The sequence below is a fragment of the Bidens hawaiensis genome, unplaced genomic scaffold (assembly GCF_021521415.1).
Source record: "Bidens hawaiensis isolate Kalapana, Puna unplaced genomic scaffold, B.hawaiensis_p1.1 tig00010256_1, whole genome shotgun sequence".
Lineage (NCBI taxonomy): Eukaryota > Viridiplantae > Streptophyta > Magnoliopsida > Asterales > Asteraceae > Bidens > Bidens hawaiensis.
Window position 1 is genome coordinate 1 of NW_027491777.1, and position 216,820 is coordinate 216,820.

At 37.0% G+C, this 216,820-nt stretch overlaps 12 protein-coding genes, 4 non-coding genes and 3 pseudogenes across 19 annotated transcripts; 11 read left to right on the plus strand and 8 right to left on the minus strand.

Moving 5' to 3' along the window:
- The first annotated feature begins 1,056 nt into the window (after positions 1 to 1,056).
- Positions 1,057 to 16,094, plus strand: LOC143534683 (long chain acyl-CoA synthetase 1-like). The gene is made up of 16 exons (XM_077029121.1): positions 1,057 to 1,214; positions 10,664 to 10,903; positions 11,130 to 11,218; positions 11,881 to 11,938; positions 12,402 to 12,450; positions 12,546 to 12,622; positions 13,478 to 13,517; positions 13,640 to 13,667; positions 13,766 to 13,856; positions 14,222 to 14,389; positions 14,463 to 14,573; positions 14,665 to 14,752; positions 14,851 to 14,917; positions 14,997 to 15,072; positions 15,155 to 15,272; positions 15,958 to 16,094. Exons 2-16 carry the CDS (start codon positions 10,697 to 10,699, stop codon positions 16,092 to 16,094), a joined length of 1,404 nt encoding a protein of 467 aa, XP_076885236.1. The 5' UTR covers positions 1,057 to 1,214; positions 10,664 to 10,696.
- Positions 16,095 to 21,760: 5,666 nt separating this feature from the next.
- On the plus strand, positions 21,761 to 23,987 carry LOC143534684 (flowering time control protein FCA-like). The gene is made up of 9 exons (XM_077029122.1): positions 21,761 to 21,817; positions 21,906 to 21,963; positions 22,097 to 22,218; positions 22,303 to 22,369; positions 22,499 to 22,578; positions 22,664 to 22,728; positions 22,803 to 22,863; positions 22,976 to 23,107; positions 23,642 to 23,987. The coding sequence occupies exons 1-9, from the start codon at positions 21,761 to 21,763 to the stop codon at positions 23,723 to 23,725; spliced, it is 726 nt and encodes a 241-aa protein (XP_076885237.1). The 3' UTR covers positions 23,726 to 23,987.
- A 710-nt stretch (positions 23,988 to 24,697) lies between these two features.
- On the minus strand, positions 24,698 to 26,286 carry LOC143534686 (uncharacterized). Its single transcript, XM_077029123.1, has 4 exons — positions 25,902 to 26,286; positions 25,804 to 25,810; positions 25,221 to 25,444; positions 24,698 to 25,132 (listed from the first exon to the last, which is right to left on the minus strand). The coding sequence occupies exons 1-4, from the start codon at positions 26,279 to 26,281 to the stop codon at positions 24,877 to 24,879; spliced, it is 867 nt and encodes a 288-aa protein (XP_076885238.1). The 5' UTR covers positions 26,282 to 26,286; the 3' UTR covers positions 24,698 to 24,876.
- Positions 26,287 to 48,202: 21,916 nt separating this feature from the next.
- LOC143534662 (peptidyl-prolyl cis-trans isomerase CYP21-4-like) lies at positions 48,203 to 52,107 on the minus strand. Its single transcript, XM_077029096.1, has 8 exons — positions 51,932 to 52,107; positions 50,694 to 50,900; positions 50,543 to 50,582; positions 50,314 to 50,364; positions 50,085 to 50,170; positions 48,862 to 48,999; positions 48,641 to 48,791; positions 48,203 to 48,561 (listed from the first exon to the last, which is right to left on the minus strand). Exons 2-8 carry the CDS (start codon positions 50,843 to 50,845, stop codon positions 48,475 to 48,477), a joined length of 705 nt encoding a protein of 234 aa, XP_076885211.1. The 5' UTR covers positions 50,846 to 50,900; positions 51,932 to 52,107; the 3' UTR covers positions 48,203 to 48,474.
- A 3,370-nt stretch (positions 52,108 to 55,477) lies between these two features.
- Positions 55,478 to 60,664, minus strand: LOC143534663 (uncharacterized). Of its 3 annotated transcripts, XM_077029099.1 has the most exons (8): positions 60,476 to 60,664; positions 58,332 to 58,852; positions 57,546 to 57,852; positions 57,267 to 57,476; positions 57,065 to 57,165; positions 56,899 to 56,988; positions 55,776 to 55,903; positions 55,478 to 55,690 (listed from the first exon to the last, which is right to left on the minus strand). In XM_077029099.1, exons 2-8 carry the CDS (start codon positions 58,761 to 58,763, stop codon positions 55,558 to 55,560), a joined length of 1,401 nt encoding a protein of 466 aa, XP_076885214.1. In that variant the 5' UTR covers positions 58,764 to 58,852; positions 60,476 to 60,664; the 3' UTR covers positions 55,478 to 55,557. The 3 variants fall into 3 exon arrangements, with proteins under 3 accessions (XP_076885214.1, XP_076885212.1, XP_076885213.1); XM_077029097.1 differs by having other exon boundaries at positions 57,267 to 57,852; XM_077029098.1 differs by lacking the exon at positions 60,476 to 60,664 and having other exon boundaries at positions 57,267 to 57,852; positions 58,332 to 59,352.
- A 29,470-nt stretch (positions 60,665 to 90,134) lies between these two features.
- On the plus strand, positions 90,135 to 93,669 carry LOC143534664 (DEAD-box ATP-dependent RNA helicase 24-like). The gene is made up of 5 exons (XM_077029100.1): positions 90,135 to 90,776; positions 91,009 to 92,237; positions 92,627 to 92,666; positions 92,837 to 93,212; positions 93,447 to 93,669. Exons 1-5 carry the CDS (start codon positions 90,185 to 90,187, stop codon positions 93,496 to 93,498), a joined length of 2,289 nt encoding a protein of 762 aa, XP_076885215.1. The 5' UTR covers positions 90,135 to 90,184; the 3' UTR covers positions 93,499 to 93,669.
- Positions 93,670 to 93,869: 200 nt separating this feature from the next.
- On the minus strand, positions 93,870 to 97,165 carry LOC143534666 (beta-carotene isomerase D27, chloroplastic-like). Its single transcript, XM_077029102.1, has 8 exons — positions 97,012 to 97,165; positions 96,819 to 96,914; positions 95,678 to 95,779; positions 95,496 to 95,595; positions 94,451 to 94,542; positions 94,276 to 94,356; positions 94,113 to 94,181; positions 93,870 to 94,033 (listed from the first exon to the last, which is right to left on the minus strand). Exons 1-8 carry the CDS (start codon positions 97,120 to 97,122, stop codon positions 93,923 to 93,925), a joined length of 762 nt encoding a protein of 253 aa, XP_076885217.1. The 5' UTR covers positions 97,123 to 97,165; the 3' UTR covers positions 93,870 to 93,922.
- A 4,347-nt stretch (positions 97,166 to 101,512) lies between these two features.
- On the plus strand, positions 101,513 to 123,579 carry LOC143534687 (histone-lysine N-methyltransferase EZA1-like). Its single transcript, XM_077029124.1, has 19 exons — positions 101,513 to 101,563; positions 102,656 to 102,757; positions 103,812 to 104,086; positions 104,688 to 104,849; positions 105,161 to 105,245; positions 105,361 to 105,516; positions 105,599 to 105,646; positions 105,735 to 105,806; positions 106,560 to 106,665; positions 106,823 to 106,887; positions 114,855 to 115,177; positions 115,325 to 115,475; positions 116,192 to 116,412; positions 121,095 to 121,226; positions 121,754 to 121,841; positions 121,949 to 121,996; positions 122,153 to 122,281; positions 122,451 to 122,528; positions 123,104 to 123,579. The coding sequence occupies exons 1-19, from the start codon at positions 101,513 to 101,515 to the stop codon at positions 123,284 to 123,286; spliced, it is 2,475 nt and encodes an 824-aa protein (XP_076885239.1). The 3' UTR covers positions 123,287 to 123,579.
- A 664-nt stretch (positions 123,580 to 124,243) lies between these two features.
- LOC143534639 (uncharacterized) lies at positions 124,244 to 140,399 on the minus strand. Its single transcript, XM_077029079.1, has 2 exons — positions 139,910 to 140,399; positions 124,244 to 124,933 (listed from the first exon to the last, which is right to left on the minus strand). Exons 1-2 carry the CDS (start codon positions 140,361 to 140,363, stop codon positions 124,392 to 124,394), a joined length of 996 nt encoding a protein of 331 aa, XP_076885194.1. The 5' UTR covers positions 140,364 to 140,399; the 3' UTR covers positions 124,244 to 124,391.
- A 2,495-nt stretch (positions 140,400 to 142,894) lies between these two features.
- On the minus strand, positions 142,895 to 150,351 carry LOC143534665 (putative glutamyl endopeptidase, chloroplastic). The gene is made up of 15 exons (XM_077029101.1): positions 150,057 to 150,351; positions 148,494 to 148,701; positions 148,297 to 148,407; positions 148,115 to 148,160; positions 147,862 to 147,965; positions 146,970 to 147,473; positions 146,737 to 146,865; positions 146,375 to 146,671; positions 145,839 to 146,297; positions 145,662 to 145,727; positions 145,526 to 145,586; positions 143,971 to 144,120; positions 143,760 to 143,897; positions 143,348 to 143,649; positions 142,895 to 143,142 (listed from the first exon to the last, which is right to left on the minus strand). Coding segments are annotated over exons 1-15 (2,871 nt in total). The 3' UTR covers positions 142,895 to 143,141.
- Positions 150,352 to 159,484: 9,133 nt separating this feature from the next.
- On the plus strand, positions 159,485 to 160,054 carry LOC143534640 (calvin cycle protein CP12-1, chloroplastic pseudogene; annotated as a pseudogene).
- Positions 160,055 to 165,760: 5,706 nt separating this feature from the next.
- On the plus strand, positions 165,761 to 165,853 carry LOC143534694 (small nucleolar RNA Z223). Its single transcript, XR_013135590.1, has one exon. It is a non-coding gene; the product is annotated as a small nucleolar RNA Z223 (small nucleolar RNA).
- Positions 165,854 to 165,889: 36 nt separating this feature from the next.
- LOC143534695 (small nucleolar RNA Z278) lies at positions 165,890 to 166,005 on the plus strand. The gene has a single exon (XR_013135591.1). It is a non-coding gene; the product is annotated as a small nucleolar RNA Z278 (small nucleolar RNA).
- A 55-nt stretch (positions 166,006 to 166,060) lies between these two features.
- Positions 166,061 to 166,179, plus strand: LOC143534696 (small nucleolar RNA Z278). The gene has a single exon (XR_013135592.1). It is a non-coding gene; the product is annotated as a small nucleolar RNA Z278 (small nucleolar RNA).
- A 56-nt stretch (positions 166,180 to 166,235) lies between these two features.
- LOC143534698 (small nucleolar RNA snoR97) lies at positions 166,236 to 166,345 on the plus strand. The gene has a single exon (XR_013135593.1). It is a non-coding gene; the product is annotated as a small nucleolar RNA snoR97 (small nucleolar RNA).
- Positions 166,346 to 170,487: 4,142 nt separating this feature from the next.
- LOC143534641 (bZIP transcription factor 53 pseudogene) lies at positions 170,488 to 171,212 on the minus strand (annotated as a pseudogene).
- A 5,361-nt stretch (positions 171,213 to 176,573) lies between these two features.
- LOC143534668 (vacuolar protein sorting-associated protein 51 homolog) lies at positions 176,574 to 185,073 on the plus strand (annotated as a pseudogene). The gene is made up of 20 exons (XR_013135585.1): positions 176,574 to 176,897; positions 178,629 to 178,768; positions 178,895 to 178,948; positions 179,062 to 179,169; positions 179,983 to 180,081; positions 180,208 to 180,285; positions 180,403 to 180,480; positions 181,168 to 181,317; positions 181,885 to 181,985; positions 182,089 to 182,156; positions 182,508 to 182,581; positions 182,688 to 182,754; positions 182,870 to 182,979; positions 183,077 to 183,307; positions 183,390 to 183,500; positions 183,577 to 183,648; positions 183,755 to 183,805; positions 183,887 to 184,108; positions 184,210 to 184,386; positions 184,723 to 185,073. The product of XR_013135585.1 is annotated as a vacuolar protein sorting-associated protein 51 homolog (transcript).
- A 2,367-nt stretch (positions 185,074 to 187,440) lies between these two features.
- Positions 187,441 to 195,754, plus strand: LOC143534669 (DNA mismatch repair protein MSH6-like). The gene is made up of 21 exons (XM_077029103.1): positions 187,441 to 188,330; positions 188,544 to 188,646; positions 188,800 to 188,902; positions 189,001 to 189,054; positions 189,132 to 189,206; positions 189,349 to 189,417; positions 189,525 to 189,608; positions 189,695 to 189,883; positions 190,371 to 190,897; positions 191,153 to 191,282; positions 191,376 to 191,467; positions 191,558 to 191,736; positions 191,821 to 192,023; positions 192,142 to 192,243; positions 192,327 to 192,489; positions 192,560 to 192,849; positions 192,913 to 193,050; positions 193,160 to 193,239; positions 193,722 to 193,821; positions 193,966 to 194,095; positions 195,360 to 195,754. Exons 1-21 carry the CDS (start codon positions 187,565 to 187,567, stop codon positions 195,551 to 195,553), a joined length of 3,771 nt encoding a protein of 1,256 aa, XP_076885218.1. The 5' UTR covers positions 187,441 to 187,564; the 3' UTR covers positions 195,554 to 195,754.
- A 1,067-nt stretch (positions 195,755 to 196,821) lies between these two features.
- Positions 196,822 to 215,259, minus strand: LOC143534688 (uncharacterized). The gene is made up of 8 exons (XM_077029125.1): positions 215,235 to 215,259; positions 212,560 to 212,642; positions 212,387 to 212,458; positions 210,814 to 210,881; positions 207,987 to 208,134; positions 197,276 to 197,355; positions 197,105 to 197,201; positions 196,822 to 196,983 (listed from the first exon to the last, which is right to left on the minus strand). The coding sequence occupies exons 1-8, from the start codon at positions 215,257 to 215,259 to the stop codon at positions 196,960 to 196,962; spliced, it is 597 nt and encodes a 198-aa protein (XP_076885240.1). The 3' UTR covers positions 196,822 to 196,959.
- Positions 215,260 to 216,820: the final 1,561 nt, after the last annotated feature.

Sequence of the window (216,820 nt, forward strand, 5' to 3'; positions counted from 1 at the left end):
CACTTATCTTCACCAATCATATGCAAACACATACATATTTATTTCTTTTTCTTTTTTATTTTTATTTTAAAGATAGTTAAATCACAACATGACAGTTAAATGGTAATCAGTTTGTTAAAGGCCACTGTCAATGGCGGATCCACCTTATAAACGGGTGGTTCCAGGAACCACCTGAGTTTTGAAATAATAGTGTATTGGTATATGGAAATTAATAGAGTGAATCACCTTATACATTAGAAGGGAACCACTTTGATTAGAATATAAGCTGTTGGTTTGGTGGATAACTCTCTGAGCCGGTTAACTGAAGGTTATAGGTTCGAATATGAAGGCTATAGGTTCGAATCCGTTCTACACTATTTTTTTATATATTTTTATGCAGTCTTTTAGGGTTTCATAAGCCAAAAATTTTAAACAAATATACAATTACAAACACCACTCTCTACCTTTCTCCTCTCTCCACCACGATCATATAGGCGCCACACCTCCTTCCTCTGGTAGTCCGGGCATCCGGCCGACCACAGACCACCATCGTCTACCACGAGCTCGTGCCTTTCTCCGACCGCCTTCTTTCACCCTTGCTAGTTACTACTCTTCCTCGAATCCTCTTAACGTGAGAGGATTTTAGATTCATTTGTTAATTTTTCTTGACATTTTAATTTGTTTAGGTTCATTTGTTAATCGTTAAGTAATTTATTATATTTTAGATTATAACTAGCAAATTAAACTAGCGGTAAAGCATTATTATGTAATGAACCGACCCGAATCGGCGAATCGAACCAAACCATCGAACCTACCCGAAATTTTATATCCGATTTCATGAAATTAAAGCATTTAAAACTCGTACACCTCCTGAAAAATATTTCCTAGATCCGTCATTGATCACTTTCTATGTGACACGCACTTTAAGTTAGCCCATAACATATTGTCTTAGTGCAACAATGAATAATACTAATTTGACAAATTCAATTGGAAATGTAACACTTCAAAAGAAGGTAGTTAGTATACCAATTTACCAAAAAAAATATCATAAGGAATTTATTGTGACATTTGGATCTTCAAAAAAACTTGAAACTACTACTGAATAATCACATTTAATATCTACTTGCCTCATTTATTGACATGGTCATAAGTGAAAATCAATTCTAAGATCTATATATATATATATATATACAACTATCCATCACCTTGCTTGCTTTCAAAACACCACTGAAGAGGTAGGTCCCAGCAGAGCCCAGTTGGACCCGCAAGACTCACCTTAAACAGGGACGTCTGCGCAGAGACCAACTGGATCCGCAGGACCAACCATGCTCAGAGACGTGACGTCCTTACGCGCAGTACGCAAGCTGGTCCCGCAGGAAATGCCTCCCAATGGTGAAGGACTCCGCCTGTCCCCGCAGCCTCGGATACAAGCCATTAGGGAAGGCCACCCGCGCAGCATGACTACACGCACAAGGCACTTAGCTCTCCATCATTCAGTGTCACCTGAAGGAATGAGCCAAACCGGGAGCAATCCCGCACAGAGGCGGGAGGGGGAATACTCCCGCCCAAATAAGCCAGTCCGTATACTGAAGGATCTTTTACTGTACCTGACGAGGTATGGGCGAAAGATCTGATCAGAGATACGACAGCTCACTGATACAGTATGGCGAGCAGCATGCTCCTGTACTGTATCACTATTAGCCGCTGCCTACTCACCAACTACTGCCATACCACGTGCGTAGCCGTCAGTTGGTGGAACAGGAATAGTATACAGCAGGCCTGGTCACTATCAGCCGCTACCTACCCACCAACTACCAGCAGGGCACGTGCGTAGGCTACTGTTGGTGGAACAGGAACACTGTTGCAGCCGGCCATACCTCTTTGGAAACCTACCTTCGGCTATAAATACCACAAATGGTATGACCATCTCATCTTACCTTGTATGATCATCTTACTACATTATCATCATATTATACCTGATATCTGCTCTAGCAATCTCTTAATATACTTTTATATTTAAAGAGCAATCTAGTCTGATTCTCACGCCGGAGGGTGGTCACAAGGAGGAACCCCCCCCTTCTCAGTGACGAGTTCACGGTGTCTGTTTTGCAGGTTATCAGAAGAACCATCTTCCAAGGGTCTAACCCCTCGTGGGAAACAGCTATCCAACCCCCAGGTTACCAGTAATCTGTCCGGGGTTCGGTTAGTGTTTCTTCATTGGCGCCATCCGTGCATAAAGCTAGAACTTTATTTTTCTCCAGTTTTTTCAAACTTCTACAAAGATGGTTAGAGAAATTCCGGTAACCACAACCCCAGCTACTAGGGGGAATACCGGCAACACAGTTTTTACGAACACTACCCCGGCTACCGAAGCCGGGGCAAGTGAAGTAAATTTTACGAACACTACCCCACTTACCAAAGCTGGGGCAAGTGCAGTAAATGATCGCCTACTGGGATCCACCGATACCCAGTTTGAGAAACGAAGACTCCCCCGCCAGACTCTCGATGAAGTTAAGGCATGGGCGGAGGCACGACAAAAGGAATTCCAGGCTGAGTTGGACGAACGCTTGCGTTCCGTGCAACAGGCCGACGAATTCGAGTACTGGGAGGATGACTCGGAGGAATCCGACTCCGACGCGAACCCTCGCCATAGGGCAAAAGGGGAGCGTAAGGAGACGGAATCCCAACCGAAAAGGCATTTTGGACAAGCCTTCAAACCAAAAAGCACAGGTGGAAGTCCACGAGACTTCTCCAAAACGTTCAGACCAAACGTTGCAAATGCAGGAATGTCCAAGTTTGCAAGGGACATTGCGGAAGCAATCGCCCCAAAGAGTGCCAAACAAATGCCCAACATAGGCACATATGACGGTATATCTGATCCAGACGATCATTTGAACAGGTTCATAGCGGGGGCAACCGTCAGCAATTGGACGGAACCCGCGTGGTGTTACATGTTCCAAATGACGCTGGTGGGGGCTGCTAGAGCTTGGTTTGATCGTCTACCGGTCAACCACATCTACGACTGGGCAGACTTCCAACAGAAGTTTAGCCAACACTTCAGCCAGCAACGGAAGTATACCGAGGAGCAATGGACAATCCTCAAATGCATACGAGAGGAAGATGAATCTCTGCCAAACTTCATCACTCGCTTCAACTCAAAGAAGCTAAGTTTGGGCAATATCAGCGAAGATCTTGTTCGCGCTGCCTTCATCCAGGGCGCACATGACCCAGAGCTCATCCGCACCCTAACGGGTAAAGATGGCATGCCATCCACATGGGATGGCATCATGACAGCAGCAAAACGCTATGCGGAAACGGAGAAGCAACTGGGTAGAGATCTCCCACAGAGCACAAACCTCTACACCCAGAGGACGAGAGAGGACAACGTCCTCACCGCCAGACTAAATAAAAAGCGAAAGCTAGGCATTTGGCAGTCAAGGGTAAACTTTGACACCTCATCCGGCTTGCAACATAGAGTGGGCGGAAGGGATAATGTACAGCCGCACCGAAACTCCAGATGGACGCCACTCACCAAAAGCGTCACTGAGATATTCGCCACTGAAGAGCTCCCGTGGCCAAAACCTCCGATAATCCGACATCGTCACGATGCTGATCGGAGCAAATACTGTGACTTTCACAAGACAAAGGGCCACAACACTGAAGAATGCATAGATGTAAAAGACATGGTCGAAGCATTTGTCAGAGATGGGACGCTCGCGCACCTCGTGGCGCAATAAAGGCTGAGCAGGCGGATGCGTGTAGAACCCCAGCTGGGGAAAACGAATAAAAATTCCAGCTTCAACATTGAGACTACATGCTGCGTAAAGAACGAGATCCCGAACCAGATGCGTATCGGCTCGATGGCGCTCCCATCCCAACATGGAAGGGAGCTCATTTACACAGTTTGCATGTAAATCAATTCCAATTTGTAAAGAAAAGGCCAAGAGCCACTTCTAATGGAAATGATTCTCTAAGAACATCGAAGCTGATGATTTTACATTTATACTTTTCTGAGCACTAATATGCCGGTTTTCACCGCATAATTACGTGAGGTCATTGCATGGGAAGGCGGTCCTACCCGCACGAACCCAAATAACGTGGCAAACCTTCACGCAGGTCAGTTGAAGGAAAAGTTCAATTCTCCCATTAAATGAAAGTGCCGGTCTATCCGCATGAATCATGAAAGGAAACTGAACACTAACCTATTGACAACCGCGCGTCGAACGGTTCAAAACAAAATTCTCAAAAGGATGAGGAAAACCTACACGCAGGTCAGATATGGGTAAAGTTTTGCCATCCTACTAAGTGCAAGTGACGGTTCTACCTGCACAATCACGAAAGAGGAAGCAAAACTTCACACCTATTATCAACCACGTTCAAAGGTTAACTTATCCTCAAAGGATGAGGAAAACCTACACGCAGGTCAGATATGGGTAAAGTTTTGCCATCCTACTAAGTGCAAGTGACGGTTCTACCCGCACAATCACGAAAGAGGAAGCAAAACTTCACACCTATTATCAACCACGTTCAAAGGTTAACTTATCCTCAAAGGATGAGGAAAACCTACACGCAGGTCAGATATGGGTAAAGTTTTGCCATCCTACTAAGTGCAAGTGACGGTTCTACCCGCACAATCACGAAAGAGGAAGCAAAACTTCACACCTATTATCAACCACGTTCAAAGGTTCACTTATCCTCAAAAGATGAGGAAAACCTACACGCAGGTCAGATATAGGTTTAAAGTTAAGCCATCCTACTAAGTGCAAGTGACGGTCCTATCCGCACAATCACGAAAGAGGAAGCGAAACTTTAATCCATTATCAACCACGTTCAAAGGTTAACTTATCATAATGCCTTAGAAATTTCGAAGAAAGATAAGGAAAACCTACACGCAGGTCAGATGAAGGTTAAAGTTTAGCCATCCTACCAAGTGCAAGTGACGGTTCTACCCGCACAATCACGAAGGAGGAAGCGAAACTTTAACCCATTATCAACCACGTTCAAAGGTTAACTTATTCTAAACACTTGGAAAATTGCTAATTTAAACTAAGTATGCAAGTCATAAGTTTATAAAGCAAGGAACCCAGGGAAGGAAATAACAATCTTAGCAAAAAGATTAATATTCCAAATAATATATTACAAGAATGGCCGGGTAAATACCCGCCTAAAAGAATAAAACTATACAAGTCTATCTTAGCAATGGGAAGGGATCTTCAGGATCAAGCTTTAGGGCCGCTTCCACTTGGACCCGCTCCGTCAGAAGAACGGGGTGGTTCGAGGAACGCTTTGAGGACAGCTAACCCATCATCAGCAGCAGCTACTTCGTCCACCTTCTCCACCACTGGATGCGGGAAGGCGGCGTATTGATTCAATGCTTGGTCATAAATGGCTTCGGTATCCACATCGAACAAAGGGAAGTTGGAAGGCGGGACGCCTTTCTCAACAAACCCTAGACCAAGCAGGAAGCCGGCCTTTTCCCCATCCTCATGAGAAGCGTTGAGGGCTGCGGTCATAGCATCATCGTAAGAGGTCTCTGAAAAGACCCGACGCACAACCTACAAAGAAAAAACACAAGTATTAGAACCTTTTCTTACAAAAGAAAAGCGTGAAGATAAAACTAAACATACCTGAGGCAACGCTTCTCGAAGAAGCCATTGGAGGGCAGCTTGAGCTTCTTTATGGGCGCGTTCGGCTTCGCTCTTGTTAAGGTTGGCAAGTAAAACTTCCTTTGCGGCAGCCTCTTCGACGCCCTTAAGCTTCCGCTCGGTGTGGTCAAGCACCCCCCTCTGGTCCAGGATTTCCTGGAGTTTCTTGGCATCTTCCATTGCCAAGGCATCATGAGCGCGTTGGAGAGCCTCTAATTTGGCCTTGAGCTCCTCATTCTCCACACGCAAAGGCTCAGCAACGGCTTCAGCCTTGGCAGCCCTCTCGGTTGCGTTTCGCGCAGTCTCCCTGGCCAGCCGAAGCTGTTCATTTACAGCTTGGGCAGCCTTGGAGCGGGCCTCGAGTCGCGCCTGAACTTCAACCTCGAGGGCCTTGAAGGCCTTCTCCTTGTCGGCGGCAGCTGCCGCCAGCTGTTGGTTCTCCTCCCGAAGAGCACGCGCCTCAGATATGTCCTTGGCGCGAGCTGCTTTCAACTTGTCGTTTTCACGACAAAGCAGCTCGACGCGCGGCTGCGTCCGGGCCTGGAGAACCCGAAGCTCATTAGTTAGCCTACCCTCCTGGTAGCTAACCATGGCTTCCCCCAACGCACCCGGAGGAGCAGCGTGGCGAGCCCAGTCCACGCACTCCACAGGTGTGCGAAGGGTTGTTCCTCGGCGAATGTTCCATCGTGGAACATACACTTCATTGGAATCCGACACTGCAAAAGAAACAAAGGCAGTAAGGAAAAGATGATAAAAAACATAAGAAAAAAAAGGAACCCTACGCACCTGTAGGGTCAATGACAGGCCGATAGCCGCCAAACTCATCACCTGAACCTAAAGGAAATCCATCCAACAGGTCAGGCAGACGGGAAGGTGGCAAAGATCGGCGGGAAGCCCTGCGCGTACCTGATGGTCCGGCCATCGGTGCCGGTGGCGCGGGCATGGTGGCAGCCGCCGAGGCCGCCGTTGTGGTCGCCGCCGCGGTCGCCGCCTCGTAGGCTAGCAGCAGTAACCGCCGGCTCTGTGAAGGATGCTGTAAAAATCGCACTCACAGCCGGCGGGTGACGTCATCTCAGCTGGAACAGTCTGCTCAGAGGGAGCAACTGAACCAGCGGTAGCAGGCGCAGGCACCTGGGTCGACGCCTCAGGTAGGCTGACCAAGCCTACCGTCATTGGCGGAAGGGTACTCCTCTGCGCCTCACCCCGGAATGCGTCAACATCCACGCCTGCACAAAGAAGAAAGTGTTAAGATAAATTTATGAAGTAATAAATCTACAAAGACAAACTATGATTGTACTTACGGGTTTTCTTGACCCTGAACGTACGGACGGGCGGGGAGGAACCCGATGGAGCCGGCCTCTTGGTACCGGTCACCGTCGTCTTCGTTGGTTCTCCGGAGGTAACGGTCGTAGCCTCCGGAGCAGTGGTCTTCTCACCACCGGGCTCCCCCGCCACCTCTTCACTATCTGACTCCGAGTCAGATAGAACAACTGGATCAGCTGTGGAGGCCTTCTCCTTCCCCTTCACGCCGGCAGCAGCCTTCTTCTTCCGCACAAGGGGAGGACCATCTGCGGATTCCTCAGAAGAAGATAGGATGTAAGGATTTCCAGCAACGGGTACAGCATTGAGGGGTTCAGGATAGAATATCTCCTTACCTGGCCGCCAGTGGCTCAGGATCTCTTGGCCCGGCGGATAGACCTCCACAAACCTATCCGCCGTTTGCTCCAGGATGGGCAACTCATTGTCGTCCAGAGCACGAGTGCCCACCCGCACGGGACTGTCAGCTTCCCGCGGGAACAGGAGCGACTCCAAATTATTCCCCTCTGAATGAAAAAGAAACAGTTAGAAAATTAACTAATATCAGCAAGAAAGACAAGACATACCATAAGGAATAGAGTTCAAACCGTATTCAAGAAGGATGGGAAACCGGGAAGCATCCTTCCATACCCGGCTCATCCCCAGCAGCACCATCCCGGACTCCGCAAACCGGTAAACCGGAGATTGGACCCGGGATATCTTCGCGAACCATTCCGCCTCCTGGTAGCTGGAAGCGTGAAGGCTCGGAAGCGCTTGACCCTTCTTGAACTTCATAGCAATGGGGATGGCGCGGGCAGAGATGTAGAAGAACTCCCGCTTCCACGATCGGAGACTGCGCTCGGTCACGCAGATCTTCAAACCCTTGATACGGGTTGTCAGGGTGTACCACCCCTGGACGCACCTCCAAGTATAGAAGGTCATCAGGCGGTCCACGTAGGGCTCAATACCCAGAATCCGACACACCCACTCGAAGTGCCGGACCTTGGCAATCGCCATCGGATGCACCTCGGTCAGGTGCACCCCGTGCCTCTCCAGGACACGGTACACAAACTTTGTCAATGGGAACCTAAGGTTCCCATAAACAAAGAATGCAGCATATACCCCGATCTTGCCACTGGGGGCATCGTACACAGTCTGGTGGGATTCAGGAAACTCAGGCTCGAGAGACTCGAGCATGAACTTCCTGATGATGTACTGGTACTGATCGACAGGTAGAGCACACTGGCACTCGCCAGCAGTACTCCTATCGTCGGCTACAGCTTCAGCATCATGAGAAGACATTTTTGCAGAAATAAGAGTGATTTCGGGAAAATGCTTGCCTGAAAAAGGGGAGTATTTGCCGGAAATCACTAAGAAGAAGAAGAAGAGAGGTGAAAGTGTGGATTACAAAGAGGCCTCTCCCCCTTTATATACTAATCGCAATTAATGCGGTGAATTTAATGCGGAGGAGAGAGAAATGGACGGTGCAATGAAACTATGACACGTGGCAAAAAGCAAGCTGGCAACAGCTGTAGAAAGGACGTGTGCCAGTAATTTCGCGGCCACGCGCCCGAAAAATCACGCCCACGCGCCTGAAAAAGCGTCTGGAATGACCATGTTCTGTCACGTCAACATAACTTCCTGCACGTCCTGACACAGTCAGAAGAAACCGTCGCACGACGTTTCAGAGGTTTGGACTGTTATCTTTTCACCAACTCTTCGAATTTCAAAATTCAAAATTCGAAAATATTAAAAAGTAAGCGGGAAAATACCCCTTACCCCTTGGCAAGCAAGTAACCGTAAGACGGATGCGGGTACAGTGTAAAGGCAAAACCCTTCACATACCTAGCACCCGCAGGGAATTGAAGCCAAATAAACCTTGGCAAACAAGTAACCGTAAGACGGCTGCGGGTACAGTGTTAAGGCAAAACCCTTCACATACCTAGCACCCGCAGGGAATTGAAGCCAAGAAAACCTTGGCAAACAAGTAACCGTAAGACGGCTGCGGGTACAGTGTTAAGGCAAAACCCTTCACATACCTAGCACCCGCAGGGAATTGAAGCCAAGAAAACCTTGGTGAACAAGTAACCGTAAGACGAATGCGGGTACAGTGTTAAGGCAAAACCCTTCACATACCTAGCACCCGCAGGGAATTGAAGACAAGTACCTCGGCAACCAAGTAACTATAAGACGGGTGCGGGTACAGTGTAAAGGCAAAACCCTTCACATACCTAGCACCCGCAGGGAATTGACGCCATGAATACCTTGGAAGTAAAGTAACCGTAAGACGAGCGCAGGTACAGTGTTAAGGCAAAACCCTTCACATACCTAGCGCTCCGCTGGGAATTGAAACCAAGAAGGATCTTCTGGGCAATGCTTGCGGAAACGGAAATAACATCCCCGCATAGCGGGAACGTCGAGAACTACGTTGTTTGAAGCTCCAAGACGGAATTGGTGGTCTTAACATAATTGATCACTATGTTCAAAACTACCAAAACCTCATGGAAAATACATACAACTGGGACTCAATGCTCCTGACTTGCGAGGAGGTTACAGACCTACCCGCATCATACCCAAAGACCAAGCAGGAAACTCGGGCATTTCTGCAAGTGACAAGGACTTCCGCGGAAAGAATCCCCATGGAAAACCTTACAAAACCCTTTTCAAAACCCTTTGCTCAAGTCCAAAAGTTCACCTCACTTTATTAAACACTCATGAGAAGAACATTGGACTGGGGGGACTTGAAGAGGTAGGTCCCAGCAGAGCCCAGTTGGACCCGCAAGACTCACCTTAAACAGGGACGTCTGCGCAGAGACCAACTGGATCCGCAGGACCAACCATGCTCAGAGACGTGACGTCCTTACGCGCAGTACGCAAGCTGGTCCCGCAGGAAATGCCTCCCAATGGTGAAGGACTCCGCCTGTCCCCGCAGCCTCGGATACAAGCCATTAGGGAAGGCCACCCGCGCAGCATGGCTACACGCACAAGGCACTTAGCTCTCCATCATTCAGTGTCACCTGAAGGAATGAGCCAAGCCGGGAGCAATCCCGCACAGAGGCGGGAGGGGGAATACTCCCGCCCAAATAAGCCAGTCCGTATACTGAAGGATCTTTTACTGTACCTGACGAGGTATGGGCGAAAGATCTGATCAGAGATACGACAGCTCACTGATACAGTATGGCGAGCAGCATGCTCCTGTACTGTATCACTATTAGCCGCTGCCTACTCACCAACTACTGCCATACCACGTGCGTAGCCGTCAGTTGGTGGAACAGGAATAGTATACAGCAGGCCTGGTCACTATCAGCCGCTACCTACCCACCAACTACCAGCAGGGCACGTGCGTAGGCTACTGTTGGTGGAACAGGAACACTGTTGCAGCCGGCCATACCTCTTTGGAAACCTACCTTCGGCTATAAATACCACAAATGGTATGACCATCTCATCTTACCTTGTATGATCATCTTACTACATTATCATCATATTATACCTGATATCTGCTCTAGCAATCTCTTAATATACTTTTATATTTAAAGAGCAATCTAGTCTGATTCTCACGCCGGAGGGTGGTCACAAGGAGGAACCCCCCCCTTCTCAGTGACGAGTTCACGGTGTCTGTTTTGCAGGTTATCAGAAGAACCATCTTCCAAGGGTCTAACCCCTCGTGGGAAACAGCTATCCAACCCCCAGGTTACCAGTAATCTGTCCGGGGTTCGGTTAGTGTTTCTTCAACCACAAGATAGGGGTCCAACTTGTAGTGAAACTAACCAGCTGCCATGGATAAGCTTCAGTTTTCTGTGAAGGCGGACAATGGAAGAAAAGGTGACCCCTCTGTCGGTCCGATTTACCGCAATCTTCTTTCGGAACATTCTTTCCCACCTATTGATTCTCATTTCAAGACTACATGGGATGTCTTTACCTCTTCTGTTCAAAAGTATCCTAACAATAGGATGCTTGGATGGCGTGAGCTCGTAGATGGCAAGGTACGGGTTTTTTATTAGTCCTCTGTTAGCCGAGTTTATTATCTGTTATAGTTACTTTTTTTAATTTCTCATTTTATCTTTGTTATTAAATATTATGATATTTATTAACGTTTTATCATTATTATTTTTTTCATTGTAGACGTTTTTTAAGTTATTGATCTATACACAAAAATGTTATTCACCGCTTTGATGTTTGTTTTATTGAATTTGTTTTTTTGTCTTTCAGTGGGGCCCATACGTTTGGAAGACTTACAAGGCTATATATGAGGAGGTTTTGCATGTTGCATATGCCATTAGAGCTTCTGGGCTCCAACCTGTAAGCATATAGCTTCATGTCACATGTATATACTAGGTGTATGACTGAATGTGTCGGTGTCGTTTTCCGGTTAATCCCTGCTTCTCTGGCCGCCCTTTAGCTGTCGTTTCCTTTAGTGGTGAAACCAGAACTTTTTTAGTCGGAAGGTTACAGTCTCATATCTATTAAAAAAAAACTATTTAAAAAAAAACTAAAAGTTTATACATATAATATATAGACAAATTTTGATGACAGAAAATCAATGGACCCTCTTGACCATCTTCTGTTACATCCTCAACTCCCATGTGAGAATTGGACCCTAAATGACCCTTGTGACACCCGCCTTTAATCCTAAAACCCCCTTGCCGCTTCAATCTGGGTGCAAGGGGCTAAGGGTGGAGGAGAAGGTAGTCGGTGGGTAGGGCGTGTGTGATCGTTGCTGGCGATGGCGCGGGTGCCATGGAGGCCTATAGAAGGTGGTCCATAAGAGGGAGTATGATTATTTTTTTTCAATTAAAAAAATTGGTTGTCCTGATCACAACTTGTACAACTCATTATTAATTGTAGAAATTATCTTGGAAAAAATGTCACATATCATAGCTATTTATTACACATGAAAGTTATCACACCCCATACCATATATGCATCACCAAAATATAAATGTTTTTATGTACATGTGATTGGGATGTAAAGTTGGAATTTATGGATCAAATTGCCCTCAGTGGATTGTAGCAATGGAGGTAAGTTTTCATCTACATAAATTAAATCATACAGTTTATACATTTATACAATGCACATATGTTAATGAACAAGTGATTTTTACATTTGAGTCATATTCAAGACGTGACATCTGTTGTATTATAACTAGTTTTAGATGAACTCTTGTAATGGTTTGAATACATCATTATATTCATACAGTTCGTTCATGTGTCAGGTTTTGATAACTTAAACACACTCTTGTAGGTTAGACATGCTATAATTGGTTTAAACTCATTGTTTTAACTAATTTAGACACATAAATTCAATAAAAATGTGTCGCTTTTTTTAACGTATAGTAATACTAAACTTAACTTTAAAATAACAAAATTATCGGTTTTATAGTATAGAAAAATATAAGTTTATAAAAAATATGATGCAACTAAAAGTTAATCTCCTATTGTTTACACTGTCATCCCCATCTTAATATCATATTTTGTGATGTAGGCTTGCAATGCCCAGAGCCTCATTTGTGTACCCTTATATGACACCTTAGGTAAATCATTTTTTTATTGTTATTGTTATTTATTTTTTTCATTTTTTTAAGACTAACCTCATGTAGATTAACCTTGTTTCTTTTTAATTAAACAGGGGCAGGGGCTGTAAATTTTATCTTGGAGCATGCTGAAGTTGATATTGTTTTTGTCCAAGATAAAAAAGTTAAACAAGTGAGTAGGCCTGTAAACGAACCGAACGTTCGGTGAACTGTTCGTGAACCGTTCGGCGGGAAGTTCGTTTATGTTCGTTTATTTAATAAACGAACGAACATGAACACAAAATTTGTGTTCGTTTAACTAAATGAACGAACATGAACAAACGTTCAGTTCGTTCATTTATGTTCATGAACGTTCGTTTATTTTTGTTTATGTATAAATAGAATATAATTAAATATTATCTGGATTTGTCATCTGCTTAAAGGTTTTATAGTTGTTAATTTGTGTTCATTTATGTGTTTTCAGATTTAAGTTTGTTTATCTTTGTTTGTGTTCATTCACATTGGTTCGTATATGTTTATTTATGTTCGTTTATCTTTGTTTAGTTATGTTTGTTAAGATTTTAAAGAAACGAACATAAGCGAACACAAATGTCCATTTTTAAATAAACGCACATGAACATAAATCTTTGTTCAATTAATTATAAAGTTAAATGAATGAACACGAATATGCCATTGTTCGTGTTCATTCGATTCATTTACGAGCTTTCAATATTCACATTGATGAATACATCGGTCTTATTCTCTAGCCTCTACCGATTTTATTTTTGTTCGTTTGTGTTCGTGAACACATTAATTTTCTTAATGAACGAACACGAACATAAAATCTCGTTCGGTAAATGTTCATGAACCGTTCGTGAACACAAAATTTTCTTAACGAACGAACATGAACAAGGCCTTGTTCGTGTTCGATTGGTTTGTTTACAGCCCTACAAGTGAGAGCTTAATATTTCCAACAAATTAGCTAGTGACATTAACTAACTTGCTATTCATTTTATACCAGTAACTAATTTTTGAGTTGTCTTTACAGCTACTGGATCCAGATTGTACACATACCAGACGGCTAAAGGGTGAGAAAACTTACTAATTTGCAGCTTACTTCTTTAAAAAAATAGTCAAAATCTTAAAAAGTGTAAGAAGTCATCAGAACGTGACATGTGTACTCAACGGCAACGTAATTGCATTTGAGTAGTTACGTGGGCTCTTGACGATAAATACATGTAACAAGGACACACTATGCGTATGTCCTCCTTGTGATTGTATAAAAATATAACATCCAATAAATTTATTTATTTTTTTTAATTTATTGTGATTGTAGTGATTGTTTCACTTCAATGGAGGATAAGGAGAGGGAAATCGCGGATTCCATCGGAGTAAAATCGTTTTCATGGAATGACTTCCTTGATATGGTTTAACCTTCATCTTCAGTCTTTGCATATTATTTGACTAAATGTACAATTTGTGTTAGGAATATAGGGGAAAGTTAACGTACAAATTAAATTAAACTGCTAACTGTGAGAATCAAGTAGTGTAATTGTATAATTACATCGTAGTGTAATTACACTACAATATAATTACACTGTTGTATATATAATTACACTACTTGATTCTCACAGTTAACATGTTAAATTAATTTGTACCACGTTAACTTTCCCCTGGGAATATATTAATATTAATAACTAATAGTGATCTTCCCTATTTACTGGATAGTAAATAATATTGTGCTTATGACCCACCAATATGTTAAAATATTAACTGCATGAATGTTGAGCAGGGAAGCAAGAATCCATCAGAGTTGCAAACACCCGAACCGTCCGACATATGTACGATTATGTACACGAGTGGCACCAACGGAGATCCAAAAGGTGTTATCTTGACTCATGAAAATGCTACAACAAATATAAATGGGGTTGATCTTTTCATGGAACAGTTTGAAGACAAGGTACCTACTAAACCTTCTTCTTTGACTTTTATTGACTCTGGAACCAACTAACCAATGATATGTATAATCATAGATGACCGAGAATGATGTTTACTTATCCTTCCTGCCTCTCGCCCACATCCTTGATCGTATAATCGAAGAATACTATTTTCGCAAAGGCGCTTCTGTCGGCTTCTTCCACGGGGTAACATTCACATCTTAATTCGACATTTCGTATATTAAAGCCTTTTACAGGTTTAGTTGTTGACTATGATATTTATCATTACATTTTGAAGGATATTAATGCTATAAGAGATGATATAATGGAGCTAAAACCAACATTTTTAGCTGGAGTGCCTCGCGTTTTAGAACGAATTTATGAAGGTCTTGGGAACTTAGAATATATCATTTAGGTGTCCTATATAATCAGTCGATATTTTTTACAGTTTTCTAACTTTCTTGATGATTCTTTGGTTTTACAGGCGTGTTAAAAGGACTCGAAGAGCTTAATCCGAGGAGAAGGAAAATATTTGACATTTTATACAACTAGTAATTAATCACTTCCCTTACATATTAATCATTCTTTTTATTGTGGATTTAATGTCTTTTTAATGCAAATTTTATGCAGCAAACTTAAATGGTTACAAGCAGGTTATAAGCAGAAAAAAGCGTCACCATTTGCGGATATGCTGGCTTTCAACAAGGTTTCTGTATAGACATTATATTCCATGTATGTCACATTAAATTTAAAATATTAAGATTAAATGGAAAATTTTGTTTGTGTAGATTAAGAACAAATTGGGTGGTGGGCTTCGGCTTATAGTGTCTGGAGGAGCTCCATTAAGCCCTGAGGTGGAAGAGTTCTTGAGGGTTACGTCCTGCGCTTTTGTATTACAAGGCTATGGTAATTGCATCTTCGTGTTATAATCTATACGAATGGGTCGATTTGGATTGTGTTGCGTGTAAAACGGGTCGAATGACTTTTTTTTCACATTTTTTAAAGATTAGTCGTTTGATTTGGTTCGTGTTCAGTTTTGACCTGTTAATTGTATTTAGTTAGGGTTTTAGCCCATATAGTTGGCTAAAGCCCATGGGCCTTTTATGGGTTGTTAGCTAGGGTTTAGTTGTGTATATATAGATGTAGTTGCTTATGTATTTCTTACACCTTCAAGTAATAAACATTACTTCACTACAACCATTTCTTTACATGGTATCAGAGCTACGGCTCTCGATCCAAACCCTAGCCGCCACTTAATCTGAACCGAACTAGCCGGCCCTAGATCTGAAACCGAACCCGTCTACCTCCTGTCCAGATCTCGTAATCCTTTTTCGAGAAATATTCCGCCGTCACCGCCTCTCCCACTGTCACCACCACCCTCCGATTAGCAAACCCTGAAAATCCGACGCCGATCCGCCGCCGCACGCGCCCCCACGCGCCACCTGAAGACCGCCGCTGCCACCCACGCGCCGCCGCATGACGGCGCGTGTACCATCCTCCAGCCGCCGTATTTTTTCCAGGTTACTTATCTTTTGCTTCCGCACCACCCTGTGTTGTTAGTTTTTCAATTCGGGATTGTTTAGTTTTGCAGTCTCAGTTCGCGTGTGTATTTGTTCGGATAAGAAACTTTCAGATCCAATGGCTGATAAAAAGGCTTCAGAAAATCAGATTGCTCCAGGTATTATTAATTATTCAGCTGTTCTTCGCATTCCGATCAAACTTGACTAAAAAATTTGGGTTCGTGGAGTCTCTTTGTCCAAAAGGGTCTTGAAAGTATGGACAAAGACGATCATCTCACTAAACCACCGCCGGACCCGATTACCAAAGAATGGAAAATTGTTGATAGCGGAATCTTAATGGCCATATGGAATGCTATGGATACACAAATCCTTACTATTGCTCAGAACTTTTCCACCGTAAAAGAAATGTGGGATCACCTCTCTTCATCCTTTTCGGCTAAGGAGTCTATCTCTCATGCTTATTCTGTGGTTCAAACCTATGGTCGGGCCGAGCAAGGTGATTCTACATTTACCGACTATTTCACACGATTTTGCAAACTCCGGGATGAGCTTCGCACTATGTTTCCACCCACTACTGATTTGAAGATTCAAGAGGAGCGAAACGCCAAGATGGATGTCATGACCTTCATTGCCGGGATATCACCTAAGTATTCAAGCGCCCGACCCCTACTGTTGAGCAACTCCGCTGCTACATCTTCAGTTGCATCAACCTTTCACCTGTTACGGGAAATGTATGGTCCTGGTGCAACTCTACCTCCTACTGATACATCGGCTTTGTATACATCTACTGGTCGGGGTACTGGTCGAGGTTCTCATATGACCCACAAAAAGAGTATTGGACGGGGCGGTGGTCTTGTTTGTCACTATTGTAAGGAACCAGGTCATACGAAATGGGACTGCCCGAACCGCCCTCCTGGAAGTCAGCCACCTCCTCGTCCCAAAGCTCGTTTGGCTGCCGCTGGTGAGACCTAGTGAGACTTCAGGTCCAACCGCCACTCCCACCTACACAGTTAGCGAAGAAGACTATTGTCGTCTCCAGCAGCTTCTAGCCTCTCAGACTCCTGCTCCTGTTCCTGCTCCATGTGCCAATACGGCCGATTCAGGTACGCTTCCTAGTCCTTCATCTTGGATTATTGATTCGGGTGCCACTCATCACATGACTGGGAACTCGGGTATTCTGTCCAACCTTAATAAAATCTCCCACCAACCTGTTCGACTGGCTGATGGGTCTTCCTGTCCTGTACTGGGGGTTGGATCCATTAACACCTCATCCAACTTAAACCTCTCGTCTATTCTATATGTTCCTAAATTTCCCGATAACCTTTGTTCGGTAAGCCAACTTACTAAACAGCATAATTGCTCTGCTAAATTTTATCCTACTCACTGTATCTTTCAAGAACTAGGGACGAACCGTCTGATTGGCACAGGTTTTGAATCTGGAGGCCTCTACCGCTTAATCTTCCCGTCAGGTCCTACATGTTCTACAGCAACTGTTTCAGTCAAGGAGGACTACTGTCGGTTAGGTCATCCCTCTACAGCGGTTATGAGGCAAATGCGTCCAGATTTACCACTTTCGTCTTTTAATTTTCATTGTGAGTCGTGTCAACTTGGTAAACATACCAGGCGTCCCCATCCCCCTAGAGTGTCTAATCGAGTCAGTTTTTGTTTTGAACTTTTGCATTCTGATGTATGGGGGCCTTGCCCTACCAAATCTACTTTGGGTTTTGAATATTTTGTTAGCTTTATTGATGACTATTCTCGCACTACTTGGATTTATTTGATGAAATCTCGTAGTGAAATTTTTTCCATATTTCAAGAATTTAATGCTTATGTTCAAAACCAATTTAACACCACCATTAAAACTTTCCGATCCGATAATGCTAAGGAATATTTTTCCACCGACTTTTCTTCGTACTTGAAAAGCAACGGTATTATTCATGAATCATCATGTGCATATACATCTCAACAAAATGGTGTGTCCGAACGCAAAAATCGTCACCTACTGGATGTTGCTCGCACACTCATGATCCAATCACGTGTCCCTCATCGTTTTTGGGGAGATGCCGTTCTCACAGCTGCATATCTGATTAACCGTATGCCCACACCCGTTCTTCATGGTAAAATACCGTTTTCTGTACTATGTCCCACTGGTTGTAACACCCCGACCAAAGGCGGATTATACATCGGGGCGCCACATATTGTTTCATTACTCGTGACACTAGTGGGTGTCAATATTTAATAAATACATTCATTCGCGCACGCGCAAAGTAGACATAAGATAACATAAAGCAACATAAATCAATATACTATAAGGCAAAATATTCGAACAACAATAACTTGTCTTGATACATTTTAATCTAGGTCCAAAATAAAGAAAACTTCCTACGTGTCCACAAACTCCAAAACAGCTACTGCAAACCTGAACATGTGTTAAAATAAAACGTCAAACACTTGCTTGTTGGTGAGAAATCAAGTTTAATACAATACATAGATAACAATAAATCTGCGCGCAACATGTGTATGTCTGGTTTTCAACAAGGGTGTAATCTGATCGGGACCAACTCTAAGATTCATAGACTGCCAGTGCTCACAATTGAGCTCACAAACAAGAAAGACTGTGCAAGTGTAAACAAAAGAGAAAATCATAAACGATTGTTCTCCCGTGTACATCTAATGGTACCATGAGAACTGCGGAATAGACCGACAAGACGGTTAATGATCCACACATACAAATAAACAGCCAAATCTACATCCTCAACACATGGGATACTGCGCGACTAAAGTTCATAAACAAGTTTAAGACTCTAAGTTTGTATGAACACATGAACATCCCAAAACATTAAAAATAAAAAGGGATTAGGTACGAGATTACTCACTTGATAAACGATGCGGTGTAAGATAAAGCAAGAACCAACTTTAAACAAGCACAAGTTAACCTATAAATAAGATTATTGTTTTAACGATTTGCTTTAAGTCTTGATTATAAGTTAGCATAATTAATAAGTAAATTATTATATACAATATATATTACCGGAAAAGTAGGGCAGAACAGGGAGGAAGACGGAGGCAGAGAGGGAGGCGGCAGAGAGAGCAAGGAGGAGGTTAAATTAAGTGTTTGTGTGTGATGTGTTAGAAAGAAAATAAGATTATTATTTATAGAGAAACCCTAGGGAACACAATCCCTAGAAAAGGGGAAAAGATCTCAAAAAGCAAAAGATTCCAAAAGCAAAAGATATCAAAAGATATGGCAGCTGCAGGGGGCAAAGGAAAAGCTGACAGGTAACAGTAAACAGGCATGGGAGGGTCAGATAAAGGTACTGGTCAAGCATGGAAAAGCAGATCTCAAAAGATAATGTCAGTCACTTTTTCTACCAACCAATGGGGTTGGTGCGCATGCTGCGCCGAAAGTAACTTTTCAGACATAAGATAGGTCAGGTCAACAGCACAGAAGAATAGACATCTCAAAAGCAAACGGCTAGATTAAACAGAAGAAAACTCAAAGGGTTTAGCGCGAGAAGGCTCGAGCGCACGCGCGAGGGCGAAGGCTGACAGAACAAACATTAGCGCGCCGCGGAAAGAACTATTATCCTTAGCGCGCCGCGGGAAGAATTACCATTCTTAGCGCGCCGCGGGAAGAACTTCCGTTCTTAGCGCGCTGCGAGAAGAACTACAATTCTTAGCGCGTCGCGGGAAAAACTACCGTTCTTAGCGCGCTGCGAGAAGAACTACAATTCTTAGCGCGCTGCGAGAAGAACTACAATTCTTATCGCGCTGCGAGAACAGTTCGCCTCGCGTATCGCAGGAACAACTGGTCTTCGCGCAGGCTTCCTTGTAAGGAGTCTGGCGCGTGGAGCTGCGCAGACAACCTTAGGCGGGAAGAAACAAAGGACACAAAAATAAGAGAAGGGGTTCAAGGCTTAAGGGCGGGACGGCGACAAGAGAGAAATAAGGCGGAGAGAAGAAGAGGGACGGGACGGCGGAAAGGAAGAGAGAGAAAGAGGCGGGAAGGAAAATATATTATTATTATTAAAAGTAAAATATAAGTATAAATAAATATTAAATCATAAAAGAAAGAGATCGGATAAGGGAAACGGGTACCTGGGTCGGGTCGGATCGGGTCAGATGTCACACTGGTACTCCTTTTCCTCTTGCACCTAAAGTCTTTGGTTGCGTTGCCTATGTTCATGACCATCGTCCGAAAACAATCAAACTTGATCCCGAGCCCTTCGTTGTATCTTTGTTGGTTACTCACGGGTTCAAAAAGGGTATCGGTGCTATAGCCCATCTCTTCACCGATACTTTACTAGTGCCGATGTCACTTTTAATGAGCCCTGTCCTTACTTTCCTGAGTGTTCCACTCCTGTTTCTGACCCATTTCCTGACCTCGATATACCCACATCTCCCTTCATCCCCACCATTCCTGTGTCAGTTCCTTCTACCGATCCAATCTCTACTGATTCTGACCCACCGACAGAATCTCCGCCACTGCTTTTCATATATGCTAGGCCAGGTAGGGGTCAAACATCAGCGACTCTTGAATCACACCCTGGCCACGACCCCGAAATACCCTCCGATACTCCGCCTACATCTGAGCAATCCACCTCTCACTACTACATACTTACCCGATCCACCAACCTCTGATACACCCGTTTATGATCCTCCTGGTGCCCCACTTCCCGATATACCTATTTCCTTTCGCAAGGAACCCCGGACATGTACTCGTTACCCAATTTAGGACTATGTTGCCTACACCCACCTATCTCCTGAATCTCATGCGTACACCACTACCCTTGATTCCTACCCGATTCCAAAAAATGTGACGAGCACTCTCGCTCACCCAGGATGGAGACATGCTATGGAAGATGAAATTGGGGCTCTAAAGTCCAATCATACATGGGATCTTGAAACAATTCCTAAAGGGAAGCGTATTGTTGGTTGTCGTTGGGTATTTACGGTTAAACTACACCCGGATGGCTCCCTACACCGCTTAAAGGCTCGGTTGGTTGCAAAAGGGTATTCTCAGGCATATGGCATTGATTACGATGAAACTTTCTCTCCGGTTGCTAAAATGCCATCTGTCCGTATTTGTATCGCTCTTGCTGCCATTAATCATTGGCCGCTCCACCAGCTTGATGTCAAGAACACCTTTCTTAATGGTGTTCTTGAGGAGGAGGTATATATGGAGCAGCCCCCAGGGTTCGTCGTTGAGGAGGAGGCCTCGAAAGTTTGCAGACTACGTCGTTCTCTATATGGTCTTAAACAGTCTCCCAGGGCATGGTTTGGTCGATTCTCTAGTGTTATGGGACAGTTTGGGATGACTCGGAGTGCCTACGATCACTCTGTCTTCTTTAGACACCAGAAAGGGAAGAGGATTATCGTAATTGTTTATGTGGATGACATTATAATCACAGGTGATGACGAGGTCGGGATTTCCGAACTCAAGCAGTTTCTTCAGTCTCAGTTTCAGGTCAGCGACTTAGGTCGATTGAGGTATTTCCTTGGCATAGAAGTATTCCGCTCTCCACAAGGAATACTTCTCTCCCAACGAAAGTATGTTATTGATATGTTAACTGAATGTGGCTTACTGGGTTGTAAACCTGTTGATACCCCAATGCTTCCTACAAAGAAACTCCTCCCAAAGGAAGGAGATCCAATGAAAGATCCTGAGCGATACAGACGGCTGGTTGGTAAACTTAATTTATCAAAATTGCAAATTTGTCACTTTCCTTTTAAAGGACCACTATTTTCCACTAGTAGAATTAAAAGGGCAAATTTGCTACTCATCTTTGAAGTTTCTTACCTGACATCCGACCATACATTCTAACGCCTTTTAATCTGTATCTCCAGACTGTTGTTTTGGTTAAAAATGCAAACATGGAGGATGCTTCACAAGCTATAAACGCATTAAATAATCAATATACTTTCCCTGGTGTAAGTTCAACTATGCTGGAGATTAGGACTAAACCTTTCCTTCAATTTTAGCTATAAAAATATTAATGTGTTGTTCATATTATTTCAGAGAGCACGTCCCATTGAAGTTAAATATGCCACAAAGAAACAAGAACGTCCAGGTCCAGGTAACTTCATATCATTGCATACTTCTCTCATATATTTAATATCTTTTTCTTGGAATACTTGGAAAAAATTATGATCGACCAAGATGTCAACCTATTATGGGACCTTACTCATAATTTTGATTCAAAAACTGAGAAATTTGTGGCATTTTGATTCTCATAATTTCTCTCTATATCTGTGTGATAGGGTTTCCAAAGGCAAATAAAGTTTTCGTTGATTTCTTGAACAAGTATGCTTCAAAAACTGAGATTGCGGAAGTATGTTTCACAATAAACTTGCAATCGAAATAGTGTATGGTCCAATTGTTTTATTATTACTATATAAGTTGTAATAACTTTCAGATATTTTCCCCTTATGGTTTTGTTGAAGATGTCTACATTCTTTATGACGAGCAGAGGCGTCCCCGAGGTTAGTCATTTGCAGCAATTCAAAACTTTCAAATATTTTCCCTTTCCATACGCACATATGTCAATCCTTTTTGAATGACATTTATAAATGTATTATATCATGAGTTCTAATTGTTCATGTTGATGCTAGGCTCGGGATTCGTCACACTCTCTCATAACATGATGGCAGCTGATGCAATTAATGCTCTAAATGGAAAATACGTGATGAAAGTATGGCACACTTAATTATGCACTAGATAACAACTCTCTGATTAATGATACTTGTTTTTTTTTAAATATCTTTTATTACATTTAGGGCTGTGAGCAGCCGTTGGTTGTCCGGTTTGCAGAGCCCAAGAGGCCAAAATTTGGGGATAACAGGTGATTCTTTAAACTAACCAGAATTAAAAGTTATTCTATAAAAGATTGATGTATTATATTTTTTCTTGCTGCAGATTTCCACCATTTTTCAATGACCCAGTGGCTCAATCCTCACTACCGAATAGTTCACAAATGGTTAGTGTCATCAACTGTACACGTTTACTTTTCATGTTTATTGTCATAAAACAATAGTTAAGTGGAAAATACAACCTTAGTTTATTAATAAAAAAATTTACTATTCGTGTAGTCTTCAGTTTCTAGCACTTGTTCCGGGCCTACATGTATGGAAATGGAAGATCCACCTGATTGTGATTGGAGTGAGCATATATGTCCAGATGGCAATGCATACTACTATAATTGTGTAACATGTGAAAGCCTGGTAAGATTTTTCTACTTTTATACACTTTTCAGCTTTCTAAATACCAGTATAACTTAGTGTTATTATTATTAGAGTAAACTGTGGTTTTCGTCTCTATGGTTTGTCCAAATATGCATAGTTTCAAATTTGCGATTTTTGTTCCTGTGGTTTCATTTCACTCTCAATAAAACCCGAATTTATTAACCCCGTTAAGTCTGATCATTAAATCTATCAGCATGCCCCTCACGTGAGGGGCATTTTTGTTCTTTTTCTCCCCAAATAAACCCCAGTCTTAATTCGCAAGCCCCCTCACGTGATGGGCTGGGGTGTATTTGGGGAGAAAAAGGACAAAATTGTGAGGGACACGCTGATGGGTTTAACGACCAAACTTAACGGGGTTAATGAATTCGGGTTTAATTGCAAGTGAAATGAAACCACATGGACGAAATCACAAATTTGAAACTATTGGACTAAAAATTGAAAATTTAGACAAACCTTAGGGACGAAAACCGCAATTCACTCGTATTATTATTATCATTTAACTTTGGCTATCAGTGGGAGAAACCCGAGGAATACGGCTTCTATGAGCAACAACTTGAGAATTGGAATCAGCAGCCTAATCCCACATGGGTATCATAAATTTGTTAGGTCCATGTAGTTATTCTTTTGTTGTTTGTATAAGTTTATATTATGCAAATTTGGGTGATGGGATGATTATATGTATCTGGATGTGATCATGATTTAAGGGGTGTGTTTGGACTGCTTCTTACAAAACAACTTATTTTGCTCACAAATGATAATTAATCAAAACAAGTGCTATTGTCTTAAATCCCAAACACCAAGTTTAGTTTTCCTAAGGTAATATTACAGGATAACAAATCAAAAAACAAGTTTGGTGTGTATGAGTACAATTTAAGAAGAATAATGTTTGAGAAGAATAATATGTTTGATTTGCACATGTTTATTTGCCTGACTAAAAAGCTGGTGATTGGACATTTATTGAATGGAGACCGAATCTGAGAGGACAAATGCAAGTAAAAGTTCTTTTAAGTGCTTTATGACACCATATGAATATCATGTTTTTGCTCTAAATGTACATTCACACACCTATGGCCTATGGGTCCAGATCATACCAGCACCATGGAGTCTACAATCAGACTTCTGTTTATGTTTGTTAGTTTTTTATTATAAGAAACATTTCTAATTTAACAATGGTTTCGGCTTGGAATGTGATTGTGTTGTGGCACTCCGGGTAGTTTTTGCATGTTAAACACCACCACGTATGCATTCACATTCGGGTAGTTTTGAAACCCGTGGTAAATGATTATGTGACACACGGCTTTCTCAGTTTTATCATACGCCTCTAGTACCTTAAAAACGGAAAGCATTATGATCTCACATAGATTTGGACATGTTATAGCAACCGCGCACAAATAGATGTTGGTTTCGTTTGTGGGTGAAAGAAGAATTATACCCGTTTTACGTGATTGAGTGATAAATTTTAAGAATGAAAAATAAACAAAACCGTAACCGATTCAAATTTTAACCTATGGAGGTAGAAATCACCTCCATGGATACACACAGGAAAAAAAAACATATGAGACCATATTGAAGAATACATATAAACTGAAATCTAACCAGAAAGGCAAAAAAGATATGTCACCATTCCCATTTACACACGATTAAACAGAAGTAATTAAAGCTAATTAAACTCTTGAGGTATACTATATAAACTAGTTAGCATTAACCATGCAGATTAGAGATAAAAGATGATGCATGGATGTTGATGATCAGTTGTTATAACAAGGCAGCATGTCTTGAAGAAGCCCTCCTTGTTCTACTTTTGGCACAATAGGTGGAGTACCCGTGGCGACCGAGGTGGTGATGAGGTGATTAAAGGGAGGAAAAATCATCGGCGGAGACTTATGTATAACCGGATGGTTGTGTTTGCCTTCATAGGTGGTAATAATATAAGATGGATCACCCATACATCTTTCCACTCTTTTCTTCACATTACATGATGCATTTGTGCACTTGTAATAACTCCTACAAATCAATCAATTATTCTAATTAGTTAACTAAACAAATAATTAACTAATCAAACATATTTTAACTAAACCATATTGATTAATACCTTGGGAAATGGCTGTTCTTGACGGCTTTCTGGCCGTACTTTCTCCATCTGTAACCGTCGTCTAGATGATCAACCTCGGTCCTTGTCATGAATGCAAATCTTGGTTCTTTTTCTTTCCTTTTCCTTTTCGTTTTCGGTTCATCTCCACCCGTTGTTTTGTTTTCTTCAATGCACCTACGAATTCGAATTTTACATGCATTCATTCTTTTAGCATTTAGCAATATCTATTAATTAGTCATAACTTATTATACAATCTTTACATTATCAAAACATTCAAGAGTTCTTATGTGTTTCCACGCTCCTTTCAGACCTCGAAAAATAGACAAATTTATTTCTTACAAATATATAATACATTCGTCACTACAAAAAAGATAATAATAACGCGATAATCAACTACTTCATTTTATGAATGATTGAAATCCGTAGTAACAGAGATACATGTCCTACCTAGACGGATTACATGATAAAGAGAGATGATTTGAATTAGGTTTGTATTTATTATAATCATTATCCATTATATATATATATATATCCTTACACTCCTATATATAAACACTTAAAACTAATAAATAATAATTAATACACAATACCTATAAGGTTTTCACATACTTGTTAAATCTTTTATTCTAAAAAAAATGGTTTCAAATTCAAAAACAAGTAATATTATGCAAGAGTACTTACTGTTGATGAGCTGCGGGTGAGGTGGAGATTGAACAAGAGGTTGGTGAAGATGGCTGCTGTCCATTTAACACCACTGATGATTCTTCTTCACCTTCATGATCAACACCAACATTATTATTATTATTATTATTATTATTATTATTATTATTATTACCATCATCTTCTTGGTTCAAGTGATGATCAGCAGCTGACGTCATGGTGTCAAAGATGGAAGCAGAAGGATAATAAGAATCATTATAATCTTGAAACCCCAATAACTCCATAAACCCTAATGAAGTACCACTCTTCTGATCAACATGATGATGATAATAATATTGGTTGTTATTATTATTATTATTCTCCATGTTTAACATCATGTTCATCAAGTCTTTGGTGTCCATCGTTAAAAAGAAAAATCTTTGGTGTATGAAAATAATAATAATCTGTGTGCTGAAATTGGAATAAAAAGAAAGAAAGATGGTGGTGTGAAAGGTTGACCGGAAGTAGTCGGTGAAACAAGTACGGACAACAGACAGGAGCCGGTGGGTGTATTAAATGCAACCACTGACTTTGACTCTGACTCATAGATAGATAAGAAGGAATGGTAACTTGTAGCTCTATCTAACCTAGACCGACCTTCATGGTCAATTTCATCACTTCTTGTCTTTTCATGAATATTATCCCTTAACTATGTGTATATATACATGAAGACCCTCCTCTTTTATTAGTTTTATTATAAGTTTATAACAAATTTAGTGTCTTTTTATGTTGTTCTTGTAACTTTTAACTTTACTTTACTATATCATGTGTAGCATTTTTTGTTTTTGTACATATGATGATACAATAATGTATGCATCACATATGAAAATTCCTAACAATAGTTATTTTATTTAGTAAAAGGAAAATATTTGATTTCAAAATAAATATGATATAAAAAGTAATCTCGTTCTTTTATAAATAAATCTTTAAATTTTTTGAAGTTACTATTCCTTACACCTTAAATTTGAGAAAATAAAATTATAAAAAGTTATTTGCGTGAAAAAGTTCAGTGTTACTTGATCAAAGTTAAAAGGTAACTAGTCATTATTTTGTATGTTTACAAGTAGATGCATTTTAGACAAGTGTTAGCAGGCCGGGCAGCCGGCTCGAATGGAGGGTGAGAACTGATAAGGGTGACCAATCCATGTCCAGTCTTTCAAGAGTCCCATGTTCATTTAAAAAAGTATATATGTTTTATATACAATTTTTTTTAAAAACAAAAATCTACAAAATAACTTTCTGGTGTAATGGAAGAATGTTTATCCATAAGACCAAAGCTATGAGTCATTTTTAGTAACTTGGTTTTTGGTTTTGGTATGTATTGGGATTTAGAAATGTAGCACAAATTGGTAAAGTTATCAAGTTATTTATCATATATTTAAAAACGTGATTTTAGGGGTCTCTTCTACTCGCTCAGAGCCTTGAAATTTTAAGGAATTTTCATATATGGCTCTGATTCTCAAGATTTAATATGGTAAATTGGGTTGCAGAACTTCTTATGTTTTAGTTACATGTTTTATAACTTTTATATGAAAAAATTATATTGAAACAATGTTTTATAGAAATCAAAATGTAAGTTGGTTTTGATGATATGATCAACGCTATACAAAATAACTCATAGAATTAACATTGCATGCATTAAAAGTAGAAATATCCTATGATTACTTGATTTGTGTGAGGATGAATTACTAACTATGTTTAACAATGAGAAATCAAAAGGATAGATTTTAATGAAGCTATTTGTTTAGGGACTAAATAGCAAATGTATATAGGTGTATGTGAATGCATATTAGGGTTTTTAAAGCAACGTCATTCTGTAGGGATTTGTGCAAAAGTTGTGGTCGTATTTGCCTCCCTGCCATCTCTACTTTTTATTCTTTTCTCTCTAGTTTGAACGAAAAATATTTAATATATATATATATATATATATATTTAAGTTTAAGAAAGAAATCAAATTATTAAAAGAAATGAGAGAAATAAATATGAGTCATTACTTTTATTTTAGGTTTTACATATTTAAAAATAAATAAAAAAGATGTAAATGTAACAATAAATGCACTTTCTCTCTCCAATTAATACAACTAATATAACCATAATAAATATCTTTAATTAATATATCTAAATAATTTAACTATAATAATTAAAAAGATAAAAACACTATTTTAGCTTTATTTTTTATTTACACATTCTTTATTTTATTCAACATAAATACAATTTATTCATATAATAATTTTTCTTTAAATTAAAAAAAATAATTTTCATTCAATATATTAGCATATATCAACGTATTTAAGTTCAATAAATATACAAGCTACACAAAGTTATATAACCTACACTTGTTTTGAGCAATAAAAACGTACAACATACAAAAAGCATATAACTTACATATATAATTCAACATCAACAATTATATAAACTACACAAAGATACACTTACCCTACACATGCGTAGGTCATATGTTTTTCGTATGTAAGCTATATGTTTTCTTATTCTTAGAACAAGTGTAGGTTATATGTTTTTGTGTAGGTAGTATATTTTTTATTGACATTTAATGCAACCATGTGTAAGATAGTTTTATGTATTATTCATCATAATGTAACTACGTGTTAATGGATATTGATATGTTGAGTTTGAAGAAATTTGTTTTGAAAAGAAATTAATGTATGAATAAATTGTATTTGTGTAAGATAAAATTTTCGTGTGTAGGTTATATGTTTTCGTGTGCGTGTGTATTTTGTTGATGATGAATTTTGTGTGTAGGTTAAATGTTTTTAGTGTTTAGGTTATATGCTGTCTTATTCTTAGAACAAGTGTAGATTATACGTTTTTGTGTAGGTTGTATGTTTTTTGTTGATATCTAATGCAAACACATGTAAAATTGTTTTTTGGTATTATTCATCATAATGTAAGTATGTGTTGATGGATATTAATATATTGAGTTGGAATAAATTAGTTTTGGATAAAAAGAAATTTTAATGTATGAATAAATTATACTTGTGTAGGATAAAAATTCAAGAAATAAAAAGTAAGTTATAAAAATAAATGAGTTCTTTATATTTTATAATTATAATAAATTAATTAGTTATATTAATTAAATAAATAAGTATTATGGTTTATTAGTTATATTAATTGAAGAAAGATAATAATTAATAGTTTCTTTATTTAGCTTTAAGCATTTAAAACTTAAAACAAAACTAGTGGTCCATATTTATTTCTTACATTTATTGCAATAATAGCCACGCAAATTTCTTTCGCGGGGGTATAGATTTGAGATTAATTAGAGCTAGCCACAGCCCACATAGTTCTCCTGCATTCCTGGTAAGAAAACATGCAGAAATAATAAGGGGAAAACCTAGAATGGTAATAAACTATAAAAATTAAATGATAATACTGTTTTTGATGGATATTTCTTACCTCATAAAGAAAGTTTAATAAACTGGACTAGAAATAAAAAGATATTTTCTAAGTTTGATTGTAAAAGTGGATTTTGGCAAATAAAAATGCATCCTGATAGTATTAGTTATACTGCATTCTCCACCCCTCAAGATCAGTATGAATGGCTTGTGATGCCTTTTGAATTAAAAAATACACCACAGATTTTTCAAAGAAAAATGGATACTGTATTCAAAAATTACGATTTTATTTTTGTTTATATTGATGACATTTTAATATTATCTGATAATATCAATAATCATTTAAAACATCTTGATATATTTATAGATTTATGTATAAAACATGGTTTAGCCCTATCTGAACGAAAAACTAGCTTACTAAAAGATAATATTGATTTTTTAGGAATGAAAATAGATGGTAAAGGAATAGAACTCCAGAGCCATATTCTTGAAAAAATTATATTCTTTCCTAGTAAATTAATAGATAAAAAGCAAGTACAAAGTTTTCTTGGTATATTGAATCATGCTTCAGATTTTATTAAAAATCTCGCAGATATACAAAAGCCTTTTCAAAACCTATTAAAGAAAGATAAGATATTTAGTTTTGATAAAAGCTTAGAAGACCAAGTGAAAAATATAAAAGAATATTGTAGGAACTTACCAAAATTACAATTACCTAAAGAAAACGATGATTTGATATTAGAAACAGATGCTTCAGAATATTATTGGAGTGGGATACTTAAAAAAATAGACTATGACTCCGAAAATAAAAAAGTTGGTGAAAGCATTTGTAGATACTGTTCAGGCACTTTTAGTGACACTGAAACAAGATATCGTATTAACGAAAAAGAGCTTTTAGCAGTTGTAAAAAGTTGTCAAAAGCTTTATTATTTTCTATTACCAGTTAGATTTTTACTAAGAACTGATAATACACAAGTAAAAGCTTTTATAAAAAACAATTTGCCCTCTAAACCTGAGTATAAAAGGTTAATTAGATGGCAAACTTTACTATCCGAATATAATTTTGATATAGAAATAATTAAATCTGATAAAAATGTATTAGCAGATTTTTTAACCAGAGATGAAAGATCATGAGATAGCCCAAAAAATGGATAAGCATATTGAAGACATGGATAGGCAGGTGGTGTCTATAAAAGAAATAATGAAAGATATGAAAGAGATGCTAAGTTATTTTAGCACTCTCCCTGAACAAGTCTCAGACCTAAAAGATTTGATCAAAAGAAATTGTCTTCTTATAGACTCAAAAATAGTCTTTTATGAATATGATAGCATGATATTGAAATCTTTGGTAAAGCACCAAATAAAAGAAAGAGTGGATTTATCTCCTATATAAGGAGGTGAAAATAGAAAAAAGAGATATCCCGTCATCTTCAAAGGGAGTTCAAACAATAGATCTTACTTCTGATCAAGATGAACCTAAAGAAAAACATTTTAATTTTAAACCACATTCTGGGCAGACTTCAAATTTTGATAATACTTTCCAAAGGATACCAACTCAACAAGATCTTGTTGAGCAACAGTGGTTTAAAATGAGATATTTATATAACCTTAAAAATACAGATATAAGATATGTTGATTGTACTGGGGTTTACCCCAGAATTAATTACTTACAAGGTAATTCCCCTGAAGAAATAAGATACTGGTATGATTTTGGATCAATAAATTCAATATATCTTACATCACCAAATTTCCCAGAAATTTCCTTTTTACCAAAATGGGTTAGGGACGGAGTAAGGGACAGTTATCTATATAACTCTACTATTACTCCAAGTGATGTTATGGTGTTAAAACTATTTTCTGCAGGGCCTGATTTTTTATTAACATTTAATGCAACCATGTGTAAGATAGTTTTATGTATTATTCATCATAATGTAACTACGTGTTAATGGATATTGATATGTTGAGTTTGAAGAAATTGGTTTTGAAAAGAAATTAATGTATGAATAAATTGTATTTGTGTAAGATAAAATTTTCGTGTGTAGGTTATATGTTTTCGTGTGCGTGTGTATTTTGTTGATGATGAATTTTGTGTGTAGGTTAAATGTTTTTAGTGTTTAGGTTATATGCTGTCTTATTCTTAGAACAAGTGTAGATTATACGTTTTTGTGTAGGTTGTATGTTTTTTGTTGATATCTAATGCAAACACATGTAAAATTGTTTTTTGGTATTATTCATCATAATGTAAGTATGTGTTGATGGATATTAATAAATTGAGTTGGAATAAATTAGTTTTGGATATAAAGAAATTTTAATGTATGAATAAATTATACTTGTGTAGGATAAAAATTCAAGAAATAAAAAGTAAGTTATAAAAATAAATGAGTTCTTTATATTTTATAATTATAATAAATTAATTAGTTATATTAATTAAATAAATAAGTATTATGGTTTATTAGTTATATTAATTGAAGAAAGATAATAATTAATAGTTTCTTTATTTAGCTTTAAGCATTTAAAACTTAAAACAAAACTAGTGGTCCATATTTATTTCTTACATTTATTGCAATAATAGCCACGCAAATTTCTTTCGCGGGGGTATAGATTTGAGATTAATTAGAGCTAGCCACAGCCCACATAGTTCTCCTGCATTCCTGGTAAGAAAACATGCAGAAATAATAAGGGGAAAACCTAGAATGGTAATAAACTATAAAAATTAAATGATAATACTGTTTTTGATGGATATTTCTTACCTCATAAAGAAAGTTTAATAAACTGGACTAGAAATAAAAAGATATTTTCTAAGTTTGATTGTAAAAGTGGATTTTGGCAAATAAAAATGCATCCTGATAGTATTAGTTATACTGCATTCTCCACCCCTCAAGATCAGTATGAATGGCTTGTGATGCCTTTTGGATTAAAAAATACACCACAGATTTTTCAAAGAAAAATGGATACTGTATTCAAAAATTACGATTTTATTTTTGTTTATATTGATGACATTTTAATATTATCTGATAATATCAATAATCATTTAAAACATCTTGATATATTTATAGATTTATGTATAAAACATGGTTTAGCCCTATCTGAACGAAAAACTAGCTTACTAAAAGATAATATTGATTTTTTAGGAATGAAAATAGATGGTAAAGGAATAGAACTCCAGAGCCATATTCTTGAAAAAATTATATTCTTTCCTAGTAAATTAATAGATAAAAAGCAAGTACAAAGTTTTCTTGGTATATTGAATCATGCTTCAGATTTTATTAAAAATCTCGCAGATATACAAAAGCCTTTTCAAAACCTATTAAAGAAAGATAAGATATTTAGTTTTGATAAAAGCTTAGAAGACCAAGTGAAAAATATAAAAGAATATTGTAGGAACTTACCAAAATTACAATTACCTAAAGAAAACGATGATTTGATATTAGAAACAGATGCTTCAGAATATTATTGGAGTGGGATACTTAAAAAAATAGACTATGACTCCGAAAATAAAAAAGTTGGTGAAAGCATTTGTAGATACTGTTCAGGCACTTTTAGTGACACTGAAACAAGATATCGTATTAACGAAAAAGAGCTTTTAGCAGTTGTAAAAAGTTGTCAAAAGCTTTATTATTTTCTATTACCAGTTAGATTTTTACTAAGAACTGATAATACACAAGTAAAAGCTTTTATAAAAAACAATTTGCCCTCTAAACCTGAGTATAAAAGGTTAATTAGATGGCAAACTTTACTATCCGAATATAATTTTGATATAGAAATAATTAAATCTGATAAAAATGTATTAGCAGATTTTTTAACCAGAGATGAAAGATCATGAGATAGCCCAAAAAATGGATAAGCATATTGAAGACATGGATAGGCAGGTGGTGTCTATAAAAGAAATAATGAAAGATATGAAAGAGATGCTAAGTTATTTTAGCACTCTCCCTGAACAAGTCTCAGACCTAAAAGATTTGATCAAAAGAAATTGTCTTCTTATAGACTCAAAAATAGTCTTTTATGAATATGATAGCATGATATTGAAATCTTTGGTAAAGCACCAAATAAAAGAAAGAGTGGATTTATCTCCTATATAAGGAGGTGAAAATAGAAAAAAGAGATATCCCGTCATCTTCAAAGGGAGTTCAAACAATAGATCTTACTTCTGATCAAGATGAACCTAAAGAAAAACATTTTAATTTTAAACCACATTCTGGGCAGACTTCAAATTTTGATAATACTTTCCAAAGGATACCAACTCAACAAGATCTTGTTGAGCAACAGTGGTTTAAAATGAGATATTTATATAACCTTAAAAATACAGATATAAGATATGTTGATTGTACTGGGGTTTACCCCAGAATTAATTACTTACAAGGTAATTCCCCTGAAGAAATAAGATACTGGTATGATTTTGGATCAATAAATTCAATATATCTTACATCACCAAATTTCCCAGAAATTTCCTTTTTACCAAAATGGGTTAGGGACGGAGTAAGGGACAGTTATCTATATAACTCTACTATTACTCCAAGTGATGTTATGGTGTTAAAACTATTTTCTGCAGGGCCTGATTTTTTATTAACATTTAATGCAACCATGTGTAAGATAGTTTTATGTATTATTCATCATAATGTAACTACGTGTTAATGGATATTGATATGTTGAGTTTGAAGAAATTGGTTTTGAAAAGAAATTAATGTATGAATAAATTGTATTTGTGTAAGATAAAATTTTCGTGTGTAGGTTATATGTTTTCGTGTGCGTGTGTATTTTGTTGATGATGAATTTTGTGTGTAGGTTAAATGTTTTTAGTGTTTAGGTTATATGCTGTCTTATTCTTAGAACAAGTGTAGATTATACGTTTTTGTGTAGGTTGTATGTTTTTTGTTGATATCTAATGCAAACACATGTAAAATTGTTTTTTGGTATTATTCATCATAATGTAAGTATGTGTTGATGGATATTAATAAATTGAGTTGGAATAAATTAGTTTTGGATATAAAGAAATTTTAATGTATGAATAAATTATACTTGTGTAGGATAAAAATTCAAGAAATAAAAAGTAAGTTATAAAAATAAATGAGTTCTTTATATTTTATAATTATAATAAATTAATTAGTTATATTAATTAAATAAATAAGTATTATGGTTTATTAGTTATATTAATTGAAGAAAGATAATAATTAATAGTTTCTTTATTTAGCTTTAAGCATTTAAAACTTAAAACAAAACTAGTGGTCCATATTTATTTCTTACATTTATTGCAATAATAGCCACGCAAATTTCTTTCGCGGGGGTATAGATTTGAGATTAATTAGAGCTAGCCACAGCCCACATAGTTCTCCTGCATTCCTGGTAAGAAAACATGCAGAAATAATAAGGGGAAAACCTAGAATGGTAATAAACTATAAAAATTAAATGATAATACTGTTTTTGATGGATATTTCTTACCTCATAAAGAAAGTTTAATAAACTGGACTAGAAATAAAAAGATATTTTCTAAGTTTGATTGTAAAAGTGGATTTTGGCAAATAAAAATGCATCCTGATAGTATTAGTTATACTGCATTCTCCACCCCTCAAGATCAGTATGAATGGCTTGTGATGCCTTTTGGATTAAAAAATACACCACAGATTTTTCAAAGAAAAATGGATACTGTATTCAAAAATTACGATTTTATTTTTGTTTATATTGATGACATTTTAATATTATCTGATAATATCAATAATCATTTAAAACATCTTGATATATTTATAGATTTATGTATAAAACATGGTTTAGCCCTATCTGAACGAAAAACTAGCTTACTAAAAGATAATATTGATTTTTTAGGAATGAAAATAGATGGTAAAGGAATAGAACTCCAGAGCCATATTCTTGAAAAAATTATATCCTTTCCTAATAAATTAATAGATAAAAAGCATATTAATTAAATAAATAAGTATTATGGTTTATTAGTTATATTAATTGAAGAAAGATAATAATTAATAGTTTCTTTATTTAGCTTTAAGCATTTAAAACTTAAAACAAAACTAGTGGTCCATATTTATTTCTTACATTTATTGCAATAATATAATTTCTCTCTTGAACCATCCCCTATATATATATACATAATATATATATATAAACGAAGACATAAAAATCCTACGTGCCGCGATGTGGTCGCTCCCCATTTTTTTGGAGTCACCAGATTTTCTTAATTTTTAAATGGAGGCTTCTCATGAATTTATGGGTATGAGTCTTACCAAACCCAGATATTCATTAAACGGGTTATAACATCTCATTAAATTAAAAAATTATTCTCAACAAATTATTGATGTAACAATCCTATGAATTAGGATATACTAAAAATTAATAACTTATTTATTTTTAAAAAGATATATATATATATATTATTTAAATTGAAAAACCAATTTGATAGTAAAAAAATAAACGGGTCTTGGGTCTCATCAAACCATAAGTATATTATTAACTTTCATAAAAATTATTTATAATTAAAAAACCAATTTTATAGTAAACGGATCTTGGGTCTCATCAAAACATATAGCTTTTAAACCGAGATATAACATCTCATTTATTTGTCAAATAATTTATCGTTAAATATATTATTAACTTTCATACAATAAAAAAATATAAATGCAAAAAATAAATAAATATTTGAGCAAATAATATAAAACAATCCTCGTAATACGGGGGATAAAAACTAGTATATATATATATAGGGGAGGGATATTTTGATAACTCGATGAGTTGTAAGAACTTTGAATAAGTATTTTTGATGATTACACAAGTTTAAATGTTAGTAACACATGTGTAATAAGTCGATTCGGTGTGTAAAAAAATATTGTAATTTTTTTGTACATTACTTACACTTATTTATTACACATGTGTAAAAAAATTTCAAAAAAAAAATTTGTTACGTTGAGTTCTTTCGAGTTCTTAAAGCTCAAAGCGACCTCAAAAGAAATTAATCCTATATATATAGAAAATGGTTCAAAGAAGAATAAAGAGTTTCTTATAAATGATAAGAACCAACAAATTTTTGACATTTGACACTACAAATGATGGTGAAAGAACAATTCTAGGAAACTATGTCGGTTAAAATGATGAAAAAGTAATTTTAGAAACTATGTCGGTTATTGGTAATTTTAAATCTCAACCATTGATTAACATGATCTAATAGCTATGATTTATTCCTAATCTTCCTAGGAAACTACTTACTTTTAGGATAACTCTCCCATACATACATATATATATATATAATACTATAATATATATAAACGAAAACATAAAAATCCTACGTGTCGCTATGTGGTCCCTTTCCTCTTTTTGGAGTAACTAGATTTGCTTGATTTTTAAATAGAGGCTTCTCATGCATTTGACCCGAATTCACGGGTATGAGTCTTATCAAACTCAGATATTTCTTAAACGGGTTATAAAATCTCATTAAATTAAAAACTATTCTCACCAAATATTTGATATAAAAATCCTATAAAGTAGGGATATGCTAAAATTTAATATATGATTTATTTAAAAAATATATATTATTTATAGTTATAAAACCAATTTTACAGTAAAAAAAATAAACGGGTCTTGGGTCTCATCAAACTCATATAGCTTTTAAACCGGGTTATAAAATCTCATTTATTTGTGAAACAATTTATCATCAAACCATAAGTATATTATTAACTTTCATACAATAAAAAAATAAAGGTAAGAAAATAAATAAATATCATAAATAAATAATATAAAACAACCCCCGCAATACGGGGATAAAAACTAGTGTGTGTGTGTGTGTGTATAAAGGGTTCAAATAAAAATAAAGAGTTTCCTAAGAATGATAAGAACTAATATATTTTTGATAAGTGGCATTACAACATATGGTGAAAGAACAATTCTAAGAAACTATGTCGGTTTTAATGGTAAAAGAATAATTATGAAACTATTTCGGTTTTTGGTAATTTTAAATCTCAAAAATTGATTAGCATGATCCAATGGCTATTATTTATTCCTAGTCTTCCTAAAAAACTACTTCTTTTTAGCATAACCCTCCACTATATATATATATATGTGTATATATATATGTGTGTGTGTGTACACTATTCCATTTTCCTTCGGTTTTAAACGTTCAAATGTTTTATTAAATATGTCTGTTTAATTCCACAAGGCACAAGTATCCTTCGTTAACGCGTTTTAAATAGATTGTTAAATATTGCATCATTGACCTATGTATCACGTATATGAATAGTATTTTGCTACTCATGTTCAACGTGGATGCGTGAAGTAATGACAAATAAAGTGACGAACCTTAATATAGAAGATGATATGTTAAATTAAATTCAAACAACTATTTTTTGGGGGGTGGGGAAACGACATTAACATTGTGTTCACAAGTCTCATTAAAGGAAAGAAAGGAAATAGAGAGAATGATTTGGAGTGTTGTGTTCCCAAGTTTTATTAAATGAATGAAAGAAAAAGAAACAATAAAATGTGTGTTTACGCGTTTCATTAAAGGAGAAGAAAAGGAAAAAAAAAGATAAGGAAAATAAAAAGTAAAATGCTTGGTTTGTTTTCTTTACAAATTGAAAAGAAGAGGACGAAAGGAAATGATTTATTTCTTTTATCTCCTTAACTTAACTCAACTTGGGAACACAACGTAAGCAATGACTCACTTATGAAATAAGTTTACCGTCATCATGTGTGAATTTTTATAACGTACCCCCTCCACTCTAATTTTACTAAATATACCCCCTCCTCCAAGTTTCATATTAATACGATTTAAATCCTTTTGTTCTGCTTTTTATCACTTTGTTATATTTTACTATCATTAGTTTAAAAAACGTTTCTACAAGTTTAAAGAATTTTTTTATATATTATAAAACGGTTTTGTATTAGTTCTTAATAAATAAAAAAAGATTAAATAATATATGATTTGATCAACAAGTTTGGTTATATCTCAAGAGTCATTATTCTTATGTCACGATCCTAACGTAAAAAAAAATTCAAATTGTTTTAATTTTTTTTGTATGTGGGAAAAGGCATATATGATAGGAAAAAGTATAAAAATATACAATACATTTTGTATCGTTTTTATAAAGACATTATATCATTATTCTTTCAATATATTTTATAAAAAATGAAGAAACTAGTTATAGAAATATAATTAAAATTATTTTTTAAGTTTTTTTGAAGAACATTTTTCTTATACTTAATTTTTTTTATTTAGTTTTAAGAACATTTTTATACTTTTACATAAAAATAAAAACTTTATATTTTTTGATTTAACATTAGAAAATGTTAGAGGGGTGTAATTTGTCAAATAAAATTGTTAAAGGAAGTGAAAGTGTAGGGGAGGGGGTATGACAAGTAGAAGAGGGGGGTACGTTTAGCCTGACCATTTTTTTTAATTTATTAAAATAACATAATTTTGAAATATTATGTCCCTCTCTATTCCCATACACGATTATGATATTAATCAACTTTAAGCACATCTATTTAATATAAATTAAAATTATAACTACAAATAAAAATTTAGTTTGCAAACCCAACACAATTTACTCTAGCTAAGTTATTATTAGAAACGTAACACTTATATTCATCCCTCCTTAAAACGTCCCATGATAAAAGAGGATCGAATATATATCTAATTCAGAACTGCTTATGTTTTTATAACACTTTGTAAAATTAAATTAGTATTTGAAACTTCTCAAGTAATATTAAAGAAAAAGAAGTTTGAAATAGTGAGAAGAAAAAGAAAAGCGGTAAAAGAGAAAAAAAGCCAGTGATGAAGTTTAGCTTTTCTCTTTTGTACTTTTCTCTTTTGTACGATCCCGAGGAGACAAAAGATCTCAACAAATATAATATAAAATATATTTCTCCTCAATTGCTTTGAGAAAAGAAAAATAAAATAATATAAAATTTGCTTTTGAGATTATCATAACCAGATGGTGGTTAATTAGGCTGATACGTAAGTTGTTTAAACTGTTTATAAGGTTAATCTACAAACTCATTTACATCATGCCGACATGTTTTATGTGTTTACTACTTTACATCTTACCAAATCATCTGACTTTTATGAATAAATGAGTTTACTAAGTCATGTTTAGAATACACAATTTAAACGCATTCGAGTAATGATTTAAGCCTTTACAACGAATAAATATGAGTTTTTAACATGAGTAATTATTTATTCTCAGCATCTAACATGAGTAATTATTTGGCCAGATTATTTTTACATAATGATTATGCATTTTGTAAGTTGTTTTATTATCATCATCTCATGTGAGACTTATTTCGTGTGAGTATGTTATAGGTTTATGGAACTAAACCTTTCGAATATACAATGTCATCCGAAACATTAATGAATTAACAATGTAGTTCACATTAATGAACTTTGTTTTAGGACCGGGCTCTAGCATGACAACGAGTATTTACTATTTAGTACATATTTAAGGAGAATTAAATTGCAAGATGCATACACTTTGTGGGGGTATTACGGTATTTAATTATAAAGATGTGATTAGGACCATTTTCATCATAAATACTTCTTGTTGGCGAACGTGAGCTAAGAGTGTTCACCGTACACTTGGTTTAGTGTAGCTTATGTCAACATTAATGATTGTGTGAGGTATCTTTCGTGATTATTGCCCTATGATTTAGACAAATGTCGTAGATATTAGACATGCATTAGTCAGGATATGTATGCTGATTCTATGTATGAAGGTTCAAATATGTAACATGGCCCAATTATGTAAATAGGTCCGGATATGTTAGTAGGAGCATGAAAGAAGCTCGAATCACCTCCGACGTTACCTAAAACTAAATTTTGAATATGTAACTAGTTCAATATCACTTTCAAAATGTACATGATAACAAAAGGTATTGGAGTTGATGCAGTTTTACTGCTTACAATATTTAATGAATTTTTCTTAATTCTTTATTTTTAAAGGCTTAAGAACATATATATATTTTTTTACTTAAAACTTTGATATTCAAATATTTTTTTTATTTTTTTTTTGAAAAGATTATATTTCATAGAAACATTCAAACGATTTATAATGAAGTAAATCGATTATATTTCAAATATTATATCTTATTTTAAAATTTTCTTTCATATTCGATTTTACAAACTAAATTTAAATTATTTAAATTTTCTTTCATTCTTTTTTGATATATGTGAAAGCTCCTGTGAATAATAAAAGAGGCGTTAGTCGTTGGGTCTAAACCAATGAATAGTAGGCACGTGTAAAGATTATCCCAAATCCCGCAAAATCTACGCAAGAGCACGTACGCGGATTGTAACGCGGTTTTCTAGTTATTCTGCCACCGGAACCTTCTCTTCGTTTATTCTTTCACATTTGTAACCCTTTCCATCTTTTTAAATACTTTTTTTTTCGGGTCGTAGTATTGGCACACCCCACATCCATTTAGACATCCCTAATATGGTCCATATTGCCCAATATGGAGCATATATGGCCAGCTTTTTATCTGTTAGATGGGCTGATATGCCTCATATTGATCAATATGGTGTGTAAATAGAAAAATAGGGGTGTCTCAATAGACGGAGCATTTTTTTCAGTGTAAATGAATCTTCCAAATGGATTACTAGTGAAATACATTACATCAGGATATATTCGTTTTTGAACCGGGGAAAACCCTCATTTAAGGTTAACGTCCTTGAACACTCGTCTGAAGACACGACGGTGTTGTGAAATAAAGTCCGTTCGGTTCAAGGATCAAACTAGTGACCGCCGCATACTCTCATAGTCTCTCATAATTATCAGGTGCCACTGAAACTAAATGGTGATGACAAAAATCAAATCTATGTCACATGAAACACCAGGTCTATCCCTAACCACTCATAGGGATGGCAATGAAACCCAAAACCTGACAGAAATGGGACGGGTGGTACCCGACACATTAGGGTTTGAGATTAGTTTTGAATTTTTTTGCGGGTTTGGGACGGGTTTAGAATTTCTAATATACCCGATAACATAAACCCATTTACCCGATTATATACCCAATATAGCTTATTATAGTATATTATATTATATACACACACAATATTCCAAATATATTATTTGTCGAACTTGTTTATGTCAATTATTTGAGATATTTATGGTAACCATCTTTAGGATGGCCAGGAATGTTACCAACATCGAACGGAGGGGAATATTTGGGTGGGAAACTACTTGTTCTCAAGTTTAATCCGATTTCAACTCAGATTTATCTTAGTGGGCCTTAGCGTGTTTTTTCCGGAATAAGAGATTGTGGACAGGGCTACCCAGTGTTGTTTGCGATCGCGGGCGTATGGGATCATTGGTCATCTTTTGTCATTGGGTTGCCCATGATACCGGACTTTGTTCATTGATCGTTCGAATAATAGGATATTCAAATCCTTAAATAACGTTACAAGCTAACCAAACTATCAAAGTATCAATATAATTTGTTGAAATATTGGATTTTAATAATCCCTATTGAATGGTATTGGCCGATAATAATCCCTATTCATTTTATCGCCACTGGCGGTCCCAAATTCAAAAAAGTTGGCCCCCAATGATCCCCTGTTAAAAAGGACCTAACGGCGTTATACTTTTTTCCGAATTTCAAACTAACTTTTTAGGGCTATTAATCGGAAGGAAGATACGAGTCGAATGATATAAAACTTAGCTCCAAACAATGATCTAAACAACTTGATTTTGGTTAATTGTAAGTTCAAACACCCGAATTGAAGCATTGCTTTGTCATTTTGAAGCACTGTTTCGAACTAAGTTTTGCACCAATCGACTCGTATCCTCCTAACGATCAAAAGCCCTAAAACATTGGTTTGAAATTCAGAAAAAATTATAACGCCGTTAAGTCATATTTAACGGGGACCATTGAGGGCTAACTTTTTTGAATTGGGGACCATCACAGGCGATAAAATGAATATGGATTATTATCGGCCAATGTCATTCAATAGGGATTACTAAAATCCAATATTCCTAATTTGTTTGTATCAAGTTAACTAAAGTAATGTTTGGTAGAAAACAATATAGTAACATATATATCTTCTTGGAATAATTTTTTTGACACCTCTATAACTATAAAATAACAACACTAGCTTTAAATCTGTTCAAACGTGTTTTCACAATTAAGTTGATAGTTAACTAAAGCTTTAAATTAGTACACCCTCCGTCCCATTACAAGTATCCAAATTTAAAAAACACAAAGTTTAAGGTGGGTTGAATGATTTTTTTTCCTTATCAAATGATAATAATGCCTTTGAAAAGTGGGTCTATCAATATTGTTTATTAATATTAATGTGTGTTTAAGGATAAACTTGAAAATTAACTAATAAATTTTAAAAGTGGACACTCGTAAAATAAAAAATGAAATGTGGACACTTATAATGAGACGGAGGGAGTAGTATTCTGCCGTTTTAAATTTTTTATATTTTTTCCCGTCTAAATCAACATAAAACAAACCGAATTAAATTGATATTTAAGTAGCATTTAAATTTAGTTACATAGACAAATGCATGGGGTTGGGGTGATGATTAAGGTTTGTAATTCGAAACTTGACTCTATGCGGTAAAAAACACAATGGTGGGTTTCCTCTTTGATCGAATTCATGTGTTAGTCATACCTAAAACGTCAAAATCAATATGGACGGTTGAAACACCGTCTCAGAAAGCTCACCAGGGCCGTCTCCGAGAATTATTAAAAAATTTTAGGCCGAATGCGAAAAAAAATGGACCTTAGGTAAAAGGGGTTTTTTGTTTGGTTGAAACAATTTAAATTTTAAATAGACTTACTTGGTTATGATTTTGGTCATGTAAAATACATTTTGTATAAAAGTAGGTTTAAACATGTTTCAAGTGAGCCTTGAACCAACAACCTTTTGGTTGAGAGTCGTATCCCTTTACCACTAGACCAAGCTAGTAGTTGTGTAATTGAGTTTAAACATTAAATATACATATCGGTTTTTCATAAAAAAAATAAACATTTAGACCTAGCAGGATGTCAGGCCTGAATCCATCGACCACCCTACTCTTATTAAGAGCACCCTAAAGCTCACATAAGCTCATATAATAAAAGGTAAATGTTTTGAATGATAACATTTGAATAATTAGGTTACATATACATAAATTGACTAATACATTATTCAAAAAAATAATTATCAAGTTTTGAAATTGTTTATCATTAATAAAATATTTTGTAGAGTAATCCCTACTAAATAAGTTGTCACATGGGTAGGTGTTTTGTTAATCCGTGATTATTGGGTAGGCTAACTACCAACTCAACTCCAACTTAAACATGAAACATGAAACATGAAACATGGTTATGTTTTCTTAATTTATGTAAATGAATTTGAATAAGATAAAATACATGCATGCTACGCAGAAGGCATCTTTAGCCTACCTAGGATTATATTATTGTAAGTTGTAACTACCAAATATCTTTTTGCTCTCCTCGGGAATATAATAGTCAATAGAGCTTATCACATCATTAGTAAGACCAAGCGTAGTGGCACGTTTTGGCCTATAATGTCGGGGGCACCCCCCCCTCTCCCCCGGCGTTTTGGGTTTTTTTTTGTCCGGCGTTTTATACATAACGCAACTTGGCACCATTTTCAAAAAAAAATTACCGTTGAACTATTCAACTTGAACCAATAATTAGTGCCACGTGACGCTCAACGCCTAAATGGTGGAAAGTTATGATTACACTCACTTTTTACAAAAAATCATAACTCTGATTGGGCGTCACGTGACGCATAACATCCAGGGGTGAAAAGTTATGAATACACATGGTCTAATAAGTAAAACAGCCTGAAATTTTCAATATCAGATCATTTGTAATAACTAATATCGGAGTATTACTTTATGTACTCTAACGAAGACAACTTAAGTTTTTTTTTTTTTATAAAAAAAAGGAAGATTCATCTCTCATTATGTTTAATGATGTAATTACATGATAAATATAAAATTACATGATAAATATAAAATTACCCGCACACAATATAAGTTTTTGCATATATATTGATACAAAATTTTAGTTTATGTTTTTTCACGTTAATACTCTTATGATAAAAATGATTCTTTATAAAACATTGATATTTAAAATTTTAAGACTTAATTCTTATTTCTTATTATCTTTTAAATTTGAACACAAAATACATAAATGGTTTAAACTATAGCATGAAACATTTTTCTTAAATAATAAATTAAACCAGTTTAAAAAGATCAATTTATACAAAAACATCAAATCGGTATGAAGGTGACGTGTTTAGCTTCATCTTATTTTTTGACCGGCACCTAATCTATCCAATTAACTAAAAGCATCCAACCTGTATATTATACTCCTTCCGTCCCATTTTAAATGTCACGGGACCCAAAACAAATTAAGAAATGTTTGATCATTTTATTTTATGAGTTGTAAAATGACAATAATGTCTTTTAAGTTATTATGGCTAAAAACCATTTTTCTTCCTTGGCTAAAAAATGACATTTAATAGTAAGAGCACAATTGAAATTAAATTTATATGTATAGAAATGACATTTAAATTAGGACAACCAAAAATGAAAAAATGGACATTTAAAATGGGACGGGGGGAGTATATAGGATTCAAACGCTCATCATTTTGTTATGAAACTACTACTTACCAATTACCACTCCATATATTCCCCTATCACGCTTTCTATGAATTTTCAAGGGTGTAATAATATCATGAAGTCATCCCAATTTGTTGACTATTATTTATCAGATCTTGCTCTACATTCTGGTTTGCTTTTGTAGTCCAAATAATCCCGTACTATGACGTATCTGGAATAGTAGTAATTAGTGAAACAAAAGGAATTGTACAGACCATGGAAGTTACTCCATCTCCCACGGTCCAAAGACGGAAATCTTTGGAATATTCTGAATCATTTATGAACATCATGGCGAAAATGATTAAAACATTTATGGCTCCTACATAAATAAGAAGCTGCGCAGATTATCCTTATATCATACTGTTAAAACGAGTATCACTAGATACAAAAATGGTATTTTAACCCAATTTGATCTTTGACTGCGCCACCAATCTAATAGGTTAGCTCCTTTTTACATTTCTAAAAAATATTTAGTATTCTTTTTTTAATGAGGGGTTTTTGAATGTTCTTAGTTAGTTATACTCAAAACCAACTTTTTTTGAAACCTTTGACAACGAACCGGCCGTCTTACCAGTTCACTGGTTGGGCCCGTCAATCAAACCTGTTGGATTGGATTAAAAAACTGGGTGACAGTAACAAGTTGTGGTGTACACGTGTTGGAAAATTAGAATATGGTGAATGAAAATTAATTAGAATAATTAATATTAAACTTTTCATTTAGTCATGAAACTCTTGAGTATAGCCTTTTGATGACAGTTGATTAGTTTTTATTATATTATTAAATTTCTAATTAAGTGAGACTTTACTCATTCTTAACTCTTGTACATATAATAGGCTATGTGTCTCATTTAAAAGATGCTAGAAAAATTACAAGCTAAAAAATTCAAGGAAAAATGCATGCATGCATGAAGAGTTATTAGTGAAGAAGAAAGCCTTGAAGAATCATACGTTGGAAATCTATAGAGATGGGTTTTTCTACTTGATTCCTCTACCCGTTATTCTATTTTTCCACAAGTTCTAACACTACAATTTACCCAATGTAGCCTCGGGCGTGTGGACATCTCCGGCAGTACCAACTGCTTTGGCTGTTGTACCCTGAGAGACAGACGCATTGTCTTATGTAGAGGCACGGAATCTGTTTTAAGTGAAGCGTGTTAAACTTGTGCCTAAGCCTCAAACCGTCAAATTTAGTTTGTTCATTGTTGCAGCCAAGAGACTATTTGAAAACCTTGTTGTGGCAAAAGTTGAAATTAAGTTCTTCTCAAGAAGATTACAAGAAGATGTTGCTGCAAAATAATTTGAAGACTTATATCATTTGAAGAGCTTGGTTGGAATCATTTAACATAATTGTTATATTCTTTCATTATTTATTTTGGTTTGTATTACGGTATTTGTACTACTTATTTTCATGTTAATAACAAGAGTATCGTTATTATTAGTATTAATTTTAATATAAAAAGCGTCCTATATTCCTACAGTAACAATATAACTTATGAAAATTTTTGTCAAGACTAAGTATCTAGATTATACTCGCCAAATATGTCACTCAGACAGTATCATATTGGTTTCGGTTTGAGCAAGTGTAATACTTGGGTATCACAACATTCATTTCAGCAGGATTTGCACATGAAAATAAAACACCCTTTGTTGTAATGACAAAGAAGGGACATGTGATCCATGTACCCAAACACAAGAATGTAAGACAACGAAAGGCAATATACACGCAGATTCCTTCAACAGAAAAGAAAAACGAAAACCACCCATACAAACGACATATTGCATATCATGTGATCAAGGACTAGTTAGTAACTGAAACAACTCGAGGCGCCTTTTTGTTCACAACACACTTACCATCACAACAAGGGAAGTGTACTCCCCAGTCCCCATCACAACAAGGGATGTCGGGATGTTCCTTACCAACGACCGCTGCAAAAGTAGTAATTTTGGCAGCATCACCAGGTTTGCAGCAAGAAGTGTACTTACCATCACAACAAGGGATATCGGGGTGTTCATTTCCAACCGTCGTTGCCACAAAACACAGCATTGTGATCCCAAACACACCCATTGTCTTCACAAATGTAACCATCATGGGTGTGTAAAGTATATAATTTGTATGATATATATAAGGAACACATAATGAGATGTATATATAGTTGACTAAAGGCCTTTGATAACATCTACATGCAAAACAAGAATGAAGGATATGAACAGAGATAAGCATTGTTAGACTTGATGAGGCATTGTTTGAATCTCTTAATTGTCAGCACTCAGCAGCTATATGTTTATGATGTAAAAGTTTTTTTGTAATAGAGTAAAGTGTCATTTTCGAATTTATTTTTTTTCATATGGACCATTCACGTTTCTCAATTCTTGCCAATTACATCCAAATCACTAACCTCGTTAAATTTAATCGTTAAGTCAGGGTTTGTCCAAATCTGCGGTTTTAGTCCAATAGTTTCAAGTTTGCAATTTTCGCCCCTATCAAATTTGCAATTTTCGTTCATGTAGTTTCATTTCATTTGCAATTAAATCCAAATTTATTAACCCCGTTAAGTCTGGTCGTTAATTTATCTGCATACCCCTCACGTGACGACCAGTTTTGTCGTTTTTCTCCCCAAATAAACCTCACGTGATGGGCACACTAATGAGTTTTACGACCAGACTAAACGAGATTAGTGAATTCGGATTTAATTGCAAGTGAAATGAAACCATATACACGAAAATTGCACATTGAAACTACTTGAGTAAAACCGCATATTTGGACAAGCTACATGGACAAAAAACGTAGTTCACTTAAATAAGTATTATAATAAAAAAAAGTGAAAATACATGTCTACCCCTGACTTAACGATTAAATTTAACGGGTAGTAATTTGGATGTAATTGGCAAGAATTTGAAAATGTAGATGGTCTATAAGAAAAAAAATTTTAAAAAATTGGACTAAATTCACAGTGTTTGTCAAACCACAAGAACGAAAATGACACTTTACTCTTTGTAATATATACCATTAGACGAGGGTGTTGAAGCATTGTAGGAGACATGACACCCGTATGATTTTATTTTATTTTTGGATTCACCACTTCTAGTTCAAGGAGGGTGAGATGAAGGCAAATCTTTCATCTATCCCGGAAGATGTGGAGGACTTAAACTCGAAATTACAAATTAAATACACGCAAACGAGAGAAATATGCGCCCGAGTGTCATTTTGAGAAGAAAAAAAAAACATTAAAATACGAGCATGGGTTGATCCTATGAAACATCAAGAGTGGGTTTCTGTTCTAAAATTCGGTACTAGAAAAGCTAAAAACAATAGAAAACAGCCACCAAGTTAGTATCATCATCCAAAACAACAATAAAATATGAAACTAATGACAAATATCAAGGCAATTGTATGACCTAAAAACTCTAATTAAACCTACTTTCCATAAGTTCTACATTGTGTGCAGAACAAACACATACACAATTATGTCCATTGGTTGCACAACCAAAACAACAACCGGCTAACTCTCAGCGCTGTCTCCCACATAAAAACAAATTCAAAAAACACTTTTCAGGTATACGACATGCAAATAAACCAAAAGCCTTAAATCTTCTGTTTCAGCGTCACGTCAATTATCCCTATTCGAGATTTAGGTCTATAATGTTCATCTGTGTCCACCTCCTCGATTTCCTAGATAAGGCGCATTATTTATATGCATTTTTAACTTATAAAATGAATAAACATGATAAACCAAAATATTAAAATTTACCTGAACAATATCTTCTCCCTTGATAACGTGTCCAAATACATTAAGCTTCGCATTTAGATCTGGAATTGGTGCTGTTGTAATGAAAATATCAAATCCTTCTTTTTCATGTTTCGTATTTGATGTACCAAGCAGAAACGCTTCATGCTTTAATCTGGATGGAAAAAATAAGCATATAAATAATAAGAAATGCTACTGACTAAATTATATTTTTGAAAATAAACCCTTTGTCAAGCTGATTGTAGTGCTTCTCTCTAGAAGTCCAGTCCTCTATAACTGCTTGATTGTCAGAGTCACCTCCTTGGATTACAAAATGTTTCACTACATGTTGAAATAGCATCCCTTTAAAGTGTCCCTTCTGGCTGCAAAAAATAAGTTAACAAAACGTCATTTTTTTAACCTAATACGCGTCAACTCTTTAAGCTAATGCTCAATCATCAACAGATGTTTTATAATCATACTAAAAGTTGTAAATGATGTTTAAACTATTAAATCGTTGAATATATGATATATATATATATATATAACAGCTTCACATACTAATAAACATCTTCTGTTAATCAATTTGTCAATAGCACGGTTACAGACTTACAGTTCTGAAATTTCAGTTCAGACCCTAAAGCTGAAGAAAAATATGGTTGCATAGCACTGAGAATTGCATGTTTACATAAATGACAAGGTAACTTTATTAGCAGTTATTTTAATTGTTGAGTTAAATATGCTAGGGTCAATTAGGCTTTAATTGTATTCCTTTTCACAAGAATTCAAATAAAAAGTTGAGTATTGCAAATATTGTGTCGTATTGGGTAATGTTCAATTATCAACTGATTTTTATAACAATATTTAAAGTTATCAGTAATCTTAAAACTATCATTGAATATATGTACTAACGATATAACAAGCGTTAAAGTTATCTTGGCAATAAAGAAGTTTAGGTCCCGAAAGCCAAGGCACTGCTCTACCAACAACCAAATAAGCTATATGTACAACCAAAAGTTGCTTCTCTCTCATCTCTTTTACATATTAACCTCTTAATCAAGTAAACCATTCATAGTGTCCTCTTCATTTCGATCGTTTTTACATATCAGCATCCTCGAGACCTATTTTTTTATTTTACCAGATTTTGGCCCACAAGAACATTAAGCATCACCTCAAGACCCTGAGGCGTTTTTCCAACAGCCTCACTCTTTAGGCGCAATTTTTTAGAACCAAGAAAGATATTATTGATGTTCAAATTGAATCAATGAATATATCTTATCAAGTTATGTCAAAAGATTTTTTACTGTAAACTAAAAATTTGCCATTTAAATATTCATTTATAACGTTCATCAAAAATTCATTTTTAGAGCACAAAAACAAACATTTCAATGCAAAGATTTAAACTTTAAAGTACTCACTAGTGTCTATAAGAAGCAATATAAGGTATTAACATAATAACAATACTCACCAGGCTTCAATAAATTCATCCACAATTTCAGGTGAACCTTCCTTGTAAAGCTCCACAGTAATCAAACCTTTAGAGGTATTAAAATCCTGGATACAAAAGCATGTCAAAACAAACAACGATAGACAACAAGATACTAAAGTATCAAAACCACGACAATTAAGATGAATAAAAGCCAAATAGATATAAACTGTAATGCTTTAAATAAAAAAACAAAGATACTAAAACTTACCGCGTATCTAGGAACGTCAGATTTCTTTGACTCTTGAAACTCCTCTTCAACCTGTGGCAGATTAATGAAACGAATTTCGGCTATATAACTAGTAGAACAACATATCACCAAATTGCTTTACTCATATAGATGTTATAAACTTACAACGCTACTTTCCCATATTTAACAATTAACACGAAATAAATGTCATTAAGCAAAAGAAAACAACAGAATGAACCGACACGTGTACCTGAAAGTTTGATGTTCCTTCCTCTGTCAAAATTATCGACCTAAAAGTAGCATACACGTCACTCATCAGTTAAGCACTTATTGTATACAACTATACATACGACAAAGACCTAGTTTTTTGCAATATTTATACGCAAACCGTATCAACAAACCTTTGAGACCAGTGTCTGTACGTAGCAAAGAGGAAAAACACCATAACAACAGCAACTACACTGTACAATGCAATTGTAGAAACACTGACACTTCTAGGTGCTTTCTTCTTTTTGCTTTGCTGTAACAAAGCTTGCGGTTTAATACGCGCCATCACACCTTTTCAAATTCAACCTCACAAAGACTATCACAGTAATTCAATGCACAACCTGCACAAAATAAAGATCTCAATCCACACCTAAAACCATAAGTTAACAAAATTCCCAATAGCAAGGGTGCAAACAAGCCAAGCCGCTCGCGAGCTACTCGAGATGGATCGATACAAAGCTCGAAACGAGCCAAGCCTTAAATAAAGATAGTTTACTTATCGAGCCAGAGCCTTCTATGTGAAGATCTTTAGGCTCGTCGAGCCTTAACGAGCCTAGTTAATTTTTAAGTTTTAACTCCTTAAAGAGCTCGACCTGAGTTTTGGCTCGTTTAAGGTACTGCACACGAGCTCGAGCAGAGCGCTTAGGCTTGTTAAGGTATATCTCAAAATATACAAAAATAACTAAAAACGCATATTAATTAATTAATTAATAATAAATGAGCCGATCTCGAGCTTTAGAAAAAGAGCTCGAAACAAGCTGAGCTCGAGCGCAATCTCTCGTAAGCCATAAACAAAGCTGGTTTAGTTATCAAGCCAGAGCCTTGTATGAGAAGATCATTTAGTCTCGTCGAGCCTTAACGAGACTAGTGTATTTTTAAGTTTAAACTCTGTTTTAATTCCTTAACAAGCTCGAGCCAAGTTTAGGCTTGTTAAGATATATCTCAAAATATACAAAAATAATAAAAAAACACATATAAATTGAGCCGAGCTCGAGCTTCAGAAAAGAGCTCGAAACAAGCTGAGCTCAAGCGTAATCTCTCGTAGGCGAAAACGAGCCGAGATGGAGCTAGCTCGTTTACACGATAAATAAGTCGATAATCAATTAATCAGCATAACAGATAATCAAACCTAGATTCTAATAACTGAATAACGAGATCTCACCATATTTTGCCCAAATTGTAAGATAACAGATCATTAGCAATCAAAGCAAAGGATATACGTTAGGTTATTTTACAAAGTAAGCAGCATATAATACAGTACGTTACGTAATCAGGTGAATATTATGTTATTCAATTTCAAACAGTTGACAGGCCTAATATGAATATGAAACCCTAGATTAGATATTATTATTAATAATAATATTATTATTACCTGAATGAAGGCAAGAGATTATTAGAGATCGATCGGAGGGTTTGAAAAATTGCGATTTGGATGTGTTTGGTTTCTAACAGAAAACAGACATGCGATCTGAGTTCAATTACGAGTTAACGATATCTTCATCGACACACTACAAACACTCGTGTTTACAATTAGGCCCATACGAACCCGTATATTAACTTGGGCCGGGTCTTACTCAACGATCCAAATTAGAGGTGCACAAAATACCTGGTAGAGGTGCATTAATCGGGTCTTTCAAATACCCAATTCCATGTATGGAAACAGGTTCGGGTATTACCGGATACTAAAAAATCAGGTATCGGTAATACCCGGGTCGGATTTGGGTCCGGGTATTGTCTCTAAAAACATACCCTATGCATCCGGTTCGGTTGGTATAGAACCGGAAATTCTAAAACCGGGTATTTGAATACCTCATTTTCGGGTATTGAAAAAACTCTATTTTCGGGTTTTTTCAGGCTTTTTTTAGGTATTTTTCGTGTACATATTGGATTTTTTAAGAGATTGCACTTTTTAGGGGTATTTTTCGGGTACAGATCGGGTATTTGAAATACTTGGTTTTGGGTATTGGAAAAACTCAGTTCCGGGTATGGAACCGGTTCGGGTTTTCGGGTATTACCATGTACATCGGGTCTGGGTTTTAGTATTGAAATGCATACCCTATACGTACCCTACGGGTAGGGTCGGGTATTAAAACCCAGGGTATAAAAAAATCTGTTTCCGGGTTTTATGGGCTCCAGTTCCGGGTTTTGGTTTTTTGTGCACCTCTACGACCCGGAACCAGTTCCTACCTGTACCCGACCCGCGAGTGGGTATAGAATTTCTTCCCGGACCAAAAGTACTCGGTCAAAACCCGACCCTACCCTACCCGTAAAACCCGGCCAAATACCCGAATATACGCGGAACCGGTTCCTACCTAACCCATTTTTGACTTGTGTTGACCATACCCGAAGCCGGTTTCTGCCAGGTTCCAGTTCCTGAAAATACTTGGTTTGTGCATCTTTAACCCAAATGTTTCCAACTTGCATAAAGTTTTTGAAAAAGGAAAGTTAGTTGGTAGAAGTTAAATTCGTTACGATGCCGAAACTGAATTGAAAAAATTAACTTGTCAACGTGGAATACGGTAGCGATGGTCTTATTGCATGTAATTAAAAAATTAACATATTGAAAAACATATACAACTTATGATCATAGCGACACGAATTCGGTTGGTACCAGTAAGCTCTGAGTTAAAACGGTTCGTTTAAAAAAATCAATTTAATTCGAGTCAATATAGGTTCTAAACAAAATGAGTTTGTGTCAAAATTGGTCATTATTAAAAGCATCAAGTGGTTTCTAGTCAAAACAGGTTCTAGCCAAAATATAGTTAGTTGAAATTAGTGTATGTCAATGTGTGTATGCGTAAACTGTTATATTTTTTATACTCGTCTGATTGCCTGCGGTTTAATATAATAATTGCAAAAGTATCTTTATATGACTTGAATAAATCTAACAACATTATTTTAGTAGTACTTCAATATTCAATAGAGACCAAATTGATCTTCGGTAGTAGTTAGTTCGGCAGCAAAACTTTATATAGTAGTTTTGGTAAACATCAGTCACAAAATACCCAACAAATGTTTTATGCATATTAAGTGTGAAATGTATATTTGTTTTATTATGTTAGCTTCTCATCAAATATCCATTTGCATTCTCACATTATGCAATGAGACATTAGATTTAAACAAAATAATTGAAAATAACTGATGCGTAGTTGACCTGTTTGCGAGCACCAGGGCCAGGAGTGAGCAAAAAACGGGTATTCTCGATTACTACCGAAAACCCGAATCTAATATAGATTGACTTGGTTTGTAGGGATATTTTGGTCATTTGTTAGTGTAATAAGTTATCATTTGCCAACAAGTTGTTTTGTAGTTCAATAGGGTTGAATTTGAACATTGAAACCACACTGATGAATCTTTGCTCATACTCTGACCTTGTACTGGGCAAATTTGTTTTTTCAACCATAGTATTCCTATTTAGATATGCTGTTTTCATTGATTTTGAAACACAGTCAGTCATTAGTTAGGTTCATGTCTTTGCACAACAAATCTTCAATAAGCTAGTCAACTGCATAATGGTGCATCTTAACCGGTAAATAAAGTGATGCATGTGCATTATTAAAATCAAAAACAAAAACAAAAAAAAAAAACAAAAAGACAAGCTAGCACATGTGCACTTGACGCAAATGCATGTGTATATGTAAAGCAGAAAATATTTTCATTAAACCATAAAACACAATGACCAATAGTTAAGACTAAGGTTGTCTATGAACTTTGTTGTCAACAACGTTAGAAAGTATGTTTTGACTTGCAATTTGTAAACAAACCCAAATACATTTAACAAATAGTTCAGCAAGGTGCTGCTGACATAAGGGACTTAACACACACACTGCGCAAAACTTAGTATCAATTATCAAATTACCAAAATATCCTTGGAATGCCTTGAGGGCTTTTTTTCACAATATATAGTTATAATATTCTAAATCACATACTAATTTAAAACTAAAGAAAGCAGCATCACTATAATATTTACACATTTTGCAATTTCTTTCACAAACCGAAGAACGAAACTCCAATAACCAGAAATGCCCCACATTCCATCCTAATACCCGTGCGGGCATTTTTCAACAGGACGGAGGGGGACTCACAAAGCTCGGCTGGCGATTGGCATCGGAGGAGGACGGAGAACTTTTGCAGCATATCTTAAGTTTAAAATTTAGTTTTTATATTTTAACCTTCCCTTTTTTTAACTATTAATTTTTAAAGGTGGTGATTATTGTTCTCTTAAAAGTCATTAACCCCTAATTATCAAAAAGTTTATTTACCATTCCTATGTTCTGAAGTGGTCATTCTTTCAAAAAAAAAAAAACACTTCATTAACCAGTTCTAAAGTAGTAATCCCTTCATCATTTGCATTTGCTTCACCTAATCTCAAACTAAATACAAAAGCCAAGTTCATTAAACAATTAAAAGAACACAAGTTACCAACGGGGTGTTTGGGATTCCTTATAATTACCTCCTTACTTACGAAAAAGCCATAAATTACAACCTTATGACTTATAGAGCTTTTCCTCTCACATATTAAACAAACCCAAACACCTTTTTAACTTTTTAAAAAAGCCATAAGAGGCAAAAATAAGGAATCCCAAACACCTCGTTTCATTTGAGTGTTGGAAGTACCATTTGCTTATTATTAATTCATTCAATATTACTCATATTTGTAAATATTGTAAATAAAAATATTAAACATGCCAACCCGAACACAACGCGATTATAAGTGGATCCAACATGACCCAACATGAATAAGTTACGAGTCGTGTTCGGGTTGCACAATTCAACCAGCTAACTCCCCCAACCCGACACAATGATTGATTATGCAACAAACCCACAGCGATCACGGATCAAACACCAATCAAAATCCAAAACCAAAAAAATCCAAAAAGCCACTGCCTTTTCAATACAGTAACAATGCAAATTCCATTTAATATGATAAAATCTCAAAAGACAAAACTAACTATGGTTCTCTCCTACCTACCAACACTGGCGGCATCAAATATACCTTCAAGGCTGCTTACTAGCATTAACTGCTTTGTAGCATTGGAGGCTACAAAGAGGTAAATTCGTTTTCGAGTCCCTGTACTTGTACGGGTTCGTACAAGATGGTCCAGCGCATTTTTCCCTTGGAGGGGGGTAGCTGCATTAAATCCATATAAAAGTCAGGAAACGAGTGAGCAAACAGTCTGTTTAAAACACTTTAATAATAGCAGTGTTATGCTTACCCGGTTGGTTTGGGCTCAAAAATCTTAGGCAGGCCGATGTCTTCAGCAAATGCAACAGTAGTTCCAGTTGGCCCGATAACAGTTCGAATAGTGCTGGGTGCTAGCACTTTTGCATTGGCAGCCTTTTCCTGATAAAACGAAAAATACAGCATTAGTTTGATTCCCACATAAATAGCAAGAACCAGAGTGTAATTTTACAAATCTATTTTAAGTTTAAAACAATACAATTTTCTTTTAAAAAAGAGAAGAGCTAGAGAAACACCACTGGCATACAGCATGAAATGAGCATGAAACCGTCCCGGTTAAGCATATTTAGCCATTTCCCATTGGAACCAGCCGGTCAAGCATCAGACCAGTGAATTGGTTGAACTGGATCGGGTGGTTGGACTACGTTTCCAACTTTTTGTTCTGTTTTTTTCACTTTTTCCTTTCAAAATCTCACTTTGTGAATCACATTTTATTTAAGTCCGAATATTTTATAAAACTTGCAAATTCACACCAATACATAAAGTATTTTTATAATTTGTTTTGTATAAGATATAGTTTTAATTTCTATATTATTTATGACGTAACCGGACATTGAATCTGGTCCAACCAGTGAAGCGGTAAGACGGCTTCGTTGTCCGGTCCGGTTCTAAATGCTATTGTACTAACTGCATACCACTGGCGTTTCATACAGGCCATATGACCACTACATAGTCATATGGCCCATATGACCACTTTTCGTTGTCCAGTCCGGTTCTAAAAACTATTGTACTAACTGCAAACTACTGGCGTTTCATACAGGCCATATGACATACGAAAATTTGCCATACAGCGTTGTCTGATGTGAAATACAACACATCATACACACCATAATGTTTATATTTTATACGGATCGTAGCCCGTATGAGTTGTTGTCCGTTCAAATCATACGGGCTGTATGATGTGTCTTACTGACAGATAAGTCACACACCACTACATAGTCATATGGCCCATATGACCACTTTTCGTCTGTCATAAGGGCCCCGTATGACCATTTTTCATCTGTCATACAGCTCCATCAACCCATATGATAATGTTAGATCGTGTACATATAGTAGCACCCTAAACAAACTATCAAGAATCAGAGGGTGACACATACCTGTGCCAACTCTTCTTGGCGCTTCTTGAGCTTGTCTTCTCGTTTCTTCCTGCTTGAATCTTGACCAAGTATCTTCCTGATTGCTTCAGCCTAAACAATTTCAATATGTAATGTTAAAAAAAGCAACATTTAAAATTTTTAAGAAGTTGGTCAAAGCAAGTCAAACCTCTGATTCCCGAGCTGCTTTCTCATTCTGAATCCTGCGCTTTTCAGCAGCCTCAGCTTTCTTCAGTTGCTGCTCCACTTCTGTAAGCTTCTCTTTTTGCTCTGTACATTTTAATAATCAATTTTAGGGCAAACTCCACAACCACATTATGAATAATAGACATTTTCTAAAACCATCTACGAGATTTGGGGAAAAAACTTACTTCGAGGGGGGGCAGGTGGCAATCCATTTGGAAACTCAATTTGAGTGCCAGCAGATGCAGAATCCCTACCAGAAAGTAGGGCCCGTTGGCGTGAAGTAAGAGTTGTTTCCCTTTTAATTTCATTTGGAGAATCGGGATATACCTTCCACAGTTTCTTTCCTTTATTTCCTTCGGTTTCATGATCAGATCCCAAATCTTCCTCCACATAATCTGCATCACCCGAATTTAACAGACCCAGATCTTCCCTAGAAACCCTAGAAAGACTCCTGTGTTTCTTACCCGACTCATCATCGTAATCTCTACTCGCAGCAGCAGCCACCCTTACGGTTTTCAGTTTTTCAAGATACCGGATCTCATCATCTTCTTCTTCTTCAATGAAATCACCATCCAAGACACGTTTTTTTGGTACCCATTTGCTCTTCCTGGCCCGATCTGATTTCTCCCCTTGCTTTCCTGCTGAATTCTTGCCCATTGAAGCGTCGTTTCTCCCGAGAATAATACCGCCCCCTGAGAAAGCCTTCCACGGAATGCCTTGTAACCCGATCTTTTTACCTAGGGCAGGAGAATTGTCCTCATCGGAATTGTCCTAAAAATCATTATCAGATTTAATTAATGCAAAAATTAATTAAAAAAGTAGAGAGCATTAATGACAGTAATTAAATTTTGAAAGAAAAATATAAATAATCAATAATGTATGTCCCTATAGTTCATTCCGAGTGTTGATGCCATTAAGTGATCCACAAAACATAAATCTTTTTTCGTATAATATCATCCTAATCATGAATAATATCTTCAAAGCAGTTAAGAGGTGCACAAAACAAGCAGTTCGGGAACCTGAACCGGTATTGAAACCGGTTTGGCAAAAAAAAACCTGATTTTGACTTTTGTTGACCTGGCCCAGTTTGGGCGCACAACCCGATTTGTACACCTCTAACCGAAGTAAACAAAAGGGTCAACTCAAACTAAAATAACACATTCATGATTACCTAAAGATATAGAATTAAGAAAATGTTATGTTTAAGCGAAAGTAATTTCTAGTTAACAAATAGAGAAAGTAAAACATACATTTACTAACTTTGGCCGAGAACGAGAGGAATCGAAAGATTCCGAGTTCTTTGAAGCTCCAGAACTGGTCTTGGGTTGAATAGTCCGAGTCACGCCACCAACCTTAAGTTTGACTTTTTTTAACTTGTTATCATTTCCACCTTCATTTGCATCCATCAAGCCTCCATTGCTCTTAAGCGAGATTTCACCTTCTGTTTTAGTAGCACATTGATTAAGATTAAATACTTTCCTTTTAGGATTAGCATCAACCGCATTCTCATCGCTTGATATCTTTCCAGCATCATCTGAAGGTGGTGTTGATGATTGAGATGCATGATCATGATTTTCAGGTAATGCTTGAACCTCGGGTTTAGGCCTTCTGCAAGTTTGTGTCCTCTTTTTTCTGAAGGTATTCACAATGTTATCAACCCGAGCACCTCCAAGCTCATCCATTTTGCTCCCGTTTCAGCCAACAAATAGAAACTGGCGAAAATCACCACATGGAAACCCAATAATGCAGTAAGTTGGAATGTGAAATGCCCCTGAATAGAATATTGAACAATAAGCATCAAGGCATCATACTCATTCAATACTAGTTACTTTAAAAGAACAAAAATCAGATACATACGTTGCACAAATCAACAATAGACAAAACCAAGTAAACAATCTTTTTCATAGATAGACAGAGTATACAATTAGCTGATTATAAAGTGTTCAATTCATTATATAAAGTAAGCGTTTATATTCTGCTATAACTTGTGAGTAGTGAAGATCCGAAATGAATACAGATGCGTACATCAGGCCCAAGTCGGCCCAACAACCCTGGGCCTGCGCACGCGGAAGCCTTGTGTCTATGCGAGTTATCATTTCTATCCATGTTAACCGTTAAAACACAAAAAAATTAATGTATATTACCATAAATTTATACCCATTGCCCATCTAACACAAAAGAATAAAAAATTTAAGATCAGACTATTTATCAGAAAGTAACCCACATTAACCAAAATTCAAACACAATTACAGCATACTGATCATTAAGTAACTTACTCAATAGAACCATCATTCAAAAAAAAAACCCACCGTTAAGCCACATAACGCGGGTACCCCATAACAAAGGCAAACATTCGCGCGTAACAATATCAAACATCAACCAGTTAGTTATAAGACATTATTACCACAGTACCCAAATCATATAAACAAAATCTAGCCATATGCATTCACCCGTGACACGCAGTGAAAATCAATTCCAAAACTTTATACACGGAAAAATAAAACAATTACACATTGGATAAAACCTTGAGCTATATGTCACACTTGATATAAACTATAACAAACAAACAAACAAACAATCAAACATATCCCTTTATAATCTCACTCATAACAGAGCTATCCGAAAAGGCAAACCAAACCTCTATCCCACTGGAAAGAGAGGCTGCTCCCGGATTTAGCAAACTACAATCTAATACACAATTCCCACTAAAACAATCAGAACACCAACCAACAGCAATATAATCAAATCTAGCCACATTTAAAAAACACGATACGCAGTGAAACTCAATTCCAAAACAAAAAAAAAAACAATTACACGTTAGATAAAACCTTGAGCTATATGTTACACTTGATATAAACTTTAACAAACAAACAAACCCCTCCCGGATTTAGCAAATTATAATCAAACGATATCAATCGTATAATAATGTTAATAGTAATCAAATAAACAATTCCCGCTAAAACAATCAAACAATCAGAACATCAACCAACAGCATTATAATCAAATCTAGCCACATTTAAAAAACACAACCGTTCACCCGTGGCACGCAGTGAAAATCAATTCCCAAACTTTACACACAAAACAAAAACAAAAAACAATTACACATTACATAAAACCTAGAGCTATATGTCACACTTGATATAAACTTTAACAAACAAACAAACAAACCCCTCCCGGGTTTAGCAAATTATAACCAAATAATAATAATCAAATAAAAAAACTCCCGCTAAAACAATCAGAACATCAATCAACAGCAATGGACACACATAAACTTCAAATCCACAAACACCACACAACAAATCCCCAAATTGAAGCGACCCCAAGTGAGGGATGCACACATTAACCCGATCGGAGACCACACAACAACAATCGAAAGCTGGAATCAAGTAATTACCCGATAACAAAGACCGAAAGTGATGGATGTAAAGAAGCAAAGTTGTGAGATAACGAGAGAGGTAGCGTAAGATGAATGAAGAAGAAATAGAGAAAGAGAAAGTGAATAATAATTGGGGATTTTATAGTTATAATAAGGTGAAATTAGGGTTTGGGTATTTGGGGGTGAGGAGTAATGGTAATGGTAATGGTATATAGAAGAAGTAAAGATATGGGGGTGAAGACCACTACTCGATGTAATCTTGTTCTCCATATTATTATGATTTGTTATCATATTACACTCACACGAACCCTGCGACTGACTGATTGATTGATTTTGTTTAAATGGGTTTCACCCGGATCCATGACCCACCCGCCCGTATTTATCTCTCTTCTTTCTCTTCATCGCTAGCTAATGTAAACACCGTTTGTTTTCTTTTTCTGAAGAAAGTGGGTGGGTGTGCGTACGATAAGCTCCTACGCACGTCATGCTCATGCTAGCACCGTCTCACGTGTCTCTTCTGCCTTTATTTGCTGTGTGCTTATCTTTTTCTATTGAAATTGAAAATGAAAATGAAAATGAAAGTTTATGTTTATTACCTTGAAGAAGATTTAAAATGCTAAATTGTAGTAACACTTTTTAAAATGCTAAGTTTATGTTTATTACCTTGAAGAAGATTTAAAACCAACTGAATCGTCTAACCTAAGAAAATCGGTTGGTTTGGCGGGATTGAAATATGTATGATCTGATTACGGGTTGGGTTTTAATAAATTAGTGTGAAATTTCAATGAATTGAAAGTATTGATCTAGTTTTCTAATTTTGTTTTGCAAGGTCATAAATTATGAATTCGGTTTTTAATTGACATTAGATAAAAATCTAATTTTTTCTATTTTTCTTAAATGGGACATTGAAAGATATATGATTTAATCTTGTAAGGGAAATACATGTTCTTTTAACGGAATATAAATCGAGTTGAAAGATCTCTTGACTATTATGGAGTTGATACACTGAATCACGTTTTTTATCAATAGACTATACCTGCTACAATGCAATGATGTTCGGTCGTATGATATTTATTATTTAACTGTTTTATTTGTAAGAATTTGAATTTATATATGTATATAAATATCCCTTGAACACTCCATCAAGAAACCCTGCATTTTTTTGGCGCAAAAGAGAATAAGGTTTGCAGTCGGTGGTGTTTGAAGGTGTTGGGGGTGGCATATGGCGATGGGGGGTCACTGAGGTGTACATGTTAGGTGGCGGTTAGTGGTTGTGTTAGTGTGTTGTTTTAGGTAAATAAGAAAGAAAGATATAGACATGTACCAGAGATATTGATGTGTCAGAGACAAGAAAGTATTGTATGGCTTAAGAGAAAGAGAGAAAATATATTAAAAAATATATATAAATAATTATAGTTAAGCATAATACTTGTACTTTGATCGAAAGACTAATTTCTCTTATAACTTACACAAGTATTTAATTGAGTTAAAACCTATAGTTATGTTAGTCAAGTTTAAACTTTCAGACTTTTGCCTGTGTGGTCAAAGGGCGAGCGCGCATTGAGTCCCTCAAACGTAAAATGACCTAATTGAGTTCTTGTGGTTTTTGGGTGAAGCAGCTTTAGTCTCTACATATATTAGCGGTCTTAGTTTGAGGGGTAATATTGACTTTTTTTATCCATACATCAAACTTGCTTTATCAGTTTGTATTAGGGGTGGCAAATGGGTTGGGTTGGGTTGGGTCGAACGAGTCATGAGTTGAAATGAATCATGGGTCAAAACGAGTTTGGATCAGAATGATTTTGGGTTAAAACGAGTCAATTAAAAAGGGTTGTTTTGGTTTGGGTCGGAATAGGTTAGGATCAAACCGGGTTTCGAGTTTTTTTTTTTTTGTGAACGAGAATAACGACGGAAACATTTTAGTTTTCTAGATTTTTTGTTTTTTATTTATAATTTAATTTATGATTTTTTTTTTTGAATTTTTTTAGGGGTGTTCTATTAAGATAAAAAAAACTCTTAAAAAATATTCAAAAAAAAAATTATAACTCAAAATATAAATCATAAACAAAAAAAGTAAAAACACTAAAATGTTTCCTACGTTGTTCTCGTTCCCTTAAAAAAAATCCACCGAGCTTCGAACCGAAACCGAAAAATCGACGAAAATGAAACAAAAAGCCAAAACCGGACTACATCAATCAAAATCGAAAAAAACAATCAAAACAAAACTAAAAGAATTCAAACCGAACAAAAAGGAAACAGAAAAAACGAGCAAAAACGAGTCCGAAATCGACCAAAACCCAACCTGTCACAGGTGAAAACTCGTGTTGGATTGAAACCTGAACCGAACCCGTTCCGATCTGAAACCCGTTCTGATCCGAAACCTATCTTGTACGAAAACCCGTTCCGATCAGAAACCTGTCACATTTCCTTAGGACACTAACCCACATCGACCCATTTTGAACTTGTCGACCCATTTTGACCCGAAATAAAAGGATGGAATTTCAAATGACTCATTCTGACTCATTTAGTTAAAACCTTTTACCCAAACCAACTCATTTAATTTTTAAAACAACTCAAATTGACTCATTTGAAAGGGTTTGAGTTAAGATTGTCACCCTTAGTTTGTATCCTTCGCTCACCACTCACTTTGCCTCCCTCACTTTTCTCCCTTACCACTCACCTCTACCATCGCCTCCTGTTCCTCTTCTTCAACTTCCTCATTCATTACTCGGTTTAAACCAGCTCAAAACTCTTTATCTGCATCGTAATTTACTCAAAGGTATTCCCAAATTTCAATTCCTTCGTGATCGTTTTGGGTGATTTTTAAATCAATGTATCATATATATGAGGTGAGTTTATAAGAGAACTCCAAAAAAAATAGGAACTATGAAACTCAATATTAGTGCACCTTTTGTGTTTTTTTTATCCCCTACATCTCACATAACCTTATTAAACTAAAAAACCCTCAAAAACTACCCCCCCCCCTAAAATAATAATAATGTCACAACCCGACCAAAGGCGGCGGAACATGCCGGGATGCGACGGATTGCCCATAAGCGCATGACATTATTTAAAGCGACAATATTTAACAACTCATTTAATTTCACAAAATCATAAGATGTCACATAACATGTTCATACAATGATCATAACAAAACATAGCAAATAAATATATTGTTCATTTTGCTAATATCCTAAAGGTATTTGTGACGTTTTCTTTAAGCTCCCACTATCAACCTAAATGCAAACCTGTAACATTTCATAAAATAAAGTTTATCAACACAAAGGTTGGTGAGCAATTCATAGTTTTGAAACAATATCTATATAATAAGAAATGTCCACAATCTTGTATACGACACAATAAATAATAGCAATAATTTGGATATGAAACGAGTTATAGTTACCGTTAATAAGAATACATTAACGACACCTTGCTATAAGGGGTTGCCAAATATACTAGGATTTATAGTTACCGTTAATAAGAATACATTAACGACACATTGCTATAAGGGGTTGCCAAATAGACTAGGATTTATAGTTCAACCAACCAAAAGTGGTAAACACATAAACATATAAGCATGTACGCATAGAACACCAAATCGAGCATTTATTTAAGTAAAGTATACAATAACGTTTGTGGTTTAAGACAAAAGTATAAAGCAATTAATTTGAATAAGTGTGAAATGTCACCCCCAAAACGAAAGATGGAAAAAGGGGTATGAAAATATTCACATTCAAGTATAAAACTTGGTCGGTAAAAGACGGGAAATCGAGAGGATGGAGTCTAACGAGCAAGACCTAAATAAAAATAAAAGCCTTGTATTAGAATGGTTGTTTTATGAAAACTTTAAAATAAAAGTTACGAAATGTAAGTATTTATAGTTTAAGGTTTAAAAAGTAACTATTTAAGAAATTGTAATAATAACCCTTTAAAAAGGTAAGTTTGCTCGAAACCGGGTTAAAGTATCTAACCTTAATATTTACTCAACCTATGTTAAGTAATAAGGTGGGTAAAAATGCAAGAATGCAAATCCCTTTGGAATATAGATACTAAAACGGGTTTTTAACGAGTGTTCGGGTTGTTGGTTCGGGTCTTGTTAATTGGTCAACCCCAAAGTCAACTTTCCAAAATATTAAATGTTATGAGATAACTCATAAAAATATACTAACACTTAACCAAGTATGTAGTTCTATTGTTTTAGAACTAACAACGCACGTTAAGCGAGTGTTCGGTTTTGTTGGTCCAAACTTTGTTATAAGATCAAGTTGGATTCAACATTCCAAGTACTTTAATAAAATATTTAAAATCAGTTTTGTAAAGTATTTTTAAATAAATATACAAGTCTTGATAGCTAAAAACACACTTGTGTGTCTTGAGCGAGTGAAAATCGGTTTAGTTCGGTTTGGTTCGGTTTCCATCTCACAATAAGTTCATAGATGGTTTACACATGTGATGTGTGCTCTGCGTTGCGGTTAAATATTAATAGATGGAATGATTTGCTTTTGCACAAGATCGTGTTTTAAATTTATAAAAGTGATTTCTACAAAGACTAAACACACACAAAATAGGCAAGTGTACCTATCGTATATGTAGAATAATATTGGTAAGAACCAAGTATCGATCCGTGGACACAAATGTTTCTAATGATAAATCGTTGTTTTACTTTAATCGGAGGTTTTAATCATTTAGGGGTTAATTTTTTCGAACTTTTTATAAAATATAAATACTTATATATATAATATAGGTGACCAAGACGAGAGATTCTAAACGAGTATTTCAATTACGTGAAGGTTACCATCTAAGATCAAGAATCCACTCCATTTTAGCATTGATAATTAATATTCAAACATGTGGTAAACTTGCCGTAGCAATATATGATAGATAGCTCCTTAAGCCTTAAGTGAACATCTTTGGCACTAGGGAGGTAATATGCGCATTTTAAAGTCAACCCTTTCCTAATGTCATGCCACCTCCAGAATGTCAATTTAAGTTGGCAAGTAGTTTCGTAAAGTAGAAAAATTATGATTGACTTCGATTTCTCAAATACCAATTCTAACAACTTCGGGTGGTTGTAGTTTAGTCACACAACATCCCCTTGGTTGATTTATGTAGGTTATAATTACACATTCCGTTAGCATATGATTTCTTTAACTAGCATATTATCCTAAGCAAAGCCATTTTCGGATTATCAAGACTTAGAGAAATACATCATAACTTATATCTCATCATTTCTAAGTACAATATAAGGATCCACGTTTCGATAATGTATCAAAGTATTTCTATCTTTCAAGAACATGAATCGATCATGAACAATTGCCAATATAATTGGCAATCACCAACTTTGAATTAGTATTTTAAGATGGTGAAACATTTCTCATCAAAAAATAATTGTAAGATAACCATGTACTTTACTATACTACACCACATGTTTTAAATAATCATCAAGTAAAACAAAGCTTCTTCATAGATTTTAGATGGTAAATGGAGTTTAGCTCATAATGAGCATGGTGATTAACATTAGGATGGATGATAACAAAAAACACATAATCAAACTAGAACAATCTAACAAAATGTAGATGTATCTTCCTTCTTAATGATGATGATAATGGTTGATGGTGATGACCTCCAAGCCTTCAAACTCTTCACTAGATCTTCAATATGAGTGTTAGTGTGTGTTTTTATAAGAGAAAACCGGATAGAATTCTTTTCAATGCACACCAAATGAGTACAACATGAGCCACTATTTATAGGCAGTCTGGAGAGAGAGGCACGACACCGTGCTTACGTGGGCACGCCCCCGTGCATTTTTATGACATGTGCCAAATTCAATTTTGTCTTTTCTTGTAGACGACCACGGCCCCATGGTTGAGAGGCACGACCCCGTGCTTTTGATCCCAGTTTTTGTCTTTTCTTGTAGATTTTTGTCTTTTCTGGTGTTCAGAAACATGGGGGCGTGTTTCTTGAGGCATGTGGGCGTGTTTCTTGTTTTTCTTGTGTTTTCTTTCGTTTTTCTTCGTCTTTTCGTTTGTTTCTTCATTTGGGGCTTGGTGTCACCTGAAATTACATTTTATTATGATAGGTAGCCTTTTGTGCTATGTTATTTTATAGAAATTGCAGTTTTTAAAGATTATTTGATGCCGAAAAGATATCCCCACACTTGAACATTGCTTGTCCTCAAACAATCTTTTTATAAATATTCTCTAAAAACAGCAAACTTGGGTTATAGCTATCCCTTAAGCGAGCTCCAAGAAAATGGAAACAAAATAACCAATCTTAATAGTGATAAATAAAAAGAAAATTTTGTTTTTATGAGCTTCCGTTTATGCAAAACGTCACGTTCTCACAATGTTTACTCACACTCGGTTTTATATCTGATCATACCTATGATGTATGTATGTGAACACTCTTAGTCAGAATGCAACCTGTGATAAATAAGCTTGTAACAAGTTCAAATCTCCACCTTTTTGAAGGGTTGCATAAATCAGAAGGTAGTACGGGTTGGTTTTGTGTGAGTTGGAATTTTGGTATTTGTGGTGGATAAGGGCTCTTGGTGGAGGATGGTAAATACAACTTTTTCTGATTGTCGGGGGTTCTGAGATGCCTTCGATGGTTAGCCTTTTCTCCCGACAACTAATTTTTTTTTAGAGACCGAATGACTCTTTTAAGGTCAGATCGTCAAGACCAGTTTTGTCAAGGATGTGGATCAGTTATTCCTCAATCCTGTTCTGAACATAACTTCCAACTCTAATGAACCGTTTGGCTTTGAGCCTAATAGCCCCCACCCTCATTATTTCGGTATATTCATGCTGAGACTAAGTTTGACTCTTTCTACATCTTCCTTTGTGGGACCAGTTTCCGCAACCTAAGCATCGTTCGTATCTTTTTGCTCTTCTCTTCATTGAGTTTTTGGAAATTCCACAAAATGGTGGTCTTTGCTCTTCTTGGAGCCACTTTTTCCTCACCTCATTGCTAAAGAGAAAGATTTTCTCCCTAAGTTCTGGAGGCAACCTAGGTTTTGTGAAATGTATGCAGCAAGTGAAATTGAAATCGAAAGAATGCATTTCCAGTTCTTTAGGGTCTACCGGTGAAAGACCAGAGTTGTATTTTACCGGTGAGATGGATAAAGTGGTAGGGTTTAGGTTAAGGTTTTTGGGTTTTGTAATTTGGAGAAAGGTTTGATGGGATTGTGATAATATTACCTTCTTCTTTACACAATGCTTCGTGCGGCGACAAATTTTAAATCACACGAAACATGTGACTCACTCAAAGCTTCCGAAAAATATCTATATGGCATGAGGTTTATCTCACAGTAACGAAGGAATTGGGTATTAACGCCATATTTTGCATAAATTTATTCTCAATATTACAGAACTTCTTTTTTACTTTTTCACTTTTCTTTAGTAATTGGTTATTTGCGAAAAAAATTTCTTGGATTTATCTTCAGGTTTTCTAAAAATAATCTTTGTTTGCTGCAAAAATATTTGTTGATTAGAGAATTTTTATAATTATTTGAACAAACAATTGGTCAAGTAATTTCCCTCCCTTAATGATGACCGTCTTTTGAGTCAATCAAAAACATAATTATTCTAAATAGTTAGAGCAAGTAGGGTATCGTATCACAAGGAGTATGTGGTTAATGTATTCGTGTAACAGATTTAATATTATGAAGTGACTAATTTTTAGTGTTGATCACACAAGCAATTTTTAGTAAATTCAGATAACTAAGCAATGAACAAGTAAACGAGTATTAAGCAGTTAACAAAGCAAACCACACCCGGGAATTCAAGTAAGCAACCAAACAGTATCTCATGCAACCTAACAAATTTATTATTAACGATTAACTGAATACTGATCAACCAGACAAAACCTTAGACGTCAACAATTACTTTACACACGGCGCTGGTTATCAAACAGTCCTTGCCAATGTGACTCAGTTAAGGGTAATTGTACGTTTTATCGTATACAATCTAACCAAACAGTTATATGACTAATTATCTAGCAACTGGTAACAGATCGTTCAGACCAACGTAAACCTAAACCGACCGAACACACAGAAATACTAAACATCAATAATCATATATCAATCATCACTAACAATATACAAGTAATCTTAATCACATGAGAAAAACTGTAAAGAGTTACAAACTATACATCCCGGGTGCGATTCTAAGAGATTAGCCGAGCCTAGACATCATTGAATCTTCGATATGGATGATAGAAATCATATGTAGGATCTTGACACGAGCTAGGATAATGGAAATCGTCTATAGGACTGCTGGAAATCGCCTCTTGGTCGTCAAAAACGAAGTTAGGGTTATGTGTTGATGAAAAAGAAGATATAACCTAAAATTCCCGTCTGCACTCCCGCCGCGGTACGCGACGGGTCTTCTTATAGGTCGATCGCGTACCGCTATTGACCAGAGTCAACATATATTTTATTACCCATCGCGGTACGCGATGGGGACTTCAGCAAACCCATCGCGTACCGCGATGGGACTCTGCTACAACAAACTTCTTTCATTTCCTAGTTTTTTGTGCTAGACATCCCGGGTCTTCATTCCGTGTCACAGCAGGTCCCTATTGAGTACTTTAACGCCTGTGACCTGAAATCCAATAATACACGTATGAAGTATCGATAGTTCTAGAATAAACAGTTAAAACTAAATAATAAACGAACTAAAACATATACAAATTAACCGACCATCACCTAACTTGAATCTCACATTGTCCTCAATGTGAAAAGATTCATCAGAAGATAAAAATTCTAATTGAGTATAGTGGGTTAATATGGAGAGTTACTTCCCTACGGGTTAACGAAATTTCGACAAAGCGTCCCCTGTTTATCGTTCGTTTTCCTATTTTGGTACCTGTATAAAATAAAACTACAAACAACCAAAAACAACCAAGCATAATTTGTTGAAGATTGGGTATGGAGCCATCCATCCCTTGCCCTATCGGGCTAAATTAGTACCTACCATAATGTCTTGGCACCTATGGCCATAAAAGTATCCAACCAAACCAACAAATAACAAGTACGACATAAAGTAAATTGTTTAAACAGACATAATAATAATAGAAGTGTCATGAAAGTGCTACCAACCCATGCCCATACCCATACCCATACCCAACCTGCCAGTACCGCGGCTCATCAGTTACCCGTGTCCGGGTCAAATGGTCCCCACTGCATGTCCATGCGACCTCGACTCTGCGTATTCGGCTGTTCGTTGTGCATCTGAGGCAGCCATCTGTTCTGTGATTCTGTCAAATGAGGCGGTTGTTCACTGATCAATTAGGCCGTACAGGCCCTCTAGTGAGTATCTGCTATCATGTGATGAACTGGGGCCGGCCCCTGATGAAGATGGGCCTCCTCTTTTATGGTAGGTGCAGCGTCGGTACTGTCTAGGCGGTGATCCTCTCCTCTCGGGCATATCTTGAAGCATCATCTCTGCAGGGTCTTCGGGGTCCCAAACCTGGTTATACTTATCACAAAACCTCCACACATCTGGGTTCTGATCGATTCGCTGAACCATCTGCATGTTAATACAATAATCAATGGTTAGAGCAATCGAATCTGGGCTTCTGGTACCTTCCCTGTCTACACCATAGGCTTCATAGAGGTTGTAAATCCATTGGCCGCCAAAGATTGGCGTGTTTCCTCTGGCATCGGCATTCGTTGTGAACAGCTTGCAGAATAGATACGTGATGTTGCATGGAACGCTGTTCTTCATGCAATAAAGTGCCCAAAGATCCTTTAGATTAACAACTCTTTCTCTTTGGCCTCTAGCAGTGACAGTGTGACTGAGCAGGCGGTGGATGCATCTTATAAGCGGGTCCCGTACTACAGTACTCTTTGAAACGCTTGCATTATAGTTCTCAGTTCCGTAACTCAGTTGTTCCCATGCCTCTAAACGTGTGTTTCTAGCTTCCGCATCATCGTCACCGTCTTCGTCTGCAAATGTTTCTCCTACCCTGAACCAGATTTCTTGGTCTGTTTCCTCTTCTGTGTAGCTTCCTTGATCGATACCGAGTTGAGTGAAAGAGGTTGTGTGCCATATACCCCCACATCTAAACTCAATGGCTTCTTCATCCCACATATCCGGGTTTTTGGTCTTTATTTGGAAAGAAGCCAAGAACTCTTTTGTAAGTTCGGTTATAGTCTCTCCTGTTTGACCAAGGACCCGTCTCCATGGTCCTTTCACAATTGATTTGTATCGGTTCCATTGATTTACTTGTTTTAATGTGGCTTTGTATGCATAGAAGTTTGCCTCTGGATGTCGACGGTTGAGGTATGTTAATCTTGTGTTGGCTCGTCTATTCCTCGTATCACGTCCGGGGAAGACCAAAAATGCATGAACATCATCATCATACTCGGTCATCTGCAATTTGTATCCAGATTAGTCAAAATTTGTAAAACTTTATTTAGTTATTGGAACAGAGAGTAGTGTCACACCCCGAAAACCTTAACTTAACACAGCGGAAGTCTTAACTTTAATTCGTCGGGTTATGACAAACGCCGATAGTCAACAATAATAACCATTTAATAATAAAAGCATCATCTTTTATTATAAGAAATATTTTACAACATCAGAGTTTATTACACGTGCTGATGCACGGTTTACAACACATCACTTTTGTTCAAACACCCCACGCTCTCGTTTCCATACCATCTCGAAACCTTCACTTTCCTGCAAAGCATATTTAAATAATTTTTGGGTCAACACGAATGTTGGTGAGTTATTCCTGAGAAGAAAAACTTATTATATAAATATAAACAATTTATATATAAACAACACATGAATATAATGGTGTACGGCCATTATACTCCCAATTAAAGACCGATCAAACACGGTACACACAATAACGAAACCCGCATTTTACCTTTAAGCACAAAAAACGTTAGTTGTAGACTAGCTACGAATACAACGCGTGTATGACTACCAATTTGATAACTCGTAACGTACCATACTCGAAATATTCCTACTTTTAACCCAACGCGAATGGAAGTGGGGGGCGTCACCTCGATAGATCTACCAACATTTCTGTGCCCTCAATTCGGTTAACAGTTATTTAACCAAATTGATTCATCCCACAATAACGACAATTTGTAGTATAATGCGTTTTCAAAACATATATATATATATATATATATATATATATATATATATAAATACGAATATAGATATACAATATGCTTTTCGGAGGAAGAACTCACCTTTGATTTCGGTGTTCGAATAAATGCTCGTTCCTATATTAGTACACGTTCGTTAATTTTAGGTTTGACTAAAATATATATATTCTTATTCTAAAAATCCACGCAAGCACATAACACATAAGGTTTACTACTTATAATCTTGTAATTCTATACTTAAAAATATAAACAAGTAATAACCAACTAATAATTGTTTTATTTAATAATTTAGTTTAATTAATAAAATTTATAAAAATTATTACCGTTAGTTGCTGGAGTGTTTTGGAAAAATTCAAGTTATTATTTTATTTAAAATTTTGACTCTATTATAATCGGTTTTGTCGGTTTTGCCGGTTTCGTTGGTTTTGAGCTTAAAAACGAACCGGTTGTCATTTTTTTACGAAACTTTTAGTTTTAAATTATCTAAAACACTTTTTATATAGTTTTTAGTCAAGTTTTATTGGTTTTTCAATAAAAATGTTTTGGTTTTTATTTTGTTGCCAATTTCTTAAAAATGCCAATTTTTAACGTTTTCGTGTCGGTTTTCGCGACACGAACCGTGTTGGTTTAAGTTTTGCTATTCTTGACTTTTCTTATACTTTAACTTATGTTAAATATAAGAATATTATGACTTTAGGAGCTGTTTTAGTTCAGTTCCAAAAACTCGTGTCGGTTTACCTTAAAAGTCGAACTTTTCGACCGTTAAAGTCACCGACAAGCTATTTAAGTCACAATGTCAAAACCAAACCATTTGGTACAGCAAATATACATATAATAACAAATAATATATCATCATATACATGTTTGATCATCTAGCACCAAGTATGCACACAAAACAAATTTCTAACTGCACATGCTCAAGCCTTAGCTTAAGTTTTCAACTATACAATATACATGTTATTTCTACAATCTCTACAAGGTGTTTATGTACCAAAATTTCCAGATCTTACTAATCCATAGTAACATCTTATTTCATCCCATAATTATCCTTTAACAAACACATTCTTGATTTCTTTAACAACAAAGTTTCTATTACTAGTAAGTAGCAATTTTTAATAATCTTATTATCATACTAACAATCTTTACAATAGAGTTTACTAAAGTAATCCTAACCACAAGTCTTTAATCATCCACACAAGATTATGTTCACTTATCAAATCATTTTGCAAAACATCTTGTACAATTTACAAAGTTTCCTTTATTAGTAAGTTTAACACAAACTCTTGTTTATCTAAGTTATCATGTTTCATGCATCCTAGTATTTCTAGTAGATTTTATTCTTTTTCATATGTCTCATTCAATCACTTAGTTTGTCATTTTCAATCCATATAAGACAAGTATGAGTTTTATGATCAAAATCAAATTTTTGTATTACTTGCATGTGTAAGTGACTTTCCAACAAAGTCAAATCCCTACACTTTTGTCAATCCTTTTCCAAGATTCTTTCAAAACCATTATTATCATTACTTACAACTTTTTCAAGTAATCAAGTATGTGGGTTTTCAAAATTTATCATTCTTTCTTTAACCATTTTACTATTTAACAAGCTTACAACTTCAATCCAATACCAAAATCAAAACCCATGGTTCTAATGGGTGTTTTTACCCATAATCCATTTCCAATCTTTTGACCATTTTCACATTTACTTCCAATATTAAAACAATACTTAAACTCATTTGTTAAACAAACTCAAGTAACATCCATATGGACAATCTATACAAGCTTAAATGCAACCATATCAAGTCCTATAATCAACAAAACTTATCTTATACATTCCTATGTAAACTCACGGCCACATACATAAATGCATATATCCATATCATACTTGCATGTATACTACCAAACATACTAGAATCAAACCTTAAACATCAAATAACAACTAGTATACACAAATCTTTGAAGTGGGTTACCTTGGGTTTCGGATTTGGTGCCTATGGTGGTGATAATGTGACCTTGGGTTGGCTATGATCCTTCCTTTGGCTTCCTACTTCTTGTATTTTGCTTAAACCTCCACCAAATACCTCCTAATCAATTGTTGTGTGTGTAAAAATTTGAAAATGTGAGATGGTAGGGAGGTGATGGGGTGGCCGGTTATATGAAGGGAGGAAGAGAGGGGTAGAGTAGTGAGTTGGATGGTATAGAGTGTGTATGTGTCCAAGTATGTAGCTTCCAAGTAATCTAGCAATCATTACCTACTTACATGTGTGCTTCTTATTGGTGGGTTTGGGAGGTGGGGTTGGGTTGTGTGTGTGTGGGCGGCCGAGAGAGATGGGAGAGGGAGAGGGAGAGGTGATTTGAATTATGGCATGTGCTAATAACTAGGTATTAACGTTTAACGTATCTCGTAATTTATCTAGCCAAACGACTTCCGTTTCTAATAATTTTTATCAGACTTTGAGGTAAATTAGATTACAGTCAATGTTTGCCTAAAAACATAATTTTCTGATAAACTTAATGTCGGGCTCTTACGGTGTCCTCTACTGACTTTCGGTTACTTATTTTCTAATTTTCGCGATTCGAACCTTCTAAAATTAAGTTTATACACTATCTCTAATATCCTAACATAAAATTTTATTTTTCGAGGTCATCTTGACACATTTATGAATTTATCCGTTTTGAGATATTACCCGGTGTCAATTTACACAGTGTCAGCTACACGACAAAAATTGAACTTTTTCGGGTTCCATATTTCAAAATTCAACTAAAGTCAAAAACTTTGACTAAAAATATTATTCCTATGTACTTATTTTACTAATTAATACACGATTACGGTTAAGATAATTATCAGATTAGTCTAATTTTTTTGGCGGTTGTCACAAGTAGGGCACGGTACCTCGCCTTTAGAGGCACAGCCCGTGTTGTTACTGTTCGTCAGTTTATACCAATTTTGACTTTTTGTGACCAAAAGGTGACCACTAGTCGTGCTTGTTCAAGGCACGATTTGTGTTTCTTGTTCTAATTTCGACTCTATTCAGACTCGAACCTTCGATTTTACACGGTTATAACAATTAGGTTAGTTTGTTTGTTGGATATTCAAAAACCTGAATTGTTCCTTAGCAATTATTCAATAATCTATTCATCCTATACTAATGGAATAGCCCATATCATTTTCGGGTTTAGACCCGATTTGGTCAATTTGAGAGATTTTAAGGTTAAACTAAACCTAGAATGATGAATTTGAACAATATAATCGTTAAATTAGCATACCTTTGGTTCAAAATTGAAGATTTGATGAAGAAATTAGTGTAATAGGGGTTGGTCGGTGATTTATCGTTCAGAAACAAAGTCGATGTTAGGGTTGATTGTTGAAAAGTTATTTTAACAATTATAAAATCGTAACTGTACTGGGGTTAAAAGCACAACGACGTGCTTTTGGAAGCACGATACCGTGCTGCATGATGCAGACAAATTTTCTTTTGTTTTTGCTTACTTGTCGAGATGGTTAGTTTTTAACTGATTTTTGGTTAGCTTAAGATAGTAATTAAAAGTCCCAAATTTCATTAAAACATAAAAACATAAAACATAAAGACATAATCAAACATAGTGGAAATAAAAAGTACATCAACAATCCTATATCCTAACACATAACACTAGCGAGAGCAACTTCAGCGTGAAACAAAGTCAGGACTTCAACGACCACCATTCCCGAACAAGTCTTGAATGTGGGGAGGTGCTCGTTTGGCTTCCAAGAGCTCGGAAAGCTTTTTGTCGAGCTTAACGATTTCCCGGTTGAGAAAGTTGAGCTTGGAGGCCACATCTTTGTGGTGGCCATCCACAACATGGAAGTTTTCGAACCTAAGTAGTTTGACTTTGTTGATTAGCTCGATTACGCGAGCTTCGGTTTAAATGTTGCTTTCAACTTGGTCTCTCATGATTCATTGTAGCCTCTTGACCTCCTCCTCAAGATTTGAGGAAGATTCATGGTGCTTGCCTTTCCTCACTGGCCTCCATTCAACCTTCTTGCTTTTCTTTATAGTAATGCTGTGTTTGGTGTGAATGGAATAGTGAGTTTATGCATGCATTATATAGAGACTGGAAAGTTGAACACGACCCCGTGCTTACGTAGGCACGACCCCGTGCTGCTAGGGGAATAAATGTTTCTGAGTCAGAGAATTGTACGGAGTTAGCGCGTATCATGCTGAAGATTCTAGGGTGACCACGGCCTCGTGCTTTTAGAAGCACGACCCGTGCTTTTTGTTATTGATGTTCTCTTTTATTTTTCAGCAAAACGCGAGAGTTGGAATTTTTAGAACGATGTTTAATATGTTAAATTAGGAGCTTAGTCATTCTAAAAATTACTTTCCATTAAAATTAAAAGGTCCTAAAACAAATACGGGATAAGCCCGGTTTTCCTAGAAATAAGAAAATATTCAGGTTAAGCCAGAAATTCCTAACACATTGTGCGTAATGCACTTGTTTACACATAAAAACAGAAAATTAAGTTTCCTAAATGTCCCCGAAAGGTTCTCCTCCTCCGAATGGCCCTGGTGGTGGAAAGTACGTGAAACCGAGAACTTGAAACTGGAGTTGTTCATTAATGTCTCGAAGTTCCATTTTCATGTTTACCAATGACCTGGTGAGTTGAACAAGGCACATCTCAGCATGGAGATTCATTTTGGTGAGTTCTTTAACGAGTTCTTGAAGTTTCAAGAGAAGCTCGGTTTTGGAAACATGGCGGGCATCGTTTCTCGGTTGTCGAGGAACGGGAATTGCTTTACTCATTTCAGTACGCATGTTGAGTTTTTCAGAGATGAGTGTATTGGTTTTGGTTGGTGCAAGGAATGCATTGGCAAGAGGTGCATTATATAGCCAACCAGACACCTAAACACGGTCCCATGCTGCTGGGAGCACGCCCCCGTGTTTTTGCTCTGACAATTCTGTTACAAACCAGTCTGACTGAGATTTTTGCAGCGAAGATTCCGGCCCGCAATTTTTGGCACGGGACCGTGCTTTTGGGAGCACGCCCCCGTTTTTTGTAGTTATATATATATTTGTGTATTTACAAGGCCTAGTTTTGTGAAGGTATTGGCCAGACCTTGTTTCCTTAATTTCCTATTTAGGGAGTTGGAGGATCACTTCCTTCGAAATTTCTTCGAATGGTCCATCGATATATGGTTTTAATCAATGTCCATTCACTTTGAACTTTTGGCCACTTGAATTTGAAATCTCTACTGTCCCGTAATCAAAGACTAATTCAACTATGTATGGGCCTGTCCATCGTGATTTCAATTTTCATGGGAAAAGACATAAACTGTGTTGTATGACAGTACACGATTGCCAGCTTGTAATTTCCTGTTTCTTTTTAAATGGGCGTATTGCAGGCGTTTAGTCTTTTCTTGTAAGACAAGGAATTTTCATAGGCTAATGTTCTTAGTTCCTCGAGCTCGTGAATTTGATATTCCCGTTTTATGCCGGCGGACGTTAGATTAAAGTTTACTGCTCTGAGAGCCCAGTAGGCTTTGTGTTTTAATTCTACTGGCAGATGACATGCTTTCCCGTAAACGAGTTTGAAGGGTGTCGTTCATATGGGGGTTTTGTAAGCCGTCCTGAGGGCCCATAAAGCGTCATCTAACTTATCTACCCCATTTTTGCGATTCATCCCTATGGTTCTTTCTATGATCCTTTTGATTCCTCGATTTGAGACCTCTACCTGCCCGCTAGTCTGAGGGTGATATGGTGTTGCCAGTCTGTGGTGAACTTCATGTCGTGCTAAAACTTTGTCCATTAAAGCATTACAGAAGTGGGTACCTCTGTCGCTGATTAGGGCTTTTGGAGTGCCGAATCGTGAAAATAACTTTTTCAGAAATCGTACAACTACTTGAGCATCGTTAGTGGGAAGAGCTTGTGCTTCTGCCCATTTAGATACGTAGTCGACTGCTACAATGATGTATTTATTTCCGAATGAGTTAGGAAATGGGCCCATGAAATCTATTCCCCATACATCAAAGACTTCACAAATTTGAATGCCTTTCTGAGCCATCTCATTCATGGCTGAGATGTTTCCGGCTCTTTGACAAGCATCGCATGCTTGGATCAAAGCATGTGTATCTTTGTATATGGTGGTCCAGAAGAATCCTGCATCAAACACTTTTCTGACAGTAGTGGCGGTACTGTGGTGCCCACCAGTTGGTCCTTCATGGCAGTGTTTGAGAATATCTAGGGCTTCCTTTCTTGCTACACACCTACGAATAACCTGATCGGCACCTATCCTAAACAAGTATGGATCTTCTCAGAAATAGAACTTAAGGTCGGAGAATAATTTCTTCCGCTGTTGATGAGTGAGTCCTTTTCTTAGGATTTTACAAGCTAGGTAGTTTGCGAAGTCGGCATACCAAGGACTTTCGTCTTTTTCCTCTATGAATGCTTGGATGCGCATGAGAATTTCACGTGGAAAATTATCATTGATAATTTCCTCGTGATGTTCCTCTGAAGCTGGGCGTTCTAAGCGTGAGAAATGGTATGCGGCTACATTCTCTGCTCATCTCTTGTCCTTGACTTCTATGTCGAATTCTTGGAGTAGTAGGATCCATCGGATAAGTCTGGGTTTGGCATCTTGCTTATTGAAGATGTAACGTATGGCGGCATGGTCGTTGTAAACTATGGTTTTGGAAAGAACGAGGGATGATCTAAATTTTACAAAGGCAAAAACTACTGCTAGTAACTCTTTTTCTATTGTGGTGTAATTTTCTTGTGCATCGTTAAGAGTTTTACTGACATAGTAAATTGGGTGAAATTGTTTTTCTTTGCGTTGTCCGAGTATGGATCCAACTCTGTAAAGTCACTTGCATCGCACATGATTTCGAATGGAAGGGTTCAATCAGGTGTAGTCATGATTGGTGCGTTGACAAGTTTGTCTTTTAATATGTTGAATGATTCAGCACATTCTTCAGAGAAGACGAATGGTGCGTCTTTCTCCAGAAGTTTGGTCATAGGTCTAGAAATTTTGGAAAAGTCTTTTATGAAACGACAATAGAATCTCGCGTGACCTAGAAAACTTCTAATGGCTCTGACTGAAGTTGGAGGTGGAAGTTTGGATATGGTTTCTATTTTGGCCCTATCAACTTCTAGTCCTGCTTGGGATATATTGTGACCTAGAACGATGCCTTCTTTGACCATAAAATGGCATTTTTCCCAGTTGAGTACTAAGTTTACTTCTTCACACCTAGCCAACATTTTGTCTAGGTTTTTCAGACAATGATCGAAGGAGTTTCCAAAGACTGAGAAGTCGTCCATGAAAACTTCCATAGAGTGCTTGACAATTTCGTGAAAGATGGCCACCATGCAACGTTGGAAGGTGGCTGGAGCATTACATAATCCAAATGGCATTCTTCGGTAGGCGAAGGTTCCGTATAGACATGTGAAAGTGGTTTTCTCCTGATCTTCAAGAGCGATGGGAATTTGAAAGTATCCGGAGAATCCATCAAGAAAACAGTAAAACATTTTTCCAGATAATCGCTCAAGCATTTGATCGATAAAAGGAAGTGGAAAATGATCTTTTTTGTGGCGTCATTAAGTTTCCGGTAGTCAATGCAAACTCGCCAGCCTGTGATGGTTCTCATCGTTACTAGCTCGTCTTTCTCGTTCATTACAACTGTCATTGTAACATCCCCAAAATTTTGGTCCAAATTTAACAACTTAGTTAAGTTGAAGGATCAAATTATTCTCTATTAAGTAATGAGAAAATTCAAATAAAGAAAATAAAATAAAACCATTCTATAAGGAAATAAAAAATATTCCATGAATAAAGTTATCTTATGTTAAGGATATGGAATAAGGAAATTCCATCCCACATTGAAAGATGTAAGAAAGTGGAAGCATTCCACATGGGTATAAATAAGAAAATTAAAACCCATCCCACATGGAAAGTGGTAAAGAAATGGAAGCTCTTTATAAGGAAGAGATTTTTCATAATAATATTCTTATATGCCTAGCATGCACCCAGTGGTCCTAGTGAAGGGTGCGAAGCACCCGACGCGCACGCGCTCGGGCTCGGGCGAAGGGCGATGGGCGCAATGTGGCGCTTTGATAGCGCACTTTGCACTTCGCACGCATCGCCGCGAGCCGCCTTAGTATTTTTGGACAATGGGAGTTAGGCCTAGAAGTGACAAGCTATCAAAGACAAGGGATTGAAAATGAAAAATGGTATATAGGGACCCATCGCGCTAAGCGATGAGTCCATGGAGACAGCCATCGCGTACCGCGATGGACCGTGATGACTCAGGGACACGTGGCAGAATATACCCGTCGCGCTACGCGACAGAGTCAGGGAAGAGTCCCATCGCGTACCGCGATGGGATCCAAAATCAACTATAAAAGGGGGGGTCACGGCACATTCATTTCTCACACCAACTTTCTCTCTCTAGAAATTACTCTCCCTCTACCTCGTTTTGCGTACCGAACATTGTTTGGCGCGCCAAACCTCGTATTCCGTGCCACCTGAAGATAACCCGACAATCTATCCCGAAGTACGTGCACAACATGACAACCACCATATGGCACCTCGTTTTGCGTGCCAAGCATCGTTTTGCGTGCCGAGTATCGTAGTACATTTCAAGCTTTGAGATTTCAACAGTCTAAGCTCTAGAACGCGATAGAAAGTGGAAGTGCTGCTCGATCAATCTTAGTAATAGAACTTCGAATACCCGTGTAAGGTAGGAGTTCTGCCTAAGTCATTATTTTATTATTACATTATGTGGCTTAGACCATAGTCGAGGGTATAGCCCAACCTTGATCATAATTATGTTTACATAAACATACAAAAGATTATAATAGTGTTTCTTTACAACTAAGAAACATCAGTTTTACATTCATAAGGAAATATAGATTCTTCACGATTAAGAATCATAGCATTCGTATACAAAAGAATATAGTTAAAACATTGTTTCTTCATGTGTAAGAAACATAAGATTTTACATGCATAGCAGTCAATGAATGTTTCTTCTTGAAGAAGAAACAGATTATAGATGTTTCTTCATGAAGAAGAAACTCATCATATGATTTGGTAAATAAACAAAAAGACTACGGGTCTAAATATTTTATTCAAACAAATGATCAATCAATGTTTAAAGCTATTTAAACCAGACTAAAGGTCTACAGCCGGATCAAGAGACGATTCGGATATTTATATACATATTTTATTATAGGTCAATCAATCAATCAGTCAATCAATCAATCATTCATTCACAGTCAAGGTTTCAAACGAGATCACCATATCATTCAGAACAGTCAATCACAGGTGAATACGTTCAAACCTTTTTAATCAGTCAAAACATATTCATACTCAATGAGACGAACGGGTGCTTGTCTTAAATAGTCAATCAATGTCTACATGAGATCGTGTGAATCTCTAAAACTTTATAATACAAAGTAGAAAATAAAGTCAACTCAGACCGAATACACATGTGTCTGGATCCAAACATAACCGTTCAGCCTAATCATTCTAAGGCTACGTGGCCGCGGGCTAGTGGTCATAACTAGTCTCCCGGAAAGGGCTACGTGGCTCGGGAACAATTGTGTGTGTAGGGCAGTGGTATATAGACCAGAAGTAGAAATGCTTCTGCTGAGCTTGTAGAGAAAACTATATTTGTATTATAATGTCATTCAAATGTTTTATAGAGTCATACGTGTTCACTAGCATATAGCTGACGTATTTTTCCCCACATTTCAGGGAATACAGATTAGTACAGGTAGCAAGACATTCATGGAGTTAGATGCTCGCAAGGTAATGATGGCTCAGTTTTTAATTATTAAAATATTGCAAACGGTATTTCAACAAGCTTTATAAATCAAACACCGGGTATTTATTATCCGAGAAGTTTTCAAATAAACTAATATTTTATTCAACCAAAGTCTTCCGCTAATATAACCCGCAACTCTGATGTATTTACAAAACAGGTACCAACTATTGGTCATACGCCTAGGCCCTAAGCCGAGGTGTGACAGTCATTCCTCCCTTCTTGGGTACTACTTGAACTGGACTGCCCCAAGGTGAATATGATATTGGATAGATTAATCCAGCATCAAATAGTTTGATTACTTCCTTATTCACCATATCTTGCATGTTGGGATTGATACGTCTTTGATGTTGGACCACGGGTTTGTATTCTTCCTCCATGAGAATTTTGTGAGTACAAAAGGATGGACATATGCCCTTGATATCCATGATCTTCCATGCGATGGCCTTCTTATGACTCTTAAGAACCTTAAGAAGTTCGTCTTTCTCTTCTTTAGAAATGTGAGATGAAATAATTACTGGGAGTTGAGAGTCTTTTTCTAGAAAGGCGTATTCGAGATGGTTTGGTAGTTTTTTTAATTCTAAGGCTGGTGGTTCTTCAAGTGATGTTTTTGATTTTTCATTACATTCGTTGATTTCATATACTATTTCTAATGCTTCTTAATAACTATCATTGATATTTTCGTTTTCTAAAAGAAAATGGGTATGTTGAGTGTTTTGTCTAAGACTTGTGTTTCTAGCGGTTTATCAATAGAGGAATCTCGCATATAGCAACTCACGATGGAATCTATGATGTCAACACAGTATATTGTGTCATCATGATGTTGCGGATATTGCATATATTTTCCTATGTCAAAAGTGATTGCCTCATAATTGACCTTGAGAGTGAGTTTGCCGGTGCAAACGTCAATAATAACCTTTGCAGTGGCTAAGAAGGGTCTTCCTAAAATCAGAGGTACACTTGTGTCTTCTTCCATGTCTAGAATTACAAAATCTACTGGGAAAACAAACTTGTCAATTTTGACAAGCATGTTTTCGACAAGAAAAATATACATTATTTAATTTATCTCATCTATCTCTAAATAAAAGCTCAAAATTTTATGAATTGCAAGTTATAATTTATTTATTTTATTATATGTTAGTGTAAGATTTAAATTTGTTGTTTTTTCACCAATAAAAAGTTTTTAATTTGTAACATTTAAGCAAAATAGTATCTTCATCATCGATTGCTATTTTGAAAAACAATAATTTGAATATGTGTAAGACGGAAAAAATTGTGTACGAAGAAACTGAAATGTGTAGGAAAAGAAATAAGATGCGTATGAGAAGAAAAAAGATGTGTAGAAAAAACTATAAGATGTGTATGAGAAAATTAAACATGTGTAGGGAAAAAAATGAAGATGTGTAGGAAGAAACTAAATATGCGTAGGAAAAATTGAAGATGTGTAGGACCAAAGAAAAAAGGGTACAGCGAAATTGTAGACGTGTAGGAAAAAATATATTTTGTGCATAAGAAAATTAAAGATGTGTAGGAAAGAAATTAAGATGTGTATGAGAAAATTAAAGATGTGTATGAAGAAATTATATATACGTAGGAAACATTTAAATATGTGAATGACAAAAAACATGCGTATGAAAAAATTAAAAATGTGTAGGAAACAAATTTAGACGTGTACGAAAAAATTAAAGATATGTAGGAAAATTTTGTAGAGTTATAGAAAAAAATTATAGTTGAGTAGGATGAATTCAAGAGATAACGTAAAAAAATGTAAAGATTAATTTATTGTTTTATGGATTTATTAATTTTTAAATCTTTTTAGTTATTGTGATTAGATTAATTATACTCCCTCCGTCCCATTTTTAATGTTCATTTTTCTATTTTTGGTTGTCCCAATTTAAATATCATTTCTATACATATAAATTCAACTTTCAGTTGTGCCCTTAATATTATAAGTTCAATTTTTTAGCCAAGGAAGAAAAATGGTTTTTAGCCATAATAACTTAAAGGACATTATTGTTATTTTACAACTCATAAAATAAAATGATCAAACATTTCTTAATTTGTGTGTTTTGGGTCCCATGACATTTAAAATGGGACGGAGGGAGTATTAGTTAGAAGTGTAACTTGCATTAGTTTAATTATATATATTAATGGGAGAGAGAATACATTTATATTACTTTAATATTTTTTTCATATATTTTTAATATTCAAGATTGAAAATAAAATGAGTGGTCCAGATTGACTTCTCGCTGTAATTTTACTTCTCGCATAAACTATCCCCTATATATATATATAGGGTGGGGTTAAAATAAGAAGCGGAGTGTGTCTAAGAAGTGTAAGAAGTAATCTGGTGCATAAGATATGCTGATCTGACGGTGGATATTAAAATGTGTTTATTGTGCGGTGTGTTTTATTTTAGTTGTAGCGTGTTTTATTAGATCTAATGGTGATACACATTTTCTACACTTTTTAGTAAAAATTCACTTCTTATTTTAACCTTGCTCTCTCTCTCTCTCTTTCTATATATATATATATATATATATATATAGGATTAGGTTCATTTCAGAAGTGTTTCTTATTGCGAGAAGTCATTACAACCAATCATAATTTTACTTTTATTTATGATTTATTTTAATAGAAGGGGTATTTTAGTACAAAGTTTTTTTTTTTCCATATATGACAAGTAACTAATATTTGGGATAAGTTACACATTTTGTGTTTTTTAATATAAATATTTTAAAATTTAACTAGTTTCATTTACCATAAAATAATCTATTTATTCCTATTTCCACTTTATCAAGAAATATGACTAAGTAACTAACACTTTTTCTTTTAAATTGTTTGTTTTATGTATTTTTAATCTATTATTAATTTGTTCGTAAACTTACATAATCTAGTTAGATTTTCAACTTTATACTTTATTCATAAATGTTCCTACACATGATAAAATTTACACATACATAATTTGAAACACCTACACAGTATATATATGAAGCTACAAACGCTAAAATTTAGACATACATCATTCGAAATACCACCTACACAGTACATATATGATCATACACATGATAAAATTTACACATACACAATTCAAAATATCACATACACAGTATATATATGAACTTACACGATACATAAATGATTCGGCATGCGATAATATTTACACATACACAAATCAAAATACCACTTACACAATACATATATGAACCTACAAATGATATAATATACATATACACAATTCTAAATACCACCTACAGTAACATATAAACCTACACAGTACAAAATAAGCTTTAATATTTTTTACATTAAACTACATATAATAAATGACGGACAATGTTAATAACCTACACTTGCAAAATAATTACATACATATTCATGATATCATCTACATCGAGTTTATATGAACCCACACAATATTATATAATATAAAATAATTTGAAACCTGTAGGTGTCTTCAATATGAAAATTGTCTAGTACTATGAAAAATAATTTGAAATAAAAGAAAATACAATTCGAACCAAAAGAAAAAACACAAAATGATTATGTGTATTTTATGAAAATAATTTGTAATAATTTAAACATGCACGTTAGCATGTATTTCAGTATTTGAAACAAAAGGAAAAACAAGAAAATGAAGTTAAACCTTGACATTCAAACATTGGGATATGAATATTATGTTAATTTAATTCATTAAATGATTTGAGCAAATGTTTAGGGAACTTATTAATTGAGATTTTTGTTATGGTAGAATATGATCAAACTATCCTTTTTCTATTAAAAACCTTATAAATGATTTGCATATTTATATACTTATAATATCGGGAGTGTTGTGCACCATGAGTTTGTACCACATGCTTCTACGTTTGTACACAATTTGGTAGTCTGTATTTTTGCCAGGTGTCCTGGCTATTTCTGTTTTGTTTACACGTTTCAATGACGAGTGTTTATTGTAAACAGACACATATAAGTCTCTGACGCCCTTTTTGTACCACCGCACTGCTTCTCTCTTTGGCTTCTTTCTCTTGCTACCACCACTCGCCTCACCACCTCCGGCCACCACCTTCAACGACGCCATCTTAATACATATGGTACCTTCATTTTCAATGCCTTCGGTTCCATTTCCGGTAAACCTACTGCTGCCGAGTTGTATTTGGAAACCCTAGGCGGCGGTGGTGTTTTCCGCCGATGTACGAGGCCAACCTACTGCTACCGGGTTCTACTTGAAAACCCTAGGTGGCGGTGGTGGTCCGGTGATGTTTTACAGCAGTTGTAGTGGTCTGGTGGCCTCTTATCGTCTGTCTCAACCTGCCGTCCATTGCTGGCTTTCGTAACGTGGTGTGTGCAGTGTTATATCAGATGGTGGTTGCTGGTGATTTCATAACCGTAGGGGCGGTGTGTGGTGGCGTGTTCTTACCTTAATTTGGCTTATTTTCCTTCTTTTTTATCAATTACGGTTACCACATTCATCATCAATCCCGATTCTGGTATGTATTTTTTTTTAGTTTTTCTCCATCAATTGTGTGACCAATTACTTTGGTTAGGATTTCAGTAACAAAATTTTTAAGACCACTTTAGTCTGCTGGCTTTTCTTGATGTTGATGCTGATATTATCAATCAAAGTGGGAACTAGATGAGTTGTACAATACATGTCACAAACCACTTTAGTCTACTGGCTTTTGTTCATTACACTTTGATTTCACCGAGTATTACTGATTTTGCTATCTTTGGCATTTGGAGTTCATTTAGCATGCTGTTGCACATGTGGAAGGAGTCTTATGGAACGAAAATGCTTCAATTGGGCATTCCACCAAAGACAAGGTATGAAGTGATTTTAATTACGTGATGTTACTATTGACTTGGTGTCTTTTATGACTATAGTAGTTTGATCCTTTGATTAGTTATATCTAATAGGAAACACACCGTCTTATGGATTTCTTATATAGTTGTTCTTATATGTATGTGTGTTAGCAATATAATTGTGAAGACTATTGATTTGGGTCAGAAAGGCTTCAGGTTTCAAGTTTATGTTAGTCGTTGCCATTTTTATATTCTAAATTTAGTTGCGGGTCAGAAAGGCTTTAGGTCATTATGGGTTTGGGTCAGAAAGTCTAGAAAAATTTCACAAAAGGATATGAGTCTGCAATTTTAGGATCAATAAAACGCAGTTGGTTTTGAATCTTGATGTTATTTTCCACTCTACTTTGTTTGGTGGAGTTATGAAATTAGTTTCAATTTAATGTTAATGAATGTGCAGTTGTAGTTACCCTTTTCCTTAAAATGTTTTGGCTTGATCTTGATAATAATAGATTTATGTATGCTCTGTTTTGGTTAAAGGTTACGAGTATTGTATTTATTTGTGGAATATCGTATGTGTTGGTCAGCGGTTGGCAGGTCACTATTTTGTGTTTTAGTTTATTCATTTGTTACGTTGTTTGGTAGGTTTATATGATGTTTGCTACCATATTGTTGTGTATGGTTGCTGGTTTGGTTTGACGGAATTTTTTTTTCTCATTTTGTTCTAATTTAATCAAGTAGAAAATGAGAGTTAGTGATTGTCCTCAAATTAGTATTCATGTAGAATTAATTATGAAGTGCATACAGGAACAAACCAAATTGTTGCTCAGGTAGATATCTTTCCAAGTAGTCAATTTGTGTCAGTGGTGTGGTGTTTTCGTCTCATTTAGTGTCATTCAAATTACTTCTTCATGGATACTTGATTCCTTCATGTGATTAGCTCATAGGTTGTTTTGTCATTGTTGGGCTGTGTTTTCGTTAATGATTTGTCTCATTTTGTGGTTGTGTCAGTTTTTAGATACTGTGTATGCTGTATGCTGTTGGTTTTATCATATAGTGATTCGCGCGAAGATCGTCAGGTCTCCACCACCTACACCAGACCCTAAATCCAATAGGCCAGTGCAAGAAACATCAGGTACTAAACTTTTTTTAAAAAAACGAAACTGCTACAATGCGTAGGTCGAATATGTTCTCAAGGACATTATGGTCAAATCTGATATGAAGCGCAGTTTGGTCAAAATGCAGTTCCAAAAAGTAGTTGTAAATTGGTAACAAAAGATTACTTAAATATAAAACCATTGATACCAATTGCAACTTAATTTTTAACCATGTCGTTGGACAAAAATGCATTTTAGTCAAATCTGAAACGAGTCGCAATTTTGGCTGACTTTCCTAAAACTGAAGTTTGACCGATACACCCTTGATGTCATATAATCTGTTTGCTTTTGTTTGTAGGCGTCAATCAGCTGTCAGTTCTTAACTTTTAATATACCTCACAAGGGTTTTAATATCAAGGAGAAAAGAAGCAAAAGATACAATGAAGAACATGGGTACATAAGCTTTTTTTGGGAAATAGACAGAAGACATCTAACATCACAATGCTGCATTTTTTTGTATATGTAAACCCAAAAATACCCAACTATATGATATAAGGCAACTTGGGTTTCAAAATGTCCTATGTATTATGTAGCCTATACTAGCATGTGCAACTCAAATGTATGTTAACTAGACATGTATATCTATGCAAACATATACTGCCAGAACAATATGAACACCCAATCCGTCGACCAACACACACATCCGGTGGGCACCCAACTACGACGCATCGCGGCGGGTGAGCCCACTAGTTTATTACAAGAATGACATTATCATTATGAACCATTGATCAACATAATCAATGACTCAGATTCATTTCTCGCACTTCTCGCTATAAAATCACTTATCGCATGATCTATCCCCCATATATATATATATATATATATAGAAAAAGGGTTCAAATAAAAAACAATTGTTTTGTGAGAAGTGTGAGAATGCTTTAAAATAGAGTAAAGTGCCAAAATCGTCCCCGAGGTTTGGTCATTTTTATGACTTTAGTCCAAATAGTTTCTTTTTTTGCAACTGCAACCTTGAGGTTTTCTGATTGCTGCCGATATCGTCCAAATAGCTAACTCTGTTAATTTATACTGTTAACTCAAAGGGTATTTTGGACATTTTATTGTTTTCTTTATTAAATCATTTAATAAATAACAAATTTATAATAATATAAAAGAAATACCATACATAAAAGAACGACAAGAATCACCAGAACGTTTCCCCAAAAAAAATTCATTTTTTGCTTTTCATTTCTTTCTTTAAACCTCCATGAACTCCGATGACGGTGGCAACGATAAAGAACTTTCTTTCGTCACCAATTCAAGATCCTGAAACGATACGACCCCTCATCTCCCACCCCCTCCAGACAACGCCTCCTCCACAACACTGCCCACAACCACCATCGTCTCCGGCGACTCATCAATGTGTCTATTTCTTATACCAAGCTAAACATACAAAATAAACCACAAAATTAACAACATACCACTGTCGCATCTTCTTCATCGTAAACCTTTAGCCGCTAGTTTCTCACTCAAACAATTTCACACCTAAACAGACATAGTAATCGATTGAGGTATTGGTGGTCTCTAAAGGCGTCGGCGGTGGATGTTTCAGGCAGCGACAGTGATGGGGTTCAGCCTTGAACCGCTAATCTCTCTACTCTCTCCGTATTTCATCGTAAACCTTGAGGTTTCAGGAATTAGGGCAAGGGGATGTCAACTGGAAATTTGTTTTTGTCGGGTTGTAAGGCTTCGCCGGTGGTCGCAGCTTTGCAGGTGGTGGCGATTGGCGGGGTTTGGTTGCCGGAGAAGTGGAAGCGGTGTACGAGGTGTGGCCGACAAGGGCATGAGGAAGAAAGCGGTCATGGGTGGGGGTGGGGGTGGGGATGGGGATGGGGGTTGGATTTAATTACTTATATTTATATTATGATTATTATTATGATTATAATTATTATTATGATTATTATTATTATTATATAAGAAAAATAAATATAGGGAATGTCCATATTACCCCTGTGTTAACGATAAAAAATAACTGAGTTAGTGATTTGGACGATACTGGCAGGAATCATAAAACCTCAAGGTTGCAGTTGCAAAAAAGAAACTATTTGGACTAAAGTCGCAAAAATGACCAAACCTCAGGGACGATTTTGGCACTTTACTCTTTAAATATAAGTACACCACCTAAATAGGACACTATACCATGTAAATATAAAACTATACAACTTTTAAAAACTATCAATCTCAACCATTAGATTTTATATCCAAGGTTATACATCTATTCTTATGCTTCTCACAAAAATATTGTTTTTTTACGTTAACCCTACCTTATATATATATATATATATGGGAATGTTAACATACAAATAAAATTAACGTGCTAAACGTGATAATCAAGTAGAGTATATATACCCTTGGAAAAAATTTATACACACATAGGGGAATGTAAATGTACAATGAAATTAACTTGCTAAATGTGAGAATCAAGTATGATAATTATATATACAAATAGAGTAATAAATTAATTACATCATAGAGTAATTATATAATTATTCTACTAGAATGGTTTATCAAATAGTATAATTGTGTAATTACACGTGATCACAAACTCAGAAAAACAATTAAAAACGTTTATTTTTATTGACTGAAAAACAAATCACTTAAAATCATTTATCTTCCTACAAGCAAACTTACCCTGACCTTGCCACCGATTACCACCACCATAGCACCACCACCGCCTTCACCCCAAACATTACCAAAACCCCTTCGTTAAACCACCAGACCTAGACCTAGGGTTTGTCTATATCTATATCTATATCTATATCTATATAATTCTATATCTTTATCCCCAATCTTCCAAATTCAATCTAATAACCACCATAACCTAACCTAACCTAGGGTTTCATTTCAATCCAATTCAATGTCCAAGCGTAAGTTTGGATTCGAAGGCTTCAACATCAACAAACAATCCACCTACACCTTCAACCACCCTCAACCACCCCAACGCCTCTACGTCCCACCAACATCAACATCCTCCTCTCGCTCCCACGACCACTTCGAAGACACCGACCTCGACAACATCGAATACGACATCGACCCCGAAAACCACACCGAACCACCCGCTGCACCAGACGATGGCGAAATCGACCCGCTGGACGCCTTTATGGAGGGGATTCATGAGGAGGTGAGGGCCCCACCGCCTTCGAAACCGAAGGCGGAGGAGAAGTATAGAGATGATGAGGAGGATGATCCGATGGAGAGTTATTTGAGAGCCAAGAAGGATGTTGCGTTGACGTTGGCGTCTGATGCTCTGCACGCCGGGTATAATTCGGATGAGGAGGTGTATGCTGCTGCCAAGGCGGTGGATGCGGGGTTGTTGGAGTATGATTCGGATGATAATCCGATTGTTGTTGATAAGAGGAAGATTGAGCCGATTGCCGCGTTGGATCATGGTTCGATTGATTACGAACCGTTTAATAAAGATTTTTATGAAGAGAAATCATCCGTTTCAGGTATTAAATGTTTATAGTGCTAATTGTAAGAGTCAAGTAGTGTAATTATATATATACAACATAGTATATATGCAGCATAGTGTAATTGCATTATGTTGTATAATATAATTACACTACTTGATTTAGCACGTTAATTTAATTTGTATTTGATTCAAGCCCGACATTTATAACTCTATATATTGTTTATATTAGTTTTAATATAAGTGTTGTTTATTATTATGTTTTATATCAGGTATGAGTGAGCAAGAGGTTGCGGAGTATCGAAATAGTTTGGCGATTCGTGTTGCAGGCTTTGATGTTCCAAGGCCGATAAAGACATTTGCAGAAGCTGGTTTCTCTGCAGAGTTGATGAAAGCGATTGCGAAACAAGCTTATGAAAAGCCTACTTCAATACAGTGTCAATCTTTGCCGATTGTGTTATCCGGGAGGGATATTATTGGCATTGCAAAAACTGGTTCAGGTAAGACGGCTGCGTTTGTTCTTCCGATGATTGTTCATATTATGGATCAACCCGAGTTGGCTAAAGAGGAGGGGCCGATAGGAGTAGTTTGTGCGCCTACTAGAGAATTAGCGCATCAAATATATTTAGAGGCGAAGAAATTTGCAAAAGTGTATGGTATTCGCGTGTCTGCGGTTTATGGTGGGATGTCGAAACTTGAGCAGTTTAAAGAATTGAAGTCGGGGTGTGAGATTGTTATTGCTACACCTGGGAGGTTAATAGACATGTTGAAGATGAAGGCGCTGAATATGTTAAGAGCTACTTATTTGGTTCTTGATGAGGCTGATAGAATGTTTGATCTTGGATTTGAACCGCAGATAAGGTCAATTGTAGGTCAAATTCGTCCGGATCGCCAAACGTTGCTTTTTTCAGCGACAATGCCTAGAAAAATTGAGAAGCTTGCAAGGGAAATACTTACTGATCCTGTGAGAGTTACCGTTGGTGAGATTGGGATGGCTAATGAGGATATCACTCAAGAAGTTCAAGTACTTGTTTCTGATTCAGAGAAGATGAATTGGCTGCTTGAAAAGCTTCCAGAACTGATTGATAATGGTGATGTATTGGTTTTCGGGTCAAAGAAGGCAACGGTTGATGAGATAGAAAGTCAGTTATTGCAAAAAGGGTTTAAAGTTGCTGCGCTTCATGGTGATAAAGATCAGGCGTCTCGTATGGAGACATTGCAAAAGTTTAAAAGTGGGACATACCATGTTCTTGTTGCAACTGATGTTGCTGCGCGTGGTCTTGACATTAAGTCGATTAAGTCGGTGGTTAATTTTGATATTGCTAGAGATATGGACATGCATGTGCATAGAATTGGGAGAACAGGTCGGGCTGGTGATAAAGATGGGACTGCTTACACTCTTATCACACATAAAGAGGCCCGTTTTGCTGGAGAGTTGGTCAATAGCTTGATTGCAGCTGGTCAAAATGTGTCGATGGAACTTATGGACCTTGCTATGAAGGTAATTTTTTTTTCTTGTTATTGACTTTGTTTTCTTAAGTATACTTGCTTATGTCATATGTGCTTAAGAGATCTATTATCCTCTAATGCAATTACCACTTTTAGAAATTAAAAATGTTGACCGTCTAAACCTAGCAATTACCACCTTTTGAAACAAGGAGAAAATTCCGTATTTTCTTAACACAAATTGTAATCAGAGATACCTTTTGTTTGTTCACTTGCACATATTGTACAATGCATTATCTTATACAAATTACTATTTATGTGTTTTCCCTTTATTTTTGAATATGATTTGGATATGCATTACATATGATAACAGTGACATTACTTGTTCATCATGAAAGTTCATACAAATCATCGCGGGTAATGTTTTTTACTTTAAATTTTCAGGATGGGAGGTTTAGATCCAAGAGAGACGCTAGAAAAGGAGGTATTTTTTCTTGATATTCTTTTATGCTACGTGACTTTTTACCATATACTCAGACTGTATTTGCGTGTATAACTGTATATATTCACTAAGCTATTTAAGCTTATTCTTGAAGTGAGCTTTTTGCTGTTTTGGTCATTACCACCATTTTGATCTCTTTCATATTTGTGCAGGTGGGAAAAGGGCAAAAGGAAGGGGAGGTGGCAATCGAGGTGTGCGTGGTGTGGACTTTGGCTTGGGGATAGGATACAATTCAGAACCCAAAGCTGCCTCATCAACCGGTCGTAGTTCAGCTGTTAATTCACTTAGATCGGGAGTTATGGCTCAGTTCAAAAGCAGCTTTGTTGCAGCTTCGTCGAATTCTCAAAATCAAGGTCTAATTAACAGTAACAAGAAAATGGTTTTACCCGGTTTTGTTTCGGGTGGTTCCATAGGTGGAGATGTACGTTCTCCCTCTACGACCACCGGTTCTCCAAGTTTGGCTCACATGCCAGCTGGCAACGCTCCTAGTCAGAACACAGGACATGGAAGCCAAGGGAGCTCTGATAGGTGATTTTCCAGATTGAAACTTTCTATTGCTAATTTTTTGGGGTTGTATTAGAAGGGTTGGGCAATAGAAACGGGCCAGTCAAGTCCACGCTCAAGACTTTACTTTATTTTTCTTACAACAAAAATACTGACCAATTTTAAGTGAACGTGTCAAAATTGCTACTTGTGGAGTATATTACTACATTATACATTGAGGCTTAGAGCTGTTGCATTAACAACTTATATTTTATGCAGATCAAAAGACCGTCCTAGAGAAAGGAGGCGGCCTTCTGGATGGGACCGATGAACCATGAGTGGCCCTAAAGTATTGCATGCTACGCAAAACCTTATTTGCCGATTCATGTTATTGTTTTGTTTACAAATGTTTGATTTCACATGTGTAGTTACCAAATTTATATTCACCTGACAGTGGAGTTTGCCATATTTATGACAGGTAGTTATGGGTGACAGTTGGTTGTCAAAATACTTTAGAATAGTATGATTTCACTTTATTTAGTATCACTACATTGATTTTGACAGATAAAAAAAACTTTTATCCATCTTTTCTAACTTTGAGTTTACCATTTATCAAGTAGAACCATTTTAGATCTATACTGAAACCTGCTATCATATTTGTGTTGAATCTGTGTTTATGACATCTTTGTATCTGAACGCGTTTAACAAAGTTGACTGTTACAAATATCAATCTTTTATGTCTTTGGGCACTTCATTTAAAGTGTGTTGGTTGTTGCTGTTCTGCGACGGGTGGCATTGGGACATATCTCCAGACAAGGTTCCTTTAAAGTGTTATCCTCTTCTGGTGGAGAAACACCAAATTTGAACTGCATGTTGGCCCCTTGTTGGTTAAGTTAACACCAAAACAAGATAACGAGCTAACTGATACGTGCTAGAGTTCTTTACCTGACAGCTATAATCTTCGAAATTTGGCTTCATAAGAAGAGGAACTCCCATGTGATCCATAAAGAACTCCTGCAAACCAAATCCAATTATGATCAACCATCCAGTATACCAAATATCAATTCCTTATGACAATACAAAATGAATCTGAAAACTCAATACTGACCTGGGTAGGAAGTTTACATGTATTCACACATATTCCCACACATTTACTCTCCTCTAGATACTTGCATCTTTCGACAAACACCTATATCAAGAACCACACCCAACCCGAAGGGGTTGATCAAGATGACATGCATATCGCAGCTGACGATGGAATTTGGAAAATAACAAATCATTACCCCACTTGGTAACGATGATCCGTCGGGAAGATCAACATTGTTGACAGTGCAAGTACCCATGAGCCACTGACACGATAGTGCGGTCACCCTTGCTTCCAGAGAAACACACATACACACGTTTATTACTAAGAATAATTTAAAATAGGGATTAAACTATAGAATAGTGAAAGTTTTGAAACTGTTTCAATCAGGTCACTCATAAAATGTTTTGTTCAAATCAGGTTACTAAATTTTCTTTGTGTTATAATCCTAGATATTTACATGGATAGCAAGTTATGTAGGTTTTTTTAAATAGTTTTGACTTTGCAAAATATTTTTAAAAAATTTGACAAAATTAGTAAAAATTGAGGAAAAAAAATAATTGCGAAAATAAAAAAAAAAAAAAAAAACTGAAACATTGCAATTTTTTTTTATTTTTTTTTGCAATTTTTCGTAATTAAAAATTATTTTTCTCAATCTTCTAAAAAATATTTTGCAATGTCAAACTGTTTAAAAATAAAAGAAAAACTACATAACCTGCTATCCAGGTAAAAGATCTCACAAAGGAAACTTTAGTGACTGATTGGAACAAAACATTTTATGAGTGATCGGATTGGAACGGTTTTGAAACTTGGTTAATCTTTTATAGAGTAATCCCTTTAAAATACCAACAAAAACACCTCTCATAACATCAACTTATAATTTATCAATTAACCATGGTCTACATGATATAGATTTAATCCATCTTTGTACCACCTCCATAAAGGTCCCATTTTACTTGTCAATCTTTAATATGAAATAATCATAATCAAAGAGATAGTGTTGGGATATGCATTTGTTGTTTGAAGTTGTGATAAATTGATTATTTACTGCTATTATGACAGTGTTCATCAAGTTCAGGTCACTTAAAGATTCATGTAACTTTATCTTAAGTATTCAACTGGATATCTTCAAAGTTCAAACTTAAAAATCCATTCACACTTACAAGGTAATCCCAAACACCTCCTTATTCAATATATGCTTGTAAAGATGGAGAATTATAAAGAAATTACAATGCGGAACTCACCAACCATCATAGCAGCGACTTTTCCTTGAGCGATAGGAGCTATTAGCATTTTGTAAAGCTCTAACAACAACGGAGGAAACAACGATCTTAATATGCGAACCTAAAGTTACGTTACAAAGTTACGTTATGAATAGCTGCAATTTGGCAGGATTATGAATTAAGAACAGGGAATTATAACATACCGCTGCGTCTTTGGTTTCAGAGTTGGTTCTGGCAAGCATAAGACGATTCGCTACATCTATTAATCCATCATAACCCAACTTCTCCGAATCCCATCCCACTTCCTGTAAAATAATTCCGCAACACAAAATTACATCATTTCGTCTCGTCATAATCAGTTATCTATGAATGTAATTTTAAACGACTTAGTTTTGCCATTCAATAAGGGGCTAGCGACGCAGCATGTTGCTAGTTTGCCTTTTTTTCCGGATGTAAACACTACTTGTGTCGATTAAGAACATTATTACTATTATATATAACATTTGAGAAGCTTGGTGTCGCAAGACCGTAACTGGTCCACGTGGCGGCACCAGCTTCTGACACATCATTCAATTTTTTTTATTTCGGTTCAGGTATTGTAACGAACGTAACCAAAACTAACCCAATTCAGATCGACTCTCTGCCGTAACGGCAGGGTTCTACTGACAGTTGTTTTTTTATGTTCTAAAACCGTAACAAACATCATTGGTTCACGTGGCGGCACCAACTTGTGACATGTCATACAATATTTTGATTATCTTTTTAGTTTCGGTATCGTAACGAACGTAACCGAAACCGATCCAACTCGTGTCGACTAGCCGCCGTAACGCCCGGGTACCGGTCAATGTTTTGCTTTGTTTTTAGTTCCTCTTTCGTGTCGTAATGACCGTAACCGAAATCGACCCAATTCGCGTCTAATTACCGCTGTAACGCCCGAGTTTTACCGACCCAATAAACATCGTTTTAAATGAGTTATTTTTTTGTATAATAAGTTATACGAGTATTCGTTTTTACATTTAATCTTTAAGTTCAGTGGTCAGTTTAATAACGAAGCTAACTGACACCAACCAAATTCGTATTGCTTTGAAACTTTGATCATAAGTTGTATTTGTTTTTTTTTTAATATGTTAACTTTTATATTATAATTTATATCAGTGTCACTACTATTTTTCACTATGTTTTCAAGTTAGTGTTGGTATCATAACGAACTTCTGCCAATCGAATGCACGTTAATGTATTGCCGCATCATGGCGGGTACAAACGTTATATTACCAAACAAGTAGTGTTTACATCAAAATAAAAGGCAACGAGTAACTAATGTTGTTACTTAATTTGTTACTTTACCTGCGCCATCTTATTGCGAAATAACTTGAGGAAAACATGATCAAGCACGCCGGGGGTGTACTCGACACGCGAGACTGGGTCTATCGTCTTCTGTACCTGTAGAAGATAAGAGTTTGTTAGAATTCATAAGCTATAAACAATTTTTTAACATAAACAGTAAACCCTAATTGTAGTGTAAAAGTAAAACACAGACTGTGTCTCGTGATTGAGCAGATATTCGGAATAACATTCGATGATCGTTGGCTGTGTGGAGTTGTGTTTTTTGAGAAATGGAAGACAAGGGGAACTGAAGCAGAGTAGCCATGTCTGGTAGTAGTTGTTTCCGAAGGAAACTGGATATTGTTAGTTTGTTACTACAACTAACTGTTAGTTGTAAATTTAATTGGACATATATTATTCAATGAAATTAACGTCTAAACGTGATTTATACACGTTAATTTCATTTGTATGTTAACATTCCTTTATAAAAGTTATGATTATTTATTTACTTTTAATAAAATATCTCTCCCTTTAATGCTTACTACTATAATATAGTCCGTGGTTAAAAAAAAATACATAGAAAAAATTAAATTTAATAATATACGTAATAACATACCTTATTGATTCATAAAATATAAATAATGATAAAAAAATGTTATAAATCATAAATGCAGTGTTAAAAAACCGGTTCAAACCGGCCGGTTGAACCGGTTAAACCGGATTTTGCACAGAAGGCCGGTATTTTGAGTCCGATATTTTTGGCCGGTTTGCTAGAACGCGGTTTTTCTCTAAAATATCGGTTTTTACCAGCAAACCAGTTTTATGTCTGAGAAATTTTTGATATTTGCGGCCCGTATTTTTTCAATATTACTTTTAACCTTGCAATTAACATTCAAATGTGTAAACTTTAGAACGTTTTTTTAAAAAATTGAGTGATTTTGCATTATTTTTTTAATATGGATTAACTTTTGGATTATTTTTTGTTATGAAATCATTTTCTTTTGGGTTATTTTTGCATTAAAGTTACATTTATAAGAAATATAAGGTAAATTATTCAACCAGTTGAACCTTCCGGTATATAACCCGGCTCAACCGGTTGTACCATTTTTTAGCCCAGTCCGGTACAAGTAAAATACCGGTTTTAAAACATTGCATAAATGTATAAAGGGGGAAGTGAATATGGGGTTGTCACATACCTAAACTAAGCTTATATGCAAAACCTATCAAAACTATGTCGTTTTGGTTAATTTTACCTTAAAACAACCTCGTTTTATAATTAAATACCATCAAAACTATGTTTCTAATTTTAGTCTCCACTTTCTCTTCCTTTTTTGTTTTTTTTATGTAATCACTGTTTAGAAAAAAATATTCAAAATCTTGTTGAAATTTTATGATACGATAATTAGATACAGTGAAATGTATTTTTAACTGTTAATTAGATACAGTAAGATGTATCTTTAATTGTTATGATTGTGTTCCATGTTATTTTAACGAGCGGTATATGTTAAAATTAAAATGAGTATGGTAGAAGAATTCAAGTTTCAAATGAGTTTCTACCCTTCGCTTGGAATGACTCTATAAAATAATATTCAGGATAATAATCAGCTAAAACTACGAGTTGGATTTCTATGATTATGCAAATTAAATACACATGATTTTGTGGCTTATCAATCAAAACTAGTGGGGACGAAATCGGGAAACTTCAAACGCGAAGAAGACGGTATGTGAATTAGGAGAAAGGGAACGGGAATGAAATTAGTTATTAATATCAATGTTTTAAAAACTGATTTTTCACTCATACTGGATTGAGCTAAAAAATGGTACAACCGATTGGTACCGGGAGGTTCAACCGGTTCAATAGTTTACCTTATAATTTCATATAAATTCAACTTCAACTCCAAAAATAACCCAAATTTAAATGATTCCAAAACAAAAAATAACCTAAAAGTTATTCCATATTATAAACAATAATATAAAAGCACTCAATTGTTAATAAATAGTCCTAAAGTTTACACGTTTGAACGTTAATTATTGGGTTAAAAGCAATTTTGAAAAATATGGCAGCAAATATAAAACATTTCTTAGATTTAAAACCAATTTGCCGGTAAAAACCGATATTTTAGAAAAAAAAAACCGCCGGTATGATTTTTAGCAAACCGGCCAAAAATACCGGGCTCAAAATACTGGATTATTGTGCGAAATCCGGTTTAATCAGTTCAACCGGCCGGTTTGAACCGGTTTTTAAAATACTGATTAATATGTTAACTTTGATGTATTTTAAGGAAATTTCCCTAAAATAGTGTAGTTTACTATATAACATATGCAGTTAATATCGACGATATACAAGTTTACATAATTACTTTCTTTGATTATCACAATTAGCACGTTAATTTCATTTGTATTTGATCCAAGCACTATATATAAATCTATAATATATATAAACGAAAACATAAAAATCCTACGTGTCGCGACATGGTCGCTCCCCCTCTTTTTTGGAGTCTTCAGATTTGCTTGATTTTTAAATTGAGTCTTCTCATGCATTTTACCGGAATTCACAGATATGCGTCTTACCAAACCCAGATATTTTTTAAAACGATTTAAAACATCTCATTAAATTATAAATTATTTTCACCAAATTATTGATGTGAAAATCCTATAAAATAGGATATACTAAAAATTATTATATGATTTTTTTTAAAAAAATATTATTTATAATTAAGAAACAATTTTATAGTAAAAAAAATAAGCGGGTCTTGGGTCTTACCAAACCCAGATAATTTTTAAACCGGGTTATAACATCTTAGTTATTTGTGAAATCATTTTATCATCAAACTCTAAGTATATTATTAATTTTATTACAATAAATAAAATTAAACCCAAAAAAGCATATACATATTAAAAAAGAGTAACGTAAAACAGCCCCCATAATACGAAAGATAAAAACTAGTTTTTATTAATCACGAATGTCAAAACGTTGAGGGATTTTAAGTTTTTAACGATTAAGACTCGATTAGTAAACAGTAACCCCGACATTATATATTTTATGTTAGTATGATTTTAAAATCATAATATAAAACATCATTTTAATCAATCCAATAATAATAAAATAATGATAAATGATCCAATACAATAACCCCTAATCGTACATTACGTACGCGACTCGCATCCTCGTCGATTTCAAATAACACGTGGTGGCAATATTGTAATATTCATCAAATCGTTGCTCCCATCGATTTCGCCCACCTTCAACATGTCCGTTCAGCAATCCGTCACCATCCAACGATTCTGTCCACCGTCCACCATCCAACGATCCTGTCCACCGTACACCATCTTCCTCCGTCACGACCTGTTGATAAAATTGACCAATTGAAATTGAAATTGTTGAATTAATTGACCAATTAAACTTTGAAATTGGTCCAATTAATCATCAATTTGAAGTTTCAATTGATCAATTTTGAGTTTTGAGTCGTGGGTTTTAACTGAACGTTTAAAGTTTTAAGCGTCATTTGCAGAAACCCAGTTGCAGATGTTCCATATTTTGTAAATATGATCGAATCAATGATCAAATTAACGGTCGATTGACGATTGTTTGATAATTATGAGATTATATGAAGTGATTTCGGTGTTCAATTTAATGTTTATAGGTGTTTAATTTTTTTTGTTAGTTTTAGAAGTTCTAAACACCTAGAACTTCTTAGAACTTATAAACTTTATCAGAACTTCTAAATTTTTTTTAACACGCAGAACTTCTTAGAACTTCTAAACTTTATCAGAACTTCTAAACTTTTTTTAACAACCTGAACTTCTTAGAACGTTTAAAGATGTTCATTGTTTTTTGAACACCCAGAACTTCATTGAATGTATTAGAACGTTTAAAGTTGCTCTTTTTTGGTCAGAATGTTTAAAGCTCTTCAGTTTGTTTCAGAACGTTTAAACATAATATTTTGAACCCTAATAAGAGCTCGATTGAGTGCGTTATTTATGCAATTCCATAATCGATTGATGATTCTAAAGCCTCTTACACATCAATTCGATTGATTAAATCATCAATTTTGGTGTTTATATTGGTCAGAACGTTTAAACTTTGAGCAGAACGTTTAAACATGAACCCTAACCATAGATCAATTAAGTGTGTTAATTTGTATTTTTATAATCGATTGATGATTCTAAAGCCACTTACACATCAATTCGATTGATTAAATCATCAATTTTTGATCAATTTGAAGATTTTTAATATTCAAGGACGTTCTTTTTCAATTTTGGTTTTTGACTTTAGAGATTTCATACGTTAAGCTGTGATTAGAGTTTAGAAATTAGATTAGATTGAGCGACAAGTTCCGAATTTGGATTAGAGTTGATTTGTAATCGACGAATTTTGATCGCGAACTACTGTTGGGTTATTTACGAAATTACCATCGCGCGTTTTTTAATCAAACGCTCTGAAATGTCGCGTACCTAATGTATTATGTTAACTCACCCCATAAAATAATATGGGGTAGAGGTAAGGCTGTCTACATCTTACCCTCCTCAGACCCTATCATAGCTTTGCTGTTGGTGGGATATACTGAGAACGATGATGATGACCCATAAAATAATAATATTGTAGATTCCAAAGTAAACAAGTGAGATCGTAGTGGTAAAATGGTCCCAATTACACCACTCCAGATTTTCCGCGGGTATCCAAACTAAACCCTCTCATACTCTACTCTCCGACGATGGACTCCAATAATAACTCAACTGATCATGAATCCTCCATTAAATCCGCTGTATGTCTTCTATCCTTTGCTTCCTCAATTAATATTACGGATCCTAATTCATCTAACGCACACTTCTATTCCGATCACTCGTCCGTTTAATCTACGCCTATCAACTTTGTTTGTTGATCATAATACAGCTTCTGCTGCTGATCAGTTTTCTCACGCGTTTTTATTATTATTATTATTATTATTATTATTACGTGTTATTGTAGAATTAGGTTTTTATCCGGCTCTGTTCGTTCTATTTGATGCCTCTAATTGAATGCATTGGTGAATATATTAGGTTTATTTTGAATTGTGACTTTATGAGGAAAGTTAACGTACTAACGGAATTAACGTGCTAATTGTGAGAATCAAGTAGAATAATTATATATACAAGTAGAGTAATTATGTAATTACATAATTACTCTAATTGATTCTCACAATTATTAGCACGTTAATTTCATTTGTATTTGATCCAGACATGTGACTTTATAATAAGGTAGTATTTGAAGTATTATTATTGCTTTGCTTTTTGTTTGCAGCTTTATGTCCTTGTCCTGTGTGTTATGTTATCATTGGATTTGCAATCATTTAGTTTTATGAGAGTGACATGTATGTATTTGTAAGAATGCGAACACGCAAGCTGTTGAGCTGATATAGCTGTTAGGTACTTAGGTTAACCGATCACCTATCTTATGCTTTTAGGACTTGTGGTTTTGAAGCATAGTTTTAGGATATGGCTATTATTTCATCTGTGCTACCTTGATTATTTTATACATTATGCTGTTCTTAAGAATATACGCAAATTAATTAGGTTTAGGTTTTGAAATTTGAGTTATGGAAGGGAGGGATTGTGACGTATTATGTGCTTGATACGGTATTCGTTACCGAAAAAAGGTTAACTACTATGGATCACTGGATGAAGTCTTGAAGGGAACATATATTTCTGCATCGCCTCATATTTGTTTAAATGCAAGGAGAAAGTTTCAACTCAATATATCATAATTTTGTACATTTATATGGCTTTCTGTTTGAGTTATTGGAAACGGTAGATAACAAGAAGTTGTTAATCCGGTGATACATTTTGTTGTTGTGATCTCTTTTCGTTTAAAATGACAGAAATTAAAGAGAGAGCAGGCCTCTGGTGATTTAGAATTATTAACAACTAAGATAAATCAGCTGAAGAAGCAGATTCAAGAAGAAAGGGTTCTCTTGATTAAAGTGAGTCTATTCCTGTTACAATCTACTCTGTATTGTGTAATTATTGTTTGTTTTTATCATCTTCATGGCTCCCCTGAAGGCCTGTACTAACTATCTACTAACAATCAAGTGCGTCAACATTTTATTCAAGCAAAAACTTCACAGATGCTAATTACGTTTCTGTAATGCGTATTAATTAGTTATGACCGCAGTAATCTCAGAATTTAGATGAACTATTTTGTCATAGTTTGTTACATATGTAAGGTTTGAGTCAGCTGAAAGCTAAAGCTTGCTGTATTTTTATGTCAAAGTATTAACTAGTTATATTTTGACAGAATGCCTTTTTGCTTTCATATAAGTATTTTCACTTAACCTACTACAAAGGTACAAATGGTAACCGTTTAATACATGGAAACTTTACCTTTTGCACCTTTTTTCTTTCCTGTTTTAGTATGTACAAACTTTCCCCTGGTGCTGGAACTGGGACTTGCATAAGTGATTGCTACAGACCAGAATTACTTTATGGCATAACACCTGGTTGACAAAAGAGAGCATATTTTTTTATGAGAGCTGAAATAGAAGAAAAAGTTGCAATTCTCAACTGAATTTTGGTAAAATTAGGAATGAACAAACATTGAAGCATTTAATATAACTTAGATGAAAACAAGTGCGCACATTAGTGGTGATATACTAAACACATAAGGTAGGAATATACAGATGAAATAGATTACAGGTGTTCCCTTTAAAAATAATTAATATGTTTTATATTGAAACAATCTAGGTTCTATATTTGACAATATCTCCAAGTAACATACGACACTACCAACGTACCCTTTACCATTAATTAACACGTAGCGCATTTTACATGACACTGGATTACACATATTTATTTCATTCTAACTGGATTTATTCTGGTTCTGGAGAGAACATCAGCTTTTTTTATCTGTGGTTATTGGTAAAGTTACTTATAGTTTGCCAATTATGATTTACGTAAAAAGGAATGAATTGGTAATAATATGAGAATAACGTTACTACTTCTGGCTCTCAAAATTATTTTCATTGTTACTTTGTACAGGAAAAAGTTGAAAGGAACAGTGAGAAACTAGAAAAAGATGTCTCTCAACTTCTGTCATTATCCATGCATAGAGTTGATGATTCATCTGGTGGAAACAGTGGCATGGGTGAAATGCTGTCTTCCAGGATTAAAAATCCTCTCTGCATCCTTACTGGGCCGAACCAAATTTCAGGCGATGATAACAACAGCAGTCAAGAAGCAGCTATTTCAATAAGCGCCAAGCTTCCAGCTGCTGATAAAATACCACCTTATACCACCTGGATCTTTTTGGCCAGGTTTGTTTTTCACCTGCAACTTTCGTTTTATATCCCTTTACTGTTCTGGAGAAGTCTGTTAGAGACTTAGAGGGCCTACCTTCTCCTTGGGATGTCTTACAATATGATTAACAAGGAATTGATCCGCTCCCACAAAACCCCCAATCAAGCCAAAATTGAAGATATATTCTCAAATAAGTAAAACAAAAATGTTGAACTGTATTAAAAACTAGTTGCATCAAGTGTCTAGGAAGGTCCCTTTAGGCTGTGACAATTGTGTTTCTAAGATAGTAGTAAGATGCTCTTAATCATAGCCAAAGATAGTTTTAGCAGAAATGTTAGATATCAGGTAATGATTTTTGTTATCCCCTTATACAATACAATGAATACATAGTCGGCTGAGATAAAGTTTTTAGTATGTGCTTGCCAATAACAATTCTGATAGACCATGAGTGTTAAATCTGTAATAAGACAAATGGGAATACCAACAATTAACTGGATGTCTAGGACTCTTTCAAGTGAGAACCTAAATGGCCTCTGTAGCAGTATTCTCAATTATTAATGGGTTCACAGGTTCAACTATAAGTTGCATTACATGTGATTTTTTTTGTATGGACGACAGAAATCAGAGAATGGCTGATGATCAGTCAGTTGTTGGGAGGCGACGTATTTATTATGATCAAAATGGAAGTGAAGCTCTGATTTGTAGTGACAGTGAGGAAGAGCTTACTGAACCAGAAGAAGAAAAACATGAATTTTCTGAGACAGAAAAACGCATAATAAGGTTAGTTTAGATAATATACTACCCTTGGATGGTGAAAAAAAAGCAACCACGCTTACCTTTTATGATGAATTGTTTAAACCAAGAGAAAGTTAAAAAAATGAAAGAAAACCATCTTTGCTTTGGGAATTATGTCATTTCAGTTTGAAAATTGCTTTTTATAATGGGGAACTCCGCCAACTAATATGGGACATAATGAAATGGGAAAGTTTGAAGTTAATCTGAATATCTTTTGTTGTTCACAGTACATTGAGCAATAATCAGTACATTTGCTACTGTTCTGAAAATATATCATTACCTGTTAAATCTTGCAGGATGGTTTCTCAGGATTATGAGCCTAGTGACGAAGTAATTAAAATCTTGGCACAATATGTTGGGGCAATTACTTCAGAAATCTATGTACCTCAGTTGCTCTTATATCTTTCATTAAGAACCATGTTTTTTATATGAAGTCCTGCTGTGTACTAGTTTTCTATATACTAATTTTGTTGTGTCTGTTGTTAATGTGATGCAGGATGCATATATCATGCTTAAAACAGAAAATGAAGAAAACATAAAACAAAATCTGCCTGCTTCTGCAGATCCTGAGCATGACTGGACCATACCTCTAAACAAAAGCCTTAGTGCTTCATTAGATTCTCTTGATAATCTTTTTTGTCGACGGTGTTTGGTACATTTATTTACTTGTTTTCACATTTGATAACTATTTTAGAGGGTCATTTATATGTTTATTTCTTTATATTGTTTAACAGGTATTTGATTGCCGCCTTCATGGTTACTCTCAAACTGTTATAACTCCTGTAAGGATTTGTGCTCTTTGAACATTGCAATTTCTTTTTTAAGTTTACTTCACCCATATTAATGTACTTCTGTTTGCATCTTAAATAGACTGAAAGACAACAGTACCCTCTTGAGTCTCAAGAAAATGTGAAACCTTGCAATGATCATTGTTACCTTAAGGTATCACTTACTGAATCCTTTTTATAAATCTACAGCCATTGACAAAAATAGTTGATCTTTAACTGTTGACATTTAGAATGCTGAGATCAATCAATCAATCAATCAATCATACCCAGTAAAGTCCCACCAATAGCATAGCTATAAGTAGGGTCTGGGGAGGGTGGGATGTAGCTATAAGTTGATCTTTAACTGTTGACATTTAGAATGCTGAGATATATATAATATTTAACTGCTCAGGTAGTACCCTTGGTTTTAAGCCCTGCTTGCGGTGCGCGCATATAATGTATATATGTGTGAACCCTCGGGTGGGCAAAAGTGAAATTGCACTAATTTTGACGTTATTTTACTAAACTCGTGAAAATAACGTTAAAAATAGCGGAAGGTTAATCAGGCATCATGTGGTGGCGTTGATAGCCGAAAGACAAGGGTACATGCACCGATCAGCCGATGATTGAGTTCTATGTGCCTTATGTCCAAGGCTTGATGCAAAACTACTATCGAGCCGGGGGTCTCACCGGAAGCAGCCTCTCTATCCCTATGGGGTAGAGGTAAGGCTGTCTACATCTTACCCTCCTCAGACCCTACCATAGCTTTGCTATTGGTGGGATATACTGAGTACGATGACGATGACATGACGATGACATAGCGGCAAAAGTGGTGGATGCCATTCCATTCATAAATCATAAATTAATAGTTAATTATGCACGTCTCTTTTGTTTGTTTGCTTTCTATAAGAGATGTTTATTTTTTCAGTTTCAAACTGTGAAGAAGCATTCGGATCATCTAGCTGTCTCAAATGAGACACATAATAGATCTTCAGATGAAATCCTGCACAAGATCCCGATTGGTGATGATTCAGGTGATTATTACACTAAAGCGCTACTCTACAAGATTGACGCAAGTAGTTTTTCCTTTTATCTATTTATTTATTTGTTTTTTGTCAACTTAGTCTGTTTGTTCTGTATATATGAACTTGCCTGTGTTCATGTGATGGTAAATCTGTCATGGCAATCCAGGAAAGCGCAAGGTATCCGAAGAAACAACCACAATGTTAGAGGAACCAAAACATGCTGTTGATAGCCTGTTAGGATTAAACGCACACACGAAACTGAACACACACACGAAAGCAGTAAACGAACACGAGGATTTAACGTGGTTCGGTCTAAACTGACCTACGTCCACGGGTGGCAACTAGGTATATCTTTATTGAGTGACAAATATTACAAGTACATAATGTTGTTTATATAGAGACTGAACTAGGGTTAGTAAATTATTATGCAAGAAATCTAAACCGGGCCGGGCTTGGGCCCGACCGCCCACACCCGTCTCCTCTTTTGACTTCATATAATAAACCGGGCCAACAAGGCCTACGAACCCAACAATCTCCCACTCGGAGGCCTTGAGTACTCTCGTCTGCACTCCTGATTGTACTTCTGTAATCTGAACATTAAACTTCTTCTAGTTGCCACCGCCTTCTCATCAATTAACCTGCAGGCCCGTTGAAGCTCCCCGGAGCTCCAACACGTCAGTCACGGCTGAAACTGCCCCTGACCCGTTCTCTGTCCCTACCGGCTCCCACTGTAACGAACTACCGGATCCTGAGATAACCTGAGAACAAACACTCTCCATATTCAGCAAGTAATTCATTGGAGAGACTTTTACAGCTGGAATACTGGTTTTCTTAATCCACTGTCGACCTGGAACTGTAACTGAAACACGACCTGTGCTCCCACTGTCACGATGTCCCCCAACTGATTTAACCTTCCTAGCTCGTTCATCCTGAATCTTCACTTTGGCTCTGGGTTTGTTACTTGCAAAATGAACCTTCTTCTGCCCACGAGATTCTGTGAACCGGATTTTGTCTTTCACCAAAACTGGATCCACTCCTTTCGATGACATATCGACCATATACAACGAACCCATTTTCTTGCCACGAGCAACCACGAGATTCCCTTTGACTACTTTCCACTGCCCATTCCCGAACTTAACATCGTGCCCCTGGTCATCCAACTGCCCAACTGAAACCAAACGTTTTTTCAAACTTGGAATAACCCTCACGTCTTTCAAAGTCCAAGAAGTACCGGCTGAAGTTATCAAATCAACGTCTCCCATACCCGTAACCTCTAAAATATCATCATTCGCTAGTCGAACCTTTCCAAAATCGCCAAATTTAAGATTCTTCATCGTTTCACTACAGTGAGTGGCATGAAACGATGCACCAGAATCCATCACCCAAGCATCAACGCTACTCTCAACACTACAAACCAAAGCCTCATCACTACTGACCCCGTCATCTGTGTCGTCTTCTGTAACGTTCACCTCTTTCTTACCATTCGGACACTGATTCCTGAAGTGTCCTTTCTCTTTACAACCCCAACATTCAATATCCTTACGAGTCTTAGACTGACTCCTCTTCCTGCTCCCACTGCCTCGCTGTTTTCCCCTACCTCTACCTTCTGTGACTAGCATATTGCCTGATGATTCACCTGAACTTCTGCGTCTTGAATCTTCTCCCAGAATCAGATCTCGAATCCCATCGAAAGTAATATTTGTAGACGAACTACAAACTGCAGTCACTGTTTGCGACCAACTGTCGGGCAAAGAGGATAATAACAAGAGGCCTTGAACTTCATCATCAAACTTAATGTCAACTGACACTAAGCGGGACAAGATCGAATTAAGATTATTGATATGAGTTGTAACTGACCCACCCTCTTTCATTCTTGTTGTCACTAGCTCTCGGATAAGATAGACTTTATTCGCTGCCGAAGGCTTCTCATACATGTTGGATAGTGCGTCCATCATACCACGGGCTGTGGTTTCTTTCATGACGTTAAACGCCACATCTTCCGACAACGACAATGTAATACAAGCCCTAGCTTTCTTGTCTAACTTCTTCCAATCTGCTTCTGACAACTTTTCTGGTTTTTCATCCTCAAACACTACATCCAAGTCTTTCTGACAAAGTAGTGCCTCAATCTGCATCTTCCACCAACCGAACTTCTGTCCGTCAAACTTCTGTATCGAAACCTTTCCGTCTTCTGCCATAACAATGACTAAAACGAAAAACTGGATAAAAAACAGAGACAGACACAGCAACACGAGCCTGAACTTAACGACTGTTCAACTGAACTCTGTTAGATAATCAACCTATTTTAAACCGCAGCGGAATACGAACTGTAAATCAGAAAACTGAAACTTTAAATACTGAAACGATAAAACCTGACAAACACGGTTGGCACTGGTTTTGATTTCTTTAACGCTTCTTCTGATTGACACAGTTCTTCAACAAAAAATAGGATCTTGATTTATTGTTCTTGGCTCATTCTTGCACCAAAGCTCTTTAATTTATTCAATGACCTCAACCTAAAAAAAACTCTAATTGTGCTACTGCTCAATTTTGGTTTGCTAGCACAAAAAGAAAATATCTCAGCCAAATAAATAAAAAGAAACTGATCTTGATATCCAACAATAATTGTAGCCCACAGCACAACTGTATTGTGCACAAATATTGTAAAGAAACCCCTCCTGGTCAAACCTCCATTCACGATCAGAAAAGAAAAAAATAAAGAAATAAATTTGGTCTCCTTCCTCACCAAAACCTCAACCCCACGTCTTCTGGTCTCAAAAAACAATAATACGCAGAAAAACCAATCGAGACACTTGGTAATATCGGCCTTGTTAGTTAATCTTGAATAAAAAGAATAAATTGAATAAATCATGGGTCAATAAAGAGTAATTCTAGGAGGAGTGATCCTAGGAGCAAGATTAGGTTCTGTTATTATTTAGTCTTTATGGCTGAATAATTTTGTGTCTTATTTTTAGCAAATTTCCTTTCTTAGTTACCTAGCCTACCTAATATAAAAGGGGCAGTCCTGCAGCATTGTAATCAACACAAACACAAAAATACTTTTGTTTGCTTTCTTTCAAGCAATAAGAATCGGGCTGTCTGTTTTGTTTTCTCTTGTTCTTGATTTGTGGTTTTGATCCAATTGTCTTCAATTGGTATCAGAGCACCAGGTTAAGAGTGTTCAGTTGCTTGAAGGCTCAGTCTTTTTCGACGGACAGAAGAAGAGAGTATCTCAGAAAGCAACAGAAAAGGCATGGCAAATCCAGCAAACCAAGGAGGACCAAGAGAAGCAATCCATGGAGGACCAAGAGAGCATACCTTGTCATTGCAATGCCCGATTTTGACTCCCTCAAACTACACTATCTGGGCTGTCAAAATCAAGGCTATTTTCAATGTACATGGTGTTTGGGAAGCAATCGAACCAAGGGCAGGAGTCGAGGTTGATCCGAAGAAAAACAGCCTTGCGATTGCATACTTGTATCAAGCAATCCCAGAAGAACTAGTTTTGCAGCTTGCTCATCTTGAGCAGGCAAAACAAGTTTGGGATGCTTTGAAGGCAAGATTCATCGGAGCTGAAACGGGCTGTTAGAAACAGAGTTCGAGGCATTGAAGATGAAGGAAAGTGAATCAATAGAAGACTTTGCTGGAAAATTAGGAGAAATCGTATCTAAAACAAACAGCCTTGGAGGGGAGATGGAAGAAAAGAAACTAGTTCGCAAGTTTCTTGGGGCTGTTCCTGATCGGTTTCTACCAATCGTAGCCTCAATCGAACAATTTGCTGATCTGGATACTATGTTATTCCAGGAAGCAATCGGGAGATTGAGAGCCTATGAAGAAAGAATAAAAGCAAGTACTAAAGGTGGCGACCAACTCCTATTATCCTATGAAGATTGGCAGAACAGAAACCGCGATCAAAAGGGTTCTGGTCGGGGACGTGGGTCTGCTGGAAGGAGTAATAGAGGCCAAGGGAGAGGCAGAGGTCGATCATCTTCGAATGGTGCGAAAGCTGAAGAACGACAGCATTCAAAGGGGAGGGATAGATCAAACTTGAAATGCTTCCGATGTGATGGGAAGGGCCATTTCTCGTCTGATTGTCCCACAAAACGAAGAGATGAGGCAGCAAATCTTGTACAAGAAGATGGACCAGCACTGTTGATGACAGTTCATTCAGAAAGCAAGAAGGAATTTGTTTTTCTAAATGAAGATAAAGTGATTCCACAGCGGTATGATCAAGAATCAAAGGAAGATCACACATGGTTCCTTGACAATGGTGCAAGCAACCACATGACGGGTAATCGTGCAATCTTTTCCAAACTCAATTTCAACACGGTTGGAAATGTTCGATTTGGAGATGGTTCATACGTGAACATAGAAGGAAAAGGAATGATTATCTTAGCATGCAAGAATGGTGAACAAAAGATTCTTGAAGATGTCTATTACATACCTTATCTAAGAAGTAATATTCTTAGTTTGGGCCAATTTACAGAAATTGGATATTCGGTTCTCATGAAAGATGAGTACTTATGGATGCGAGATGCAGAGGGGAGACTCATCATGAAGGTGCTAAGGTCTTCAAACCGGCTGTACAAGATTGATTTGAAGGTGGCAGATCCGGTTTGTTTGCTGTCAAATTTGAAGGACGAGGTTTGGGTATGGCATGCCCGACTCGGGCATCTCAATTTTGACGCCATAAAGCTGTTAGAAAACAAGAATATGGCAATAGGAGTTCCAAAGATTGAGCACCCAAAACAGGTATGTGATTCTTGTCTTATTGGGAAACAAACTCGAACCCCTTTTCCTAATCAAACAAGTAATCAAGCCAAGAAGCCTCTTGAGCTAATTTATGCAGATGTGTGTGGTCCAATCTCTCCCTCCACAAAAGGTGGAAACCGGTATATGTTTCTAATCGTTGATGATTATAGCCGGTTCATGTGGGCTTATTTGATCAAGACAAAAGATGAAGTCTTTGAATGTTTTAAGAGATTCAAGAATCAAATGGAATTGGAGCTTGAAACAAAAGTTAAGAATTTGAGAACGGATAATGGTGGTGAGTTCGTTTCTCGTGCCTTTGAAGACCTTTGTAATCAAGAGGGGATCACACATCAATTCTCCGCACCATACTCACCACAACAAAATGGTGTGGTGGAGCGTAGAAATAGATCCATTTTGGAGATGACACGAACTATCTTGAAGGCTATGGAACTTCCACAAGATTTATGGGGAGAAGGAATAAGGCACTCTCTCTATATCCTAAATCGAGTTCCTACAAGAGCTTTAAAGGACAAGAAACCGTATGAAACTTTAAAGGGCCGAAAACCAAACCTAGATCAACTCAGAATTTTTGGGTGTGTATGTTATGCAAAAATAATGACTACACATCTGAAAAAGCTGGATGATAGAAGCCGAAGACTAGTGCATCTTGGTGTTCAACCAAACACTAAGGCATATCGACTTCTAGATCCAACAACAAATAAGATCTTGGTGAGTAGAGATGTGGTGTTTGAAGAAGATACAAAGTGGGATTGGTCAGAATCATCAAGCAACAGTGCACCAGAAGTTACAGAATTTATTGTGCACACTGATTCTGAAACAGAAGACTTCTCATACTTTGATGCATCTACGGCTGACCTAAACCAGCCATTGGATGATCAGAGTCATGAAGAAAACAATTCTTTTGTTGATTCTTCAACTGGGTCAGATTCCAGCAGCCCCATGATGGCAGTAACAGGTAGAGGACCTATCCTACCAAGGGAACCAACTGATAGTGAAGGCGTGGGAGACCCATCTATGGCTGAAGATGAGGTGTTTGATGACACTCCAATTCGGGGTTATAGATCTATTGGTGAAACTTATGAAAACAGCAACATAAATTTACTCCTAATGGAAAATGAACCCAGAAACTACAATGAAGCTGCAAATAAAAAGGAATGGGAAGTAGCAATGCAGCAAGAATTGAAGTCGATTGAGAAGAATGACACGTGGAAGTTGACTGATCTACCACAAGGTCATAAACCCATCGGTTTGAAATGGGTATTCAAAGTAAAACAAGATGCAAATGGAGCAGTTACAAAACACAAAGCACGCCTGGTCGCAAAGGGGTATGTACAACAGTATGGGGTCGATTTCGAGGAGGTGTTTGCACCGGTTGCAAGAATGGAGACCGTGAGATTGATCCTCGCATTGGCAGCCTACTTTGGGTGGGAAGTACATCATTTGGATGTAAAATCTGCATTCCTCCATGGAGAATTAAAGGAGGAGGTGTATGTAACCCAACCGGAAGGCTTTGTGAAGAAAGGAAAAGAAAACCAAGTCTACAAACTAAGGAAGGCACTCTACGGTTTGAGACAAGCTCCTCGAGCATGGAACACACGCCTAGATAACACCTTAAAGTTGTTGGGTTTCATAAGGTGTAAACATGAGCATGCTGTGTACAAAAGGGTGACAAACAAACAATTGTTAATTGTGGGAGTGTACGTAGACGACATGATTGTCACCGGGGGGAGACAATCAGATATAGCAACTTTCAAGAAGGAAATGGAAGGCCGTTTTGAAATGAGTGATCTAGGATTACTCCAATATTACCTTGGCATCGAGGTAAGCCAAGGAAGTTGTGGCATATCTATAAAACAAGCTGGGTACGCTCGCAAACTACTGAATCTAGCAGGACTTGCAGATTGCAATGCAACAAAGTTTCCTATGGAGCCTGGTTTGAAGCTGTCAAAGAAAGATGTTGGAGCTGAAGTTGATGCAACCGAGTATAGGAAACTGGTGGGGAGTCTTCGGTACTTAACCCACACCAGACCAGACTTGAGCTACTCAGTTGGGTTCGTAAGTCGTTTCATGCAATCGCCACAACAAACACATATGCAAGCTGTCAAACACATTTTAAGATATGTTAAAGGGTCGACTGAACTTGGGATACACTATCCTAAGAATGGCAGCAAGGAAATTCTCGGCTTTAGTGACAGCAGTCACATGACCGATCTAGATGATGGTAAGAGCACAACAGGCCTTGTTTTCTTTTTCAATAATGCACCGGTAGCATGGAACTCTCAGAAACAGAACACTGTAGCTTTATCCTCGTGTGAAGCTGAATTTATGGCAGCCGCTACCGCAACTTGCCAAGCACTTTGGTTGAGAGGCTTACTTGCTGAGATAACAGGCTGGAAGGAAGAAATGGTGACCATGAAAGTTGATAACCAATCCGCCAATCCGGTGTTTTACGGAAGGAGCAAACACATTAACACCCGCTACCATTTCATACGGGAGTGCATTGAGAAAGAGGAGATAAAGGTTGAACACATCAGTGGGAAGTTGCAGAAGGCAGACATTCTTACAAAAGCTTTGCCAAGGCAACAATTTGCTGAAATGAAAGAGCTGTTGGGAATGAAGATTATTCAAGATTAAAGGGGAGATTGTTAGTTAATCTTGAATAAAAAGAATAAATTGAATAAATCATGGGTCAATAAAGAGTAATTCTAGGAGGAGTGATCCTAGGAGCAAGATTAGGTTCTGTTATTATTTAGTCTTTATGGCTGAATAATTTTGTGTCTTATTTTTAGCAAATTTCCTTTCTTAGTTACCTAGCCTACCTAATATAAAAGGGGCAGTCCTGCAGCATTGTAATCAACACAAACACAAAAATACTTTTGTTTGCTTTCTTTCAAGCAATAAGAATCGGGCTGTCTGTTTTGTTTTCTCTTGTTCTTGATTTGTGGTTTTGATCCAATTGTCTTCAGGCCTAACTGCCGGTATTTACCCTGTTCGATTTTTGTTGCTGGCGAGAAAATCTCTTGTCGGCGGCGGCGGAACCCTAGCAACTGCTAGCGGTGACGCGGCGGCGTAAGAGACGACGTGTTCTTCGTGTGATCCGAACCTAAGCTCTAGATACCACTTGTTAGGATTAAACGCACACACGAAACTGAACACACACACGAAAGCAGTAAACGAACACGAGGATTTAACGTGGTTCGGTCTAAACTGACCTACGTCCACGGGTGGCAACTAGGTATATCTTTATTGAGTGACAAATATTACAAGTACATAATGTTGTTTATATAGAGACTGAACTAGGGTTAGTAAATTATTATGCAAGAAATCTAAACCGGGCCGGGCTTGGGCCCGACCGCCCACACCCGTCTCCTCTTTTGACTTCATATAATAAACCGGGCCAACAAGGCCTACGAACCCAACATAGCCAACAAGAATCTTCTTTGAAAAAACAGAAAACATTGTCAATACCTGATACAGTTTCTATGACAATTGAAGACACTCAAGTTTCAGATGACAGATTAAATGACCAAAAAATGGACCACCAAATGGCCACCAATGACGAAGCAACTAGTTCTTCTCAATGTGTTTCACCAGATGTGAGTAAACACAGTGGTACAGGTGTAAATTTGTTAAAGCATGAATCAACTCCAGCAGCTACAGAAATTATCATTCCTCCAGTAGATTGTAAATGGAAACCACTTGAGAAAGAACTATATGTTAAGGGATTAGAAATTTTTGGGAAAAACAGGTATGGGGTCCTAATCAACACTATCTGTGTTTACTTTCAAATTATTATAATTGTTATTATTATTATCATCATATGGTTGAAACTATCGACATAATAACTAAACTATTCTTTTTTTGTTTGGCTTTCTTTATCATCTATGATTTGCAGCTGTCTGATAGCAAGAAACTTACTTTCTGGACTGAAAACTTGCATAGAAGTAGCCAATTATATGTGTGATAATGGACAAGCAACATCTCAGAGATCATATACTGCATGCTCTATGCCAGATGGAAATGATAGAGCTGATGCAGATCCTAAGGTTTGGTTAAATGATTTTCTATAGTGTGCTACTAGAGAATCCGAAACCGAGTATATTTTACCAGTAGAGGTTTTCTATATGTTTGTATTAAATAGATCTGAACTAGAGTGGAAAGCTTTTGTATTTTACAAATGATAGTGGACACATCTGCATTTGGTTTAGTTCTAGACACCAGATATGCATATGGGCCTGGGCCAATAAGTCCTAGGGTTGACCAAGCCCAAAAAACCTGGTCCCTTTAGGCCCACTTAGGCCTGAATTTTTGCAATCAGTCCTAATAAAGGTGGCAATTTCGACTCATTAATGATTCATTTGGGTTTTTTTCTTTTTTTTCTATCTCTAGTTGGTAAACGGGTCTAATAGGTTGAAAGTCGCCAAATATTTTATGCATAAACTGTTTATTAAAAAATCGTCAATAATTGTTCTGATGATCAACTTGGCCCATCACGTTTTGAGCCATTACCCGAGCCACCTATCTTGCCTTTATAAGATCTAACATTATTGAAAATCCCGGTTATGTCCATCGTCTAGATGTCCAGTGCCTTAAGCCCATCATACAGATAGTTTTCCATGTAACAGTATTATACACACACATATGTATGGTAAACCTTTGAGATTTTTGTTTGCTAGTTAGTTATTGTATTTAGATTTTTTAATCGTTGTTGAGATTTTTTGCTATTTAGTTATTATAATAAGATTGCTTAATCCTTTTCTAGGAGCAAGACACTGCAACAAGGTCACGATTGTTTCGAAGGAAGGGTAGAGCAAAAAAACACAGATATTCTTGGAAGTCTGCTGGTCACCCATCAATGTGGAGACGAATTGCTGATGAGAAAAACCAATCTTGCAAACAATATATTCCATGTACATGCAAATCTATGTGTGGAAAAGAATGCCCCTGTTTGGATAATGCTACTTGCTGTGAGAAATATTGTGGGTATGTCGATGTTAACTACAAAACTAGCATTTAGCTAATATGCTGGAATAGATCTTAGTATACGCTTATAAATCAACTTCATGTTGTTTCTTTGCATTTTGTAAATGTTAGTTGTATTTAGTTATAATTAGGGTTTTAGCCCATGTAGTTGGTTAAAGCCCATGGGCCTTTTATGGGTTGAAAGCTAGGGTTTGTTTGTGTATAAATAGATGTAGTTGTCTTTGTATTATTCACACATTTCAAGTAATAAACATTACTTTCACTACAACCATCTTCTTCTTTACATGGTATCAGAGCTACGGCTCTCGATCCAAACCCTAGCCGCGATCTGACCCGAACCCGAGTCTGACCAGCGTCACCAGCAGCCTTCAGATCTGAAACAAGCTCCTGCCTTGTTGTTCTGTCCTGTCACGAAATCCTTTTTTTTCGACCGTGAAAGTACTGTTCACCGACGAGCACTGTTCACTGGAATACTGTTCAGTGGAATACTGTTCACGCCGGAATCACTGTTCACCGGAGACTGTTCATCGCCGGAAATCAATGTTCCCCCCGGAAATTACTGTTCACGCCGAAAGTTACTGTTCACTGCCAGAAGTTACTGTTCGTTTGCCGGAATTTCTGTTCACTGCCGGAAAGTTACCGTTCGCTGCCAGATTTACTGTTCACGACGAGTAACTGTTTACGCCGGAATCTGTTCCCGCCCTCCACCCGCACTTGTTACTGTTCACAGTCAATTTTCAGTTCCGTGTATCACTATGGGCGAAAATAAATACATGCATACATTTACTAAAGAGGAGCATGATCTTATTCAACGGTTTCTTACCTCCCAGTTGCCTCATCCTCAAACCAGCTCGGCACATTCAGGTAAACCTTCTAGCCTTGACTTATCATGGGTGATTGATTCTGGAGCCACACATCACATGACTGGGAATCGGGGTATTTTTTCTAGTCTTCAAAATGTTTCCCATGCACCGGTACGTCTTGCCGATGGATCTTCATGTCCCGTTCTCGGCATAGGATCCATCAGTAACTCGGAAAACCTAAAATTGTCTTCTATCCTATTTGTTCCTAAATTTCCTACCAGTCTTTGTTCAGTGAGTCAGATTACCAAACAAAACAACTGTTCTGTGACCTTTTACCCAACTCACTGCGTTTTTCATGAACTAGGAACAAACCGGGTAATTGATATTGGTTTTGAATCAGGAGGTCTCTATCGTATATCCCCGTTTTCGCATCCTGTAGCAAACTTATGTGATTCCGCTGTCAGGGAGGCTCACTGTCGGTTAGGTCATCCCTCTACAGCGGTTCTGAGGCAAATGCGACCAGATTTACCACTTTCGTCTTTTAATTTTCATTGTGAGTCGTGTCAACTTGGTAAACATACCAGGCGTCCCTATCCCCCTAGGGTGCCCAATCGAGTCAGTTCTTGTTTTGAACTGTTGCATTCTGATGTATGGGGTCCTTGCCCTATCAAATCTACGTTGGGTTTTGAATATTTTATTACCTTTATTGATGACTATTCTCGCACTACTTGGGTTTATTTGCTGAAATCTCGTAATGAGGTATTTTCCATATTTCGAGAATTTAATGCTTATGTTCAAAACCAATTTAACACCACCATTAAAACTTTACGATCTGATAATGCTAAAGAATATTTTTCCACCGACTTTTCTTCATAATTAAAAACCAACGGCATTATTCATGAATCATCGTGTGCTTATACATCTCAACAAAATGGTGTGTCCGAACGCAAAAATCGTCACATATTGGATGTTGCTCGCACAATCATGATCCAATCACGTGTTCCTCATCGTTTTTGGGGAGATGCCGTTCTCACTGCCACATATCTGATTAACCGCATGCCCTCAACCGTTCTTCATGGTAAAACACCGTTTTCTGTACTATTTCCCAACGATGATCCATTTCCTCTCGCACCTAAAGTATTTGGTTGCGTCGCCTATGTTCATGACCATCATCCGAAAACCATCAAACTTGATCCCCGAGCCATTCGTCGTTGTCTTTCTTGGTTACTCACGGGTTCAAAAAGGGTATCGATGCTATAGCCTATCACTTCACCGATACTTTACTAGTGCCGATGTCACTTTTCACGAGTCTCCTTACTTTCCCGAGTGTTCCACTCCTGTTTCTGACCCGTTTCCCGACCTCGATATACCCACATCTCCCTTCCTTCCCATCATTCCTGTGTCGATTCCCTCTACCGATCTAATCTCTGCTGATTCTGACCCACCGACATAACCTCCGCCACTGCTTTTCACATATGCTAGGCGAGGTAAGGGTCAAATATCAGAGACACTTGATTCACATTCAGGCCACAACCCCGAAATACCCTCAGATCCTCCGTCTGCATCCGAACAATCTACACCTCTCACTGGTTCTTGAATCGGGCCAAGTAAGCTAGGTTCTGAAATAATATTGATTAGGTTATGACTAGAAAATAAATAAAAAGACAAACTAAAGACATTTTAAGAGTACTTACTATATGAGGGTATCATAGATCTAAATGATGATACATCCTTACCCGATCCGACACCTTTACCAGAAGCTACCCCTGATACACCCGTTTATGATTCTCCTGGTGCACCACTACCCGATATACCTATTTCTTTTCGCGAAGAACCCCGGAAATGCACCCGTTACCCAATTCAGGACTATGTTGCCTACACCCGCCTATCTCCTGAATCTCATGCGTACACCACTACTCTTGATTCCTACCCGATTCCCAAAAATGTGACGAGCGCTCTCGCTCACCCAGGATGGCGAAAGGCTATGGAAGACGAAATTGGGGCTCTAAAGTCCAATCATCCACATAAACAACTACGATAATCCTCTTTCTTTTCTGGTGTCTAAAGAAGACAGAGTGATCGTAGGCACTCTGAGTCATCCCAAACTGTCCCATAACACTAGAGAATCGACCAAACCATGCCCTGGGAGACTGTTTAAGACCATATAGAGAACGACGTAGTCTGCAAACTTTCGAGGCCTCCTCCTCAACAACGAACCCTGGTGGCTGCTCCATATATACCTCCTCAAGAACACCATTAAGAAAGGCGTTCTTGACATCAAGATGGTGGAGCGGCCAATGATTAATGGCAGCAAAAGCAATACAAATACGGACAGATGGCATTTTAGCAACTGGCGAGAAGGTTTCATCATAATCAATGCCATATGCCTGAGAATACCCTTTTGCGACCAACCGAGCCTTCAAGCGGTGTAAGGAGCCGTCCGGGTGTAGTTTAACCGTAAACACCCAACGACAACCAACAATACGCTTCCCTTTAGGAAGTTTGTAGACTACGTCGTTCTCTATATGGTCTTAAACAGTCTCCCAGGGCATGGTTTGGTCGATTCTCTAGTGTTATGGGACAGTTTGGGATGACTCAGAGTGCCTACGATCACTCTGTCTTCTTTAGACACCAGAAAAGAAAGAGGATTATCGTAGTTGTTTATGTGGATGACATTATAATCACAGGTGATGACGAGGTCGGGATCACCGAACTCAAGCAGTTTCTTCAGTCTCAGTTTCAGGTCAGCGACTTAGGTCGATTGAGGTATTTCCTTGGCATAGAAGTTTCTCGCTCTCCACAAGGAATACTTCTCTCCCAACGAAAGTATGTCCTTGATATGTTGACTGAATGTGGCTTACTGGGTTGTAAACCTGTTGATACCCCAATGCTTCCTACAAAGAAACTTCTCCCAAAGGAAGGAGATCCAATGAAAGATCCTGAGCGATACAGACGGTTGGTTGGTAAACTTAATTATTTAACCGTCACACGACCGGATATCTCCTTTACTGTTAGTGTTCTGAGCCAATTTATGGCTGCGCCATACACCGGTCACTGGGATGCTGCCATTCGTGTCTTAAGATATCTTAAGACCTCACCTGGTTTGGGTATATTATACTCTGATCAGGGTCATTGTCGTGTGGGTGCCTTCACGGAAGAAGGAGATGGTCGGATATCAGGGTTCTCAGATGCAGATTTGGCAGGTTGTCCGATTTCTCAACGATCTACCACCGGATATTGTGTGTTTGTTGGAGGAAATCTTGTATCATGGAAGAGTAAGAAGCAACACACGGTTTCCCGGTCGAGTGCCGAATCGGAGTATAGAGCCATGGCAGATGTAACATCAGAGATGACATGGGTACGTCGTCTTCTCATAGAACTCGGGGTTGTTTCTAATGACTTGATGCGGTTATACTGTGATAGTCAATCAGCCAATTACATAGCCAAGAATCAAGTATTTCATGAGAGGACAAAACATATTGAGGTCGACTGCCACCTTATCAGAGATCGACTAGTAGGCACACAAACTGATCCTCCATCCATTCAACCAGTTCATGTGAAGACAAATTTTCAGCTAGCAGACATTCTAACTAAACCGCCCCGGAAAGCTCAGATAGATTTTATTTGTAACAAGTTGGGCATGATTAACATCTATGCTCCAACTTGAGGAGTGTTAGTTGTATTTAGTTATAATTAGGGTTTTAGCCTATATAGTTGGTTAAAGCCCATGGGCCTTTTATGGGTTGAAAGCTAGGGTTTGTTTGTGTATAAATAGATGTAGTTGTCTTTGTATTATTCACACATTTCAAGTAATAAACATTACTTTCACTACAACCATCTTCTTCTTTACAGTAAATAACTTAATATAATGCTTTTTAGGTGCTCAAAAAGCTGCAAGAATAGGTTTAGGGGATGCCACTGTGCAAAGAGCCAGTGCAGAAGCCGACAGTGCCCTTGTTTTGCTGCTGGGCGTGAATGTGATCCAGATGTTTGCAGGAATTGCTGGATGAGGTAATACAACTCTCATATTTCTTTGTTACCAGTTATGTACTATTATTTTTTGCTATGAATAATGGAAAATTTGTTTCTTGACTGTCGATACTATAGATGTGTTATTTTTTCTTTAGGGGCAATGTTGTCTTTACGCTTCTAGAAGTTCGAAATTTCTTATTTACCATTCCAAGTGTCATAATTTTCTTTTTTCCTTTAAAAACTTTAGAACACTCATGTTAATTGATTTCATAGTATATTACTTATAACAACTTGTTTCTCTGTATAAACGAATAAAACATTACACTTGGTGATGATCAGCAACAGCAACATTGTTTTCATGTTTGTTTACTCAGTAAAACAGGCTGTTATAAAGATCTTAATTTACTATGTAGTATGGAATAAAAACAAAAATTTAATGTTTTGAGACGTAAATGTGATATTATGAAAGTTGGAAGTGTAGATCTGAAATTTGCTAATGGTTTATTCTTGAAATCCAAAATTATCATGTCATATGGGCTATAGACTGAAGTGTGCACATGTTGCAGTTGTGGTGATGGTTCATCAGGAGAGCCCCCAAGAAAAGGTGAAGGCCATTGTGGTAACATGAGGCTCCTTTTGAGGCAGCAGCAAAGGGTGAGCAGTATCAACTATCAACAACTGTGTGTGTTATATAAATTCCAAATTCATTTTATATTTTTATATGGAAGAAATCTGATATATTCTTAACTTACGGTCTTCAGATTCTTCTGGCTAAATCTAATGTTGCTGGTTGGGGAGCATTTCTCAAGGTAGGTATCAATCAAGTTGACCTTTTTCTGTGCTTCTTTGATTGGTTCTTTCGGCATGACTGAAATTATTATGATTATTATTACTTTATATATTATTAATTTATTATTACTGTTATTAATTTGCTTGTTTGTTTGTTTATTTGTTTTTGTCATTAGAACTCTGTCAACAAAAATGATTATCTTGGAGAGTACACTGGTGAATTGATCTCACATCGAGAGGCAGATAAGCGAGGGAAAATATACGATCGTGCCAACTCATCTTTTCTTTTTGATTTGAATGATCAGGCAAGGAGTTTCATAGTTTACGAAATCTATAACTATTTGTTTTGTACACAATTCTTTATTATTTCATTATCATATTTGCACTTGCAGTAAGAGTTACTATTAATCAAAATCCTGATGATATTATATATGGTAAGCATTTAGAATCTCTGAGTAGCTTCCTTGTTTGCAGTATGTGCTGGATGCCTACCGCAAAGGAGATAAACTGAAATTTGCCAACCACTCATCAAATCCCAACTGTTACGCAAAGGTATTCTCTTTTGGGCCAATTGCATAAAAGGGTACCAGCTTTGGTTTAATTTATATTTTAGGAAAGGGCGGGCTGCACAGAATACTGGAATAGAATCAAACATTACATTATTTTCCTGATTTTAGCAATCGACTTACCTTTCGTTACTGATTTTGACCACTGAGTTGCAATGCATTACTAATGATAGAATGACTAGCATGTCATTTTCTTTGCATATTTTCAAAAAAATTTATATGCCATTTTATTTGTCAATTTAAGGTATATTTACATGCCACGAGGCATCAGCTGCGGCATCTTATCTTATGGAATATGATTTCTTTTTAAAAAAATAAAAATTTAAAACTGTAAGCAGTTTTATAATGTTTACACAAGCATTTTTTGCATATGTGGCATATGATGTGACGACTGGCAAGACATCAAACTTGATTGGTAGGAGGTTGGTTGCCAGAATCAGTAATAAGTTGCAAGTTTGTTTCTAATTTGCATCTACTTTTAAGTTGGTTGCAAAAACCGGGAAAAGTGTAATGTTCTATAATATTTCACGCAGCCCTTTAGGTAACCAACTTCTTTTACAGGTAATGATGGTGGCTGGTGATCACCGGGTTGGTATTTTCACCAAAGAACGAATTGAGGCTGGTGAAGAACTCTTCTACGACTACCGTTATGGACCTGATCAAGCTCCTATATGGGCTAGGAAACCTGATGGGTCTAACCGAGACGACCTTATAGTCCCTCAAGGTCGAGCCAAGAAGCACTAAGTTATAAACCATGTTCATGGACTCATTCGGTAAGAGCAGCTATGATATTTCAGGTTTGGCATATAAGCGCGTATGTGTTGTATATGCGGGACTATATAAGTTATATATATAATATATGATAATAGTTATAATATGTGGAGCATTCCGGCCTCTCATTAGTATATAGTTACTAGAAATAAGAGATTTGGCACTGGCAATGCTGTTATGGTGAAATGTGTGATGTATTTATTACTGTTTAGTCAAATAAAGTTTAAGGTATGTTCTAATATTGACAAAAAAGAAAGAAGTGAAAGTATGTTGTATACATGTTAATCGAAATTTATTAAGTATATTGCTTAGTTGTATTAAGAGAACTACAAAAATAGTCTTTATTTTTTGTTTTAATGTTCTTGGCTTCTTGCTATATAGTTATGTACAACTTCACACATATAGTTGCGTTTTACTCGCATTCACTTAATACGTGAAGAAAAGTCATTTTTAGGGATATGTGGATCTAACGGCCAATACGCCATCAAATGAGATTCACGCATCTTTGAAGTTCATACGTAAGAGATGAAAAGTTTTTTTTCGTGATTAAATACATGGATATTTCGCTACAAATGTAAGTTAAGCCTAGCGGTATGAAGGTGTGTGAAAATTTGTTCCTCCCAAGTAGTCGAGGGTTCTTTTCTCATGGCGCACAAAGATATAACTTTCGTAGTATGTTTAGATGGTGTGCGAGTTAGCCGGTCTAGCCGGTCTGATAAAAAGTTACTTCTTTAACCTTTGTGCATTTCATATTTTCATTGCATATGTTTGAAGTTCAAGATATAACAAAAAAAAAAGCAAAAAAAGCTTAAGAGATCTACACATATCATCACATATAAATGATACTGAATCCGATTCGTGTATTTCTAAAATAACCTTGTCTCCCTGTATTAAGAAATACACGAGTAATACTTAGTATGCGAATCAAAGTAATGTAACTCGACTGTTTTGCAATTTTCTCAACTTTAAAAGTGTTGTAGTTCTAGGTAAATAGCTCAACCTTCGACTCTCCGTGAATATTCGTAGATTATTATACAACATAAATTCATATACAACTAAAACCCGAACGCAAGTGGATCTAAGAAAAGGCAGCCTCAACGAGAACATGTTTCTTCTTCGGGTAGCCCATACCGAGTGCATGATTAATATACACCTTCCCATCCTTCACCAAGGCTGCAGTCGCAATCCTATGTGTAAGCACACTTGACCTTCCAACAACCGAAGCGGTTAACCAATTATCATTACTCTCAACCAACTTCACACCATTGGCTCCAGCCACCACAAGTTTGGTGGGTGATAAAAGTTCCAAACCATCTGCAATCCTTAGTTTACCCTCAAGATTGACCAATGTGACTTTATTGCCATTGTTGATTTCGACTTTGAAGAGGTTTCCAGTTAATGTGTGACACACGATCAAGTAGCCGTTTGGATGGTAGACAATCCCGTTGAGGGTAACTATGTTATTGTACCATTCTTTAGCGTGAAATAGAGGGCTCTTTATCACTGATAAAAGTTGACCGTCGACCCCAACTTTCCATATTTGAGTACCTTTCGCGTCTGTTATGTATGCATTCCCTTCTGAATCAACGGTTACGTCGTCTGCAAAGCTTTTTGCACCACCTGCAAATATATATACAATTAAATTTGGTAAAAAGAAAACAGTAAATAGACATAAAATTTTCAAAAGTAAACAAGATAAGTTTATTAAAGTTATTTTTTTTTATTTTCTTTATAATTAATGAGGTTGTTCAAATTCTCAAAATACAAAGAAATCAAAGTAAACAGTCTTCTATGTCCATTGGCCTTGAAAGAAAATATTTTTTTAGATTGGTAGGTGAGTAGGAAGACCTAACTGAAACAAAAAAAACATTTTTTTTACATATTATTATTATTATTATTATTATTATTATTATTATTATTATTATTATTATTTCTTTTTGTAAGCAACTACTTCTAACCTACTTTCAACATGTAAAGATCCCCACCAACTTATTTTGTTAAAACACAACAAATTAATAGCATTTATATATCACTATATCAGACCAGGCCTGCCTATATATTCTTTACAACTCTGTCAAGTAGCATTTAATATGTCATTTTTTACTATATTAGAAAATAAGTCACCAATATTATACAAGTCACTGTATTCTCAAAATGGAGGTGTAACCTTTTAATTACCATTTTATATCCTTGTCCAGAAATGATATAAAATGACTAAAGACGTGTTCAATATAAAATCAGCTTAAACCAGAAAACTACGAGAACCGTATAATATTGTTGCCTATAATGTTTAGATAGGGATATAAAACTAGAGCTTTTGCAAGCAAACCCAAAACTTAAAATATTCGGGACCGTTATTCAGGTATGGGACCGAGTATGGTATTAGGTGTTAAAACTACATAAATTTACTAATATCCATCAAATTTTAGTTTTTATATTTGTAATTTCCTTGAGTAATAAAATAATATAAAGTAACAAAAATGTATTTGAATATCCTAACAAGTAATTTGTAACAAACTAACAATATACCATACCTACCAGATACCTAACAATATATCCTTCCCTACCAGAAATTGTCTATTTGTGGTGGTTTGTTGAAGAGGGGTAGGTTTCAATCAACATCAGTTACCTCATTAGATATTCATGCTAACACAAGATAAGGGTGTTGCGGGTAGGGCCGGCTCCGAGCAGGTGAAAAAATATTTTGGTCAAGGCGAAATATTATTTTGGCTTTAAGTAAAAGGAACATTTTGTTGGGTTTAAACAATTTAATTTTAAATGAGCTTACTTGATTATGATTTGAGTTGTGTAAAAAACTTTATGTATAAATAAGCTTAAAATTGTCTCAAATAAGACTAGAACCTACAACCTTTTGGTTAGTGGTTATGTAACTGTGTTGAAACATTAGAACAAGCTAGAGGTTATGTAACTGTATTGAAACAGTGATTAAACATACTTTTTTCATAAATGTACATATAATTTTTTTTGAAAAAAAATTCGGGCCTAGCAGGGTGTCGGACGCGTGGCCGTCGACTACCCAGCCATACCTTAAGGTCGACCCTGGTTGCGGGTATATGAAGATTTATGGAGGTATAGAGAATGACATGAACCAATAAGGAATTGTCACGTAATTATTAAGAAGTTTATGGAGATTTATGAAGATTTAATTGGAGTGTACGAAGATTATGGAGAATTAATTTTTTGTATTCAATGTAAAATATCAAATTTGGACCAATCACATCACACAAATCATTGCGTCGGTATTTCGGTACCAATTTGGTACCCACTTTTTAGGTTTCGAAATCGGTACGGTATGGTTTGGTACCGTACGGTACCAATATTTTACTGATATTCTGCCTTTGTATACCATACCGAGCATTTTCTGTACAGATACCCATTTCAACGATTTTTGGGATTTGTACTTCTGATACGGGTACAGTCTGGTGCCTAGCTCATCCCTAACTACATGGTCTCACACTCTTTCAATCCGATCAGGTTCTTGAAACCGAAATGGTATGGAGAATTGATTTGATTTGAAAATTTGATAGGGGTGGTACCTGATTCGGACCGATGAACCCAAATCAACCACCCGAGAGTAGTGGACAAAAGAACCGGTTAACCGAACCGACCCGAAAATCAAACCGAAACTGAACCGGTTTAAAATCGATTATGTAGAAACCATTTTGGAAACTATTGAAACCGTAGGTTCGGAACCGGATTGTAATTTTCCAAACCGATTAATCGAACCGAAACCGACTAAACTGGTCAAAACCCGAACTGAAACTGATCAAAAGCTAACTAAAACCGATCGTAACCTGGTTTTAGTTTAAAACCTGAACTAAAACTGGTCAAAACATGAACCAAAACCGATCGTAACATGGTCAAGAAACCGGTTTCAACCCGAACCAAAACCGATCATAAACTGGTTTTGACTTTTGTTGACCAAACAAAACCGGTTTCAACCCAAACCGATTATTCCAAAAAATTAAGATAATCTTAATCTTCTCATAATCCATAACCATTACGTTATTACCAATAACTAATAATAATTAATTAATGCAATTTCAAAAAAGGTAATCAAACCATCATTTGATATGCAACCATAAATAAATACTAACTCCGTCTCATTATAAGTGTCTCATTATAAGTGTTCATATTTGAAAAACACAAAGTGAAGAAACACTAATCGACCCCGGGCAGATTATGGATAATCTGGAGGTTAAGTAATGTTTCCCACGAGGGTTAGGTCCGGCAGAGATGGTTATTCTGATGACCTGCAAAACAGACACCGTGAGCTCGTCACTGAGAAGGGGGGGGTTCCTCCTTGTGACCACCCTCCGGCGTGAGAATCAGACTAGATTGCTCTGAATATGTGTATATAAAGAGAGATTGCTAGAGAAGATAAGATACCAGATCCCTATACCGTTCCAAGGTGTTGGAGTATTTATAGCCGAAGGTAGGTTTCCAAGCAGGTACAGTAAGCTGTATAATATTCCTGTTCTACCAACTATGGGCTACGCACGTGCCATGCTGGTTGGTGGGTAGGCAGCGGCTGATATTGACAAGGCCGGCTGTGTACTGTTCCCTTTCCACCAACTGCAGGCTATGTGCGTGCCACGACAAGGGTTGGTGAGTAGGCAGCGGCTAATAGTGACAAACAGTACTAGAGCATGCTCCTCCTCGTACTGTTGTCGGTGAGTTGTCACCCTGTGATTGGTTCATGGGCTGCTTTGGTCAGATCTTGTCTATTTTGTCCATACCTTGGCAAGTATAGTACAAAAGATCTTCCAGAAGCATACGGACTGGCTCATTTGGGCGGGAGTATTCCCGCCTTGCTCATTCCTTCAGGTGACACTGAATTATTGAGAGTTAGTGCCTTGTGCGTGTAGCCTTGCTATTAGTGCGGGTAGCCTTCCCTGATGGCTTGTATCCGCAGCTGCGGGGACAGGCGGGGTACTTCACCATTGAGAGGCTTTCCCTGCGGGAACAGCTGGCGTACTGCGCGTAAGGTCTTCATCTCTGAGCATGGTGGGTCCTGCGGAACCAGTTGGTCCTTGCGCAGACATCCCTCTTCAAGGTGAGTCTTGCGGGTCCAACTGGGCTCTGCTGGGACCTACCTCTTCAAGTCCCCCCAGTCCAATGTTCTTCTCATGAATTGTTAATAAGTGAGGTGAACTTTGGACTTAAGCAAGGGGTTTTGAAAAGGATTTAGTTTTAAGGTTGTCCGTGGGGATTCTTCCCGCGGTTTCCCCAATGTCACGTGCAGAAATTCCCGACTTTTCTGCTTGATCTTTGGGTATGATGCGGGTAGGTGTGTAACCTCCTCGCAAGTCAGGAGCGTTGAGTTTCATTTGTGTAGATTCTCCACGAGGTTTTGGTAGTTTTAAACATAGTGATCAATTATGTTAAAGAACCAATTCCATCCTGGAGCTTCAAACAATCTAGTTCTCAACGTTCCTGCTATGCGGGGATGTTATTTCCCTTTCCGCAAGCATGGCCCAAAATATCCTTCTTGGTTTCAATTCCCTGCGAGTGCTAAGTATATGAAGGGTTTCGCCTTGACACTGTACACGCACTCGTCTGATAGTTATCTTACTTCCAAGGTATTCTTGGAGTCCATTCCCTGCGGGTGCTAAGTATGTGAAGGGTTTTGCCTTGACACTGTACTCGCACATGTCTTATAGTTACTTGGTTGCCAAGGTAAGGGGTATAGTCCCGCTTACTTTTGAATCTTTTTGAATCTTTTTGAAATTCGAAGAGTTGGTGAAAGGATAAGAACAGTCCAAACTATTGAAACGTCGTCCGACGGTTTCTTCTGACAGTGTCAGGACGTGCAGGAAGTTATGGCGACGTGACAGTATATGGTCATTCCAGGCGCTTTTTCAGGCGCGTGGGCGCGATTTTTCGGGCGCGTGGGTGCGGATTTTACGGCGCGCGTCCCGTCAACAGCTGTTGCCAGCTTGCTTTTTCCACGTGTCATAGTTTCATTGCACCAGCTCTTTTCTCTCTCATCCGCATTAAATTCATCGCATTCATTGCGATGAGTATATAAAGGGGGAGAGGGTTCACGGTAATCCACACTTTCACTTCTTTCTTCTTCTTCTAAGCGATTTCCGGCGAATACTCTTTCTGTCGAGCATTCTCCTGAAATCGTTCTTTACCTCCAAAACATGTCGTCTACTCATGATCCAGAAGCTACCGTCGAGGAGTCTGACTTGTATGTCGAGAACCCGACGTCTACGTCCGATAAGGACGATAAGGGCACGGCTGGCGAATGCCAGTGTGCTCTTCCCATCGAGCTTTACCGGTACATCGTCCGGAAGTTCATGCTCGAGCCGTTCGAGCCTGAGTTTCCGGAGCCACACTAGACGGTGTACGATGCCCCCAAGGGCAAAATCGGGGTATATGCCGCCTTCTTCGTCTATGGGAATCTTAGGTTCCCGTTGACGAAGTTTGTATACCGTGTTCTGGATAGACACGGTGTGCACCTGACGTAGGCACACCCAATGGCGATCGCCAAGATCCGCCATTTTGAGTGGGTGTGCCTCATTCTTGGCGTGGATCCCCACGTCGACCGCCTGATGACCTTTTACTCCTGGAGGTGCATCCAAGGCTGGTACACCCTGGTCACCCGGATCAAGGGTTTGAAGATCTGCGCTACCGAGCGCAGTCTTCGGTCTTGGAAGCGGGAGTTCTTTTACATCTCTGCCCGTGTCGTCCCTATAGCGATGACATTTAAGAACGGGAGAGCTCTCCCCAGCCTTCACGCCTCCAACTACCAGGAGGCGGAATGGTTGGTTCTCCAAGATTTCCCGGATCCAGACTCCGGTTTACCGCTTTCCGGAGTCCGGGATGGTGATGCTCGGTATGAGCAGGGTGTGGAAGGATGCTGGGGCGGATGCGCCACAGATTCCCATCGTACTTGAATACGGTTTGAACTTTATCCCTTACGGTATGCTCCGTCTTCTTTGTTGATTTAAGGTTTTTTCTAACTGTTTTTCTTTTTATTTCAGAGGGAAATGACTTGCAGTCCCTCCTGCATCCGCGGGAAGCTGACGGTCCCGCTCGGTTGGGTACTCGTGCTCTTGACGAGAACGAGTTGCCCATCCTTGCGCAGACTGCGGATCGGTTTGTGGAGGCCTACCCGCCAGGCCACGAAATATTGAGCGCCACGCGGCCAGGTAAAAGACTATTTAACCCTCGCCCTCTGAATGCTGAAACCTCTGCTGGAATTCCTCTAATCTTGTCATCTTCTGATGAGGAATCCGCAGATGGTCCTTTTCTTGCGCGGAAGAAGAAGGCTGCTGGCGGGAAGGGCAAGGCGAAGGTAGCCTCCACTGCCGACCAGGTGAACCGGTCTGAGTCGGAGACCGAGAGTGAAGAGGCGGCGGGGAACCCGGGTGGTGTTGAGACCACTGCTCTGGAGGTTGAAACGGCTGTCACCTCCGAGCAGCCCAGGACAACGACGGTGACCGGTACGAAGAGGCCGGCTCCATCGGGTTCGTCCCCGCCCGTTCGCACCTTCAAGCTCAAAAGGACCCGTAAGTATACTTCCTTTATCTTAACTGCATAACTTTCCGCCATTATACTTATATATCTTCTTTGTGCAGGCATGGATGGTACCGCATTCCAGGGTGGAGCGGGGAGGAGCACCTCTGGACCCATGACGGTAGGTTTGGTCAACCTACCTGAGGCGATGACCCAGGCGACTGCGCCTGCTTCAGTTGTTGGTTCAGTTGCTCACCCGGTTGAGCCAACTGTTCCAACTGTGACGACGTCCCCGCCGGCTGTCAGTGCCATATTCACTGATTCCTTCACTGAGCCGGCAGTGAGTGTTTCTGTGGATTCTTCCACAGCCGCGGCCGCGGTTGTGAGTTCACCTCCGGTGAGTTCTACCAAGGCGGCCTCCGCTATGCCTCCTCCGGCGCCGGCGACTACGGCCGGTCCTTCAGGTATGCCGGTGTTGGGGCGTCAAGCCAATCTCTGCCTCCTTCCCATATGCCTGACCTCTTGGATGGATATCCGTTAGGTTCGGGTGATGGGTTTGGCGGCTACAGGCCTGTCGTCGACCCTACAGGTGCGTAGGGTTATTTTGGCCTTTTATTATTTTATTTTATATATATTTTTTTATCATCTTTTCCTAACTGCTTTTTGCTTTTGCAGTGTCGGATTCCAATGAAGTGTATGTTCCACGATGGAACATCCGCCGAGGAACAACCCTTCGGACGCCTGTGGAATGCGTCGAGTGGGCGCGCCACGCCGCCCCAAGGGGGCGCTGGGGGAAGCAATGTCAAGCTACCATGAGGGTAGGTTGACAAATGAGCTCCGCATTCTCGTAGCCCGGATGCAGCCTCGCGTCGAGCTGCTTTGTCGTGAAAACGACAAGTTAAAGGCAGCTCGCCCTCAGGCGCGGGCTGTCCGGGAGGAGAACAGGAGGCTCTCCGCCGTTGCTGCGGAGAAGGAGAAGGCCTTCAAGGCCCTTGAGGTTGAAGTTCAGGCTCGTCTCGAGGCCCGTTCCAAGGCCGCCCAAGCTGTTAATGAACAGCTTCGTTTGGCTAAGGAAACTGCACGGAACGCAACCGAGAGGGCCACCAAGGCTGAAGCTGCTGCTGAGCCTCTACGCATCGAGAATGAGGAACTTAAAGCCAAATTAGAGAGGCTCCAGCAGGCTCATGATGCCTTGGCCATGGAAGATGCCAAGAAGCTCCAAGAGATCTTGGACCAGAGGGGGGGTGCTTGACCACACTGAGCGTAAGCTAAAGGCGTCGAAGAGGCTGCAGCCAAAGATGTGTTGCTTGCCAACCTTACAAAGAACGAAGCCGAACGCGCCCGTAATGAAGCTCAAGCTGCCCTCCAGGAGGCTCTGGTTACCAAGGAATGGCTTCTCCGAGAAGCGTTGTCTCAGGTATGCGCAGTTTCACAATTTCTTTTTGCTTTTCCTTAGAAGAGTTTATGATATACTTCTGTTTTTTAGGTTGTGCATCGGGTGTTCACGAACACATCATATGACGATGCGATGAGCGCAGCCCTCAACGCTTCTCATGAGGATGGGGAAAAGGCTGGCTTCCTGCTTGGTCTAGGGTTTGTTGAACAAGGCATTCCGCCTTCCAACTTCCCTCTTTACAATGTGGATATTGAAGCTGCGTATGACCAAGCAGTGAATCAGTATGCCACCTTCCCGCATCAGGTGGTGGAGAAGGTAAACGAGATTGCTGCTGCTGATGATGGGCTAGCTATCCTCAAAGCTTTCCTTGAACCGCCACACTCTACTGATGGTGCGGGTCCAAGTGGGAGTGGTCCTGAAGCTTGATACTTTAGATCCCTTTCCACCATTAGAGTAGATTTTTATGTTTGTATACTTCTAATCTTGTATGCGGGTATGTACCCAGCAATTCTTGTAATGTTTGAATGTTGATGGAATAAAGATTATTTGTTAATGCCTTGCCTTGTTTATTTCGCGCATATTTTGTTTTAACTTAGCAATTTCTTGAGTACTTAGATAAGTTAACTTTTCAACGTGGCAGATAATAAGTTAAAGTTTTGCTTCCTCTTTCGTGATTGTGCGGATAAGACAGTCACTTTCACTTAGTAGGATGGCTAAACTTTACCTATATCTGACATGCGTGGAAGTTTTCCTCATCTTTTCTTTTGAAATTTTCTAAGTGTTTTGAATAAGTTAACCTTTCGACGCGCGGTTGCCAATAGGTTAATGTTCAGTTTCCTCTATCATGATTGTGCGGGTAGGACCGTCACTTTCATTTATTGGGATGACCAAACTTCACCTATAGCTGACCCGCGTGAAAGTTTTCCTTATCTTTTCCTTAGAAATTTTTACCGTTTTATGTGTTTATGCGGGTTTTGCCGCCTTCCACACGCAACGACTTACTTCTTCCCATATTTATGCGTTGAATACCGGCATATCAGTGTGGGAAGTTCATAAGTATAAAGGTAAGGCTATCAACACAATGTGATAAAGGAGAATCATTTCCATTAGAAGTGGCTCTAGGCCTTTTCTTTACAAGTTTGGAATTGATCTACATGTAACATTTGCGTAATTGAGCTCCGTTCCATGTTCTTGGGATAGGAGTGCCATCGAGCCTTTCGAGCCGGTATGCGCCTTTTCCCAAAACTTCTTTGATAATGTACGGTCCTTCCCAGACCGGTGCCAGTTTTCCTGGGCGCTCTTGGTTTGAAGCCTCGTTGTTACGCAATATGTAGTCTCCTACATTGAAGTTGCAGAGTTTTACCCGCGTGTTGTAGTACTTTTGCATTTGTCGCTTGTAGTTTTCTTCACGCGCTGCGGCTAAGTCTCTGCGTTTCTCGGTTAGTATAAGGTCTAACCGTCTTTCCGCATCATTGTCTTCTGGCTGAATCAAGACCCTTGGTGAGGGTAAACCAATTTCAACTGGGACCATGGCTTCAGTGCCATAAGTGAGGCTGAACGGGGTTTCTCCCGTACTGGCCTTTTTCAGCGTTCTGTTTGCCCAAAGGACGTGTGGAACTTCGTCTACCCAGCCGGATCTGTGTTCCAGGAGTCTTTTCTTTATGCCTTCGACGATGCTTTTATTTGCTCTTTCCACCTCACCGTTACCTTGCGGGTGTGCCACTGAGGTAAAGGTGTGGGTGATTTGAAGTTCTTCCAGCCACTTTTGTAGCTTCTTGTCAGCAAAGTTGGTGCCGTTATCACTCACCAAAGTCTGTGGAAGTCCAAAACGACAAATAATAAATTCCCAAATAAATTTTTTAATATGTTTTGCGGTTGTTTGGGCTAAGGGTTTTGCTTCTATCCACTTGGTGAAGTAGTCGATGGCTACCACTAGAAATTGAACGTTTCATGCTGCTGTGGGAAATGGGCCTGTCACATCGATGGCCCACTTCTGAAATGGCCATGAAGAGGTGACTGGAACAAGTTCATTCTTCGGGCGATGCGTGTTGGGTGCGTAGAGCTGGCAAGACCTACACTTTCGAATGTATGCCAGCGCATCCATATGCATCCCCGGCCAAAAGTATCCCGCGTTGTTTAGCTTAGCTACAACAGCGCGTGGACCTGCGTGTACTCCACAGATGCCTTCGTGTACTTCCCTTATGAGGTAGTCAGCATCTTGGTTGTCCACGCATCTTAAGAGTGGGCCAAGAAAGTTACGTCTGTAAAGGATGTCATCGATGAGTTGATAGTTTAATGCTTTACAACGTATTTTTCTTGCCTGTGTTTTTGACTCTGGTAGTATACCCGCTGCAAGGTAATTTATTATCGGTGTCATCCACGTTTCTGTGCCGGTTTGGATGACACAAATTTCCTTGTGCGGGACTGATGTTGCTTCAAGGAGTTCAATGCGGATGTCCTTTCCCAAATGGGTGAAGGCTAATGATGCAAGCTTGCTTAACGCATCCGCAGATTTTTTTTCGCTACGCTTGACGTGTATGACTTTACAATCATTAAAATCACGCATAAGGGTTTTTGCTTGTGCGAGGTACAGGGCCATTGTGTCGTTCACGGCCGTGTACGTTCCGTTTATTTGGTTGGCTACTAACATGGAATCCACGTGGGCTTCCAAGTTTTTCACTCCCATCTTACGCGCAATTCTCAGCCCGGCCAAGAATGCTTCATACTCGGCTTCGTTATTCGTACTTGGAAAATCCAGTCGAATAGCGTAAGTGTATTCTTGGCCTGCTGGGTTGGTTAGTTTCAACCCTGCGCCTGAACCCTCGTTGCTGGCTGCTCCATCAGTGTAGAGTCGCCAGACATCATTGATGTCCTGTGCTGGGGGGGGTTGAGCCTCCTCCTGGCACTCTTTCTCCCGCGAAGCGGGGACTTCTACAATAAAGTCGGCCAGGACCTGGCCTTTTATAGCTGGTCTTGGCTTGTACTTTATCGCATATTCCCCCAACTCAATTGCCCATTTGGCTAGACGTCCCGATAACTCGGGTTTGCCTAGAACGTTTGCGAGTTTGAAGTTGGTGAGAATGGTGATTGGGTGACCCTGGAAATATCGTCTTAGTCTGCGTGAAGCTTGTACAAGTGCTAAGACTAATTTTTCCAGGGTGGAGTACCGGGTTTCTACGTCTGTTAGGACACGGCTAACATAGTAAATAGGCATCTGGATACCTTTTCGCACTACCAGCAGGACTGCCCCGGTTGCTCTATTTGTGGCAGAAAGGTATATGATTAATTCCTCCCCCGCTTCTGGTGCTGTGAGCGTTGGGAGTTCGATCAAGCGTGACCGAATTTCCTGAAAAGCTGCTTCCGCTTCTGGTGTCCAGCGGAAGTGCGTTTTCTTTAAACAGTTTCTCAATGTTGACACGAATGGGAACGACCTATCCGCATGGTTTGACAAAAAGCGGTTAAGTGCGACTAGGCGTCCATTCAGTGTCTGAGCTTGCTTGATGGTAGTAGGTGATTCCATTTTGATAATGGCTTCGACCTTTTCAGGGTTCGCTCTGAAGCCATCTTTAGTAACAATGACTCCCAAGAACTTCCCTTCTTCCATCCCAAAGGAACACTTGCTCGGGTTGAGCTTCATGTTTATCTTTCTGAGCGTGTTGAAAGTTTTTTCGATGTCTTTCAACATCGCTTCTGGCTCAGGGCTTTTGATGACCAAATCATCCATGTAGACTTCCAAGTTTCTCCCAATTTGGGCATGAAACTCTTTGTCCATCAGGCGTTGGTATGTGGACCCTGCATTCTTAAGTCCGAATGGCATCATTTGATAACAAAATTTGCTACCGGGCGTCCGAAATGCGGTTTTGTCCTGATCATCTACAGCCATGTGGATTTGATGGTACCCCTTATATGCGTCAATGAAGCATTTAAGGCGAAACGGTGCTAATGAATCCACTTTGAGGTCAATTTCGGGTAACGGGTAACAATCTTTGGGGCATGCTTTGTTTAAATCTTTGAAATCTATGCACATGCGCCATTGTTTGTTAGCCTTCGGTACCATAACGGGATTTGCAACCCATGTTTGATATCTACTAACGCGTACGATGCCCGCGTCAAGGAGTTCCTTGACTTGGGTTCTACACGCGTTAGCTTGTTCCGCCCCCATTACTCTGCGCTTTTGTATGACTGGCGTAAAAGCCGGGTCACACTTGAGCTTATGCTCTGCCTTACTTCGAGGTACACCAGTCATGTCAGCTGGTGTCCACGCAAAGATGTCAGCGTTTTTCTGTAGTAAGCGTTTGAGCAAGGTGCGCGTAGGATCAGTGATTGTTGGGCCAATTGTAACAGCCTGGTCAGGGTATTTGCCATTGAGGGCCCATTTTTCTGGTTCGGTGATGGTTGGTTTAGCCATCTTTGGTTTGGGTTTAGATGAGACGGATGCGATGCATACCTGGGGGATACCAGTGATCATCGCTACACCCTCAGCAGTTGGCCATCCCATCATGCCGTGGACTGAAGATACCACGGCGTTGAATCCTGCCATCCCGTCTCTCCCGAAGAGAATGTCGTATGTGTGATGTGGCTTCCTCATTACGACGAAGTCCACGTCTTCTGTGCGGGAGTATTTCCCGTCCGTGAGAATGACGTGGAAAGATAGGATACCCAGGGGGGTGTTTGTGCTGCCGTCGAACCCTTCCATTGAGGCGTAAACCGTTTCCAGGCGTTCTTTGTCTTCGTCGTCTAGCTTGTCGAAGAACTGCCTGTACATAACCGTTGACGAGGCGCCGTTGTCAGCAAGAGTGCGGGAAGTTATGTAATGCCCCAGCTGACTTTTGATGAAGATAGGGCCTTCCTTGTTGGGTCCTCCTGGCACTCGCGGGAAGCGCACCTCAGCTTCCTTCCATGCGCATGGTCCTGTTGTTCGTCTTTTTCTTCCTCTGATGTTGCCATGAACCATGTGGATGCTGATGTCAACGGGCTTTCGTCCGTTGCCTTTATACCGTTTATCATTCCTTCCTCCATTCTTGATTGATGCCACAAGGTGTGCAAGTCTTCCATCCTTGACGAATGTTTCAACAATATCCTTCAAGGATGTACACTCCTCTGTATTGTGACCCTTTGTCCCGTGGAAGTCACAGGATTTGCTCTGATCCGCATTAGGTCGCTGCCGGATCATTGGAGCTTTTGGCCATGGGAGTTTTTCGGTGGCAAATATCTCCGTGACGCTTTTGGTGAGTAGCGTCCACCGGTGTTTTCGGCTTGAAGGGTGCGTGTTATCTCTTCCGCCAACAAGAGGGCGAGAGCTGGATGAGGTGTCAAAGTTTACCCTTGACCGCCAAATACCTAGCTTCCTCTTTTTGTTCTGCCGGGCGATCCGAACATTGTTTTCTCTGGTCCTCTGCGTGTAGAGGTGTGTACTCTGGGGAAGATCCCTACCCAGTTGCTTCTCCGTCTCGGCAAAGCGCTTGGCCGCCGTCATGATGGCATCCCATGTGGATGGCATGCCGTCCTTACCCGTCAACGTGCGGATAAGCTCTGGGTATTCGGCGCCCTGGATGAAAGCGGCGCGAACAAGATCTTCACTTATGTTGCCCAGACTCAGCTTTTTGGAGTTGAAGCGAGTGATGAAGTCTAGTAAAGATTCATCCTCCTCTCTAACGCAGTTGAGGATCGTCCACTGTTCTTCAGTATATTTCCTCTGTTGACTGAAGTGTTGGCTGAACTTGTGCTGAAAGTCCGCCCAATCATAGATGTGGTGGACCGGTAAACGATCGAACCACGCCCTGGCCGCTCCAACCAGCGTCATCTGGAACATATAACACCACGTGGGTTCCGTCCAGTTGCTGACGGTTGCCCCCGCTATGAATCTGTTCAAGTGATCGTCTGGGTCGGATATACCATCATAAGTGCCGATGTTGGACATCTGTTTGGCACTTCTCGGGGCGATTGCTTCCGCAATGTCCCTTGCAAACTTGGACGTTCCCGCATTTGCGGCAGTTGGTCTAAAGGTTTTGGAGAAGTCACGTGGGTTTCCCCTCGCGTTCCTTGGTTTGAAGGTTTCTCCAAAATTCCTTCTTGGTTGGAAGCCCGTTTCCTTACGCTTCCCTTTCGCCCTGTGGCGATGGTTTGCGTCGGTGTCGGATTCCTCCCGATCATCGTCCGAGTACTCGCACTCACTGTTCATGTTGAGCTGTTGTCGAGTGCTTCCGAATTCGTCGGCCTGTTGGAGTGAACGCAAGCGTTCATCCAACTCAGCTTGGAATTCCTTCTGACGTGCTTCGGCCCACGCTTTAACTTGATCGAGTGTTTGGCGAGGGAGCCTCGTCTGTTTCTCCAACTGGGCATCAGTGAACCCCAGTGAAATATTGTTTACTGCACTTGCCCCGGCTTGGGTAACCGGGGTAGTGTTCGTAAAATTTGTGTAACCGCCACTGTTCCCCCAGTAGCTGGGGTTATGGTTACCGGGGTTTCTTGGTCACTTACTGGCCTTGGGACCGGAGTAACGTTAACCATTTTTTCAGAAGTTTTGAAAAAACTGAGAATTAGTTCTAGCTTTATGCACGGATGGCGCCAATGAAGAAACACTAATCGACCCCGGGCAGATTATGGATAATCTGGGGGTTAAGTAATGTTTCCCACGAGGGTTAGGTCCGGCAGAGATGGTTATTCTGATGACCTGCAAAACAGACACCGTGAGCTCGTCACTGAGAAGGGGGGGTTCCTCCTTGTGACCACCCTCCGGCGTGAGAATCAGACTAGATTGCTCTGAATATGTGTATATAAAGAGAGATTGCTAGAGAAGATAAGATACCAGATCCCTATACCGTTCCAAGGTGTTGGAGTATTTATAGCCGAAGGTAGGTTTCCAAGCAGGTACAGCCAGCTGTATAATATTCCTGTTCTACCAACTATGGGCTACGCACGTGCCATGCTGGTTGGTGGGTAGGCAGCGGCTGATAGTGACAAGGCCGGCTGTGTACTGTTCCCTTTCCACCAACTGCAGGCTATGTGCGTGCCACGACAAGGGTTGGTGAGTAGGCAGCGGCTAATAGTAACAAACAATACTAGAGCATGCTCCTCCTCGTACTGTTGTCGGTGAGCTGTCACCCTGTGATTGGTTCATGGGCTGCTTTGGTCAGATCTTGTCTATTTTGTCCATACCTTGGCAGGTATAGTACAAAAGATCTTCCAGAAGCATACGGACTGGCTCATTTGGGCGGGAGTATTCCCGCCTTGCTCATTCCTTCAGGTGACACTGAATTATTGAGAGTTAGTGCCTTGTGCGTGTAGCCTTGCTATTAGTGCGGGTAGCCTTCCCTGATGGCTTGTATCCGCAGCTGCGGGGACAGGCGGGGTACTTCACCATTGGGAGGCTTTCCCTGCGGGAACAGCTGGCGTACTGCGCGTAAGGTCTTCATCTCTGAGCATGGTGGGTCCTGCGGAACCAGTTGGTCCTTGCGCAGACGTCCCTCTTCAAGGTGAGTCTTGCGGGTCCAACTGGGCTCTGCTGGGACCTTCCTCTTCACAAAGTTTAAGGTGGATTGAATAATTAATTTTGTTTATTACCAAATGACAAGTTGTTTATGTTTAAAGGTAAACTTGGAAAATGGCTAATAAATTTTGAAAATAAACACCGGGACAAATAAAAAAGAAAATGTTACACTTATAATGGGACGAGTATATTATTAACCAAAAGCAAGATCAAACAACCAAACCTGACGAACTAAGCTGAGTAAAAAACAACCGTGTCCACGAACTCAAATCATAAGCCGCAACGGCACTAAACTTATTCCCGAGCACATCCGCAATGGCAACAACAACCCGGTTCCTCGTAGCATCAATATAAACACCACACGTCCCATTCCCAAGAGCATCAGTGTTTTCAACAACACGTATCTCTTCAAGGACAGTGTTGTGTTTGTGATCATGAGGCACATGGACCACACCTAGTCCGCCAGTGTCCGTGAAGGAGACTATGAACCTGCTGTTGAGTGGGTCCCATTTGCTGGACTCTCTGAACCAGCCAGTGCTGTGGAAGTGGTAAGAGTGGGTGGTGGGTACTGTGGATGATTCAAGGGAGATTATTATGGCTAGTGGGATTGCTGATATGATAATAAGGAGTAATAAAAACTTGGTGGAACAAAAAAATGAAAAAGAAGAAGAAGCCATTGATGGATGATTTGATACAGTAGGAATAATAATAATAATAATAATAATAAGAGTGGTGTGATGTACAATGTTGTTAACTTGTTATATAAAAGGCTAAACGACTTTAGAGTGTTAGGTTTGATAAAGAATTATTTAAAATAATTTTATGGATATAAGTTCCAACTTCCAAGAAACTTTTAACTTCATGACAAAAGTGTTCATTTTAAGTGTTTTTTTTAACGAGGTGCAGTGATATAAACATCGGTTTTTAATAGAGACTCATGTTTAATCCCTACATATAACGCTTTGAGGATGGAAGACTGGAATTTTGTGATATTCAGTTCAATCCTAAGGATGCTCAGGTTTTATCACCACTGGGTCGTTGGGCATGTGAGTTTTCACTGGAACATGAGATAACATAGAGGCGCTTAAGGGCTACGTACGGCCGAGTTGGGTGAGCTAACGGTTACCTTTTGCTATTGGGTCACGTCATACAGAATATCTGGACAATTTTATGTTTGTTGACCGCTAAGAAAACAAAAACGGTTTAAGGGTGTCACGTGAGTGGTTAATCAAAGTCATTGGTGTAAGTGTTCTTGTACTTAGAAGTCCAGATACATAGATACATATAATGATATAAAATATTATATACTAATAAATTTAATTTATTTTCTTGTAGTTTTAACCCTAAAACCTCCCATTCAAACGATATTTTTTTAACAAGTAGGCTGGTCTAGCGTGAATAGTATTTGACCGGGTGTTAAACATCACTTGTTTAATAATCTTTAAGTTAAAAAATTTTAAATGTAATTTTCACCCGTACTTTTCAAGTTTCAAATAAAAAATAAAATTCCTTCTGCAAAGGATATAAATTATAATTTGGATTACTAATGCAAAATATATTTAGTTGTTGGATTAGCTATACCTATTTTAATTACATAGTTACAATGTCATTGCAACTGTGGTAGATGATAAGATGATTAAAGTATGAAATAAAAATTAATTGGTTCAAACTTTATATAGTATAAAGAATTTAGTTGTTTTAAAAAAGATTACAATGTTACAATATTTCTAAAACTCTTATATAATGGAGTGCATATCTTGCTTGGGTTAAAACTCTGAATCTTTCATTAAAAGATAGAACCTTTATCAAGTGAGCCAGTATCACATGAACGGATTAAATATACATGTATACGATGATTTAAGGCATATTTAATTTTGTTTAAAACATAGAAACCAACTCTAATAGTCTTAACATAGAAAAAAAAGTATTCTGTCAAGTTCAATTTGGACGGCTAGACCGGAGCCTCATCGCTGACATGTATGATACTGATTCGATACATATTGGTTCGATTCAAAATATTAATATATCTTATGGAATAAAATAAAAAGTCAAAATAAGAAATGATTAAAGTTATGTTAAAAATCAACTCCACTAGAATATTTTATTGTTATACTTATAGTAAAAGTGTAATAAAAGTTTAGTTTTTTTATATTAGAATTTTAAAGCTTTCACGTACAACTATTAACCTAAGGAACTTTTTTGTTTTTAATTTAAAATAAAAAAGATTCGAAACTTTCTTAATTCTTTATGTTTAATTAAAACGAGCATAGGATGTAACGAAAGATGGTCTAAAAATGATATTATAATCAGTCTATCCTCTCATTTGACTTCTAGTGTTTTGTAACGAAAGATTGGGCTTGCATACATAGGTTTTGTAGTTTTCTCATAGATAATAATTTAATTTTAAATATTTTGTTGACAGAATTACAAATTTAAAACTTAAATTAATATTATACTATATTGTTTTTAAGATTCATGCAATGGTTAAACTAGTAAGACTATGTGTAGTGGGACGACAAGTTTGTGGTTTTTAGGCGATTTTGGGCGACAACACCGCCCCCTGTGCGATATTGGGGCAATTTCAGGGGAGGCGACATACTTTTGTTGCCAGTTTGTGTGATGAAGACTGCTGACATGGCAATAAAGTATTTGGGGTGGGGCAATTTGTGGGCTACAACACCACCCCTTGGGCTACATATCGCTCATTGGCCACGTGTCAAAATCCCTCCAATTTTATAGCTCTCTGCTACACATAGTCTAATATAGTAGAATGACATGTTTAGTAGCCAATACAGCTTTCAAAACATTGGTGTTTATACGTTAAAACAAAACAATCGGATTCCTGATTATAAATTAACATAAAGTCCGATGTATGTTGAAAAGTAAAAATATTCTTTACATCAAAATATATTTTATCAACAAAAAATTATTTCGTTAGTTTCTATGCATTTTGACGTGTTATAAACGGAATAACCATTGTTACATTACTTTCAAGCAGTTATAGCCTTTTTTTTCAGTTATAGCAAGTAAATGCATATGGTAACAAATTAAAAGTTTGTGAAATTAAACAGTCAAAAGCAATTGGAAAACAATTTATTCTTGCATTTTGGTATATGACAGAAAAGACTTTATTGTTTGAACTTTGGAATCCAAAGAAGTTTAAAATTCAAAGATTTGAAAACCCCAAAAGGTAACAAATTAAAAAAAAAATCACCAAAATGAATTCCATTTTTCTCCATATAAGAATTTCACATATTGACAATTTCAATTATTGCACAGAATTTATATCTGATTGCCATATTGGTTTTGTTTTTATTCCAAGACTAAAATGCAGCCTTCCCTTCATCTTTAAATTGTACAGCATCAGCCAATCATGTTTTCTCAGGAGCTGAGGTGGCGCACCCGAACTTCTGGCAACAAGTTTCTTCAGAAAAACTCGTTGCTCAAATAGTAGATCTGAAATACGATAATATTAAAAAAGATAGTTAGCAAACTACGCGACTAAAACAAGAGGACATACTCACATACAGGAATATAGGATACAGCTAGCACATTTGTATATATATAAAGGCGAAAAATAACACGAGTTGGGTAACTAATAACTTTTAAAAGGGTTAAAGTCAACGAACACAATTGCACGATAGGTAAAATCAGAAAGTACCAAAGTGATGATCTTGTGTTAAAATGTAGACGGTCAAGTCCAATATCTTCCAGCTCAGCAACCGCTCCACCACCAGAAGCAACAACTTTATCCTCAGAGCCTTCAGTTCCTATGGTTTCATCATTTTTTGATGCAATATCTTCGGAAGGTTTTGAAACACAAAACTTCTGTAGCCACCTGTCAGTCTCCCAAAGGACATGCATTATGCTCTCCCGTGACTGATAGCCATGGCTCTCAAATGGTAGGATGACTAGGCGAGAGAGGGCCCCATGCCCCTTCAAAGCGTTGTAGAAACGATCCGACTGCATCAGCATCATAATGATAATAAGCCAATATCACATGTCACAAAGAAAACATAACTTCGTAGAAAAGATAATAAAAGCGTTTTGGAATAATGTGCTAATTTTCTCACCTGCATTGTTAATGTTCCTGAATTATTGTCTTCTTCTCCATGAATAAGCAAAATGGGCTTCTTAATCTTATTGGCAGACATAAAAGGACTCATCTTGATGTAAGTAGCAGTAGCTTCCCACAGCGTTCTATCCTCATTCTAATGAGGATACTTAAATCCATAAATACATTATCCATATACAAACATTAATACAACAAAAACAAAATGTTACCTGAAACCCGAAAGGTGTCAGTGTTCTATTATAAGCTCCTGATCGAGCAATTCCACAACAGAAAAGATGAGGGGCATGTGCCAGAAGATTTGCAGTCATGAACGCCCCATAAGAATGTCCCCCGATAGCAATTTTGTCTGGATGAGCCACCTTCAGTATTTGCAAAAAAAATATCACCAATTAAAGAGATCCCAAATTACAGGTGGCAAGATTGGCGGGTCACTGATAATGGGACGTACTTTTTGTTTGGGACGAAATGGGTTGTCTAGTGCATTAAAAATGATTTACGAAAACCTTATTATGCCAGTGATATAGTTAACTTTAAGACGATTTATCTGGTTTTATGCATCAAATATACACTTTCAACAACTTTTGACCTGTTTAAACCAATCAGCCATTTTCTAACTAGTTACTTCAGCCAAGCTGCTCGTGAGTAGGGGTGTTCAAAAAGCTCGCGGCTCGCTCGAAGATAGCTCGGCTCGAAAAAGCTCGATTCTAAATGAGCTCGGCTCGACTCGGCTTGATTTCTGAACGAGCCGAGCTCGAGCCAGGGTCAGCTCGACTCGTGGCTCGGTTTTGGCTCGACTCATTAGCTCGGCTTGTTGGCTCGTTTAGATTAAACCCTAAATTTTAATATCTATATATAATAATATCATACGTATACATATGTCACTCGATACCTAAAACCTTATAAAAGAATAACGAAAATAAAACATATAAAGTTCTAGTTATTATTTTTTATAATATGTATGTTAAAATTATATTTTTTTATCTTTTATATATCAAAATTTGTAAAATAAGAAATTAAAAAATTAATAAATAAAAATAAAAAAATTCAAAAAAATTAAAGAAGACTGGCTCGACGAGCTCGAGCTTTAAACGAGCCGAGCTCGAGCTTGATTTTTCAGCTCGATAAAAAAATGAGCCGAGCTCGAGCCAGCTCGATTAAGCTCGAGCTCGAGCACACTCTGGCTCGGCTCGACTCGGCTCGTTTACAGCCCTACTCGTGAGCTACGCAAGATCGGCTCGCTATAATTTTGAATCGAGTTAAGCTTAAACGAGCTCGAACTTGAGCCCAAAATAAGCTTGTTTAATAGCCTGAGCGAAAGCTGCACTAATCGAGCTCAAGCTGGCTCAGGAGCCTAAACAAGCCTATTATTCTAAACTTTTATTCAATTTATTAAATATATATTTATATAATAACTATTATATAAAACTTTTGATAAAAATAACTAAATAATATGTATTATGTTATATATATAATTTAGAATTTAAATATCTAGAAAATAATATAAATTAATAAAAATAATAAACTAGCCGAGCAGGAGCCCAGCTCAAACTTAAAAAACAACTCACGCGTCACGCTCGAGCTGTAGAAATAGAGCTCGAAACGAACTGGGCACAAGCTCTCATAAATTAAACGAACAGTAGAGCCCGGGCTCTGCGCAGCTCGTTTACACGCCTACTTGTTTTATATTACCAGTTTAGATAAACCATAGCCCAAATCAAGCCACTCAAACCAAACGCGCAGGAAAAAAAAAAGAATAGAATTTACCCCACGGCGGATAACTTCCTCCACTGCAGCTTCTGCACTCCCAACAAGTTGCTCAACATAACTGTTCACCAATAAATTCAAAAAAAAGTTGGTCACCATACTGCAAGAAACAGTCACAAAAACTACAAAAGGTTACCTGTCATTTGCTTCTTCCTTGCCCTCACCAATGATAGGAATTGTTGGCCCGGATAATATAGCAAATCTGCAAAAGTTACTGGAATCATTAAAAGTACTCAAATAATAATGGAAAAGTAGAATACCAAGTAACAAAACTTAGGATATATCGTTTTAAAAAACAAATATATAGACATACTTCCTTGCCAACCAAAGCAGTGGTGATGTGGAACCAATGCCAGGAAACTCATTAGGGGACCCACGAACTTGACCCGCTGCTTCTTTATTTTTGAACTCTCCAGGATAAGACCAGACCAAACATGGTAACGGGCCATCTCGTGACGGGTCATAGCCAGGTGGCAGGTACAAAGTTGCAGTTAACTGAACCCCATCTTGTCTTTGGTATCGTATCATTTCCTTTTGTAATGATGCCAATTGAGGGTAAGGGTGTGGGAAGTTTGTAATTTGACATGATTTCTTATTGGGCCATTGTTGCAAATAATACTGAGTGTTTTCGGTCTTTGACTCTTTCGAAGTCAACACTCTTAACTCATTCACCTTCAAGTCTCCTTCAGTTTGGTCAGACATTAAAGCGACAACACTCTCATAATATTTCTCCTTGTCACTGTGCCATATTCTTTCTTTATCTCCCGTGTCTCTGAAACAAATTGAGCCAAATTAAAAAAAGAGAATATATAATTTAGGGTTTATTACGTCAAAATGTAAATAACTTACATGTCAAAGAGATCCAGAAAAGGTATGTTTCCTTCAGGGGTAGCACCTCTTCCATTAAGTAACAAATATGTTCCTTCTTTATCTTCCTTCTTTAATTTAGCAATAACATAAGTACCAGCTGGCGTTCTCCTCAACATGGGAGAACCAGGGTCAGAGTACACATCTTCAGATGATCTATCAAACAGTAAGCGCGGGTCCTGGTGGGAACCAGGGGCAACCAACCACGTCCTAACACGTCGTGTTTTGTACCAAGATTCATATACTAGTGCAAGTGAATCATCACACCAGCTAATTCCTCTGCAAAAAGTTCAAAACGTTATATAGTTACTGTGTGTTTGTGTGTGATTTAATTTAATACCTACCCATAACGAAGATCAAGTTTAAAAAACACATTTGGCTTTTCATCTTCAAGGGCATCAGCAGCTTGTGTGTAGACTATGTCACGAGGAGAAACTTCTACTTTAGCATCACCGCCGTCTTGTGTCTCCACCCTTTAATCAATATGCTTAGTTATAAAAACAACCTAAATTAAACGATAATATTATTATTATTATTGTTGTTATTATTATTATTATTAAAAAAAAAGTATACATACCAGCAGAGATCTGAAGGCTTATCGGTCCTCCAGTTTAAAGACCGCATGCCTTTTCTAACACTATTAAATGCAATTGGAATATCCTCAGCAACAGGCAAATCACAAAGTGTCCTCAAAAACTTTCCATCAGCCGACCACAAATCAATTTTTTTAGGAAATCTGCCGCTTGGCACATTAAAAGAAAACGGTCTATGAATTTGACTAAGTAAAATATATTTGTGATCAGGAGATGGATTTAGTGATGTGTATATAGATGGTTCTCCAAATAACTTCTCTGTCCCGTCTAAAGACACCAAAACAAGCTGTGATGTGGCATAATATTCAAATAAATCTTCATCATATTCATCTTTGAGTAAATCTTGGTAGGTACGGGCTTGAACAATGCTTTTCTGTTCGTTTGATTGAATTTTAGGACCCGAGGGGACTAATGGTTTCTTTGGTGGGCTTCCTCTAGATGCTGGGATTGTACAAACTAAGAGAGTTGAATCATTCACCCATACGTAACTGAAAGTCAAGAAAAGTATTGTTAGCAAGAGTAGTTATTTGTTTCTAAATTGTTTAATTTCAAACATGAAAATTATAAGTGGCAAGTTCAGCCCATTTATAATACAAGTGGCTGATTTTGGTCATGTCCTATCTTCCAGCGTCAAACTGTTTAAAATTTTACTGAAAAGAATATGGGTCATACAGTTTGAAAGTCATTTGAAGCGTATTCAAGTACATAAAAACTCTCAAACCATGAGATTATGAGTCAGATAATTATTGTAATTATGATGTATTAGCAATTTAGTTATTTAATATTTCAAAGAAAAAAACAAAAAAGGTGCGTGCGGGCCGGCCCATTACCCGACCCGCCAATTTTGCCACTTCTGCAAAAAAAAATGGTCCATACTTGTCAAAAACTGCATTAAGAAACACATCTGGTGACTGAAACAAGGGCTTAGCTTGTCCTGCTTCCACATCAGCAACCCATACTCTAAGCTTACAATCATCCTCCTGTTTCATTCAATTCTTCAGATGGTTAGGTCCGTTAGGATATATTAAGCAAACTTTGTTCAAAAAGTTGTAGATAAGTGGATGACAAATCATGACACTAGAACATCTTTCTATAATGTTTTCAAAATTAGTCATGTTTTGATTATTACCTGGTCTTGCCGAATGCTGAAGGCCAAATGCTTGCCATCTTTTGACCTTGTTAAACATAAATAAACTACATTAACTAGGAAAAAAAACTGATCTTAGATCCTAACAAAAAAGATGCTCAATTGATTCTTTGCAATTTTATGTAGTTTGCCCTGAAAGGAAAGATCAAAGATGATGGAATTACCAGGTAACAAAATTGATCTTAGAACCTTCTGGAAAGCCATGTACCAATTTTTCTGGGCCCAATGTACCGTCATCCTTTAAATCATGGATTCCAATACCAGTATAAAATGACCTGTAATGAAACAAGAATTTTTATTCAATTGAATTCACATCAACCCACATTTAGAGAATCAAAGTATGGTTATACTAGTGACTCACATCCTACTACGAGTATTAGATCTGCCATCAATACGAATGCCTGCAAGCTTGTCCTCTGGTTTTGCCAATTCTGATATTGGAGGTAAGGATCTTCGTTTTAGGAACAGAATTTTATCCCTTTTAGGAGAAAATGATAAAGCTGGAAGTGGTGGTGCATCAACAATATCTCTAATTTCTGATGGAGGAAGACGATATCCACTGTTTAACTCTGATCACACCACGTTTACAATAAGAAAGAGACTGTTAGTATATTAAAAACTCAAGCTTGTCTATTGTGAATATAATTCAAGCATATATAAACCAACATATTCATGTAAAAATAAGCCGATGATGAACTCAACAATCAATTGCCAACGTAAAGTTAGGAATGCGTGTAATTTGGTCTAGAAACTACATCCAACAAGGCATGAAACTTTGACAGAATTAATTTTTGACTTTGGTTGCAAGCTAATATGGATTTATATCCAAGTAAATATAATGTCAACATCTTTCCGTTTAAGGGGTGTTTGGGATTGCTTATTAAAATTGTTTATTTGCTTATAATGTTTAAACAGAAATAAGCAGTTTTGAGTGTTCTGATACAGGTAAACCGCTAATTTGAGGGTGAAATAAGCAGTCTGGAAGTTGCTTATTCAAACTGTTTATCTAGTTTTGAATATTCAATAAGAGGAATTTTGACATGGTGTACAATTTGGCCTCTACTCTGAATATAGTTCAACAATCAGTTGCCAATGTAAAGTTCAGACTGTGTGCAATTTGGTCTAGAAACTATAACCAACTGCCTACACAAGGTGTGGAACTTCGAGAGAATCTACTTTTATCTTTAGATGCAAGAGAAATTGATTTTATCCAGGTAAATTTGGGATTCCTTATTATAACTGTTTATTTGCTTATGGTGTTTTGTAGTGGTTTGTACTTTGTAGGGGTGAGCAATAACCTAACTGAATACCGACGAGACCGAACTGAAATTAACCATTAACCGAAAATCGGTTATCGGTTATTTTTTGTACTCTTGATTAACCGAAATTAACTGAATCGAACCAAACCATTCATATTTTCATATATTTCTAGCTTTTATACCTCCATTTCATGTATTTCATGTTTTATACCACCATTTCATGTATATATATCTCCATTTCATGTATTTATACCTTCATTTCATGTATCTATGCATCCATTTTATGTATTTCTATGTCAAAATTTTAGCCAAAATTTGCTTTCAGTTATCAATAGAAATTAACCGAATAAACCTAACCGATTAACCGAAAACCGACTGGTTAATTTGGTTGAGACTAATAACCGAACCGTGCTAATAAATAGCTCTGAGTGTTTGGGTAGAAGCAAACTGCTAATTTGAGAGTGAAATAAGCAGTTCAGCTTACTCAAACTGTTTATCTTAACTCTGATCAACAAAACCGATGAACAAATTGCATAATCAGTCAGTCAATAATCAATTCAATTGGACAACAAGTGATATCAAATGTTAACTGAACTCAACAGCAATTCAATTCAATTCGTACGAATACAGAAGCTACTAAGAGAAATTAAATAAATAAAAGCTACCGTCATCATCTTCATATGCGGCAGCAGCAGCTAATGATCCATCAACAGCAGCTGCTGCGTCTTCAGTGGCGACTGAAGCAACAGGTACGAGACTGTGTAACCATGAGGTAGACATGGATTGAAGAAGAAAACGGTTAGGGTTATGTGTTCTTAATGATGAAATACGACAGCGTTTTGAAAGAAGAAAAGGGGAAGAAGAATAATAATAATAATAAGATGGAGGGAGAAGAAGAAAAGGAGATGAAGTGAGAGAGAATCTTCGGTGAGACAAGATTACTTTGTGTAATGATCGCATCACGATTATTATTATTATTATTATTATTATTATTATTATTATTATTATTATTATTGTTTGGTGGGTTTGATAAGTAATAAGGCGTCCAATCCGATCAAATGCAATGCGGGAGTTTTAAAAAAAGGATAAATAGAGTAACTAACCATGTGCTCATAAGTCATAATCATATGATGATGAAAAACATACAGTATATTGTTATTGTGAGCAAAAACGGTTTTATGTAGGGGTCATGGCGTCATGCAATTGGAGTATCGGTACGCCACCTCGATTGTTACATGAGTCATGAGACGACGTATGCGTCGTATCATATGAGTTTTATGAGATGATGAAATATGGTCATGCTGATCGTATTCGTATGCACAGTGACAGGTTCATGATTTTTTTCCAGTTGATTAACTGTTTTTACATGTTCCAATTTTGTAGAACCGGACATAAAAGTTTTTCAGTTGATTCGACGGTTTGGGTGGGGTCAGCTATTGTTTATCACATTATAAAAGTACGATACAATGATAAACAACACATCGTCTTTAGAAATTAAATATAATTACAAACAAGGCTCGTGTTTTTAGGAATGACAACGGGTCCGATTTCAGAAGAGTTTAGGTATTATTAGAGTCTATCCCATACCCCACGCAAAACTCATCACGTATTTGTCGTGCGGGTATACTCGCGGGTTCCGGGTTTACCTGTTAATTTATTAAAAATGTCTTTTTGTATGCCCGGTTCAAAACCCATAGGGTGTCTATCAAGTTTAGACAAATTATAACTAGTTTGCTTTTCACTAAACTAGTATATCAAGGTATGAGGACAAACTTCCTCTTCAACATAATGGTTAAGCTTCAACATAGTACCTCCCATGGATTCAAATCCAAATTTTATGTGGAACCTTCCTCATATACAAGGATGGATGAACTTAACAGCTTTAATGTGATGTTATAAAAAGTACATGACTAACAGAAAAATACATGAAAACTATTAAAGACGTGGCCAACCTAGTTGTTTTCATACTGCAGTGAACGTTGTAGTAATATGTGGGGACAAAAAAAAGAAGAAGAAGAAAACATTGAAATAAGGAATTGAAACTGGGTTCTCATAATTGATTGGCATGTGTTTGCTACTTAACTACAATTTCAGTTTATTTATGGTTTCACTCGGAATTTATATATGAGTTCATTCTCATATTTTATATAAAGGTTATATATGAATTTTGAAACTCAGTTGGTTCCTGTGAACCCGCACACGTCCATGTAGATCCGCCCCCGCATATGCATAAACTTTTTGTCAGCCATACAGGTCGAATGATTTGACCATTATATGAATGCGAATGCATATAGCCCATATGACCATTTTCACCATGCCATACGATACGTATGGATGATATGGGCCATATGGCCCATATGACGTGTTATTGACATCTAGTTTGTCACTCGTGTTTTTAGTTGTCTCTTATGTAGAACTCTAGTAATTGTATTAAGTATATATATGCCTTTATTTGCAAATCATACGAATGGTTGTTTTTCTCCTTGTCATATGACGTATATAGTCATTTTCACCATGTCATACGATACGTATAGATAATATAGTTTGTATGATACGTCAGTAACGAGCATTAGCAAGGGACGCATGGGAGCATATTTTTCATTTATTTTTTGAGACCATCACCAATAGTCACATCATCCGTCCTTTTGTTTTGGGCCAATTTCACATATTTCTTTATAAATATTGAAAATATCATATATAACCATGTAAAATAAAAAATATCATATATATCCCAATTCATTAATAACAATTTATAAATGACAATATTACACTAGTTCAATTAGATGCAATAAATGGTTTATATTGTAGACCATTCGTTGCGATAAACCTTTGAAGAATTTTCAATTTTAAAGAGGTAACGAGATTGTCATCAAAGATGATAAACGTCGATCGAAATTAAAATAATAACAAACGCTATAATAGACATTGTGTAACAGAATGTGTAGAATGGTGCATTTGTTAAAAGATGGGCACACATAATGGTTAAAATTTAGAAAAGTAAGGGTAAAATGATAATATAAATTGTTATTAATAATTGAGACATATATAATATTTTAACTATTTTGTAAAAACATATATGATATTTTAATTTTACATGAGTATATATGATATATATAATGTTTGTAATGATATATAGGGTAAAGATAAAATACAAATAGAGACAAAAATAAGAAGTGTAAGAAGGATTTGTAACCACATAAAAAACCTCTTTAAAAATAATAAAAAAATCATAAATCAAATATAAAGAAAAACCGGAAAAATTAAAAGAACTAAAATGTTCCCGCCATCAGTCCTGTTCAAATAAAATTACAAAATATATAAAAAAAATCGACGAAAAGACACAACGCCGAGATCAAAGACATAATGACGAAAATGAACAAAATACACAATTTTTAACTAAAAAAAACAATAAATTGTGATGTGCTTGAAGTAATCAAATAATTATTAACTAAAAATAAGCTAATCTAGACACTAAGTAATAAATCTAGACTCTTAACTTAACTAAAACTACTAACCGACAAGTGAACCGGTCGACTCTAGTACAGCTAAGTAAGTTCGGATATCGAACCCACGAGACTCTTTAAATTACGTATATTAACTAATTAGACTCGACTTACTGACACGACTATTTAATTATTATTATAAAAGGGGGGTTTGAACTAAATAATAATAAACTATAAAATAAACACTAACTAATTGAATAATAATAAACTATAATGATTACTCAAACCTAATTAATTATTATATTATCAAACTTAAACCTAATTAAATAAAATATAATAAACTATTAGAAAACTTGGATTAATTCAGATGATTAGATTAACTACCCAGGTCGGAATCCCCAAAGTTACGGTTATTAATTAAATGGAAAACTCAAGTTATAGAACTGGGATCGTAAAATAAACCTTTGACAGAATACCCGAACAGGACCCTTGAACTTCAAGAAGACACCTATGGATTTCTAACAAGTTTTAAGACTCACCAGTTTTATATTAAACTTCCTTACGGTTATTTAATCGCCTATGTCTAAGTATCTTTTATGACGAAAACCTACCTTACAACGCGGAATTCAAAAGATAGCAAACATAAAATCTATAACGAAAACGAAAATCCAAATAAAATCAAACCGAACTAAGGTTCATCACGACCTAGGTAGCTTATAAAGTTTAGCCTAGCATATTAAAATCTAAATCAAACAAAGTAAATAATAACGAAAACATGGTGAAATAATAAAGAACGAAAGATTATAGGCGATAAAACCCGTATTCTTCGATCTTAAACGCCTAGCTCTTCATCGGATGTCCTCTTGCCTTCAAAATCACCACAAGACTCGAAAATATCCTTCAAAGAACTCCAAAATCGGCTGGCTGCTTAAGGTTATTGTCAGGTTTAAGTTAAATGCGTTTAAATAGAGAAAACTAGGCCCGACAAGAAGCAAAAACGAAATAACTCTAGCCCAGATGTGCCTAGGCGCCGCGCCTAGGCCTTTTTGCCTTTCCCCTAGGCCCGGCGCGGCGTGCTCTTCTATGGGGGGCGGTCAGACCGGCCCGGTCTGACCGGTTCTCTGTCCGGTTCCTTCCTGATGCGTTTCGGATCTCCGTTTCGGCTCATTTTAGCTCGTTTTTCGCCCTTTTTCATCACGATCAAACCCCAGAACCTACGAAACATAAAAACGTTAGTAGTATACAAATCTCGACTAAAAACGAACAAAAACTATTAAAATATTAATTAAAATATACACGAGAAACATAAATATTTAGCATTATATCAAATTGCAAAATATAATACAATGACGAACAAAATATAGCACATTATTGAGTATTATTACAAAATATAAAGAAAAAAAGATTTAATGTCAAAAGGAAAAAAAACACAATAAATGACGAAATAAACACGATAATAAACAAAATGATCTTTTTCACTTACCATTATGTCTTTTTATAATGAAAAAGACGATGAAAACATTTTTGTGTTTTTACTCTTTTTGTTTTTTATTTAATTTTGAGTTATAATTTTTATATTATTATAGAGGTTTTATGTGGCTACACATCCTTCTCATTCTTCTTATTTTTGTTCTCATTAATAAAATAACTTGACCGATTATACATATATATATATATATAATGAAATTATTTATTTTATTTTCTTTTATTTGTTGATCGTCCAATAAAATATTGGTTTTAGTGAAACAATTTTCCTTGTTTAAAGGAAAAGTTTAGTCATTTTTTTCATTTTTTGCTTTTCTAGTAGAGTAAAGTGTCATTTTCATCAAAATAATGCAAATATATTCTAAAAATTTTTATTTTTTTTATATGGATCATTCACGTTTTCCATTTCTTGCCAATTACATACAAATCACTAATCTTGTTAAATTTAATCGCTAAGTCAGGGGTACACATGTCTTTTCACTCTTTATTTATTATAATACTTATTTCAGTTAACTAAGGTTTCGTCACTGTGGTTTGTCCAATATGCGGTTTTAGTCCAATAGTTTCAAATTTGAAATTTTCTTCCCTGTGTTTTCATTTCACTTGCAATTAAATTTGAATTCACTAATCCCGTTATGTCTGATCGTTAAACCCATAAGTGCACCCTTCACGTGAGGGGCAGTTTTGTTCATTTTCTTTTACTTTTTCCCGAATACACCCCAGCCCCTCACGTGAGGGGCCTTGCGAATTAGGACAGAGGTTTATTTGGAGAGAAAAACGAAAAAACTAGTTGTCACGTGGGGGGCATGCAAATGGGTTAATGACCAGACTTAACGAGGTTAATAAATTCAAGTTTGAGAGCAAGTGAAATGAAACTACAAGGACGAAAATTGCAAACTTGAAACTGTTGTACTAAAACCGCATATTTGGACAAACCACAAGAACGAAAATTGCAGTTCACTAAAACAAGTATTATAATAAAGAAAAAGTGAAAAGGACATGTGATGTGCTAAAAGTAGTTATAAAATAAATAACTAAAATTATACTAATCTAGACACTAAGTAATACTCTAGACCCTTAAACTTAACTTAAACTACTAATCGACAAGTGAACCGGTCGACTCTAGTACAGCTAAGTAAGTCCGGATATCGAACCCACGAGACTCTTTTAATTACGTAAACTAGCTAAATTAGACTCAACTACAAGACACGACTATTTATTAATAATATTTGAGGGGGATTTAAACTAATTAATTAAAACTCTAATAATAACTAATGATTACTTTAATTAAACTATTAATAAACTAATCAATATAATAATAAACCCTAAACCTAATTATTATAATAATAATAAAACATAATCATTACTTAAACTTAATTAATTAATAAAACTTAAACCTAATTAATTTTAACTAATAAACAATTTAGAAAACTTGGATTAATTCAGAAGATTAAAATAACTACCTAGGCCGGAATCCCCAAAGTTACGGTTATTAATTTAAATGGAAAAACGCAAGTTATGGAACCGGGATCATAAGATAGACCCTTGACAGAAAATCCAAACAGGACCCTTGAACTTCAAGAAGACGCCTATGGATATCTAACAAGTTTTAAGACTCACCAGTTTTATATTAAACTTCCTTACGGTTATTTAATTGCTTATGTCTAAGTATCTTTTATGACGAAAACCTACCTTACAGCGCGGAATTCAAAAGATAGCAAAGCAAACCCAATTAATTTAATAGACTAAGCTGACAATCAAATCTAGACGGACTCCTTACGAAGAACTAAATCTAGCAATCCCGACAAGCAAAGATCTATTAATAGCCTATCACTTTACAGCTTTTTAGACTAGCAGCTCACTTTTATTTGTTTAATTGATTTTATTGTTTCTATGATCTTAATCAATATCAATCATAAACTAGTCAAGAACACACAGTAAATGACATAACAAAACCCTATTCTATGAAACAATCAACAAGGGCAATGTGAAACAATAAATTCAAGTAAACAAAACCAAGCAATCATACACATCAACTAAATAAAACTCAACCGTTTACTTAGAACATAATATCCATAACGAAACGAAAATCCAAATAAAATCAAACCGAACTAAGGGTCATCACGACCTAGGCAGTTTATAAGTTTAGCCTAGCATCATATTGTCTAAATCAAACGAAACAATCAAAACTGAAAACATGGTGAAATAATATAGAACGAAAGATTAAAGGCGATAAAACCCGTATTCTTCGATCTTAAACGTCTAGCTCTTCACCGGATGTTCTCCTGCCTTCAAAATCACCACAAGACTCGAATATATCCTTCCAAGAACTCCAAAATCGGCTGGCTGCTTAAGGTTATGTCAGGTTTAAGTTAAAGGTGTTTAAATAGCGAAAACCAGGCCCGACAATAACCAAAAAAGAATTAAAAACCCATCAGCATTGCCTAGACGCCGCGCTAAGGGCTTTTTGTCTTTCCCCTCCGCGCAGCGCCGCGTGCTCCACCAAGGGGGGCGGTCAGACCGGCCCAGTCTGACCGGTTCTCTGTTCTGGTTCTTCCTGACTCGTTCCGGATCTCCGTTTCGGCTCGTTTTAGCTCGTTTTTCGCCCTTATTAATCACGATCAAATCCCGGAACCTACGACACACAAAAACGTTAATAGTATACAAATCTTGACTAAAAACGAACAAAAACAATTAAAATATTAAATAAAATAAACAATGGAAACATATATATTTAGCATTATATCAACATGTCTACCCATTATTTAACGATTAAATTTAACGGGGTTACTCATTTGGATGTAATTTGCAAGAATTGAGAAACGTGAATTGCCTATATGTAAAAAAAATAAAAAATTTTAGACTAAATTCACATTATTTGTGAACCAACAGTAACAAAAATGGTTAAGCACCCACAATCACACATGTGATAATGCGTTGTAATTTGTAATTGCATATAAAGATGTCTCAACTAAAAAATGATATTTGTTTTTAGAGAATATCTCATATAATAGTAACTAAGTTTTAAAAGTGTTTCAATTAGGTTAATAATACATATTTTTCCCAAATCAGGTCACTAAATCTTCAATTAGAGTCTCACCGATTTTTTTGTGTGTCTAGAAAGAAATGGAAGATAAGATGTAGGGGTCGGAATTTGCAAAATATATAGTTAAATTTAGAAAATTTTAAAAAATGTTAATTATATTAAAATTCAAAAATAAAAAACAAAATTCACGTCACCACTCAACGTTAACATAAAAAAAAGATAAAAAAGATTTCCTATGTGAAACAAAAAAATGGCTAAAAAATATGTTTAAAACATTTAATTTAATAAAATATGAAACGTGAGTAACTAAATTGGAACACTTTTTAAAATTGGGTGGCCTAATTTAAACACCTTTAAAACTTGATTACTATTATATTAATTGCCCAAACTCATTCAATTAGACCATGAGTAGTCATAAAGCTCGTGCCCCATGCATTATGCGCCACGTGACGCCTAGTCAGAGTTTTGACTTTTTACAAAAGCAGGGTGTAGTTATAAAGCCCCACCCCCAGACGTTATGCGTCACGTGGCGTCCAGTCACTATTAATTTTATTTGTTTTTTTAAATAATAATTCATTTAAATAATTAAATATAAAATTAAAAACCACATAAAATTTAAAAAAATACATTAAACTCATAAATAAAAACAATCGGTTTCAACTGAGCGTCAAGACGGTGAGTTTGTTCAACTCGGTTTCATTGCGGTACCGAAACTAAAACAAAACAGAAGCAAAACTGGCATTCGATCGGTCTCTAACACATTTGGTACGGTATCAAAACAAAAACAAAATTGACATTCGACCGGGTTTTCGTTAACCACCAAGACACCAACCCAATATTTCTTTTTGTTAACATCCTCCTGGGAACACACACACCAAACAAAACTCTTCCATTTCATTTCAAAACCAAATCAGAAACCAAATGGCTCGTTATCGCCGGCTCGTTATCCACCAAGGCACCAACCCAACACCCAAGACACCTCCTCCGCCGCAGCAAGCTCGAAGCCAAATCAGAAAACAAGGTCTCCTTCCACCGCCTCCTCCTCCGCCGCAGCCGCTGCCGGAGTTACTCACCACCGGTGTCAACGGTAACCCATCTCAAGAAACCCTTCCACGGATTCCAACGGTAACCCCCCACCCCCCCAACGGATAGTTTTTTTTATTTTTGAGCCAGATCTCGCGTATATACAAAACGCTCGGAAAAAAACCCCCAAAACGCCGGGGGCGGTGTGGCCCCGGTGTTATGCTCCAAAACGCCGGCTATAACGAGCCATTACTGATGGTCTTAAAATTGATAGCTTTATGTCATTTTATCTATGATTTATATAAATTTGAATTGTTTATAATTAGTAATTTGAAAACTTATAAACAAATTTCTAAAATAATACTCCACTTATTGAATCAAAAAGCCGGCTTGAGTTGAATATAGGTTGAGCTATCGGCTTCGAATGATACATGTTAACCCTGATCAGCTAAACTTGTATTGTATTGGAGTATAAAACATCATGTTTAAGTAGATTGATAATATTCAAAGTCACCATGAGGTTATACCTCATGACCTCACGGCTAAATTTTGTTTTAAGGGAAAGAAAATATTTTTTTTCCAATGTATTCTTCAAATAAACTACTGATTAAATTTATCTCATTAGGATACACTCGTTTTTTGATTCGGGAAAAACTTTCATCTAAGGCCATCGCCCGTGAACACTTGCCCGCATGCATGACAATGCAGTGAGGTAAAACTCGTTCAGTTCATGGATCCGACTAATGAATGACACCTAGCTACTCGTCTGGTCTCACATCATCACCCGTGTCGCCGAAACTAAATAATGAGGGCATAAATCAAACCTACATCACATGAGCGCGACGTGTTCGCACGGTAAAATAACTTAATTGTGAAAGTCACGTTAAAAAAAATCATTCACTATCCACCTCTAAATTCTAGGACACTAGTAATAACTTCAATGGTCATATGAAAGGATATGATTCTCTTTATTGAACAGCTATGAAAAGATATTATTAACTTTTAACAAAATAATATCTCTAGGTTTGGAGTTGACGAGGAACAACATAATTGGTCACAAAACGATAAGAAACAAGTGTTCCAAAATCACAACATATTCCAATTATATATCTTCCCATCACACCATCATTCACAACAAACCATTTATTTCAAAAACAATCCCATAAACAATGGCATCAATAGCTGGTGTAAGTGCTAGCCTCTCAATTCCCAAGGTCTTTACAGACTCACCAAAACTCACCACCAGCCTAAAACCATCATGGGTCAAGTTACCCACAACCATGACCTCTAGTAGGATGTACTTGGTGAAAGCAGCCCCTGATAGTTTGTCCGAAAAGATAGCCACTAGCATCGAGAATGCTAAGGAGACGTGTCAGGATGACCCGGTTAGTGGCGAATGCGTGGCGGCTTGGGATGAGGTGGAGGAGTTGAGTGCCGCGTCTAGCCATGCTCGGGACAAGGCTAAAAACGCGGACCCATTAGAGACTTATTGTAAGGACAACCCTGAGACTGATGAGTGCCGGACTTATGAGGATTGATTTGTGTTTATGTTTGGATAAGTGAATTGTTATGACATTTGGTCTAGACTTGTTGTGTATGGTGAAAATTACATGTTATAATGTTTACATGTTTGAATGTTATACACAAGAAAACATATTTTGTTCAACTTGCTATGTGTTTAATTTTGTTAAAGATACCATTAGAATCACCGTAGAATTTAATCATAAATATGTAAAAAAAAAATAATAATGATATTTCTATGGTTTTTTATATAAAGATCAATGTAGTGGTTAATGTCACTTTGTGAATAAAAGGTGATAATTCCCAAGAAAAATATCATGTATACTAGCAACAAAAATGAAAAATCACATCACTTACTTGTCTAGTTGTCTATCACTAACAAGGAAATAAATAAGTGTCCTTGTACTTAAAAATCCATCAATTAAGTGACCCGTTAATATCATCTTGATTTGGACTTCAATCAAATGTTGATTAATATCATTGGAATGCAATATCTCAAGTTCAATACTGTTCATTATGAAAATAAAACTTAAAATTGATCTCATATAAACTCTATATGTCAAACAACATCACAACAATATAGCCTATTGTATATCATAGTCTATACCCGAATACAATCCAAATTCGATGCACTCTTCTTAAAATGTCGATGTCATTGTTTATCTCTTGAATCACCAAGAACCAAGGCCGTCTCCGAGAATTTAAATGTTTTGACCGAGCCAAAATAAAAATGTCCGTAAACGAAATTTTTATCGACCGATTTATCATAAGCAAAAATCAATCTGAACATGTAATTATCTCATAAATCATTGCAAATGACCTTATTTTTAACAACACACACACACACACACATATATATATATAATGTATAAAAAGTTTGTGCCCCCGAAATTTATGTGCCTGGGTCGATGGTGCGACTCACACTCTCCGAGCTTCCCCTGCCAAGAACACACATTTGCACACAAGTCGTAAGTTTGATACATTAATATTTTTGAAATGAATAGGTTTATTATTTGGGATATTTAAGGGCAATATCATTTGGCGAAAACTAATGATGAGTGTGATCATTTCAAGGTAGGTGCCTCATGTTTACGGACAATCAAGCCTAGTCTCGAAAAGTGTAACATTCGTCATTTTCGATCTTTTTTATATTTGTATCAAAACCCGACCCGATTTGTAAACCAAATCTTTCACTAATATAAAATGTTGGATTTTTATGTTTCATAATCATCTCTTACCTTTTGGATTTGTTACTAGATTGTATTATTTAAACCTTTTTTTTTAAAAAAACACATGCAAGTATTGATATAAAACAAGGAAAACAAGTTTGACTCCTTCCCTATATAAACAACCGCATCCCCTTCACTTCTTCTTGCTCATTCATCTTCTTTCTCTCTCAAACTAAGAACACTATCTCTAACCTTCAAGGTTCATAATTATCTAACAACAACCTTCTTTAATTTTTGTTTTGTTACTTACTAATTCATATCTTGTGGTACAACATATATATAATATGCACCCCTTGTTTCCTTCGGCTTTCATCTTCTTCGGGAGGTGATATGCTACAAGGCAAGGCTTCATGGAGAACTCTTTGTAGTTCTTGATTATACTATTTTCCTTTAATGCTTTACTAGTCTTGTTTATATTTTAAGTAGTTTAGTTTTAATTCATGTTTAAAGAGTTTCATGGTCTTGGGTATGAAGTCACTAGTCTCGGTTTTATCCCGAGATTAGACCCGAATCAAGACCGATCCAAGACCAAACTCTTGTTTACTAGCTTTTGTTTTAAATAGTTTTGTTTACTAGTTTTGTTTAAAATAGTTAAATAAACATGTTTATGAAAGATTTGAACCTTGTAACTTCTAAAACCATTTTGATAGTTCTATGGTATTTGGGTATGTGGCAACCATCCTCGGTATCATTCCGAGTCAAGGACCGAACCAAAACCGAACTAAACCGAGTTCACTTGCCTAAGACACACAAGTGTGTTTTTGGCCATCGAAACTCATCTTTTCTTCAAGAATGTATTTTAAACTAATTTTAAGTATTTTATCAACTTACTTGGTGTGTCGGAATCCAACTTGATCTTATAACAAGCTTGGACCGGTGAAACCAAATACTCACTTAACGGATGTTAAGGTTCTTCATAATAGAACTATATACTTGGTTAAGTCTTTCGATTTTATTGAGTTATCTCAAAACATTTTGGAAAGTTAACTTTGAGTTTAGTTAATTATCTAGACCCAAGTTAACAAAATCCGAACACTCGATTAAAACCTTGTTTTGGTGTTCATATACCCAAAGGGTCTTGCATTAGTGCATTATAACCCATATAAGTTACTTAACATAGGTTGAGTAATAATTATGACTGAAATACCAAGACCCGGTTTCGAGTAAACTTATTTTTTTTTACATGTCTTTAATTTCCCAACTATGTATATTTTTAAACCATGAACTTCATTATTTACTTTACTTGTCATATTTTACTTTAAACCCTTTCAAGACTACCTACTAACTTAAGACCCATTTAATCTAGGTCTTGCTAGCTAAACCCGATCTCCGATTATCCACGAATCAATCTTTCAAGTTACTTAGTTAACGTGAGTACATTTCATCCCCCGTTTTCACTTTTATCTTTTGGGGGTAACATGCATACTTATTCAAACAAAAATGATTTATATTATACTCATTTCTCAAACCACAAACTTTAGGGTATATGATGCTTGAATACTTGCTCTATTGTGTGTGATATGTCTCATATGCTTTACGTGCGCGAGTGTTTATTTTTATGTTGTTGTTGAGCCTCATTAAGTATGATCATACGCTCCCTTAACTACTTAGCCTTGTGCTAGTAGAATAGGGCCTAATTATCCAAGTATGTCGGTATTCTTACCGATTAGAAAGGATCCTCATTTACATATGTTTATATACCATGATTGATGCTTTTATTTATAGTCTCGTATACGTTTGTGGATTTCACTCATATTATATATACTCAAAACTATGAAATTGCTCATCAACATACGTGTTGACAAATGTTGTTTTATGCATGTTACAGGTTTGATTATTTGTTGAGTTGGAGTTTGAAGACGTCATTCTATTTTGATACCGCTAGGTTATTAGAATAATGAACAATATCTATTTCTTATGTTTTGATGTTATTTGTATGAACAATATGTGTTACTTTGGTGATTGAATGAAATTAATGAGTTGATTAAATATTGTCACTTTAATAGTGTCTTGTGTATTTGTCCAATCACGTTGCACCCCGGTATGTTCCGCCGCCTTTGATCGGGGTGTGACAAAAAGGTTACAAACATACGACTCTATATTAGGTTATATCAAACTTGTGAATTTAGATATAAAGCATATATACTTAAATAAAAGTGCGGTGTCTTATAGGTTTCGCGTGTATGTGATACATTATTTTGAAAACGTGGACTATATTTCTTGACATTTTTGTTAACTAAAAGGGTTTCAAGACCACGATATTCCACCACCATAACCTTTTCATATAAACATATGTATGATCTTGAATATATATTCAACCAAAATATTTATAATTTACATATTACAATATTTCATCAAAAGTTTGGGATTGAATATAACTCTCACCCGCTATTACACATAATCTAAATCCGTGACATCGTGTTATTGACTCATCTTCCGACACCCACTTTGTTGGTTCCTTTACTTGTTTTGATTTGACTTTAACTAAACCATAAACCAATAACTTTGTTTTCACAAACTTTTATCTCACAATCCAACATAAAAACTTGCTCTTCAGTTTAGTTTAACCTGTGATTCACCACAATATCTTTTATTGATACATGTATATATTCAAGCATTCTAGTTAGCATGATAGATATACGGTGTTAAGTGAATAAGTGTCACACTTTACTCATCTGTTAATTCTAAGCACAATATCACACCCCTCATACTCGTCTGTTAATTCTAAGCACAATATCACGCCCCTCATTTGAGCTAGAATCCTAACTCCTAGTGTACCAAAAGTCATTGGCTTTGAATTCACGCACTTACAACTTTTGTGTCATAATTATAATAAAAAAATATTTACTCAATACAATTAACTTGATATATGTAATCTAATCTAACTTTAATCAACATGTTTATAACATTAATAATAACTAACATAATTGTGGTTACTAAGAAAATAAGTAAAAGTAATATCTCAATGTAGAAACGCACATATCGGGTTTTTTCAAATACTCGGGTTCGGGTATGAAACCGGGTTCAGGTATGACATGGTATTAGAAAATCGGGTATTGTCTCTAAAAACCATACCCTATGTATCGGGTTCAAGTCAAGTATAGAATCGGGTATTATAAAGTCGTTATTTGAATACCCTATATCTGGGTATTGAAAAAACAAACTTTTTGGGTTTTTAGGACTTTTTTCGGGTATATATTGGATTTTTAAGGAGGTATTTTTCGAAAAATTTCTTTTTGGAGGTATTTTTCGGAAAATTTTCAGGTATTTGCTGGGTAATTTCGGGTATATATCGAGTATTTGAAAAACTCGGTTTCAGGTATTGAAAAAACCCGGGTCCGGGTATGGAACGGTTCCAGTTTTCGGGTATTACCGGGTACAAATCGGGTTCGGTTCGGGTACGGGTTCTGATACTGAAATGCATACTATCTGTACCCTATGGGTAGGGTCGGGTATGGGTTCAGGTATGAAAAACCCAGGCATAAAAAAAACCGGTTCCGGTTCCAGGTTCGGTTTTTTTTTTCACCTAATTCGCTCTATCTCAATTCTCTTTTCCATGTTGCTATGGGGATATAATTGTAAAGTACAATTTTTTTTATATATTTTTCTTCCAAATTAACACCTTATTTTCTTTTCTTTTATTTAACTCGAGAATGTAATTTCTTTTTCTTCCTTCCCGTATCCAATCTTATCATTTCGTTTTATCAAACCCGAGAATGCAGTATTATGGTTAATATAAAAGTAAGCACCTAAAAGTAGAGGTGCACAAAAAACCCGAACCCTGAACCGCTTTTTTTAATACCCGTGTTTTTAATACCCGAACCCGTACCTGACCCTATCCGTAGAGTACGAATAGAATATACATTTCGGTACTAAAACCCGAACCGGACCCGATTTGTACCCGGTAATACCTGAAAACCCGAACCGGTTCCATACCCGGAACCGGGTTTTTCCAATGGCCGAAACCAAGTATTTAAAATACCTGATGTATACTTGAAAAATACCCTTAAACGTGGAAACTTTTAAAAAATTCAATATATACCCGAAAAGTACCCGGAAAAAGACCGAAAAAACCCGAAATTTGGGTTTTTTAAATACCCGAAAATAGGGTATTCAAATACCTGGTTTTTGAATACCTGGTTCTATATCCGACCCAAACCCGATTCATAGGGTATGGTCTCTAACCCGGTTTGTGCACCTTTACCTATACCATACCCTGATCTGAACCACCCGGTCATACCCGAATCTGATTCAATACCCAAACCTGATTATTTGAAAAACTCGATTTGTACACCTCTACCTAAAAGGCTAAATTACACTAAACGAATGCACAAAGTGCAAACCGTGTGATGGTTGCGCAGTGGGCCGGCCCGAGACGGCAACGAGCCTACAATCTTCTAACCCTAAAACAACTAATATCATTTTTGCCTATATAACCACACATCATCTACACTAGCTTAACACAACCAACACAGCCCCTATCAAGCCTCAAGAAGATTTATAAATCTCTAAAGGTATAAATTAATTTCGATTAGCTGCTTAAGCTTCAGATCTGTTACGTCTTGTGCAATTTCTATTACTTTCTTTATGTTAGTTGTTAGAATAGGCTTTGTTATATTATTATTAGGCAGTGATGATTAAATACACAGCTTTAAGCCAGTTCTGCTTCAGATAATTCATGATTGATAGAGCTGTTATTTACTCTGAGCTTTCATTACTCTAATATTATTATTATTATTTTTAAAACTTATATCAATGATGAAATAATCCAAATGTTTGAGATACAGTGGATCCAAGACCTTGTTTACAAGGAGAACCACTTGGCTGAAACTGTATTTCACATGATATTACTGGATTTAACTGAGATTTACATTTTATTTATAAAAAATATTATAATTTGGTTTCGTTTTTGTGTTGAATATGCTGATGATGAAATTATCCAAATATTAGAGGTACAGTGGATCCGAGACCTTGTTTTACAGGGAGAACCACTCGGTTGAAGCTGTACTTCACATGATATTATTGGATTTAACTGAGAGGCCTTGTTTTTTGTTTAGTTTGATTTTTATGAGTTTAAACTATACTCTTTGGCGTAAATATATGTAACGGGCCTGGAGTCTGAAAAAACTCAGATAATAATGTGTTGTCTATCAGCTTTGTCTCTTGTAATATTAACGAGAATGGAGTTAAATAACAGCACTACAATTTACTTGATTACTTATTTAATTTGCAATCACAAGCTTTGGTTTGTAGCTATTGCATTTTTGATACACAAACTTATTATTTGAAACGTCTATGGTTGTGTTGAGGTTTGAATATTGTTACTTTGTTGGTTTTTTCTAGATAATACTGTTAAGTTTCAGTTATAAGGTTTAAAATTCCATAACTTTATATCCTTGTTATTTTCCTACACCAAATCGCTTTCTCGGTGTGTCAACACATAATCTTTTATGCGCTAGCGTACCATTTTTTTCGTTAACAATACTTTGGTGTTGATGGCAACATTACTTTCAAGTAAGATAGGTGGCTTGTGTGATGTGTCTAAGTGACTGGTTACACAACTTGCCTTTTTTTATTTTTATTTATTTATTTATTTATTTTTTTGAATGAAGACCCCACCCGTCTATTTCATTGGGTTTATTTTATATTTCATAGAAACATCCAAACGATTTATAATGAAGTGGCCGGTAAGCGGGCAGCAAGTTGTGCCGCAACCCCCTTTTGGATAGCAAACTCAATCTGACTAAAAACAAAGTTTTGATTCTTATGGGCTGATATGTTACTATTTTTTTTTTATTTTGATACGAAAGTAGTTAATGGAAATGAGTGTTATGAGAAGGCTTATGTGTTGGGACCATGTGAAAGTGAATTTGGTTAGCGGAATATTGAGTTTGATTGTTTGGTTATTTTACTCATACATAACAGAAGTGGCTTTGGTTGGTTTGAAGCAGTGTAGTTTACCGGTTCAATATCTCTTGGCACCATCAAGTTTGTAACAAACCGGTATAGATCAAGAATGCAATCTTTGCAAGTCTAAAAAGCCAATCCAGACACCAAACGTCACATTTTGAGTTCTTAGTAGCGAACACACCGAAGATCTTGCTTTTATTATTGGAGATTTTTATGTAATGTAGGTTGGTTGTTTGTCGTTCTAGTAATTTTTAATTTATAAACATAAAATTTAGACCGATGTTATAAAATTGGACTTTATATAAGGGACGTCACAATTACGTGCTGGAATGTATGTTGTCGAGGCGAGTTTTGCCTAAATACCAAGTATGATTTATTATGTTAATAAGGAAAGAAATTGATTAAATTTTATGATTCCAACAGTTATGTAACTGAGTGTCACCTACCTGCTTTGACGACCCTTCAATGATCCTACACGTCTTTATTCTGCTGGTAAACCATATGAAAAAGTGTAAACGTTGGCATTTGGTGTTTATATCGGTTCATTTTGACAATCTTTCGGTCCATTTTCTTATCATAGAATCTTTTTTCCAGTGCAAGGTTTCCAAAAGAGTTAAATGTTTTTTTTTCTCCAAAAAATGTCGAGACACAACGGGTTTCTTTGTGTCTTTTCTCCTAGGTCCACCTTTTTACGTTGACTAGTCCAAGAATGAGTTTCTGGATCGGCCTGTGTCTTCGGCACAATCTTGTCTTCCTTGGATCGGAAACCGGCTTTCATGCTCGGATTATGAACGCTTGCTATCATTCTTGGGTTTCGAATATCGTCAATTAACATGTGCATGAATGTCATCATGCTTGTGTCAAACTTAATCGGGTATGTGTATTGTGGCGTCGGTTGGGCCAAAACGCTAGCCCATACCGTGCGAGTACGCATGGTCAAACATTTATAGCATTACTTATGGCACCTGTTGCATTTGTTAGCTCTAGACTATCGTTCAGTTTTTTTTTTAGCAAAATGCTCCAACCCAACATGAAGCTTTCAATGCTTTTGTTTAAATGGTCGATGTTGTCCTAAAGCGAAGCAACCTTGACAACATATTGTCTGGTACTCTGGTGGGGTGTCAAAAAAATATTCAATGCTTGCTAAAGAATCGTCTTGATTAGCAGCTGGAAAAATTCTTCAATGCTATTCGATTATAAGTGAGTCTGGGATGAAGTGACTGGTTCTTGGGAAACGAAGGAATCACGGGGCCTCGAAATATGACTCAATCAAACGTTAAAGTTTAAATAGACACCATTATACATAAAGAACCTCGGGTAATTCTTGGTATACTTTTAGTTGTATTTGTAAATGTAATTGCTTGACTCACACAAATTATTAATTGAATTAACAATTAGACTTTTAAAAATTATTACGTCATGCTTACGATGCGCGCATATAATGTATATATGTGTGAACCCTCAGGTGGACAAAAGTGAAATTACACTTATTTTGACGTTATTTTGCTAACCTCGTGAAAATAACGTTAAAAGTGATGGAAGGTTAATCAGACATCATGTGGTGGCGTTGATAGCCGAAAGACAAGGGTACATGCACCAATCGGGGTGTCCCGATAGTTGAGTGTTATGTGCATAATGTCCAAGGCTTGATGCAAAACTACTATCGAGTCGGGGGTCTCACAGGAATCAGCCTCTCTATTCATATAGGGTAGAGGTCTACATCTTACCCTCCTCAGACCCTACCATAGATTTGCTATTGATGAGATTTACTGAGTATGATGACGACGACATGACTTCAAACAAAAATTAAGTGAAAAATGTTGGTCCATGTTGATTCTTGTGCAACTCTAGTCTCGCATTGCTGTGCAGCCTAATTAATGTGTATCTTCGTCTATGTTGTCATGTGTCATCAATTGCTATAACTATTAAAGTTGTGTTTTATAAAATTACTTTAATATTTGTGTTTATTTGTTGGTAATTATAATAAAAATCTTAACAATCATTTAAATAAATAAGCCCTAACCAAATTTTCGTTTCCAGTTATAATTGTTTGAGTATTACTATATGACTAAAATCCCAAATTTCTTCAACTCTAGTCTCCCATTGATTGTACAAAGCCTTGTCATTTATTTCATGCATATCATGTAAATTACTCGATTAAAAGAAGTCGCGTTTATATTTTTTACACCTAAAACGAGTTACTGGAGAAGGAATATGTATAGGTTGTTGGAATATCCGTTTTGTTTATTCATCCATGTCAGCTTTGAGCGTAGGGATTTAAGCAGTACCAGGAAAATAGATGGTGATTCGTTTTACGTTATGCAATATGATATTGATAATGAATTGGATAGCAACTACACCATTGTAACAAACATGTACCACAAATAACAACCTAACCATTTATAAACAACCAATCCATAACAAGCCGCATCACTAATACTCGATTAGTAACTTGTATATTGTATTAGAAAGAAAAAACTCAAAATTCAAAAACTATGTGATTTCTCGCACCACGTAGATCCTTGAACCTCTTCTAGCTTACCAAGATTACAACAAGACTGTAACAATTTTACAATAGACGTCGTTTGATTTAATTATTCGATTGCCTTACTAGTTTGTGTGGCAATTCTAGCTGAACCTACTTTGAGTGTTACCCCTTCATTATAAGCAGCTTCACCAGGTTATTAACAATTTAACATCACCATTGTGTTGGGCTTCTAATAAGTTGAGTTTTAAGATTTAATCACACTTGAAAGCAAAGTTCTATTTGTCAATGTAATTTTTAACACATCATGCGATCTTAGAATATTAGATGAAACCTCCGAAAGTGATAACTAAAATCGAACCATGTCATCATCGAGTTTCTTGGCCAGATATAACCAGCTTTTCACAGGTTCAGTTCGGTTAACATCGTGTGCACTTCTACAAGTCAGAAAAAAAATGTATATATTTAGATGTTAACATTTGAAGTTCTAAACAAGGTAAATATTTATCTTCGTAAAACCAGCTTGATTTAGATTAGAAAAATCGTGTGGTTTTATGAAACCATGTGCTATGGCTCGAATCCGTAATCAATCCTATTTCCGATAGGAACAGTTAACAGCTGAATCCGATTAATATTATGTTGAATACATGGAAAAGGTATGAATTAGACATTTTGGTAGATTTTCTATAAAATGTGTTTTGACAAAACATGTATTCTTGCTATTAAACTCTTTTTTATCAGCAAATACACAGAATCATAAAAACAAAACAAGATATAATTCCATATCATATAAAAGGGCTCTAAATCCCCAAACACATTACATAATAACACTAGCACCCATAAAACGTGTACAGAACCACATAAACCAACATGCTTTTAACCACATCATATGCCACATAACAAACATACCTAATCAGCGCACTTAAAAACCAAACAAACATCACAAATAAGACGCAAACTTTAATCGGATACTTGACATATGCTAGAACATATTCATATTAAACGACGTTGTAATCGGCTGCACAGAGCAAGGCAGTTTCCACGGCTCAAGCAACGTATCAGGAATCTCAGGAATCTCCATAGTCAAACCACTAACTTCCTGTGCAATATGCAAAACTGTGTTCAACGAATGCAACCTGTCCGTCAACTCAGTAAGCTGAGCTCTCAGAACATTGTTCTGCGACTCAGCCTTAACAAACACTTGTGTCGCCGCGTCAATCTTCTTCATTATAGTATTGTTCGCATTCTGCAATTGGTTAATTTCACCGAGTAATTCATCCAATCGCTGCTGCTTCTTCGCACGCGACCTGCGAGCTGATTCCCGGTTCGATATCATCCTCTTCCGTTTCCGTTCATCGAGGTTTGCGTACCTTTGGTCTCCATCGGATCCCAAAGTCGCTAGCTGTTGTTGTTGTTGCTGCTTTAATGACGTCATTGTTGATCAAAGTTTGAAGTAAATTAGGGTTTTATAAGCTATTAACACAAAATCTAAGGCTCTAGTGTTCAAAATTGATGAAATAGTTGTAAATTATAAAATAATAAAGATGATATAATTTAAGGTGAGTTCATGAAAGCTCGTGAAACCAGTATAGGAAGACAACGGAGAAAGAGTGGAGTATTCGGATACGACGCATCAATACAGCAAACGTCATGAACAAGAATTACTCATCCAATTAATTGATGTAGTGTATGCTATTAAAACGTCAACAAAACGAAACAAAACCCTAGGTTTTAATCGAAAGTGCAAAAACAAGCTACAAAACGTAACCAGCAAGGAGACGAGATTCACAAGAGCTGCAAGAATTCAGAAACAGAATTATGATAATCAGAACGATGGAAATCGATTGATTGTTAGACCTAATTATGACAAAAGAGGGGATAATAATAATAATAATAATAATAATAATAAATAATAAAATGACGATGAAAACAAGAAAGATAAAGTGAAAACATACCTACCAAAAGAAGATTCGGCAAAGAAAGGAAGGTTTGCAATGAATTGTGAAGGTGTATTTATAGATGGGGAATTGGTGGGTTCGTGGAAATTTCTTTGATATTTTAATACCGTGGGCGAGAAAACCGGATCTCGGATATCTTTTTATAAACTGGTCCTTTTGCAATTTTTAGCTACAAATTAGACCCTAACGTTATTTGAAAGTGTGTGTATTTAGTTGAATTAGTGAATATGTTACCTTGTTTGTATTTAGTTGGATAAGTAGTGAGCTAAATTATGATTGTTTGAATAATTAAGAGGAAAATTAGAATGGCGGAAGATATCTTTCTTTTATTATTGACAAGGACTTAACCTTTAAGTTAATTCGTTGTAATTTGGCATAATAAACAATTTATCCAAGACGATAGATCATATACTGGTATGAATGAGTAAATGGTACGATACTATACTAGGTATTTTAGGTCTCAATTCAACACCCGTATTCGAGGTTTTCAGGATTGATATGATACTGATATTTTACAGATATATTGTCTTCGATACTGGTTATGTACTGTACTAAGCATTTTTGGTATAAGTGTTGGTATCCGTTTTTAGCGAAATTATTGATCGATACTGTTGGTACCAGTATCGGCCCTATAGTGAGCTCATCCTTACATATACGCACAAATAAGAACTAGTTGAACAATTTTGATATTGTTAGAGACTAAAACGTGTGTATGTATATGAATTAATAGATCATTGACGCACAAACAATAATTGCATGGACAATACTTATATATGATAAGTTGTTTTGGTGGCATATATCACATGCTTGTTTTGAAAGCGTAGGGTAACATCTTTATATCATGGATCACTATTTTTATTTCTTATAAGGCTTATCAGGGAGCAGTCATAACTATTGAAGAGTGGGTATTAAGAGGTACAATCACTAAAGATTCATCATTCATGTATGATTTTAATTGTCAAGATACTCGATGTAGTTAAAGTCTTCAAACTTTTGTTCATGCGGGTTGGCGCAAGCGGTTTGGCAGGCCATTACACTTTGGTGTAAAATCCCGTATATTTTCGCTTTTAGTGTTCGTGATATTTTAGATTTATATAAATTCACAAAGTTTCCAAGGAGGAAGACGAAGTATTTCCATGCAGTTTGCCTTGTTTCGTTATGGTGTCTTTGGAAAGTGTGAAACGATATGGTGTTTAATGGCTCGGGGTTCACGGTGGAAAGAGTGGTGGGAGATATAAGAGCGCTTAGTTTTCTTTGGGTCAAAAATAGGTCGGGTGGGGGGACTTTGTCATGGAAGGATTTGTGTAGTTTCAAAGTGTGTTAGGTGTTTTGTATTAGTTTGAGGTGTTCATTACTGGTGGTTATGGGCTGTGGTCTAGCTACTTGCTAAGTCTATCCTGTTTGTACTTGTTTGTTTTTTTATATATGCTTTGGTTTGCCGTTCAAAAAAAAATTTGTTCATAACCACATGGTTCTAGATCATGACGTGTATTGGTAATTTGAAGGGGTGACATTGATATTGTTGAAAGTTGTATGCTTTGTTATAAAGAACAACACAAATATAGGGACCTAGAAGGCCAGAATGCTGGTAATTCCAAAGAAAGCGGTGGGTGGTATCGGTGTGGTTTATGACGTCATGGGTTGGTGACAGCAAAACCACATGTTATTTGATTGATTATCTCATGGATGATGGTGGCCGTCCATTTTCTGGATGGAATTGGTTTCATACGTGTTTAAATTTGATTGGGAGATAATAAAGTGATGAGCTTTAAATTTTAAAGTTAGGCTGAGGGGTGTGGAGCGCGAGAAAGGGCGCGTGAGGCCATCCGCTCGCGCCCCGGGGCGCGAGCACCACACCACCGAGGCGCGAGAGGGGCGCGAGCGCGGATTTCCAGGCGGGCGCAAGAGGGGTAGCGGCTGGGAGAACGCGTGAAGTGGCCTGGGAATGCGTAAATAGAGCCGTTGGGCTCTTTGTTTATTAAAAAAAAAAATTTTTTTTCTCTATAAAACCAATATCACATACCACCCAAAACCAATATCACATACCAATGTCACATACCACACCCAAAACCCAAAATCACCCCATCTTCCAAACCTTTTTTTAAAAACATGGCTGAAAATTGGTACCCAAACCTAGATTCAGATTACAGTTACGACGATTTATGGTCGGCACCGGACCAACCGATGTTTTATTCGGGGTCGCAACAATCATCCGGCTTTCAACCATCCAACATACAACCGTCTCCTAACTTTGTTGTTCCGGAAGAGGTTGATCGAAGAAGACCAAGCCGAAGAATAAGAATAATGTTTTTTTTTAGTATTTTAATTTTTTTTAGATATTAATGTGTTTTTTTAATTAATGTGTGTTTTTTTAAATAATTTATGAGTTTTTTTAATAATACGTTTTTTTAATACATTTATAAAAAAATAAAAAAAAACCGCTCGCGCCCCCTCCACACCAGGGCCCGGGGCGCGAGCACCACAACCAACACCCATCTTATCAAGTTTCTCTCTCTGTCACACGTCACAATATTATTGGCTGGAGCCCCCACTCGCGCCCCCTCTCGCGCCCCCCACACCCCTCAGCCTTATGTACACTTTTTAAGTTGTATCTTCTAATATAATAATTTTTCTTTTAGTAATGAGTTAATTTTGTAGCCATATAATATGTGTACAAATATTGTTACCTGTTAAATACATTAAATAAGTCCCAGTACATGTCAGCTTCTATACGTCGGTGAAGCCGTTTCTGTTTTTGACAATGGTCTTCGGAAGACCATAGATAGTATTGTGGTTTGTAGATGTCCTTTTTTGAGGACTTTTAATGGAGGCTGGCATCCTTTCAACACATTTTAGAGTTTTGGGCTTATATTTAACAGAAGATTTATCTACATATGCTTTTGTGACATCGATGACACAATTTTGGAAAGTGCAATACTACATTCTTTGCGATAGTGGTATTGATGAGTTTGACTACATAGATTATGAGTGTTCGATGGATCGCTTACGTATGTTCTTTCAAGATTTGATCTTAGTGGTTTCTTTAACAAGGACACCCCCCCAAAAAAAAAAAAAAAAAAAAACTCGACATGCTTTAATGAGTGCCCTATTTAGTGGAATCGTCCAAAACTTGGGAGTAAAGTTAGATCTGTCCAAAACTTGTACAACATGTGTCAACTTTGGAGTATCGGGCTAATACATGAATTACATTATTCGAAACCTCTACTCTTCCTGGTTTTAGTCTCATTTATCATGTCTGGCTATTTTGTTGTCTGGCGATTTTAATGTCTTTATTTTGGTCTCAATTTTTTACAATGTTTATTTGAATTGATGTCTTGTTGATTGATGAAGTCTTACTAGAGGCTTGTCTACAAGATTTTCTTTAGAGGTTATTATTCTCTTCACTAATAATTGTCTTTAGCATGTTTATACCAACTTATTTCTTATTTAACCTTTTTAGTTACTTACCTATTCTCGTTAAAAACTTAAATGTTTCTGGTGTAAGGCTACTCATGTTGTTTCGAAGTAATATGTCACTAGTTTATTTTCAAAACTTCTTCAAGAAATATCTAGTTCGTCTCTTTTTTCTAACGCAAACAAGAAAACTATAGACATGCATTTACATCAATGCCATTGAGTAGGTTAGAGATAAATATTGACTTTCTAATTCAAGTTTTGTTTAACTAATCAATACTCTTAATGCAAATTAAAAAGGATGACATATGAGAGAAGTATCATTCGTGGGCTGCCATTTAAACCTGTAAAAATGCTTTGATTCTTTCAGTATAAATAAGTTACTTGTTAAATAATTTTGTTTAGTTTCTTATTTGTTTCTTTTTTTCCCATCTGAAATAAGTTGGGTACAAGTTACTTGGGATTAATATTAAAGTTAAGAGGCATGATTATTAGTTGGGTACAAGACGAGTTTCAAACTTTCTTTAAACAACTTAAAAGATCATATGCTTTCGCTTTTACAAAAAAAGTCTCAACTGATAATGTTTCTTCTTGGCTTGTACTTGTGATATCTGAACTATTTGTGTTAATAGAGCAAGACGCTGTTCAAGGAATTATCGAGGCAGAAATCGATTTTTTTTTAAAAATACCTTTTGTCCTTGCATTTATTTTCCAACCACTGTTAAATTTTGTTTGTTAGTTTTATGGAAATCGACTCTTCATTGCTGGATAGTAGTTATGAGTATTTTGAGCCGAAACACATAAGCCTGTGTGAAGTTGTTTTTGTATTTATATTATAATAACTAGGGGTGTTTATCGAATCGAATAACAAATTTTCAAGTTAAATCGAATCGAATATTCCGAATAATTATTTTTTTTGTCAATATTCGTATACGATTACAAGTTGAACTTTTAATTCGTATTATATGCCCAATTCAAAATTCGTTTCGAATTCATATTTGAATAAATTTGATTTGAATTCAAATAAATTCAATCTGATTAAACTTCACCCATGCCAAAAACTCTGAAAGCGATATTCATAATTGCAAAACACACATGTAAATTTAAAGTAACTACAAAACCGCATGATAATAAATTCAAAGCTAAAGTACAAATAGTCTAAATTTTAAAAAATTCACAACGAGAAGTCAATAACACATATGGGCTAAGAAACAATAGTATGACCTATTAGGATTAATTAATTTGTAAAGGATATTTATTATTTATGAATTTAACACAAATTAAAAAAAATAATTATATATATACACACATATGTAACTATATCTAATTTGAATTCGAATTTCGAATCAAATTGAATACAAAATTATAAATTCGTATTCGATTTATATACTCGAATACAAATATAATTCGAGTCTAATCGAATTTCGAATCGAATCAAAATCTGAGCACCCATGATAAAATCTCAACAAGCTGAAACCGAACTTAAAATCATTAACAACAATTTAGTTTCATTTAGTTTTATTTTTTACTGATTTGATTTTAATTTACAACCGTAAAAAACAATAAGTAAACTTTTAGGGTGTATTTTGCATATGCAGTGGCTCAACCTCAAAGCCTCAAAGTGGTTCAACCAAACGGTTCAACAAAGGTCAGTCGACTACCTGACCGGACCCTGCCCGTACTCTCTCCCTAACATACACACCTTCAACCTCCGTGCCAGCTCATCATCTCCGATCACCGGATATTAATATTAACAACAATTCAACAAATTCAATCACCTCACACACACATTACGAGTTCAACGGCTTAAAAATGACGTCAGATGACGTATCAGTGGACGATAAGGTGAAGCGAACGCGAGATCTGCTATCAAGCTTCTATTCACAGGACGCTTCTCAGATTTCTCCACCGGCCAATACTACTTCACGATTCGCCACACTTGATACGATCAATACGACGTCGTTCGATGCCGATCAGTACATGAATCTACTGGTAGTTATATGTTATATCAGATCCCTAATTATTTCATTATTTCGTTCATTATTATTCAGTTAGTCTATTAATTAGCTGTTCATTGATGTTGAATCACAATTTGTGTGTAGTTATTGTGTTAGGTCATTACATTTGTGTTCTAGAGCCATAATTTGTTACGAATTAAGACCTAGTTATAAATAATGTAAAGTTAAATGGTGTATGTAGTAAGTTAAGATGTAATGCTTTATAATTAAGCTGTAGTCATGTGGAAACATACCTAGGTTATCAACTGTATAAACAGATCATCAAGCTATTCAGGACGTGTGTTGGAATGTGCTATGAGTTTGAGTTTTATTGAGAAATGTGGATTTTACGATGTTACTTTTATTAGTTGAATGTGTTTCTGCTGAGGTGTGGAGGCTGTTAATAGGATTCTACGGTTTATTGCTAAGGGCTGTGCGGTTTAATATAAGAGTTTTAAAGTGAAGTTAGCTAAGGTAGTTCTTTTAGCAAGTATTAACCCAGCCTACATTATAAGTTTTAAGAGTTGGGGATAATTGTCGTTGAGTTAAACTCCAAAATTTATCTTGTCAAATCACTGTAGTGTTAATCATGTAGTTAAGTTGAGTGCGCTCTTTGTCATGTATATGGTTGGGTGGGAAAACTCGTAACTCATAAGTGCAAAGTGGTAGTTAGTTAAGAGAATCATGTACATATGTTGACAACTGAGTCACTGAGATGAGTGTGTGAACTGTAGAAGAGTTGTTGAACCATGTGATTGTTCATTAAGAGAATAATGTACATATGTTGACGACTGAGATGCGTGTGTGAACTGTAGGAGAGTTGTGGAACCATGTGATTGTTCATTTAGAGAATCATTTATGCATGAACAAAGATCCTTTACTTGGTTGCTTATACAACATCCATAATATACCCAGCAATAATGGTTTATATAGTAGGATTTGTATTTTGCCACGGGAAGATAGCGACTACGGTTAGGGTTATTTGTCTAATAGCTAATACAACTTGTCACAAATTAAATTATTGGAAGCATAGGGAGATAGCATGTAATTAACCTTGAAATGAAGACAACCCCTTACAAATGTTTGTAGAGGTGTGCATGCAGAATTGCACACACACATTAACAACAGGAGAATGCCTCTACTTCAAAGTATACATGGAAACTGTGAAAACATAGCTCTTCATCTCTGCCTAGTAACAGGGAAGTAGTACACTAGTACCCATGGTAATTCATGATGAATTTCAATTTTAAAGTTTCACTTTAATATAAATATGACCTTTTTTTTTTTTTTTGTCTAAGGCCTTACCTGATTGTGATTTTATAAAGTGCTTTTGGTCCCTTGTGGTGTTATGAGATACTCAATCCATTCTATTTATTTTATTCTCTAAGATATCGATTATATGTTGATTTATATAGATAACTTAAGCAGTTAAGCTTATGCATACAAATCATGAAAACAGGTGATATCATTGTTTATGTTGATTAAAAGATGAATATAAGTAATCAGAAATGCTCATTACCAATGTGAGCTCTTATGTTTCGAAAGTACTAAATTTTTTATATTCAGTAAAGTTCTGAAGAATTTTGGTCTTTTTATAAGTAAATCTGGTTGCCTGCTATGCTGGAATGGAGGAAGAACGCTATGTTAAATACATAATTATTCTTATGCGGCATACATTTGATCTTCTAATGTAAGTTTGATGATGTTTCTTCCCCTAATGCATTAGGTACGTAAGTCAACTCTTGAGGGCCTCCTTCAGAGACATGTTGAAATGGCTGCTGAGATCAAGAATCTCGACACTGACTTGCAAATGTTAGTATATGAAAACTATAACAAGTTTATCAGTGCTACAGATACTATCAAAAGGTGAGACACTGTTTTGGTAATTCTTTTTCTTCTATGAGATGCTGATGGAAGTTTCTTTTGACAACATTTTATGGAACTATTGTCATGTAAGACGTGTGTTGTAACTTTACATATATTTTGTGCTAGAATGAAGAATAATATTGTTGGTATGGAAGTAAAATGGAGCAACTTCTTGATAAGGTATTCTGGCAACCATTTTTTAATCTTTTATTTGTGTTTACTTTGCTAGCATGGGAAATATAAATTTGAATGGAGCTTCCAAATTTACCTTTCCCCATTATTACTTTTGTCAGATAATGTCAGTACAGTCAAGAAGCGATGGGGTTAACAGTTTGCTCTTTGAAAAGAGAGAACATATAGAGAAATTGCATCACACTCGTAATCTATTGCGTAAAGTTCAGGTATCAAAATAATAAAAGAAATCATGTATTAAGTTATAATCATTTTATTTTTCGTGTCACCTATACGGCTTATTTTTATGTAAAAACTTATAAATTATGCAAATTATGGTCTTTGACCTTGTCGACTTACATATATGTTGATAGGAATATCACCGGTAACGGACAGAAAATTGATTCGAATATAAAAACGGATAGAACAACGGCTCATTTTCGGATACAGACACACCACCGAACCAAACTGAAGGGCGTCTAATACGCGTTTAGGATACAGAAATCACCACCCAAACTTGTGATTAGATTCCAAAGATCACCATTCAAGTTGCCACACTTGAACTAGCATTGGAGAATCAATTTTACTCAAATCTATTGAGATAAAATTAACACAATATTTTTAATCAAACATAAACTTCTGCCTTCATTGAATAAAGAGAACAGTACATATAGAAATCAAAGAAAACTACCCACGTTCTAATTCTAGGAAAATAAACAAACAAAGTACTACCTAGGAAGCATAAAGAACAATTAGCCAAAGCTTTAAAAAACATGCAGGAACATAAAACTAGAAAAGGAGTGGGCATAACCCACTGATGATGGCAACGTGGTGTTAACAACCCATGGATCCTTCAACCTCCTCCATGGGGCTCCATCTGGATCAACTTGAGCCCAATGCCCACTGGCCCATTCTGTTCACTTGACCCATATATAATAGCTGGCCCAGGCCCAATGAAATCAACAGCTGACTCATTTAAATTCTTAACGTCTATTCCATTTTGATTAGATTTACCGCTATCATATGTTTTCTTTGTTAAACAGTTTATATATGATCTTCCTACCACACTCCAAAAGTGTATAAAATCTGAAGCATATAGTGACGCAGTGAGGTTCTACACCGGAGCAATGCCAATATTCAAGGTGAATTTATTTGTTGCGTAATCATTATATTAACTTATTCTGTACTGTTTGTTTCACATGAGACCTCACTTCTGCTCTACCAATATTTGTTTATTTTATTTTGCCTTTTATCTTGAATTTAATCAGGCATACGGGGATTCCTCATTCAAGGACTGTAAGAAAGCATCTGAAGAACTAATGACAGTTATTATTAACAAACTCGAGGTACATTCTTTGATAAATAGTATCGTTATAGCAATGCAAACTGATGAGAACTATTCAAATGTAATATATCCATTAAGGGGACACACAAAGATTTCACTTTGTGATTTTTTTTTTCAGGATAAGGTTTCTTCCGACTCTGACTCAATACAAGCAAGAGCAGAGGCTGTAATGCTTCTTAAGCAGTTAGATTTTCCGGTTTGTGACTCTGATTTTAACAGCATATTTAATATTGAAATTGTCTTGCAATATGTATTAGGGTTTATTGTGTGGACTTGGTTTGATGATGAATCTAATTTATACCTCATGATGTGCTTAAGTGCATTTAATTATAAGCTGAAACATGCAATGCTTGTTAAGGAAACATGGAAAGTAAGACAGCTAGAATTTTGCATTTCATTTGCCCTCTTGTATATACTTGAACTAGTTTCATAGCCAGATGCTATATTCCTATTAATTTATTGTTTTTCATAAAACAGTCATTGTTTATAAAATGGTTTGATATTTTCACTTTTTTTTTCTTTATACTTCTAGTGCGCATACACCTTGGGTTCTCTTGATAAAAATGAAAAAAAAAAACCAAAGAAGAAATATATATATGATTTCACAGGATAAAAGTTATGTTTATCTGTATATATAATATATCATTGTCAGGAAATGAAAGAATGTTTTTCAAATAATTATAAATCACTTTTTAGGATGATTTCAAACATATATTGAAGTTCTACAAACATGAATTTTGTAAATATTTAATAACTTATGCTTGCTTGCTTTTGGGTTTGCACTGTTGCGGGAGCAACCAAATTCACAATTGTTATTTAAAAAATATACTGAAATGATTTTTATATTCACTACCTATGTGGATATGTTGCTTCACTTTGGTAGGTTGAAAACTTGAAATCAAAACTTCTTGAAAAGTTAGAACAGTTTCTTGAGGAACTTGATCTCTCTAAAGACATAAGTGCGGATTCTGCAAATCCTCGTGAATCCATCAATGAAGGAATAGAATCTGATTCCATCCCTCCTCATCCTGAGGTAATTTCAAAGATTTTAATCTCCCATGGCTTTTAGTTATGTTTCCAGTTTAAACACACATAGTTATATGTGTTTTCTTTCATATTACATATATTATGCTCAGGCCCGGCCCAGGGGCGAGGCAGGGTAGTCGACGGCCATAGGCCCGACACCCCGCTAGGCCCGAAATTTTATTTATAAAAAAAGTTTATATGTATTTTTATGAAACAAAATATGTATAATCAATGTTTCAACATTATTACATAAACAATAGCTTGATCTAGTGGCACAGATGTATGACAAAGAACCAAGAGGTTGTGGGTTCTAGTCTTATTTGAAACATTTTTAAGTTTATTTTTATACAAAAATTTTTTACGCAACTCAAATCCTAACAAAGTAAAGCCACTTAAAAATTAAATTGTTTAAACCCAGCAAAATATTCCTTTTACTTAGGGCCCAAAAAAAATTTCGCCTTCGGCCAAAAAAAATTTCGTCTTCTCGGAGCCGGCCCTGATTATGCTGTTCCATTGATTGCTGTTATTGCTCTTAGTTGTCACTTGATCATTCTGCTATCTAAATCTTGACTAGGTTCCTACTCGTGAATTTGTGGAAGCTGTTCATGCTTATCATGTAATTTTCCCTGATTCAGAGCAGCATCTGGTCAAACTTATGCATGATTTGACCACAAGGTATGCATGTGCATCTTGATATATGAATATATCTCTTAGTTAATTCCAGTAGCTACTTCTGACCAGATTTGCTGTTAAAATTTAACGTACATTTTATTTTTAGGCACTTTGAAGCTGCCAAACAACAAATACAAGAACAGATCTCTTCAGCAAAGCTTTCGAACCGACTTCGTAAGTAATATCTCAACTAATGATATCCACTTCATAAAAAACCAAGCCATATACCTTTTTCGGTCATACGTTGTCGCTCGATTTCCAAACCCTAAAACAGTTAAGAAACAAACAAAAATATCAAAAATTATCTGTTTACCTTCTAAGCGACTGGCTGTTCCTGTTCTTAGATTGTGGAGAATGTTTAATTAGTTATATAATTATCATATCTACACGATATCCCAAGTGTAAGGTTGTTCTCTGTATATATAGAGTCCTTATGTAACACTGTAATACACAGTATTACTCTTCCTGGTTTAAGCTCCATTTATCATGTCTGACTAATTTAATGTTGGGTCTCCCTTTTTACAGGGTTTATATGGACTGATGTCTTATTGATTGATGAAGTCTTACCAGAGGCTGGTCTACAAGATTTTGCTTTAGAGGTTTACCATTCTCTTTACTAATAATTGTCTTTGGCATGCATATACCAACTTATGTCTTATCTAACCTTTTTTGTTACTTATCGTGATTAAATGTTCATGGTTTCAGGCTGCTCGTGTTGTTGTGAAGCAATATGTCACTAGTTTATTTTCAAATCTTCTTCAAGAAATATCTGGTTTGTCTTTCTTTTTCTAATGCAAACAAGAAAACTATAGATGTGCATTTACATAAATGCTATTTAGTAGGGTAGAGATAAATGTTGATTTTCTAATTCAAATTTTGTTTGTCAGATACTCTTCTGCAAATTCAAAAGGATGGCATAGGAGAGGAGTATCCTCTGCGGGCTGCCCTTGAAGCCAGTAAAAATGCTTTGCTTCAAGGCAGTATAAAAGTCTTATCGGTATAAATAAGTTATCTGTTAAATATAAATTTTTTTTTTCAGTTTCTTATTGGTTTCTTTTTTCTATTTGAGCTCATTTATAAAACTTATTTTATAGGATACCCGTTATCTTCTTGATGAAGACTTGGGATTAATATTGAAGTTAAGAGACATAATTATCAGTTGGGTACAAGAAGGGTTTCAGACCTTCTTTAATCAACTTAATGATCAGCTACTTTTACTTTCTGGAAAAAATGTCCCAACTGATAAAGTTTCTTCTGGGCTTGTACTTGTGATAACCGAACTATCTGTGTTCATTGAACGAGATGCCATTTCAAGAATTATCGACGCAAGAACCAATTTCTTAAAGAACTTTTTGTCCTTGCATTTGTTTTCCAGCTACCGTTAAAATTTTGTTTGTTATGTTTCAGGAAATCGGCTCTTCATTGTTGGGCGGTAGTTATGAGTATGGTGGTTCTGCTTTTGTTCCTGCTGAAATCCGTCACACCTTTAGATCAGCTGGGGAAAAGTTCTTGCAGCGTGTATGTGTCTTGTGTTCATTATTTCATATATTGTATTTTATCCTGTTTTATATATTAAGTGGAGTTTTTATTACAGTATGTTAGTATGAGAACCCTAAGAATTTCTGTTCTTCTGAGGAAGAGGCTAACAACGCCAAATTGGATCAAGGTTTGCATTGTTTCTCCCAACTCGTCTTCCACATGAACTGAGTTACTTAGGTTATGATTTGATATTTATTGTACTTATTACTGACAAATATCTTTTATTTTTTTAGCATAAAGAACCGAGAGAAGTTCATATGTTCGTTGATTTGTTTCTTCAAGAGGTATCTATGGAACCATGGATCTTCACTCGGTCATTAATATCTTTTACACATTTAACACTTGAATTATTTTTGTTGTGGCAGTTGGGAGCGGTAGGAAGTGAAGTGAAACAAATATTACCTCAAGGACTTACCCGTAGACATTCTCGCACTGAGAGCAACGGAAGTACAAGCTCTTCCCGCAGCACTACATTACGAGACAATCGTTCAAACACCAACAGGGCCCGCAGCCAGCTTCTAGAAACCCATCTGGCAAAACTGTTTAAACAAAAAATGGAAATCTTCACAAAAGTTGAACATACGCAGGTGTCTGATTCTTTTCTATTCTATTCTAAATAGTTTACAAATAGTAAGTATAGGTGTTATATCATATATGTGTATATTAATAAGAGCGCTTTCGGTTGCAGGAATCTGTTGTGATGACCATTGTAAAACGCTGTCTCAAAAGTATGCAAGAGTTTGTTAGATTGCATACGTTTAATCGGAGTGGATTTCAGCAAATTCAGTTGGATATGCAGTACCTGAGAATCACACTCAAAGACAGTACCGATGATGAAGCTGCTGTTGAATTCCTGCTTGATGAGGTAATCAGATAATCTTTACGGGTCGAGTGGGTTGGGTATCGGGTCAATTTTAGTATGGGTAGAAACGGGCTGGGTTGACACTCAAAACACTTCTTATCCATTCTTTTAACGCCCACATAAAGATATAATGCCAATTATGATTCAAAAACGATATTGTTACAATAATAATCATTGTATAAAATGATTTTAAAATGGTTGTATAATTTAAAAATATACTTCGAGCGACTTTTACCCATTCCTCTGTTTACTCTTCCAAATATAAAGGTATATTTATGGAATTATGGGTTCTTTAAACAATATATGAAAGTTAATGGCAATGTTCTACTCATTGAACAGGTGATAGTTGCTGCCGCTGAACGTTGTGTTGATCCTAGTCCTCTAGAACCGGCAATCCTAGACCGACTTGTACAAGCTAAATTGGCCAAGACTGTGGACCAAGGACCAGTCGCTTCTTAGTAAACAAGGTTGAACCACCGTCCATTTAACAGTCGCATAAATGGGTCAGGTTATTTCACATCATGGATCATAGTATGATCCGAGTTTTTAGAAAAGAAATGCATGATTCGCTGTTTGCATATTTGTTGTATTATTGTGCTGCGTATAAATTTTCTTTAACCAAAGGAAAGATCCCTAGATAAATTTGTGAATTCTTATTTTATAGACGTTAAAAAGATAATCTACACGGAGAAAAGATGTTATTAAAATTTAAAAGCATCTTATATTCATTCTGTGTTTTTATACACTTAAATCGTCATTTAAGTAATTTTTCTCCGCTTTGGAGGATAACAACATTTTTTAAAAGCTTTGAAACAAATTAACATTCATTCTGTTAGATTAAATGCCCATAACATTAGAATGTTTCACCTGATAATAACAAAGTTTCTTTAGTGCTTCATTTTAGTCACTCTTTTAAGTTTTCTTACAAAGCCACCAAAGTTTCAATATAAATTTGTAAGTTACCTAAATGAAAAGTATGTGAAACTTGATTACTAGACACTAGTCAACTTCAAAATATAAATAAGCAATAAATAGGAACAAATGTTCATACTTTAATCGTGAGCCAGAGGTGATACTCGTGAGCTACTCAAAATTATCTTAGTAAAAACTCGAGTTAGCTAATCTTAGTAAAAGCTCGAGTTGAGCTAAATTTAATCAATCTGATGTTTGATTTGCAGTTTATTTATAAATCGAATATTTATATTGAGTTTGACTAAACTTGTATAAAATAATTATTTTAATTTAGTTAGTGAGTAGAATTTCCACAATTTCTTCCCAATCCATCCCAAAGAAAGAAAATGGTCATTCCATCCCAAAATTAGTTTTTTAATTAAAAAAATAAAACTTAAAATAACATTAAGTTTAGTAAAAATAAAATTTCATTCTTAAATTTATAAAAGTACAATGAAAATGAATGAAAGGAATATAAACATAATAATGAAGTGTTACCATAGGCTGTCAGTCTACAAGATTTTGTTTTAAAGGTTATCATGTTTTCACTGATAATTGTTGTTAACGTGCTTATTTTAACTTATTTCTTATTTAACATTTTTAGTAAGTTAACCATCCTGATTAAATGTTCATGGTTTCGGGCTACTCATGTTGTTGTGAAACAATATGTCACTAGTTTATTTTCAAAATTTGAAGAAATATCTTGTTCGTCTCACATTTTATAATGCAAACAAGATTTTGCTTTTAATGTTATCATTCTCTTCACTAATAATTGTCTTTAACATGTCTATATCAAATTATTTTTATCTGTATCAAATAGGGCGAGATGGTGTTATCAGTTCTCGTTGATATCAAAACTGTCACAGCCACTCAGGGGCGGATGTAGTACATAACTAGGGGTAGCCTCCGCTACCCCTAAGCTTTTCATCGGTAGTGTGCATTTTTTTTCTTTTTGGGCCGATTTTCGTATTTCGCTACCCCTAAAAAATATTACGTTACCCATGTTTGATTAAAGTCCAACTAATTTAAAAGTTCAAATCAAATAAAGCTCAAACAAAGTTTATAGTCCAAAGTAAATAAAAACCATTAACCTTTTTTTCATTTGTTTAAACGAGAAATATCAAACATAAACAAACTCAAACTGAAGCAGGCTTAACAGAATCATTATTTTTTAAAGGTTTAAATTAAATAAAGTCCAAATAAAGTTTATAGCTCAAAGAAAATAAAAAAACATTTAACTTTTTTATTTTGTTTGAACGAGAAACATCAAACAGAATCAGGCTCAGCAGAACCATCATTTTGAGGTTGAAGTTTTTTAATACGATTTTGGATATGCAAATTAAGAACTTGGAAATAGATTCATTGAGATCTCAACTAATTTGTTAGAAAATATGCTTGATTTTAATCTATGGAATTTGTTTTTCAAGTTTGACATATCCAAGATAGTGACATTTTCGGATATGTATCCGAATGATTTTAGTAATAAAGAAAAAGGGTGTACTTCGGGTTTCGGGTGATCGTACGAACTTTTATCACAATTTAAAGGAAGATGATAAATTTGCAAGATATGGTGAAATGTGTGACATTGCTCGTGTAATGATGAAAACCGGAAAATACACAACTTTTCATTTGGTTTATTAAATACTGAAGCTAGCGTTGGTTTTACCATTGCAACCGCAACCATTAAAATACGGGTTTACGCAAGCAACTGAGTGATGGGTATTTGAACAATGTTTTAATTGTCCGGTCAAAAGATAAACGTTTGATAATGTAAAAGAAGTGGGTGTCATGGTTCAATTCAATTTTTCAAAATCCGAAGAAGAGAAATTTATACCCTATATGTTTAAATATATTCATTACCATGTTTATATTTGTTTTGTTTTCATTTAACCTTGATATTCATGTATAGATCCGTACCAAACGTATCGATAACATAAAGTTATCATTTCATATTTACATCGTTTCATTCTTTAAGTAAACAATTAAATACGACTACAGAGGAGAGCCGTCTTTGCCTGGGATTATTATTATACCAGGAAATGTTATGTTATGTTATGTAAGCGCCGCTACGCCGCTTGAGATCACTTCCCGCCAAACTTCTCCTCCACTGATTCCCGCCTTATTATTATTATTTTACACTCTAAACCCACACTCAACACCACACATATTCACTCACTGTATTCATTTCTCAAAACCCGTTAATTAATAATAATAATAATAATAATCGACAATGGCGTTACGTCGTCCAAGCAACGGCCGGTCACCACTCGTCAATCCACAGCGTCAAATCACCTCCTTCTTCTCCAAATCACCACCACCAACCTCTCAATCTCCTTTACAGTCAAACCCTAACCCTAACATTAAACCAAAACCTAACACCACAACTCCTTCACCTATACAAACCAATAGCAGTAAGAAGAACCTGAAGCCGAAGCCGAAGCCGCCGTTGGTTGTAGGTAAATCATCTTCAACTTCAGCCGTTGCGTATGGAGATGAAGTAGTGAACCGTAGGATTAGGGTTTACTGGCCACTGGATAAGTCATGGTATGAAGGACGTGTGAAATTGTTTGATGAGAGTACTGGTAAGCATTTGGTTCAGTATGATGATTCTGAAGAGGAGTTGTTGGATTTGAGTAATGAGAAGGTTGAGTTGTTGAAGGAAGAGGTTAAGAAGCTAAGGCGGTTGCGGCGATTCTCGGTCGAAGAAGATAGTAATAATAATAGTAATAATAACAATGGTATTATTAATAATGGTGATGGGAATATGGATGTGGAAAGTGGAGGAGACGATGATTCGGAGGATGAGGATTGGGGGAAGAATGTTGAGAAGGAAGTGGTGGATGATGAAATGGAGGATTTAGGTTTGGTGGATGAGGAGGAAGAAGAAAAGCCGGAGCTTAAAAGGCGAAAACGGGCTGAGGTGAAATCGGAGTCGGTTAAGAAGATAAAGACTGAATCGCCGAAGAATTTAATTCCTAAAATCAATAATAATATTTGTAAGTGTGAGTAGTAGTTGGTGTGTTGTTTTTAATGTTGATGAGGAATATTGTTGTTAATGTTGATGAAAAGCTTAATAAGGAAATTAATTCATTCATTTTGCTATGTTTATGTCATACATGATACATGCCCGGTTTTAGGCTCTTTCAATTAGTGCATTAGAATTTAGAATCATCATATTTGTTACAAATAATAAGGGGTTCATGGTTTAGTTTCAGGTGAGAAGACATCTGTTATTGTTGACAATGCTCTGGTCGATGATCTAGTTGATAGATTTGCTGCTCGAGAAGAAGAGAAATTCAGATTTCTTGGAAAGTAAGTGCTACTTATGCAACTTGGTTAGTCATGAGAAACCTTATATAGAGAGTAGAGTGACTTATATTAGGAGTGTAAAAGTCAACGTATTCAGCTTCATGTTCTTTGTTATATTGCTACATATATATTTCACTGAAGCTTATTCTTGAGCAGGAACCGTAAGGATGCCAATAGAAGATCCCCTGGAGATGAAAAGTATGATCCAAGAACTCTGTACCTGCCTCCAGACTTCTTGAGGAGTTTAACAGGTGGCCAGGTATGTTTTGTCTTGGTCTTTGATTTATAGCAAACAAGGGACTACATTGTATTGCATTATGCAAGTAGTTTAAGTGTTATACTTTTCGTTAAATGTAGAGGCAATGGTGGGAGTTCAAGGCAAAACATATGGATAAGGTTTTATTCTTTAAGGTAATTGATCTAACTAACATGAGTGTCATCAACTGCATGTTAAAGATTCATGCTTGCTAACTTTTGTTACTAATTAGATGGGAAAATTCTATGAGCTATTTGAAATGGATGCACACGTTGGGGCAAAAGAACTCGATTTGCAGTATATGAAGGTAAACACCCTGTTTGTAGTGTGACTTAGTGTTTCTAATTTCTTATTTCTTTCTTTTTTAGTGGAACTGGAAACTTGGCTCTATGTTTAGTGAAATATTTTTCATCATTTTCTGTTTTTTCACCTGCACTATTATTTTTCAGGGGGACCAACCACATTGTGGATTCCCAGAAAAGAACTTTGAAGTGAATGCAGAGAAGTTGGCCCGCAAGGTTATTTTTTTATAGTTCTTGATTTTCTACAGTGAACCCTTATATATATATATATTGAAATTGTGATTTTATTTTAGTAATTGTTAATTTGAACTATGATGATTCAGGGTTATCGTGTTCTAGTTGTTGAGCAGACAGAAACACCTGACCAGCTCGACAAACGGCGCAAACAGGAAGGTTCTAAAGACAAGGTCACAAAACACTTGCACCTGTTCTTAATAAGATGTCACAAAGATCATAATTTCATGTTCATGACATTGTTTACCTATGTTTTTAGGTTGTTAAACGTGAAATATGTGCAGTAATCACCAAAGGGACATTGACTGATGGAGAAATGTTGTCAGCCAATCCTGATGCTTCTTACCTGTTTGCAGTTTTTGAATGCTACGATGAAAACCAAGAAGATGAGAGAATATATGGTGTTTGTGTAGTTGATGTTGCTACAAGCAAGATCATCATTGGGCAGGTGTGAACTAAATAAATTGGAGAAGAGGTGGCAAAATGGGTGGGTGAACGGGTCGGTTAACGTGTTAAAACGGGTCATTTTTGGGTACTGGTAGATCAGGCTGGGTTGACACATAACTTTTTATGTCATAAATTTACTCCTAGCTATAAATAATTAGCATGCCAAAAATGATATATTGAAATTCTATTATTTTAATAATGTAATCTTGTTTTATTTATTAGGAGATTATATGCATTTAAAGTAAACTTTGGGTAACTTTCAATGCATTCGATATCTCTCTTTTGGCAGTTATTTGACCTGTTGGATTCATAAAAGATTAAAGAAGTATTCACTCTTTTATAAGTAGATGCGTTGAAATTGCCACCTCTGATTGTGTGGCACTGTATTGACACTTGTGTATTTTTTTATATTTATGGTGATATTATACAATTGATAATTTTTTTAAATCAAATGTAGTGCATAAAAACTGATGCTTTATTTTTAACAGTTTACAGACGATTCAGATTGCAATACGTTGAGCTGTCTATTGTCTCAATTAAGACCGGTGGAAATTATTAAACCCAAAAAATTGCTCAGCCCTGAAACCGAAAAAGTACTTTTGAGACAAACAAGAAATCCTGTCATAAATGAATTAAGACCAGTCGAAGAGTTTTGGGATTCTGAAAAAACTATCCAAGAAATCAAAAAGATTTATCAACGGATCAGTAATGAATCAGTTTCGTCGTCTTTAAATGAACCCATGTCATCTGATAGCAAAGATTACCTACCAGGAGCTCTTTCTGAGCTAATGACTGAGAAAAAAATTGGTAGTTTTGCTCTCTCAGCCCTTGGTGGGACTTTATTCTACTTGAAAAAGGCCTTTTTGGACGAGTCATTGCTTCGGTTTGCAACGTTTGAGCTACTTCCGTGTTCTGGTTTTGCTGATGTCACAACAAAACCATATATGGTTCTTGATGCCACTGCTCTAGAGAATCTTGAAGTTTTTGAGAACAATGTAAATGGGGACTCTAAAGGGTAAGCTAAATCATCTTGTTCACTTAGAGGTGGCAATTTCGATCCATTTACTTGTAAATGAGTCGATATGGGTGAATGGATGAAATGGGTTGGAAGTAACTAAAGTCTATTTTTTAAACCTCATAAATCATTCTATTTGAATTGGGGGTTACATCTATAGAGAAAACGGGTGAAAAGTGTGCGGGTAACCGTAACTTTTATGCTCACATTTACCAGTTGGACAATCTTTCTAATTTGCTGCATTAATGTATATAGGACACTGTATGACCAACTAAACCGTTGTGTGACACCATTTGGGAAGAGATTGCTTAAAGCATGGCTTGCTAGACCTTTATATGACATAGACTTGATCAGAGAACGCCAAGAAGCTGTAGCTGGTGTAAAGGTTCTCTGAATCTTTACATTGCATCACCTTTTATTATTATTATTATTATTATTATTATTATTTTTTAGTTGTTTCTAATATAGTTTATTCCAGGGAGCTAATCTGCCTCTTGCTCTTGAATTTCGTAAAGAGTTGTCAGTATTACCAGACATGGAACGGTTGCTTGCACGCATCTTTTCTTGCAGGTGCATACCAGGATGATGTTTAACTCAATTTCTAGGCATATTTTAATTCTGTTATTAATATGTTAATATTCACTGATCCAAATGAAACAGTGAAGCTAATGGTAGGAATTCAAATAAAGTTATTCTCTATGAGGATGCATCAAGGAAACAACTTCAAGAGTTTATAACGGTTCTCAGTGGCTGTGATGTAATTATAAATGCATGTTCTTCACTGGGTGCCATTCTTGAAGATACCCACTCTAAGCTGCTGCATCGCCTACTAAAACCTGGTACAGCCGTGATCAGTTACTTTATCATTCTCAGTTTCTCACACTCTGTTATATGTAACATGATTGTTTATTAAGTTTATGCAGGTAAAGGTCATCCAGATGTTAGTGCAGCTCTTAAGCATTTCAAGGATGCTTTTGATTGGATGGAAGCAAAAAGTACAGGGCGTATAATTCCTCGGGATGGGGTTGATGATGAGTATGACACAGCATGCAGAGCCGTTACTGATGTTGAGTTTTATCTGAAAAAGCACTTAAAGGAACAAAGACAACTAATTGGAGATTCATCTGTGAGATTACTTGCTTAAAAGGACACTTAATGCATAGTTTTTTCTTCATATTAACATACTATCATAGATTTTTTTTTCCAAATTAACATATTAATTATGTTTTTATGATGTTGTGTAGATCAATTATGTTACTGTTGGAAAAGATTCATATCTTCTTGAGATACCTGAAAGCTTGTCTGGGAGTCTGCCTTCTGATTATGAACGGCAATCATCTAAAAAGGTATATATATGCATTGGTTGGTCTTCTATGGCTTCTTATTTGTGTTAAAAATCTATATGATTATTTTCATTGTTAATTTCTAGGGTGTTTCTCGTTATTGGACTCCTGCTATTAAGAAATATATTAAGGAGCTCTCAGAAGCTGAATCCGAGAAAGAGTCCAAGTTAAAAAGCATCATGCAAAGGTTAATTGGGCGCTTCTGTGAGCATCATGTTAGTTGGAGACAGTTAATTTCTACAGCTGCTGGTAAATCTATTACTGTTTGGTTTTGTCGACTTGATCAACACTTTTACTCCTTTTGTTTTGTATTTTCCAGGACTCGATGTCCTGATCAGCCTGGCAATTGCAAGTGACCTCTATGAAGGACCAACGTGCCGTCCTCTTATCGTGGATCCATCAGTTGAAAATGAATCACCATTTCTTGTTGCTAATAATTTAGGTCATCCTGTACTGAGAAATGATACTTTAGGAAATGGCACTTTTGTCCCAAATGATGTTTCTATTGGTGGCTCTAATAAGGCCAGATTTATCTTACTTACTGGTCCTAACATGGGTGGAAAGTCAACTCTTCTTCGCCAAGTTTGCTTAGCTGTCATTTTGGCTCAGGTGAGTTCATGTGGTACTGTTAGATCTTTTGGTCGTGCTTTATAACGATGATTCATGTTTCAGGTGGGAGCAGATGTACCTGCAGAAAGCTTTAAGATGTCTCCAGTTGACCGTATTTTTGTCAGAATGGGTGCAAAAGACCATATTATGGCGGGCCAGAGTACATTTCTAACTGAGCTTCTGGAAACTGCATCTATGCTGGTAGGTTTATTTTATCATTTGTATATCGTAGTATTATTCTACCTATTGTCCTTTTGTGATTTTAAGTGGATGTTGGTGTTTATGAAGATGGTTTATATTTGAATGGCAGTCAGCAGCAACCCATAATTCACTCGTGGCATTAGATGAACTTGGACGGGGGACAGCCACTTCAGATGGACAAGCCATAGCGTACGTTCATATGCTTATAATATATTTTTATCTTCGCTAATTACTACAAGTGAAAAATGGGTGGATCTGGCAGATTGGGTAATGGGTCAGACGGGTAAATCTAATATGGATCAAGACTCAAGACTGTTTGATTTCGTAAATTTTAATTTCACAAATAAATAAAATGCTAAATAGGATTACAATAACTTTGTTATTGCAGAATTAATGTAAACCTATTATAATAAAGTGCTCTAGAAGGTTTTTAATCTTTTGTGCGTTCAAATACACTTGGGATGACTTTCAACACGATCAACTCATCTGACCCCCTTTTTTAGTTAAATACTTTAGCTTAATCTATTTTATCTTTTAGAGAAATTACATAACCCCATATCGACCCATTTGCAAGTAAAAGGGTTGAAATTGCCACCTCTACCGAGTACCAATTACCATTTCTCACAATCTAGTACCAATTACCATTTCTCACAATCTCACATTGGTTGCAGTGCATCGGTTCTTGAACATCTTGTCAACAAGGTCCAGTGTAGGGGGTTATTTTCTACTCACTATCACCACTTAGCTTTGGACTATCAGCAAGTTCCTAAGGTATGTAAAGTGTGTATGCGCTTTATTTGTTTTCAATCTGTATAATCAGAATTTGTTTTGATAGATTTTTGGCTATTATGATATTAGTGAACCCAATATAAAACAATCTTGTAACAATATATGCTAATTCCTCTTGTGTAATAGGTTTCATTGTGTCACATGGCATGCAAAGTTGGAAATGAGTTGGGAGGTCTAGAGGAGGTTACGTTTTTGTATAAATTGACAAGTGGTGCATGTCCTAAAAGCTATGGTGTCAATGTTGCACGACTAGCAGGCAAGCTCCTTTCTTCCTTTGAATTTGTGTGCATGTCAAATAGGCTAGTGTGTTGAAATGGGCGGTTGGGTAATGGGTCTAGATAGGTTGTCTGAGACTTAGATCAGATCCGACCTATACACTTTTTTTAATTATATAAAATTTGAGGTGTAGTAAAAGCATGCCTTATTATAAGGGAAAGATGAGGAGATATATATAGGTTTTTAGGCGAATAATCATTATGTTTTATGCATTTAGATTCATTTCAGAAGCTTGTTTTACATGCTTTTTTTCTTATAGTTGAGATATATATATATATATATACACACACACACATCTAACTTCATTCTTGTTTTTGAAGTTTTTAGCTAATTAGTATGTAAAACATGGTAGTTACAAAACTATTTTATTACAATGACAGCTAACATTTTAAATAAAACAAATTAGAAGGTTTTATGCATTTGCAGTTTTGCATGCATAATCAGATCCTTTCAGGCCATTTGACTCGTTTAATCTTTTACCTTCTACGTATTTGACCTCTTAGTCATAGTTACATAAATCGCTCACAGACCCACGATTTTCGTATTGGTACGTTGTGTACCCAATCGCAATTCGCCGGCGTTCCGGTCGCCGGAGAATTCGCGACTTCAAATTCCGGTACGTTTCGATCCCTAACAACCTAAATCGCGATTCAATTGATGCTGGTCCATCGCTTTTATTGATTAAGAATTCACGATTTTACTGAATTGAAAAGAGGAAGAAGAATAGATAGATGAGGAAGATGGAGAAGAAACAGAGCGGCTGTAATGCAATCTTGTTATTTAGGGTTTTAAAAGTTATAATTTAACATTGACTCCCTACACTTTCATCCTTAACATTTTAGTCCCTTAAATTTATAAATGTTTACATAAAAACTACTCCGTATTAAAAATGTAAAATTAGTTTGTGTATTCTAATAACTAACTCCCTCTATTCTCACTTGTTTACATTTGATCCTTAATCTTATATATTTATACATAAAAAGTATTAAATTAAATTTATAATATATATAAATTATAAATAGCTAGTTTTTTATTTGGGTGCATCGAACCGAACTATATGGTACACCGTACCGGTTCGTACCGAAATGAACCTACCCCCTCCGTACCGAATTCGTCTAGCCTAGCGAACCGCGTACCCGTACCGAAGCGTACCGCGATTTATGTGATATGCTCTTAGTTGTATATAAATGGGTCAAAATTGACATAACACGGTTTTAACTGTACGGTTTTAACTGTGGGTTCAGGACTTCCTGATGATGTGCTTAAAAAGGCTGCAATCAAGTCAGAAGAATTTGAGACAACGTATGGTAACAAAAGAAACCGACTCAATCCCACCACGATGTTCTTTCAGACTTTAAGAAATTGTCTTGTGGATTCTTCACCCGAAGGCATATATGAGCTACAGCGTAGAGCAAAGACGCTTTTGGAGCAAAAGTAGAACTACCTGTGTTGTCCACGTGTTAATTCTTTTAAGTTAACTAATTGAAATGTCTGAATCCCAAATTTTGTATAATAGTAATGAGTGTTGGGATTTCGTTCAGAATGATGAAAATGTGTATTTTTGGGTTACATTGAATCGGTTCACAACACTTTGTTCAAAGACTCACAAAGGTTAGGGTAGCTTCTTTTAAAGTCGTGGTGCTTTAGGCGATATTAGTTGTTTCTACCAAGTGTTGCAAATGACTAAAGGTTATAATTCGAAAGGCAACTGTTACCAATTTGAATCATTATAGTAACTAGAAACTCATTTTAACACTGGAGCTCTCTTTTACTAGGTGATTATGTTAAGAAAATCATTGAAAATGGACCAACTTCAACTGGTTGTTATTGGTTACTTTAAATCATTTAAAATGGACCAACTTTGATTTGTTATTATTAGTTGAAATCATCTAAAGTGAATTAACTTTAATTGGTTACTATCACCTGTAAAATTTTTTGTTTTATCTTGAGAAACCATTCATTTTAAACTCTATATCAACTTGTTCCGACATGAGATGATATCTCATGAGCTTGGTCTTACTTCACCATCGCGAAACGAAAGAAGACATACATACAAAGATCTAGGGTGTTTATCTCCTAAGAAGTAAAAGTACATTGTTCAACCCGGGACAAAGCTTCGGTTTTACTAACAACCAGGTTTTACCGACATGTTTGTTTTAGTTCCGGTACCGTTATGAACGTAACTGAAACCAACAACACCCACGACCGACAATGCTTTGGATTCACCGCCCAACGTCTGACACCAATAACGGCTAGGTTTACCAACGTCCGGTTTTTACCTGACTGAATAAACATTTTTTTAAATATTTTATTTATTTATTAATTTGAAGAACTTTTATTTAGGTTTTAACGCTTGAGTTTTACCAATCTTTCTTATATCGTAATGAACGTAACCGACATTGGCCAAATTTGCGTCGACTCACTATTGTAACACAACTGGTTCATAAAAAGATCCGACTTGGCCCCGCGTAACCTACTGGGTACAAAAACTAGTTTAACATATTTCAAGATCTTAAATTCCATTTTAGTGTTTTTTTCATAAACCCCTTCAAACAGTCAAGATGAATGTTTTTAAGCTGTTTAGAGTGTTGGATTTTGGTTTACTTTAGCCATGGTTTAAAACCTAAAACTATTGTGAATGCAGTTAACTAATAAAAAAATTTTATTCTCTTTTCTTTTAAAAAATATTCACTGATTCTCATCATTAATATACAGTTATCAACTAAGTACAAATAGAAGTACAAACATCTTTTTTCTTTTTTACTTGAGCCTGTAGAATAAAAAAATAAAAGAAAACTCTTGAATAATCAATCAATCTAGACACTTGTTGGTCATGTATGTCAACTATATGTTGCCACGTTCAGAATCCTGCATACAAAACAATACAAGATCTTAGTTCAAGTTACAAACTTACAATGCCTCGACCTATAAGTATTCGTTTTGCAACGAATTTTCACCATAACGATTAATTAAGAATATGGGGGCAAACCTGATATGGACGTGTGATGCTATGATGAACCATGTCGATCATCCGCATTATTATGTACATTGGAAGCAGTATTCCGCAAGCCTTTATTAGTAGTAAATGAAAACAAATGACATTAGATCGCAAGCTCAAAGGTATAAGAAAGTAACTGTATAATGATTAATGGTACTTACCGTTAAAAGAGTAAACGGGTAATCTCCTGTTTCGCCAATTAGCACCTCGACAAAATGTCTGGCTAGTAGAAGTATCGTGAACTGCACGTTTGGTTATGCAAGTCAATGTTTATAACAAGTAAGAAAATAATTGAAACTTTATTGAGCACGTACATCTAATCAAAATGTCACATTATAACTTTGCTTCATTTAGGAATACTTAACAAACCTCCCAGCCCGGGTACACACAGTCTTTAGGTTAGTTGGGTTGTGAAGAAACACTAATCGACCCCGGGCAGATTACGGATAATCTGGGGGTTAAATAGATGTTTCCCACGAGGGGTTAGACCCGGCAAAGATGGTTCTTCTGATAACCTGCAAAACAGACACCGTGAGCTCGTCACTGAGAAGGGGGGGGGGGGGGTACCTCCTTGTGACCACCCTCCGGCGTGAGAATCAGACTAGATTGCTCTTGAATATAAGTGTATATTAAGAGAATGACTAGAGCAGATATCAGGTATAAGATATAAGATAAGATGAGATGATAAGATATCAGATGATCATACCATTCCAATGTGTTGGAGTATTTATAGCCGAAGGTAGGTTTCCAAGAAGGTACAGCCGGCTGAATAGTGTTCCTGTTCTGCCAACTGTGGGCTACGCACATGCCATGCTGGTAGTTGGTGGGTAGGCGGCGGCTGATAGTGACCAGGCCGGCTGTGTACTATTCCTATTCCACCAACTGCAGGCTATGCACGTCCTCCGACAGGTTGGTGAGTAGGCAGCGGCTAATAGTGACATACAGTACAAGAGCGTGCTGCTCGTCATACTGTTGTCAGTGAGCTATCGTATCTTTGGTCAGATCTTTTGTCCATACCTCGTCAGGTACAGTACAAAAGACCCTACAGTATCGTACGGACTGGCTAATTTGGGCGGGAGTTCTCCCTGCTTTGTGCGGGAGAGTTCCCGGCTTTGCTCATTCCTTCTTCAGGTGACAGTACTGAATTATTATGAGAGCTAAGTGCCTTGTGCGTGTAGCTTTGCTGCGCAGGTAGCCTTCCCTGATGGCTTGTATCCGCAGCTGCGGGAACAGGCAGAGTACACCATTGGGAGGCTTTTCCTGCGGGAACAGCTTGCGTACTGCGCGTAAGGACGTCACGTCTCTGAGCATGGTGGGTCCTGTGGATCCAGTTGGTCTCTGCGCAGACGTCCCTTTAGTTAAGTCTTGCGGGTTCAACCGCGCAGACGTCCGTTAAGGAGTCTTGCGGGTTCAACTGCGCAGACGTCCCTTTTCAAGGTGAGTCTTGCGGGTCCAACTGGGCTCTGCTGGGACCTACCTCTTCAAGTCCCCCCAGTCCAATGTTCTTCTCATGAATTGTTAATAAGTGAGGTGAACTTTTGGACTTGAACAAGGGTTTTTGAAAAGGTTTTAGTTTTAAGGTTTTCCATGGGGATTCTTCCCGCGGAAGTCCTAATGTCACGTGCAGAAATTCCCGACTTTCCTGCTTGATCTTTGGGTGTGATGCGGGTAGGTCTGTAACCTCCTCGCAAGTCAGGAGCGTTGAGTTCCACTTGTGTAGATTCTCCATGAGGTTTTGGTAGTTTTGAACATAGTGATCAATTATGTTTAAACAACCAATTCCATCTTGGAGGTTCAAACAATCTAGTTCTCGACGTTCCCGCTATGAGGGGATGTTATTCCCGTTTCCGCAAGCACTGCCCAGAAGATCCTTCTTGGTTTCAATTCCCTGCGGAGTGCTAGGTATGTGAAGGGTTTTGCCTTGACACTGTACCCGCACTCGTCTTATAGTTACTTTACTTCCAAGGTATTCCTGGCTTCAATTCCCTGCAGGTGCTAAGTATGTGAAGGGTTTTGCCTTAACACTGTACTCGCACCTGTCTTATAGTTTCTTGGTTGCCAAGGTAAGGGATATTTTCCCGCTTACTTTTGAATCTTTTTGAAATTTTGAAATTCGAAGAGTTGGTGAAAGGATAAGAACAGTCCAAACTGTTGAAACGTCGTCCGACGGTTTCTTCTGACTGTGTCAGGACGTGCAGGAAGTTATGGCGACGTGACAGTACATGGTCATTCCAGACGCTTTTTCAGGCGCGTGGGCGCGATTTTTCGGGCGCGTGGCCGCGAAATTAATGGCACGCGTCCTTTCAACAGCTGTTGCCAGCCTGCTCTTTGCCACGTGTCATAGTTTCATTGCACCTGCGATTTCTCTCTATTCCGCATTAAATTCATCGTATTAATTGCGATGAGTATATTAAGGGGGAGAGGGTCCTTTGTAATCCACACTTTCACTTCTCTTCATCTTCTAAACGATTTCCGGCGAATACTCACTATTCCGTCGAGCATTCTTCTGAAATCGTTTTTCTGTACATCCGAAACATGTCTTCTACCCGTGATTTTGAGGCCACTGCCGAGGAGTCGGAGTTGTTTGTCGAGAACCCGACGTCGACGTCCGAAAAGGACGACAAGAGCACTGCTGGCGAGTGCCAGTGTGCTCTTCCGGCCGAGCTTTTTCAGTACATCGTCCGGAAGTTCATGCTCGAGTCGTTCGAGCCTGAGTTTCCGGGGCCACACCAGACGGTGTACGATGCCCCCAAGGGCAAAATAGGGGTGTATGCTACATTCTTCGTTTACGGGAATCTCAGGTTCCCATTGACGAAGTTTGTATACCGTGTCTTGGAGAGGCACGGTGTGCATTTGACGGAGGTACACCCGATGGCGATCGCCAAGATCCGCCACTTTGAGTGGGTGTGCCTCATTCTGGGCGTGGAGCCCCACGTAGATCGGTTGATGACCTTCTACTCCTGGAGGTGTATCCAGGGGTGGTACACCTTGGTCAATCGGATCAAGGGGTTGAAGATTTGCGCTACCGAGCGCAGTCTTCGGTCGTGGAAGCGAGAGTTTTTCTTTATCTACGATCGCGTCGTCCCCCTTGCGATGACGTTTAAGAATGGGAGAGCACTCCCCGCCCTTCACGCCCTTAACCACCAGGAGGCGGAGTGGTTCGCCAAGATCTCCCGGATCCAGACTCCGGTGTACCGCTTTGCGGAGTCTGGGATGGTGATGCTTGGGATGAGCCGGGTGTGGAAGGATGCGTCCCAGATTCCAATCGTCCTCGAATACGGTTTGAACTCTGTCCCTTACGGTATGCTCTGTCTTCTTTGTTGATATAGGTTTTTCTTCTAACTGTTTCTTTTTATTTCAGAGGGAAACGACTTGCAGTCTCTCCTGCAGCCGCGGGAGAGTGATGGTCCCGCCCGGATGGGTACTCGTGCTCTCGATGAGAACGAGTTGCCCATGTTGGAGCAAACGAGGGATCGGTTTGTGGAGGTCTACCCGCCAGGCCACCCTATTCTGAGCGCCACGCGGCCAGGTAAGGAGTTATTCAACCCTCGACCTCTCAATGCTGAAACCTTTGCTGGAATTCCTCTAATCTTGTCATCTTCTGATGAGGAATCCGCAGATGGTCCTCCGTTGGTGCGGAAAAAGAAGGCTGCCGGCGGGAAGGGGAAGGCGAAGGTTGCCTCCACTGCCGATCCGGGGCATCGGTCTGATTCAGAGACCGAATGCGAGGAGGTGGCGGGGAGCCCTGGTGGTGATAAGACCACTGCTCCGGAGGCTGAGACGACTGTCACCTCCGAGCAGCCAAAGACGACGACGGTGAGCGGCGTGAAGAGGCCGGCTCCATCGGGTTCGTCCCCCCCTGTTCGCACTTTTAGGCTCAAGAAAACCCGTAAGTACAAACTTACTTTACTTTTAACTTCATATTTTTCCGCCATTATACTTATATCTTTTTTGTACAGGCGTGGATGCTACCGCATTCCAGGGTGGAGCGGGGAGGAGCGCCTCCGGACCCATGACGGTAGGTTTGGTCAACCTACCTGAGGCGATGACCCAGGCTTCTGCGCCTGCTTCAGTTGGTTCAGTTGCTCACCCGGTTGAGCCAACTGTTCCAACTGTGATGACATCGCCGCCGGCTGTCAGTGCCATATTTACTGATTCTTTCACTGAGCCGGCGGTGACTATTTCTGCGGGCTCTTCCGCAGCGGCGACCACGGTTGTGAGTTCACCTCCGGTGAGTTCACCTCCGTTGGTTTTTACCGCGGCGGCCTCCACCATGCCTCCTCCATCGTCGGCAACTACGGCCGATCCTTCAGGTATGTTTGGGGCTTCTCGCCAACCACTGCCTCCTTCCCATCTGCCTGACCTTTTGGATGGATATCCGTTAGGTTCAGGTGATGGGTTTGGCGGCTACAGGCATGTCGTCGACCCTACAGGTGCATAGGGTTATTTTGGCCTTTATTTTATATATATATATATATATATATATATATATATATATATATATATATATATATATATATATATCATCTTTTCCTAACTGCTTTTTGCTTTTGCAGTGTCGGATTCCAATGAAGTGTATGTTCCACGATGGAACATCCGCCGAGGAACAACCCTTCGCACGCCTGTGGAGTGCGTGGAGTGGGCTCGTCACGCAGCTCCCAGTGGTGCGTTGGGGGAAGCAATGGCTAGCTACTAGGAGGGTAGGCTAACCAATGAGCTTCGGATTCTCCTGGCCCGGATGCAGCCGCGTGTCGAGCTGCTTTGTCGTGAAAACGACAAGTTAAAAGCAGCTCGTATCCAAGAAGTAGCTCAGGCGCGGGCTGTCCGGGAGGAGAACAAGAGGCTTACCGCAGTGGCTGCGGAAAAGGAGAAGGCCTTCAAGGCCCTTGAAGTTGAAGTTCAGGCCCGTCTCGAGGCCCGTTCCAAGGCTGCCCAAGCTGTTAACGAACAGCTTCGGCTGGCCAAGGAAACAGCACGGAACGCAACTGAGAGGGCCACCAAGGCTGAAGATGTTGCTGAGCCTCTACGCATTGAGAACGAGGAGCTTAAAGCCAAGCTAGAGAGGCTCCAACAGGCTCATGATGCCTTGGCTATGGAAGACGCCAAGAAGCTCCAAGAGATCTTGGACCAGAGGGGCGTGCTTGACCACACAGAGCGGAAGCTAAAGGGCGTTGAAGAGGCTGCTGCAAAGAAAGTGTTGCTTGCCAACCATAATAAAAGTGAAGCCGAACGCGCCCGTAACCAAGCTCAAGCCGCCCTCCAGGAGGCTCTGGTTGCCAAGGAATGGCTTCTTCGAGAAGCGTTGTCTCAGGTATGCGTAATTTCATAATATCTTTACGCTTTTCTTTGTAAATAGAAAAGGTTTTGATACTTGTATTTTTTCTTGTAGGTTGTGCATCGAGTCTTCACGGACACATCATACGACGATGCCATGAGCGCAGCCCTCAACGCTTCTCATGAGGATGGGGAAAAGGCCGGCTTCCTGCTTGGTCTAGGGTTCGTTGAGAAAGGCATCCCGCCTTCCAACTTCCCTTTATATAACGTTGATACTGAAGCTGTATATGACCAAGCAGTGAATCAGTTTGCCGCCTTCCCGCAACCGGTGGTGGAGAAGGTGAACGAAGTTGCTGTTGCTGATGATGGGCTAGCTATCCTTAAAGCTTTCCTTGAACCGCCACGCTCTACTGATGGTGCGGGTCCAAGTGGAAGTGGTCCTGAAGCTTGATCCTGAAGATCCCTTTCCACCATTAGAGTAGATTTTTATTTTTGTATAGCTTCTTTTGTATGCGGGTATGTACCCAGCAATCTGTAATATTTGAATTTCGATGGAATAAAGATTATTTGCCAATTCCTTGCCTTGTTTATTTTACGCATATTTTGATTTAACTTAGCATATTCTTTAGTACTTAGATAAGTTAACTTTTCAACGTGGCAGATAATAAGTTAAAGTTTTGCGTCCTCTTTCGTGATTGTGCGGATAAGACCGTCACTTTCACTTAGTAGGATGGCTAAGCTTTACCTATATCTGACCTGCGTGGAAGTTTTCCTCATCTTTTCCTTTGAAATTTTCTAAGTGTTTTGAATAAGTTAACCTATGAACGTGGTAGATAATAGGTTGAAGTTTTGCTTCCTCGTTCGTGATTGTGCGGGTAAGACCGTCACTTGCACTTAGTAGGATTGCTAACCTTTACCTACATCTGACCTTCGTGTAGGTTTTCCTCATCCTTCTGTTAGAAATTTTCTAAGTATTTTGAATAAGTTAACCGTTCGACGCGTGGTTGTCAATAGGTTAGTTCGGTTTCTTCTATCATGATTTGTGCGGTTAGGACCGGCACTTTCATTTAGTGGGATCACCAAACTTTACCTATGACTGACCTGCGTGAAGGCTTGTCGTTTTTTGTGTTTATGCGGGTTTTGCCGCCTTCCACAAGCAACAATTTCTTTATACTTATTTATGCGGTGAAAACCGGCATCAGTGTTGAATAAATTAACCGTTCGACGCGCGGTTGTCAATAGGTTAGTTCAGTTTATCATGATTTGTGCGGTTAGGACCGGCACTTTCACTTAGTGGGATCACCAAACTTTACCTATGACTGACCTGCGTGAAGGTTTATCGTTTTTTGTGTTTATGCGGGTTTTGCCGCCTTCCACAAGTAACGACTTCTTTCCCACTTATGTATGCGGTTAAGACCGGCATATCAGTGTGGAAAGTTCATAAGTATAAATGCAAGATTATCAGCATCAATGTTCTAAGGAGAATCATTTCCATTAAAAGTGGCTCTGGGCCTTTTCTTTACAAGTTTGGAATTGATCTACATGCAAACTGTGTAATTGAGCTCCCTTCTATGTTGTTGGGATGGGAGTGCCATCGAGCCGATATGCACCTGGTTCGGGATCTCGTTGTCTACGCAGTATGTAGTCTCCAACATTGAAGCTGCAATTTTATTCGTGTTTTCCCCAACTGGGGTTCTACACGCATCAGCCTGCTCAGCGTTCGTTACGCCACGAGGTTCGCGAGCGTCCCATCTCTGACAAATGCTTCGACGATGTCCTTTACGTCTGTGCATTCTTCAGTGTTGTGGCCTTTTATCCTATGAAAGTCACAGTATTTGCTCCGATCAGCATTGTGACGATGTCGGATTATTGGAGCCTTTGGCCATGGGAGCTCCTCAGTGGCGAATATCTCGGTGACGCTTTTGGTGAGTGGCGTCCATCTGGAGTTCTGGTTCGACTGTACGTTATCCCTTCCGCCCAACCGATGTTGCAAGCCGGATGTGTCAAAGTTTACCCTTGACTGCCAAATGCCTAGCTTCCGCTTTTTGTTTAGTCGGGCGGTAAGGACGTTGTCTTCTCTTGTTTTCTGGGTGTAGAGGTTTGTGCTCTGGGGAAGATCTCTACCCAATTGCTTCTCCGTTTCCGCAAAGCGTTTAGCTGCTGTCATGATGGCATCCCATGTGGATGGCATGCCATCTTTACCCGTTAAGGTGCGGATGAGCTCTGGGTCGTTCGCGCCCTGGATGAAAGCAGCGCGAACAAGATCTTCGCTAATATTACCCAGACTTAGCTTCTTTGAGTTGAAGCGAGTGATGAAGTCTGGCAAAGATTCATCTTCTTCTCGAATGCAATTGAGGATTGTCCATTGCTCTTCGGTATACTTTCTTTGTTGGCTGAAGTGTTGGCTAAACTTCTGCTGGAAGTCTGCCCAATCGTAGATGTGGTGGACCGGTAGACGATCGAACCACGCTCTAGCTGCCCCAACAAGCGTCATTTGGAACATGTAACACCACGTAGGTTCCGTCCAACTACTGACGGTTGCCCCCGCTATGAACCTGTTCAAATGATCGTCTGGATCAGATATACCGTCGTAAGTGCCGATGTTGGACATCTGTTTGGCACTTTTCAGGGCGATTGCTTCCGCAATGTCCCTTGCAAATTTGGATGTTCCCGCCTTTGCAGCAGTTGGTGTAAATGTTTTGGAGAAGTCACGTGGGTTTCCACCCGCGTTTTTTGGTTTGAAGGTTTCTCCAAAATGCCTTATCTGTTTGGAGTGTGTTTCCTTACGCTTCCCTTTCGCCCTATGACGAGGGTTTGCGTCACTATCAGATTCCTCCGAATCATCGTCCAAGTACTCTCCGAATTCCTCAGGCTGTTGGAGTGAACGTAAGCGTTCATCCAACTCAGCTTGGAATTCTTTTTGACGTGCTTCCGCCCACGCTTTAACTTCATCGAGTGTTTGGCGGGGGAGCCTCGTTCGTTGTCTCTTTTACTGGGTATCGGTGAAACCCAGTGAAAGATTATTTACTGCACTTGCCCCAGCTCGGGTAACTGGGGTAGTATTCGTAAAAACTGTATAGTCGCCGGTATTCCCCCCAGTAGCTGGGGTTGTGGTTACCGGGGCTTCTTGGTCACTCGTTGGTTTTGGGACCGGAGTGCCTTTAACCATCTTTCCAGAAGTTTGAAAAAACTGAAAAAAGAAATTAAGTTCTAGCTTTTATACACGGATGGCGCCAATGAAGAAACACTAAGTGACCCGGGTACACACGTTTGGTTATGCAAGTCAATGTTTATAACAAGTAAGAAAATAATTGAAACTTTATTGAGCACGTACATCTAATCAAAATGTCACATTATAACTTTGCTTCATTTAGGAATACTTAACAAACCTCCCAGCCCGGGTACACACAGTCTTTAGGTTAGTTGGGTTGTTACCAGTGGCACATCCAGAAAATCTTTTCATAGGGGTCGGAACTTTTTTTAGTCGGTACCAATTATATAAATATAAACTCGTTTTCGGTTCGACGGTTCGATTCGGGTCGGGTCAAACCGGTATATAATATTTTTTGGTTTCGATTTAGCGATACCAGTCGGGTCATATAACTCTAGGCTAGACATTTATACCGATCGATATTTATTTTAGGTATTTTTATATTGAAGTAAGCTATAAAAAATACATATAATCAATCTAATATTAGAAAAGACGATAAGTAAAATTAAATAAAATATAAACAATAGTCAAGAGAATTTATATGGTTTAATACTAAATTGAGTAGAATAACATCTAAATAAACTACAATTAGATATTTCGTTTTTTTTTTTTTTACTTTACGTTTACAAAAGATGGATTTTGAAATCTTAAAATTTAATAAGAAAATCCTCCATGGCTTTATTAAACACTTTTAAGCCCAATGAATTAACTACCCAATGAATTAAATAGGCCTAAATAAAATAAAGCCCATATAATAAAAAATCGATTAGGGCATCTTCCTACTTTAACATGCAGTCTTTCACTTTCATCCAGAAACCACAGCTGCACAAGCCGGAAATTTTTTTTTCCAGCCATACTATCTTCTTTCTTCTACTTTTCTTTCATCACCCATCAGATTTCAAAATTCTACAGGGGTCGGAGTTAAAATTTCACAGGGGTCGATCAAGATTTTAACACTATAATAACACTAGTTATATTTTTTTCACATGGGACGCTAGGAGTAGCTCCGCCCCTGGTTGTTACCAATTTATTTAGTATTCAATACAACAAATATAATGTTTCATTTTGCCCCCGTCGAGTTTCAAATATCTCAAGGAAAACTAACGGCGGCAGTTGTTGACACAACCCAAACCTGATTCGAAAAAAGAAAACAGATTTTGGGTTGACTAACACGACGTCATGACCCGTTTAAAAAACAGGTCGGGGTTGAACTTTGGGTTGGTCCGTATACAAAAGGGTACATCCGCTAACATGTTTAAGTATTTTAAAAAAAATTTATAGTCATATTTTCATTTATGTTTTATTTGTTTTCCAATTTTCTAAAGATACACTTGCAATTTCTAATTTATTTTCAAGATTTTTAATAGTTTTACTACTCATTTACACCACCGACTCTAAATTATATCAATCTTGTTTTTTAAATTTTAGTTTGGTAAATGTGTTAAACGAATCGTGTTTGGGTTGACACGAATTTATGTGTGTGCACATTTCAACCTGTTAACCTGCTAAATGCTAACCCGACATGATTGACAACGAATCGTGTTTGGGTTGACACGAATTTTTGTGTGTGCACATTTCAACCTGTTAACCTGCTAAATGCTAACCCGACATAATTGACACCCCTACAAAAAACACCATTAATAATTTGTGTACAAAATACAAATGTGGTCACATCAAGGTGTGAGAATCTACAGATGTTTAGCATTAGTGTTTTGTAGTTAACATTACGGATAAAAGTTGGCTAATTTGATACCGCGTGAACATTTATTCATTTAAGGGCCTCTTCTAGACTTTTCAAGAAATTAAGGACTAAAACCTCAAGTGACTCAACGTGCATGTTACTTTAGACCCAAAAAAAGATTTAAGATGAACGCATACTTTGACTTTGAACTTCATTTATTTTATTTTATATATTAAAATTAGAAAAAAAAAACATTTTCGTAAGATAATTTGTTCAATATAATTATAAGTAGTAGTATAAGACGTGTATTTAATTATGTTCAAAAAATCCAATCTTAAATATGGTGTCCGGATAACTACAAAACCTAGTCCAATAATTTTTCAAAAATAAATTGGTTAAGAATATAAATATTAGTTTTATAAGCACGAAGGAAACCTTTTGTATTTATATATAGCTAGAAAAAAGTTAAATGGATCAAAATTTAAGTAAAAAAAGTGAGAATCACATATACATTTGTATTTATTGTTTTAATTATGATACATAAGACGATAATGTAAATTGTAAATGCTACCTCTTTATACATAATCAACACTACCTATAAGTTAATTAAACGGTTTTCACATGTCTCTACTTAAAAATGGTCATGTATCGGACGCAAATTAGTATTTTTGGTAATAGTTGTTAGAGCCATTTAAGTGAAAACTTACAATGAGAGCCAAAGTTCTACACATAGAAGCGGTAGCATCCGCGGTCGATGAACACTCCGCGTATTCTCTTTCAACCAAGCTTTCTTCTTCATCAGCAATAGCAACTATTACCAGATTTTCATCTCTTCTTGAAGCTTCTAAACTGTCCCTATTATTACAAAATTAATTAATTCAATTAACTAATAATCAAGTAAAATTAATACCATCTTGTCCATAACCTAGATAATGTTGCTTCCTAGAAGGGGGCTGCACCTTGAATAATAATGTTTTTTTTTTAAAAAAACTTTTTTTGGTCTAAATTAAAAATGAAAAAAGAAAAGAAAAAAGGCAAACATGTCTGGTTGATTGCAATTAAGGAATAATATTTGCGGTGAATTTAAGAAACTTATATTCTATTTGGAGATGGATTCTTAAATATAGCATAGACTTGTTCTCACACGTCGTTTAAGGTATCCAACTCATAATTTGCCAAATGTATAAATAATTTTTAAGACTGAAACGAAATTATGAGCTGTCAATTAAAATGTAAACAGCTAGTGTGAATTACAATTTTTGTCACACCTAATAATATTACTTGCTTCTAGTGGAAACTCTTGAAAAGTTTATTCCATTATATTACATGAGAAAATATTTGAGAAAATCACATTTCATAAATAAATAAATAACTTGCTTGCTTTTATTTGCGTATAAAGACATTTTCCCATCAATATATCTACTTAGACTAATGTGATACGTAAAACCCTATTGGATATATATATATATATATAGGGGAGGGATATTTTGAGAGCCATGTTGAGTTGTAAGAACTTTAAGAACTTAAATTTGGACCACGCATTTAATTAAATGACATGAAATATGTGGATGAGATTAAATGTAATTAAAAAATGAAGCAGGAGAAAGAGTAAGTATTTTTTATGATTACACAAGTTTAACTGTTAGTTACACATGTGTAATAAGTCGATTCGGTGTGTAATAAAATGCCGTAATTTTTTGTACATCACTTACACTTACGTATTACACATGTGTAAAAAGAAAGTAAAAAAAAAATCGTTACGTTGAGTTCTTTCGAGTTCTTAAAACTCAAAGCGGTTCTCAAAAGAAATCAATCATATATATATATATATATATATATATATATATATATAGGGGAGGGTTATTTTGAGAACCATTGTGAGTTTTAAGAACTTTAAGAACTCAATTTTGAACCACACATTTAATTAAATGATATGAAATATGTGGCTGAGATTAAATCTAATTAAAAAATGAAGCAGAAGAGAGAATAAGTATTTTTGATAATTACACAAGTTTAAACGTTAGTTACACATGTGTAAAAAGTCGATTCAATGTGTAAAAAAATATTGTAATTTTTTGTACATTACTTACACTTACGTATTACAAATGTGTAAAAAAATCGGAAAAAAAATTGTTACGTTGAGTTCTTTCGAGTTCTTAAAACTCAAAATGGTTCTCAAAAGAAATCAATCATATATATATATATATATATATATATATAAGAGTTCAAATAAAAAACAAGTGTTTTATGAGAAGTGTGAGAAAAGCTTTAAAATAAAACAAACCACCTAAATATGACACTATACAATGTAAATATGAAACAATACAATTATTTAGAAAAACTATCAATCTCAACCACTAGATCATAGATCAAAGGGCCTAGATGTATTCTTATTATTCTCACAAAAATATTGGTTTTTACATTAACCCTACCACACATATATATATATATATATATATATATATATATATATATATATATATATATATAGTAAGTATCCTAAGAGAACCCTTTGCAAATTGAGAACTTTGAGAACCATTTTAGACCACTAAAAACACATTTTAAAAAATCATAAAACAAAAAATAACAAAAATTTTAGAAAAGTAAAAAAAAAACAAAATTTTTATATTTTATTCCGATTTCATAAAAAAACTGTCGTATTATACACATATGTATAATTTTATTTAATATTTAGTTACGTAATATACACATATGTACAATATCATTTATCTTAAATTATACATATGTGTATAAAAAAATATGTAAATGTACATATATGTATATATTATACATATGTGTATATAATTTAGCTAAACCGAGTTTTTTTTTCATGAAACCGGGATGTTAAAATAAGAATTTTGGTTTTTTTACTTTTTTCATTTTTTTTGTTTTTTTTTTTATTTTATGATTTTTTTTCAAAAAAGTTCTCTCATGATCCTGATCTTATATATATATATAGGGTAGGGTTAATGTAAAAAACAATATTTTTGTGAGAAGAATAAGAATACATCTAGGCCCTTGGATCTATGATCTAGTGGTTGAGATTGGTAGTTTTTAAATAATTGTATTGTTTCATATTTACATTGTATAGTGTCATATTTAGGTGGTTTGTTTTATTTTAAAGCTCTTCTCACACTTCTCAGAAAACACTTGTTTTTTATTTGAACTCTTTTATATATATATATATATATATATATATATATATATATATATATATATATATATATTTCTATTTATATATTTAACAAAAAAACATTTAGTGAATTAATTAGAAATTAAATCAGTATCATACCAGTACCAAAAATACCAATACTCATTTTGGAAAAAATGGGTACCGAATAGCGTAACGAATTTATCTATACGATATCGGTACTCATCACAAATGGTATTGGTACCGATACGATACCAGTCCTAAAGTTCTAGAAAAGTGGGCAATGAATACGGTACTAGTAGATTCGGTATGATACTGGTACTCGGTAGCAGATGCTCATATGTATGTTTAACAGAGTAAAAATGACGAGAACGAGTAATTACCGAATAGTGACATGGGTGTCTTTTGAAGGCTTTTTGGGTGGCGGGGCTGAATATCCCGGTTCAAAATTCTGCAACGTTAAACAAGTACATGTCCTTTTCAGTTGGTATGGGTTTTTTTTCTTTTTCATTTTTCTGGTACATGTTTGTCATTTCCAAAACAAAATTGTTTTCAAAGCAACAACATTTTTATTACAAACAATAATTCATTGTACTTTTGATTTTAAGCATATAACATGATTTTTAGTAGCAAAAGTTTAATTTAATTTCACATATGAAAACAAATATCACATATCACATTTTATATCAGTTTACATGCATTACATGATCGTTTTAACATAGGGATGAGATCGGTACCAGTACAAGTGTCGAAAATACCGATACCGAATTTCTGAAAAATGGGTACCGAATACCATCTCGAGGGACAGTACCGGTACTCACCAAATACTCATCTCTATATACTGGTATTTGTACCGAAAATACTGATAATGCATTTTCGAAAATCTTCTATTACCGGAACTCGATACCAAATGTTCATCACTACGTAATACTACATTATGGTGTACAATACAAGCAAATTATTAGATTGGAAAGGAAGAAAAGAATAGAAGATAGAGTGGTTTTACATGGCTTAAATAGTTGACAAAGAATATGAATATACACATTTGATTTCTTGATCTAAAAGGTCACATAAACTAAAGTACCTTTTATGTTTCAAAGCAATTATTATCCTCATTATTTTACTCAAAAAATGATAAAACTTTTAACTTCCTAATAAAAAAAGTTATATATTCATATCACAAACACATTTAAAACCCATTTAAAAATACATAAATTTTAATTTTCCGTGCACACAATGTTTTAAATTTAATAAATAAATAAATAAAAAATCTGAATTTGATAACCAAAACTGACTCCGGAACGAACACATGTACAGACACAATTCAATGTCCGTCCATAATAATAGACTTCTTTTTTTCCTTGAATAATTCAAAAGGTTATAACTTATAACAAAATACTAGCATTGGTTCATATTTCAGCCAGTACGGCAGCAAACAGGACAAATTAAACACCAATTGGTGACGATTAATACAACAGATGTCAGACACGTGTATTAACCTAAACGACAACAAACCGTGTTCAAATTCAAATATTAATGATCATTTAACAAATACTAAAGAAAAAAAAAATACTATCAACGCAGATTGTTATCCGTTTACCGTAAAAAAAACTGCATAAACTAATCAATTGGTGACGATTAATACAACAGATATTAATATTCACCTAAACGACAACAAACCGTGTTCAAATTCAAATATTAATGATCAATTAACAAATGCTAAAAAAAATACTAGTAACGCAGTTTGTTATCCTTTTACCGTAAAAAACAGCATAAACTAATTAATTGGTGACGATTAATACAACAGATATTAACCTAAACGACAACAAACCGTGTCCAGATTCAATTATTAATGATCAATTAACAAATGCTAAAAGAAAAAAAATTACTAGCGACGCAGTTTGTTGTCTGTTTACCATAAAAAAAAATATAAGCTAATTAATTAACCGAACGAACCTGAAGACATATTTCACAAAAGGTGTTTCCTTTCTCGTCACACCATCTTTGAACGCAATCCCGGTGTGCAAACTAATGATTAATTAAAATCAAAAATTTTAAAAACATGTTCGATTAATAAAAGAACAAGAATAAGAATAATAAATTGATGATCATAAATTTATTAAACATACTTTGACGGTTCCTGAACATGAACATGGAGCTTCTAATGATTTCGAGGTTTCGAACTTGGCTTCGTGACTGAAGAAACACAAATCTACCCCGGGCAGATTACGGATAACCTGGGGGTTAAATAGATGTTTCCCACGAGGGGTTAGATCCGGCAAAGATGGTTCTTCTGATAACCTGCAAAACAGACACCGTGAGCTCGTCACTGAGAAGGGGGGGGTACCTCCTTATGACCACCCTCCGGCGTGAGAATCAGACTAGATTACTCTTGAATATAAGTGTATATTAAGAGAATGACTAGAGCAGATATTATTAAGATATAAGATATAAGATATGAGATAAGATACAAGATGAGATAATATCATTCCAAGTTGTTGGAGTATTTATAGCCGAAGGTAGGTTTCCAAGAAGGTACAGCCGGCTGAATAGTGTTCCTGTTCTGCCAACTGTGGGCTACGCACATGCCATGCTGGTAGTTGGTGGGTAGGCAGCGGCTGATAGTGACCAGGCCTGCTGTGTACTATTCCTGTTCCACCAACTGCAGGCTATGCACGTCCTTCGACAGGTTGGTGAGTAGGCAGCGGCTAATAGTGACATACAGTACAAGAGCGGGCTGCTCGTCATACTGTTGTCAGTGAGCTGTCGTATCTTTGGTCAGATCTTTTGTCCATACCTCGTCAGGTACAGTACAAAAGATCCTCCCGTATCGTACGGACTGGCTCATTTGGGCGGGAGTATTCCCGGCTTTGCTCATTCCTTCTTCAGGTGACATTACTGAATTATTATGAGAGCTAAGTGCCTTGTGCGTGTAGCTTTGCTGCGCAGGTAGCCTTCCCTGATGGCTTGTATCCGCAGCTGCGGGAACAGGCTGAGTACTTCACCATTGAGAGGCTTTTCCTGCGGGAACAGCTTGCGTACTGCGCGTAAGGACGTCACGTCTCTGAGCATGGTGGGTCCTGCGGATCCAGTTGGTCTCGGCGCAGACGTCCCTTTAAGTTAAGTCTTGCGGGTTCAACCACGCAGACGTCCGTTAAGGAGTCTTGCGAGTTCAACTGCGCAGACATCACTTTTCAAGGTGAGTCTTGCGGGTCCAACTGGGCTCTGCTGGGACCTACCTCTTCAAGTCCCCCCAGTCCAATGTTCTTCTCATGAATTGTTAATAAGTGAGGTGAACTTTTGGACTTAAACAAGGGGTTTTGAAAAGGTTTTAGTTTTGAGGTTTTCCATGGGGATTCTTCCCGCGGAAGTCCTAATGTCACGTGCAGAAATTCCCGATTTTTCTGCTTGATCTTTGGGTGTGATGCGGGTAGGTCTGTAACCTCCTCGCAAGTCAGGAGCGTTGAGTTCCACTTGTGTAGATTTTTCATGAGGTTTTGGTAGTTTTGAACATAGTGATCAATTATGTTTAAACAACCAATTCCATCTTGGAGGTTCAAACAATCTAGTTCTTGACGTTCCCGCTATGCGGGGATGTTATTCCCGTTTCCGCAAGCACTGCCCAGAAGATCCTTCTTGGTTTCAATTCCCTGCGGAGTGCTAGGTATGTGAAGGGTTTCGCCTTGACACTGTACCCGCACTCGTCTCATAGTTACTTTACTTCCAAGGTATTCCTGGCTTCAATTCCCTGCGGGTGCTAAGTATGTGAAGGGTTTTGCCTTGACACTGTACTCGCACCCGTCTTATGGTTACTTGGTTGCCGAGGTGTTCTTGGCTTAATATCCCTGCAGGTGCTAAGTATGTGAAGGGTTTTGCCTTAACACTGTACTCGCACCTGTCTTATAGTTTCTTGGTTGCCAAGGTAAGGGGTATTTTCCCGCTTACTTTTGAATCTTTTTGAAATTCGAAGAGTTGGTGAAAGGATAAGAACAGTCCAAACTGTTGAAACGTCGTCCGACGGTTTCTTCTGACAGTGTCAGGACGTGCAGGAAGTTATGGCGACGTGACAGTATATGGTCATTCCAGGCGCTTTTCCAGGCGCGTGGGCGCGATTTTTCGAGCGCGTGGCCGCGAAATTAATGGCACGCATCCTTTCAACAGCTGTTGCCAGCTTGCTCTTTGCCACGTGTCATAGTTTCATTGCACCTGCGATTTCTCTCTCTTCCGCATTAAATTCATCGCATTAATTGCGATGAGTATATAAAGGGCGAGAGGGTGCACCTTAGTCCACACTTTCACTTCTCTCTTCATCTTCTAAACGATTTCCGGCGAATACTCACTATTCCGTCGAGCATTCTTCTGAAATCGTTTTTCTGTACATCCGAAACATGTCTTCTACCCGTGATTTTGAGGCCACTGCCGAGGAGTCTGAGTTGTTCGTCGAGAACCCGACGTCGACGTCCGAAAAGGACGACAAGAGCACTGCTGGCGCGTGCCAGTGTGCTCTTCCGGCCGACCTCTATCAGTACGTCGGCCGGAAGTTCATGCTCGAGCCGTTCGAGCCTGAGTTTCCGGAGCCACACCAGACGGTGTACGATGCCCCCAAGGGCAAGATAGGGGTGTACGCCGCGTTCTTCGTTTATGGGAATCTCAGGTTCCCATTGACGAAGTTTGTATACCGTGTCTTGGAGAGGCACGGTGTGCATTTGACGGAGGTACACCCGATGGCGATCGCCAAGATCCGCCACTTTGAGTGGGTGTGCCTCAATCTGGGCGTGGAGCCCCATGTTGACCGCCTGATGACCTTCTATTCCTGGAGGTGTATCCATGGGTGGTACACCTTGGTCAATCGGATCAAGGGTTTGAAGATCTGCGCTACCGAGCGCAGTCTTCGGTCGTGGAAGCGGGAGTTTTTCTTTATCTCCGCTCGTGTCGTCCCCCTTGCGATGACGTTTATGAATGGGAGAGCAGTCCCCGCCCTTCACGCCCTCAACCACCAGGAGGCGGAGTGGTTCGCCAAGATCTCCCGGATCCAGACTCCGGTGTACCGCTTTGCGGAGTCTGGGATGGTGATGCTCGGGATGAGCCGGGTGTGGAAGGAGGCGTCCCAGATTCCCATCGTCCTCGAATACGGTTTGAACTCTGTCCCATACGGTATGCTCTGTCTTCTTTGTTGATATAGGTTTTTCTTCTAACTGTTTCTTTTTTTATTTCAGAGGGAAACGACTTGCAGTCGCTCCTGCATCCGCGGGAGGCTGATGGTCCCGCTCGGATGGGTACTCGTGCTCTCGATGAGAACGAGTTGCCCATCCTTGAGCAGACGGCGGATCGGTTCGTGGAGGTCTACCCGCCAGGCCACGAGATCCTGAGCGCCAGGCGGCCAGGTAAAGAACTTTTTGACCCTCGCCCTATCAATGCTCAAACCTCTGCGGGAATTCCTCTAATTTTGTCATCTTCTGATGAGGAATCCGCAGATGATCCTTTATTGGCGAGGAAGAAGAAGGCTGCCGGCGGGAAGGGGAAGGCGAAGGTTGCCTCCACTGCCGATCCGGTGAATCGGTCTGATTCAGAGACCGAAAGCGAGGAGGTGGCGGGGAACCCTGGTGGTGATAAGACCACTGCTCCGGAGGCTGAGACGACTGTCACCTCCGAGCAGCCCAGGACGACGACGGTGAGCGGCGTGAAGAGGCCGGCTCCATCGGGTTCGTCCCCGCCTGTTCGCACCTTTAGGCTCAAGAAAACCCGTAAGTACAAACTTCCTTTACTTTTAACTTCATATCTTTCCGCCATTATACTTATATCTTCTTCGTGCAGGCGTGGATGCTACCGCATTCCAGGGTGGAGCGGGGAGGAGCACCTCCGGACCCATGACGGTAGGTTTGGTCAACCTACCTGAGGCGATGACCCAGGCGTCTGCGCCTGCTTCAGTTGTTGGTTCAGTTGCTCACCCGGTTGAGCCAACTGTTCCAACTGTGATGACATCTCCGCCGGCTGTCAGTGCCATATTTACTGATTCCTTCACTGAGCCGGCGGTGAATGTTACTGTGGATTCTTCCGCAGCCACGGCCGCGGTTGTGAGTTCACCTCCGGTGAGTTCACCTCCGCCGGTTTCTACCACGGCGGCCTCCGCTATGCCTCCTCCGGCGCCGACGACTACGGCCGGTCCTTCAGGTATGTCCGGGGTTGGGGCGTCAAGCCAATCTCTGCCTCCTTCCTATCTGCCTAACCTCTTGGATGGATACCCGTTAGGTTCGGGTGATGGGTTTGGCGGCTACAGGCCTGTCGTCGACCCTGCAGGTGCGTAGGGTTATTTTGGCCTTTATTTTATATATATATATATATATATATATATATATATTTTTTATCATCTTTCCCTAACTGCTTTTTGCT

What these genes read in the sequence shown, in the direction of transcription:
- LOC143534683 (XM_077029121.1), top strand. Translation starts at nt 10,697, where the DNA reads ATGGATAAGCTTCAGTTTTCTGTGAAGGCGGACAATGGAAGAAAAGGT. An exon ending in TGGAACAGTTTGAAGACAAG is followed by an intron (nt 14,390 to 14,462) that starts GTACCTACTAAA and finishes GTATAATCATAG; the next exon opens with ATGACCGAGAATGATGTTTA. An exon ending in ATATGCTGGCTTTCAACAAG is followed by an intron (nt 15,073 to 15,154) that starts GTTTCTGTATAG and finishes TTGTTTGTGTAG; the next exon opens with ATTAAGAACAAATTGGGTGG.
- LOC143534684 (XM_077029122.1), top strand. Translation starts at nt 21,761, where the DNA reads ATGGAGGATGCTTCACAAGCTATAAACGCATTAAATAATCAATATACT. An exon ending in ATCAATATACTTTCCCTGGT is followed by an intron (nt 21,818 to 21,905) that starts GTAAGTTCAACT and finishes ATATTATTTCAG; the next exon opens with AGAGCACGTCCCATTGAAGT. An exon ending in CCAAAATTTGGGGATAACAG is followed by an intron (nt 22,729 to 22,802) that starts GTGATTCTTTAA and finishes TTCTTGCTGCAG; the next exon opens with ATTTCCACCATTTTTCAATG.
- LOC143534686 (XM_077029123.1), bottom strand. Translation starts at nt 26,281, where the DNA reads ATGGACACCAAAGACTTGATGAACATGATGTTAAACATGGAGAATAAT. An exon ending in AAGAACAGCCATTTCCCAAG is followed by an intron (nt 25,133 to 25,220) that starts GTATTAATCAAT and finishes ATTGATTTGTAG; the next exon opens with GAGTTATTACAAGTGCACAA.
- LOC143534662 (XM_077029096.1), bottom strand. Translation starts at nt 50,845, where the DNA reads ATGGCGCGTATTAAACCGCAAGCTTTGTTACAGCAAAGCAAAAAGAAG. An exon ending in TACAGACACTGGTCTCAAAG is followed by an intron (nt 50,583 to 50,693) that starts GTTTGTTGATAC and finishes TGCTACTTTTAG; the next exon opens with GTCGATAATTTTGACAGAGG. An exon ending in CTGACGTTCCTAGATACGCG is followed by an intron (nt 50,171 to 50,313) that starts GTAAGTTTTAGT and finishes TTTTGTATCCAG; the next exon opens with GATTTTAATACCTCTAAAGG.
- LOC143534663 (XM_077029097.1), bottom strand. Translation starts at nt 58,763, where the DNA reads ATGGATGAGCTTGGAGGTGCTCGGGTTGATAACATTGTGAATACCTTC. An exon ending in GCCACCTGCCCCCCCTCGAA is followed by an intron (nt 57,166 to 57,266) that starts GTAAGTTTTTTC and finishes TAAAATGTACAG; the next exon opens with AGCAAAAAGAGAAGCTTACA. An exon ending in GCCAAGAAGAGTTGGCACAG is followed by an intron (nt 55,904 to 56,898) that starts GTATGTGTCACC and finishes TCGTTTTATCAG; the next exon opens with GAAAAGGCTGCCAATGCAAA.
- LOC143534664 (XM_077029100.1), top strand. Translation starts at nt 90,185, where the DNA reads ATGTCCAAGCGTAAGTTTGGATTCGAAGGCTTCAACATCAACAAACAA. An exon ending in TTATGGACCTTGCTATGAAG is followed by an intron (nt 92,238 to 92,626) that starts GTAATTTTTTTT and finishes TTAAATTTTCAG; the next exon opens with GATGGGAGGTTTAGATCCAA. An exon ending in GAGAGACGCTAGAAAAGGAG is followed by an intron (nt 92,667 to 92,836) that starts GTATTTTTTCTT and finishes ATATTTGTGCAG; the next exon opens with GTGGGAAAAGGGCAAAAGGA.
- LOC143534666 (XM_077029102.1), bottom strand. Translation starts at nt 97,122, where the DNA reads ATGGCTACTCTGCTTCAGTTCCCCTTGTCTTCCATTTCTCAAAAAACA. An exon ending in AGTCGCTGCTATGATGGTTG is followed by an intron (nt 94,543 to 95,495) that starts GTGAGTTCCGCA and finishes TTTCTCTGGAAG; the next exon opens with CAAGGGTGACCGCACTATCG. An exon ending in GATCATCGTTACCAAGTGGG is followed by an intron (nt 94,357 to 94,450) that starts GTAATGATTTGT and finishes TTCTTGATATAG; the next exon opens with GTGTTTGTCGAAAGATGCAA.
- LOC143534687 (XM_077029124.1), top strand. Translation starts at nt 101,513, where the DNA reads ATGGACTCCAATAATAACTCAACTGATCATGAATCCTCCATTAAATCC. An exon ending in TGCTGTGAGAAATATTGTGG is followed by an intron (nt 116,413 to 121,094) that starts GTATGTCGATGT and finishes AATGCTTTTTAG; the next exon opens with GTGCTCAAAAAGCTGCAAGA. An exon ending in TTTTTGATTTGAATGATCAG is followed by an intron (nt 122,282 to 122,450) that starts GCAAGGAGTTTC and finishes CCTTGTTTGCAG; the next exon opens with TATGTGCTGGATGCCTACCG.
- LOC143534639 (XM_077029079.1), bottom strand. Translation starts at nt 140,363, where the DNA reads ATGGCTTCTTCTTCTTTTTCATTTTTTTGTTCCACCAAGTTTTTATTA. An exon ending in TACTCAGCTTAGTTCGTCAG is followed by an intron (nt 124,934 to 139,909) that starts GTTTGGTTGTTT and finishes ATATATTTGCAG; the next exon opens with GTGGTGCAAAAAGCTTTGCA.
- LOC143534665 (XM_077029101.1), bottom strand. Translation starts at nt 150,351, where the DNA reads ATGCGATCATTACACAAAGTAATCTTGTCTCACCGAAGATTCTCTCTC. An exon ending in AAACTTGATCTTCGTTATGG is followed by an intron (nt 146,672 to 146,736) that starts GTAGGTATTAAA and finishes AACTTTTTGCAG; the next exon opens with AGGAATTAGCTGGTGTGATG. An exon ending in CTGCTTTGGTTGGCAAGGAA is followed by an intron (nt 145,728 to 145,838) that starts GTATGTCTATAT and finishes TAACTTTTGCAG; the next exon opens with ATTTGCTATATTATCCGGGC.
- LOC143534669 (XM_077029103.1), top strand. Translation starts at nt 187,565, where the DNA reads ATGGCGTTACGTCGTCCAAGCAACGGCCGGTCACCACTCGTCAATCCA. An exon ending in GCAAGATCATCATTGGGCAG is followed by an intron (nt 189,884 to 190,370) that starts GTGTGAACTAAA and finishes TATTTTTAACAG; the next exon opens with TTTACAGACGATTCAGATTG. An exon ending in GCATCGCCTACTAAAACCTG is followed by an intron (nt 191,737 to 191,820) that starts GTACAGCCGTGA and finishes AAGTTTATGCAG; the next exon opens with GTAAAGGTCATCCAGATGTT.
- LOC143534688 (XM_077029125.1), bottom strand. Translation starts at nt 215,259, where the DNA reads ATGGATACACCTCCAGGAATAGAAG. An exon ending in TACACCTCCAGGAATAGAAG is followed by an intron (nt 212,643 to 215,234) that starts GTCATCAGGCGG and finishes TGCCCGGGGTAG; the next exon opens with ATTTGTGTTTCTTCAGTCAC. An exon ending in TTTGTGAAATATGTCTTCAG is followed by an intron (nt 210,882 to 212,386) that starts GTTCGTTCGGTT and finishes TTAACGTTGCAG; the next exon opens with AATTTTGAACCGGGATATTC.